Genomic DNA, 235543 nt, shown 5'->3' with positions numbered 1-235543 from the left:
CCTACAAATATCCAGTGTGGTGTAGTGAACAGATGGATGGATTAGGACTCAGGAAACCTGGGTTCAAATCCCCACTCAGTCACAGAGATACACTGGGAGGGAGGGAGTTGAACTAGTAAAGCTACTCATTAAACATCTCACTTACTCTGAAAGCCCTGGTAAGGATACTAAATCAGTTCCAACATGATGGCGTGCCACTCATCTTCTACCCCCTCATTATCTCAGAGGACCCTTCACAACAAGACATTAATTGGGCTCTATGAGGAAGTAGCTAGGCCCAAATACTGCAGTCCTTTTCAAGACCAAAACACCATAGACCAGGTAGCCATGGAGACTGTGCCACAGAGGCACAGATAGTCTCCATGGTCATCTGGTTCACAATATGTCAGTATGAAACTGGTACTTTAGGACAAAGCACTCAAGGAGTAGGGTGGGAAATGAGAGATGCAGTAGGAATGGTGGCCCCTGTCTTCCCACCTCAAATTGCCTCTGTGAAGTATAAATGTATACAAAATAAGCACAGTAATTCTGTATTTAGTCAAAGTGAATTTGCCAAAAACTGCCTTTTTCATTTCGTGACCATTTGGCCTCATTGATATAGTACAAAATGGATACATCCAGGCCACATTCCCTAGTTACCCTTAGTCTCCAATCTCTTACTCAAGCATTGGCTCGAAAGTTTAGGACAAGAATAGAGGAACAAGTTTGCATAAGAGCTAAAGATAGACTTCCTTATAAGAAGAAACAGCACTCAGATTTCTTGATTCCTTGAGTGCAGGCAGGATCCAAGAACCGGCAGCTTAGGCCAGTGCATCTTTCAGTAACCAGCTTCAGTTATTTGTTCAGAATAAACTGGCTGAGCAATAGAGCCATTTATCAGATTGGGTGAAATGAAGGGACAATAACTATTTATAACTGGTCCATCTCTTTCATAGTAATTGTTTTATTAATTAAGACAGTAAGTGTACATAGCTTTTTTTAAAAAGTACAATGTATACTACTTTATGCAATATTTTATGGTACTGATGCACCACTAATAAAATAGATTGGAAAGCACACACCTGTCTGTCTCTTGTTTTGAGATTAAATTTTATTTCACTTTCTGCCTCAAAATGTGCTTGCTATTAGTCATAACTTACAATTAGAGATGGGCATGAACCTCGTTTCAGAGGTCTGGCCCAATTCATCACCATGCTTGCATAGGTGTTGTGCGGACATGGCACCCTCCCACCTCCCCTCATGCTCACCCATTCCCCAGGCAATGTGAGCTTTCTCCTGCCTCCCCACCGCAACTGGCGACTTACCTTTTGCAGCGTCTCTCCCCTCCTTTGCCTCCTCCGTCAGCCTTTGTGTGGGTGGCTGGTGGAGAAAGGAGAAGACAGAAGAACAGGCTGCAAAAGGTGAGTGACCAGTCACACGGGACATGGGGAAGAAAGCATGAGTCACCCGAGGAATGGGCAAGCATAAGTACAATGTCTTAATAGTTCCTGTGTCCAATTCTGGCTGTTGTGGTCCCTTCCAGCTCTAAAATTCCATGATTCTAATGTGAAATTAAAATCTGCTTTCACTAATGACAAAAGAATCTCTTATTTCTCTAAAAAGATTCTAAGGGGAGAGATATGTATTACGAATGAATACTTAGGGTCTCTTTTTTTAAAGCAAAAAACATACGAGGGAATTTTTAGAAGGATGTTTAAACCATGGCCAGGCCAATTTCAGGCTTCTTAAACACGTTTATTAAAAAAAAAAAAACAGCCAAATGGGAAGGTGTATATATGCAGCCCTAAAATAACATTAGACCGTGGGAAAAAAAATTGAAACATTGAGCAGTGATCACCTACGGACTCCCTGATCCTCTGCTTCACCTGTATGTTTTAATTTAGGTTACAAAACGTTAGAGGTAGCAGGCTGGATGGAGCTGAACTGACCAAAGTGGACAGATGGAGAGACAGAGACAGAAGATGGGATGTTCGGTGAATGTTCAGGAAAGTGTCTGTGCTATCGTGAGGTGATGTTGAAGTAAATGAAAAAAAAAAGCATGATATAAGCCCTGTATTTATAAGGACATACACTAATTTGTCCTTGCAAAAGGCTGGCTATATTTAAAGTTGAATTTTCATTATTTTATTACAAGTAGAGCACAGTAACTCCAAGTAAGTTAGATAGCATAGTAAGTCAGAGTTAGCATAGGTCCATTTGAATTGATGGAACTTATGGAGGTGTTGACACATTCAATCACCACTGATTCAATGGGCCTACTCCAGTCTGATTTACTACCCTAAGCAACATGATTTTGGCCACTAGGTATTTACCTATATCAAGATAATCTTCTCAAATCAATTTAAGTCATAATCAGCATCCCCATACACTTGAGTCCAGCAGGATCTTGTTGATTTTGGAGGTAAATCCTCAACCATCATTTTCAGTCTGAACAATCAGATTTTCAAAACTTGAGTGGCTATACAAATAATATACATGAGCCAGCAAGATGTTAACATGGAAGGCTTTACAATTTTACCCTTTTATCCTTTTTCCTAGCCTGTTTTCCCGAAAATAAGCCCTAGTATGATTTTTCAGGATGCTCGTAATATATGCCCTACCCCAAAAATAAGCCCCAGCTAAGTGAAACCCCGTCCTCCACCACTGTGCAGCATTGTGCAGAAGATGATGACATGACTGTAAAATAAAACATCCCCTGAAAATAAGCTCTAATGCATTTTTGGAGCAAAAATTAATATAAGACCCTTTATTTTCAGGAAAAACACAGTACTTCCAATGGGAGCAGTCTGTGAAGTGTGCAGAAAGGTCTGCCAGTTTTGAGCATGTGCAACATCAAACTTTGCACCTTAAAACAAGTTTTCTAAAATAATTTTTTCAAAAATAAGTTTTTCAAGAGGGGTTTCTTAAAAATGTTTCTCCTGTAGAAGTCTGCCTGTTGTTTTGAACTCTCTGTGGACCAAGAGGTGACATCCATTTTGCTCCTTTCTTGATTACTTTCCTCTGGTAAAGTTCTCTGGTAAGCAAAACTACTAAATAAACACGTTACTTAATGTTAAGACAGACATTGTAGTCCATTGGGCTTATTCTTTCCTCTTTGCTGCTCTTTGTTTGAAATTACATTTTTAATTTGTTGCTCTTAAAACATTTTATCAGCTTTCATATGATGTGTTCCTGTGGTGCAGAGCATGGACAGAGTTCCTACTCCAGTCCTCTGAAGATGCCAGCCACAGAGAACACGGCCAAAGAACCCGAAAAACCCACAACCACCATCAGATCCTGGCCGTGAAAGCCTTCGAGAATAAACTGCAAGGTATCTTCAAATATCAGTTTGAAGGGAACTACGTGTCATCCATCAAATAACAAAATTTGGCAGTTTGTAGTTTTATTGAGTTGTTTACTTTAACCTAAACTTAATAATAACAATACCTATATAGGCTAACAGCAATGATAGATAGAAATCTTCAGCTGTCCTGAACTGAAGTGGCAATGTGAGAAAGGTGTGGGGATGCAGTCTGTAGCAAGACTGTACCCATTAAAAAACAAACAGCCCAATGATGGCACTGTGGCAAGGCAAGGAAGTACTGTCATCAACTAAGTGCTGCCACTACTGTTTTGTGTGTAGGGGAAAGGTCCCCAAAGACCAAGGAAAGGATAGCTCCCAACAGAACACCTGCTATGACATCTGACCTGAACCAGGAAGTTACCAGTGGTATCTGTTCTCAGTTTAAGGCTGACTGATCACAGTAGCTGGCTGTTGGTAATAAAATGCAACCTGATTATGCACTTTATGAAGGAATAGCATTTCTCAGATTATAATACCTATCCAGTATTATTAAAGGACAAATTATCTGGGCAAGAGGAATATCCAGAAGCAACATATTGCAAAACAGACCTAGAAGAGAAAATTAATGAACACCACTAGTTGTCGCCTTTAACTTACAAAGGAGATCACTCACATACCTCATAAATGATCTTCAGGCCATCCTTGACAAATAATACTTCACTCTCCCCAGCCCTTGGGGGAGTCTTTACTATTGGGGCCTTTAGTTGCTTACAGACCCACCCACCCTCATCTCAAGCAATTATTGACACACAATAGGCAGCGCAACACTTGATAAACAGATGGGGCCAAAAAGGTAAAGGTAAAGGTTCCCCTTGACATTTTCAGTCCAGTCATGTCCGACTTTAGGGGGCGGTGCTCATCCTGTTTTCAAGCCGTAGAGCCAGTGCTTGTCTGAAGACAGTTTCCATGGTCACGTGGCCAGCGTGACTAGGGGACACCATTTTACCTTCCCACCGAAGTGGTACCTATTTATCTACTCGCATTTACATGCTTTCGAACCGCTAGGTTGGCGGGAGCTGGGACAAGTGACGGAAGCTCACTCCGTTGCGTGGATTCGATCTTACGACTGCTGGTCTTCTGACCCTGCAGCACAGGCTTCTGCCGTTTAGCCCGCAGCGCCACCATGTCCCTAGATGGGGCCAAACCCTGCTATAAACCCAGATGCCAATTCTGCCATCCCATCTACTCTGGTAACACAATTACAGGCCTCAAAAATGTCACGTACAATGTCTGGAGCACCTCTACTTGTTCCTCTGCTAATATGACCTGTACCATTGTTTGCCAAAAATGCCCTTTTGCACTCTACACAGAACAATCTCTGTGCAAAATAATTAATGGACACAAACCTGACATAAAGAATGGAAATATGCACACAAAAAACTGTTTCAAAACACTTCAGTCTACCCAGATACTCTTAAATGACTGGAAAGTCACTATTACAGGGAAAAAGTCTAAAACAAGACTTCTAAGAGAATATAAGGGCTGAAGATCAATCAAGGGTTTTAAAATCTTATTAAGTATGAAATGCTAAACTGATTCACAGTTTGCTACTTGTCTTAACTATGCTAGGGTTGCCTTGTAGACTGATAATTGACATTATTCACAGCCTGATAGACTCTTCCTTTACTAACAAATCACGGCCAAAGAGCCCAAAAAACCACAGCAACCATTAGATCCCGGCTGTGAAAGCCTTCGCGAATACATTAAATAATTGTCTCTTTGTCTGTTATCTGTACCCACATCTGGTAATGGGGCCATGTATAAATATTTACACTCACATAATCTCACTTTTATGTCTGAGGAAGTGGACTTGATCTATGAAAGCTCACAATAAAATATAGGAGTTAGTCTGTAAAGTGCCACATTTTTGTCTCCTGGTGTTTTTTGTTTGTTTTTGTGTGATCTGCTTATGTTCATTTCAGTTTTGAGTCTCAAATATAGTTTGCTTTCAAAGCCAGGAGTTCCAAAGAAGGCTACTTTGGCATAAGGGATGAGGGATACATAAGGGAACAGGTTGCAAGAAATGGACAAAGAGATCCTGAGGAGATTGTGGACCTATTCTAGAATGTTATTCAAGACCTAGAAGGACAGGGATGGAAACAAAGGATAAATGTATCTTACAGTATATCACAGAAGTGAGTATACCCCTTCACATTTCATAAATATTTTAGTATATCTTTTCATGTGACAACACTGAAGAAATGACACTTGGCCACAATGTAAAGCAGTGAGTATACAGCTTGTATAACAGTGTAAATGTGCTGTCCCCCTCAAAATAACACATTCATGTCTAAACTGCTGGCAACAAAAGTGAGTACACTCCCAAATGACAATGTCCAAATTGGGCCCAAGTAGCCATTTTCCCTCCCTGGTGTCGTGAAACTCCTTAGTGTCACAAGTCTCAAATGTGAAGGAGGAGCAGGCGTTACTGCTCTCACTCAGACTGGTCAATGGAAGTTCCACATGGCACCTCACAGTAATGAACTATCTGAGGATCTGAAAAAAATGAATTGTTGCTCTACATAAAGATGGCATCTAGGCTATATGAAGATTGCCCAAACCCTGAAACTGAGCTGCAGCACGGTGGCCAAGACCATACAGCATTTGAACAGGACAGGTCCCACTCAGAACAGGCCTCGCTGTGATCAACCAAAGAAATTGAGTGCCCATGCTCAGCATCATATCCAGAGGTTGGCTTTGGAAAATAGACGTATAAGTGCTGCCAGCACTGCTGAAGAGGTTGAAGGGGTGGGGGGGTCAGCCTGTCAGTGCTCAGACCATACGCTGCACACTGCACCAAATTGGTCTCCAGGGCTGTCGTCCTAGAAGGAAGCCTCTTCTAAAGATGATGCACAAGAAAGCTCACATATGGCTTGCTGCAGACAAAGGACATGGATTTTTGGAACCATGTCCTTTGGTCCAATGAGACCAAGATCAACTTATATGGTTCAGGTGGTGTCAAGTGTGTGTGGTGGCAACCAGGTGAGGAGTACGAGGGGGTGCTGATAAGTTCTGAGCCTTTCCCAGAAAAAATTGAGCTAGGAAGCTATAAATTGCAGGGTGTATTGGGCAATTTGTCTGTATTCAATGGTGCAAAATCCTATTACTGTATTTTAACTTATCTTTCGTGTTCAGGTCCAAAGTGAACATGGCGGCACCTCCAGAAAAGTTCAGTGTGGAAGAGCATAGGACCATAATCAGGTTCCTGTTTCTCCAAGGGAAAGGTGCAAAGCAGATCCATGATGAAATGTCACACACTATGGGTGACTGTGGCCCTTCATATGCAACAGCAAAATGTTGGAATGTCAATTTTAAAACTGGCCATTTTGGTGTTGAAAGTGAGAAACCCAGTGGAAGGCCTGTTTCTGTCTCTGTGCTTGCAATGTGAAAGCCATCCATGACATGATCATGGAGGAGCACCAAATATCAGCCAAAAGTATTGATATATATCTGAGAATATCACGTGAGAGAGTTGGTGCCATTATCCACAATTATTTGGAAATGAGAAAGCTGGCAGTAAAGTGGATCCCCAAACTTCTGACAACCAAACAAAAGAGGAAATGTGTGGAGTAATCGGTGGCTGTTTTGGAACATTTTGCAAGAAATGAGTTAGATTTCCTGGGCAAACTGGTAACTGGTGATGAGACACGGATCTACTGTTATGATCCTGAGACAAAGGAACAGTCTAAGGAATGGAGGCACAGTGGTTCCCCCAGGCCAAAGAAGTTCCAAGTGCAAAGGTCAGTGCAGAAGCAAAAGGCGAAAGTTTTTTTGGGATAAGAAGGGAGTTCTGCTGGTGGATTACCTCCAACAGGGTTCAACCATCAATGCAAAATATTACTGTGCTTTATTGACGAAATTGAGGCAAAACATCAAGGAAAAAAATGTCAAGGAAAGCTCTCCAAAGGTGTCATCCTGTTGCTTGACAACACCTCGTCACACACCACAGGTGAAACAATGGCAAAACTGACCTCCTTAGGCTTTCAAGTGATGCCCCATCCACCCTATTCTCCTGACCTGGCTCTTTCTGACTATTATCTGTTCCCCAAACTCAAAAGACACCGAAAGGGACAACGATTTAGGAGTGTTCTGGAGGCAATTAATGCTGCAAATGAGTGGTTATACCAGCAGTTGGAAGAATTTTATTTGCAGGGACTTAAGAAGCTGCAGGACAGATGTCACAAGTGCATTGACTTCCTGGGGGAATGTGTAGAATAGTGTGGCAGTTACAGCTTCCTAGCTCAATGTTTTCTGGGAAAGTCTCAATACTTATCAGCAAGTGTGTCATGCCTACAGTCAAGCATGGTGGTGAGAAGTACAGAAGTACGCTGAAGCAGAAGGTGGAGGTGAAAGAGCTCGCTGCAGCCGCCTGATCGCTTCCTCTAGTGCCACTCGCAGGGCTCCCCTCAAGCTCACACTGCTGCCTTGTCCCCTGCCCAAAGGGAGCCCGGAAGTGGCGCTGGAGGAGGCAATCGAATGGCCACAGCTTCAGTCAATGGGCAGCTGCAAGGAATGGCGGAGCACGGCTGCTCCTTCGCCTCTGCCTCCCACTACCGCTGCCTCCGCCTGATTGCCTCCTCCAGCACCTCTTACAGGCTCCCTTCGGGCAGGGGACAAAGCACACCTGTTACAAGATCTGCACTGGCTACCAGTCCGGGCTCAATTCAAAGTGCTGGTCATTACCAACAAAGCCCTATACAGTTTGGGGCTAGGCTACCTGAAGGACTGCATCTCTCTATAAGCACCTTTTCAGCAATTAAGATCAGTGGAGGAGACCCTCCTCTCTGTCCTATCGTCAGCACAAGCACAGCTGATGGGGAGACGAAAGAGGGCCTTCTCTGTGGCAGCTCCCAGGTTATGGGACGCTCTCCCTCAGGAGATCAGGCTGGGCCCCTCCCTTTTATCCTTCCGAAAAAAGCTAAAGACCCATCTCTTCAGGCAGGCTTTTAACAGTTACAACTGAATCCCTGAACCCCATTTCAGCAAATAATTTTAATATTTTCCATGTTTTAATGTTTCAATTTAATTTTTAAATCATTTATTGTTTATCTTTTAATATTTACCTTAGTGTGTTTTTAAATGGTGTGAATTTTAATGTTGTGAGCCGCTTGGGGTCCCTCATTGGGAGAAATGCAGCATATAAATAAAACAACTAATAATAAATAATTTCAAGCTTGAACCTTTGGTCCACTCTCAAGCACCAGCAATGTTGAAAAATAAGTCTAATTTTAAAAATACTAATATTAATATAGATAGATGTATTGCTTAGAAGACCTCTCCTATACAAATAAGCAGTCCCTGTAATTACCCTCTATCAGAGATCATCCTGTCTTCTCCTTTTGGCAATTAGGTGTTTAACATTTAACCTTCAGGGGACTGTAGTTTATCATAATAAAGAACAATGCCTAGCCCTTATACATTTAGGCTGCATATGCTATTTTTAAATGTTATATTGTAATCTTATGAGTTAGTACTTTAGACAGAGGTTCTTGAACGGGAGGAAACTAGTCTGCCTGTTAATTCCGTAGCCAAAGCAAAACTCGAAGTGGGCACTTCCTAACTGACCCCCGTGGTTGTTGGTTTGTTGTTGTTGGTCTGTTTGTTTTTGTATTTTTACCCTTATTTTTTGCCAGCCACCCCACTGCACCCCATCCAAAGGCACTCCTCCTCCACTCCTTATCCCTTGTTTTTGTATTTTTACTCTTTTTTGTCAGCCACCCCACTGCACCCCATCCAAAGGCACTCCTCCTCGTTCTCCACTCCTTATCCCTTCCGGGGCTCAAGGAATCGCCTCTCCCACCCAGACGGAACGCACGAGGACGTCCCATGATGGCCGCCCGCTCCCTCCCCGCCGTCCCTGCCAGGAAGGCAAGCGAGGGCGCGTGCGCGGCCTGCCTGGTCTCGCGTCTCTCGTGAACACGCGGGGGCGCCGGGAAGGCAGCGCTCTCCTGTGGTCGGGGAGGGCAGGACCGGCCTTCGCGCCCCCACCCCACCCCGCACAGTCTCCCTCCGGCCCTGAGCCTGGCGGGTGAGGGGCCTCTGCCTGTCATGCCGCTGGCAGGGCCCTTTTAATTCCCTCCCTCGGATCCGTTCCCCGCCCCTCTGGTCTTCCTTTCCCAGAAAGAGAGAGAGAAAGGCCGGTGGTGTAGGGGGGGGGCGGGCAAGAGCCGGAGCCGCCTCCGCCTGGGTTGTCGTCCTGCCTCAGCATGGCTGCCAACATGTACCGCGTCGGAGGTAAGGGCTGCCCTCTTAATAAGGCTGTGTTTTCGGGAGAGGGGAGTCGCCGTTCCCCATCTTCCGGGAGAGGAGAAAGAGCGCGCCAGCCTCGCAGTTAGGCCGGGCGGGGCGGGCTTTGTGAGGCGGCTTGAGCTGGGCTGTGATGAGGGAACTGGTGGGGAAGTTGTGGAGCAGCAGGGCGGGCGAGCGGGCAGGCATTGTGTGAGGGAGGCGGCGGGCGGCTTCCACATAAGGTTTGTGTATTGGGGGGGGGGTGCAACGTCCTCGGCAACGGGCCTTTGGGGTGCCCCCCTCTTCCCGCCTTGTCCTCCAGTTGGCAACTCCTCAGGGAGCTGCCCGGGAGAGCAAAGGGAGGCAAGGGGCTCCTTTGCTGCGCCCTCTCCGGTCTCTGTGGGCGGCTGGGAGGCAAGGTTGGGCCCAGAGGCGCAGCCTCGACCCAGGTGAGCTCCCGCTTCTCTGCCTTCCCGCCCGAAAGCCCCAAAAGGAGAGCACAGGTGCGCCAAGAGGCAGGTGTAAGGATCTCTCTCTCGATCCCCCCCCCGTTTGTTTGTTTGTTTGTTTGTTTACTTACCGCACCTGGCCCTTTCTGAGTGGTACAGCTGCTACTGTTTTGTGGCATCCGCCTCTTCGTCTGTACTGAGAGGGCAACTCAGGGCGAGGTGGGGAAGGAGGCTCCCTTCCACCTCAGGGTCCCGGAGCTGGACGACCCTGCTAGACCCATTATTTTCTGCCAGCGGTACCCAGAGAAGGAGAGGTCTAAAGATGAGATGAAGCCTCACAGAGGGAGACCCACACGCTAGTGACTAGAAGCAGAAGCAGCCACTCTTTTACAGCTATCCTTTTTCTGATCTTCTCTGCCATGGGCAAGAGGAAGAACCAATAGTTACCTTCTGGTACAGGATCCTAGTATGAGAAATAATGCTGAAGGTGATTGCTTAGGCAAGATTTGTACTGCAAGTAGTTAGAAACAGGTGGTGATCCTGTACTTTTGTCAGGTTGGTGATCCACTGTGTTTCATTTTTCACAATTTGTTGTTATGTGCTAACTAATCCTTTCTATACCTAGAGCAACCCTATTAATTACTGGCCTCCAGAAGGTTCTGTCATTGACACCCCTACTCAGGTCTTGAAAATTAAAGACCATGGCTTACTTTATTTAAACAGTACATCTCATGGTAGATCTTCTGTTTGTAATTTTCAGCTGTTCCTTGTGTTTTTATGAGTCTTGCCCTCAGTTTAGCTTCTAGTGAGATTTTAAGCTTGAACTGATACAGAGCCATGGAACACTGAAGCTGTCTTACCTTTCAAAATATGTGTCCAAGAGGGGTTCTTTAATTATACCTCTCAGTATTTTGATATATATAACTTGTCTCTGTGAGATTCCCTACTGTGGCTCCTTGACAAGGATTGGACTCAATGAGTCATAGGGTCTCTTCCAACTCCGCAATTCTAAAAATAATGGTAACCTGTACACTTTGTAACCATTGTGGACATATTTCATAATGTCTGTAAATAAGAACAAAATAAGTGGTTCTTTTTTTTTTACTACTTTTGTTCTTGATCTCTCAAACATTCAATTGTTCTTACACACAGTTCAGATTTAATCTTCTCTTTGTGATTTACTAATGTATTACTTCAGTTGCATATGCTATATAGCAACTTCTCCATAAGAAAAGTCACTGTTTCATGTTTTTACTTCAGCATAGCTCTATCTGATCTAACTTGTTTATATTCATATTAATATTCATATTAGTTGTCATGATAATCATACTTCTTCTCAAAGAGATGTTCATCATTTTCTCAATGCAAATCCTTGTTTTCACAGAGGGTTCTCCATATGTCATCTCCTTGTGTAGTTATGGACTGGTAGATGAAACATTGTCTCAGGTGCTTATTAGATCCGCCATCCAATCTATAGCCAGCTACTTAATTTTATCTTTAACTTAAATGTATTTTTATGGTGATCAGATGTATGTATGCAGTTTTATGGTGACCACATGTATGTATGAGATTTCTGTTCTGCCATTTCCTCCAATGAGGTACAAGTAGCATACAAGGCTCTCTTGCTTCTGACTTTATTTTCACAACACCCTGTGAAATGAGTCAGACTGAGAAAATAACTGTGTCCCAAGGGCCACTAGTAAGCTTCATGATAGAGTAGGCATTTGAACTCGGGTCTCCTTGAATCCTAGTCCAAACCTCTAACCACCATCATAGTCTGTGTCCTGTCCTGAAACTGCTCCAGCATCTTGACACATTGAGATGGCTACTTGCATTCTGGACCTTCACAAATTAAAATGAGGTGGAACATTTCCTTGTTATTGGGAATAAAGAAGTCTTGAAAATCAGAAGAGTGGTAAGGATATGTATTGTTTGTTTCTGATTAAGATTGCTCATTGTTAATTCGAATAAAGTATTCTTTGAAATTCTGATCTTCAGAAACTCTCTTGAAACGTTACATTGACAGAGCCAGTAAACCCTACACCATTTTCATGTGTGATAAAATCAGTGTCATCTCCTCCTACCTCTGATGCTATTGTTTCAGTCAAAAAAAGTCATCCTAATAGTTTGCTGGGAGCCACAGCCTGTCAAGTGTGCCTTCATAGCTCCATATTTGCATCTATCTCAATTCTTTGGTGAAATGTATTCATGCTTGAATCATATTCCTTGTCTCTATTACCTTTCCGTATGGGTGAAACCAAGGTGATTGTTGTTTCACTGCTGCTATTAGCAACAGTGAAAATGCTCATTTTGGCAAGATAGCTGCGATGGGCAGAGGAGCTTTACTTTTCCTGAGTCCCAATGATGATCAAGATTGCTGTTGTGGCTGATGATTTAACTTTGCCTCACAAATGATTATGTGAAGAAAGAAGCTAAATTTCTCCCCTCCACCCATTTGATGACCAGTCTGATAGGCACTTGGGAATAGCGAATGGGACACTTGAGGCTTTGTGAACTAGTGTTAGAATTGCCAATGACCACATTTTACCCCTTTGTATTAAAAGCATAACAGGAATGATTGAGCAATCAGTTCTGCAAGAAACAACTTCCATTGTTTCTAATACTCTTTTGCCTTCTGTCCAAGAAACTCTTAAATCAAGGTGAGAAATTGTGTTGTCTGTTAAGGCTTCCTGTGTGACTCTGGACACGCACATCCATCACCAAGGATGAAAACACTGCCCTTTGATTGAGAATTGTGCCCTCAGAACTTCCAGTAAATTGTTCATCATTTCAAAAATAACCGTCCACACCCATGTTTGCCCTTTTGTCAAGACTGGAATTACCATCCCATCACTTTCTGTTTTGAACAGTGGGGTGAGCATGGCCTTTAGAGGTCCAGGGAGATATAAAATAGAGTTGGGACAGTCTCCAGAATCTCTGCAGCTGCCCACATCTGCTGTACATGCTTGCCATTCCCCTCTCTCTGCCTTGGTAAGGAAGAATAGTCCCAGTTGCCCATGCTACACATCTCTCTCAGTCTCCCTCTCCTTCACTCTCTCTCTCTCTCACACACACACACAGATGATGATGAAGTGACTCATCATAGGCATCCTTCAGTCTCAAGAGACCATGATATCGTGCTCTGCATGGAGGACTTGGAACAGCGTCTAGTGTGGCTGAGAAGGCCAATTCGAGAGTGACAATCCCTACATCCCAGGTGCCCAGCTTTAGGGCAGGAGTTTTCTTACAATTGTTGCATGGTGCACGGTTATCTATCTACTTGTTGGGTTTCACCCTAAACCCCACGCACCCCGTGTGGTTAACAGACCGTGGTGAGGTAGCACCTTACTCGCTGGGGGCTGCCCAGCTTAAGGCGGGCGGTATCTACCTAGTGAGGTGCAATGACCTCTCCCACCGTCAGAAGTAGCCCCTGGCGTCATGCTCTAAGCCAACTGAGCAAAGACTTAACCGGTAACTGCTACTTCCCGTGTTGTTTCGACGCTGTATGCGAAGCTGGAGTGTCCTCTTCAGAGCATGAAGTGACTGCTTTTTACATATTTCTGCTGCTGTGAAACCACACTCATTTCATAGAATGTGAGCCTCCATCTTTTTGTTTCTGATTATTTAAAATAGAGAGCCAGTAGGCTCACACTTCCAAAACACTTGTGCTAGGCAATTCACTCCATTTCTCTTTCTCTGTGTCTCTCTGGCTTTGCCTTTGTTTTTCCTCTTTTTGTCCCCATCTGTTCCATTTTCCACCTTACCCCACAAGACCCTGGCTTCTCTCTTCTCGTGGGCATTTTTTTTAAATCTCTCGTTTGTCTGGTGAGAGTTTCCCATCCTCTCCATATCTGCCGTCCTTCAGCTCATGACATACCAATATAATTCAGCCACAACTGGTCCTTTCCATTTCCTTCTAGCCAAGCTAAAAACAACTTATCCCATCATATCTGAGGTGGTTATCTGTACCAAAGAACAGCAGAGAGAGAGAAGAATAGTGTGGGCTGAAAATGCCATTTGAGTTTGTTTTTTAATAACCACACTGTCCGGTGAGAGAGGGAGATGTATAATATGGCAGATACAATGGGTTGAAGGGCATGATGCATATGTTGCTTTTTTTGGCCAGAGCCCTAAACACAATATGGAATAAATACAATCCATGTACAGGATTGTATGTGGAGAATTGTGTCCAGTCTGTGATACACACCCATTTCAGATGTGCCAGGGACTCCCCCCCCCCCCATTGAGAATGGCTGCAGTCTAACCCATTTGAAGCTGGGTATTTTCATTAAGGGATGTGGTGGCGCTGTGGGTTAAACTGCAGAAGTCTCTGTGCTGCAAGGTCAGAAGACCAGCAGTCGTAAGATTGAATCCATGCGACGGAGTGAGCTCCCATCGCTTGTCCCAGCTCCTGCTGACCTAGCAGTTAGAAAGCATCTAAATGTGAGTAGATAAATAGGTACCACCACTGTGGGAAGGTAACTGCGTTCCGTGTCTAGTTGCGCTGGCCACGTGACCATGAAACTGTCTACAGACAAACGCTCGCTCTACGGCTTGGAAACGGGGATGAGCACCGCGCCCTAGAGTCAGACATGACTGGATTAAATGCCAAGGAGAAACTTTACCTATTATCACTAATCTTGAATGAATTTATATATGTTTGAGTGACTCTGTGTAAATAAGTGTAAAGGAATAAGGGATGGAATATTTGAGATACTATAGCTAATTGCCCTTAACTAGTATGTAGAAAAATATGTCTCTATTAAAGTAGAACCTTGACTTACGAACGTCCCTACCCACGAACATTTCGACTTACCAACTGCTCCGTTCGCAAACTTTTGCTTTCACTTGCGAATGGAGCTTCCACTTATGAACACAAAAAGACAGGGGGAAAGGGCGGGAAGTTTGAATTTACTAACTGTTGGAAGCGAAGAGGCTGCTGCTTTGTAGCTGTTTTGCCCTAATTGGGCTGCCCCCTGGGCTACCTGGGGGTAGCCCAGAGCCAGGAGGCTTGAGCCTCCTGGGTGCTCTAGCAGGGGCGGCAGGTGGTGAGGGTGAGCCAGAGCCAGGAGGCTTGAGCCTCCTGGGTGCTCTGGCGGGGGTAGTGGCAGCCCAGCACCGGGAGGCTTGAGCTGGCCAGGTTTCTTCGGCAGCTCGCCTCCTGCTCGCTCCTCACTGCCCTCTGCCATTTGAATTTCCCGCCATCAGCCCATGGAGGGTAGCACGGAGCAAGTGGGAGGTGAGTGGCTGAAGCACCCCTGCCAGGCTCAAGTCTCCCGCCACTGGCGGTCACAGCAGCAGTGGAAGCCTGGGAGGCTTCGGACTGGTAAGGTGCTGCTTTTTCCTTTATAAAAAAACTGTTCTGGGTGGGTTTTTGAGGGTGGGTTTGGACTGGGGGAGTTATGTTTCTGTGCTGTGTTGTCTTATTTTTGGATTTATTTATTTTTTGCAGTCCCAGTGTAGGACTTGCTCTGTTTATTTTTATTTTTGGTATTTTTTTAAAATGCTGGAATGGATTAATCCCATTCCCATGCATTCCTATGGGAAATGGTGCTCCAACTTATGAACAGTTTGACTTACGAACACCATTCCAATACGGATTAAGTTTGCAAGTTGAGGTACCACTGTACTTGTTTTTATATATATATATGGCCCTGCTTGTAGGAGACAAAGTGGGGAACCAAACCCCAATCTCTGGCTCCCCAGCCAGATACCTAAACCAATGAGAAAGTTTGTTAAAGGCCCCAAATGTTTTTTACTTTTAAAGAGAGCAAAATCTTTGTTATTTTTTGCAAAACAGTCTATATTGTTTTATATACAGTAGTAGCAGCGTAAAGCGAGCAGCGCAAAGCCCGTTTTTTGGAACAGCTGACCGGCGGGCCTTTGGAACCCATCAGCTGTTCCAAAAAGCGAGCCCTTGGGCTGCTCCCGGAGAAGCGCTTCGCCGCGAGCAGCCCAAAGGTCCGCCCGTCAGCTGTTCCAAAAGGCGAGCCTTTGGGCTGCTCCCGGAGAAGCGCTTAGCCGCGAGCAGTCCAAAGGCCCGCTAGTCAGGAGGGGGGAGCAGGGGCGCTCCGGATTGGTGCCTCGGGAGGAGGGAGGGAAGGAGGGAGGGAAGGGCCTGGCCCCGATCCCCGCCCGCACCCCTGGGGCAAGTGACGAGCCAGAGCGCTGCAAAGGAGGAGGCGCCCGCCCAGGACCGGGATCAGGGTGGCAGCGGCTGGACGGGGGGGCGGTGTGCCAGAGACCCCCCTCCTCGCCCCGTCTGCACCCCGGGAGAGCCCCGCCAAGGAGACCGGGCATCCGGAGCTGGCTGGCTGGCTGGCCGTCAGAGGCACGCCCCTTCCCGGTTTCCTGCCTCCGAGCCCTCGCTGGCTGGAGACGACCGCGCTCCCTCCCCCTCGCTCTCGCTCGGCCATGGAGACCGGGCGTCCGGGGCTGGCTGGCTGGCGGTGCTTTGCCATGATCGGTTCCCTGCTTGGGGAACCGATCATAGCAAAGCAATGCTTTTTTAAACAGCTGATAGGCGGTTTCAAAATGGCCGCCCACTGTTTCCTGGAATGGATACCTCGCTTAAGAGGCACCAGAAATGGCTGCCCCTATGGAGGATCTTCGCTTAAAGTGAGTTTTTAGCCCATAGGAACGCATTAATCACGTTTTAATGCGTTTCTATGGGCTTTTTCTTTTCGCTTAACGGTGAAATTACTTAGCGATAGTTTTTCCGGAACGGATTAACCTCGCTAAGTGAGGCACCACTGTATATATAAACTTGTTTTAGGCTGCCTTGTCATTTTAATAGCTCCAATTTGTTTATCTAATCAAATGATTTATCTTATCATTGGTTTAGGTATCTGGCTGGGGAGCCAGAGATTGGGGTTTGATTCCCCACTTTGTCTCCTACAAGTAGAGCCAGCCTATGTGGGCTTTGACATGCTGCACAATCCCAGTGTGCCCCCAGGAGAAGAGAATGGTAAACCACTACCTGGAAAACCTTGAAAAGCGTTGCCATATGTCAGAATTGACTTGATGGCGTGTGATTATTTAACACACTTTTGATGTTAGCTTCTTCTGAATGCTGTCTTTCTGTTTCCTCCTAACCAGAGATCTCACCTGCCTCTTACGTTATTTTACTGTAATCATCCTGTGAGAATGCCTCTAGTATTTAAAAATCCTTGTTTCATGATGGAATTGGCTTGTTTTATTTGACATCCATTGCTTGGCTAATGGATGGTGGTGGTGATCCATTTCTTCAGTAATAAAAGAATTACTACAAGCTTTATGTAACCTACAAAAGTGTCTTGACAAATTTCAGCAGAGAAATATTTTTGTCCAATTTCCTGTTTTAATCACCTTCTCCTCTTTTCTGTCCTCACATTTGATATTTTAGGTATACAAGTAGGACTCACAAAAACAAAACAAATTACAGAAGAGAATACAGTGAATACAGTTCTATCATGCTTGATAGCCTCATTAGCTTACCTTTCATTTGCTAGCTCCTTCACCACATGCAAAGTGCTTCTTCCTTCCAATATGAGAGGAAGCTGTTCCTATTGCTTCTGTTGCACAGGGCTGCTGTTTCTGCGTTGCTCAGTCCTGCACTGGAGGTGGCCGGACAGAGAATGCAAATAACAGAATGCTGTGAGGCTGACAGCAGGTCATGAGAAGGGGTAGGCAGTGGTTCTGTATATATGAAGGCTACAACCCCTTTGTGCATTTCTTTCTACAAGTCTGTTCTTCCCTTCCTTGTGCCCTTGTTGAAAAGAAAAAAGGAAAATATGTACATAGGGGCACAAGTGAGGAGAATTGGAGATAACACAAATGTAATGCTTTACAATCCTGCTTCATGGTTTGTGTTGTGGTAGGAGACTGGATTACTTGCACAATACACAGGAACCAGTTTGAGATGTAACTTTGCATTTGTTGTGGCTTCTCATACACCGCTTGTGGTCTGGTCAGATGGAAACACCAAATGTCAAATTTTGTGGTGAGTTGCCATCTCCTGGGCCATGGGCTTTCTTCTGGTATTTCTACATATCTTGTAGTTGCTTGAATATGTTGAAACCTCCGAGTATTTGTTCTTAACCCTCTTCTGCTTCCAGACTATTGTTCTGGAACCATCTGAGTATACTGTTAGAGGAAACAATTTGTTCTTCTTAAATGAAACATTTCAAAGTTCTTACTTGGTTACTCTGAAATGTAGCTAGTTTTCTAGAAATGTGATGTATGCTCCTCCTCTTTTGGAGGATGTGTTCGCACAAGATATGGATATATGTGTTGTCGTTCTATATGGTATGCCTGTTACACCAGATAATTATAGTGGAGTGTTTAATGTTGACTTATTTTTTTCACTTTCAAAAGTCAATCAGTTCTCACACTTCACCAATGTTTACTAGGTCCAACCTTATCTTTATGTTTTGAGATTATTACTTTAAAAAGTGGCACCTGGACTAGAGTAGAAATTATGTTATTGCACAGGGATAATTTGTGAAGGCATTACTTGAATTTCACATCTGTAGCACGTTCCTTATCTGTGCAGCCAGGAAGAATGGCAAAGGTTGTGGGGGATTAAAAAATTCATGTAACAAATTGAGTAAACACCCTTTTACAGCATTAATCCAGATGGAGGAAAAGGGATTTGAAATCTCATTACTACCTAAGCCTCTGTCATGGAGTGATGGTGTTTCAGTGAGGTATGGAAGTAAAAAGTACCTGTAGTGGAGTGTGCTTTTCAAGGAGGCTATGTGTAACTAATGCATTCATTTTGTAGAAATAAGTTAACTGTTCAAAACCTTATGCTTCAAAAATCCTTTTTTTCCAGATTATGTCTACTTCGAAAATTCTTCAAGTAATCCATATTTGATCCGTAGAATAGAAGAACTCAATAAGGTAAAAACAATACTAATGTGCTTACTTGTTTTCAAGATATTGATAACTTGTTTTTAGCTGAGGTTCTATTGTATCTTTGTTTCTATAATTTGGAAATGATTGTCAATGGAAAATGGTAGAATTAAAATATTAATATAAGAGACAGGAGATCTGCATAAGCGTAATAGGTACTATTTGTTTTTGCCACAAAACAATGTGCCAAAATTGCCACTGTTCCCCCGCCCCCACACAATCACTTCTTCAAAATCTTAGGTCCTTTCTGAGAATGTTTGTTTTTGGGAGAAGTAGTCTTCACTGTGCCTTCATAAGTCTCAGAGGTATGAGAGGCAGTCTGCTATCCTTTGTAGAGCCATGTTACTGGAATTACTGTGACTCTGTTTCATGGGCTTTTGCAAATTCAGGTCCATCACCTCTAGCCCTCCAACTCCATAGTTAGAGCTGACAAGAGTGGAGATTATCTTTGACCTCGAATAGAGGTACAGTGCACAGTAAGGAACAAAGAGATAAGCAAATCTGATCTCCCGAGTTAGGACTTGCAGGTTGCACACAGTAATAGGCTGGTGTGTAGGACTACAATCAAAAACATCACACATACTTAATATTCCATTGTTTAAGCCATTTGTCAAAGTTTTTTGCACAATGTTAGGATTGCATAAATTTGAATTCTTGATTCATCAGGTTGACAGTTTATAATAGCACAGCCTAAATATCACACCAGTATCAACTGTCTTCATTTAGTAATATTTTTAATACATACCCCAAACAAGTCTGCCAGACCAATATTAAATGGCAGTCGGTGGTCCTAAACTCTCAAAGTAAATCCTCCTATAGACTTCCTCCTTACTATTCAGTTATGAACTGGCATCATTCTAAGTGCCCTTTTCATTTAGCATTTTCCAAAGAATTATAAGTACAGTACGTTCTTTAAAAATTGTATCCAAGATATTTTTGTAGCAAGTGCATTTTGGTTGACTTGTATATTTTTTTTACTTCTTATTCTTTTAGAAGGGTCACTCAGCATATATTTGCTGCTCTTTTTTCTGAACTTCCATTTTCAAAGTATTTCAGCCTAAATCAGTTGAAACATACCAAAATGAGATAAAGACAAACAGCATTTCTGCAGCAACAGCAGTCTTTTACTAGGCAGCTAGAAGTGGTCATTTAAAATTATAGTAACTGAGTTACAAAAGGCAAAATATATTAACAGTACAGAAAATAGATAAAGCCAGTTGTTTGGCCAACAGCATTCATTTTGCTTACAGGGTGAAAAAATGAGAAATTGTGCTTTTCTTTGCAATCCCCCTCCTTTACAGGTTTCATTATCCAAAGTTTTGTTGACAGTTTCTAACTCATGTCTTTTTTATGGACTGAATTGCCAAAACTAGCCAAATCAAATATGATTCTGGTTGTCTGACATTAGCAAATACACCCAAGTCCTCTAGTCATTTTTTCCCTTTTGCAAAGCTTACTCCCTGGTCAGCCTCTAAGAAAAGCTCCTTTGAATTAGTAGCTGCCACAATCTCCCCTCCTTCATGCATCAAAGATGAAAGGAACCCCTGCTTATACAACAAATGGGAGGAATTCTGGTGTCAGTTCTGTTTCCATCCCTTGGTCTAGGAAGGGCGGGGAGAAAAACCAAGCAAACAAACAAACAAACAAAGGACTCCAAATCTAATGGCTTGCTTCCCTCTTCCTCAACTGGGAACACTGTGGTATATGAACCAAGCAGATAGACGGGATGATGTCTGAGGAGGACGGAGGTTTTATTACATCTCGAAAGAAATGAGTTACGACACATTTCAAAACATACGGGTGAATGCAAGGTATAAAAATCAGAGAGAGACATCTATGGGCACAGAGTTAAAAAATACAAAACCTTTTTACATTTTCTCCAAGGTGCGTTTCTGTAGATATGTGTGGTCCTTCAATTTCTACTTGTTCCATCTGCAGTTCCAAGGAAAGCTGTCAAGGTCGCATCCTATTTCTGATGAAACTTGAAAATATGTTATTTGTGTATATCTCAGAAACTAGCATATAATCCACCATACTTGCTCCCTTACAGATGAAAAATGAGCATTCCATTGTTCATCCCTTCTGCTGTACAGTATGTACAAATGTATCTATCAACGCATTTACACCTCTCCAACTTCATTGATTCTAATGTATCTGAAATTTTTGGCCATTCCAACGTGCTCGCTTTGGCACCAGTACAAAGAAGATTAGTTCAGCCGCATCCTCTAGTACCATAGTCCACATTCTCAAACCACCTTTGCTGCTGGCTGTGGTTATGTTGGGAACTGCTGGAAGTATTGGTATGATATGCGATGAGCCCTTCTTCCCTTTTGCCTCGTTTCCTTGTTTTCCCATGGATTCATCCCAAAATCTTCTGGCACTTTGAGATGATGAGGAGACTGAAATTCAGGCTGCCCTTGTGCTTTGTATATGATGACTAATTGATACATATTGTCATGGCACACTGCTTCCTCCCATTCTGTTATACCAGACCCCAGTACATATGGCCCTTAGAATGAAGGAGCTGCTGTTGTGTTAACATGTATCCCTAAAGGATTTTGGCTGTTGTTTTCAAGTGATGGTAAGGAGTGCTGTGGTGGAGGATATATGTCCTCTTCACTTTTCCACTTACTCTTTGGCAGTTTTAGCTGCCTGAGTGTCTTCAAGATCCAGCCCTAGCCACTGGAAAAATAATTTGAACTCTGCAACATGGTGCTTCCAGGGAGTCATAGTTTTGCAGCCCTTTAGGCTCTACAGAAATGTCCTGTATAACAATGTCCTGTATAGCTTTTTGTTTAGCGAAATTTTCATATGACTGGGAGAGAGTGGGAAAAAAAACTGTAGTTTTCTTCCCTAATTTAAAATTTGTTTTCAATATAGTATTTTTCTTTAGATCAGCACTATTAAAGTTTATTGAAAATTTAGTAAAAGGATGCAGGCAATTTAAGCAGAAGAAAACAAGCACATTCATTCTGGATACTTGGGCCACCCAAGTGTTCCAGTGCATTCTGTGGAGTGTATAATTCTTAGCCACTAGTACATGCCTACAGTGAAAACCAAACCCCAAGCAAGCTAACAATTGATATTGTAAACTAGTCTCACTGCATCCCATAATCTGCCCCCCCCAAAAAAAAAACTGCCTGGGAGAGGGGGAGAAACTCACAATGAGGAGAAGCAAGAAAAGCAGGTGTGTTCTCATGAGAAAAAGCAAAAATAATCCTGCCGTTGCACCTGGGAATGCAGTAAAAAGGGATACAGCGTATGCATCATAATCACAGAAATAACCTGATAGGGGAAAATTAAGGTGAGGAGATGGCATGGTCATCTCAAAGCAAGAATATAACTTTGAAATGCTCTGGAGAAGCTGAGATATAAGAAACATGAATAGTTCACAAACTTTTTTTCTGCTTCTGATTTCCAGATCGCCACACTCCATCTCCAGAACTTTCATGGGCATTTGTCACAGCTGTTTGTTATTAATGTAACTATTTGCTGGGTAGACATACTCAATTGCAAAGCAAAACAAAGATTTCTGTGAGAGAAACAATACTATGTCAAATGAAAAGAAAATATATGTTGCCAGGTTTTATCCTTTTAAAATAAATATTATGTTACATTGATGTCATGGGAGTGATCTCCATTCTGTCCTCAGTAACTGATGACACAGACACAGTCAGTTTGGCCATATCAAACTGATTGCCATCTGTGTCCATGTTATCATGATGCAACCGTGCACTTTAACTGTCAAGTGAGTGGTATATCTAAGGTTTGCCTATCCAATACATTGTTACACTGACATTCCACACTTGGGATCTGAAGATACATTGAAGGTACTAAGCTGACTTAAAACACTACAGCCATGTTAGTTCAGTGCAAATTTGCACAAAACCCCTATCAATATCCTTATGGAAGTCAATTTTAACTGTACATCCTCAACCATTTTATATGCATTTACACATAATACGAGAAAGAGAGAGACTGCTACAGACATCTCCTATGCACTTTCATTGACTAATTGCAAAGCTTTTTCTCAATTGAGAAAAGGTGGCTGGTGGTGTTACCTGTCTTGCCCACTGCCCAGTACTTTCTTAAGTGTCCTATAATCCTGGACAATTTGACCTGGGTTGGCGTTTTATACCTCAGCAAGCTGAGTGCTTCAGATTGAAGCTTCTTTACTTATAGTAGCCATAACAAAATCACCACAGTGGAGTGGTTTCTCAGCTCAGTGACAAACTAAGAGCTCTCTTCGAGTCTCAGCATTCAGAGCAGCTGCTTTCCTGGCACTGTTGCAGGCCAGCAGCAGCTTTCAAAGAAATGTAATTTTTAATGAATTCATAATATAGCATAAGTGGAAAAGTTGCAGCTCTCCATTTGGCCTTTTCTTCTCAGTCTCCAAAGAATCATATTATAAACAGTTAAAAGGTATGAGTTGTGAAAAAGCTAAAATGCACAACAGTGAAAAACAAAGAGAAAATCTAGTTTAACAAAGAAAAAAATGAATATACACACATGTGAGCCAAGTATTTGCAACTCATACTTCGTTCAGGCTTCAACATCAGGTTTTAGACAAGCATATCTGGCTAGGCTTCACTGCTTACAGTTCAGCATTTTCTTAGTCCTTCTCCCAGGCTAGGCAGAAAGTCAGATTTTCCTCAGTGCTTTTTAGGGTTAGCTACAACTTACACTCTTTACTTGCCTCACTTCCCTTTGAGCACTTTCTATAGCCTTCTGAAGCAATAGGCTGACTTTTCTACCTGGCCGCACTTTGGTGACAAAAGGTCCGCTGGTGCTCCTCTGTCATACATTTCACAAGTCTCTTCAATTAGTGTCACAAAAAAGTGACTACTAGATCTTTTGTTTCCCAAGAAGAACAATTCTGTGTATATATACATATAAACAACAAAGGACCTCACAAAACACATTAATAAATGCAAGATAAATATACTTTATTACCTATTGATTACAATTCTAATAAAAGGGGTTTCATGCACTCAGCACATTCACACCTCATGCATACTCACCAAAGACAGACTGATCCTTTATTTGCATTGTCCAAGTTCCAAACAAAGTTGTTGTTTGTTGTTTAGTTGTTAAGTCGTGTCTGACTCTTCGTGACTCCATGGACCAGAGCACGCCAGGCCCTCCTGTCTTCCACTGCCTCCCAGAATTTGGTCAAATTCATGTTGGTAGCTTCCATGACATTGCCTAACCATCTTGTCCTCTGTCATCCCCTTCTCCTCTTGCCTTCACTCTTTCCCAACATCAGGGTCTTTTCCAGGGAGTCTTCTCTTCTCATGAGATGGCCAAAGTATTGGAGCCTCAGCTTCAGGATCTGTCCTTCCAGTGAGCACTCAGGGTTGATTTCCTTCAAAATGGACAGGTTTGTTCTCTTTGCAGTCCAGGGGACTCTCAAGAATCTTCTCTAGCACCACAATTCAAAAGCATCAATTCTTCGGTGGTCACCCTTCTTTATGGTCCAGCTCTCACTTTCATACATCACTACAGGAAAAACCATAGCTTTGACTATGTGGACCTTTGTCAGCAAGGTGATGTCTCTGCTTTTTAAGATGCTATCTGGGTTTCTCGTCGCTTTCCTCCCAAGAAGCAGGGATCTTTTAATTTCATGGCTGCTGTCACCATCTGCAATGATCATGGAGCCCAAGAAAGTAAAATCTGTCACTACCTCCATATCTTCCCCTTCTGTTTGCCAGGAGGTGATGGGACCAGTGGCCATGACCTCAGTTTTTTTGATTTTGAAAGAAAGTAGTTGGTTCCAAAAGCCTTTGGTCTCAGTAGACAAATTATACCTGCCCGGACCCCTGTTTTTATATTCTTTTCGGGCAGGTTGCTAGCTGAGCATGCGCATTAGGTGCTTCCTTGTTTTTGTCTAGATATACGGTCCTTATCACCTATTCTGAAGTATGGAATGCTTTTAGATAGGTGTGGAATCTGCTTGTTCAGTAGGATATCTGTAACAGGGTCTTCTAAATCCCTGAGTTTGCTATACTCCCTCAATTAGCAGCAGATGGTTTTTGTCTACTTACTGAAAGCATAGTTCAAAGAGTTCACACTTCAAGAGTTGAATTTCTCACAATGAGGGCTTATAGCCAGAAATGTAAAGTCCCATAGTTCCTCTGGTCCTGCTGGTCTCCACCTTTGTGTCCTTGCTCTCTCTCTAGTTCAGGGGTCTCAAACATGCGGCCCAGGGGCCATTTGCGGCCCGCCAGATGATAGTTTGTGGCCCCCGACTTGCCTGCCCCCAAAGCGCCCATGCATCCTGTGCTGTCAAGAGTAAAAAAAAAAAAAAAAAAAAAGCCTCACCTAGCTCACCAGCTCTCTCCTAAGACAGCGCCCCTTGCACCCTCCATCTGGAACTGCAGCCTGCCAGCCAGCCCCCTGTCTGCCAGCTGGCAGGCTGCAGTTCTGGATGGAGGATGCTAGAGGCACTGTCTTGGGGGAGAGTCGGCGAGTGAGGCGCGCTGCTGGCCCCTTTTCCCAAGCACCTGAGCCACCGCCAAGCGATGCCTGAGAGCGGAGCTCGCTCCCAGCCTGTCCTCGAAGACTGCCTCCAACAACGCCACCAACAGCAGCTGCCGCCACCTCTTCCAGACAAATGGCTCTCTGGCTCTCTTTCTCTCTCGGCACCCCCAGCACCAGCCCGGCCAGCAGCTGCCTCAGCGCCCGGCGGTGCTTCCTCCTCCTCCTCCTCCTCCTCGCCCCAGCCAGGCTAAGGAAACTCCCAAGTGTCTTTCTTGGGCTCTTGCTCAGCTTGGTGGAAAATCTGATGCGGCCCAACCTCAGCCAGACTCTGTCTCCAGTGGCCCCCCCAGGTAAATTGAGTTTGAGACCCCTGCTCTAGTTCTTCACCTTATTCCAGGCCAAATATGCCTGTGCCTTGAATGAAGAACTACTAACCCCTCTTGATTCAGGGAAATGCCTGTAAGTACCTAGAACTACAACGAAAGGAGTCAGCAGGTAGTGAGCCCCAAACTGAAACAGTCAATGAAAAATGGCCTAAGCAAGGTTCAGAGAAAAATTCTCAAACTTTTTCACCTGAGGTTAAATGCTTGATCTGTGGTGACTTTATACTCTCTTCAGTGTCCATTATTTCCTCATTTGCTGCTTTTCAACACAGCTGATAGAAAAGGGTTAGATATTTTAAATTTTGCTTGTTTCCTTCCCAGTGAGAATAAGTAATTTGAAAGTATGCTTTGGTTGGCTTTGCTCTGAGTTACAGTTTCTTCTGTTTCCTACCTCCATGTATTAATCCTCTATATCAGTAATTCCCAACTTTGGGTCCCCAGATGTTCTTGGACTACAACTCTCAGAAATCCAGGTTAGTAAAGCTAGTGGTGAAAACTTCTGGAGTTCTAGTCCAAGAACATCTAGAGACCCAAAGTTGGAAACCACTGCTCTATACAATTAAAGGGCTTAGTATATAACCTGCTTTCATAAACTGATATAAGACTGCTCTTTGGGGAACTGAGTGCTGAGAGAGAGGCTACCGAAAAAGCTACATAGTGAACTTAATCATGTACAATATGTACACTGCTCAGGCCCTCTCGTGTTTTGTGAGTATAGAAACCACTGGTGGAACCACACACAGTTTATGGATGCAGATTCATAGGCAAGGGAACAGTTATATTACTGATGCATGCCTGCTACTATTCTGTGCAACAGCCCAATTCAGCATTCCATAAGCCTGCTCACTACCATTCACACTTGTTGAAAAGTAGGCCAGATAGGTACTTTGTGTTTGGGTCAGAAATGGATAACTGATGAAAAAAGGGGCTAGCTTCAGAGATTTTCCCTTGTGTGGTGTCACTTTGTGAGTGGTAATAAGCAGAAGAGGGTATCCTGTAGACCAGTGGTCCCCAACCTTGGGCCTCCAGATGTTCTTGGACTTCAACTCCCAGAAATCCTGGCCAGCAGAGGTGGTGGTGAAGGTTTCTGGGAGTTGTAGTCCAAGAACATCTGGAGGCCCAAGGTTGGGGACCACTGCTGTAGACTATCCTGACTGCTGGCATTGGTATTGTCAGCATTCAAACTGACCTCTGCTATGTAAAACTTGGTATCCTTTTTCCTGCTGACAAAGTGGGCATGATATTGTGCAGAAATATTGGACCATTTCCTGGCTTTTTGAGCCATGAGTACAGAAGCACAGTATCCCACATACATAAGCCAGAGATTTGTTTGAAGAATTGAATCAGTAATGATGAACTAACATGTAGGCAGTGTGTTCCTTCAAGTTCTGTGTCAACTTCTTTTGCATCAGACAAACTAGCAAAACATTATCAAGGCCTCAACAGTGAAACCAAAAACGTCCCAAGATGATATAAACATATTTTGCAACAGTGCTTCATTGTACTGTACTCATGGTATGAGGAGTCTTTGTAATATACTCAGTCAGAGTAGGGAGGCATAAACAGTGATTAATCAAAGTCACATTAAGTGCATCTTCCAGGGTTGTTCACTTATAATATCAATTGTGTGAAAAAAAATGTGAACTTACTATTAGAGATGTATTTGTTTTATATTGTGCTATTTGGGGGGCATTGCCTCTGTGGTGTTCATGTCTGTCGTGTGTTGGTCTTTTTGTTGATCATGAAAGGGGCTGGCTCTTTCAGGTTCTTTTGTTTCATTTCCTTTCCATTTGTGTTCTATCTGACACTTGTCCAAAAGCCCCGAAGAAACTGTTAAAACTACTCAAAAACAAAACAAAAACTAACAAAAAAACATAACCAGGGACAAGGCAAGAGACAGTGAATCTCCTCCCTCCAGAAATGGGCAACAGTACCTGAGAAATATGAATCGGTCATCATCAAACCTGTGCAGGCAGAATATTATCCCCATTCCCATCATCAGTTCATTCACAAGCAATAGTACAGATAAAAAAGAAAAATCATCACCATCAGACCTATGTAGATGCAAGTATTTTGCATTATCATATTCATAGTTACTTGTGATCATGGCAGGCCTGGTGCCTGCTTACTTGGCACTGCCAGCCCAACTCCCTTCCTCCACAGCCTTTAGTGCACTGCACTCATGGTACTGTGAGTGTCACACCCAGTCTGTCACACCATCAGCCAGGCAAGCAGGAAATGTTACACAACAGCGCCTTCTTTCCTAGCTTCTCCTGGTCATTCTTCCCCTTCCACTCTAGGTTCCCATTTTCTGTGGTCTTTCTCTAACAGTTTCAAATTCACATTTTTGAACCCACATTTTTGCCTTGCAAGTGCCAGTGTATTGCCAGTGTGCCATTGTTTGCCATCAGTGTTCTCTCTGTATCTCACCCCACCAACATAGGCATGCAGCTGTATGCTGTGTGTTTTGCATTCTCAGAACCAGAAGTCAAGACATTTTAAAAATCTCCTTGCTGTGTACACCCATCCCCAGTAAGTTTGGGGAATGTAACAAAAAATACCTTAGCAGCAGTGAACAAGCAGTGAAAACTAAGTTATTCCTTCAGTTGGAAGAGAACATCTGTTTTATTTTGTGTTTAAAAGCAAACACTGTTTTCCTACCACTCCATGCTGTGGGGAGGAGGCAGGACAGCAGCTGGATACTGATGTCTGTTAGGGCTGGCCACACTTTCCTTTTCCCAGTACTCAGTGGGATGTGTGGTGCATGGCTCCAGGAGAGCATCAAGGTGGTGTGCCACTGTTTGCCTCACTCTGCCCTGCCTACTGAGAATGGGAACTTTTACTTCTGCTGCCCAGTGCAACACCAATAGCTTTCCCCAATATGTCTTTCTCACCAGGTGTGGAGGAGGATGCTCCAGAAAGGGGAATGGGCACCAGAGGGAGTATGGTTGTAGTGCCAGTTCAGGCCTTAATTGGTGAGGAGTACTAGGTCCTTCCCCCTGCTCACTTAGACTTTATGTAGCTTGCATGCAACAAACAATTGGTCTCTCTCATCCACCTTGAAGTGCTCCCAGATGTCAGCAGTTTCTTTAGTCCAAGGATAGCTTCCACTTCTTGCATGTCAGGATTGGACATTACAGTGTAGGTGTCAGGAGGTGGTACTGGCAGACTCTGGGGCACTGGAAGTCTAGTCCCTGAAGAGGCTGTGGGAGTGGAGATTTCACTGGTTTGTGCCAGGAAGAAGAGATGGCACCTTTTCCAGAACTTTGCTCCTTCTTTTTTCTTCTTCTTTTCAAATCTCCTCAACCAGAGTGGGTCTCCAGAGGCTGATGACAGACCAGGCATTGATGGCTCATCCAGTTGGAGGCCAGAGGTTGCCTCTACCCTGTTTACGGCCACATGGGCCAACATACCAACTGTCAATCCCCAGGAGGGTCTGCCATCTCTCAGTTTGGGCTGGGGTGATGCTACATTCTGATTGCTCCCTTGGAGAGCAGAAGGTGAGATCTGGGTCATCACCTCTGAAGCAGGATTAACAGGGGGGCATCACTGGCACTGCCTTCCTGTTACCACTGGCAGGGTTTCGTCCTCCCTCACAAGGCCCTCAGGGCCAGCTACAGTAGCAAAGTCCAAATTCCTACATGACATCATCTTGGCTGTTACAGAAGGAACACCTCCCCCTGCAAAGTCCTCTTCCTGGCATCTCCAGTACTACTACAACCACCACATCCCTTTCCACTTACCTTTCCCTAAACCTCTGTTACTGATACAGTAACACACACACCCTGCACACACCCTCAAGTTGCACTCAGTAGCACACTCCCAGACATACTACCTACATAATAGCCTAGCTTGATAGCATATCACTAGCAACTAGCATAGCTTAGCTAGCCACCCAGTACCCACACACTTATCAGACAGTGCAGTGCCTGCCTACCAGCCCCACCCAAACTATCTGGGAAAAAAGAAATAGAGGAATTCCAAGGCCAGTGGATGAAACAACAACCATGCACCTAAGCCAAGGTACAGTCCCAATGTCATCAGGCACACTGCAGCATCAGTGCCATCCCCAGTCTTCCATCCAGCACAACAGACTCTGAAGAAACGGAAAGCACCACCATCCCACACAGATACCCTCCCAAAAAAGAAAAGAAAATATATTCTGTTTTAAAAGAAGAAATGCATATTCAATTTACCACATATCCATTTTTTTTAAAAAATGAGTGAACCAGGAAAAGCAGCACCCTCACCAGCAAAGCAAGGCTGCTCCCAAAACCCTAGAAAATAATATGCTCCTTTAACAGAACTATATAGATGGTTTACCAAGTAGCAATTTGAAAATCAGTGAAACATGAAAGCAAGCAGCCCCCTTAGAAGAAAACCAAGATAAGACAATGAGCTATTCCTTTAATAGAATAAAATATACATTGAATTGACCAAATAGTGGTTTTGTGTTTTTTTAAATATATATTTTGGAAAACCAAGCACTACCACCCCATATATGTAGGGGGAAACAAAATAAAAAGCACATACATAGTCCCCTCACCCAAAACCTAAGAAAGGCAAGCAAGCAAATAAAGGCAAAAGCAAGTCAAAGGAAAATTAAACAAAAGATGGAAACATGAAAAACACAAAAGTTTGTGTTTCTTGGTTTTATTTTAACAAATGATTTGTATTTCAGAGGCTCCATTTCAGAAGTCAGTGAAAGAGCATGAACACGAAAGTAAGAGACTCTGTCATATTTTTTACGTTTGTTTCAGTGCAAAAATCCTATACCCACATACTATACAGATACTTTTTTCACTATACAGATCCTTGAATTTCTGCCATTTGTGTCTTCTCCCCTTCACCTGCAGTCACTGAACACAAATGCAGAAACAAAATGTACCAACAAATGCCTGGAAATACCAACAGGTCTATTTCAATTAATTGGGAAGAGTTCTTAATGCTAAAATATAAAAACAACAGGCAGCAGCTCCTACCTGTAATGCAGTGGGAAATCTTAATTTTGTGATTTCCAAATGTTGATAGTGTCTGACACCACAAAGTCATGAGGCAAAGAAACCCACCTTAGTCCTAGAGCTCTCCTTACTTTAATTACTTTGGAGAAAATGGCTGAGATGACAGCCTTCTCATTTCAAAAGGTTCTGTGCTAGGAGCCATATGGAAAATTTGTGGGGGCAGCTTAGATCACGTATTCTTCTCGACACTGAAATGGAGACATATTCTATCTTTTATTCCCCCCCCCCCATTGTATATGGAAATAATCTTGTCTGACTGCATGCAGAATAGGAAGCTATCAAAGAATACTGAGACAAGATGGATGGAGCATCTATGTGAGCAACCTAATCCCAGTAATAAAGAGAGACTAATAATCTTTTGAGCCCAGTGGCATAGTGGTTAAATTGCAGTACTGCAGTCAAGCCTCTGTTACTTTCTTTGTGGTATTTAGAAATTGCTGAAGATGGATGATGAACTAATGAATTTAGCAAGACCATTTTAAAGGTGTGAATGTATTCATGCAGGCTACTGGAGTATTGATGGCCTTGGTGGTTAAGAGAGATGGATTTGGATAGCTTTTGGTCCCTTCCCAGCTCTGTCATTAGCAGGAGCTTAAACTAGAATTATAAAATTGACATGTGAGGTTAAAAAATGCAGCTGTGATCCTCAGTATTGCTGGTAAAGGGGGCTTTTGTTTTGATTTGGTTGCAATGGTTAAAAAAGAAATTTGGGAATGGAGGTGAAAGTAAAGTCTACCCTGCCTCTGCAAATTCTCTTATGATCATTGGCAAAAGTGAAAAGGAAGAGGCTTTAATCTCACCCCCTCTGAGTGAGTGGGAGCAGGGGAGAAGTGTCTTGAAGATTACTTTCTTTGGACCAGGTTCTTTTGAGAAACAGGATTGATGGATACGTAAAAATAAACTGTGAGGCAGCAGGCAGCATTAACCCCTCCCTCCCTTCCACAGTAGACTCAATAGTCTAGGATTCATGAACATTGTGAGTTATTTTTAATGTATTATTTGTTCTTTCTACTGTCTTAGCCCTTCTGAAGGAAACTTAAATTAGATAAATGCATTGGGGTGGGGGACCCTCTTCTGAGTACTGGTGTCGTTTATGTGGGACTGTACTTTGTGGTTGGTAAAGCTACTGAAGCTAGTGCAGAATTTGCAGTCAGGGTGTTGAGTGGGGCACTTGACCACACAGATGTTACACTGATACTAGAGCAACATCAAATGTAAGAATGTGCTGCTGGAGATCAAGGTCAAGGCTATACATTCTGTGGAATTTCCAGTTACTGTGAATAGCGAAGAAAGCTGACATGAAAAAAATAGTTTCATTGGAAGTAGGAGAGCTTTATTGATTCTCTGGACTGTCAGAAAAACAAACAAGTGGGTTCTAGACCATAGTAAGCCCGAACTCTTATTGAAGGCAACGATGACTGAAGCTGACATTCTTGGGCACATTATAGATTCACTGGAAAGGTTCTTTTGAGAAACAGGATTGTTCAGAAAGTTGAGGGCACAAAGAAATGAGAAAAAACTAATAGTTGTTGCGTTGACTCAATAAAAGAAGCATAAAACTTGAGTTTGCAAGATCTGAGCAGGACTGTTAATGACAGAGCCTTATGGAAGTCACTAATTCTTAGGGTCACAATAAATCAGAAGCTACTTGACAGCACATAACCACCATAACAAAGTAACTGTACTGCCTGCTTTCCAAATGGATAGTACAAGGTGTGGCATTCACCTTTGTGGCACCTGCGTGTTTGGCCCTCACAAAGGCTCACATTGCATTTTCCTCTCACTGCCACCAGTGGATTACCTCAATCCACAATATAAATGATGTATGTCAGGACACTTGTCTTGTAAAGTCAAACAGAACTTATTTATTGAAGTGAATCAGATTTAATTATAACAGAAGATCTTCAGATACTCATTGTACACAAGCAAATCGTTAACAGTACTCTCAGTACATACTTTTCTCTTACAATATCATTGTCACCTTCTCTACCTATTTTCTTAACCAGTCTTATCACTCTATATCTGTTCCCTCTCTCTCTGACTAACCAACTCTGACTCTGACTCTCTTTTAGACTGACTCAAGCTCCGCCTTTTAACATATATTTATCCTTTATCCTATACTGGAAGCCGCCTAGAGTGGTCGAGTAGACCAGATAGGCGGGGTATAAATCAAATAAATAAATAAATAAATAAATATCTTTTCGGCTCTGCCTCTCAAACATATTAGCATAGAACCTGAATAATACATGACTTATTTTGCATAACAAGGGGTGAACGTTGCACAAGGTCATCCACATTGTAGTTGATATCATTGGAAGAGGACTATTTGCTCTTTCACCTTCTGTGAAGGTGGTCTCCCTGGTAGGAGATTTCAATCTGAGCTCTGCTCCTCTTCATTCACTTCCAATCCCACACTCTTTCATGGCATACTTTCTTTATAAAATTGCTGGAGCATCATGTGTCCCAAAGGCTCTTCTCATATATAAGAATAATTTCAGGAAAGCTTACAGCAGCATTGGCAAGATATACTATGGGAAGGCTTGTTTGCCTTTGCATCATTTCTCAATTAAATGAACACTGCAGCCTCTTAAATGCCTGAGTGACAGTACATCTAAATGGATTGCCTTATAGGCCTAAACAGTATCATAAATGTTTTTCAGACACAACGGAAGACAGTATAGGTCCTAGGATGTTACTATAACATCCTCCTGGCTCACAACCTATCTGAACATGAATTGTTTTATATAGATATAAATTTATATACCATTTTATACCATTTGGAGGATCACTTATAACACCAAAGACAACATGTTTTGTCATACGAATACTATAAAGTTTAATTGAAATTTTGTCCTTTCAATGAAATCATTAATAAATCCATATGGGTCTAATTAACCTAAGAAATAATGATGTGTTTATAGGTGCGTAATGCCTATAAAACTAGAGTTAAGTTTTAAGAAAGCTGGTTACATAACATACCTAAAGAGGAGAAACTAAAAAAATAACCAGTGGCCTATAATAGGCCAAAAAAAAAAATTGGCCTATTTTATGGTGAATCTTTTTTAAAATGTGTATGTGACGTTTACCCCGTGGCCCCTGCTTGTTTCACCCAACCCCAGAGCTCACGAAGGTATCCCAACATGCCTCTTGACACGCTGCCACCAGTTGATCTCTTTATTAACTTATATTTCTTTATTAAAGACTAAGGTCCATCCAGTACTGACTTTTTAACAGAAACAAGATTATTGATTACACATGGTTTCAGGTATGATTCTTACGCACATTCTTAAAGTTCCTCAAAGCTTCAACATTTTACTTTAATCTCTTCTGTATTAATTAACACTGGTCACACTCTGACTAATCACTGCCTAATCACTCCTTAAACACTCTCTGCCTCAAAACCCCAAACTATTACCCTCTCTAGCGCTCTCTGACTCAGACTCTGACTGAACCTCTCTCCCAGGCTCTGCCTCTTCAGCAGCCCCTTTGGCCCTGCCTCACAACCACATTAGCATATAACTTATGAATAATGCATAAAACTTAGGGTGAACAGTATAATTTAAGGGGAAATATTTATAAACATTGATTATAGTGTAACGCACATTGTTGAACAATACCTGGATTTTTACCACATATTAAATTTTCTTGTCATTCACTTAATGACTGCTTGCTATCTAAGCAATATTTCTGAAATAAGAAAAACGTAGGTTGCAGGTGGGTTGGCCATGTGCTATTATGCTCTCTCTCATGTAGGCATCCTTCAAGATGAGAGACTATGGTAATATGCTCTGAATAGAGGTCTTGGAACAACATCTAGTGTGGCTGAGAAGGCCAATTTGAGAGTGGCAATCTCTTCTACACTGAAGACAAATACAATCTGTCCCGGCCAGCTCCCTGATTTAGCTGGTTTCGGAACTGCCTCTTGCTTCAGCCTGCTGGACAAGGGTCTCTTCAAATGGGGAGTGACCATGCTGCACCTCCTGCCTCCAGGCTGAATGCTCAGATGTCAAAATTTCCTATTTGTTGAGGTCCATTCCTAAGGCCTTCAGATCCTGCTTGCGATATCCTTGTATTGCAGCTGTGGTCTCTCTCTGGCTCTCTCTCTCAGGTTATTTAGAGATTACATAAACTTCACCCATCAAAGTAGTGAACCCATTTGAAAGACACACAACAATTAATTACCTAAATGACATTCTTGCAGGAAAAACTACTTACATACCTTATGCAAATATATCTGAATCCCTTACTTCTGTGGAAGAGCAGCTGTACACAGTGAAATGGATGTTTGTTTCAAATTACATGTAGACCTGGTTTTCCCATTCAAAGTTGAAGTAGTCTTAAACATGAAGAATAATGAGTTTACCATTGAGATACAATGTACATATGCCTGAGAATCTCACAAACACAAGGTTGTTTACAGTCATTCTAAGGTGGGGTAAAAGATGAAGAAAGGGCTAGCTTGCCAAGAATTGTTAACTTTTTTAGTGGCCCGCAAGGAGTAACTGACATTCTAAAATTTGTTCTTTTCACTAGCAAATGTGAAAGGTCATCTGGCCAACACTAGGAATGCAGCCAACATGTTAAAAAAAGAAAGAAAGAAATAAGCAAAATTTAATTATTTTACTACTCCGTAATGTGACATGCTGTTTCATATTAAATCTTTCCTGCATTTTAGGTGGAAATACTTTCATTAGTAATAAATGAAACCAGTGTTGCTGTTTTTTCAGTGTTGGTATTCTGTAGTGCAGTCAGTTAAAATGTATATAAATAGGTGCTACCTCCATGAAATCACACTCCTTTTAATATGCATTTAATTAATGTATTTGTTTACTATTACAGACAGCCAATGGAAATGTAGAAGCTAAAGTGGTATGTTTCTATAGACGGAGGGACATCTCAAGCACCTTAATTGTACTCGCTGATAAACATGCAAGTAAGCTATTTTTTCCTAATAAACAACCTGACTTTAAGTTTAAATTGCATGTAAAATAGTCATTTACATATCAGTTACATGTAAAACACTGATCCGGGAGCAAACTAATAGAATTACAGTATTGCAGTGCGATGAAATATTAAAGTGCCTTGCCTGAGATATAACCATGAATTTCTTCTCATCATTTCACATTTTAAGGTGAATACTTTGATGTGGATTCCTGCACTGAGCAGGGAGTTGAACTCAATGGCCTCGTAAGACCCCTTCCAGTTCCTTTTGTCTATGAATCTATGAATAGAGACCTTCATGTTGCTAATGTGGAAGACAGGATCAGTTTCATATGTCCTTGGAACGAGGTGCTTCCTCATTGGGTGTTGGCTTAAACCTACAATCAGGCTAAGGGTGGGAAGGTGGAACAGTAGCTGTTCTGGCTGCAATAGACCTAAGGTTATAATCACTTTACCACATATATGAGAAGAATCCTAGCAGCCAGTCTTATTAAGACCATTACCTGGCCTGAGGAGTTTTAGGCACTTTTTTCAGGTTTATCTCATTCCTATTTGAAATAATAGACTGCCCAGCTTTAGTAGAACTGGTACTTGAGTGCAACACTGCCTCTTTCAATACTACCAGTATCTTTAGAACTAAAGCAGTAACACGAAGGCAGGCAGTGGGATTATACAGTCTTTTTTTGACTGTTTCTGCTGGAAGAGTATTCTAGTGCCTTGCTGTTGGACTATGTTTTCAGGCTGAACCAGAGACTGGTTCATTCAGTCCTAAATTTAGCTTCTTTACGTATGTATATGGTTGTAACCTGACAGAATTTATTATGGCACATGATAAAGTAAAGCCTATTTCATAACATTAAAATAAAATGTTTTAAAACTCTCAAAGTTGACAGTTTTATAAGCTTGTTATGCAGCTAGACTTTAAAGACATTCTTTTAAAAGTGAAAGCATTATTTTTTGAAGCAGTTATAGAGCAGTCCCCCTTTGGAAGTTGCAGAGATGCTTAGGAAACACTTCAAACATTTATCTATTGAAAACATTTATTGTCCATCGTATATTCTGAGATCTTAGGGTACAGAGCTATATGAGACTGTTTTCAAAAACAATCTTAAATAATTAATTTTTTTAAAAAAGAAATCCCTTTGCATTAAAACCTGAACAGGCCAAGTGTCAAAGGCTCTAGTAAATAAGCATGTTTTGACTTGGTGCCAAAATGATAACAGTGACAGCTGCAGTCAGGCCTCCAAAGTGAGGACATTCCACAGCAGGGATGCTACAGCCAAGGAAGTCCTCACTTGTGTCCATTTTCCAATGGTGGGATGCAGAGCAGGACCTCTCCACCAGATCTTAATGGCCAGGCATGTTTACACAGCAAGAGGTGCTCCTTCAGATATTCAGGTCCCCAGCCATTTAGGGCTGTGTAGGTAATTGTTAACACCTTGAACTCATACTGGAAGCATATCCTTTAGAACTAGTGTCATCTGAGACAAGTTCCTGTTAGCAGTCAAACTGCTGCATAGTGCACTCTGTGTCATCTTCAGTGGTAGCTCCATGTGCTACTCTAACCAGGAGGTTATTTGCTTCAGCCTCCATAGCTATCTAGAATGAGGAGGCTTCAGCCAGTGCTCCAAAAAGATTTTACTTAGAGTATTTTATAGAATTATGCTAAAGGAGTATAACTGGAAGTTATCAACTGACTCCTAGTAGAACAGTGAAGGTCTTTGACTGTCTCCCAGAATCCCCGAGGAATACTGTAGACTTGTGGCTTTGTTAACTAAGGATTCTGGCTGCAATAGACCAAATATATTCATAAGGTAAAGACTGAGTTGCCTAATATAAAAATATTTTTTCAAAGGGAGGTATAAGTTTTTTTTTCCTGGAATGGAGAATTTTGAACTGATAAGTGTCCTTTGCAGAGTGCATGACAGAACTAACGTTTTTAACAAGTGAAACATTGGTGTAACTTTTAAAACATAAACATTGTGTTTAAAAAATTAGATTTTAAGAATCTTAAGAATATTTTCTTGTGTTGGTTGAAAGAAATAGCCAAAGTAATGTTAACATGTTAATTGTAATATATTATTTCCAAATTCTGGACTGAATTGTAGCAAGCTTCACTTAGAGTTATCTGTGAATCTAATTCTCTCCTTAGCTCGCTCCCTGCTTCTTTGATTTCTGCCTGGGCTAGGTGCATCTCTAGCCTGGGTTCATACTGCAAGAATCAAGGCAATCCATGACTCTGTTTCTAGACCTCATTTCTTACTCTCCTGTCATGGTTTTTGTTGGCCTGCACTGCTATATTCCAAATACCAGAAGGGAAGTAGATGTCAGTAAAGGCTACTCTGGCCTTTTCCATATCTGATCTCTGCTTCCTCCCACTGATATTCTTTGGAGCTATTACCACCATTTCCTATGTGGTGACGCTGTGGGCTAAACCGCAGAAGCCTGTGCTGCAGGGTCAGAAGACCAAGCAGTTGTAAGATCGAATCCACGCGACGGAGTGAGCTCCCGTCGCTTGTCCCAGCTCCCGCCAACCTAGCGGTTCAAAAGCATGCAAATGCAAGTAGATAAATAGGGACCACTTCGGTGGGAAGGTAACAGCATTCCGTGTCTAAGTCGCACTGGCCATGTGACCACGGAAGATTGTCTTCGGACAAACGCTGGCTCTATGGCTTGGAAACGGGGATGAGCACCGCCCCCTAGAGTCGAACACGACTAGACAAAAATTGTCAAGGGGAACTTTTACCTTTTATTACCACCATTTCACACATTGTTTTATGTTATTGTTTGTGTAAGGAGTTGACCTTCTGTCTCTCCTCCTTGGCACAAATTTTCATTTAAATTAGAAATAGGTTTTAGGCTTCTCTTTATTTCTCAATAAAGCATTTTTTTTTAATTTTAACTGCTTCATTTCTTAAATAAATTTTAATTGCTTCATATATTAATGGGGACTGACACTCCTCCAGGTCTGACTCTGCTAAACTAAATGCAGCACACAACAGGTTGCCTTGCCAATTTTGCTTGTTATGGGCTTATCACTTAGTCTGTCACTGCAAGAGCTGAAGCAGGATCAAACTGGATATCACAGAGAAAATACAGTGTCTGCCTAAAATACATTTTCAACTTTTCTCTTATATTTAAATTGTACTAGAACATGCCCATATTATTACTGCATTTTCCATCAAGTTTTAGCCAATAGTGTTATATGGGGAAATGTGAAACATTATGGGAGGAAGACATCGCTAGGTTCTTCTGGATGTTTTTGAGGAGGAAAGGGGAGAGGGTTAAATAGGGCTGCTCTTTTTTGCAGTAGCTATAAGGTTAATATAGTGACTATTTTAGCCCAGAAATCACACATAATGTTAAGAATGTTAATCTGCTTTTAAAAAGAAAAAGAAGAAATAAAAGAAAGAGAAGACTAGGCAAGCTGATCCCTTTTAGTCTAGTTCTGTTTAGATATTGACATCATGTTATCTTGTTGTCTACCATGTAGATCAGGTCAGATCCTAGGACATGTTTACCACCTATGTTTCCCCTTCTTCAGAACATATCTAATAGTATACTAGAATTATTAAATGATTATTATTGATGATGATGTTTGCAACCACTCTTTCACCACTCCTCCTCAAATAATAATAAAGCCTAGGACAAGGCTCAGTTACTGGGTGGATCTGTAGGTGGTAGATAGAATAGTCTACAGATATGTAGGCTTAAGAGTAATGATAGATAAAACTCTTGAGCTATCCTGAGCCAAGGCAGCTGTGCTAGCAGGGTATGGGAGTATAGTTGGTCGTAGGACTGCACCCATTAAAAACTGATTTGGTCCAATGGTGGCACTGGAACTGGGTGAGAAAGCACCACTATCACTTAAAATACAGTTTCCTCTGCCTTGCAGGTAAGGGATGGATTCCCAAAGGCTAAGGAAAGGAAAACCCCAACAGAAACCCACAGGCAATATCTAACCTGAATCAGGCAGTTACCAGTGGTGTCTGTTCCTAGGTTAGAAGTATGTGATCACAGTAGTTCACCATAGATAATGAATGGCAACCTGCTTATTCAATATATTTCAGTATACTGTAAATGTTAAGTCTCAGGTTAATAAGGTCTGTATTTCTGGCTTAGGAGGTTGGCCATGTGTGAAAAGTCAGCTACATTCTCCCTGTGAAACCTCTGTTGCCAATGAGCAAGGACACAGTTCAAGATGTTGGACTTCCTGACTATATTGACTTGCTGAAACAGAAGTTTACAACAAAAGCAGCCCACTTAACAACATACATGAAAACTACTAAAAGGAACCTGCAGAATTAGCCGCCTAGAGTGGTCGAAATGACTAGATAGGCGGGGTATAAATACAATAAATAAAATAAATAAATTATATATTCTGAACAAACCAGAAACAGTTCTGTTGCAGCATTTCTCTTACAGGAGAGAAGTTGTAAGCTACTCTACTGCCTAAGGAGGATTTTGAGAAGTACTGAGCAAACTTGTGTTCTTGTGCCTCACCTGGAGGTACTCTGTACAATCTCCCTTACAGGCCAACTTAAAAGCACACCAACAGGGCAAATCAGAGAAGCCTATACATTTATAGCTGACAAAGGTTTTCTAGGTTTGACATTGCTGATGTTATCCCATTAAAGGGTTAATACCAGAATGAAATCAATCATTGACAAACATCTCAGAATTCATCTGGGTATCTTAGTATAAGTATTTTGCAATAATTTCAGGCAACTCCCCAAACCTATTTTTTTTAGTTTTATTTATCTACATTGCTTTTATGTGTCATAAACATAGCATGACATCCAAGCGTGTTAAAAACATGTAGCTTTTGAAAAGTTACAGGGACGTTACTTAAAAATCATTAGATGCAGGTGTTAAAACTTAAGCATGTTCTTCAAAATTAAAGGAGCATCTCTATTAAGAGTGCTGTTCTAACAACCTTCTCTTATTGTGTTTTTTACCACTGTTTATATTATGGTGTGGAAATTTATTTATGTTTATATTTATATATTTTAAGTTTACCTAATTCACAAAAAAGAAGCAGTTATACTCCTCCCTACCTCTTAGCTACTTTGTTGCTGTTAGGCTGTTTTTTGTTTATGTTAACTGTCTGCCAATAAACAAAAGTAATAAACAGTTCATACATTATCAAGTTGTTTCTAAGCAAAACAAAATATATTTACACTAAACTACCCAGCAGATGTCAGTATTTACTATTTCCATACCTCTTGTGTATGGATTGGAAAGCAGAATAGAATGAGATAGCCAAAAATTGTTTTCTTTCAGTGCCGTAGCCAATTCATTGTTTTTAGAACACTTGTAATAAACAATATTTTCATGCTACACATTTAATACTACTTTACTTTTAAAGTACAGTGGTGCCTCGCATAGCGAGGTTAATCCGTTCCGGATTAACCTTCGCTATGCGAAAACATCGCTAAACGGAAATAAAAAAGCCATAGAAACGCATTGAACTTTGTTCAATGCGTTCCTATGGCTTGAAAACTCACCGTTAAGCGATGTTGTCCCATAGCGCCGCCATTTTCGCGCCCTCGGTAAGCGAGGGCAGGGCGCGAAAATGCGGCGCGGACCTTCCGGCGACCATTTTGGAACCGCCGATCAGCTGTTCTCCCCCGCTTCGTTTTGCGAAGATCGCTAAGCGAATCGCTTAGCGATCATCGCAAAGCGAAAAATCGCCATAGGGGCCATCGCTGAGCGAATGCTCCAGCGATGGCCCGGACCCCCTCGCTATGCGAATTCATCGCATAGCGAAGCACTCGCTAAGCGAGGCACCACTGTAATTTTTAGACATTTTCTGTACCCCATATAATTGTTCTAACACCGTTAAACAGAGAAAGTATCAAACCTTGACAACTATAGTTCCAATGTGAACATGAAGCCTATAGCTTGTGTATTCTACATGTCATCCTTTTTGAAATAAAAGAAAGGAATGCATATAAAGCATTGGAAAAGACAGAAAATCGAAAAGCCCCATGAGTGGTTGAGATCCCTAACTTTTGGTTGGAAAAGTTTGCTTCAACTCAGTGCTGTTTTTTATAAATAGACATTGTAGGAAATTTATGAACAGATAACTGTGATGTAGTTAAGTGAAGAAAAGACTTGTCATATCTAAGGTGGGGAACAGGCAGGAATAGAAGGACTGAGAGAGAAAAGAATAGATGAGGAAGGAAAATATTAGCTCCATCTCTTTATAACGTATTTATTTATTTATTTATTATTGGATTTATATCCCGCCCTTCTAGACAAAAGTCTACTCAGGGCGGCTCACATCATCAAACAAATAAAAACAATTAAAAACTACAATAATAATATGATCGAGATAGGAGAATAAACAACAAAGCAAGAAAATACAATCAAGAATTGGCAGGAAGGAAGGCCTGCCTAAATTTTAGAGCCAAGTTTTTAATTAACTCTTAAAGACACCCAGGGAGGGTGCCAGGCAGATCTCTGGCGGCAAGCTGTTCCAAAGTCGAGGGACCACCCCCGAGAAAGCCCGATTTCTTGTTCTTTCTTTTTGGGCCTCTCTTGGCGTCAGGCCCCTCAGCTGTCTTTCCTGGCTCTGGCAAGTGACTCAAGTAGATCTAGGTGGGAGAAGGTGTTCTGCCAGGTATTGAGGTCCTAAACGGTTTAGGGCCTTATAAATCATCATTAACACTTTGAAGTCAATGTGGAAACGAATGGGCAGCCAATACAAAGCAGCCAGAATGAGAGAGATATGCTGGAATTTTCTTGCTCCACTAAGTAATCTGGCTGCCTCATTCTGCACCATTTGAAGCTTCCGCATTAATCTCAAAGGTAGCCCCACGTAGAGCGCATTACAGTGGTCTAATCTCGAGGTTACAAGCGCGTGGACCAGAGTGGTGAGGGCCCCACCATCAAGATAGGGACACAGCTGGGCGGAGCGGACCACTGATGCCACCTAGGTTTCCATGGTGAGCGCCGGGTCCAGGCGTACTCCAAAGCTGCGAACCTCACTCTTCGTGGCGAGAGTCACCCCCCAAAAGTGAGAGAGTTTCCCAGGCTGCCAGTGGGAGGGGCCACCCACCCTCAGGACCTCCATCTTGCCTGGGTTCATCCTCAGCCCATTCCCCTGCATCCATTGCAGTACGGCCTCCAGGCAACGCTGAAGGGACAGAATGGCATCCACTGAAGTAGGTGAAAAGGAGATTTAGAGCTGCGTGTCATCAGTAAATTGATGGCACGAAGCCCCACACCCGCTGATGACCCCACCCAGTGGCCTCATATAGATATTAAACAGCATTGGGGAGATGATCGAGCCCTACGGAACCCCACAATTGAGACTCCACGGGGCCGAGACACTCTCCCCAAGCTGAACTCTCTGAGGATGGTCCAAGTAGGATCAGAGCCACACAAGCGCCACGCCAACGATTCCGAACTCGGAGAGCCTCCCCAGGATGATACTGTGGTCAACAGTATCGAAGGCCGCTGAGATATCAAGAAGAACCAACAAGGACACTTTGCCCCTGTCAGCCTCCCTCAACAGGTCATCCAACAGTGTGACCAGTGCCGTTTCTGTGCCGTGGTGCAGCCTGAAGCCCGACTGGAATGGATCCAGGGCATTGGTTTCATCCAAAAGAGCCTGAAGCTGATCAGCCATCACCCTCTCGACCACTTTACTAGGAAAAGAAACATTGGCGACGGACCTATAATTGCCAATATCGTCCACCGCCAAATTTGGTTTCTTTCTTATGGGCCTAATGAGTGTCTCCTTGAGGGCAAGAGGAACCTTGCCCTCCTTGTGAGACCCATTAATTATCACTGTAGCCCATTCAGTTGTTACAGGCCTAGGTACTTTGATTATCTGGTCAGCGAAGTGTGGTCATCTAGCAGCCTTCACCTTGACAAGATAATGGTTAGTCGTGATCCTGACAGCTTTCTTATTATAATCTGATGGTTCCTGTCTCCATTATCAAATGGTATCTCAGTATTAGCCCTCACTTTGTGAAATAAATTGCTAATTGAGGTGTGCCAGTCTCTGTCAATAGTCAAGAAATTACTCAAGATAGAGTTATATATGACAGCCTTTAAGTACATCTTGCCCTCAGATGATGTTAATTTTAATGTTTGAACCTCAGGTTTTTGTAGATTAAGGGACGTGGTGGCGCTGTGGGTTAAACCACAGAAGCCTGTGCTGCAGGGTCAGAAGACCAGCAGTCGTAAGATCGAATCCACGCAATGGAGTGAGCGCCCGTTGCTTGTCCCAGCTCCCGCCAACCTAGCGGTTCGAAAGCATGCAAATGCAAGTAGATAAATAGGGACCACCTAGGTGGGAAGGTAACAGCGTTCTGTGTCTAAGTCGCACTGGCCATGTGACCACGGAAGATTGTCTTTGGACAAACGCTGGCTCTATGGCTTGGAAACGGGGATGAGCACCGCCCCCTAGAGTCGAACACAACTGGACAAAAATTGTCAAGGGGAACCTTTACTTTTACCTTTTTTGTAGATTACTGCATTCGAGTCTATTATATCACAATTTTACTATGTTTCTACGGGAGTAAGTGGGTGGAGATTGTAGGATTTTTTTGTTTGTACATTGCTCAGAGTAGGGTGAATTCACTTACTGGGCAGTGAGATGGATAGATGGATGGATGGATGGATGGATAGATGGATAGATAGATAGATAGATAGATGTTAAGGTGAGCTGGAGCAGAAAACGGTGATTTCTTATTGCTCTAAACTTGGCAACATGACCTCAGAGTCTCTCGAACAGCTGTGTCCATGATACTGTATAGGCAGACGCCTATAAGGAGTCCACATTCACTTTGGTGACTGCAAGCAAGTGCTGCCATCTGGCACCCTGCAAGATTGAATACTCAGTACCCCACTTTACAGGCAGTCTGGTGATGGCTAGTAATTGTTCGCGATCAAGTTCTAGTAATTTCTCTATGCTTCAGAAAAAGCACAGCATGCTGTACTGTCTCTAGTAACAGTGCTAGCTGCTGTGCTCTCACTCTCCTGCTTACATGAATGCACTGTCATTGCTAGTTGTTTTGTGCTACACACTCCCTGTAACTCTGAGATAGGTAGTGATTATGGTTGTGTAAGACAAGATTGAATTCCTGAAGTACTGGCAATGTGCCTCCTAATGTACCCCCTCCATACAGAAGGTATCAAACTATGCTATGCAGTATATAGGGCAGTTGATTCTGATTGTGGTCCTCATAGCAAGAACAATAATGTTCTGGGAAGATACTACTGTATTTTTCCATGTGTAAGACTATACTTTTGTCTAAAATCTTTAGACTAAAAATTGAGGGTCATCTTATACACGGACGTAAGCTGAGGAGAAAAAAAAGAAGTGGAGGGGAAAGCAGGGATCAAAGTGATCCTGCAGGGCTTTGATCCCTGCTTTCCCCTCCACTTGCTAATCCTTAGCAAAAAGAAAGCAGCGATCAAAGTGCTGCAGGATCACTTTGATCCCCGCTTTCCCCTCTGCTTGCTAAGTCCCGTGGGGCTTAGCAAAAGGAGGGGGAAGGATCAAAGCAATCCCATGGCTGCATAAGGGGGAAAGGGATCAAAATGATTGTGCAGTCATGGAATTGCTTTGATCCCTTTCCCCTTCCTTTTGCTAAGCCACGCAGAGCTTAGCACAAAGAGAGAAAGCAGGGATCAAAGCCATCCTGCAGCACTTTGATCCTTTTTACTCTACATTTGCTAAGCACCATTTAGATTTCTTAATTTCGGGTTAGGAAAGTGTTATACATGGAAAAATATGGTAACTTAATTATTTGCATCCATCTTGAAATCTGCAAGCCTTAAAGTATTCGTCAGATTTTGCTGTAAATCTAATACCTTACTTGAATCCCTGATTTTTGGGTGTTTGTGCTGATGTGGAGAGACTGTATGGATCCAGTAGCCTCCCCCTCTTCAGATACTCATATTTCCTTGATGAAAGAGACTATGGAAACATTGGGCCAAGCTTGCAAGCTCCACACACTTCAAACCATGACCCCAGAGTAGACATGAGCTATTTGTATTCGTATCTCTATGAATATGAATAGCGGCATCACAGGGGCCCACCTCTCCCCAAGGACCAGCTAATCCACTCGCCATTTGTAGCACAGCGCTTGGCTCTGTTGTTGCTGTCATTGCACCAGTCATGGAAGGAGCCTGGCCAGCTCTTCCCCAGCTCCCTGTGCAGCCAACCACTTATCAGCTGAGTGGGAAGACTCCCCGTCATGCCTCCACACCATAATGGTTGGCTGCATGGGGAGCCAGAGAAGAGCTGGCTGGGCTCCTTCTGCAATTGGCGTGATGACGACGACAATAGAGTGGAATGTTGTGCTGTGAACAGTGAGTGGGCCAGCCGGTTCTGGGGAGAGGGAATGGGCCTCCGTGGCACCTGTGGTGCTGCTATTTGTATTCCTAGGGATGTGAATACCCCATGTCTATTCCTTACCTAAAACAACATACATGGACTGTAGTTTTGAACTATAAAGTTGACCAGTTTTTATACTAAGTAATTAAGGTTATTAATTAAGGAATTATAATGTAGTATTGCACTTTTTTAGTTGATTGTAGTTGTTTCATACTGACATCTGACAATGTCAAGAAACGTTAATTATCCTATCCTCAGAGGTTAATAATGATTTTTGTTCAATCAGGAGAAATGGAAGAAGAAATGGAAAACCCAGAAATGGTCGATTTACCAGAGAAACAGAAACATCAGCTGCGTCATCGTGAACTGTTCCTTTCACGGCAGTTGGAATCCTTACCAGCTACTCATATTCGGTATAGACTAAATAATTATACAGGGTATTGTTTAACCCTTATTTTTATGTTAGAAGTTTTAAAAGACACACTGTGCAATTTCTCAACATGCAATTTCTTTATTTTTTTAGAGGCAAATGCAGCGTTACTCTGTTAAATGAGACAGAATCTCTTAAATCTTATCTGGAACATGAGGTATGAAAATATTTTGCGAATTGAAAGTCTTCATCATAAGAACACTTCTTACAATCTCCAAAGTGTTTACATAAATTACCCAGTTGTTTATCATGGCCGTGCTGCATGCCCTTGTTCTTTCCTGGATTCCTGTTTCACGCCAAATCAGTTTGCTGTTATATCTAAACAGGAGAAGAAATGGTTTTTGTGTACCATAGAGCATTTAAAATCAGAATGGGGAGCCATGTTTTGAAGTTTATTGTTGCTTCATTTTGTTGTGTTTTTAGTTTTCATCAATCTGTTGCTTGCCTATTTCAGGTCCAGTGGTAAATTGTAGTTTGTCAAGAACCAGCGAGTCAGGGATTTAGAGTGTTTGAGAGTCCGAGAGAGCATGTGAATCTCAACCTCCTCCATATTTGTAAATAATTCATACAATAAACTCACTAAGATTAACAGTTATAATTTTGCCTTGTAAGAAATACTAAATAACCCCATTTATAAAGAAATGCTAAAATTTAAAATGAAGGATATGTGTAAGTCTGAAGTCAACCGAGTGAGTTCATGATGGAGATAGAGTTGATGATTTAGTCAATAATCTCTGTGTGTGACTAGTTCTGTACTGAGTTAGATGAGTTGTCTGACTCTGTGAAATACAGTTTTATATGTTTAAAATAAACTTGTTCATTTTTTTTATCAGTGTGCAATCCTAAACCTGCAGTTAATGTATTTGGCTTTTTTAAAGTATTCAGTTCTGACATACATCTTCTTTAACTTCTGAGATACTAATAAGTGCAACAGAGCTACTCTTTGTTTTCTGCAAAAGTTAGTGTCGATCGCATTAGAAGTAATTATTTTGAAGTATAGGATCTGGAAGTGATGGATATGAAAGGTCTAAAGGGGTGTATGTATTTTGATAATATTCTGAATGTCTTGTGTACAGTCAAGTGAAAAAGAAAGTACACCCTCTTTGGATTCTATGGTTTTATGTATCAGGACATAATAAAAATCATCTGGTTCTTAGCAGGTCTTAAAATTAGGTGAATACAACCTCAGATGAACAACAACACATGATATACTACATTGCGTCATGATTTATTTAACAAAAATAAAACCAAAAAGAAGACATATGAAAACTCAGTATACATACCTTATGATTCAATATCTTATAGAACCACCTTTAGCAACAATAACTTGAAGTAATAGTTTTCTGTTTGACTTCGTCCATCTCTCACATTGTTGTAGAGAAATTTAGCTCCCTCCTCTTTAAAATGTTGCTTCAGTTCATTGACGTTTGGGAGCATTTGTTTATGCACAACACTCTTAAGGACCCACCACAGCATTTCAATCAGGTTGAGGTCTGGACTTTAACTGGCCATTGCAACACCTTGATTTTTTGTTTCTTTTTCAGCCATTCTGTTGTAGATTTGCTGGTGTGCTTGGGATGAATCTTGCTGCATGACTCAATTTTGGACAAGCTTTAGCTATCAGACAGATGTCCTCACATTTGATTCTAGAATACTTCAGTATACAGAGGGGTTCATTATCAACTTAATGACTGCAAGGTGCCCAGATCCTGTGGCTTCAAAACAAGCCCAGATCATCGCAGCTCCACCACTGTTCTTGACAGTTGGTATGAGGTGTTTTTGCTGATATGTTGTGTTTGTTTTTCACCAAATACGGTGCTGTGCCTTATGCCCAAACATCTCCACTTTGGTCTCCACTTTGGACATTGTTCCAGAAATCTTGTGGATTGACCTTGGCGTGAATTTGCTTGGACGTCCACTCCTGGGAAGATTGGCAGCTGTCTTGAATGTTTTCCACTTGTGAATAATCTTCCTCACTGTAGAATGATGGACTTTAAATTGATGGGGCAGTGACAATCACAGCTGATGTGTTTCCTCCTTGACATTGTGTTAATACAAACCTGAATGCTTGAGACCAGCAAACTACTAAAACTTTAGCTTTTATAGAGGTGGTCACTAGAGATGAGCACAGATTAAAAGACAAATTGAAAATTTTGTCAAAAATTGCTAATTCATCACATATTCATCATTTTGTATTGGTTAGATGCAACAATCCTGACAAATACGAAGTGACAAATTTTTAACGATTTCTGATTTGTCATTTTGTTTACTCATTTGAGGGCCTTTCCTCCATCCATCTGCAGCCTGCTCTTGTCAGTCAGGAATCTCTAATGATTCTGAGAGAGACATAGAAACTCCTGGATTGGCAGTTCAGGCAGCAAAATGCGGCTCAGAGGGCTTGGGGGAAGTTGCTTGTAAAGGCCCCTTATAAGCAGCTTCCTTGCAGACATTTTCCATTTATACTCTGAGTTTTCGTTGAGTGGTTGCTGCTGCTTTCCGTGTGCTCTCTTGAGGCAGGCAACAGTTCACAGTTGCAGTGTGCAAAGCATAACTTTCTTTCATTATTTCAATTAGTGGGACTTTGAGGAGGACTTTCTTTAGGCTGGTATTTTTTTCCCCAGTTATTTTTGGAGGTGTTCATAAGAGGAGGGTGGGTGATCTCTCTTCTTTTAAAAAAATATTGTTTTATTACTACCCTCTCTTAGATCAGCTCAGTTAATGTTTCCTCTTTTTATTTTGAGCAAGCCCCCTACCCTTTATTTCTAAAATTCAAGTGTGCCTGGGCTTTAGAAAGTAGGAGTTACAGCACCTGAAAATGAAGGGCATTGGGGTCTCATAGGAGAAGAAGCCCTTCAGTAGATTAGCCACCACTGTTCCTCTTCTAGTGGGCTTGGAGCTGGAACTGAAAGTAGAACTTCCTAAAGTGCCCGAAGAAGAACAACTGCTTTTCACTGAGGAATCAGAAGAGTTGGAGGAGGAGCTTCGTCTTGGTGAAGCTAGCAGCTCTCGGGAATAGCTCCCGGGGAAAGCTAGAACCACTTCGGTCTGGGACCCTTCCAGAAATGGGGGGCGGGCAAGGAAGAGTCAGGAGAGACCCTTCTGCAGCAGCTGGTGAGCCACAGAAGTTAGAAGATTGGGCAGCAACTCGATTTGTCTTTCTTCTGGAAATTCACATCAGCACAGACGAAGATGGGCGCCATTTTTGGCAACTAGCCAAAGACAGCTCCGTTCGCCGAGAATAAGAAAACAGAAGCACGGCGAAAGTATACATCAAAGTAAGTGGAAGCCCTTGTTCTATGAAAAACCTCATTAAATGAAGAACAAGTGATTGTGTGCAAATTTATGACCAAATGAGATAAGGAGCGGCATTCCTAGCATTCCAGCTTTACCCAAGCTGAAGGTCGAGTTATTTCTAAAGGAACAGCCAGGCACAAATAGTTCGTGTCTCCATTAAAGGAGGAAAAATAACTCTTGAAGAATCAACTGACGGGCCTTGAAAAAATAAATTCTGTTGCAAGCTGTTCACTTTGGACCCCTTTTCCTCTGTGGTTATATATTTTTAGACTGTGTGGGACTCTGCTTTCCGTGGATAATATATTGCCGGGACTCTGATTGCTGGATCTCCCTGTTCGGGGGAGGAGAAGGAAGTCTTTGGAAGTAAAAGGAAGAAACGGACTGCGAGCTGTGAACTGGGGGCTATGTGGTTTGAACTGAACTGGGATCTTGACAAATGACATTCTAATAATAGAGTCTTGCCGGGTGAAGGTTAAAACAAACTTGGAGAAGAGGAAAAGAAGAAGCAACCGGTCTGAAGATATTAGCGACGTGTAAAAGGACTGGACTACAAAGACACTTGAGAGATTTATGTTTTAGATTTAATCTCTTACTTGAATGTACCTGCTATCTTATTGCTAATATGGTATAGTTGCAAGGTGAAATATTAGAAATATTGGATGTGTACTGGGGTAAAGGGGAGAGGGAATTTTATGTGAAAATAGTGGAAACAGAAAATGGAACCTCCCCCTGAGAAAATTACAGATCGGTGGCTAGACTGGAAAACCTCTTTTCAGATGTCACTGTTGCAAAAATTCATGCAGGTAAATTATTATATTGACCAGATGGAAGACGTGATTGGAGGCTCTAGGGGAGGGAAGGTAGCAGAGGTTAAATTACACCAAAAAGAGATCTCAGAACCGGTTGTATTGATGAAGATATCAGATAATATACAAGGGATGGAGGACCACCCAGTAAGAGATGTAGCGATAGCAGATAAGGAAATTGAGGTTGAAAAGCAAACTTTGAATGATATTGTTTCCCCTTTTAAAATATGGAAGAAAAAAGAGTCGCAGAAACAAAACAAGCACAGGGAGGAAAGGGGAGGGGAGAGCAGGATTTATATTATTTTGGGTCTGCTGAGTGTATTCTCAAGAAAAAAGGAGGGTGAAAGAGGGGATATATTTCACAATTGGCCTTGGTGTTCTGATGCTGTGGGAATAACATAGATTTAAGCTGTATTACACGTATAAGTTGAAAGCTAAAGAGGTTAATACATAGACAAAATAGTCAAAAGAAGAAGAAGAAAAAGAAGAAGAAAGATGAACCTTTATTGGAACATGAATAGATTAGATGTTTATATACTTGATATGTAAGATTGAATGATTATGCATTTGATGTTTTCTTATTCTCAAAACCCTTTTTCCATTCCCCCCCACTGCCCTTTGCCTTTTGTATTCCTTCCCCATTACCCAATAGTTTTGAAAATAAAATTAAAAAATTATAAAAAAAAAAAAAAGGAATCAGAAGAGTTACTGGTTCCACAGCATCCGGAATCCTCCCAGTTCTCTGAGCCAGTAGTGCCAGGGCCGGTTTCACCACCGCTGCCACCCCTGTCAGCAGACTCCTCTCCTCAGTCCTCCCAAACAAGCACTATGCCGTCTTCCCAGGCCAGCAGCAGATGGGGCAGACAGTGGGTCATCATAGTTCTAAACATGGCAGAGGCTCTCTATGGGAGCATTTCACTGCTATCTGGCAATGCCTGCCTTATAGTGGCACACAGGGGCTCCAGCCACAGACATCTTCTCTCCACTACCTTCCACCAACATCTGGGGAGGCATCACCCAAGGCTCCTATCTGGGGAAGGCTGTTTGTCACCATCTTGGGAGAGGAAGAGACCAGCACTAAGTGGAGAAGTGGGGAGGGAGAAAGAGGCACTGCCTTTGAAAAAGATTGCCATGGGGGTTGCTGCAGGTGGGAGCTTACAAAGGCCACGCTCCGGGATGTAGTTCTCATTGGGACTGTGGCCACCTTCAGCAAACGTTCAAGGGGCAAGCATAGGAAGCAGGCACTTCTCTTGTTGTTGAGATTATTGCCCTGCTCAGGTTTCCATTGTTGCATCAATTGTGAATTTCGTTGTATGGTATACTGTGTATATACTTACAATGACAATAAATTATATTATTATTATATTATTATCATGTAAACCCCAGCTTTCCACAGTTTGCTCCATCCCCCCCCCCAGTAGTATGTCACCTCCTTCTGGAAAACCATCAGCTGAAGAGTCCTGCTGTTGCTCTATGACTCCATGCGGGAGGTGGTCCGTGATCAGCTGTCCCGGGCATATGGCTGTAAGGTCCACTTCACAGCCAACCTGTAGAGTTGGCTGTGATACACTAGTGGCAGCCGGATGACCTGAAGAGTGACAGGGCTTCAGTGACAGGGCCACAGCAGGAGGCACTTGTCTTGCCACCAGACTACAAGGCCGTTCTGCTGCAGGCACAACACATGAAGACTCCGGTGACAGGGAGGAATATCACTGATGGGTTTCTGGCCGTGGTGTCCACTGTGGCCATGGACCTCCTTTCCATCCCCCTAAACACTGTCCAAAGTGAGTGTGTGTTCTCCCATCTCGGAGATATGCCCAGACCCCACTGCTCCTGTCTGGATTCTTTAACCATGAAGAGGCTGTCCTTCATAAAGGTGAACCTTCCCTTGTTGGTCTTTCCCTCATTGAACCCAACAAGGTAGGGATGCCAGCTTCTCTTGCTCCTCAACCTATCATGCTAGCCTCTCTGCATCCTGAACCCACCAAACACAGATCCACCACTCTCACCCTCTCTGCCACCTCTGTCATTCCAGGAAATCAGTCTGTCTGTCTGTCTCTCACCTGTGCCACTTAGGAAACAAACCTACCTTTCTGCCAGCCACCTCTGAAATTCAGGAGAAACAAACCTGCCTCTATACCAGCCACCTCAGAAACAGAATAATAGAATCACAAAGCTGGAAAGGTCCTATAAGGCCATCGAGTCCAACTCCCTCTGCAATGCAGGAATACAAATCAAAAGGTACCTGCCAGGTGGTTGTCTACATTTCTCGTGAATGCCTCCAATGTTAGAGCATTCACCACCTCTTGAGGTAATAGATTCCTTTCCCATACTGCTCTTGCAGTTAGGAAGTTTCCCCTGATATTCAACTGAAATCTGGATTCTTGTAACTTGAGCCCATTGTTGCGTGTCCTACACTCTGGGATGATCGAGAAGAGATCCTGACTTCCTCTGTATGACAGCCTTTCAATTATTTGAGAAGTGCTATCATATCTCCCCTCAGTCTTCTTTTCTGGAGGCTACACAAGCCCATTTCTTTAATTTTTTTTCTCTGTAAGGCTTGGTTTCCAGTCCCCTGATGATCCTTGTTGCCCTTCTCTGAACTTGTTCCAATTTATCAGCATCCCTCTTAAAGTGTGGTGGCCAAATTTGGACACAATAAAGATGAGGCCTAACCAGTGCCTTCACAGATTGCTGCCTTGTTGTGGCGAAGGGGCTTGAATAACTCAGAGAAGCTATGGGCTATGCCGTGCAGGGACACCCAAGACGGACAGATCATAGTGGAGAGTTCCGACTAAACGCGATCCACCTGGAGTAGGAATTAGCAATGCCACTCTAGTATCTTTGCCAAGAATGTCCCATGATCAGAAACAAAAGGTATGACGCTGGAAAATGGGACCCTCAGGTTGGAAGGCGTCCAACATGTTACTGAGGAAGAGCGGAGGACAAGTACAAATAGCTCCAGAGCTAATGAAGTGGTTGGGCCAAAGCCGAAAGGACGCTCAGCTGTGGACGCACCTGGAAGTGAAAGGAAAGTCCAATGCTGCAAAGAAAAATACTGCATATGAACCTGGAATGTAACATCTGTAAAACTTGGTAAGCTGGATGTGGTCAAACAGGAGATGGCAAGAATAAACATTGACATCCTGGGTATCAGTGAACTAAAATGGACAGGAATGGGCGAATTCAATTCAGATGATTATCATATCTACTATTGTGGGCAAGAATCCTGTAGAAGGAATGGAGTAGCCCTCATAGTCAACAAAAGAGTGGGAGAAGCTGTAATGGGATATAATCTCAAAAATGATAGATTGATGTCAATACGAATTCAACGCAGACCTTTCAACATCACAGTAATCCAAGTTAATGCACCAACTGCCAATGCTGAGGAGACTGAAATTGATCAATTTAATGAAGATTTACAACACCTTCTAGAACTGACACCAAAGAAGGATGTTCTTGTTATTCTAGGGGATTGGAATGCTAAAGTAGGGAGTCGAGATAAAAGGAACAACAGGAGAGTTTGGCCTTGGAGTTCAAAATGAAGCAGGACAAAGGCTAATAGAGTTTTGTCAAGAGAACAAGCTGGTCATCACGAACACTCTTCCAACAACACAAGAGGCGACTCTATACATGGATATCACCAGATGGGCAATACCGAAATCAGATTGACTATATTCTCTGCAGCCAAAGATGGAGAAGCTCAATACAGTCAGCAAAAACAAGACCTGGAGCTGATTGTGGCTCTGATCATCAGCTTCTCATAGCAAAATGCAAGCTTAAACTGAAGAGAGTACGAAAAACCACTGGGCTACTCAGGTATAATCTAAACCAAACCCCTTATGAATACACAGTGAAAGTGAAGAACAGATTTAAGGAACTAGATTTGATGGACAGAGTGCCTGAAGAACTTTGGATAGAGGTTCGTAACATTGTGCAGGAGGCAGCAACAAAAACCATCCCAAAGAAAAGGAAATGCAAGAAAGCAAAGTGGCTGTCCAATGAGGCCTTAGAAATAGCAGAGTGGAGAAGGGAAGCAAAATGCAAGGGAGATAGGGAAAGTTACAGAAAATTAAATGCAGACTTCCAAAGAATAGCAAGGAGAGACAAGAGGGCTTTCTTAAATGAACAATGTAAAGAAATAGAGGAAAATAATAGAAAAGGAAAAACCAGAGATCTGTTCAGGAAAATTGGAGATATTAGAGGAACATTTTGTGCAAAGATGGACATGATAAAGGACAAAAATGGGAGGGACCTAACAGAAGCAGAAGACATCAAGAGGAGGTGGCAAGAATACACAGAGGAATTATACCAGAAAGATCTGGATGTACTGGACAACCCAGATAGTGTGGTTGCTGACCTTGAGCCAGACATCCTGGAGAGTGAAGTCAAATGGGCCTTAGAAAGCATGGCTAACAACAAGGCCAGTGGAGGTGATGGCATTCCAGTCGAACTATTTAAAATCTTAAAAGATGACCCTTTTAAGGTGCTACATTCAATATGCCAGCAAGTTTGGAAAACTCAGCAGTGGCCAGAGGATTGGAAAAAATCAGTCTAAATCCCAATCAGAAAGAAGGGCAGTGCTAAAGAATGGTCCAACTACCATACAATTGAACTCATTTCACACGCTAGCAAGGTTATGCTCAAAATCCTCCAAGGTAGGCTTCAGCAGTATGTGCACAGAGAACTCCCAGAAGTACAAGCTGGATTCCGAAGGGCAGAGGAACAAGAGACCAAATTGCTAATATGCGCTGGATTATAGAGAAAGCCAGAGAGTTCCAGAAAAACATCTACTTCTGCTTCATTGAGTATGCAAAAGCCTTTGACTGTGTGGACCACAGCAAACTATGGCGAGTCCTTAAAGAAATGGGAGTGCCTGACCCCCTTATCTATCTCCGAGAAACCTATACGTGGGACAGGAAACAGCAGTTAGAACTGGATATGGAATTTGATTGGTTCAAAATTGGGAAAGGAGTACAACAAGGCTGTATATTGTCTCCCTGCTTATTTAACTTATATGCAGAATACATCATGCGAAAGGCAGGACTGGAGGAATCCCAAACCGGAATTAAGATAGGCAGAAGAAATATCAACAACCTCCGGTATGCAGATCATACCACGCTGATGGCAGAAAGTGAGGAGGAATTAAAGAACCTCTTAATGAGGGTGAAAGAGGAGAGTGCAAAAAATGGTCTGAAGCTCAACATCAAAAAAACTAAGATCATGACCACTGGTCCCATCACCTCCTGGCAAATAGAAGGGGAAGATATGGAGGCGGCGACAGATTTTACTTTCTTGGGCTTCATGATCACTGCAGATGGAGACAGCAGTCACGAAATTAAAAGACGCCTGCTTCTTGGGAGGAAAGCAATGACAAACCTTGACAGCATCTTAAAAAGCAGAGACATCACCTTGCCAACAAAAGTCTGAATAGTCAAAGCTATGGTTTTTCCTGTAGTGATGTACGTAAGTGAGAGCTGGACCATAAAGAGAGCTGACCGCTGAAGAATTGATACTTTTGAATTGTGATGCTGGAGGAGACTCTTGAGAGTCCCCTGGGCTACATGGAGAACAAACTTATCAATTCTAAAGGAAATCAACCCTGAGTGCTCACTGGAAGGACAGATCCTGAAGCTGAGGCTCCAATACTTTGGCCATCTCATGAGAAGAGAAGACTCCTTAGAAAAGACGCTGGTGTTGGGAAAGTGTGAAGGCAGGAGGAGAAGGGGACGACAGAGGATGAGATGGTTGGACAGTGTCATCAAAGCAACCAACATGAATTTGACCCAGCTCCAGGAAGCAGTGGAGGACAGGAGGGCCTGGTGTCCTCTGGTCCATGGGGTGACGAAGAGTTGGACACGACTAAACAACAACATACCAATATAATTACCTGAAGAGGACAGAAAAACTTGGCAAATTATTATTAAGTTTTTAACTGTATATTAAAAGGTAAGCATTAATAAAAAGAGATGGTATAAGGCTCAGAAAGTAGTAGGGCTGGGACTTTCCAATCTGAAGAGTTTTTATATTACTAATCAGGTAAGACATATAGGGGACATTATTATGCATCCTAATAAAATGATGTGGTGGGCTTTGGAATCATTGGATCTAGATTCAAATTTTGAGAATATTATTTTCAAACCACATAATGAAAACAGAGGTATAGAAAGTGGAAACCCTTTTCTTTAAAATATGTTGACGATTTGTAATAAGCATAAGAATATATTTAGTCTTCTAGTATCACCATTATGTCCAGCTGGAAACTTTTCCAATGAATTTGAAAAACCTGAAGAGGAAGTTATTCAATTAAAGGAGTGGGTAGAAAAGATGGGGCAATAGAGAACAAATAAAATATGTTTTAGGAAGGGAAAAAGTATCTTGGTTCGTTTAATGTAGTTATTGAAGTGGACAAAAGATTGGCTGAGGAAAAATTGTAAATATAGCGAACTTACAAAGTGTGAGGAAATGTTACTACAAAATGAAAGTGAAGAAGAAAATAAAACACTGAACGATATAGTAAGGAAAATTTATTTCAAAATTAACTGAAATGGAAGATCAGTAGGATCCACTGGAAGTTTTATGGGAATATGATATGAGGCAAGAGAGAAGTACTGAGAGATGGGAGAAATTATGTGATATATGAATAGTGAAATTTATGTCTATAAGGATTAAAAATAACTTTTATAAAATTATGTGGTGATGGTATGTAACTCCAGTGAAATTAAATCAAATAAATCAAAACTATTCTATGTTGTGTTGGAGAGGATGCTAGAAAACTGGTACTTATTTTCATATGTGGTGGGAATGTGAGAGTGTCATTAAATTTTGGCAAATGATATTTATGGGAAAAAGAAGTAGCCAAGCAAAATGTAAAAGTATGTCCTAAAATAACACTAAAATAGTGTGGAATATAGCTATCAACGATAAATTAATATGTAATATTTAAACAAAGGATTTCTTAAAAGGCATACTTTGGCAGAAATTTAGGGAGATTTTATTGATCATGTATTAATAAAGGGAAAGAGAAGTGCACCATTGCAAGAAATGTTACAATTTTGGAAGGGGAATGGGAATCCTTGAGGGAAAGAGAATTGTTTAGATCTCCAGTGGGGGTGGGGCACATTGTTATACATAATTTTTAAGTTTTGTGTATAAAAACTATGTCTTACTCTTTTTTCTGTTTTATTTTTATTTTCTTTATGTTTGGATTGTGTAGTGTATGCATGATTACTTTTTAAAAAAGAAATAATGATAATACAGTCGTGCCCCTCTTAACGATTACCCCGCATTACGATGAATCTGCTTTACGACCATCTTTTTGCGATCGCAAAAATGGGGTTTTTTCGCTTAGCGATGATCGGTTCCCTGCTTCGGGAACCGATTTTCGCTTTACAGCGATCAAAAAACTGATCATCGGGTTTTCAAAATAGCTGCCTGGTGTTTAAAATGGCTCCCTTCTGTGCTTAGGGACGGATTCATCGCTATACAGGCAGCGAAAATGGCCGCCATATAGAGGATCTTCGCTGGACGGGTTTCAGTGTGTTTCAGTGGGGTTTTAAATTTCGCTTTACGATGTTTTCGCTTAACGGCGATTTTCCTGGAACGGATTATCGTCGTTAAGTGAGGCACCACTGTAAAAGAAATTGGCTAGAATGTTACAGCTTTTTTGTTAGGTTTATGTAACTTGCTGCAACAAATTGATGAGATTTAGGGGTGTATCTCATTGACATGCCTGGCCACATTGCCTATTGGATAATCAAAGTGTGCCTGAGCAAGTATCCAAATCATACATGAACACCAGTAAGCTTTTGGCTGATATCTTTTAGTTTTTCAGGGCAGTAAACAAATTTTATCTTCCTTCACCCCAGCTCTCTATCCTTGTTATAATCAAGAAGGAAGAGTTAGGAATTGTTGTAGTTGTGGGCCAGTCTTTTAGGGGCAAAATTTTTAAAATATTAATTTATTTTTATTTCTAGGACTTCTTTTTTTATTCACTGGTATATGATCCACAGCAGAAGACACTATTGGCTGATAAAGGAGAAATCAGAGTTGGTAACAGATTCCAGGCTGATATAACAGACTTCCTGAAAGAAGGCAAGTGTTCACATCAGTGCTTAAAGTATTTCATAGTGCTGTAACAGCTTTGAGTACTACTGACATATAAGGACTTTCTGTCTATTAGGCTGAGGAAAGGCCCACTGTTACCTTGTTTCACATACTGCTTCCCAGTACATAATGCCACCTAATACGTTAAGAGAGCCAAAATTACTGTATTTTTCCATGTATCAGATGCTACTTTTTTCTAAAATCATTACACTAAAATTGAGGGGTGTCTTATACACAGAAGTAAGCTGAGCAGAGGACAAAACTGCCCGTTCCTTGCCTCTGTAAACAGGCTTCCTTCAATAACGAGGATTAGCTTCCTACATTCAGGAGACTTAGCTTCCTCCAAGCACGACCCTTATGGAACTGACATCAGCTGATGCTGAAAAAACCAATTGGAACACACCTTATTGAAGGTAGAACTTGTAGGCTCGGATGCAACAGAGTCGTAATGTCTAAGCATTCTGAGCCTAGATAAGTTAGATTTCTTATTTTTGGGTTAGAAAGGGGGGGTCTATATCGGGGTGTTTTATACACAGAGGCATCTTGTATACAGAAAGATACAGTACTTGTATTTTATGGATAGAATATATTTAAAAGACAACCCAGAATTGAATTTTCTGTTGCTGTAGGAGTTTGAGGTTACAACCTGCAGTGGTTTTTTTGGGGGGGGGGGATTGGCTAAATTTGGACCACAGGGAGTGCAAAATGATTTTGAACAGATCTGCAAGGTATTTAAATAGTTTGTGGGAACATTACTGAAAAGGTGCAGGCTCGATTCAGAATGGTCAAACCAGAGGGCTTGGTGCAGGGAACTTACATTTGTTGTGTAGTCATTTAGTCGTGTCCGACTCTTCATGACCCCATGGACCAGACCACACCAGGCCTTCATATCTTCCACTGCCTCCCGGAGTTTGGTCACATTCATGTTAGTAGCTTCAGTGACACTGTCCAACCATCTCGTCCTCTGACGTCCCCTTCTCCTCTTGTCCTCACACTTTCCCTACATCAGGGTCTTTTCCAGGGAGTCTTCTCTTCTCATGAGATGGCCAAAGTATTGGAGCCTCAGCTTCAGGACCTGTCTTTCCAGTGAGCACTTGGGGTTGAAATGCTTGGAATTGTTAGTGCACCTAATAAAACCTTCGTTAAAGTAATTTGGCTTCGTTCTGAGTCTTTTTGAATTTTTGGTGATTTTTTTTTCACCATTGAAATGTATTGAATAGGCTCCTATTGGAACGGATTAACCGGTTTTCAATGCATTCCTATGGGAAATGGTGTTTCGCTTAACGATGTTTTCAGATAACGATGTTTTTAATGGAACCAATTAACATCGTTATGCGAGGCACCACTGTAAACAGAAATATTAGCTTTAACCAGTTCCAGCTTTTGCTCTTTTGAAACACCTCAACTTCTCTGACCTTGGCCTCTGCTTTGTCCCTTCAGAACTCTCTCCTTTGAGCTCAGGACAAGCTAGCCAACTGGTCCTTTCCCTGCTTGAGGCAACCTTATGCCAGAAATGGTTTCCTCAGAGCCTATCCCTATGTTAGTCGCCTGATCTGAGCTTAGGAGCCTCCCCACTAAGCTTTTCCCCCTGAAAAGCTCTAGGAAGTTACCACTCCGTTCCCTTCAGATCCCCTGACTAAAATATCTTTTTCCACTCTGGAAACCTTTCTGTTCGTAGGCGTCACTGGATTACATTTGATCCCGCCGCTGCCACCATTTTGTCATGATCCCCTCTGAAGTCCCTATCCTCCCAGGCCTTCATGAGGTTCTCGCTTTTCTTTCTTCTTCACTGCCACCTGCTTTAATATCAATTGAGTATGGAGACAGGTGTGCTGTTAAAAACTTAAGTCTTTTATTTGATCAGGGAAGTTATTAAACGATAAATATTCATGGGATAAATTACAGGTTGCTAATCACTTATGTTTGAATCAGATTGGATATAACTTCAAAACTCTTTTAGCCCTCTGCTTCAATCTACGTTCTTACAGATCTCTAACTCACTTTCCAGTCACTTTCAAGCTACACACAGTCTATCTCCCTCTTAGACTACATCCACCAGTCTTCATATCCAGCTCCCTCCCCCCTTGGCTCTGCCTTCCATTCACTCATTGGCTCCTGCATCAAGGTTATGAGGTGACGGGCAGGTGAGGTCAGGGCTGTTCGCTACAGTCCAGCTCTCACTTCCATACATCACTACAGGAAAAACCATAGCTTTGACTATGTGTACCTTTGTTGGCAAGGTGACGTCTCTGCTTTTTAAGATGCTATCTAGGTTTGTCATCGCTTTCCTCCCAAGAAGCAGGCGTCTTTTAATTTAATGGCTGCTGTCACCATCTGCAGTGATCAGGGAGCCCAAGAAAGTAAAATCTGTCGCCGCCTCCATATCTTCCCCTTCTATTTGCCAGGAGGTGATGGGACCAGTGGCCATGATCTTAGTTTTTTTGATGTTGAGCTTCAGACCATTTTTTGCACTCTCCTCTTTCACCCTCATTAAGAGGTTCTTTAATTCCTCCTCACTTTCTGCCATCAGCGTGGTATGATCTGCATACCGGAGGTTGTTGATATTTCTTCTGCCTATCTTAATTCCGGTTTGGGATTCCTCCAGTCCTGCCTTTCGCATGATGTGTTCTGCATATAAGTTAAATAAGCAGGGAGACAATATACAGCCTTGTTGTACTCCTTTCCCAATTTTGAACCAATCAGTTGTTCCATATCCAGTTCTAACTGTTGTTTCCTGTCCCATGTATAGATTTCTCAGGAGATAGATAAGGTAGTCAGGCACTCCCAGTCTTCATCATGGTCTTCTGTGAATGCACACAAAAAGGTTAACCCAACGCCAGCGTTGGTCCTCTCAGAACTTTCTTGAGCTTTAAGAGAAAAGTAACAAAGTTTAAGGCTGCCTATACTCCGCCCGCCCCAGCCTCAGTTCCATTTTTCCGCCTAGCGATTTGGAACCTCTCGCTTCGAGCTTTATAGTTTTTCGCTATTTTGACAGATATTTTGGTTTTTTGACATTGATATTGGACTGACTTAGTGAACTGTCTCCTTCCCTGATGCGGACTATTTTTTCAATCGACCCGGTCTTTGGCTTTCCCCTCAACTTTGGCTGCTTCAGACTTCCCACCTTTTTTCCCGCCCTGCAAACGGCCACCAATAAGACTTTTCAGCTTTTATGTCCCCTTCAGGGCCGTTTAGCCGTTGTGTTATATGTGCGAGGAAGATTTCCCCACCAAGACGGGCATGATCGTTGCCTTTTCTGCCTAGGTGAATCCCACCTCATTAAATCTTGCAGACATTGTAAAGCCTTCGCTAAAGCCGCTTTAAAAGCCAGGCGACAGCGCCTTAAATATCACCTGTGGGAATCTACTTTAGCTTCCACCAGACCTTCTGATATGGAAATGGCCTCACCTTCGGCCACCTCTCGCTCTGAAGCGGCGGCTTCTCCTTAATCAGTGGTCTTCAAAGTTACTAAAGCATCTAAAAAGATGACTTCTTCGAAAAAATCTACTTTGACCTCGAAGTCTACTGCTTCTTCTGCACCCAAACCTGTGAAGCAATCAAAGGGAAAGGCTCTTGTTAAGGCGAAGGAATCCTCCATTCACCTTCCACCTATTTCTGAAGCGTTACCATCACCTATTTTGGAGGATTCGTCAAGAGACCATGAATCTTTGTCGGAGGCAGCCCCATCACTTCCTCCTCGACAAGTTGAGCCGTCTCTTCCGGCTGGTGTCTCCTCACCGATGCCAAGTCAGCTTTCTGGAGCTACTGCAGGCTTGTCTTCTGCCTTGCACAGCCCAATTCCTCATGGGCAGGGGTCTTCAGCTCTTTCGGTCTCGTCGGCGTGTTCGAGGTTGAGATCCCCTCATAAAAAGCGCTCTTCGAAGAGGAAACACCGTTCCTCCACTCAGCGTCGATCCAAACACCGATGTCGAACTAGATCTTCTGACTTAGACGACTCTGGTAGAGCGCGGGCGCACCACCGCCATCAATGTCGACGAGACTATAGGTCTTCAGATTCCTCCTCGACGTTGACCAATCGAGGTTGAAAGCATAAGAAGGCGATATACGTTTACCTCTCTGCTACTTCTTTGTCTGAGTCTCCTCGACCCCGTCGCCATCGTCGACGTCGACAGGTCGACATCGAGGGCTCTAAAGCCCCATTACCAACCCCTGCAGAGCCCGTCCCCTCGACATCGACGGCTCCTGTCTCTTCACAGCAGAGCCAGTCTTCAACTTTCGACATCGAAAGACATCCTCATAAAAGAAAAAGGGATGTTTTCTTTTCAGACCCGGATGAAGTTTCCTCTGTGGCATCTTCAGAGTCTGAGCAGGAATTACCATCACAACCTTGCCAAGGGGACCTTCCTGAGGGTAAAGTGGTCGGATCTGATATGGGGGATCCGCATGCTTCGTCTCCTTGAGAGGACTTCTGATATTCTCAGATGCTATTAAGATTAGCAAGGGCTCTGAAATTGGAAGTAGACCAACCTACGCCCCCTGCTGAGGACCTTATCTTTGGTGACATCAACCGGGAAAGGTCTCCTCCCCAAGTCTTACATTTGTACCAGTAATAATGGACATTATCAAGGAGTTCTGGAAGCAACCTTCTATCTCTCCCTCTATTTCTCGTCGTACGGAGAATCTTTATCGTGCCCATGGCAATGACACAAAATTGCTTCTTAAGCACCCTATACCGAACTCACTAATTGTAGAAACCAGTTGCACCAAGCCCACTGGAAAATCGCATGTTACCCCCACAAACAAGGAGGGTAAAAAGCTGGAGATATTTGGAAGAAAAATCTACTCTTTAATTTCTTTCCTCGTGCGAATCATAAACTATCAAACTGCTTTGGGAGCATACCAAAAGCAGCTCTGGCTAAAAATTTTACCTAGTCTTAAAATGACCCCAGAAGATGTCAGACAGGGTTTCCTAAATTCCTATGAAGAAGCACAAACCGTGTCGAAACATGAAAGGTTGTCGACCAGGCATGCAGCGGAGATTGCTGCCAGGGTCCTCATGTCTGCTGTCACTCTTCGCAGGCATGCATGGCTGCGATCTGCCAATATCCTAGAGGATGTCAAAACCGAAGTGGAAAATCTTGCTTTTGATGCTACTGGACTATTCAACGAGAAAACTGATAATCATTTGGAGGAACTTCATAAGGCAAAGAAGACCGCCAAATCTTACTCAATCCAGCCTCAGCCTAGATATAACAAATTTCAATGGAGGAGGTCTTATGCTCAATATCAACAATCTTCACAGCAGTACAGACCATATAAGAACTTACCTCAGCAAAGGTCATCTTAAGCTTCTTCCTCTGCTCCCAGCTATCGTCCCCAGCAGTAGCAGCGTAGGTAATCCTATAAGCCACCTGCCAAAAAATCCAAACAGTATCTTTGACTCTGCCACAAACATAAAAGGAAATCACATCACCACACGACTACAACCATTTCTGGCAAACTGGTCTACCATCACAAACGACTCATGGGCATTGAAAATCATCCAATGCGGCTACCGACTGGAATTTATAGAATTTCCTCCCTTAGGGTTCGTAAGTCATATATCTTTCGACCCCGCTCTAGAAGAGGAAGTTCTATCACTTCTGGAAAAGGATGCCATTCAACCTGTCCCAATCACAGATCTGAAAAATGGATTCTACTCCCGGTACTTCGCTGTGCCAGAGAAAGGTGGAGGTATAAGACCTATCCTCGACTTAAGAATCCTAAACACCTACCTTCGTCCAAGATGCTTCTGGATGGTGACCTTGGAGTCCATCCTGCCCCTGTTAAAGAAAAACAACTGGTTTGTGGTGGTGGATCTGAAGGATGCATACTTCCATGTGACCATCCATCCAGATCATCGCAAGTACCTTTGGTTCATCTTCCAGGGAACCATTTATCAATTCCTGGCCTTGCCTTTCGGACTTTCAACAGCTCCCAGGACATTCACAAAGGTCATGGCTCCGGTGGCAGCTTACTTGTGCCTCAACGGCATCCACATCTACCGTTACATCGACGATTGGCTGGTAGTCTCTCAATCCAGGACTTAGGCTCTAAAAGACACAAAATTCATTTTACGGTTGCTTCCAAAACTGGGCCTCACCATCAACATGAAAATGTCACATCACATACCTTCCAAGGTAGTGCATTACATCGGAGCACAACTAGATGCTATCAGAGGTCGAATTTTTCTGCCCAAAGACCGGATTCTAAAAATTCGCAGGGCTCTCAAGAAGTTTCAACCAAGGGCCCACATGAGAGTGAAACATGTTCAACACTTGTTAGGCCTAATTGCCTCAACCACTCCAGCTTTGGCCCATGCGCATCTCAAACTGCGGTCCCTATAGTCATGGTTCCTGGCACTCTTCAATCCCATGAGAGACAGCCAGAGGAAACGCCTTCATGTAACTCCAGAGCTTGCAACACAACTCCAGTGGTGGAATTATCCCCCACACTTGCAGATAGGCAGACTATTTCGACCCCTTCGGCTCACCGTGCAAGTAACAACAGACGCCAGTCTGACAGGATGGGGAGCACACTGCGGTCAACACTATGGTCTGCCCAAGAACTGAATCTTCATATCAATCATCTGGAGATTATAGCTGTAATAAAGGCTCTCAAAGCCTTCCTCCCCATGGTATAGGGTCGTGGTGTTCAACTAGTTACAGACAACACCACGACCATGTACTATTATCAACAAACAAGGAGGGACACGCTCAGGATTGCTTCTCTACCTTGCCATTCACCTTTGGGAGTGGTGCTACCAGCACCATGTCTTTCCTGTAGCGATACATGTGTCAACAACAGAGAATGTGTTGGCAGACCAGCTGAGTCGTCTCACACGTCAGACGCATGAGTGGGAACTGAACACCAAAGTGTTCCACGAGCTCTGTCACCTGTGGGGGACTCCAGCTGTAGATATCTTCGCCTCTCATCGCAATGTGAAGTGCACCGAGTATGCATCCAGAGCCGGCCTAGGCAAGGACTCGTTAGGGGATGCATTCATGATCCCATGGAATCAAGGGCTCCTCTACATTTTTCCTCCTGTTCCTTTAATACAGAAGTCTCTAGTGAAGCTTCGTTACTCACCTGTGGGGGCGATCTTCATAGCACCATACTGGCCTCGGCAAGTATGGTTTCCAACGTTAACGAGGATGTCCTCAGAGTTCAAGAGACTACCAACATTACCCGATCTCTTGACACAGGATGCAGGCAGAGTGTTCCATCCAGATGTGGAGACACTGCATCTAACGGCGTAGAGGATCTTCCCGAGATCAAGGAGGTGTTAGATCGAACCAAAAAGCCGTCCACTTCACTATTGTACAGTTATAAGTGGAAAAGTTTTCTTAAATTTACTGAAGCCAGGTGTCTTGTACCATCCCCTGTATCTCTTTCTACCTTGTTACAGTACCTGCATTATTTGTTTGATTTCAAGTTATCTCTGTCCACTATTCAAGTTTACCTAGCTGCGATCATCTCCTTTCAGCCTAAGGATTCACCTTCATCACACCTGTTCTCCCATCTTACAGTTAAAACCTTTCTTAAAGGACTTACTGAGGCCTCCAGTTCGACCACCGGTTCCGCAGTGGTCTCTTCAGTTAGTGTTGCATGCACTTACCCGTCCTCCTTTTGAGCCAATGTCTATGTGTGACCTTAAGATGTTGTCTTTGAAGTCGTTATTTCTTGTGGCCATCACTTCTGCCAGACGAACGAGTGAACTTGCTGCCCTTCGTTCTGATCAACCTTTTCTACAGTTTTTCCAAGGATAAGGTACAGTGGACCCTTGACTTACAGATGGCTTGACTTACAGACTTTTTGAGTTACAGACTTATCTGGCCGCAAAATTTAGGTTTGACTTGCAGCCTGAGAATTGACTTACAGACCAGAAAAAAACCAAAATGGAACAAAAACGGCCTGTTACGGGATTAATCGGTTTTCAATGCACTGTAGGTCAATGGAGACGTGACCTACAGACTTTTTGACTTGAGAACCGCCTTCCAATACGGATTAATTTCTCAAGTCAAGACCCCACTGTACTGTTGTACCCTGATGTCTCTTTTCTCCCAAAAGTTGTCTCGGACTTTCACCTCAACCAGCCTTAGCTACTTCCCACTCTGTTCTCTGAACCTACAAATGACACCGAGCGCATGCTCCACACTCTGGATGTCAGGAGGGCTCTGGCCTTCTATGTTTCTAGAATCAAGGACTTTAGGACATCCAATAGACTTTTCCTCTGCTACTTTGGGAAAAAGAAGGGTCTCCCAGCATCGTCTTCAATGCTCTTCAGATGGCTTGTCTCCACAATTTCGCTTGCTTATGAGCTTCAGCGTAAGACTGCACCTGAAGGACTTCGGGCTCATTCCACCAGAGCCATAGCCTCTTCTACTGCCCTACTACGTGGCGTTGATGTGCCTGACATCTGCAGGACTGCTACTTGGTCTAATGTCTCCACCTTCATCACTCACTACAGGCTAGACCTGAGGGCCAATAAGGAGACAAGTTTCGGGAGAGCGGTGTTGACATCTATCCTCCAGTGACAGCCCACCATCTGGTGAGTAAGCATGCTAATCACCCTTCTGTGTGCATTCACAGAAGACCACGATGAAGAAAGAGAGGTTACTTACCTGTAACCATGGTTCTTCAAATGGTCATCTGTGAATTCACACAATCCCGCCCGGTCTCCCCTCTGTCTGTCACTGGCTGTATCTAGCTCATGCTCGGGAACCTGTGGCGGATAAATGGAACTGAGGCTGGGGCGGGCGGAGCATGCATGGTATAGGCAGCCTTAAACTTTGTTACTTTTCTCTTAAAGCTCGAGAATGTTCTGAGAGGACCAACGCTGGTGCTGGGTTAACCCTTTTGTGTGAATTTACAGATGACCACTTGAAGAACCATGGTTACAGGTAAGTAACCTCTCTTTTCTTTAAGGACTTGCCATAGTTTGCTGTTGTCCACCCAGTCAAAGGCTTTTGCATAGTCAATGAAGCAGATGTTTTTCTGGAACTCTCTGGCTTTCTCCATAATCCAGCACATGTTAGCAATTTGGTCTCTAGTTCCTCTGCCCCTTCGAAATCCAGCTTGTACTTTCGGGAGTTCTCTGTCCACATACTGCTGAAGCCTGCCTTGGAGGATTTTGAGCATAACCTTGCTAGCGTGGGAAATGAGTGCAATTGTACGGTAGTTGGAGCATTGTATTCGCGAAGGCTTTCACGGCCGGGATCTAATGGTTGTTGTGGGTTTTTTTGGGCTCTTTGGCCATGTTCTGAAGGTTGTTCTTCGTAATGTTTTGCCAGTCTCTGTGGCTGGCATCTTCAGAGGACAGCACTCTGTGCTATGGTGCAGTTTGTTTGGGAGTTGAGTATTTATGGCTGTGAGATCAGCTTTTGTCCTTTCCAGGAGATGGGTGATTATGGTGAGCACTGTGTTTTTGTTGTGGGTGTAGTGTTGTGATAAGGAGGAGAGATTATCTGTCACTGTGATTGATAGGTGTCGTTAGCTGGTCTTTTGTGTGCAGTGATCACTGGTGCTTGTGGCTGCGTAGAGTTCGTTGACCTTTTGCCTGTTGTATTTTTCAGTGCTGGGAGCCAAATTTTGTTGAGTTTCAAATTTTCTTCCTTTTTGTTGAAGTTCTGCTGATATTTGTGGATTTCAATGGCTTCCCTGTGCAGTCTAACGTAATGATTGCTGGTGTTGTCCAGTATTTCTGTATTTTGAAATAGAATTTCATGTCCAGGTTGTTTTAGGGCATGTTCAGCTACTGCCGATTGTTCCGGTTGTTTTAGTTGGCAGTGTCTCTCATGTTCTTTGATTCTGGTGTGGATGCTTCGTTTTGTGGTTCCAATATATACCTGGCAACAACTGCAAGTTATCTGGTATACTCCTGCAGTGGTGAGGGGGTCCCTTCTGTCCTTTGCTGACCGTAACATTTGTTGTATTTTTGTGGCGGGCTTGAATACTGTTTGTAGGTTGTTGTTTTTCCAAAAGTTTCCCCATGCGGTCGGTGACCCCTTTGATGTATGGCAGAAATACTTTATTTGTGGGTGGTTGTTTTTCTTCTTCAGTTTGGTGTTGTTTTCTTGGTTTGATGGCTCTTGTGATTTCATTTTTGGAGTAGCCATTTGCCTGCAGGGCCCAATTGAGATGGTTGAATTCAGTGCTGAGGAAATGAGTTTCACAGTTGTAAGCCACCTTGGGTGCTTTTAAAGTAGAAACGTGTGGTAAAAATATTTTTTAATAAAAAGGATTAAATTCAGCAGTGTTTAATTCTAGAAAGTCATTCCCTTTCCTTTTCCAATTGTTTTTGTTCATCATTGAGTGAGTCAGTGAAATGAAGCTGATGTTGGGGCAATCCTGAATTTCTGCATGGTCAAATGTGGGCTTTTCAGTCTCTTATGAATCTGGGCAGCATGCAAGACAGACTCTTCTTATTGCTGTATGTGGTCAGACAATAAATATTAAAGGCTTTGTGAATTTTCTGAGCGTTGTCATATTTAGGATTTTGATAATGCCAAATGCTTCAGTAAAGCATTCAGTAAAACCTTTTTTTGGTTTTCTTTTCATTTTGTTTAGGTGAGGATGATGGCAGGGACCAATCAAAACTTGAAACAAAAGTTTGGGAAGCATTTAATCCACTGAAAGACAAACAAATAGATCAGTTCCTTGTAGTAGCACGGTAAGGAGGAAGATACTATAATTTGCATATTTATCTGGTGTTTCCCCCCCTATTATGATCTAGTGCACTAATCACATGTTTGCTCTATCAAGGAAAACATTTTATTTGCTGTTATACTCTTGCTATAGAAGGCTTTGCCTTTATTATGAGTTTATTTTAATATTAGAATGTGTTTAAGAGTTGTAGTTAATTAGCCATGTTTGATGCATTTGTAAAGCAGACTCTGGTTCCATTTTCCTGTTTATCCCTTCCCTGACCAAGTGCTCACTGACGTGAACATTGGACAATCTGCAGCCAGGTGTGGTGCCTTTATTACAAGATTCTTGCAATTTGTTGCTGAATTTAAAAAATTGTTTCTGATTTTTTAAAAAAATGACATGTAGCATTTATATGCATTGGATTTCAGGGTGTGTGTAGCACTTTACCACCATGTGGTATACATACAAGTTCCAGAAAGCGTAACTCTGCAGATATTGTCAGATTACACTTCTTGGCAGCTGTGGTCGGTCTCTTCAATAGCAGGGAACACTTGGAGTAGCAATCCAACTACATGTGAAGGACTCACATTTATACACCTTTATTATAAATTATGTGTGGTTGAAGATGGAACAGCTGGTACAGCTGTTCAAAACCATCTGGGAACTGAAATTCTAGCACTAGGTTTTCTTTTCACTCATTGATTTGAAGGGTTGTTGTTAGTTGTTTTTTATCCTTTATATCCTTTATGCAAGTTTGAAAAGCTAGCTCCAGTAACTTTTATTTCACTATGTATAAGCATAGGAAATCAATAGATGCAGCACCAGCCAGACCTAAACCAGGGAATAATGAGAATAACACTGAAGGGAGAGAGATAGAGAGGTTCCTGTAGGCATTACAGGATGCACATAATGCATCTTTTTGATTGTCTTTTTTCAGTAGGTTTAAATTGTTGTTTTTGTAGAACTCTCATCTTGACCAGTGCCAGTTTATTTGTGAAGAACTTTCGACAAAGTTGCCTTCATAAATCTCAGTGCTCCTAAAAAAGAGAAGAAAGAAAGAAAAAGAAGCGCAATTGTCTTTCTCTGTCACTTGGATTTTTACCTACAAGACAGTTATATCAATATTGAAGCATGTTTCTCTTGAGACCACCCTTCTCTCCGCAGTGGGCTATTCTGTATGACGCAGCCCTGTCACTGGAGACAGAAGTATTTGAGAAAAATCATTTTTCCTCGCTTACATGCTATAACATGGTAGATGTAGCTGTTTTCTTGGCAGAAATCATGCCAAGTCTTTTAGTGATAACCTGCTAAATGCCAGCTAAAAGCAAATGAATGTTACGCCATTTGCCTTCTGCGTGTGTAACACTGCAATTTACAATTAACAAAGGTCCTCCTGTATGTTCACCTCATGAAGATAACAGCAGGTGCAGAAAAGTGTCTTGGATGAGCCCACAGAATTGTCATTCTTTAATTCTGTAGATAGCCTTTCATATAAATTTTCATATTAGCATCTGGAGATTTGATTCAGTTAAGAAGCATTTAAATCATTATAAAGGAGAAACTATTTTACTGTATTTTCCCTCCATCTCCTAAAGTTTCTTATTTTCCCACTGAAAATAATTAGCTGGATTCCTTTGATGTTTGTGTAAGTTTTGCATAACCTGTTGTAGCTAATTCCAGCTAATTGGTGATGTGCCAGGGCACATCTTAATTGCACAATCAGATGCATGACCAAGCACATGACCAAGATGCACCCTGACACCTCATCAATTAACTGTGATTAGCTACAACAAGTTATCCATATCTTACATGAACACCAACAAAGTTCTGGCTATTGAAAATTTGTTTTGGGGAAATCAGAAAAAAATTGGCCCTCCTTCCACCCCACCCCACCCCAATTTAGCTGTTCTTCTTCTGGGTCCTCATATCTTTCTTTCTTTCTTTCTTTCTTTCTTTCTTTCTTTCTTTCTTTCTTTCTTTCTTTCTTTCTTTCTTTCTTACTTACTTACTTACTTACTTACTTACTTACTTACTTACTTACTTACTTACTTACTTACTTACTTACTTACTTACTTACTTACTTACTTACTTACTTACTTACTTACTTACAGTGGTGCCTCACTTAACAATGTTAATTGGTTCCAAAAAAACATCATTAAGCGAAACACCATTTCCCATAGGAATGCATTGAGAACCGGTTAATCCGTTCCAATGGGATCGGATTACCGTCCTTAAGCGAAAATCCCCATAGGAAACATCGCTAAGTGAAACAATGTTTCCCCCATGGGAAAGCCATTGAAATGCATTGAAGCCGACTCAATGCTTTTCGATGGCTTTCCGATGTCCATTTTCGCTCATTTTTAGGTGTCTTAAAATGTTTGAAACCTGTTTTAAATGCTTGGAATCGGTAGTGCACCTTGTGAAACCTACGCAAACTTAATTTGGCTTTGTTCTGAGTCTTCGTTAATTTTTGGTGATTTTTTGTTTTCCCCATTGAAATCCATTGAACTGTTCCCGTTCTTAAGTCAAGACCCCACTGTAAACCATAAATGAAAAGGAATAAAAGGAGCATACTAAAAAATGATAGATTCTTTCACCAACTTCAATTATATGTGTTTTCACTCTTACATGGAAAATTAACTTTATCTTCATTCTTTTTAGCTCTGTTGGTACATTTGCTCGTGCTCTAGACTGTAGTAGTTCTGTTCGGCAACCAAGCTTACATATGAGTGCTGCAGCAGCTTCTAGAGACATTACACTGGTAAGTGTTTAAGAAAATCAATTGATGATTAGTTTTGAATAAAAAGTAATATTTCTGCAACTGCATGGTGGGACAGATACTTCAGAATGGCACAAGATTTGAGGCCCATGATTACCTGTGGTTTGAAAACATAAAGTCTTTTAGGCTTTTTGCATGGATGGTATTTACAAATTAATGTAAAAAAATCCATCATTTCAGAAATTGTGTCAAAGGCATTACATGTTAACTCATGTTCCAAAATGCTGAGATACTGCAGTTATTTAAGGCCTTGCCTTTAACAGATGTATTATTTTGCGATATAGATATGTACAGTATACTGTCTTGTATGAATGCTGGCTTGTAAGCAGTATATGTGAAAAGAATCGATGTATCTTGTAGGTCCCAAGCTAAACATGAACCAACAGCGTGAAGTAGAAAAATTAATAGTATCGCTCTATTCTGCTTTGGTCAGACTTTACCTAGAGTACTGTGTCCAGTTCACAGTTTTCACAGTTTTAAGAAGGATGTCAAGAAGGTGGAATGTTGAGGGAATGGGACTCAGAATTGTAAGAAGTCTGGAAACCAAGCCATTCAAGAGTAGAATCGATAGTCTAGGAGGATGGTAGACTCTCCTTTACTGGAGATTTTTAAGTAGAGGTGTGTTTGTGTGCATGCACATGTGCACCTATGGGGCCCCCGCCCCACTCTGTTCAGGTACCGATGGGGGCTTTTCTCCTTTGTCAAGGCAATTCTGAGAGGGTTTTTAAAAAAATTTTATGTCGTGCCCTCCTCCCCCCCCCAGCTAGGCGGTCGCTGTCACTCCCTTCTCCGCTTCTTCGTCCTGCTGCTGCTGCTGGTGGTAGTAGTGAAGAAGGAGCCACAGGGGGTCATGGCTGGCGACAAGGGCTCGCACGCCCCTCCTCCTCCTCTGAGCCCCAGCTGGGCTAAGGAAATTCCTGGGTGGCTTCCTCAGGCTCTTCATCCGCTTGGCGGAAAATCTGATGCGGCCCAGCATCACCCAAACTCTGCCTCCAGCGGCCCCCAGGTAAATTGAGTTTGAGACCCCTGCCCTACATAAATTGAATACCATGCCATAGACATATTATTTATCTTTGTAAAAGAACATATTCCACACTCCATATTTTTTTCACCTTTTCTGGAAAACAAACAAACAAACAGCAGCTTTGGAAAGAAATGGGGGGGAAAAGCCAGGCCTTCCCATCTCTGTCCCAGACTAATGACAGGTAGGATTGAAACCTCATTGAACTCGCTGTTTTTTCTTGAGACCCAAGATATGGTCCCTTAGATGTAACCTACTAACCTCACAAGGTTGTTGTAAGCCTAAAATAAGGGAAGAAAACAGAAAAACACCTATGTGCAACCTCCCATAAAGCTCACACACCCCATATCGCTCAGCCTAACCTTCCCACCTTGCAGGGCTGTGGTGTGCCAGGACAGAAAGCAAAAAAGGGGAAAAAACCCTACCTCTGCCCATCATAGCGGGGTTCCAGGGCCCCCCCACAACATTTTGCTGCCAGAGAACTGAAAAGGGGCCTGCGGCCTCTCTCTCCAGCCAGTCCTCCAAGGCAGGAAGGGCCGCTAAAGTCTCCCCCTATCAACCACAACTGAGTAATGCTAACTGCAAAGGAAACCAGTGGTGGTTCATTCCCCTCCTTGGGACCCTTCCATCCACTCCGGCTGCCCAACCACAGGGACGGCCCCCAGCCTGGGATCCTTCTCACCTTTGTCCCACCTGGCAGGGCTGTTGGGAGGAGAGGAAGACCACCAGCAAAAGCAACCCCCTCCCCTGGGGCAGCCCAGGCGGCATGTGGGGGAGACCCCCGAGGCTCTCAGGAGAGCCCCCCAAAGGAGGGGGAGGGCAAGGAGGTGGGGGGGCTTCTCTGTCAACCCCCAGCTCTCCTCCCCATAGCCCCACCGCCGCTGCAGCACAAAGTAGCAGTGGGAGCACTACTGCACCCACAGCTTGAATGCGCTCTTCAGCAGCACCTCCTCAGGATTCAGCCACATGGTCCCGTCATGTCCGGAGGCTGCCTTCCCCCCTCAGCGTGCCATGCCCGCATCACCCCCCTTCCTTGCAGCGCCTTTGGAGGGTTCCCACGTACACAACTCGCCAGCCAGAGCCTGGCCAAGGAAGAAGGCAACAAACCCAAGCTGGCCTCCCGTGGCCTGCTGGAGTTCCAAGGGCCACGCCACCCGCCGCCTGGAGGCTGAGTGGTGCACTAGAAGTCCTGGCAAGCTCTGCGCCACCGGCCCTTTGCTCTTCTGCTCTGTGCTCAAGGCTGGCCTGTCCAAGGTAAGCTAGGAAGGGTGAGGAAAGTTTGGACTTTCTTTGGAGTTCAAAACAATTTAAGGAAGAAGAGGTTGAGAAGTGGAGAATCTTAGCAGCTCATTACCCCCAGGATTTTCATTTTTACCCCATTCTGAGTAATTTACCCCGTTCCCCAACCACTGGTCTAAAAACAATATACGTATTCTCGAAGGCTTTCACAGCCGGTATCTGATGGTTGTTGTAGGTTTTTCGAGTTGTCTGGCCGTGTTCTTGAGGTTTTTCTTCCTAATGTTTTGCCAGTCTCTGTGGCTGGCATCTTCAGAGGACAGGAATCAGAACTCTGTCTATGGTCTGGTGCAGCTTTGTGCGATAGTTGAGTATTTCTCGCTGTGCGATTAGCTTTTTGTCCTTTCCAGGAGATTGGGTGATTATGGTGATCAGTGTGTTTTTTGTTGTGGGTGTATTGTTGTGATAAGGGGAAGAGATGATATGTTACTGTGATCGATGGGTGTCGTTAGCTAAAAACAGTTTAAAATAAATGCAGACTGGCTGGTGGTTACTGTTAGAGATGGGCAGAAACCGAACTACAAACTGGAAAAAAACCGGTTCATGCAACCCATTTTCCCGAAACGAAACGAAGTGCCAAACTTTTTTCTTCTCAGCACTTAGTTTTGCTTTGGGAAAATGAATGCCCATTCGCCCCCTTTCCTGCTGCCCTCATTGTCTCCTTACCTGGTCTTGCTGCCACCTCCTCTATTGCTGCAGCTTGGCTTCCTTTCCAGGAGCCGGGCCTACTGTCTCTGCACATGTGCCCCCCTAGCACAGTGAGCAGCTGGGAGGCGGGATCATATCCAGAAGATAGCACCTCGGTTCTTTGAGGGCTGCCACTGCTGCCATTATTGTTGTGCCGCCATCACACTGTCATTGTTGTAGCACAACCAGCGGTGCAATGTGTAAGCTTATCTGTTCTCTGAGAAGAAACAGACAGCTCGGAATAGAGAGGTTCCAGGTCTGGCTGACCCCTATTTAAGTTGAGATGAGTCCCAGTCTCAACCAGGCTGTCCCACCAGCACCTTTTCCCAAGTCTATTCCCATTTAAAAATCATTGAGAAACCAAAATATAATCAAGAGCCTCATAGTCATTAAGATCTCTCAGTACTCAAGAAAATATTGGACTCAAGGTAGCTTAATTCCGTGGCCTGAAAAAAAAAATTCAAATTAAGCATTAAATATTTGGTAGCAGTTAGTCTGTTCAAGAGATCAAACATAAGATCTTTGGTATATTTGTTTTATTAGAAAAATAAAGATTTAAAAAGAAATTCAGTTTGTTGCAAAAGCAAAGTAATCAGATGCATTTCCATAACTACAGCTAGAACTCTAACAAACTCCAGCTAGAAAAATAAAACAATAAACTCACTAGCTAAGAAAATTAAGGAAAGGCATTGGCCTCCCCTTGCTGGAATAACTACATCTTAAAAGAAATTCAGGAACTCCAATGTCCATCTAAGAAACCATAGTCCATTAAAATCCATAAGGCGAAAAGAAAGTCCCTTTTAGAAATCCATGATGGAAAAGTCTCTGCAGGAATCCAGGGTGGAAAAAGTCTTCTTAGAAATCCATGAGACGAAAAAGAACTCTTCTCTCCCTCTGCCAAACTACATTTCACTTCTGTGCTGAAAACCCTTCCTTTTTCCTTCCACCCGTTGACAACCAATCAGGAAGAAGTAGTTATCTCTCTTAGTCCTTCCATTCTCATGAGAACACAGGTGTTATTTTGGTTTCACTGCTAGGATGTTTAGACTTCAGTAGGAATGGAATGTTTAGAATTCCGTATCCTGGGTGACTAGATGAGAACAAGGTCTTCTGTGAAAGAAAACAGCATCTGGAAACTCCCATTAGAATTACACAGACCAAGGATGGATTATTTCTGGCTAATTCTATGACTACAAATCCCATTTAGAAATTACCTTATGGCTTCTATAACCCATCTCATCACACAATGAACAGTGGCATAGCAGGAGGAAACCCCCCCCCCCCGAGGATGAAATTAAAAGTTAACAGTTTCACAATTTTCACGTTCATGCCCATTTCTAGTCACTGTCTATTTTTTGGGCAAAAAAGTTGCCGAAAGGCAACTCTAATATGCAGCCTTTAACTAAAGAGGGCTGCATATCCAAATATCTTCAGAAGGAAAGTCTTTGAGCATTTTTCCATGCATGGGCTATTTAAGTTCTCAAGCCCCCACAAGAATCACCACCAACTTTTTGTCATCTAAATTCTCATACTCTGATAAATGAGAACAATAGTAAAATTTCATTAGGAATTATCTCTTAATTAGGAATTAACCCACCCAATGACTCTGTTACATCATGCCAGAATGATTTGACCTTTGGTCAGAAGATCCACATATGTTCAAATGATTCTTTGGAATAATTTGATTCCAACACTTATGTGGTCTCTCCTTATTAATTTATGAAGTTTTGTAGAACACAAATGCCATCTATGAACTGTCTATAATACCATTTCCTTAGGTTTTGCAGATACCAGTTTATAAGTTTGCACATTCCATATTTGTGTCCAAGAGTCTTCTGATACATCCTTCTGAACTCATGTGCTAAGACTCTGGGCAATTCAGAAGTGAACAAATCATTCTTGACAGAGTTGCAGGATTGTCAGGAGGCGCTAGGTGGCGCTAACCAGTAGAATTTCCCAGAGAGATGAAGACACCAGGCAATAAGACAGGGTTGGTATCAGAAATAATTGTATTGAATCAAGTTGTTTGCAGGATATATATATACATACACATACAGCTTTGTCCTTATTTCCAGTCCAGTGGTCTAACACGGCAATTCCAATAGAGTTCAGGCATAAATCACATCAGAGTCCTTGTAAATCAAATTCAGCAATCAGAGTCCATATAATTCAGTCCAGTAGTCAGATACCTTCTCCAAGATTCCTTTACGGTGATACAGCACTTTTCACCATGATGACCACAACACCACAGAGTATGTGTGCTGGGTCTGCTTGCTTTATCCCAGGGTTAGCCAATCCTAGGTTTTCTTTCTCAGTTGATACGAGTCATGTATTACCCCAGCTGCATAAATTCTTACTTGGCTTACAATTCTTAGTGTGGATCCTTACAATTACTTACAGTGTTTTTTGTTTTTGTTTTGTTTTGTTTTTGTTGTTGGTCTTTTACAATTGCTTAGCACGAAACTGTATTAACAATTCTTCCAGGTTTATGTCAAACCTGTCAATTCTCTAGAGCTCAGAGCAAGAATTTGGCCATAACTGCGCCAAAGGTTTGTTTGGTTAAGCATCATTTTTTAAAATACAAGGTTTATTTTTGAAGGATAGCAAAATACAATTATGATTTTCTCTCTCTTAAACAATGTAGTTGCCTAGTTTTAAAAAGAAGCTGAGTCAAGAAAACTTGACTTAGTGGACTGAGGTTCTCCTTATTGAACTTTTAGAATATCTAACTGTAGGATGAGTTTTGCCATTAACGGTCCAAACTGTATTAATATATCATGGGAGGAGGGAAGAAGCATATTATTTCAAATCTCCCTGCATGTTTAGCCTGAACATGTTTTAGCATGACTGAAATGAAGTTCGAAGGCCCTTTTACTCCATTTGAAAAGTAAATACTGTAGAGTTCAACATTTTCCAAGCTTATGAGAATTCCATATATATTAGAAAACTATAATTTTAGAAATAAGGCTTTTTTTGGAAGGAGGGACATATGGATCTCTTTGTGCACCATGTGTGAATTATCAGAGTACAGTGGTGCCTCGCATTACGAGCGCACCGTATAACGACGAATCCGCATAGCGATCCCTTTTCCGGGATCGCTGATGCGGAGGCATAGCGTTGGCCCCAGTGGGCAAAACTCGCTTACCGATCTTCCATGTGGGGGGCCCATCGGAAGGAGCCGCCGCTGCCGCCGAGAGAGTGATGCGGGGCCGTGCTGGCCGGGGAGAAAAGCAGGTGGTGAGACAGGCAGGCGGAGGGAGGGAAGTGGTGCGCGCTCGTGCGTCCGCCCCCCTTTTCCTCTTCGTCCTCCTCCCCCCACACTTTCCCTCTTCCTCCTCCTCCCTCTTCTGCCGCCGCCGGGGAGGAACGCAGACAGGCAGGCAGGCAGATGGAGGAAAGGAAGTGGCGTGCGCTCGTGCATCTGCCCCCCTTTCCCTCTTCGTCCTCCTCCCCCCACACTTTCCCTCTTCCTCCTCCCTCTTCTGCCGCCGGCGGGGAGGAACGCAGGCAGGCAGGCAGGCAGATGGAGGAAAGGAAATGGCGCGCACTCCTGTGTCCTCCTCCCTTTCTCTCTTCCTCCTCCTCCTCTTGCCCTCGGGCGATCAGCTGTTGCCGGACGCCCGAAATGGCCGCACGCAGCGTTTTCGCGCCCTCCCCTCGCTTACCGAGGGCGCGAAAATGGCTGCCAGACCCCGGAAGCATCGCTGAATGGTGAGTTTTGGGCCGATTGCTTTTTTTGTCCCGTTCAGCGATGTTTCGCTATAGCGAAGGTTAATCCGGAACGGATTAACCTCGCTATGCGAGGCACCACTGTAGTTGTACTCTACCTAGCATTTCCAGTCAAATGAAATTGCTTGTGATCTTGAGTTAGGGAGCTGCTTGGATTACCTCAGTTTCATTTAATACTTTCCTGAAACACCTTTGCGTAGCGCATATAGTTTCATGACTGAGAATAATGCTAGATGCTTACTTCTTAAACCTACATAACAAATAGTTTTATCCAACTTCTTGTTTTGTTTAGAATCAGCATCTTGATCAGAAAATTAGACTCAAACAGTTACCATATTTTTTGCTCCATAAGATGCACCTCCAAATAAGACGCACCTCATTTTTAGGAGAGGAAAACCGGAAAAAAATATTCTGGCAAATTCATAAGGCAGTAGCAATAGATAGATGTTGTCACATCAATTACCTCAAACCTCTTGCAGTGTACAACACAATGAGAGCTTTTGAACAATTTGTAGTTGGCAAAGTTATTCCAGTAGCCACAGACAACAACACTACAATGCTTTATATCAACCACCAAGGAGGAACAAAATCCATGTCTTTCTTGCTACTAACAGTACAGTTTTGGGACTGGTGTATTCTCAAGCATGTCATTTCACAAGTCATACATGTACCAGAAGTGGAGAATCATGAAGCAGACTTCTACAGCAGGATGACCCACAATGAGTGGGAATTACCAACTCAAGTTTTAACACTTATAATGAATTGTTATTGCACTGAAAGAGATGAATAAACAGATTGTTGCTGGGTAGTCAAATAAGAGCTATGATGAAGAAATCACCACCAGCACAGGTATAAGCAAAAGCAAAGCATGCCTCACTTCCACTCCCTCCCTTCCTCCCTTCCTTCCTTGCAGCAATAAAGTTTTCTCTCTCTCCATCATTCAGTTCTTTACTTTGCAGCATGCAGCATGTCCACAGAAAGTGTGCTTACTTTTATCAGCTTTTTGCAGCTGATCCTCCTGTTTCCTCCACTCTCTAATCATTTTTTTCAGATGAGGAGGCCCAAAACGTCTCTGCACTGTTCACTGTTTCCATACTCCTTAGCATATTTTACTACCTCTAGTTTAAAAGGAATGTTAAATGCCAGCCTTTTCTGCTTTGCACTGGTAGAGTGAGTTCCCATACTCTGCAAGAAAAATGTGCCCCTTATTCATCACCACATCTACTGCCTGCTTCCTTTTACAAATATAATCTCAAAGCAGCACAGAATCATAGAATAATGGAGTTGGAAGGGGCCTATAAGGCCATCAATTCCAACCCCTGGTTCAGTGCAGGAATCCAAATCAGAGCAGATCTAACAGATGGTTGTCCAATTTTAGAGACTACAATAGGATAAAATACAGTAGCTGGGAATCACAATGAAAAGATAAAATCTACCAGCAATATTGTAGAACAACAATGATTAAGAAAAACCAATAAAAACAGGGGGAGCGACACCATGCAGCTTTTGTTAACACAAAAATACTACTAAAATTTCTGTTTCCAGTTGTGTGTGTGTACGTGTGAAATGCTATTTATGAAATGTTGGGTTCTTAAACCAATTTTCAAGATTTCAAAGCTTTACTTGGACATATTCAGATCTGTGATTCAGATCTGCCCTCTGCAATTCAAATTGCCTTGCTCCTGATGAGTCCATAAAAACTGTGGCAAGCTAATACACGAAATAGCCCTAGTGGTAATATATTAAAGAAAGGAGTGTTAGGTCCCTTTTGGTTTCCCTTTTGAACTTTATTCTGCATGTGCTCAGTGCCATTTTAATCATTCTGTGCTTCAAAATGAAATTTGGCTAACAATACACATTAGCCTCCCCCCCCCAGGTCCCTTAATGTTTTAAATATCTGCAAAATTACTTCTATTTGTGCTTAATTTATGGGGAAGTGATGCAGCTTACTACCAAGCTCTGAACTACAGACAGCTATATCTAGCCACCTTTTCCCCATCCAGCAGGCTCTCAGTAGTAATTTTATCTTCCCCTCGCCATTCTCAGCCCTATTAAACTTACTAGCAATTTTAGAAGCTTTTGTTTCTCTCCTCTCTCTCTCTCTCTCTGGTTCTCCACATGTCTGGCTGGTCACATGGTCTAACTTCTCTGCAGAAGGTGAAGGGAAAGAGACTCCTCCTTCCTGCTTTGCTTCTCCAATAGAGAAGCCAATTGGGTGATGCAAGCAGGCAGATATGCTAATATCTGTGCACTGAAGGATTGTGGGAGGAACATACAGCCCCTGATGGGGGTCCTGCAGGGCACCCCAAAACACTGAAGAGCTCTCCTGGCCTCTTTCGGGATTGGGGCTGTGCAGCCCTGTTCTGATCAGTAGGTGCAGCCAGGAGTCACCGTGCCTTTGGAGGGTAGGGCACACAAAGGGCCAGGAGGCTTAGGGGCCATTCAAACTCAAACCTGGCAGGGGATATACCATTGTTGTAAAAGTGGTTTTTCCAGGGTAAGGTTCATCTATTGCATTTTGGATGAGCTGACCCCTGTGGTTTTCCCAAATGTGGGAAAATCAACTGCTTAAGTGGGGGACAGTGTTTCTGGTTTTTCTAGAATCATTCTTTCTCCTTTGGTCTTTGGCTATTTGCATTGCTTGCTGCCATAGGCCTGTTTGCCTTGCTGGTTTTCCAGGTGGGCTGTAGGAAGCAGATCCTGGAAAGCTAGCAGTGCAGAATGGTGAGGTCCAAACAGCAAGCAGTCTCTGCTGCCAGTTCAGAGGCCTCCCAGCATGGCAGTGGGAGGCTTTTGGGTGGTGGTGGCTGAACCCTGGGTTATTGCATTCACTCCATAAGACGCATGTACTTTCCCTCCCACCTTTTTGGAGAGAAAAAGTGTGTCTTATGGAGCGAAAAATACGGTATTTAACAAAAGGGTGTAGAAGCTCTTGCCATGTAGGTTAACAACATGAGACTTACATCCCTATAAACCTTATAGATATTGGTATTCTCACTGGTGTCCAAGTCCTTTGTTGCAACGGAATGAGCACAAATTACTACAGTATTCAAGGTTTTTACAAAACGGCCATAGGGCCTGTTACTAACAGTTCTAGCCTGTTTATCTTGCCAAAATCATTTTTTGGCCAAGCTGCTACTCAGTAAACCTTCTCAAGCTGAATAAAGAGTTATGTTGTGTTGGTTTGTATTCTTTATTCTATTATTCATCATAAAATGAAGGTTTGATTGTGTCCCCAGTAACACTGACCTCTAGATAGAGGAATGCTCTTTATTTTCTGAGATTCAAATAAGAAAAAACTAAGATTCAATTCAGTTATCCACTGCTATTACCAATGTTAGAATTTGACAGGTGATTATTCACCAAATCCAGTCTAGATTTCCTATCCAGATTTGTATTTATTTATTTAAAATATTTTTACTCCACCTTTCTCCTTAATAAAGACCCATGACAGTTTACATCAATAAAGGGCAATATTAGAAGCTAAAAATAGGTACAGTATACAGTACTAAAAAAGGATCAAACAAATGCCACATTAAAAAATTGTAACCAAAAGCAACACTAAAATACATTTAAAGTAGTAAATTTTTCCCATCAATTAAAGTTGTGGCTTATCCCAGTCTTCCAAGTCTCTTTGTATCTCGTTAAAATGTTTCATATATTTATCTTTTATAAATGTACTTGTTTTATTTGTTTTTTGAATTCCCAAATATGTGATTCTTTGTTTCTCTTGGAAACCAATCATGTTTGTCAATTTGTGGACCTCCTCTGTTCGGATATTCTTGCCTAAGATTTTTGATTTCTGTCAATTCACCTTCATTCCCACCATTTCCCCAAAGTTTATTATCATTTCCATCAGTTCATAAATAGATTTACTGGGTTCTTCCAAATAAAAACTATATCATGAGCAAATGCCTGTAATTTATATTCTTCTCCCCTCATTTTTAGCCCTCTTATGTTTTTGTTAGCCCTAATTTGCTCATTAAGGACTTCCCATGAAAGTATAAATAATAGTAGGGATAATGGACCTTTTTGTATTTGAACATCTTTTGTAAAGTCTCAATTAATTTTGATTTTAGCTTTTTATTTTGTATAAATAGTCTTTATTGACCTAGTAAATCTTTCTTCCATTTCCATCATTTCCAGTTGCTATATCATAAAATTCTAGTTTAGGTTGTCAAATGCCTAGGTCACTGGACAACTCTCTATCCCATCTATGTTACCTGGTGTCATGCCCGATAAGGACGGTTCTAAAGTTTGTACAACTTCAGTTAAGTGCTGTTTGGTATCAAATGTCCCCTCTTTCATCAGATCTTTTATTTTGCTAATATTCACTTGCTGAAACTCTGTTCTCATTGTCTTTTGCATAGTAATCTGCCATTCCTTTTCTATTTCTTGTACCACTATTCCAAAACTTTGGGATTGAACAGACCAAGTCTCCATTTGATGTCTTACGTTTTTGAAGGACATCTCAGGCTTTCCAATGAGTGGGGTTTGTATAGATGATACTATGCCCTTAACCACAATGATCACCCCTTAGATTCAACAGTTTCCACAATTTTATCAACAATCCCTAATCATAAACCTCCCCTTAGATCTCCCTCCAATCTTTATCCAAATATTATAATATAAAAATCAACTTTTAACCCAGCAAATTCAAAATCAAATAGAACCGTGGCACAATTATTTCTTCTTCTCCTCCAGAGTTTAGCAAGCAACTATTATCAGACTCACACGCAGTCTGACAAACAAAACAGCAATCACAGAGTCTCATACTGTCCAGTCATTGTCCTTGAAGCCCGTCTTATGATTTTTCCATTAACCCATTGATACTCCTCAGTCCAGTCGACCACATCAGCTCCTTCTTTCTTCTCCAGAAAACCGCCAAATTCTGTTATTAAAAGTTCAGAGTCCAGGAAAGGAAAAAGAGAAATACGTCCAAGCCAAACTGCATTCACAAAACACAAGTCTCTTAAATCCTGTCCAATGGTATTACCGTCTGGGATTCTTTTCCAGAAACAGAAGATTTATTTTTCCGTCTCACTCTCTCGGCTTTGAAACCAGCCTGCTGTATTAAGAGTTCACTTGGGGAGGAGAGTTAGTTTCGCTTTTGAAGCAGACTGATAAGATAGGTTCGCCGCTGCTTTTCTTCTTTCAACCAAATATTTTCATTCTTATTTTCAGCTTAATGGGGCTGTTTCATAAATCAAAGGCTTCAGCTTACTTAGTTGTTATATATTTTAAGCTTATATTGGTTGTTCTCTTCTTCCCCCGGTAAAGGGTTACTTACGGCTCAGTGCCAATACTATGGCTCCCTGCCTCCGATCCGTGCTCGGTGATTTCTTCAGAGGGAAGAAGTCCGGGCTTGCCTCCCATTCTTCTCCTTCTGCTGCTTAGCATGTGCTTCAGAGAGAATTCTCCTAGACTCTCCTTTGATCCCCATTTCAAAAAGGGGATCCCGGACCAGACGGTTCCAGTTTTTCCAGAGAGAGCTCTCCTCTGGAGCTATTGGCAGCACCACAACAAAGCCCAGCCTCTTCAAATATCCTCAAAAGTTTGATAATACTCTGACTTTCCAAAGTCAGCACCACATAGAGCACGTTAGAGTAATCCAGTAGGGATGTCACTGTAGCCAGATACCATCATCCTCAATATCTTACCTGTTAGTACCTGTTTTTGAGGGGCAAATTATCAATGAAGGGGGAAAGTCTTATATTCATTTTCATTGGCTATAAACATTAGCTTATATTGATTCTACTACAGAGAGAGTTTTCTTGTTTTCACCATAATGGGTGGTGGTTGATTCCAGTGGAACCCCAACAGTCCTAGTTTTTGTTTCCAACAGATCACAGCAAATTAATTTACTTGGCCTCTACTAGTATATGTCATATAAAAATGTGTGTGTGTGTGTGTTTTAAGTATGTATAAAATCCTGTGAGTACAAAACAGTTCAAGGAAAGAGTCCACACAAACTTCATGTTTGCTTGCCTTTCAGATGAGGTGGTTTGGATTTCTTAGCCATGGTACCTCCCTTTCTCATATAACGATCTGTAGCAAAATGACTTCTGCAAAAGGATGTAGCAGCAACATGCAAGTGCAACGCTTCTCCTGGATAGTTGTGATTAAAGATTAATTTGCTTTACCCACCATACTAGTACTGAATAGCTGTTGTTCTCTTTGCATGATGTGGTTTTCTGGTTAACTACTGGTTATCTACTGACATAGGACAGCTTTAGATGCATCACAGCTTTAGGTTCGTAGACTCTGTATGCCTTTTCGAATAATCAGATCAGTCTGAGAATTACTATCCACCATTCTTCCACTGATAGCCATTTATATCTAAGATAGTTGTACAGCAGAAATTTGTTATTAAAGATGAGATCATTAACAGCTGCAGTTTCTTGGCATTTTGATAATAAGGGCTATTTGTTTTTCTGCAAGTATTTCTCATTTTCATGCCTCTTTAAATGAATTGTATAATTAGGTTTTCTTAATAGAAATCATTAATGAAACTGAGAAAACATGGAAGAATTCATGTGATAGCAGAGCTGTCACTTTGGATGTGTGTGACCAGGTCTTTGAGCCAGGATGAAGAAAATGTATAGGGTGAAACAATTTGCTTCAAGAAGGGAACAGACCCACCCACCCTAAAGATATATATCTCCTCCAGCCACTTCTTCCCATGTAGAAGAAAACCTAAAACAGATGGGTTCATCATGCTACCAGTACAGGCACTACAGACCTAAATGTTCCTCCTCATTTCTTTGTTCTCTTCCCACAAATGCCAGTCTTACAGAACTCAAGATGCACAATAGTTTCTCTTCTGAAATTTGTGTCAGATCCCACATTCATAAACTAGAGCTTTGTGGCTTTTTAAAGAATTCATCAACCAATAGAGCAGCAGAGTTCAGGCACCAAAATTCTTAGTTACAGCTTTGTGGCGCTGTAAACTATACTGGCAATATTACATTAACAGTACAATGATGATGATGATGATGATGATTGATTGATTGATTGATTGATTAATTAATTAATATGCTGCCCACACTACCCAAAGGTCTCTGGGCGGCTTGAAATGCTTATTTGGCAGTGTGAATGCAATTAAATGAGTTTGTACAAATCTGGTGTCAATATTATTTCTATTAGAGCATATGGGATTTGTATCTGTTACCTGATTTCTTTCATAACCAATACGTTGTGTTCCTACATATGTTTTGTTTGCTTTCTTATGTAGTTCCATGCCATGGATACCTTGCACAAAAATGTCTATGACATTTCCAAAGCAATATCTGCCCTTGTGCCACAAGGCGGACCTGTTTTGTGCAGGGATGAAATGGAAGAATGGTCTGCTTCTGAGGCAAATCTCTTTGAAGAAGCCCTTGAAAAATATGGAAAAGATTTCACTGATATTCAGCAAGATTTTGTAAGTAGGCAAATGGCTTTGCATTGTATTTGCATCCTTCTCCAGTTAGAGGATACTTGATGCATTACTACATAATCATAGTACAGTTATCAATTACATGCGGTTCTGTTACAGTGTTAATGTGGAATGGAATAGAATTAAAGGCACATTCTTTGTCAGAATAAAAAGTTTTGATATAAGGCATAATGTGAATAATGAGGGGTTTCTCTTGGTTTTTTTAAATTGTGATGATGATGATGATGATGATGATGATGATGATGATGATGATGCTGTTCCACTGCTTTGAACAAGTTATGAACACTTTGTTGCTTCAAAGATAATTTGGTCTGAGATTCATATTATGGCACAGGTTTTCTGAAGCATGAAAAACAATTTTAAAATGAAATTTAATCCAGAGTATTTTGGCCCAGTTATACTAAAAATGAGAGGAGGGGAATACCCAGATGTTCCCAATGAATTTCAGCAAAGCTGTAAACTTGTCTGGTGATAGCTTCCTTTTTATTCATTCATTGGAAAGCCAGTGTATGTAGTGATGGACACCTGGATTCAGATCTCTGTTCTGTTGCCAGTCTCACTAGCTGATTTTCAGTCAGTCACATGATATCAGCTTGATCTACTTCACAAGATTATTGTAAAAATTAAATAGAGAGAAAGAAAGCATTGTATGTTCCTAGAGCTTATTATAGGAAAAACAGAGCATAAAAGAAAGAAAGAAAAAGAAATTCATAAGGAAGCTTATTGTAACATCTCCACTAAAATAATCCTAGCTAGAAATGAATTAAAAAGGCAAATAGTAATCAAACTGTTTGTGGTTAAATAGTTTGGTGCTGTCCATCTGGAACAAATTAGAATCATAGAATCATAGAAAAGTGAAGTTGGAAGGGGCCTACAAGGCCATCAAGTCCAGCCCCCTGCTCAGTGCAGGAATACAATCAAAGCATATCTGCCAGGTGATTATCTAAGTTTTTCTTGAATGCCTTCGGAGCTGGAGCAGTCACCAGCTCCCACGGTAGCTGGTTTCACTGTTGTACTGCTCTAACAGTTAGGAAGTTTTTCCCGATATTCAAGTGAAATCTGGCTTCCTTTAACTTCAGCCCATTGTTGCATGTCCTGCACTCTGGGATGGTCAAGAACAGATCTTGCCCCTCCTCTGTATGACAGCCTTTCAAATATTTGAAAAGTGATATCATATCACCCCTCAGCCTTCTTTTCTCAAGGCTAAACATGCCCAGTTCTTTCAGCCTTTCCTCATAGAGCTTGGTTTCCAACCCCCTGATCATCCTTGTTACCCTCCTCTCAACTTGTTCCAATTTGTTAGCATCCTTCTTGAAGTGTGGTGTCCAGAACTGGACACAATACTCAAGGTGAGGCCTAACCAGTGCTGAATAGAGGGGGACTAGCACCTAGTGGGATTTGGAAACTGTGCTTCTATTAATGCAGCCTAAGATAGCATATGCCTTTTTTGTAGCCACATCACACTGTTGGCTCATATTTAGCTTTTGATGTACATATTCGGATGTACTGTATTTGTGTTCACTATTGTTCAGGGTACTCCAACATTTCAGAAGCTACTTATTAGACTGAGAATCTTTTAGACAATTGAAAATACATATTGGATGCTACTTTCTTCCTTTGTCTTAGGAGTTGTCTTTCCTGTTTTATTGGCTTCTAAATAACTAATTGGCTACTAAATAAGATGCAGAGTAGTTTCTCTGTAGTTCAGAGCTGATGCTATCATTAAGCAAAGTGAAGCAGCTGCCTTGGTTGGCAGATGTTGCAAATAACAGGAAAATCCCCTGGGTCATTTTTTCCTGTGCTGAAGTAAAAGACACCTACCAATCTATTAAGGTTCTGTATATGAAGAGGGCAGATGATGTCTTGTCCTTTTTGTAGGAACTAAAAAGACTTACCCTGCTCCTGCTATCATGTGCTGTCCAGGCTGGAAAAAACATTTAATATTAACCCTGGTTTTTTTTTAGCAAGTGTGTCATTTTTACTGCCATTCCTAGCCCCATACAAAGGTAAATAAATGGTTCATAGTCTTGGAAACGTGGTTCCTGGTTAAGAACTTTTTAGCCCTGTTTTTATGTTCCAAGTAATCTATGTTTTGTTGGTATGAACTTGTATATTTGACACCTCAGGTTTTCTTTTCTAGCTTCCATGGAAATCCTTAACAAGCATAATTGAGTATTATTATATGTGGAAAACAACAGATCGGTATGTTCAACAGGTAAGTGCTATGCAGTGCATTGACATCAAAGAACTATTCTTGCTTTGTACTTGTAAATGGATTCCTCTTGTAGTATGTTTTTTAAATTTCTATGGTCAGTTTTGCTGATACTATCTGGATTATATAAAGTTTTCTTTCTGTTTTAAATGGTGTCTAGCCATATGTGATTGGTAAATGGCTTGTATCAGAAAAGAATAACTATCTGGATGGATGGTTGTTGTGGGCTTTTCAAGCTCTTTGGCTGTGTTTTGAAGGTTGTTCTTCCTGACGTTTCGCCAGTCTCTGTGGCCGGCATCTTCATGGACAGAGTACCTGCTCCAGTCCTCTGAAGATGCCGGCCACAGAGACTGGCAAAACATCAGGAAGAACAACCTTCAGAACACAGCCAAAGAGCCCGAAAAACCTACAACAACGATTAGATCCCAACCGTGAAAGCCTTCGCGAATATTTCTGGATGGATGTTGGGTGACAGGGACGCCTGGCCAACTCATACCTGGAAGAAGCATAGCATGGCTATCTGTCACTGAGACCCATTAGTTTTTTTTTGCTAAAACAAACGAATACTGTGTCATGTTTTCTGCTCTTGAGTTAATTAGTTGTTCTACCCATTTTCCTATTAGGACTTTGCAATGGAGTTTGATATCTTCTGTTAAGGCTAAAGTTTAACAGCCTGAAAAAACAGGGTATGAATGCTTTAAATAAATATTCATGTTACATATGCTGAGAAGTTTTGGGAGTTTTTTAAATTGCTCAGTAAAAGTGTGATGTGCAAGAAAAACTTCTGTCTTTATAATAATAGTGCTCTTACAACATGACAGAATATTTTACTGAAAGTCACAGAAGGCTGAGTCCTTCTGTGGATTCACAGAATTTCATTTTTCAAGAATGAATAAGGAATGTTTTTATATCACAAAAAGATTATGAATTAGTGTATTTCCAGATAGTGTGTTGGACTTGTAGCAATGCAACGGTGCTTTCCTACAAGTCTTCCCTTTTAAAATATTGAGGCTTGGGCCTGTAGAACCCCCGGGCACCACAATGGAAAATTTTAGTCCTCCCTGCCCCGGAGTCACATTTTTTTTGTTGCAGAATTCACACAGAATGATATCTATGATGTAGGCTTTCTCTCTTTGGGGAAAAATCCCAACAAATCTTTTGCTTGTTGAAACTATCTATTTTGTCCTAAGCAGTGTAACAAATTGGATATTAAACATGTTCATGCCGTTTTTCGATGAACCACGGTGTAGACAAGCAGAGATTACTTGCTCTGGTTGTAATAGGTTGGCCCCATTCAGAGGGAAAGGGGTTAGAATTCCCATTGCCTCAGGATCAGACCTTAGAAAAATTGGTTATAAGTAACTTAAAATACTTGCAACTACTTATTTTTGATAGAACAATGTAATTAGTAGTAACAAAGTTACATTTTAGGTTTATATGTAATACATGCTTACTTTTAAGATAATTTTAAAGGCAGTTGAAGATATTTTGACAGACATTTTAGGTTTCCATTCTCTCACCAGTGATAAGTGGCAAGGAAAGTATCCTTTTGGTGGTTTTTTTCCTTTTGTGTTTTTATAAATATTTCCATGGTGCAATATCTGAATTGACCACTAGAGAGACAGGAGAATATGTCCCTGTATTTTTCTGGCCTGTTGATTAGACCAATGAAATGTGTTAAACACACTATTGTAATTAATTACTAGTGTGATCAGAGCAACAGTAACAGAAGCATGGCTGCCATGAAGTAATGTGTAACATCGTAAATTCATTTTAAAATGTAGTATTCCACATTTTGGTTAGGATGTACACAAATGTATATAAAACTCTAAACCTGCCTCTACTTATTGGGACTAGGGAATGCCTTCTAATTTACTCAGTTATTAGGATTTTGTACCCTGATGCATAGGTTAATAGCATTCTCAAGTAAACCTTGCAGTTAGGGAGTGCTGCATTGACTAAAACAGTAGCAGCTGCCACCAAAAATAAAACTGCAGTTTCTCCCACCTCTGTACCTTATAGAAATTCAGTGCTTTGATTCCTGTGGCATAGGGATGGGGTTGATGTTACGCCTGCAGACAAGCTTATGCGATGAAAAATATCAGTATTAAGGGAATTATCTGCACAATGTAATAAAATGTTGCTTTCAAATCGTGGAATAGGATAGCTTAAATGTATAATTTCTAGGGTAAATATGCTTAATTCTACTTTCTGGAATGGAAGAGTATGGAAGTGTTTCTACTGAAAAATTGTCTCAGTAGTTTTTTCCTCATGCAGATTTCTCTGACCTTCAGTCACAATCAACATAAGATATAGTGTTCATCCTTTCTAGGATGAATCAGATGTTTCAAGGACTACTTGCTGAAGTTTCCCCAGGATGCCTAAGGCATTCTTCTGCTAGGCTCTCTGTTTTAAGGGTTCTTCAGAACAGAACCACAAAATCTGAGGTTCGATAATGAAACTTACACTTCCATAGGTACATTCTACTGTATGCCTGTTGTCAGCATGGGACACTCTTGGTCCTGTGTGAGGACATCCTTGCACTGCACCGGGTAACAGGAATGGCAGCAAATGTTTATTATTACTTACCTTCTTGTGGGTACAAACTACCAGGAACTCAGTTAACAATCTCTCTTGGGATTACCATAATTCAGGGTACCTAATGCAACTGCCATCTTCTGAATGAGCCAAAATGACATTGAGGAACATAGGGTCAGAGGTAGTTTGTGTTATCCAAGAACTACTCTCAAAATGCTAATCTAACGACAGTGTCACCTATGCCTATTTAGCAGGGGAAGGACAGGGTCCTCAAGTGTTTCACATTGGATGGAATGCCCAGGCTAGGTTGTGTCCAGCAGTCAGACATGAGCTAGGAGCCAAGGGGAAATGTTGGGGCAACCCAGATAGCCTAATTGAGGATGAACACTAGAGTGAATCAGAAGAAGAGCACTGGCATCTTACACTGTGCTGGAACGTACGTGCAGTGACGTGGAGTAGAGGTAGCAGACAGTGCTGGTCCCACCACTGATATACACATTAGAGGTGGAAAGTTAAAAGCAAGAAAGCAGTAGCATGTGAGTAGCACTTCCATCAATGCTGCCACTTCAGATATGCATACAGTTGGCCTGCCACCAAACAGTAAGGTGCTGGTGACTAAGGCAAGGAAGATACTTTGCTGGGGAAACATAGGCGTTTGGAGAACAATTTTTAGGAATAATCCCTCAGAATTTCACTAGTGTTCTTAACTTTAATGTAAGAGTTTTTCTGCCTTTCAGACAGAAGCCATGTGTGAGTGTGCACGACCTGAGCAGGAACTTTTAGAAATCATTGATTCATATGGATCCCATAAATTAGAATGGACTTGACAACAGATAAAACCACAATTTGTTTGTTTAAAATATTTTTACCCACCTTTCTTCTTAAAGATGACACTTATTTCAGACAGACAGTATTTTTCAGATGTTAAATAGCATTTTATTTTGCCTTGGAAACATAAGCACATGAGGTTTGCAAAACCATATTAAATGCCTTGCCTCAATAAACTGACTCGCAAATACTCTGCTGCTGTTCTTTTTGGGCCTGTGTCTGTGATTGAACCTTGCTATCTAAGTGTGTGAATTAATTGTGTTCATGTGTTGATTAATACTTGCAGCTGTGTTGAAAAATAGTATTCACAAACTAAATAAATCTATAATGCTAACAAAAGGAATGAATGTCAGCCCTGTTTCTAAGAGGTGAATTGACTTGTTTACTAATAAATTTATAATTTTAATCAGACAAGATAATGTAAAGCCAGCTGAGCCTACACTACTCCTGTGGAAGCTGTTCTGACTCCAAACCCCTCTCAGCCGAAGGATGTTGGAAATTACTTAGGACTACCCTTGCCTGCGTAATGGCTGGGTCCTTTTAAATGGAGTTGGTTTCGATCAAAGATAACTTAGCTTTTCCCTCACCCTTCTCCTCTATTTCTGTTTTTTTTGCCTTTATGTCTTAACTAGAAAAAGAGAATTGTCCCAGCCAGTGGGCATTTCTGCCAATAAAAGGTTTTTGCCAGCACAAGAAGCTAATTCCAACCTCATAAAGCCAGTACTTCCTTGTATAAGGATTGCATTGCCCAGTAGCTTTTAATGGTACACATTAAAAAGGGGAGAATGTTTCTGTTTTACTTAAAATTGATGTGGATTTTGTTTGTTCTAATATGCTTCTGTTTTTGTTTTTATATTAAGAAAAGGTTGAAAGCTGCTGAAGCAGAAAGCAAGCTAAAGCAAGTATATATTCCTAATTAGTAAGTCCATATCATTTCATATATATTGTATATATGAGGTGAGGTGAAAATGTAACAGCTCTTTCTACTTGAATGGAAACATATTTCTTGGAGTGTCTAATAAAGGAACCAGTGCTGAACTAATGTATCATATATATGCTGCCATTAAGAAGTGTTTCTTGTGCAGCCAGAAATGAAAGATGAACCTTATTTTGTCAGATATATATGTCTCAAACCTGTGACCAAACCAGCTTTGATTTTCATAGTAATGCCAGATTATTTATTATTTTGACGTGTATACCATACCATTAGTGCAAACACTCTATAGTAGACTTTTAAATTATCCTTGTGCAGTCAGTGACTGTTCAGTTCCACAGGAATATTATTGTTTATTCTAGAGGAATATATTACAGAATAATGGGAAGTAGGATGTAAATAAAATATTTTTACGATTGCTTGCTGTAGAAAGCTTAGTTGGTGTCTGAAATTGTATAACACTGGCTCCTGCTTCCAGCATGTTTTTTGGGGCAAATAAACTGGTACCTTTTTGGCTCTGACATTTCTCTGCCTATGTTTGCTGCTTAGAAAGTAAATGCTTCCATTCTTCTTGAATTTGTCAGTAACCAAACCTCTCTTCACTGTATATTTAAAGAAGAAAAGAGAGAGGATTTATTCGGTTGGTTGGTGGGTTGGTGGGTTGGTGGGTTGGTGGGTGAGGTAGGTAGGTAGGTAGGTAGGTAGGTAGGTAGGTAGGTAGGTAGGTAGGTAGGTAGGTAGGTAGGTAGGTAGGTAGGTAGGTAGGTAGGTAGGTAGGTAGGTAGGTAGGTAGGTAAAAGGAATGGCCAAATGTTGTAAATATTAAGTGAACTGAGAATGCCATGACAGGTTTGCCCCTTAACCCCATTAGACATATCCATCACACGTACAAAATATAGTAAAATTAAAGGTCCTGGCATTTTCTCTGAAAAAAGAAGAAAAAGAAATGTGACCTCCAAGTTTGCAAGGCTGGCAGATCTTTTGCAAAGAAGTCTAAGAAAATATTATCTAAGATTGACACTTCTGTTTCTAGTTTAGATAATTTAAGAGATTAAAACATAAATTCTGTAAGTATATTTACACTGGCTGATAGAGTTGGTGGCCAAAATTTAGCTACTTAGCATGGTAAATTTCAGTATAATAGGCCCATTGATCAGTGGGGATTTAGTGAGTCCACTCCTCTGTAAATTCCATTGATTCAAATGCTAAAGTTAGCTGCAACTGGAGTAGGCTTATTGGGATTAATAGAACCAGTGGAAGAGTTGACTCACCAAATTGCCACTGAGTCAGTGAACCTATTATTATTTTACTATTTATTAGTTAAATATTTTTACCCTGCCTTTCTTCTTAAAAGAACCCAAGGCTATTTACATAATCAAGAGACAATATTAAAACTAACAACAGTGAGTATACAAATACTAAAAAGTATCAGATAAACACCATACAAAAAACATTAAAAGGTCAAGGTGCCCCTTGACAATTTGTCCAGTTGTGTCCAACTCTAGGCAGCGGTACTCATCTCCGTTTCCAACCCATAGAGCTAGCGTTTGTCCGCAGACAATCCTCCGTGGTCACGTGGCCAGCGTGACTAGACATGGAACGCCATTTGCCTTCCCACTGAAGTGGTACCTATTTATCTACTCTCATTTTTGCATTTTGCATGCTTTCGAACCACTAGGTTGGCGGAAGCTGGGACAAGTGACGGGGGCTCACTCCGTTGCATGGATTCGATCTTACAACTGCAGGTCTTCTAACCTTGCAGCACAGAGGCTTCAGCGGTTTAACCCGCAGCGCCACCATAAACAACACCAAAACACATTCAAAGCAATAAGGTACAACAATTCATTAACAAACCCAAATCAGGCAGCCAGCCACTCAGGGAAAGCCTGCCTGAAGAGAAGGATGGTTAGGAAATTTGCCTGTTTGCAAAGATGGGCCTGGATTAGCCTCCTGTGGGAGGGAGTTCTAAAGTTTGAGAACAATAACAGAGAAGGTCCTCTCCTGTGTATTCACCAAATGAACCTGTGAAGGTGGCAGGACTGAGAGAAAGGCCTCCTCTCCTGCTGATCTTGGCACTTGAGCAGGGTCATAAAGGGAGATGCTGTCCTTGAGATTGCTTGGGCCCAAGCCATTTAGTGCTTTATAGGTTAGAAGCAGCACCTTGAATTCAACCCAAAAATGAATTGGCAGCCAGTGAAGCTGCTGTAAGGGGTGGGGTGGGGGAAATTACGTGATCCCTGTAACCAAACCAAACCAATCTGGCTGTTGCGTTCTGGATCCACTGACGGTTCCATAGGGAGCCCCACATAGAGTATGTTACAGTAATCCAGCCAGAATGTGATTAAAGCATATGTCTTCGTGACCAGATCAGACCTCTCCAGGGTGTACAGGGGATCATGTGGGATTTATTGGATTGCCAGTTTTAGAATAAATTGTGGGATTCAGCAGAAGTATCCCAATGGATTTTTGCCAAGGATTGTTTTAGTTATAAATGTCATGAAAATGCCAAATAGTTCAATTTTATATGCTAACAGAGTAGTAAATAAAGCACTGGATGTTGCTTAAGCAGCATATTAAGTTCAGTTGCAATGTGAAAACAAGTATTAGATATATTTCAACTTTGCCCAAGATTTCTCAGGAAAAAATAGGGGGATTTTTTTTCTCCATAGACTGCAAAATCTTTACAAAATGTAAGTCTGTGCCTTGGAATAAGACTGAGTAAATTCACTGATGTTTACATATGAGTAAATTGCACTATCGATGGGTTTTTGGCATGAGAGATGAACAGAATACAAAACATTCTTCCCTGCTTAATGAGAGTATTTTGTGTTAAGTAGCAAAGTATATCAAATCAAACAGTAGAAGTGGAAAGTATTCAAGCTTTATATATTCTGTCTGAAGTCTTAGAATGCTGCATCAAAAAGTACTGTATACTAATTTCTACTTTCTGTTTTTTGTATTAAGTAACAAGCCAAATCCCAACCAGATCAATGTAAACAGCATCAAGCCAGGAGTGGTAAATGGTACAGGAGTTCAGGCACAAAACATGGGAACAGGACGAGCTTGTGAAAGCTGCTATAGTAAGTGATTTGTGAATAGCACAGTTTGTGGAAGAAAAGGGGGGGAAATGGCTTTGCTGAACTGTCAACAGCAGTGATTTAAGGCCAGAGTTGTATGACATTTTTACAAGCACTGGTCCTTTACTTTTTGGAGGATCCTTTCTTTTCCCATTCACTTTCCCTGCGAAGCTGTATTTGTTATTCATTTGCCAAGTATAGAAACAAGTATTTCTCGAAGGTATCACCTCCTCTACATTTGAAGTATTTCTCAGTCACTTACCTATTAACTATGATGGAGGTTGAAGGAGAATAATCCCAGCTGTATAGGAAACAGTCTGTTTTAACATGCTCAGGAACCTGCATTCTCACAGAACTATTAGTCAGGTGAAAGAAAACAAAATCTGAGGTAAGTATAGCAGTCCCTCCCTGATAGAGTCTTAGTCTCATTGGAGACTATAGTTGTTATATAGGTACAGAGGAGATGATGAAAGGAAATGATGCATTAGGTTACACTAATTTATCCAAGCAGAGAGCTTCAAAACTGAAAATTTTAGTGTCACAGCATGGGGTGATAGCTTTCAAATGATGATATCTAAACCTTGTTGTGAAAGGAATTAATGAAGGTAGAGTTGCCAGCACACACCTATAACCGTAGAATTTATTAAACCAGAAGCAGTATTACAGAGACTGCATGGAACTCTTTCTTGCTAATTTCTAATTTCACAAATCAGCCTAGGCATAAAGCCTCTATACAATTGTTTTGTAAACAGTTCTATATAAAAAGTGTCCTGTTCTCTGTTTCCATAACAAACCTACAAATGTCCTTTCTAAGTCTGCTGTTAAACTGAATCTGAAGATGGCAATGTGATTTCTTTATTGTGATGCAAAGAATGACATTGCAGTATAAAAGATGTTTCTGTGTATTGTATTTGGACATTGAATAGTTTCTCTTCATTTACAAATGAATGAATCCTGATTTAGTTAGACTGATGCAATTATATAATTTTTATTTTTGCTGTTCCTAGTGACACAATCTCACCAGTGGTATTCTTGGGGTCCTCCAAACATGCAGTGTCGTCTTTGTACATCCTGCTGGACATACTGGAAGAAATATGGTGGCTTGAAAATGCCAACTCGGCTCGATGGAGAACGGCCAGGGCCAAATCGCAACAATTTGGTATGTATATTCACAGTGTTCGTTTACTGTTCAGTAGACTCAGGCCACAAGAATTAAAGGAAGAGAGATGAGGCAGCATCTTAGTTGCATGTCAGTTGCCCTCAGTGTTCTCAAAGATTCTGATGTCTCTCTGTGGGTAAAGTGACATAAATGGAGGGGGGAAATGCATTTGCGTTTGTGGTGAGAACTTCAGCTTGCAAGATATTTGACAGCCTTATCCCGGCATGAATTTTGTCTGTAGCTGCACAGTTTTAGTAACACTCTAACATACTTCAGCACTACATCTGTATCAAAAATTGTGCCCACATTTACTGCATCTTCCTACTGCATTCTGGTTTCCAGATCCTTTGCTTTCTAGCAGTGTTGTTTCTCTCCTTATTGTCCCTTCTTTCAACAGTATAGCTCTACTTTCCTCCTCCTGTTCTGATTCCCCTCAGTTTTCTTTCTCTTCTATTTCTTTTCCTATCTTTTCTTCAGATCCTGTGTCTCTTCCATCTGTTCTTTTCTCAGACTCCTGTATCATAGTCTCCTGCTAAGTCTGCTCCCTTCCTGTGGCCACGTTGCTTCTAACTCCCTGGCTCTTGAGGTCTTACTCAGCTTGCCTACCTTGCTAACACAGTTTCTTGTGTTCTAGAGTCAGTAGGAGGTTTTAATCCTATAATGACAGACAGACAGGCATCTCTGTTTTTAAGAACTCTTTCTTAGGCAGCCAAATACTACGAAAAAGCTTGCCTGAAGAGAAGGCTGTTTACCTGCTTGTGAAAGGACAGCAAAGAAGTGGGTAGCCTTGGGAGCAGTGGAAAAGAAGGCCCTCTCTCATGTTCTCACCAACCTGTGAGTGTGGCAGGACCATGAGAAAGGCCTCCCCTGATGATTTTGAAACCCAAGCAGGCTCACGTCTTCGGTTTGCTTAGCAATGACCCCTTCTTCCAAGACCAGTGACTGCTTCTTTTATGGTTTTTTCCAGCACTGGCCACATTCCTTTGTGAAAAACTCCATAGGGGGTGATCTACATTGTGCATTTTTATGAACTTGCCTGTCATCTCAAACTATTTAAGATAGGTGGACATTCTACTAGAGAGGCTAGGTTTATATCTCTTCCACCAAATTTGACAAAAGATTTTCAGTTTTGACAAAATGTGTTTACCAGACATTTGGGTCACTCTTTCAACCATTCTGAAACATAATAAGTCTTTCAATCTAGAAAAGATGCACATCTTGGTAAGGATATCAACTCCCAAAATCCTAGACCATTATACTATCTGAGGCTATTGGAACTTAAAGCTCTCAAATATCCAGAGGGACAAGGTTGAAAACCAGACACATTGGAATGTTCAAGATCAAGCTCTCTATGAGTGCACATCCCATATGAATGTTTATGGAGATCACCAATCAAGCAAGGATTATTTCTGACCAAACCACAAATTTGCCTTTTTCTAGAGCCCTCACAGTGTACCCATAAGAAACAGCGCAAGTCCCAAATTTGCTATGAAAACACGACAAGCTTTCTACCTACACACAACAAAACTGACCAGGTTTGCCAGACGGTTGTGTAGGGACATCTTGCGTCCATTGCATGCAGCACGACATCCCCACACACCTATCAACAGTGCCGCAATCAAAGCAGAATGTGAGTTTTTGCATATCCTAATTGTACACTTTTAACTTAGCTTTTAAATACAGTACCTTTTTTAAAATGATTAAGTGGAAGATCTGAAGTATGACATTAAAGGGAACACTGAACGGCCAGGTATAATCTCACTATGTATTCATATGTAAGTGAATTGTAGCCACCGAAAAATAAGAAAACAATACTGTATATATACTTAAAGTTACCTAGATTCATAGAAAATATTAGTTGGTTTTAAAAACTGGGTGTTGGGGGAAACCACAGAAAGCAACTGAAAAAGAACCTGCAAGCATACATGTTGCTACTGATTGAGCATGTAGAGAGAGGGAAGGAAAGGGCATATTTTCCTTCTTTCCGGGTCTGTGTGATCTTATTGTTTAGCAGGTAACTACGCAGCTTTGGAGTGGTGTCCCTTTAGGCTGTACAGCGCAGCAGGGTGAAAATCTTGGATGTTTGGAGAAAAAAGGGTAGTTCATCCCTGCTCCCCTCCCAAACCTACAGCTCCTACAAGAGTCCTGGACAGTGTTCCTCATCTCCTATTGCAAGCACACTGGTGCTCTGGCAAGGACAATTCTCTTAGGGAACGGGGATACACTGCAAGATTGTATTTCAGGTCCCACTTGTCTTAAGTGTTATTGTTTGTACATTCCATTCTGTAGATATCCTTTCTAGCAAGACATTTTAGGAAAGTTTGGCTTTTCACACCCTGAAATACTACTGAGAGATACTATTTGTTTGCTAATATGTAAATTAAGTATTTTTTGTTGCCTTCAGGTGCAGCTCGTTTACCGGATGCTTCAGAAAATGTGTTGTCACTAAAACAAATTGTTAGAAAACCTTTAGAAGCAGTACTTCGATATCTAGGTAAATAGACTACTGAATAATTTTCTGATCCCTTCACATATTTTCCTATGCTTGACCTATAATCTAGCCTAGAATGATAATATTATTATTGTTCAATTACATAAGATCTGTCAAATTTCTTTCTATGTTTTCCACACAGTTTTACCCTCATCCGAGCATTGAACCTGGATGCTTTGTCTACTTTATTTTCCCATAAGAATAAAGAGTACATTGTTTTCTTGAAAAGGTTAAAGACATTGGTCAGAATCTTATTGAGTTTTTATACTGGCATAAAGGCCATGGTATAAATGGTGGCAACAGGTTGTTGATAATTAAAATGTTGCTTCTATCCTTGTTGTGCACCTCTTATGTGAGCTGGTGCATAACAAAGGCTACAAGAAGCAACTTGTAAAGTAGCAGCTGTTTACCATTGCAGTTTACCCCATTGCACTTATGCTTGGGTGGTTAATTGCATTCTAGACAAATAAAAATATGGAGGTAATGTTGCAAATGAGAATTAGGGTCCACACAAAACAACAACAGCAAAGAGATGTTGAAAGAAGGCACCATTTTAAAAACAGTCATTCTTTCTAAAAAGTACTTCAGCTTCACAAAGTGGTATATTGTGTGTGGCCTTAAGCATGTAATCTAATAGTCTGTGCCTCCTGTCCTTCCAAGTTGTCTTTAGGAGAAATCAGGTCTCCCAGTCTCCACAGTTTTCTCCACATTGTGCATAACCTATTTTACATTTAAATTAATATTTATTTTATATTGCTTCATTATATGTGTAGCTGTTTTATCAGAGCTTTGTCCTAAAGGATAGCGTATACATTTTTAAAATAAGCAAACAGACCCATTGATCTGCTTGTACATAAGACTGGAGCGTCTTTCAGTCTTCAGCTGGAAATGGAAAGGATGTAAATATCAGTTGGGAGAATTGCATTCACAAGGAAACTGACATTCCAATTTTTTTCATTCTGTTACTTTAGAAAGCCGTGATTTGGTTTTTGAATATATTGAACCAATGATTGTCTAGTCATATTATCTTGAAGGTTTTGTTCAGTTATTAGTTTGTATCTGGTGGTGTATTTTAGGGTAGTAGAACATTGTGTGACTTTGCTTTTACTGTTGTAGACTATCCCTAGTTATTAAATATTTATTGAAGTCCTAAAAGTAATACCATATTTTTCTGTGTATAAGACTATACTTTTGTCTAAAATCTTTAGACTAAAAATTGGGGGTCGTCTTACACACGGAAGTAAGCTGAGGAGAGAAAAACAAATGGAGGGGAAAGCAGAGATCAAAGCTATCCTGCAGCACTTTGATCCCTTTCCCCCCACCCTTGCTAAGCCCCACTTAGATTTCTTAATTTTGGATTAGAAAAGTGGGGGGGGCGTGTCTTATACATGGGGGCGTCTTATACACAGAAAAATACGGTATATCCTTAATGCTACTTTCCTGAAGTGTCTAATCTTCAAAACACTTCGGCTGTATAACTTTCTTCCAATCAACTTGCAGGTGTAAAGCAATCTTAGGACTGTCCTTAAGTGGAGTTTTTAAAGAGATTCTCTATGACAACACTTATTATGATATGTAGTATAGCTTTCTTCCATATAAATAATAATTCTGTGCCATCAAGTCAATTCTGACTTACGGCAACCCTTTTCAGGGTTTCCTAAGCAGAGAGTGCTCATAAGTGGTTTACTGTTCCCTCCATTTGGGGGCATCCTGGGACTGTGCAGCTTGCCCAAGGCCACACAGGCTGGCTCTTCTGGGATGCAAAGTGGGGGGGGGGGCAGCACAGCTCAACCCTGGCCAGAACAGCTATTGGTGGAGGCTTCTGGGAACTGCAGCACAAGAACACTTAGGTCACCTAAGGCTGAGAACCACTAGTCTAGATAGACCAAGTGTATTATCTCATTATAACCACTATCCCAGAAAAGAACCTTGGTATTTTTCTTTTGATAAAAAATCCTTCTTGGGTGAATCCTCTGCAAGTGTGAGTTACAGTTGCAGTTCAGTGCATGCTTACAAGGAGTAGGTTTGATTAAACACAGTGGAACTTACTGTGTAAAGAATGCACCAGAATAAGCAGATAGATGTCCTGTGTCATATTTCATAAACAAATTAAACAGTTTGTGAAAGATTAAAAATGCATATATTGAATTTTTATATGGAAAAGTTTCATTTGTCATATTGCTTAAAATAGCATTGACACAACAATAGAGATCTAAAAATCATGAGTTTTAAATGAACCATAACTTGAGATATATTTTTCAAAGTTAAGTACAGTAGTAGTTGAGCTGTGTTGAAGTAACTTATTGTAATCCTTTAAATAATTTTGAAATAAATAAGTTATCCAAAAATTAATAGATTGAGGTCAGCGTACATTGCGCAGCTGTAGCTGCACAATGGGAATAACATAAACACCAGTGGCAGATTGCCGCTGATTAAAGGCTTTCCATTTTCAATATCATGGTGTGTAACCTTTTACACAAAGTGATGAAATGGCACATGCCTTGAAAACACAAAGTAAAGTCTTTGATCAGCAGCAGTCTGCCACTGCTGATGATGTCATTCCTGTTGCACAAGTGGAACCTACTCAACCGCACTTCAGCCAAAGTCTACAAAATGTAATACACATCTGTCAGTAAAGTAATCCAATTTTTAATGAGCTTTTCTTTATCTTAAATAGTTTGCCAATTTTACCATGGTTGTGTGATTCCACATATTAATGTTTTTAATTTAGTGTGTTTTAGATTGCTTACAGGATCTAGCATATAATTGAATATCTGCTAAAATATTCATGTTAATTTTGAACTAGGTTATTTTAATACTTGGCAATAATGTCGCATAGTGGAAGGTACACTTTTCAGTTACACAGATTTGTTTGTTTGGAATAATGGAATTTTCTTATAAAGAATAAATCCAACACTAAATTATATATTCCTCATTTCAGATCGTGGAATTCAGGCCCTTTATGAAGCTGAGATCAGTGCATATGACAAGGGTCCTACCTGTTTTTTGATAGCTGAAGGAAGCAAAAAAAAAATAGCTAGTCCTTTCCCCCAAAAGAGCCCTGTCACAGTCAGCTCCTTTTGGGTTATCTGCACCAAATATTGCATGAATTCCTCGCTCTCTGAGCTCATGACAACATCTCTTTCTCAACACCATACAATTCCTGTTGTGCATTGCCTTCTACCCTCTCAAGTGCTTATAGCAGAGATTCTGTAGTCAACAGGAGTTCAGGTTATTTAGAAGGTTTGGTTTAATTTGAAAGATTAATAAGTAGATAAAAGTAGTACTAACTTAGTCTACTTAGTAATTTCAGCTCCAGATCCCATTCAGATGGGAGGACTTGACAGACTTAACAATGGTGAAAGCTTCAATTCTCTGTGTGTTGACTAAAAAGTAAGCCCCAATGAAATAGTAGGCAAAGTGGCTAAACATGCATAAAGACTGTTTTGGTAATCAGCAGATGTTACATCACTGTTGGGCTTTTTAATTCTTGTAGAAAGCAGTTATACCTTCTCCTAGCACTGACATGCTTTCTGGAAAATACATACATAAATTAGAGTGGAGAAGCTTTCCTAAGAAAAGTTGTTGACCTATGAGAAAATCCAATCAGAAGTGGCAGCCAAATGTGATCCAAACAATGACATAGTGGGGGGTAGCCTCAGGTGCAAAAATTCCTAAGGGCATAAAATTACAATTGGAAAAAAAGGAGAAATAATTAAAACATAGTGCACCTTTTCCTTCACACAGAAAATCTACCTATGTTCAAACATTCTAGACAATTTCTTTCCAATTTTAGTTTGCTCCTGAAGGAAGTACAATTGTGTCACCTCCTCAGACCGTATTTAAAGGTCCAAACAGCTGGTACTTGCTTGTTACAGTGAACTAGATAAATCAGAACAATTGTTTCTTATTTCGTGCCTCTTACTACCCTAACATTTCCTTCTCTTTTCACTCATTTTGCAATGCAGGCCCCTGCCCTGGAACTTTTGCTTTCAAAACAAAACTTGAAAACATGGCTTAATGTTTGTCCCATTACATTGTGGGAGGGTGCTATGCAAATCAAGGCTCGTCCCATATCCCCCTATACCCCATGTGCCAGCAACCCACACTGCCCCATTTTGCTCCAAGCCAGATCTGATGGTAAGTGAGGCCAAAGTGAAATGTAGAGAGAGTTCGCAACATTCTCTAGCTTTCTCCTCCCACTGTGCCATCCTGTTCTTCCTCAGTGACAGAGGGATACAATAGATGATTTGTTAGATTCCATCTAGGAATAAAGCTCTATGATTTAATTCTTTTTGCATGTGTTTGAATAGTTCCAAGAGTGTGTCTGCAGCATCTAGAGAAGCAGATGATGCTGGTAGCCTCCTGAGATAAAGCATCACTTACAATGTTGGTTTCCTGTCCCAGGTTGAAACAAACATGTCTGTTTCCTTTCTTTGCGGTGTGGCCCTGACATGATTCTTTCTCCATACAGAGACTCATCCCTGCCCTCTGAAACCTGATCCCATTAAGAGTTTGTCTGGCTCCCTCAACAGTGTGCCTTGTTCCAAGTTTGCTTCAATGATTAACAGTGGATCTCCAACTATCTTGGGAAAAAGAAGCTATGAGCAGCACAATGGGATAGAGGGTAATTTTTTCTGGTTATAACAGTTTGTCCTCATTGCAGAATAATTTTTAAGTCTGGAATCAGGATGCTTCAGGAACTTTGTATATTAGATGTTGTTCATGGGAAGCCCCTATTTGTTGGCGTTATGTGCAATGAAGTCACTTCCAACTCATGGGAACCTTGTGAATTTCTGACTTACAAAAGGATATGTCTTTAACAGCCCTGCCTAGTTCTTGCAAATCAAGTGAGTGGCTTCCTTTATTTTGCAAATCAGTCCTACACTTAATCTTCTTTTCCTGCAGTCTTCAGCTATTGCCAGCATTACTGACTTTTCTAGTTAGTCTGATCTTATGATATGTTCAAAGTACCACCACTCCTCAGTTAATGACCTGCTTGTTTAACTACCACTTGGACCTGCAACTAGTTCTCCAGCACAGGGAATCCCATTCCTCAGTCTTTGTCTCGTTCTGCCGCCAGACTCGTTGTCGTTGTTTAGTCGTTTAGTCGTGTCTGACTCTTTGTGACCCCATGGACCAGAGCACGCCAGGCCCTCCTATCTTCCACTGCCTCCCAGAGTTGTGTCAAATTCATTCTGGTAGCTTCGATGACACTGTCCAACCATCTCATCCTCTGTCATCCCCTTCTCCTCCTGCGTTCACACTTTCCCAACATCAAGGGCTTTTCCGGTGAGTCTTCTCTTCTCATGAGATGACCAAAGTATTGTAGCCTCAACTTCAAGATCTGTCCTTCCAGTGAGCACTCAGGGTTGATTTCCTTCAAAATGGACAGGTTTGTTCTCCTTGCAGTCCAGGGGACTCTCAAGAGCCACCTCCAGCACCACAATTCAAAGGCCTCAGTTATTTGGCGGTCAGCTTTCTTTATGGTCCAGCTCTCACTTCCATACATCACTACAGGAAAAACCATAGCTTTGACTATTCCTCCTCACTTTCTGCCATCAGAGTGGTATCATCTGCATATCGGAGGTTGTTGATATTCTGGCAATCTTAATTCCGGTTTGGGATTCCTCCAGTCCAGCCTTTTGCATGATGTATTCTGCTTATAAGTTAAATAAGCAGGGGGACAATATACAGCCTTGTCATACTCCTTTCCTGCCAGACTAGCCAGGACCAATGCCCAAGCTTCCCAAAGTGGGCCCCTTCCATCTTGTGGCTCCCCACAGCTCTCAAACCAGCCAGGAGCAACGTGGAAGCTTTTATTTTTCTCTCTCTCTTTTTTTGAAGAAGAAAGCAGGATATTTATTTATTATTTTCATTTATATGTCAGTCTTTTGTCCAAATACACCCAGGATGACATATGTTTCAGTACAGCCATTTTTTTATTTATTTTCAAAACTATTGGGAAATAGGGAAGGAATACAAAAGGTAAAGGGCAGTGGAAGGGGTGGGGAAAGGGTTTTGAGTATAAGAGAACATCAGATATATAATCATTCAATCTTTTCATATCAAGTATATAAACATATAATCTATTCATATTCCAGTAAAAGCTCTTCTTCTTCTTCTTCTTCTTCTTCTTCTTCTTCTTCTTCTTCTTCTTCTTCTTCTTCTTCTTCTTCTTCTTCTTCTTCTTCTTCTTCTTCTTCTTCTAACTATTTTGTCTATGTATTTACCCCTTTAGCTTTCAACTTACACTTATAACACAGCTTAAATCTAAGTTATTCCAACACCATCAGAACACCAAGGCCAATTGTGAGGTATATCCCCTCTTTCACCCTCCTTTTGTCTTGAGAGTATGCTCGACAGGCCTGAAATAGTATAGATTCTGCTCACTTCCCCCTTTTTCTCCATGTGTTTCTTTTGTTTCTGTGACTCTGTTTTCTTCTGTATTTTGGAGGGGGAAACAACACCTAAAGCAATAGTTCGCTTTTCAGCCTCAGTTTTCCTAGCTGCCCTAGCTACGTAGCTTACTGGGTGACACACCATCCCCTTTATATTATCTGGTATTGCCATCAATACATCCGGTTCTGGCATTTCTTTTAGATGTAATTTAACCTCTGCTATTTTCTCTTCCCTAGCGTCTTTAATTACATCTTGCATCTGGTCAAGATAATAATTTACGTGCGTAAATTCTTTCAACACTGTCATTTGAAAGGAGATTTTCCACTCTGTCCATTGATCTCTGATTTTCCCAGGAAGAGGTTCCATTTTTCCAGTATATCTGATCTATATATACAAAATACTCTTCAATTTCCACTATTTTATCCCTCACTTGGAATTCCCTCTCCCCTTTGCCCAAATATACATAATATGTAGATCAACCTCAAGTCCAATATTTCACATTACAATTATTACAGTGTTAACAGTAAAATAGCAGGCACACTCAAACAAGAAATGGAATTTAAAACATGAATCTCTCAAGTGTCTTTATAGTCCAATCCCTTTTCTCGTTGCCAACCTCCAGACCGGTTGTTTCTTCTTTTCTCTTCTCAAAGTTTATTGTTACCTTCACCCTGCAAGACTGTATTTTCAGAGTGTCATTTATCAAAATAGTTCAGTTCAAGCCATAGGGCTCTCAGTTTACAGCTCACAGTCTGTTTTTCTTTTCTTTTTTTACTTCCAAAGGCTTCTTTCTCCTCCCCCAAAAAAGGGAGGTCCAGCAATCCGAGTCCCAGCAAATGTATTATCCACAGAAAACAGAGTCCCACAGAGGCTGTTGTACTTTAGGCATGTCATGAGAAGACAAGACTTGCTGGAAAAGACAGCAATGCTAGGAAAAGTTGAAAGTAGCAGGATAAGAGACCAAATATGAAATGGATTGAGTCCACAGAGGATGCCATGGCCTTGCGTTTGCAAGAGCTGAGTAGGGCTGTTGATGAGAGGACATTTTGGAGAGCACTCCTTCATAGAGTCACCATCAGTTGGAGGCCTCTTGACATCACATAGCAGGAACAAGAACTGAAGCCTCCCATTAGGTGGTATAGATCAACTGGTATGATCTATATGATCTATGGTTCTGCAAAACAGAACTGAGTGGCACAACCGACTGGCTAATTAGTACAGAAGCAAGTTCAGTATGTGATAAAAGTGAATAATGCTTCACGGTAATGTGGTGGTACAGAGGTTTCCAAAGTGTGTACTGTAGTGCCCTATGGCCATTGTGGCACCTTGTGGCTCCCTGGTGCATCAGCAAGCCAGCCAGGAGCAATGCAGAAGCTTTGCTTTTTTTTTCTTATTTATTTTTTGCCGAGCTGGTGCTGCTGCTGCTCCTACTGCTGCTCTTTTGGCTCCAGTTCTGGCTCTTTCAGGCTTCTTTCCTCCTGCTCTGCCCCACAGCCCTCACTGCTCCTCTCGATGTGCCGCCACAGAAATCACTGGGGTGGTGTGTATTTGTGTGTGTGAGAGAGAGAGAGAGAGTGAAGATTTTTTTTCCTGGTTTTGACTAGTTTCCTATAAAATAGTTAATCTTCTTTGTAATCATTCTTTAAAAAATATTATATCTAATAATTTTCTCTTCATTTTTATGTTCACTGTTTCTACCAGGCAACATGAAGAAGCGCCTTTTGATGCCTAGCAAGGGTAAGACCTTGGCATTGTACTCGGTTTGTGCCAGGACAGTGTAACTTTTCTAGTTTCACCTGATGGATTTTCAAGTTTGCTTGCTCTTACCAGTCACTGCTCCTTTTGTGTTCTGTGTAAATATTGTTTGTGTAGTGTCCGTGTACATGATACTGTTTCATATTTTTGATCATTTTCATGTATAGTACTATAATAAATATAGTAGTATGCCTTATTCTGTTCCTTTCCCATACCATTAACATCCAGAAATAATGTGTGAATTTTCAGTTTAGATTTACAGTTTTTCATGGGAGTGTGTGACATTTTTGTGCTCAATTATGCAGCATATGTTTTTTGATTTAATCATAGCTGACAAGTGGAGACCCAGTTCCATACTTTCAATTAGTTTTGGAGCTGATGTAGACCAAAGAAATATAAAGAGAATATAAAGAAGCTTGCTCCTGAAAAAGGCTTTACCGAAACGCGTTGAGCCAGAGCTTTTTAACAACTCATTTAAAGAAATACAGAATAAAGAGCTTGTTTCTACTTTCTACATCCTGAGACTTCGTCTCTCATTTATAATCTGGACTGTAGAATATGACAGCCTGACTGCTGCTGGATAAAGCCACTGATTAATCAGCATGGAGGAGTGGTGCCAGCAGCAACCTACTTCTTATAGTGCTTGTGAATACTTGCTCCCAGCAGTAGTCGCCCATTAACAGCCATCACTACAAGACAGGGTCACTCCCAGGACAACAGTTGCTATGCAGAAAGATCAGGGAAACTCCCAGCCTCATCCTGCACTTTGATAGTAGCTTCCTGCTGTCATGTAAGCTGGCAAGAGGTGAGAAGGAGGGTGGTAGAGTTCACTTGTGCCAGGGGCCCATGTGTCAGTGAATCCTGGAGGATTGGAACTAGAAAAGCATCAGATTTGATGAGTCCTGGCAAATACTCCACTCTGTCTGATGGCACACTTGTTCAGATTTCCAGATTTTTAAGCTCTTGGTGTTTGAGTTTCACCCTTGCTTCACAGGAAGGGTGTTGATGCCTGGAGAATAGCTACAGTTTCCCCCCTTTACATGACATTGTAGATGTTATCCTATGCCTGTTCTGTAGCCTGATCAGTGTAATTCTTCTATGAGGGCTCTAGGGGAAGGGTTAATGCTTACAATGTGCAAGGCCTGCATTTGTGTGGGTGTGTGTATGTGTGCACGTGCACACCAGCTAACTTCCATAACATTCAGGCTTGTATAAAACACACTGCAATATTTTATCCTGATTGAAATGAAACAGAAAGATAGAAACAACCCTCACCCACATATTGCTAAGGCCATGCTCCCTCAGATTAAACCCCATTCCCCCACCCCTGTTTTCATATACATGCTGAGTAGCATGGGAGATAGGGTGAAATCTTGCAAGACCCCTCCACACAACTGCTGTGGAGCCAAGCAGGAATCTCTCAGTATCATTCATTGGAAATGACCTCACAGGTAGATGTAGAGCCACTGTAGTACATAATCTTCTGCTCCTAACCTGTTGAACATAATAGGAAGGAGGAAACCTTTAATGTGAAGTATAGCTGCTTGAACTTGATCCCTAAGACAATAGAAAGTGTGTATAGATGTTATGCGTTCAGAGACTGTTCTGAGTGGTGAAAATGATACATGTTTCACAAAATAGTCTGCCCCCCCCCACAAAAAAACACCCAGAACAATGAGTTTAACAAATTAGTTATTGCATAAACTTTAATAGACCAACTTCCGCTTTGTCAGATCCATGAACTGCTATCTTTAGTTGCCATATATATTTGGCTGTAGGAAAAAGAGTGTAAATGATGAAGTTAACTGCAAAAAGGTTTTGTCTGTGATAATGCAGTTAAATTATTGGCAACAACAGCGATAACATAAACTTTATAGATCAGGGAAGAGTCACCAAATTCATCTAGGTTATATGAACTACATGTACCCTAATTATGCAATTAATAGGTTCTATGAACTACATGTACCCTAATTATCTAAGAACTTTGTCTTAGGGGAGATAAAGAAGGTGTAAATTGTTTGTAGTCACTGATTTCCTGCATTATCCTTCTCTGTGAAGGAGAGAAATGACAACATTTTTAAAAAGACATTGGAAAAGAAGAAGCTTTACATGTAGTGATTCTAGCTCCAAACAAGAATATTGTAATATCATGTTGATCATATGGGGTCTGTGTGTCTTGAAGTGTTTATATTTGAAATATGGAAAAGTGATGGTAACAAGCTTAGGCGTCAAAGCTGAACACAGCAGAAAATATTGTAGGTAGAAAACATTTAATTTGGCATAGTGGATTTAGACAACATATTTACTTGCCTTTCACCCAAAAACCTCCAAACTGACTTGAAGCAAAACAAGACTTACAAGCAGCTTTTGAATTTTCATCTTCTTATGCTGAGAAATTTGGTGCAATGGGTAAGCATTTAATCAGCAGTAGTCATGGTGCCCGCTATGTTCTGACATTCATACACTGTTTAAGAAGCTCAGCTCAATTGTGTTTGACAGTTAAACATTTAAACAGCTGATGTCTAGAATATCAGAAGGAATGCCTTCTCCAGTATGTTTTCTTTTGTTAATTGTTCGGTTGAGGGTTCCACAGAGTTAATCTATGACAGAGGCTCTCACATTCTTTACAACACTTCTACTAAAGGCCTATATATCAAAGACTCTGTTATCACAACATTTAACACCCACTGACTCTCTTACCAACCAGTCATAATTACTTGCAGTTCATTGGTATAAGTTTCAATATTGCAGTATGTTAGATAATTTAATGTATACTTTGTGTAACTGAGATATGGCACCTCAGTAACTATGCCAGTGAATGGGGTAAACATGTTTTAAAAATATTTCTAGGTGTTAGCTATTTTAGTTTTTTATAAGGAAAAATCATAAGGGCCAAGATACAAGAGTATACTTTGGCATACAATGCCAGCAGAATTGGGATTTCCTTGCTCTCCTGGCACCAGAAAAACTGCTCAAGAGGGTTTCCCACCCACCTGCCACCCAAAGAGGCTTTTAAGATGCAAAAAGCAGGAGGATAAGGTGATCACCAGTTCTGTGGAAGGAATGGGATCTTACAGAAGTATATCATTAGATTCTGACCAGAGAGTCTTGTGGTACAGTGGTGCCTCGCTAGACAGTTACCCCGCATGACCGTTTTTTCGCTAGACATTGGCTTTTTGCGATCGCCATAGCGATTTGCAAAACAGTGATTCTTATGGGGGAATTTCACTGGACAGTGTTTGGTCCCTGCTTCGCAAACCGATTTTCGCTAGACGATGATTTTGACAGCTCCCTCCGTGCTCGCAAACAGGTGTTTTCGAGACCTAAGCTTCGCAAGACAGCAATTTAAACAGCTGATCAGCGGTTCGCAAAGTGGCTTTCCTATGGCCGATCTTCGCTAGACAACGACGATTCTTCCCCATTGGAACGCATTAAACAGGTTTCAATGCATTCCAATGGGGAAATGCTCTTCGCTAGACAATGATTGTGCTAAACGGCGATTTCAGTGGAGCGGATTATCATCGTCTAGCAAGGCACCACTGTATCTTGAGGGCAGATTTGTTTGGCACACATTTTTGCTGTCATCAGATGCATCAGGTGAAGTTATCAGACAAGATAGAAGACCTTTTTATTCAGATAAGCCATTGGTGGTTAGGCTGCTTTGCTGTGCAAGGAACTTTTCATCCAGGCAGGTGCCGCCTTCTGTTTTCCATATGATTTCCTTCTATCTGCTTTTAAAGGTGTTTGTTTTAATTCATCTGTTTCATATTTCTAACTGGTACAGTTTTATTCATTTTATTGCTGTACTACCTTAAATCCCACTTGGTATAAATTGAATAAACAAACGTCTAGATAGCTAGCATGAGACAAGGAGAATTATGGCAAAGAAGTAAAGTGGTGAGACAGTAAAGTGATGAGGTAGTTCCTAGTCTAAGAGCAGTTATATGTGACACTAATACATGAAAAATACTGCTTTTTTTTCTTATTAGTAACTTTGTTGTACTGAATTCCTTTCTTGTACCAAACTCCTTCATTTCTGCCATTCAGATCATTCTCTGTTGGCCCTCTGTAGTAACATTTTATAGGAGTAGCATATATATATTATATGACATCTGTACTGCAAAATGAAAAGTTACTTCTTTTCCTTCAAACCTGCATGTAATATGAGATTAAATTAACATGTATATTGTTTAATTATTTAATAAGGTCAAGCCCCATTTCTCTTCATAAGTGAACTCAAAACATAAAAATCATAGTAGCACAAGTAGCATGTATCCAATACAGTGATGTCCTGCATGACGACGATAATTTGTTCCATGAAAATCGCTGTTTAGCAAAATCATCGTCATGCGAAATGCGATTCCCCATTGGAATGCATGGAAACCCGTTTAATGTGTTCCAATTGGGAAAATACCTCGTCGTCCAGCGAAGATCGCCCATAGGGAAGCCATTTTGCGAGCGCCAATCAGCTGTAAAAATGGCTGTCCTGTGAAGCATGGGTCTGGAAAACACAGGGCAGCCATTTTGCAAAGCTGACGATCAGCTGTAGAAATCGTATTGTGAATAAACGGTCCGCAAAGCACGGACCAAATCAACGTCCAGTGAAAATTGCCCATTGAAATCACTATTTTCCAAATCGCTATAGCGATCGCAAAACATCATCATTATGCGGATTCGTCATTTAGCGGGGTCGTCTTCTAGCGAGGTACCACTGTATAAGATTACAGAACATTAGTCATGGAGGACCAAGTCTAAAATAGGAACTCCAACAGAACAGTCTACTACAAATATTCTCCAGTAGTTTTGTTTTGACAAACTCATAGAATGTCATGACTTAATTTATTTATTTTAGGATGGTATCACATGCAGTGGGGCCACTAAAGAAAGGCCTTGTACAGTATATCTCAGTGGTTCCCAACCCTGGGTCCCCAAGATGTTCTTGAACTACAACTCCCTGAAATCCTGGCCAGCACAGCTAGTGGTGAAGGCTTCTGGGAGTTTTAGCTCAAGAATGTCTGTAGACCCAAGATTGAGAACCACTGGTGTATCTCGTTCAGCCAAAGAATCTGGGGCAAGGCCTCTGATGTTGAACAGAGCATGAAGGGAGGAACATACAAGAAGAGGCCGTCTTAAATGTACTCTTAAGCTATTCACCTTAAAACCAGCATGGTAAATTAAGACGATTTGTGACAACATAGTTTTTGAAAGCAGTCATATCATTTTTTAAAGCATTTCAGTTCAAAAGTCACTATCTTATCTCCTAGATGTGAATGTGAAGTTGCCCACAGATAAGGGGGTTTCATGTATTGGGTGTGCCCCAGGTATGCAGAAATACATTTGTGTATAAGAAAAAGAGAAACTCCAAATATGACCTTACAAAAACTGACTCAGTGCTTTCAATGTGGGCAGCTGAATATCAGCTGAGAAGGTGAAGGGAGAGTGAACTGGTTGGCATAAGCTGTTTAGCATATATGAGGCCAACTGTGCAGCCTTGCCATGCTCCAGCTGCTAACTGCTCCCACCACACATTGCTGATGCAGTTATCCACGGTGGTGCAGGGAAACAAGACACAGAGGGAGAAAACTCCTTAGTATTCAGCCAGGACCATATTAACTCATGGCTGGGCCTGTAGGCTTTCAGACATTTTGGGGTCCCTCTGACACTTCAGTCTTTCACCCCACTACAGCTGAAAAAAAATGGATGGTCCCCTAGTCCCTGCAGGGCCCCTGGGCTTCAGACAGTCAGCTTTATGAGTAGTACTCAGCTGGCTAATGGGAAAGAGGCAGGACCTCAGCACAGAGAAATGGGAAGGCTTCAATGGACGCTTTACACAGAGAGGGAGAGGCAAATATGTGGATGGAAAGGTTTGGAGAACCAAAACAGCTATAAGACTAAGGATAGAAGCCCCGGAAGATAGGCATCAGCATGCAAACATCCGTTTCTATGGGCTGATGGAACCTGTGGAGGGGGACAATACGTTAGGATTTCTTATTGACTGTTTTAATTCTATAGTTGCAGACCTCACCCAGGGCAGATTTTTGAAAGAGCACATAGAACTGCTACTCTGAGAGCAACAGGTACTGCGTAGCAAAGAGATATTGTCATGTTTTTTTACACAACAACTTTATGTTCAGTGAAAGACCATTTCCTTATATTCTGCTTGGTATAATATAATGTTTAATCTCCTTTGTGCCATTAATCTTTATTCTTCTTCATAAAGATTTCCTTATCATACCCCCAATCCTATTTGCTTCCTTTGAGGATAAAGCATGACAGGGGAAGACATCTTTTTTGCCCTCTGGGGCCACACAGGGTTATCAACAGGGATCAGGAATTATCCGCAGACAGCTTCCACATATGAAAGTGCACATGTTCTCTACATTATATTATACCAAGAGGGAGATGGAGCTGAACTGAATAATCTGACCCAAGAGCTACACACCTAGGTTCCTGAAAAGTCTTTAAAATACAGACCTAATAGTAATGGGCAGTGTAGAGCTAGTTGCAAAAGAAGTGAGGTTACAAAGTCTTCAAACAAATAAAGCAAATAAAGCAAACTACTCCTTCAAACCCCCCCCCAAAAAAAACCTGCTACAGCAAAAAGGAGCTGATAACATGGCTGCCAAACTTACAGAGAAAGAAAATAAGAAGAAAAGATATTAGATGATATGGAAAACCAGTTACAGTACTGCAATTAAAATGAAATCTGAAGCAGGAACTAATGGATAGGTGATGAGAATTGTTAAAACCAATAAGTAACCTATTAGAGGAAATAGCTGACAACATAAAACGTGTAAGAGACAGCAGATGAAGCACATGCTGTGGGCAATGCACATTGTGAACAAATGGGAAGCTTGGAGAACCAAAACAGAGCAATGAGACTAAAGATACTAGACCTGGAAGATAGACATCAGCATGCAAGCATTTGTTTCCATGAGGTGGTGGAATCTGTGGAGGGGGACAGTATGTTAGGATTTCTTGTTGACTGTTTTAATTCTATACTTCCAGGCCTCACCCAGAACAGATTTTTGAAAGAGCACATAGAAGTGCTACTCTGAGGGCAACAGGTACTGCATAACGAAGAGATATTGTCATGTTTTTTACACAACAATTTTATATTCACTGAAAGACCATTTTCTTAAACAGGTTTGGAAACTCACATCCCTAAACTCTAAAATTAACAGATTTAGATTCATGCAAGATCTAAGTTCTGAAATGCTTAGAGGAAGACATACTCTATAGTAGTTACATAAAAGATACAGGAAGCTAAAGTGAAAGATTGAGGATTCCCTTTCAAACTAATTGTATAAAGAGAAAGCAAAATGTACGTTGCAACTTCATTAAAAGAAACACTGAGAGTCTTGGAAAACTTAGAGCTGGAGCTCCCAAGTGAAATTGATGACAATACAGACTAGGATTCAGGAGGAGGAGAAAATGATCCAGAGCAGATACAAAGTGGTTGGACACAACTAAATAGGAGATGCTAAAATGCATGCATTTAATGTTAGGGAGATCCTGTTGAATGGAGGCAAGTTGCAAGAGAAACACACCTAGAAGATTCAAGAGATACATAAGAAGGAAGGACCGACCGACCGTTTATTGAAATGTGGGTACTGTGGGCAACATTCACACCACAAAATATTAAGTCAAGAGGGGTAGCAATAATTTTTCCAACAGCTGTCCCATTTCAGCAAGGGGACATAGTTAAAGACCCACAAGGATGTTGAATGAGTAAAATGAGGTTTACAGGAATTCAACCTCATAGATGCTTGTAGATAATCTGCAGAAGAGGAATTTTACATATTATTCACATAGCCACAACACATATTCTAGAATAGTTTGTATTTTAATGTCTCACATTTAAGGCAAAACACTGGACAATCAGAAATTAGTATTGAAAATATCCAATCATGCACCAATATCCAGAAAGCCAAACCAGATTTAATAAGGTTCATGATTGTGGAGCAGTAGCAGTACCCGGACTACTTATTAATTAAAATTTCTCCTCTGTCATTTCTATTTGTTTTGGCTATAGTTTTCTGTTTGAAAAAAATAATAAAATGTAAGAAAAAAAGAAAGATTATACCGTAGCTTTTCTCAACAAAGTTTATAGTAGCGTGCAACCGCAAAACAAGTTCAGGATACACTACTAACACACAAACACATCTTAGTGTTCTGACTAATAATGTTGAGGTCACAATATATTATTTGGTTCTGCAAATCTAGAGTAAGTGGTGGGCAGAAATAGATGTCTTATTTCTGGCAGGGCATATGAGGGTAATATATTATGGACTTTTGGTGCCAGCTTGAAACTGTTCTCCTTTTTTAAGTCTCATTTTTTTAAAGTGCATTGGTGTTTAGATCCTTGTGTTGTTGTTGCCCTCTGCAATTGGTAGTATGTTGCATTATGTTGTTTTTATTGAATAGCCACAATTATTATTTTTTGTAGTACAGTATTGTACTATATTATGTTACACTATATCTTTTCTTGCATATTACTGTATATTGTTTCATTATATTTATGGTCTGATGTTAACTGTTTTTGATTTCTCTGAGATCTTTGGCTATTGAGCAATAGAAAAATGCAGTGAGTAAATGGATTGAGTATTCTTTGATTGATCCTGTGGTTGACAGCAAGTTACACAGTTCTGCTTCCTGTGTTTCCCTGCTTTGCTGCCTCTGGGCTACCCATGTACAGTTCTGAAATAGTCCTGCAATACTACTTTTCAACAGCAGTTGCAACTCTGAAAATGGAAGTATACCTTTATGAAATGTGAGCTTTATGAAAGTTAACATTAAAATATAGCACTTAATCTTTAAGGTGCCACAAAGTTTTTGTCTTTTTTTTGTTTTTGCTTTTGTTTTGTTTCTTGTTGATTTATTTATGAGGAGAAGACCTGTTTGCAAGCTCCATGCCTGTCTGCGTTGTGTAGTGCAGTTTGGGTACATTGATTTTGCAATAAGTATTTTGGTATTGATTTGCTGTCTCTCCAGCATGTTTTTCCATTTGAGATCAAATTGTGGTTGCTGTGTAGGAAACATTATTTAATGATAAAACTTTAGCACAGAGAAGTGTATCTAATGATCTCTATGAGATCATCTAATTTAGTATTGTCAAATGCGAGTAGATAAATAGGTGCCATCTCGGTGGGAAGGTAAAACGGTGTTCCCTAGTCACGCTGGCCACGTGACAATGGAAACTGTCTTTGGACAAGCGCTGGCCCTACAGCTTGAAAAATGGGATGAGCACCGCCCCCTAGAGTTGGACACGACTGGACTAAAAATGTCAATGGGAACTTTTACCTTTTACTTGTCAGATGGTCCTCCAAGGCTCTGGTGAACTCAGCCATCTTTTTTTTTAAAAACATCCTTGGGAATAATGCAACATCAAATGGTAGAACACTTTCTGTTGAACACTCAGTGAGCAGTGTGACTCAGTTGTTTTTGTTTGCAGTGCAGTGAGACTATTTTACTAGGAGAACTTTCTGCCATCTCTTATCTATGTTGGTCACTCCAAATATGAAAAATGTATTTCAAATTAAAATGAACACAGAAATAGTTGGCAATTCCTTTACACGTAGTGCATGCACAGATACATATGAACATTGTTGAAAAATGTCTGGTAGTAAGAATCCTGTAATGATTCACCCCAGATCGATTGTATCTCAGTCATCAGTGCACTATTGCACTGAATCTGACTCCTCAGGGAAAAAGGAAATGATGTATCATTTTGGAATAGAAAAAAATGCCTGTAATGCTTACAATTATGCCTACAGTATCCATACAGGATTCATTTCAATGGTATGTACAAGCAGCACAAAAATCTAGCCTTGCTATATTAAAATTCTTCTATACAAAGGGAGGTCAGTACATTCCAGCTGCACTAAGATTGTTCCAGGCCAAACCCCTTAGTCAGCTCTTGTACGGGGCACAATTGGGCACCTATTCTTCGTTTATCCAGTTAGAAGTAGCTCAATCCAAATTTGTGAGGTCTATCTTACAAGTTCCAAGAGGGGTATCCAATGCAGCCCTCAGGCTTGAAGTGGGCTACCTGAAGGTTGAAGCCAGAGCTTGGCTGCTATTTTTAACTTTTGGCTAAAACTAACCTTTCAACCAATTGGACTGACTTCACTGGTATTACAGGATAACCATCAGTCACCTTGGAAGAGAGCAATATACCATAAAATCAACAGATACGGCTATTCAGTAGAAAGTATCTAACAAATGGGATACGTTAATGCCAAGAGTAATCTTAGGCGGCGTATTATTGAGACAGAAAGGCAGCAGGACCTTGGTATTATCAGAAATAGGCTTATACTTGACAACGCACTGCTTCCACCCAAACCGGCAAAATATCTCTACTTACCCTTAACACCTAAACAATGCAAAGCTCTTACTCTGGCCCCACTTTAATGCACTTCCGTCAGCAGTCCAGGAAGGGAAGTATAACAACACCCCTTACACTCAGCGTTTATGCCCCTGTAACTCTGGTGAGATCGAATCTATCTCCCATGTGTTACTTCATTGTGCTTTTTATTCTGACATTTGAGAAGTCCACGTTGACCCTTACATAAGGGCATTTCCTGGACGATCAGAGGCACACTACACACTGCTTTTGCTGACATGGCAATGCCCTGGCAGATCTACTGGGCCAAATTCAGATATGCTGACAAAAGTAGCTAAATTCTGTGCTGCTGCAATTAAAATCTGTGAAGGAAAGGTTCCACCTAAAGCGCAGCTATAGAATCTGTAAATTGGTGTATACCAATTTGATATAATGATCACATGGGCTCTATGAGCTTCAAAGTAACAATTCTGGCATTTATGTAAGCTGAAATAGCCCATAGATAAGGCCTATGATAGGGAGGTAGGAGATATTTAGTAAGATGTATATATGTATATAGATGTTTTTAGTGCTTTGGTGTTTTTAGTGTTTTTAATGTTTTTAGATTGTTTTTGTGTCTCCTAATTTAAATAATGTATCTTACTTTTGCTGGTCAATGACTGTAATAAACATTTATTATTATTATTTCTATGGTATGTAATTTTTCATTGTGCAAATTTTACTTCTTTACTGCATTTCTGCACTACTTGGCGGCCGGAGCTCTTTGTGTAGTTCACTGTTGTATGGCCATTACACATCTATGGGTAGGTGCCTGTGACATTAGTAGCAGTAGACACCACACCTTTCTTTTCTAAGCTGTGCTGCTATTGGTACTTTAGAAACTGAATGCTGTCTCAATATCATTTGAATGAAGAGAACCTTGTTCCGTGGCAACAGTGGGCCATCTTAAGGGGAACATACTTTGGTTGTACTCCTATATAGTTTCTTCACAAGTCTCTCTCTCACTTTTATGGCATTTAATTATTTTAAGGTGCAAATAGCAGTGTAGCTATGTTCATGGAGAAAGAGTTTTGCTCATCCATCTCTGTAATGATAGCAAGCTGCATTTTATTTACTGTGCCTAAAAGCCAAAGGGCTTTTGTCTCTGAGAAGCAGATGCCGATTTGTGGTTGTGAGGAATTGCTGCTTTATGTCCTGCCTGTGAGCTTCACAGAGGCATCTACCTAGCTTTAGTTACAAATAGAGTGCTGGACTAAGCAGATATCTCATTTATTTCAGAGATATGCAGAAGATAGATTGGAATCTACTAGTGGTTTACTTGGTGGGTTGCAGAAAATTAGTAATATTTTTTCCCCTTTCATTTGTTGAGCAATAGCAAAACATACCCTCTGTGTTGTTGGGGGCAAGATGGGGTGAACGTCTACATTTTCTGAGAACGCTCAGATCACAGTGCTGTCTTCTGATTTAAAAACAAAACGGCGCACTGAGACCAAAACCTCAAGGCCTGCCTACCTTTCAGAATTCCATGTTGAAGTAGGAACTTCCCAAACTTTCACTGCGCTGAGCCTCCACTTGTCAGGCTAATACAGATGGGCAAGCAAGTGAAAAAGCATGTTGCTTCAACATACTCTTTTCTTCCTGCTGCTTTTACTCCCACTCAGCAGAAGTGACTAGTATGATCTGATATTTTGCTCATGGCTTGGGGGTTACATAAAGCAGATAATGGCAGATGATCACTGAAGAAAGCAAATGTGAAAATGATTCCTGTTTTGGAAAGTGAGCCAATTGCAAACATAGCCGTGTTGTTTTGATCTTGTATTTTCTTTTCTGTCTTGGAAAAGCAATGGTGTCTTACGAGGTCTATTCTCTTTCCTGTTTGTTAGGTCTGCCTAACCACGGACAAACCAGACAAATGGTAAGAGAATGTTCACTTTTTAAAAAAGTAAATCGGTAAACACCACTATCCCAAACTCTAGACAGCTCACAGGCATAATTATTTCTGCCTATGCTTTCCTTAACTTTTTTAGTTGGCTCTGTATTTTAAAACAATCAAGGACTGAAGAAGAACATATATTAAACGAACCAACATTTTGTATTTAAAGTGGATTGGTATCTTTTTTTTAATGGCGATGGTAACAGTCATGGAATATAAATAAAACAGAGATGTGTTTTCACTGAAGGAGGAAAGTATGGGGGGATTGCACACAGGTATGCTAATGTGTTTTATTTTTAAGGAAGGTGGGATTCATACTTGCTAAGAAGGCTTTGGGAGAAGTTTTACTTTTATCGTTTAATCTTTTTAATGAAAGATACTGTGAGAGAATAAAAACAAGTTGCTAGTATAATTAGTCTGATATGAAACACACAGATATAGGAGAGAATACATTTTCCATGCAGAATAATAGGCATGCTTTTGTGCTGCCTATGTACTGTGTAGGTTCTCAAAGAGCATGTCCACAGCCTTTGTTTAAAACACACACTTGAGCTCTCCCAAAAAGCATATTTCTGGTATATCCAAATGAAGGAAACTGCTTTGAAGTATAATGAAACCACTGTGACACTCTTGTGAGGCGTTTCTGCCTAGAATTGCAAAGTACTCTGTTTCCCTGAAAAAAAGACCTAATCTGAAAATTAGCCCTAGTATGATTTTTCAGGATGCTCGTAATATAAGCTCTACCCCCAAAATAAGTCCCAGTTAAGTGAAGCCCCACCCTCCACCATTGTGTAGCAACCAGAAGATGACATGATGGTATTTGAATAAATGTAGATGGTTGTACATGGAAAAAAAAAATCTCCTGAAAATAAGCCCCAATGCATTTTTGGAGCAAAAATTAATATAAGACCCTGTCTTATTTTTGGGGAAACACGGTAGCAACTACTAAAGAACAATTGTCAGGCACAATCCTAAATATTTGTTGAACATTTGTTAACAAGTTTGAAATCTAAATAATATACTGTATTGATCATATGATTAATATATGGCAGTATGGTTGGCAATTAGGCAATCCATGCATTCTTTGGAAACTGGTATAAAGTTGAATTGATTGATGATACTTTTAGGTAGATTGGCTACTTGTTGATACCTGCTATATAAAAGCTTACACTTCTACTAGGAAATCGATATGCAGTAGTCTCACTGCACTGAAAGACAAAGGATGTCTACTTCCCATATTTTTGCAATGTTTGGAAAATATTTGAAGGGAGTGGGAGACCTCCAAATATGTCCCTATTTACCAGTATTGCTATCCTGGTGAAGCCACAACTGTGGCTACCCCTACCATTTCACTGGGGTTTCTTTTTTATGGTGGATTTGTCATCATAGAAAAGCAATATACTACAAGTTGATCTTGGGACTAATAACAAAACCAGGACAGTTTTAGAAAATGTGTCTACAAATGTGTTCAGTAATGCATAGTAAACTAAAAATATCAGTTTGTATTGGCATTAGAAATACAGTAGATTCCATTAGTTTTCTGGGGTGGACCTTTTGAATAGATTCTCTAAGCCTGCTAAAATGGATCTGTTTAATCATAGCCAGGCAGGTGTTCAGTATTGAGACATGATTGCATGTGCTGGGTGCAGTCTAGGCCTGGATCTGAATTCTTGGATAGAATGCAAATGCACAGCACCAGTGTAGTACTGAGGAGTAGGTGACAACCTGTCTGTATCTGTTCTTCTGTTTCCCTTACTTGGACATCCTTCCATTTTCTAGAAAGTTTAATTTATTTACTGATTAATTGAATATGTAAGTCTTTCCATTTCTCAGATTTTGGAGTAGTACACGATGGTTTAAGAAAAACAAACATCAAAAGTTTGAAATACATAAAAAATAATAAAGCAGTGAGTGCCATTTATTGATCAAGAAATGCTAGTCTGAAGAGACAGGTCTTCTGAAACCAAAAGCAAAGAAGTATAGTTGCATGCCCAACCTCAATTGACATCTCACAAAATGGGAGTCTTATGCCAGGGGAACTCTTTGTGGAACCACTAGGAAGGCCTCATCAGAAAACTCTGAGAGATTGCATCAGGTGTTCAGTCATAAAAAGAGTTTAGGTATGCTCCTGCCAACCTAGCAGTTCGAAAACATCTAAATGCGAGTAGATAAATAGGTACCACCACGCTGGTCACGTGACCACGGAAACGGTCTACAAACACTGGCTCTACGGCTTGGAGACAGGGATGAGCACCACCCCCTAGAGTCAGACACAACTGGACAATTGTCAAGGGGAACCTTTAACTTTTTATGCTCCTGATGTACCATCCACTCTGATGCCCAGCAGCTTCCCTGATTGGACTGGTTAAATTCAGTGTCCACGCCTAGATCTCTTCTGGGTTCCTAGCTTGGGACTTCATTGTTCCGTGACTTCCATGACCCCACAGTATTGGACCACACAGAATGCAGGCATCAGAGCAATCAACTTCATTATATGTGACTGTATTTTCCAACATTGTCGAGTCTGTTCCATGGCTGATTGAATAATTCGGTGAACTGGGTAACTGATTGCAGAGCCAGAGGTCAGGAGTTGAGTTCCCTGTTGTGGCTCTTGGCAGAAAAGCAGTCTGTGTACCCCTTGGTAAGCTGCACAGTCCCAGAATGACCACAGAAGAAGGGCATGGGAAGATTTTTTTATACCTACAAAATCTTAGAAAGTGAGACTATATGTTATAATCAACTTGGCAGCATGTAATTTTTATTAATTACACTCTGCTCCACTTCTTGGTATACATGGAAGCTTGGAATAATTAAATAAGCTTTCTAACGGCTATATTACCAATGGTGAAAGACTAAGAGTAAAGATGACTAGACACAAATTAGACTGTATAACAACCTGTTGCATGGGAGTGCTGGCAATCAAGAGAACTTCTTGTGCTGCCTCCACTACATTGTCAAGTAGCCACTCCTGGGAGATGCTGTGACTGTTCAAGGCACCATTAACGTAACTCTTATAAATGGAACACTTGATCTTTCAAGAATCCATGGGGAGCCTTTTCTTTTAACAAGATACTCAAATTCTTTATCCTGGCCTTCATGGCTAATACAAAGGTGGGGAGCTAAAGTGTGGTAAACCTGTGATTATACTGAACAATATATTTAGCCTTAGGAAAAGAGCCTCAGAGAGGGTGATAGCACCCACAGCATTGCAGGGTCATATTTCTGTCTTGGACATTTACAAAGTAATGATGTGGACTTCTATTTGCACCATATTGGCAACTCCCAGTCATAGGTCATAGCAAGTGCTCTTTGTTCTGTATAGTAATTCTCTTTTGGATATAAAATGCTGAATGCAGAAGTCGAAATATAAAATGTTCTATATAACAGTTGCATCTGTAAATGTCCTAAGTGTGAGTTGTTACTATGAGAGGGAATATTTGGAAATGGGGTTTAGGAAAAAAAAAACAGAATTTGCAAGAGAGAAATGTAAAGAAACAAAACAGATAAAATGCAAGAAAGGAAGGCTATGTATGTAATGATAAATTAATAATAGTAAAGGTAAGAAATGTGATTTAAAGTGCAAGTGAGAATTATAATACAAAAAGAAAAAAACCAACTTGATCTATGAAAAAGCAAAAACACTTCATACTTCTGTTCTGAAACCTTTAATGGCATTTACAAGTAACAACAACACAAGCAAAATGGGAAAAGTAAAATTACACATATTTCACAAATCAGGAGCGAGAAGCATGGGACAATTTCAAAATTGCAGATAAGAAACCTGCAACAGCAGCGGTCAGGGCATTACATTCATCGCTCATGAAAATAGAAAGAATTGTCTCAGGAGAATTGGAAAAATAAGAAATCCAAGGTTCAAGAAAAAAAAATTGGAGGTGGTAATGAGCAGGGCATTGAAACAGTATATGAACCAGGGTGTCAGGCGTCTCTAAACAAAAAAAACGAAGTCTTTTTTCACGAGGGATATTGAGAAATTGACCGGCATGGGTGGCCAAAGGAAAAATGTTAAAACGGGCTAACATAAAAGCTCTTCTTAGATGTGGATTTACTAGGGAGTGGAAATATTTGGGAGAGTGATCCTGAGATGGAAAAAATCCAACAGAGAGAGGGAAACATACAGGGTTAAGGTTATTGCATAAGGTGACTGGATTCGGCGTAACAGAGCTTGTCCTTGATTATGGAATAAGCCCTGGTGAGATTCATATCTACCAAAGATTCCAGGGATACGTGAAGAGAAGAGAGTTTCTTTTCAATAATCTGGAACCAAGAAAAAGAGTAAGAATCACACAATAAATCATATATCAGGGATCCAGAATGTGAATTTAAAAAAAGACAGAGCCAAAATTTAAATGTAAGTAACCACGCAGTTGTGGAAGGTAGTGGATGCCCAATTCTAAAGAAATAGTGGAAAGCCGAATTAAGTTAGGAACTCCTAATATTCTGCGAAAAAACGTTGCTGCAACTTGATCAATATCCAAATTAGCCGAGTGTATCCATATAGGCACACCATACAGCAAATGAGAAAGAATCTTAGACTGAAAAATCTAAATGGCTGCTGGGATATATTGGTTTCCGGAAGAATAATGAAATTTAGAAATAGCTTTTAATTGGGGAGAAATTGAAGGAATGGCAGCTTTTTAATGAAATGTCCAGCTGAGTTTGTGATGAATATGAAGACCCAGATACTTATAAGAGTGAACTTGACGGTAGGAAGAAGATCCTATTGTCCAAGATGTAGGGGACCAGGAGCGGGGAAAGACCAAAATTTGGGTTTTATTGAGGTTAATGGATAGATCATTAAGATCACAGAAGTCCTGAAATTTAAGTAAAGTGCAACAAAGTCCTGATTTAGTACGAGACATCAGTACTGCATCATCAGCATAAAGATAAGGGAACACCATTAAGGGCCAGAGCCGACTGATTGCAAGGGGAAAGAAAAGAGGGGAGATCAGCTAAAAATAAATTAAATAATAAAGGGGCCAAGATGCAACCTTGGCGAACACCTTTGAGAATTGGAATTTTTTCTGCAAGAGTGTTGGAGTCAGGTAAACGAACCTGACAGGAATTATGGGAGTGCAATTGGCGGAGCAAAAATAGCAGCCGTGGCTCAATACTCCAGTTGGAAAGTTTTTTCCATAGTAGATCTCTGTTGACGTCAAATGCCCCTCGGAGGTCCACAAAGGCAACAAAAAGTTTGGTTTTGTTGTGGATTGCGTATTTTTCAGCAAGAAAAGTCAGCAAAAAGATATGATCCAGAGTGGACGCTCTGGCACGAAAGCCTACAGTATCTGTTCCTTTCCAGGAAGATCCTTGTCAGCAGCCCACGTGGAGAGTTTTTTCAAGAGATATTTAGAATATAATTTTCCAATATTGGATAATAAGCTTATTGGGCGATAATTTGACGGTTGAGAGGGATCATCTTTTTTATGAATGGGTATAAGTATGGATGATAACCAGGAGTTTGGAAAACAGCCAGAGTGATTTATCAGGGTAAAAAGAGTAGCTAAGGGCTCTGCCCACCAGCGAGGGTTTGTGGTTAAGATCTCATTAAAAATGAGATCGGGGCCAGGAGCTTTGCCTGGTTTAAGTGAGATAATTAGTTCGAGGATCTCTTCAGGGGTGACTGGGGACCACTCAGGAAGGTCTTCTGAAATGTTTACTGAAGAAGAACATGAGGACGTGATGGAGAAAATTTTAGTAAAATAATCAATCCAGGTAACAGAGGAAATAGAATTGGAAGGTTTAAAAGCTGGAGAGTTAGCCCGAGACACCAGAGACCAAAAAGCCTTTTGATCGTGTGATAGAATTGCTTGATGGAGTTGGGACCATTTTTGCTGGGCAAACCAATGTATTTTCTCATCGAACAAGGCACGGCCTGCCCTACACAAATGAAAATACAATTTTAAAAGTGATGGAGTGGGTTGTTGACAAATTAGTTGGAATAGTGTCCTGATTTGTTTTTTTAGGGACCACTTCATACTTTGTATTTTTATATAATCATCAGTGATTATTAAATTTTTAAGAACCAAGCCCCCCAACAATCCGCAGTGGAGTAATATTTATTTATTTAACTTGTATGCCGCCCACTCTACCCAAAGGTCTCTGGACGGATTACAACAATTAAAATAGATTTAATAGGACCAAACAACATGCTTCACAAGAGTATTAAATGTGTTAGTTCTCCTGAACTCTTTATCTGGTTAAGTGATACAAAATTTGGACATGAGAGAAGAAACAGGAAGGTCCAAGAAAGTGGCAAGATACTATAGCCATGAGGCGTGGAGTCAAACTCAGTCCAAAGATTGAGATTGCAAACCAAATGACAGACTTCATTGAACATGACAAGACTGATAATCATCTGAAGATGCCACCTTTAGGGAGAAAGTCTATATTATGGTCACTTCGTTTAATAATGACATGATGCTCAGGTTTGGAATGTTACCCTAGAGCCTCAAGAAGAGGCAATGTATTCCCCACTGTGAATTCCTATTCTCATTTTGAATGCCGCCTTAGAACAGAAATCCACAGTAAAAAATTGGCTTATCAGAGAATAGTAAAAGTGCAGTTATCAATGTGCAATTATGGCAAAATAAGTACATTAGTTAAAAGGAAGGATGAAAATGGTGGTATTTCTTTTCAGAAGTAGAAACCTTCTATATGCTCTTGCTAGAATAAGGCATATTTTGACATGACTCAAAGAGTATGAGCAACCAAAAATACAAATTGTTACTTTGGATAATTCAGAGTAAAATAGATGTGAAAAGAAGTGTAGGAAGAAAAACTTGCTGGCTGGAAAGAATTGATTCAGAAGCAACACATCATCAAAGCTGCCCCACTTAAGATCATGATAGCCAGCCTCTAATAGGAGAGAAACAAAAAAGGCTGGGTTGGTTTGTTTGTTTTTTCCGCCCACATTTTGAAGTGGGTTTCATTTTTCCATTGTGCTCTATAATATGATACATTATCTGCTACAATTTAAAAAAGAAAAGACAGTAATATCATAACTTTGGATTTCCTGTTTGCTGATGTGGAATGCTGTTGCTAAATCTACTCACAAGTCATTGCCTTCCTAGGTGGAACTTGACCCGGTAACCATGGTAGCTGTAAATGAACTTACTCCTGAGGCAGTTGTCTTGATGCCAATCCTATGCAGCAGATTTCTGGCATCAAGATGACCCTTGAGATTGACTTTGGGATTTTGCAGCTGGGCCATCGTTTTTTGTGACCAGGAACTATATGTTTGCCATAGTGGCAAGCAAAGTTCCCTGTAAGATGCACAACAGTGTGAGCATGTGCTGCTCTGCACATGGACGGGGCTCCATGCAGCTTTCCACCTCCTCTGCACACCCACAGCAATCATTTCCGGCCCTTCTTGTTCCAGTCGCAATGGAACTGCGCACGGGGTGGGGGGGAGAGATGGAGTCCCACCCAGCAGAGGCTGAAAATTAGAGGGAACATTGGTGGCAAGGTGTTTTTATGGATGGACCCATGCTTTGTATTGAAAGGCAATTCTGTTCTTTATTGACTCCAAGAGATTGTACTTTCTTCCTTCTGCCTATCCTTGGCACATCTGTTCCATGTGCAGAGGATCCGTTTTTTTTCTGTCTGATGATAGAGCCCAAGAGTGGGCAAAAAATTCAGTTTTATCCACATCTGGGTAAGACAGTCATATTGTGGGCTATAAAAAGCTATCCATGTTCCAGCAGCGACAACGCGTGCTTGTTTTATTTTGTTCTGTGGTAATAACTAATCCCTGTGACTAGTGTAAAAATGAACCCAGTGTTTGTAGTGGCAGCAGCAAGAGAAAAAAGGAAAGATGTGTGCACGCATGTGTATGCTCTTTATGAATCCAAAATATTGAGCAGTGTAATCATTCCCTCTGTTGTAAATGGAGTGCTGACACTGGGAAACTGGCATGTATGAAGCTGTGTACTGTGTTCATATCCAGGATCAGTGCTTGGAAAGTGACTTTTTAAATATATATAATTTACATTATTGCAATTTCAATACAAAATCAGGATTGTAAGCCAATACTGTTGCTGTTGCAAGGACAATTCCAGTAATTTTCTACATTGCTCATTTCTGTTACTTTTTTTTTTAAAAAAAATCTGTCTAAAAAAAGAGAAAACGACCTAAAATTTGGAGCTATCATATTCCCAATATGACCTAAGAAAGTATTCTTAGTTCTCCCTAAATTGTATGGGCTAGTAATAAGTTAACGTGGCTTTTTAAATTGGAGGAAGGGGATAATAGTATCACCAGGCATTGCGTTATTTGCAAAAGGGCCAGTGTTATGCCCTCCTGTGAGGCAGGACTCACACCTCCTTACCCAGAGAGTTATACATAACCTGTAACATGTTATTCCCCAGCTTTGGCCATAAAGAGATTCAAGCAGAATTTTCCAGACTCAGAGATCACATTCTTATCCACCACTCTTCACCGACTCTTATATTTATAAATGTCCTTCACATCACATTTTAAAAGCAATTCTCAAATAAAATGATGGGTCTAAAGTGGTCAAGAATCTTCTTTTGTCGCAGTCAATCCTCTGTTTTAAGCTTCTGGCTTCTAAAGTCCTGAAATTCCAAGGGACACTGTTTGTGTGTGATCTGGGAAACAAACATCTCCTTTGTTTCTTTGGCTTTTGCGCCCTTTTATTATGTCTCTGTGAATTTGGTTGGGAGCAGAGAGCTGGCGTTCTCTCCTCCTGTCTTTCTGCCTTCTTATGAATTATGAGTTCTAAAAGCACTGGGTGGGGAGGGAGGACAGTGGTCTTCCTGCAATGTCCAGTTGATCATTAAAAGGAAAGAGACTGCAACAGGGGAAGCATAAAGGCAGCAGTGAGGTTGCTCACTTGCATGAGTGTTTTGCTTGCCCCTGCCCTGTGACTCGTTCAGATGATGTGAGAGGAATGGGGAGAGACATGTGTTATAACGTATTTGTGAGTATATGAAATGATGGCTGTATCAGTGAGAGGTTGAGGGAGTACGGGAAAAGAATGGAAACAGGCAAGGCTGTGGTGCTGGCAAAGAAGGGCATATACAGTGGTGCCTCCCTTGATGAGGATAATCCGTTCCAGCAAAATCGCTGTAGAACGAAATCGTCTTCAAGCGAAAGTAAAAAAACCCATTGAAATGCATTGAAAACCGGTTCAATGCGTTCCAATGGGCGAAATACTTCAGCATCCAGCGAAGATCCTCCATAGGACGGCCATTTTCCAGTGCCTGTATAGCGAGGAATCCGTCCTAAAACACAGCGGGGAGCCATTTTGCACAGCAGGGAGCTATTTTGAAGACCTGATGATCAGCTGTTCTGATCATCGTTAAGCAAAAAATCGGTTCCCAAAGCAGGGAACTGATCATCATCAAGCAATGTTTTCCTATCTAAACATTGTTTTGCTGTATATATAAGGTCTACACTAGTTACCTCATTCTTTTGATTTTTGAGGCCTTTACTTTTAAGCTTGTTTTTATTTAAATCATAGCATTTTTAAACTTGCACCTGTGGCACACATATAGATTAGGGTATACAAATGTATCTTATGTCATCCTTTTTTGGGGTGACATACATTCTGATTTTTGGTGATAAATTAGTGGCCATGGTCACACCAGCAAAACGTCCCGGTTTTCTTGCATCTTTCACTCTCTGAGCAGTCGCACATTGTGGTCATGTGACATATATCCCGAGGTGTGCGTTCTGACATATTTTTGAATTACTATAGCGTTTCCCTAAATTTGATGTGACATGACCAGCAACACTTAGGTACCGGAATATTTCCCTCTGGGTTGTTTCTGTTTCTGGGGCCCCCTTTTTTCAAAAAATATATTTGTTACATCGATGTTTTGGCAATATTTCCTCAATTAGTATGAGTTTCTGTGCTGTGTTTGTGCCTCTTGCAGCACAGAAACTCATAGTCAGGCTTTGTTTTCATTGCAGTTCTATCACGAGGTCCCCATGAAGAAAATATGAAAGGGCTCAGGGGAAGGAGCACTACTTGATGGAAGGATCCACAAATAAGTGAAGTGCAGACAGAGGCTGATGACATAAGTTTTCCAACACACCGACACTTCACTTGCTAATTAAAAAAATTAACGGACATGCAGGCAAACAACATCACTGGCCAAAGCACACCCACAGCAATCATTTCCGGCCCTTCTTGTTCCAGTCACAATGGAACTGCGCACGGGGGTGGGTGGAGCCCCATCCAGCGGAGGCTGAAAATTAGAGGGAACATTGGTGGCAAGGTGTTTTTATGGATGGACCCATGCTTTGTATTGAAAGGCAATTCTGTTCTTGATTGACTCCAAGAGATTGTACTTTCTTCCTTCTGCCTATTGTTGGCACATCTGTTCCTCAGAGAGAGCCAGTGTGGTATATATAGTGACAGACTAGAACTCGGGAAACCTGGGTTCAAATCTCTGCTTTGGCATGGAAATTCACAGGGGATTGGTAGTGGAAAAACCATACCTTGAACACTCTGTTGAAGAACCATAACTCATATGCAGCTTGATGGCACATAACAACGACAACAAACTCCCTAGCGCTCAGCCTCTTTTCTCTACCATGCCCTGTTTCTTCTTTCAAGTCATCAAGAAGCACAAATAACTTTCTGGCCTAGAGAAAGAGAATGAGATGCTATGGCCTTATTGGCAGAAAAGGGATTAACAGCTAATCCACTTGTGCCTGCCCACACATTAAGTTCTTCAAGAGAAGCCCTTCTTTAGGTGACTTTTTCAACTACAGTACTGTGAGGGAAGGAGTATCTCAATGTTATTTGGATGCCAGGAAAGGGCCTTTCTGTTTTCCCAAGCTTTAAAGTGCCCTGTCTGTTGGTTCTTCTTCATGGTCTCTGTGAATGCACACAATTGGGTTATATTGCGCCTGCGCAGGACCTCTCAGAAACTTTTAGAGCTTAAAGATATGCAATTAGTTGGACATTCCCTCATGGAGCGCATGCTCCGCTTGCCAAAGACCTCAGTTCCTTTTAACCACTGCTCAGGCCACACCTTTTGATGAGCTAGTGCTGTACTTTTGATTTTGGAAATCATCTTCTATCGTGCCTTACAGCCAATTCTTCTTTCTTTTGACGTTCTCTTGTGAGTTCATCTTCCTTTTATACTCTCCTGAGTTTTTGCCTCTTTCCAACTCCTTTCCATTCCCCCTTCCCTTCCCTTTCTTCCCACTTCTTTTATGCCCCTCCCACGGTCATTTAAACGGTGTGTGCTTTGCACAAACAAGATCCCGCTCTCCGACGGCCACAGTTGTTGCCTCTTCTGCCTCTGAGAACAACATCAGCCACATAGCTGTTTGGAGTGCAAAAAGCTTACAAAACCAGCCCTCAAATTAAGATTACAAAGATTAAGATCTCACCTTTCGGAGAAATCTCTCCACCCTCTAGCTGCCATGATGGAATCAGGCTCCCCTCCGGTTCCCAGACAGGAACAGTGCTCAATCCCGAGCCCGGCAACCCCATATCTGAGATCCAAAGAACAACTGAAGCCCTCAAGATCGAAGCTGACCTCAGCGTCCTGCATTTTCAGGGCGGGCAATGTCTCCACAGATGTCTGAATCTCTTCCAAGGTCACCCCCTCATAAGCGCAGAGCTAAGAATAGACATCTCTCTCCCAAGGACTATGACCTGCCTCACAGAGAGTACATCTATGTCCGAGAATCTCCTCGGTACCACCGAAAGAGATGTCTACAGAGATCCCTATCCTGTACAATATGAGGTATACCCTCATAGGGATGATATTGAAGGGCCAGCTTATTATGACGAGCCCAAGCATGTGCGATACACAGTGGCCTATCCACGCTCTCCTTCAATTTTCCCCTTTCCTCCTCGACATCAACATTGAGTCCAACCGTCAACAACAGCAACTTACCATCAAGTCGCAAAACCTTCCAAACCTGCTTTGAAACATCGATCGGTAGGCATCAAACAACCTCCAGCCAAACAATCCAAGACATCAGCTACAGTTGAACGGTCTCTTCCTGCTCCGCCCTCATCTCAGTGTAAACACCATACATCTTCTTTACATGTCACAACTACCTATACCAGTCCTCCCCCTCCGCCACCAGAATCTGACCTCGCATTATCACAACCTATGACATTGAAAATGCAAAAACCACAACATCACTCTCCTTCTTAAAATCCTCCTCCTCTAATAATGAGTTCTCCTCAACTACATCTCAGGAGTCACCTTCCAACCTTCCCACACCAAATACAGATGTGGCTGAAAATCTCCCACCATCACCTTCAGAGGACTTCACCTCCTATAGTCAGATGGTGTTAAGAATGACTTGAACTTGCTGTAGAGGAGCCTCCATCTCAAAAAAAATATACAGTTTTTGATGATATTAATCAAGATAAGGTACCCCCTTTAAGTCTCGCATTCATATCTACAATGCTAGATCTTGTAAAGGAGTCATGGGATAAGCCACCATCCTCCCTCCAAATTTCTCGGAGAGTAGAAAACCAATGTAAGACACACGGCACTTACACCTCGTTCCTTTCGAAACACCCCACTCCAAACTCTATTATAGTGGAGTCAAACCAATCCCACGCCCAGAACAAATCCTCCGTGGCACCGACTAATAGAGAGGGGCGGAAACTCAACATTTTAGGGAGACAGCTTTACTCACTCGGGGGTTATCAGTGCCAGCTTTGGAACATGCGCTCCCCTTTCTCCAGGCAGCCCCTGAAGAATCCAAATCAGACGCTTTAAATATCCATCTCAAATCCTCCAACTTAGCTATGCAACAACACATAGCTTCCAGACATACAGCAGACGTAGCATCCAAAGCAGTGGCTACTTCCATCACCTTACGTTGACACGCTTGGCTATGATCTGCAGAAATCTCAGATGATACAAAATCCCGTATTGAAGACCTACCCTTCAACAGTGCCTGTCTTTTTAACGACAAAACGGACGAAGTCATGGACAACTTATGTAAGATTCACAAAACGGCAAAGTCTTACTTGACTCAACAAACATACAGATATCGACACCCTTTGTCCACCAGCCCTTCGAGCCACAATACAAGCCCTACAGATCACAATCTTCCTACCGGCCATACTCTGCACCATCCATCTCTTCGGGCCCTAACTTTCGGTCCCAACCTCATCAGCAACAATGACGCCAGCCATTTCGTCATCAGCAGAAGAGGAACACGTTATATCCCTGACTTCTTCAAGCCCGAGATCCGCACCTTCTAGACACATCTTTCTCTGTTTCTTGGTTCTTGGTCCCATATCGCCATGAACTATTGGGTTGTTTCCATCATCAATCAAGGATACCTTATCGACTTCGATTAACTGCCACCTTTCATATAAAGACCACACCATTCTCCACAGTCCTACACAAAGAAGTACTTCTTCTCCTCCAGAAAGGTGCCGTCCTTCCAGTTCCAAACTCAAATATCCACAATGGTTTTTATTCCCGTTACTTCACCATACCAAAAAAAGACGGAGGCCTCCGCCCAATACTCGATCTCCGAAAACTCAACAATTACATTCATCACAGGTGGTTTAGAATGACTACCCTTAACACCGTTATCCCTCTTCTTTCTCAAGGAGACTGGTTCATCATCATAGACTTACAAGACATATACTTCCATATCTCTATCCATCCCCGACATCACAAATTTCTACGCTTTCATTTCAACGACACTGCCTACCAATTCTGCGATATCCCTTTCGGACTCTCTATCGCACTGAGAACTTTCACCAAGTGTCTCACCCCAGTTGCCACCTTCCTTCGTCTACACGGCATCACAGTTTTTCTGTACATCGACAACAGGCTCATCCTTTCAGATTCTTACCAAAGCACATTGAAAGACACTCGCTTTACACTAAACCTCTTAGTGGATCTTGGGCTCAAAGTCAGTTTTTCAAAATCGCACCTCAAACCAGCACAAACTGCTACATACATAGGAGCCCAGTTAGACTCCTCTCAAGCGCAAGCCTTTCTGCCTCAAGAAAGGATAGGCAAACTAAAACAAGCCATTCAACCATTTTGACCTCTACACTCTGATCAGCTCATCATGTCCAACACCTCCTCGGGCTCATGGCATGCACCACGGCAGTCATTCAGCACGCACATCTCAAAATGCACTCTCTTCAATCATGGTTCCTCTCTCTATTCGACCCCATAGAGGACCACCCTTCCAAACTCCTAGTTGTTTCAAGAGAACTCTCCCATCAGCTTATGTGGTGGACTTTCCACCCGAACCTGCTCATCGGTTGACCATTTGCTCCGCTTCAGCTGACGACTCAGGTCACAACAGACGCCAGTCCTTCAGGATGGGGAGCACACTGTCAGGGTCGCAAGATTCATGCCCTGTGGAATTCAAAAGAAAAGCTACTGCACATAAATCATTTAGAGCTTTTAGTGATAATCAAAGCCTTTCAAGCATTCCAACCACTAATCTCCAGACAGGCAATTCAACTGGCCACAGACAATATGACTGCACTTTTTTTATGTCAACAAACATGGGGGTACCCATTCTCTCCACCTCCTGCATCTGGCAGTAAGACTCTGGGAGTGGTGCTACTCCCACCACATATTTCCCGTGGTAGTTCACGTAGCAACCCAAGACAACTCACTAGTAGATCACCTTAGCCGGATGACCACATCCATGCACAAATGGTCTCTAGACGACACAATCTACAACCAGCTATGCAGCCAATGGGAAACCCCAGCAATAGACATTTTTGCTACTTCCCACAACTCAGAGTGCCACCTATACTGCTTCAGAGCAGGAACTGGCAGTCATTCACTCAGAGATACCTTTATGATTGACTGGGCTCAGAGCATCCTGTATCTCTTCCCTCCAATCCTGCTCATTCAGCGGACCATCATAAGACTCTTGTCAGTCTCACACCAATACCATTCTAATCACTCTGTGGTGGCCCCAAGAAGCATGGTTCATCCAACTCAGGAAAATCTCCTCGGACCATCTTCACCTCCCAACCATCCCTCACTTACTGACTCAAGACAAAGGGACAATCCACCATCCAGGTCTAATGTCTCTCAAACTTATGGCATGGAGGATCCTCTCACCATAAAGGCTGTCCTTGATAGAGCCAGGAAGCCTTCAACTCAGATTCTCTGTAATCAAAAATGGAAATCATTCTCTTCCTTTGCCACCTCCAAAAACTTAATATCAGTACCAGTCTCTTTGAAGACCCTCCTCACCTTTCTTTTACATCTTTCTCAACGTGGTTTATCCCACTCCACACTAAAAGTCTGTATTTTTGCGATTGTTGCATACCAGCCTCCAAATTCTGAATCAGCTTGCCTGTTCTCATACCCGACACTTAAAAAGTTCCTCAAGGGTCTTCACAACACGCGACCCCCTCAGCGATCCATTCTCCCAGAATGGTCTCTGGAAGTCATCCTAAATGCATTCACCAAACCTCTGTTTGAAGCTATGGCCACAACCAACCTAAAGCTCCTCTCTCTAAAAACCCTCTTTCTAGTCGCGATGACATTAGCTAGAAGGGCTAGCAAACTCTCAGCCCTCAGATCAGACCCTCCTTATATGCAGTTTCATCCAAACAAGGTCACCCTATATCCTGATGTTTCCTCTCTCTAAAATTGTATCCGATTTCCACATTAACCAACCATTGATTCTACACTATTTTCATCTCCCCAGATGAATATTGAGCGCATGCTCCACATGCTCAACATCCGACGATCCCTGGCTTTCTGTATCGCCAGAACAAAATCTTTCAGAAAATCACCAAGACTTTTTATCTGTTTTCATGACCCTCATAAAGGCTCACCTGCATCCTCATAAAGTCTATCGAAGTGAATTGTACAGGCAATTTCCTTGGCTTATGAACTATCAGGCAAATCTGCCCCAGAAGCCCTTAGAGCACACTCTACTGGAGCTGTCTCAACATCAACTGCCTTTCAACACAGCATTGACATTTCACATATATATTGTACTGCCACTTGGTCTACTCCATCGACCTTTATCTCCCATTACCGTCTGAACGTTTGGCCAAAGAGTGATGTAACCTTTGGACGAGCTGTCCTAACCTCCTTACTTCAGTGACGTCCCACCAACCAGTAAGTGAGCTTGCCAGTCACCCATATGTGTGTATTCACAGAGACCATGAAGAAAAAAGAGAGGTTACCTACCTGTAACCATGGTTCTTCGAGTGGTCCTCTGTGAATCCACACATCCTGCCCATCCTCCCCTCTGTCCGTCACTTGTCATCTCAGTTTATATCTGGCAGCGGCGGACTTATGGGAACTGAGGAGGTCTTTGGTGGGCAGAGCATGTTCTCCATGAGGGAACATCCCACTAATTACATATCTTTAAGCTCTAGAAGTTTCCGACAGGTCCTGCGCAGGCGCAGTATAACCCAATTGTGTGGATCCACAAAGGACCACTCAAAGAACCATGGTTACAGGTAGGTAACTTCTATTTTTATGCTGTTTGCTTTTTGTTTTTAGTTATGTCAGCTGCTTATATGCTGCCCCATTATAGTTTAATGTTTTAGAATTCTTACTTTATTATTTATTTTATCTGACTTTAATTTTGATATTTTTTGTAAGCCACCATCGGAACCTGCTAAAAGGAAGACTGTAAATCAAAATACTGGATTTTTCCCAGTGTTTTTTCCCTTACTATTCATTCCTGTTCCCAGGAGAAGCATGTCAGTCAATACTTCATCTGTTGGAGAGCAGGGCTGGCTCATTCTTCTTCACCATAGGCACACAAAAGGAAATAGGGAAGATTTCTTCATTTGTAGTCCTTTTTTCTTTGTGAGATTCCAGTAGTTCTTCATGTGCCTTCTTAGTGTGTTTTTACCCCACCTGCTTACATTCCCTGTCTAGCTTTATAGGGATCAGGTCTTTGCTGCTCTAGTCAGGGAGAGCTGGGCCCCTCCAAGACAGAGGTAAGAAAGAGGAATGTTTCAAAGGGTAGTGAGTCCCCTTCTACCTCCCATGAGAACAGGAATTTATAATAGGGGGAAAAGAACAATTTTCTACTCATTAGAGTATTGTGAAAACATCATTAGTTTTTTTTCCCCAGAGGTGCTTTCTTCAGGCTCTGTTTGTTTTGCTAGCTTTGCTTTAGTTTGTTTTGAGGACCTATAACATGTTTTGTTGTTGTTTTTTGTTGTTGTGTTAGGGACCAAGTCGAAACTTGCTGCTCAATGGGAAATCATACCCAACAAAAGTCCGGTTAATCCGTGGTGGAACCATGTTTCCAGTGAAAAGGAGGAGGATGAACTGGATTGATGCTCCTGATGATGTTTTCTACATGGCCACTGAGGAAACAAGGTAGTGCGACATCCTTTAGTTGAATTTAGAACTGGTGCTCATTGAAATTACAGAAGCAGTCATGGGAAACTACGCAGGCCTGAGCTCACCAAGGATGAGCAAGACCCCAGTGAGAAAAATGTCCCATACTCCCTGGCTATTTGTAACCTTTTAGACCACATGAAGTTTCCAAAGATGTATCAATGGCAGCTCTATGTCGAGTGTCATAGTAGTCTAAATAGGATGCAACTCAGGCATGCATTACTCTGGCCAAGTCAGACATATCCAAGAACAGGTGCCATTAGTACATTAGCTACAAGCTTTGCAGACCCACTCCTGGCCACTGCTGAAATGTGGCTCTCCAAAGCAAAACTGTTTTCACATGCCAATGGAACTATAACTACTTTTTTCTTTTTGTTGTGCACTGAACATGTAGCAGAATGATTATTATTTCTTTAAGAAAGTAAAAAGAGTGTAACCTGAGGCTTGCAGTCCTAAGCTTGTGCTTCTGTGTTTTTTACTTTATTCTTTGTTGTTTTAAAAATATTTCTCGCCTCAAATAAAGCTTCCCTGAAGTTCATGGTGCCTTTTGCGTGAAACTTGGCTAGAGTACTCTTCTGCATTGTTGTTGTTTAGTCGTTTAGTCGTGTCCGACTCTTCATGACCCCATGGACCAGAGCACGCCAGGCCCTCCTATCTTCCACTGCCTCCCGGAGTTGTGTCAAATTCATGTTGGTTGCTTCGCAGACACTGTCCAGCCATCTCATCCTCAGTCATCCCCTTCTCCTCTTGCCATCACACTTTCCTAACATCAAGGTTTTTTCCAAGGAGTTTCTCTTTTCATGAGATGGCCAAAGTATTGTAGCCTCAACTTCAGGATCTGTCCTTCCAGTGAGCACTCAGGGTTGATTTCCTTCAAAATGGACAGGCTTGTTCTCCTTGCAATCCAGGGGACTCTCAAGAGCCTCCTCCAGCACCACAATTCAAAAGCATCAATTCTTCGGCGGTCAGCTTTCTTTATGGTCCAGCTCTCATTTCCATACATCAATACAGGAAAGACCATAGCTTTGACTATTCGGACTTTTGTTGGCAAGGTGATGTCTCTGTTTTTTAAGATGCTGTCAGGGTTTGTCATTGCTTTCCTTCCAAGAAGCAGGGGTCTTTTAATTTTGTGGCTGCTGTCTCCATCTGCAGTGATCATGGAGCCCAAGAAAGTAAAATCTGTTGCTGCCTCCATATCTTCCCCTTCTATTTGCCAGGAGGTGATGGGACCAGTGGCCATGATCTTAGCTTTTTTATGTTGAGCTTCAGACCGTTTTTTGCATTCTCCTCTTTCACCCTCATTACGAGGTTCTTTAATTCCTCCTCACTTTCTGCCATCAGAGTGGTATCATCTGCATATTGGAGGTTGTTGATATATCTTCCGGCAAGCTTAGTTCCGGCTTGGGATTCCTCCAGTCAGGCCTTTCGCATGATGTGTTCTGCATATGTTAAATAAGCAGGGAGCCAATATACAGCCTTGTCGTGCTCCTTTCCCAATTTTGAACCAATCAGTTGTTTCATATCCAGTTCTAACTGTTGCTTCCTGTCCCACGTATAGGTTTCTTAGGAGATAGATAAGGTGGTCAGGCACTCCAATTTCTTTAAGGACTTGCCATAGTTTGCTGTGGTCCACACAGTCAAAGGCTTTTGCATACTCAATGAAGCAGATGTTTTTCTGGAACTCTCTGGCTTTCTCCATAATCCAGCGCATGTTAGCAATTTGGTCTCTAGTTCCTCTGCCCCTTCGGAATCCCGCTTGTACTTCTGGGAGTACTCGGTCCACATACTGCTGAAGCCTACCTTGGAGGATTTTGAGCATAACCTTGCTAGCGTGTGAAATGAGTGCAATTGTACAGTAGTACAGGCTATATTGAATTTCTCTCTGAAGATAAACTGGTTATGCTAGCAATTACTTCTATGTTAACCATTTTCCTAATAGTATTCCAATGTAGACGCCCAGCTCATTTTGCAGTAACGATATCATGTTCTTATTTGAAAGCAAACTACTTCTTGATCATTATTCTTAATAGATGTTTAAAGGTATATTCCCATTTATCTTTATCTAGGTTAGATACTACTTTACTTCTTAACTTCTAGGCAAGAAGAGAAAGAAATAGGTATAGGATAGGGAGAATGCTATTTACCACCAAGTGCTATTTAAAATGATGAAGTTTGGGTCTTCAAGGGACTTCTGTAGAATGAAGAGAAAGGAACCAAAAACAGAAACTCAGCAGGAGAGAGGTTTTCTATCTGGAAGAGTTGAATTAAGCAATCAGGCAAGTAATGTAGGTAGGAGCAAAGTGAGGCAGGAAAAGACCAAGTTGATGGGGCTACAGAAGAAACAGTGAAAATGAGGCGAAGGGCCTTTTAATTTGATCAGCGGAAAAACAGTCACAGAAATGACAGAATTGTAGAGTCGGAAAGGATCTCAAGGGCCATCTCATACAACACCTGGCAATAAAGGAATACACATCTAATACTGTGGGTCCTATCCATTAGAACTGCAGAAGACAAGTTCATCTTCTGTGTGACAGCCCTTCAGCTATTTAAAGATGGCCGTGATATCACCTCTCAATCTTGTTTTACTAAGCTAAACATAACAATCTCCCTTAGGCATTGCTCACAGGGCTTGCTTTGCATTTCAGACCTTTTCCCTTGGTTACCTTCTTTTAGATACAGTGGACCCTTGACTTACAGACGGCTTGACTTACAGACTTTTTGAGTTACAGAATTCTCTGGCCGCAAAATTTAGGTTTGACTTGCAGACTGAGATTTGACTTACAGACCAGAAAAAAACCAAAATGGAACAAAAACGGCCTGTTACGGGATTAATCGGTTTTCAATGCACTGTAGGTCAATGGAGACTTGACTTACAGACTTTTTGAATTGAGAACCGCCTTCCAATACAGATTAAGTTCTCAAGTCAAGACCCCACTGTATGTTCCTTTCACATTCTCTGCATCCTTTCCTTCCCATCAGCCTTTTCCTATCATTATCAGGGATTCAACAACCTCAGTCACCTTTTCTGCAACGGGAAGTACTCAGCTTGTCATAAAGTATCTCTCTTTTCAGCCTTTGGTCTCTGAGAAAGAAAGAAAAAGTGGTCTGTCTCATAAGAGTAGAAATTTTCCTGATACTGTATCATTCATCATCAGTGCTTTGCTGCTGCTTCCTAAAAACATTTGTTTGGGAGGGAAAGGAATCTATCCTCCTTCTCCTCCTCACAAAGTTCAAGTTATCGCAAGAAGCAATAATCTGTTTTTCTTCATAACAGCTTGTGCAAGTCAAGCCATCAGAAAGTGCCAGCAGTATCTCACTGGTGCTGCTTCCTCCAAATTCCTAGAAGAAACATGAGTGTGGTTCTCTGTAGGGACGCTGGAGGGCAGTAGATTCATTGCTCCTGCTTCTCGAGCTCATTCAGTCAGAGCAGGTGTTGCACTTTTGTGTGCATTGATTGATACCAAAATTTTATGCTACAATGTATGGCTTTAGTCAGTACCAGCTGTGACCAATCGTGACAAAAAATAGTTTTCCCCCTCCCTTTTAAAACCATCTCCAGGAGATGTTCTGTTTGTTTCACTTTGTACCAGTGGCAGAGTTCAGGCAGCAGCAGATGCTCTTTTATTTCAGGACTGTTTCACTTTAAAAAAACAAAAGCCGAAAACATACAAAAATCTAACAAAATTTCAAGCACTTCCTTTTTGAAGGCAGCTGATTTCCAAGGGAGATTAGCAGGAGACTGCTGCTGCCATCAAAATCTTTCAATTTAGTACTAATTTGCTAATGTACAGGAGAAAAAGTATTCAGCAGATAAGATTTTAAAGCTTTTAAAGAGTTATAAAGGATTTCTTCAGTGTTTCTGAAATATTTGTTTTAATCCATTTCTTAAAAGAAATGCTAATACTTTGAGATAAGTGGTATAGTGTGAATAGAAACCCTAGGTATGATATACAGTTAAGGGGCACAACAGTGGCACCAACTGGCACAAAGCAGGGAGGAAGAGGTGCTCTATCTGGCCAAGACCTTAGTTCTTTCTCTTGCTTCAAAATAGTATATATTTTTAGCTTCTCTTGAAAGGCTGCATTCTGAGCAGTAGCCCTCCTGGCTTCCTGCCTACAAATAATTGCTACAGTTATTTGATGACTTGCCCCTTCTTCCATTTCCTTTCAAATCTCAGCATATCTAAAATCTCTTATGCAACTACTCTCATTTCCTGAGATTCCTCTCCCTTTTTTTCTTAAAGGATTTTTAAATTATTCTTATTCCTTCTCTCAGTATTTTTGATCCTGGAATCTCACCCACTATTTCCTTAAACTTTTTGAAATGTAGAGTGAAAATGATCATCAGCTTCCCCTTTCCTCAGTATCATGAATCTCAAGAGGCCACCATCATTTCCAGCCAGGTTCCCCCTATTTGTACTTCATGTACTAGTTCAATTTATTATGGATCATATGTTGCTGTGTTATTTGGGGCTAATCATATGTTAATTTATTTTGTTTAAACATACTACTCTTTTCTGATTCAATGGTTTTGCAATTTTTACACTATCTTTGCGATTATCATCCTCACAAAGCTCAATGAAGAGGCAGGATTTAACAATCCTTTGAAGTGGAAGTGCAAAACGCTCGCTCAGTCAAATGTAGCCCCAAAATGTGAGCAGCACAGCACCTCATAAATCCTTCTCTGGCATGTAGGGAGCTCCATGTGCATTAGGGGCTTCCCTGTTCTGTCACTCTTCATGACAACTAAGGTAGGACAAGGAGAGGACTCTCCATCTCCCACACATTCAGGTTAACTCCCTTTTCAGGGCCTGAATAGGGCTGCTCTCCCTTGCCATTGCCATGAGAGAATGCTGCCCCCCCCCCGCCAATGAGCCTTGCTTCTTTTGAGTAGTAATGCCCACTGAGGTTACTGTAAGTTGGAAGAGGCTGAAGCTGCCTCCTGTTCCCAGCTACCTCACAGAGAATTTCATTTTGCAATTTTACTAAGTGAATAGTCTTTAATGATTTTAACATGGCAGCCCTATGAATGAGTGATCTCCAAAATGTCCTATCCTCAACAGTTCTCTCAACTCCTGTAAGATAAGTGTCATCTATGCCTTCCTTTAGGGACTCAATCCATCTCATATTTTATCTTCTTTTCCTGCGGTCTTCAACCTTTCTCAGCATTATTGTCTTTTGCAGAGAAGTTTGCCTTCATTATTCTTGCCTTCAGTATTAATGTAGGCTTGATTTGCTCTGGGATCATTTTTATTCATCTTTCTGACAGTCCAGGATATCTGCAAGGCTCTCCTCTAGCACCATCTATCAAACAAATCAATTTTTTAATGTTGGTTTTCTTGTTTGTCCAGCTTTCACCCAAACATAATGATTAGGAATATAAGAGCATGGATGACAGGAACATAAGAAGAGCCCCACTGGATCAGGCCAAGGGCCCATCTAGTCCAGCTTCCTGTATCTCACAGTGGCCCCACCAGATGCCTCTGGAACCACATGAGACAACTAGATACCTGTCTCCTGATACCCCTCCCATGCATCTGACATTTGGAGGTACCTTCCTTTTAGGCATGGAGATTATACACCCCCATTATGGCTTGTAACCTGCGATGGGACTTTTCCTTCAAGAATCTGTCCAGTCCCCTTTTAAAAGCATCTAGGCCAGATGCCATAACCACATCCTGTGAAAAGAAGTTCCACAGACTAACAACATCCTGGGTAAATAAATATTTTCTTTTGTCTGTTCTCACTCTCCCAACACTCAATTGGAGTGGATGTCCCCCGGATCTAGTATTGTGTGAGAGGGAAAAGCTTCCCTCTATCCACTTTATCCATCCCTTGCAGAATGTTATACATCTCAATCATGTCCCCTCCCAGGCGCCTTTTATCTGCACCAAAGAGCCCCAAACGCTGTAACCTTTCCTCATAAGGAAGATGCCCCAGCCATCATGTACTCAGTCATCATGTACCCAATTGCTCTCTTCTATACCTTTTCCAGTTCCACTATGTCTTCTTTGAGGTGCAGTGGCCAGAACTGTATGCAATACTCCTGGTGCAGCCTTACCAGCGTTTTGTACAATGGCATTATAATGTTGGCTGTTTTATTTTCAATCCCCTTTTTAATGATACCTAGCATGGAATTGGCCTTCTTCACTGCCGCCACACACTGGGTTGACACTTTCATCGAACTGTCCACCAGCAAACCAATATCTCTTTCCTGATCCATCACGGACAGCTCAGAACCCATCAGCTGATAAATAAAGTTTTGAATATATATATTTTTTGCCCCAATGTGCATTACTTCATGTTTTCTTATATTGAAACGCATTTGCCATTTTGCCGCCGGTTCTCCCAGTTTGAAGAGATCCTTCTGGAGCTCTTCACAATCCCTTCTGGTCTTCACCACCCAGAAAAGTTTTGTGTCATATGCAGACTTAGCCACCTCACTGCTTATCCCTGTCTCCAGATTATTTATGAACAAGTTGAAAAGCACCGGTCCCAGGATAGATTCCTGGGGCACACCGCTTTTCACCTCTCTTCATTGTAAAAATTGCCCATTGACTAGACCTACTCTCTGTTTCCTGGTTCTCAACCAAATCTCAATCTATAAAAGGATTATCCCCTGACTGTGGAGTTTTCTCAGCAGCCTTCGGTGAGGGACCATGACAAATGCCTTCTGAAAATCCAGATAGACCATATCTACTCTTTTGCCTGCATCCACATGCCTGTTGACCTTTTCAAAGAATTCTGAAAGGTCTGTGAGGCAAGACTTACCCTTACAGAAGCCATGCTGATTTTCCCTCAGCAAGGCTTGTTCTTCTATGTGTTTTAAGATTTTATCTTGGATGGGGCTTTCCACCATCCCCCTGGAATAGACATTAGGCTAACGAGCCTGTAGTTTTCCGGGTTCCCACCTCCTTCCCTTTTTAAAGATTGGCATAAGGTGTGCTGTCCTCCAGTCCTCTGGCACTGTGGCCATTTAAGGGACATGTTGTCTATTTTAGTTAAAAGATCAGCAACTTCATTCCTCAGTTCCTTGATAATCCTTGGGTGGATACCATCTGGGCCTAGTGACTAACTGATCTTCAATTTATCATTTAGGTTCAATCAAGTGCTCTAGCACACCTGTTTCTTTCTGAACAACCCATCGTTTCTATGATCCACATGGTCTAGGGCTTTGACAAAGTTTATAAAGCATAGACAGGTCTTCTTCTGAAATTCTTTAGTGCGCTCCAGTAGCCAGTGGGTGTTTGCAATATGATCTCAAGTGCCTCTTCCTTTTCAGAATCCATCGTAAATATCAGACATTTCTCACTCCATATTAAGTAAAAGTGTGGCAACATTTCAATCATCACTTTTGTTTGCATTGAAAATTAGAGCAATGGTCCTGTATTCCTTCGCATTTCCTTTCTTGAAGATTGGAATTATGTTGAGCTTTTCCAATCTGTGGCTCACTGTTTTGTTTCCCATATTTGGCATACTCTTGTTAGTGTTGTGACAGGTTCAATCTCTGTGACTTGAAATAGTTCTATTGTTATTCTATCTTCCCCCAGTGTTTTATTTCTTCCCAGTGTTTTTAAAGCAGCTTTCACTTCATTTTTTTAGAATTGCAGGTTCTTCATGATAGAACTCTTCCTCAAAGGATTCATTCATCTATTTCTGTATATGTCTTCAGTAGTGATGCCCCACTAGACGATTACCTCGCAAAATGGTTAATTCGCTAGACGATGAGTTTTTGTGATCGCTATAGCGCGTCGCAAAAATTGTGTTTCCTTGTTTCCTATGGGCGATTTTCGCTGGACAATGTTTCGGACCGTGCTTCGCAAGGCGGTTTTTTTTTTCCTGGAACCGATTTTCGCAAGATGACAATTTTGACAGCTGAGTCCATGACTCGCAAAACAAGTGTTTTCGGGACCGTTTTTCGCAAGACAGTGATTTTTACAGCTGATCCGCACTTCGCAAAACAGTTTCTCTATGGGCAATTTTTGCAAAACGACGACAATTTTTCCCTATTGGAACGCATTAAATGGATTTCAGTACATTCCAATGGGGAACTGCATTTCACAAGATGTTTTCACAAGACAGCGATTTTCGCTGAACAAATTAACATTGTCTTGCGGGGCACCACTGTATACTGTTTCCATCTTCTCTTTATTTGATCTTGGTCAGATAGTGTGCTTCCCAGTTGGTCTTCCAACATTCCTAACCTAAGCTTATATTTCCCTTTGATTTCTTGGATCTTCTGAAAGAGATTTCTTGTTTTTCCCCTTTTGGTATTCTCCTCTGTTTCTTTGCACTATAACTGTTGTAATAATTCTGTTTGTCTCTACATGTCAGTTGCTAAAAAGCTGCATTCAGGGTTCTGGCCTTTTACTTTTGCTTATCACCTATTATTGACAGTTCTGGTGTTTCTTCCATCTAGGTTTTCATTTTCTTTTTATTATAGGAATTGCCTTTTTGCATTCTTCCTAATGATATATCTTGTTTCAATCCACAGTTCTTCTGGTTCACAGTCAATTGAGCTTAGTAATGCGGACTTGTTCTTTATGTGAACTTTAAATTTATCAGGAATGTTAAATTATATTTTGGCACTGCAATTATTTTCTTGTTCTTTTTCAGCTTTACTCTAATTTTGAATAGTAGCAGTTCATGATAAGTACCACAATCTGCTCCTAGTCTTGTTTTAGCATAGAGAATACAGCCTCTCCATCTCCTGCTTCCAATTACATAGTCTATTTGGTTTTTATGCATATTGACCATCTTGTCTGTACAGCTGTCTGTTCTGTTCCTTTAAGTGCATATTTGTAATAAACAGAAAGATGGCTTCATAGAGCTCTATGAGTTGTTCTCGTGCTTAGCTTGTCTCCTAGACAAAATTTTCCAACATTTGAGTCCGCTTTGTTTCTTACTTTTTGGTTCCACTCATCTATGATTATAAGCATGTCTTGTTTTAGTGTGTTACCTCTGAGATGCTTACATAAACACTTTCACTTTCACCTTCTCCAGCATTTCTAACTGCAGCATAGACTTGAACAATAATTATGTTGATAGGTTTTCTATGGAGTCTGATTGATATTACTTGGTCAAACCTTGCATTATAGCCCCTCACTGCATATGCCACATCTTGCCTCAGTATTAGAACCACTCAATTTCTTCTGTTTGTCATTTCCAGAGCAGAACATGTTGTAGTTGTCTGACTGAAAATATTCTACTCCAGTCCACGTTAGTCCACTGACAACAAGCACTGCAATGTTTATATGTCCCATTTCTTGCTTTACGGTTTCCAACTCACCTTGACTTATACTTTTCATGTTCCATGTTCCAATTGTATGTGTTGTGTAACATTGGACTTTCCTGTGCACATCAACCAGTAGGCATCCTTTTGGCTTTAATCTAGTTGCATCATTAGGGATATTGTTTGTACTTGTCCTTTGCTCTTCCCCAGTAGTTGGCTGAGTAATTTCCGACTTGGGAGTCTCATCTTCTAGCATTACCATATTTTTCGCTCCATAAGACGCACCTGGTCTTAAGATGCACCTAATTTTTAGAAGAGGAAAACAGGAAAAAAATATTCTGAACCAAATAGTGTAATAAAATTTTTAACAAACTATAACAAATGGAGCACCTTTTCACCCAAGCATGGTTTAACCCCAAACAAGCGGCTTTTAAACCAAAACTAGCACCTTTTAAAGCAAGCATGCACGTTTCTACACAAGCAGGTTTCAACGCAAATGGAGCACCTTTTCACCCAAGCATGGTTTAACCCCAAACAAGCGGCTTTTAAACCAAAACTAGCACCTTTTAAAGCAAGCATGCACGTTTCTACACAAGCAGGTTTCAACTCAAATGGAGCACCTTTTCACCCAAGCACGGTTTAACCCAAAACAAGCAGCTTTTAAACTAAATTTTACATTTTAAAATGACAATACCATGCAGTCCCAGGTCTCTCTCCCAGCTCTCCATCCGCTTGGATGAGCGAGGAAGCAGACAAGCAGTCTCTTCGCTAACTGAAAGTTTGAATTTCCTGCTTTCCCTATCTTTCCCGCACATTAGGTATGCTAATATCTGTGCACTGGAGGATTGTGGGAGGAACACCTGGCCCCTGATGGGGGTCCCATGGGACACCCCAAAACACTGAGGAGCTCTCTTGGTCTCTGGCGGGGCTGCAGCTGTGCAGCCCTGTTCTGAGCAGGTGCAGCCAGGGGGTCACCATGCCTTGGGGGGGCAGGGCCCAGAAGTGGGCAGGAGGTGCAGGGGCCACTCCAACTCATACTTACCTGGCAGGAGAGATACCATGATCATGAAAGTGGTTTTCCCAGGGTGAGGCTCATCCATTGCACTTCAGGTGTGCTGATCTCTGTGATTTCCCCAAATGTGGGAAAATCAACTGCATAATTTGTGGTAGTGGGGGACTGCGTTTGTACTTTACCCTGGTCTTTCTAGAATCATTCATTCCCCTTCAATCCTTGGCTGTTTTCACTGCCCTCTGCTATTTAAATTTGCTGCCATAGGCCTGTTGGCCCTGCTGGTTTTCCAGGTGGGCTCCAGGAGGCAGATCCTGGAAAGCCAGCAGCGCAGATAGCAGAGTGGCAAAGTCCAATATGGCTACTATGGCGAGCAGCCTCTGGTGCCGGTTCAGAGGCCTCCTGCACGGTGGTGGGAAGCTTCTGGGTGGCGGTGGCTGAACCCTTTTTTACAGTATTCGCTCCATAAGACGCACATACTCCCCCCCCACTTTTTGGGGGGGAACTGTGTTATGGAGCAAAAAATACGGTATCTCCTTTTTCATTTGGACTCGCTCATCACAGGATTCTCAGGATATAAAAGTTCAGCAGTGGTTTACTATTGCCATCTTCTGTGCAATACCAACAAAAGTTAGCTTGAACGTCACCGCTGTTGCCTCCTCTTCCAGTGTCACTTTTAGCTACCACTACTACCCAGTAGCTGCTGCCCCATCACTATTGGAACTATCAATTCTCTTCTGCTGATGCCGCAGTTACCCTTGAAAGGGGGGGTGCATCTTAGTCAGTTGTGACCATTCCGTTTTGAGTGACCCTGCTAGGAGTCTAGGCCCATAATGGAATTTGGCCTCCTCACAGCATTGCTCTTGGCTTCACTGACACACTCAAACCTGTTCACCACATTCATGTGTGCATCCAGAGAGAGCCCTTATCTCCTATAGATGTGTAAATATCTGTTTTTAAAATGTTTTTTTAATGTTTCATCATTGGTTTTAATATTGATGAATGTTTAATTGTTTTTAAAATATTGTTTCTTTGGTATTTTTAAACTGTTGATTATTGTATAGTTTTAATTGCTTTGGACCACCTTCGGTCTCCTATGAGGAGAAAGGCTGTATATAAATAATATAAATAAATGTAGTTGCACATCTAAATGTCCATTTATAGAAACCCCAACTGAATAGGACCAGGAATAGTTGAGGGAGCACAAAGATAGCCTGCAGGTAGAAATTGCTTGACATGTTTTTCTTTTCGTTCTCTCCTAGGAGAATTCGCAAGTTCCTTTCCTCTGCCGAAGCCAAGCGAGCTGCAAGACGCCCTTACAAACCTATTGTCCTGCATCCTCTACCAGACATGCATCTACAGCAGCCTGTGAATGATGAACCCATAATTATTGAGGACTAAAACAGACTTGACTTGTTTTTGAAATACCAGTGGAGTTGCCGGAGAACTTTTCTCAACCTCCGTATACTGTTCTTTAAGTTCTGTGGCTACAGTGTTGAATTCACTGCTGAACAAAAAAGCAGAACTACGTTGCTTTGAATCCTGGAAGGAGTTCAGCCCTGTTCTGCATCTTGATGGCCAGCATTGCACATGAGTGTGCTTTCTCTTTTACAATAGTTTTGGTAGCAGATTTTTTCTTTGCTTATAGTTTATTCTGCTCCTTTTGTAAGCAAGTGAAAAGCAAAGTACGTTTAACTTATTGAAAAATTGAGGATAGTGATCTTAGCATCTTCTTTTTTCATAAAGGGAAACCTAGGATCGCTTCCTTTTTTGACTGAGCTTTTATTGTCAAGCTGTTTTACAACATGGTTGTAAGTTGTATGTGTGTGTGTGTGTGTTTGTCAGTACCATTTTAAAATTCCATTTATATTATTTCTTTGTAGTTAAAGTGCCAATGTGTATCTGTAGTATCTGGAAATAGAGAATCCGGAAACATGCCACAAGTTTAGTGAACTTCTTACTTTTAGTTCTTTTTTACTTTGAGATAACTTAGCTCATTTTTTGTGTTCAAAATGCAACCATGACAGAAAGCATGTGGACTATCAACGGTTACCTGCAGTTGGATTGCTGTGCCTTTGTTTTTGGAGTTACCGATTTGGCCGGATGACTTAGGAAACAGAATTCCTGCATTGCATTGGCAGCTACAGTTGTTTGTTATCATCTCTGGGCAGTCCCATATATAGGATGGGTTGCTTCCTACTCACTTTTGCCATGATATGATAACAGGAAACTACTTGGAAACTACTTCTAATGACAACTCTCATTAATTTTTAATTTTTAACTCTTTTTGGAAAGACCCAAATAAAAAAGTAGTTGAGGGTGGCAAGATTTCCACCTTCGGTAAGCACAGCCACTGAAACCGTCTTGTTCTTACTGTTGAAAGTTCATTAAATAGGCAAGATACAGTCATTTCTCTCAATGTAGAGTCCCCTTTTGGGAAATTGCAGCTGGTCTTTTGCTTCATCTGCAGTCCATGAAGTCCAAAATTGTAAATACTGAAAACTTATCTGATTGCAGAACCTTCCTTAGGTTCCTTTCCTAAAAGAAGCCTCAGAGACTTGGTCTAAGTGCTCCAAGGACTGGAACAGGTGTTATCCTGCATGGTGGTTCCTAGTAAGAGTCAGGAAAGTAAAGGAAAGGAATTCTTGATAGCAGCTTCTGCTCTCCCAGTAGCAATTCCTTGAAATATTGCATTCCTACAGATGTACGAATAGCTGCATCCTTCTTCAAGTGATGAATGGAGCTACTCCACTCTCAGTCTTTCAAGGGCCCACATCTTCTCCTTCCTGGAAACCATTCCTTAAAACAAGCCTTAGAGTACAGTTATGGAGCCTTGGGTCCTCCAAATGCAATTTAGACTACAGCTGACATTGTATGTCAACATTGGCTGTACCAGATGGAACTTGTGGGAATTTAATTCCGAAACATCTAGAGGGCCAGAGGTTTCCCAACTCTTTCTGGTGGCATTTCTAAGACTGCCTTTGCTCTGAAGGTCCATTCCACTTGCCTACCTGAAACTGTGAATGACAAGACCCCTGGGAAATTTGGAGCCAAAGAGAGATGACGAGATGACAGACCTGTTATTCACATAGACCTGTCCCCCCCCCCCGGGGGAAACCAAGAGCCAAGTGATCCTGATTGGAATGGTCATTAATTTATAGCTCTGGTTACAGAATCTGCATGTTAAAAGTGTGAATAGCATTGTTTTAATTATTTTTCTAGTTCAGTTTATTATGAATTATATATTGCTCTGTGGTTCAGGGCTAATCATATCTGAATTTATGTTGTTTCAACGTGTTATTCCTTTCTGATTCAGTGGTTTTGCACCAACTGGTGAAACAGTTTTTACAGCCTTTGCAATTAGCATTCTTCCATCACAGTCGTACCTAGTATAAATCTAATATTTTCCAGGTGGGGGGAGCAGTATACCTTCTGTAGAGCTCATGTCAAAACTGGCATTTTTAATAAGTAGAATTCATGTTCTATTTCCTTTTCAAATGTTATTATTACAAGATTAGATTTTAAGAGCCTTTGTCCACTGTTGGTCAAAAAAGGAACAGATTTACTAACCTCTGTGCCCTATGTACTGACACATAAACACCTTCTCCAGTGATTCTAGTGTGGGGCAATCTTTTGTTCTGGGAATTATCTTTTTTTAATTGCTCCAGCAAGAAAGGCACTAAAGAGAGAAGATTTCCCCTCAGCTTCCAGACCAGTCCTGACTGGTAAGCAGACAGAAGGGTTTCGCCACCATACACACCTGAGGCATTGCAGTGCTATTTAAAATCAAAATTTAAAAGGAAAAGTGGTTTGTTTTGTTTTTGCAGAAGTTGTTAACCATTTTAGGCAGACACTCGAGCCAGGCTTGGGCATGAAGGCACAGGTGTTCTTGAAGAGACAGCCTTTCCATCTCTAGAGCATTTTGCTTCTTCCCTTAATTAAGCCTGGGAAAGCAACCAATGGTCATCATCAATACCTCCATTGCCCCTGGCATCCATAGCACATGATAACCAGTGGACACCCTTTTTGTCTCAGGAGGAGACACAAAGTACTGCGCTCTCGCTCTCTTCAGTTCAGGTTTTTGAGAGGAGGGGTGGTTGATGAAGTGTCACATTAACAGCCACAAAATGACATCTAGCAGGAGTTTGTCTCAGGGGAAAAAACCAGACCAGCAAGGATATTTTGAATTATATATACTTCAGCAGTGCTCCATGAAACCAGTTCCTGTTTCCCCCATTTAAAATTTCTCTTATTTTGTCACAAGTATCATGAACCTAGGGAACTTTTCAACTTTGTACCAGATATATTCCTCATAAAAAAGGAAGTTTGCTCTGTAACATTTCTTGAGCTAGGCTGTTCCACCTCTGTTTACTTAGATGGGCTTTTAGAAAATGACTGCTCCCAGACACAGAAGTTCCTGAAAAGAAAAAAAAAATGAAAGAAACAATATGAATTGTGACAAAATTAGTAGCATTAAAGCAAGTTTCCTGTTTTGAAAAGCACCTTCTGGTACAGCACAGGCAGACAAAGGACAAAAACACTGTGGCACCTTAAAGACTAACTGCTGTTATCAGACTTGGTCCATGAAAGCTCACATTAAAATATAGTCGTCTTTAAGATGCCATAATATTTTTATCTCATTTTTTGTTTTTGTTTGTTGTCTCATAAGCTCGCACAAGTTACCATGGCTACTCCTTCAAAAACTACAACTATGATTTTCTTCTGAAACTCTTCTGGTTTTCTCCAGTAAACAGTAATTGCTATATAATATCTAGTGTTTCTTTCTTTCCTGAACCCAGAGAGAGCATTTAGCATTTGTTTCTCCATGTCTGGTAGAAGTCTTTGTTATAAATCCTTGAGCATCACTTTGCTTGCAGTTATAGATTATAGTTACTGTAACCCTCGCCATCTCCTTTCTTTGGTGATTTATTATTTCTACTTGAGAGCAACTTTTTCTTCATTTTTTAAAATTGCAGGTTCATCATCAAAAGATTATTTTAAAAAATCTGCCATTGTTGAACCTAATCTATAGTTTTTCAGTATATTGTTTCCATCTTCTCTTCATTTTTTTTCTCACCAGATAATATAACCCTTTTTATCTGCTCTTTATCTGTAATCTAGGTTTATGTTAGGGAAGAGAGCTCTTTTTTCTTTTCTCATCTTTTTTTTCATTCAGTTTCTTTGTGATGCATTTTAAAATAGTCGTCCAAAGTTATATTTAGGATTCTGACAGTATTTTGTTCTACGTTTGCTTCATGTCTGTTAATAACCATTTTAAGTGTTTTATCTGTCAAGAATTTTCTTTTGGCTACAGAAAGTCTTTTTGTATTTTTCTCTGATTTCATGTTTGACTGCACATTTCTGCTTCAGAGTCAATTAAGTTTAGCCATGCAAATATGTTCCTTAAATTCTTCAGGAATGCTGTTTAAATTCTAATTTGGCACTATGATTGATTTGTACAGTGGACCCTTGACTTACAGACAGCTTGACTTACAGACTTTTTGAGTTACAGACTTCTCTGGCCGCAAAATTTAGGTTTGACTTGCAGCCTGAGAATTGACTTACAGACCAGAAAAAAACCAAACTGGAACAAAAACGGCCTGTTACGGGATTAATTGGTTTTCAATGCACTGTAGGTCAATGGAGACTTGACCTACAGACTTTTGACTTGAGAACCGCCTTCCAATACAGATTAAGTTCTCAAGTGAAGACCCCACTGTATTTGTTAGCTTTTCTTTTCTTTTTTTCTATTAAGAGTTTGTGATCTGTGCCACAATCTGTTCCTGACCTTTTTTTGGCAGAAAAAATAGAACTCCTTCACCTTCTGCTTCCAGGATACAATTGATTTAGCCTTCTGGTGACATCCAAATGTACATCTGCCTGGTGAATTGCCTGAAGTGTGTTCTTACAGCAAAGAAATTGTTGCCTTCATTGAATTATGTGAAACTCTCCTGCTACATTTCCAACTCCTTGGCCAAATTTTCCTACAGTGTCTCTCATTTTGCTTTCTTTCCTATTATCAGCCTATCCTATTTTGGTATATTATCAATTTCCTACTAGAGAATTGCATAAAAGCATTTTACTTCTTCTTCAGCACTTATAGTAGGAGCATAGACTTGAACAATTATTTTGATGATTATTATTATCTGAACAGGCTAACTTTACTGCTTGTACTATATCTTGTCGCACTATTACATACTTTTTTCCTAATTTTGTTGTTTCCAGAGTACGGCATTTTGTAATTATGTGGTTGAAAATGTCTTATTCTGGTCCTTTACAATGTGTGAACATTTTGTACCTTGATTCCTGCTTCTCACATTCTGCGTATCAATTATGTCTCTTGTAATATCAGACTTTCTTTTTGCCTTAGTGCACATTAGCAATTAGCCATACTTTTGACTTTAATCAACATGCTTCATTAGTAGCAGTACAATTCTAACATCCTTTGCTCTTCTCTTATAGCTTATCAAATATCTTCAGACCTGGAAGTTTCATCTCTAGATTCATTTTGGATTTTATCATAATAGCAGTTTCATGGTATAAAGAAGTAGATTACCATTGCTTCTACATAGCACAAACAAGAGTTAGCCAATGTCGTTGTCTAAGAAAGATCCTCTGTTAGTGTCACCTTCCACTACTGTTGCCAACCAGCAGCTGCCCTCCAAAGGTTTCTCTGCCTGTATCACCTTTGAAACTACCAATTCTGTTCCACAGATGCAACTGCTAATTCCTGAAGAGGATGAATGAATCTCAGTTTGGTGTCTCAGCTTTCACCATTCCACCATAGATGACCTGAATCTAACCTCCTGGCAATCTTTCTTAGCTTTCCTGTCATACTCAGATCCCCTCACCACATTAGAACTGTGCATACAAGAGGGAGAGTTATTAAATTAGAACTCTTCATAAATGGTTCTTAATATGATGGGATTACATGCCTTGTCACCTGTTGCAGTCTTAGGCAAGCTGAATGGTGCCAGAGCATTGCCAGAAGGAGAGACCACTTTTGAATACCTAGAAAAACCTGTGGGGATCATCTTCAGTCAAAAATGACTCAACAGTGCACAATTGTGAAGGAGAGACAGAAAAAAGAGAGAAGGAACAGAATGAGCTGTCCTCACGAATAGAGACGTCAGAGATAGAGAGGGAAATAACAGAATGGGAAGAATTGATTGTAGAAGAAAGAGAAGGAAAGGAATCAAAAGAAAGAGAAGAGAACGTTGAAATCTGTCTGTTGGAGGAGGGAGTAGGAGAAAAGGAGGAGGAGTTAATTATATCAGTATGAGAGGAGGATATAAAAGATCAAAGGGAGAGGAGAGTTTTGGGGGTAGATCAGGGAAAGAGGCAACGGGGAGGAGAGGGAAAAGAGAAAAGAAGAATAAACATATATGAAAACACATAGGTTGTTGAAAGACTTTCCTAACATGAAAGTGGGAGGATTACTACCAGATCCGGAATTAAGAAAGGAAAAAGGACTGATAACAGAGACATTAGAATGGACAGTTGTAGTCTTTCCGTGAGGATTAGTTCACTGGAGGAAGGTGATCAGATGTTGTAGGCCCTTTGATTAAGTTAGCCAGAGAACATACACATATCTTGGTTATAATAGATTATGCTACCCGATATCTAGAAGCTATCCCTTTAAGATCCACCACTGCCAAGGTTTTAGCTAGGGAGTTGATGCAGGTTTTCTCCAGATTAGGTTTTCCAAGAGAAGTCCTAACTGATCAAGACACTAATTTCATGAGTCAGACCTTAAAGGAATTATGGCGTTTATTAGAGGTAAAACTTGTTCATACCGCAGTGTACCATCCCCAAACTAATGGATTAGTAGAACAGTTCAATAATGCTTTGAAAGGGATGCTTAGGAAGTTAGTGTTAGAAAAACCACGGAGGTGGCATCTGTTGATAGCTCCTTTGATGTTTGCCATTAGAGAGGTGCCCCAAGCCTTTACAGGGTTCTCATCTTTCAAAATGATGTATGTATGGAACCCTAGAGGGATATTAGATTTGGTAAAAGAGAAGTGGGAGATATGAAGCTCAAGTACTAGTACAATAAGTGATTGAAATGCAGGATCACTTGAATAAAGGGGCAGAAATGGCTAGAACACAATTACAAAAAGTGCAACAAAGACAGAAGAGACGATATGACTTGAAGGTTAACCCCAGACAATTGAAGGTGGGACAAAAGGTCTTATTCCTGCTACCTGCAGAGAAAGCTAAATTGTTTGCGAGGTGGCAAGGACCTTATGAAGTACTTAGACAGATCGGAACAGTAGATTATAAGAGTTCCAGATAAAAAGAAAAAAATAGGCACATTTCATGTGAATTTACTGAAGGAATGGAGGGAACAAGAAGTATTTTGGGGAGAAGTAGAAGACTTAGGTCCTGAAGCCATGGTCTGTTTGCAAGTTACACAATAACTCTCTTTAGAGGAAGAATTGAAAATGGATCAAATTGATCAAGTTAGAAAGATAGAAGAAAAAATTAAGGATGTTTTCTCTAATAGACCAGGGTACACCACGATGGTTGAACATCAGATTAATACCTTGTCTCAAGTCGTGGTTAGGTCGGGGGGAAGGAATTGGCCACATCACCTAAGGGAGACAATTAATAGAGAAGTAGAGGAAATGTTAACATTAGGAGTGATAGAACCATCATACAGCCCATGGAGAAGCTACCCAGTAGTGGTCCACAAGCCATATGGAAATGTGAGGTTGTGTATTGACTTTAGGAAATTAAATGAGGTATCCACGTTTGATGCTTACCCTATGCCCAAGGTAGAAGATCTATTAGAAAGACTTGGGAACAGAGTTCTTGTCATCTCTGAATTTGACAAAGGGCTATTGGCAGATTCCGTAAAGATCTAATGATAAAGAAAAAACTGCTTTTGTCACTCCCGGAGGATTACAGTGGGGTCTCTACTTAAGAACTTAATCCATATTGGAAGGTGGTTCTCAAGTTGAAAAGTTCTTATGTTGAATCTGCATTTCCCATAGGAATGCATTGAAAACCATTTAATCCGTATCTGCTCTTTTCCGTCCATAGAAACTACAGTGGAACCTCTACTTAAGAACTTAATCCGTTTTGGAATGATGTTCTTAAGATGAAACGTTCTTAAGTTGAAGCAAAATTTTCCATAGGAATGGACTGAAAACCAATTAATCCGTTCTGGCTGTTTTTTTGTTATGTAGAGGTGCGTTCGCACATTGAAGCATTAGTTCCCATAGGAACTAATGCAAAGCTGGTTAATACGTACTTTACCACTAGGGGGAGAATTTTTTTTTTAACCTAAGATGACCTAAGGTTAAAAAAAGAGCAGGAAAGGTTTTTTTTCCTGTTCTTATCTTGGATTTCTGTTCTCAAGTCGAAGCAAAATTTAGCAAATGGAGCTGTTCTTAAATTGGATTGTTCTTAAGTAGAGACGTTCTTAAGTAGAGACCCCACTGTATTCCAGTTTACCTGCATGCCATTCGGGTTGCATGGGGCGGCTGCTACCTTTCAGAGGTTAATAGATAGAATTTTGGAACCTGTACAAGCATTTGCCAGGGCTTATATCGATGATATTTTGATTTACAGTAATAGCTGGAAAGAACATGTGGAGCATTTAGAGAAGGTGTTGATCGAGTTGAGAAAAGCAGGACTCAAATTGAATCCTAAATATAAGATAGCTCAAAGAGGAGTGAAATTCTTAGGATTCCAGGTAGAACAAGGAAGAATCCAGTCAGTACAAGATAAGGTAGAGAAAATATCAGATTGGCCACCACTAAGGAACAAGAAAGAAGTTCAACAATTTTTGGGACTAGCAGGCTATTATCGCCAGTTTGTTCCTAATTTTGCAGAGACTGCAGCGCCCCTCACTGATTTAACTAAGAAGAGGGTAGCCAGTAGGATAAGATGGCGATTTGCAGAACAAGAAGCGTTTGACCAATTGAAAGAGATATTAAATAGCTTACCCAGTAGATATGCCCCAGACTTCAATAAGCCCTTTATAGTACAAACTAACACATCAGACAGAGGAATAGGTGATGTGTTGACTCAAAATCGGGAAGGTATGGAATACTTATCCTATATATTTAAGTTAAAAAAAACTCACCATGAGAACAAAGGTATGCCACTATCAAAAAAGAAGCATTGGCAGCAAAATGGGCTATACAGTCACTGAGATATTATTTGTTGGGAGCTCCCTTCACTCTAGTCACAGACCATGCCCCTCTACAATGGGTGAATCAAATGAAAGATACTAACCCATGATTGATTAGATCAGTGGTTCTTAACCTGGGCGATAATGCCCCCCAGTGGGCGATTTCATTTTTCAGGGGGGCGGTAGAATGAAAAGGGGCGGCGTGGGGGCGCTGGAGCAGAAGGGGGCGGTAGGAGGGCAATGGAGCAAGCCAAACCTGTGAAGATGGCTGCAGCCTTTTTACAGTGTGCATGAATATATATTTTCCTCCAATTTTAATTTAGTTTCAGACTTTTTGTCTTGAAATTTTTAGTTCCTGCATTTGTTTTTATGCCCTTTTTATATTTCTTTTGCGTCTTAAAATTCACTTGCAATTAAATCATTAAATGTTACTTTTTGGGGGGCATTTCATTTTCTTGGAATTTAATTTTGTTTTCAGGGGTCATTGGATTTAAGTGTTTTAAATATATACACTTAAATAAATAAATAAATAAATAAATAAATAAATAAATAAATAAATAAATAAATAAATAAATAAATAAATAAATAAATAAATAAGATAACATCATTGCGGGGAGGGGGGCAATGATAACTTCCTCAATGGCTCAAGGGGGCATTTCTTTCAAAAAGGTTAAGAACCACTAGACTAGATGGTATCTATGTTTACAACCATTTGCATTTAATGTTCAATATAAGAAAGGTAGTACTCACGCTAATGCTGATTATTTTTCCCGACAGGGGGCATGGGGAACTGCGTTGGAGGAAAGGATGACACACTTGTCGGGGGTGTGTGTGAAGGAGAGATAGAAAAAGAGAGAAGGAACAGAGTGATCCGTCCTCAGGAACAGAGACATTGGAGAAAGGAGAGAGGGAAATAATAGAATGGGAAGAATTGATTACAGAAAAAAGAGAAGGAAAGGAATCAAAAGAAAGAGAAGAGAAAGGTGAAATCTGTCTGTTGGAGGAGGGAGAGAGTAGGAGAAAAGGAGAAGGAGTTAATTATACCAGTATGGGAGGAGGATATAAAAGATCAAAGGGAGAGGAGAGTTTTGGAGATAGATCAGGGAAAGAGGAAATGGGGGAGGAGAAGAGGGAGAAGAGAAAAGATGAATACATATATGAGAAAACACACCAGTTGCTGAAATACTTTCTTAACCTGAAAGTGGTAGGATTGCTACCAGATCCAGAATTAAAGGAAAAAGGATCGATAATAGAGACATTAGAATGGACAGTTGAAGTCTTTCCATGAGGACAAGGTCACTGGAGGAAGGTGATCAGACCGGATCAATCATTCAACCAACCACCAAAGGAGGGAGATTGGGCCAGACATCTGTGTTCTGGTATGATATGCCCAGTGTGGAGTGCTCCACTGAGGAAACCTACAGACTGAGAGCAGTTTCATCCAGCCCCTCAATGAGCTTTCCTCATCTACAAACAGAGTTTTCGTTGTCACCTTATGGACAGTTACCCAATTTGAGTTGTTTTGACCCTGTAGAAGTTGTTGTGGAATCGCCAAATGTTAAAGTAAATAAATTGGTTGATGTTCCAAAAGAGGCTTAGTTGTCTTTTCCCCCAAAAAAGAAGGAAATGCTTCAAATTTCTAATGAACCCAATCACAACAATGTATTAAGTAAACCACTGGAAAATTATTTCTCACGCTCTTTTAACTCTTTTTAGAGCAGTTGACATTTTGCACAAGTCCTGGTCTTAGACCTCAGGTCAAACCTTGCCATCAGCCAGCCATACATGGCAAACTAATATGTCTGTACCAAAATGAGAGATGTGGGAGAGGCCGCAAAGCACGCTTCACCTCTTTTCTTCAAAGGTAGGCTGCCATTAGAAATGGGTGTGCCTCAGCACTTTTGTCCCCATGTGTAACCTATATTGTGGACAAGAAGCTACTATTAGGTCAGAATATGGAGAGACAATGTTTTCCTATAAGCAAAGGTGTCAGACAAGGGTGCATTTTTTTCTCCTTACATGTTTAGTCTATACATAGAATATATCATACAGTAAGCCACACTAGATTCATATGAAGGAGGAATGAAAATTGGTGAAAGAAAGATAAATAATTTAAGATATGCAGATTACTCCATTTTACTGGCAGAAGCAATAATGGCTTGAAATGATTTCTCATTAAAATGAAAGAAGAAAATGCCAAAACAAGACTGCAGTTGAACATTAAGAAGATAAAAATTATGACTACAGAACAGCTATACAGTTTCAATGTCAACATTGAAGAAAATGAAACTGTTAAAGATTTTATATATCTTGGTTCAATCATCAATCCAAATGGACTTCACAGTCAAGACTGAGACACAGAAAGGCAGCAATCAAGAGATTAGAAAAGGTCAGGTGGAAGGATGTGTCATGGGATATCAAGGCCAAGATTATCCACACTCTTGTCTTCCCAGTCATGATGTGAAGGCTGAGCAGTAAAGAAAACTGACAGGAAGAAAAATGACTCGGTTGAATTGTGCTGGAGGAGAGCTTTGTAGATACCCTGGACTACCAGAAAGATGAACAAGTGGATCCTACAGCAAATCAAGCCTGCGCTATATCTGAAGGTAAAAATGATGAAACAGGCTGTCATAAATTGGGCACATCATGAGAAAGCAAGATTCTCTGGAAAAGGCATTAATGCTTGGAAAGGTTGAAGGCAGCAGGAAGACCAAATACAAGATGACTGACTCCCTAAAAAAGCCAGTGCCTTGAGTTAACAAGAGCTGATCAGCGCTATTGAAGACCAGACATTTTGGAGATCGTGCATTCAAAGGATTGTCATAAGTCAGAGGCAACTTGCTGGTACATAACAACACCCCCTTCAATCACAAATTATTAAAACTTTTGTTTAATCACTTCAATTCTTAAATAAGCAGTCTTTAATACCCATTCCCCTACTTTTCAATACATGTTTCTGTCCATTGTTTCTTAGTTTTGGATTCATTTACAATATTGTTTCTTTTCTTTTTATTGTGTTTCTGATAGAGGTAGATGCTTGTTTTCCAAGTCTGGCTTTACCTGCCCACTTCTGGGGGGAAATACCAACGCAAGGATAAGGAATGCCCTACAGAGAACAGAAATTCAAGGTGAAGCTGTTTCTCTTCTGAATAATTTTAAACCTATTTTTTCCATGCAGTTGATTGCAGTTCTGCAATTATTTTTCCTCCGACTTCTCTCCCCAAAAAGTTCCAGAAGGTTTAGCACTAGCGATTCATTTATCTTCTGCTTCTAGTTTCATTCTGGATGAGTTCTCTTCTTATGGAAAGCATGCTGAGTCTCTTGGGCCTGCCATAAGATGAGTAACTGTTTTACTGCTGTGTCCAAATGGGAAATTCACAAGATGCCTTTTCTAAAAAGAAAGAAAAAGGTATTTTGAGTTGCGATATGCATTAAGATGTATCATATTCCCAAGAAGAAGGTAGTCTTCACACAATGTGTTGACTTGTTCTACTGATAACCCATTTGATCTGGGCAGATTTTGTTTAAATACACTTGTTACATCTTGTGTACTGTTTGCCATCACATTAGAACCAACTTATGGCAACCCTAATAGGGCTTTCAAGAGAAGTGAGATATTTAAGGAGTGTTTTTTCAAGTGCCACCCCTCAGGGAGTTTCCACAGCTAAGCAGGAGTTGGAATCCAGGTCTCCTGACTCCTAGTCCACTACAACATACTAGGTGTCATATTCCTGCTTAGGTGTAGAAACTCATTGGAGGAGAGGGAGTGTGACACTGGTAAAACCACTCCTTAAATATTTCACATACCTTGAAAATTCTATTAGGAGCAATCACTGTCAGATGTACATTCATTCACACACACACACACACACACACACACACACAGAGTGACTTGTATACAAATACACTTATAAAGCAAACATGTCAGGGTGCACCTGTGCAATGCATATGGGAATTCTGCAGTATCTCCATAAGAAATGGCAAATCCTTGCATGATCTGTTTTGTCATAAAGAATGTGTGTGCAGATCCTCTGTTTTCTTGGGAGCTTTAGAATAGCAATGAACAAATCAGAACAAGAAATAGGGTTATCTTCTTTCTTTCTTAAATTGACATATATAAATGGAAATTTTAAACATACATTTAAAATTTCTATATGCTACCAACACCAAATTCAGCCTCATAGAAGCTTATAAGTTGCAAATATAAAAGCCAATAAACCACATGGTAAAAACACCTGGTGAATAAAATTAATTCAGTCAGCAAGATTTTAAAATGCACAAAATACTGTAAACACTAGAAGGAATGGAAGGGGTTCACTTAATACCTAAAAGAAGCCAATCTTGGTGCCAGCTAAACTTCCCTAGGGAGGTTATTCCAAAGCTGTAACACTGGAGCCAAAAAGAAACCCTTTCTTTTTTCCATTTTCCCATGGGTTGGTACGTTAGTATCTTTCAGCATGTACAACAAAAACAAAACAAAAAGAACAAAATACTGTGCACGTTATAGACTAACAGTTACCTTTATGTTCATGAATTACAGCCCACTTACTCAAAAAAAAATTGTCTGAGAAAGTAGACTGCAATCCAGGAAAGTTCACACTGAAATAAATGTATTAGTTTTTAAAGGGCCACTGTATTTTTAGTTTTCATCTGTGTTATTTTTTCTCTTTTCATTTCTTGGGGAATACAGATAACACAAAGCTAAAAGCTGGTTGTTGAAAATCATAAGATTATGAATGTTTCTGTTTAGCTGTTTTTATTCTTCCCAGTTTTCTACAGTACTTTTCAGCCACTGCTCACAAAGGAGTGTATGAAGCAGGTCTACAAAACATCACATATGAAACTATGAATATAACAACTACAATGATCATAAATTAAAAGAGCAGGCCAATAGAATATCACCTAGCAAGCCACAACTACATTACTGATAATTGCTGCAGCAATTGTGCTGTTCCTAATTTTCTCTCCTAAACATGTTGTACTGAAGCACAGAAATAAAATGGTGGTTGCCATATGTTCCTCAGACAGGTGTGCAGGCTCTAGCAACAGTAGGTTCCCAACTCTGTTTCTTGAGGAGTGAGTTAGGTCTTTCTAAGTGCTCCCTTGAAGGGTGTCAAATACCAGGAGACGGTCTACATGGCATTCAAAGAAGGCAAGGCAAGGCAAGGGGCTACTTGAGATAGTTGGCTGTAGCAACTAAGTATTATTGAAAAGGCATGCAGAGAATGTATGCCGTGTGCCAGGCCCTTATCCATGTGAAGAGCTGACTATGAAAGCTTGTGAAAAGCCTATTCAATTTGGAGTGATTAAGTTCCCTCTGCGTCCAGAAGTCTATTCATAATATTCTTTTGAGTGGGAAATTAGCCGGGGAGCAGGCAGGGGCATGGAGAGTCATGTTCTTTCTCATCAGCCACATAAAGCGGTACGGCTGATGAAGAGAAACATGGACCATAAATATAGGATACTTTTTTAAAGGGTGTGATCAAATGTTGCATCTGTTCTTACTCTACACTTTCTTGTCCCTCTCTGTACATACACTTCTCTCATGCTGCAAGTTCAATGCCTGAATTATTGTTTCTTTTGCATGACTGGATTCATGCAGTTACACTTGATACCTGAGGGGAAATGCATGATTGCCCAAAAGGGATTGGGGAACAATTCAACATTGCAGTGGGATTGCAATGCAGCTGCAATCAATGAAAGGATCTGATTTAATATTGATTGCTAAAAGAAATTGAGTGCAGTAGCACAAAGTTTCCATTAAGATCCATGAATGAATAACAACAGGAGAAACAAATACCAGGCTGTTATCTAGGAGAAATCTAACTAAAGCGATTGTTCAAAGTTTTGTGTTCACCCACATTTTTTATAGATAGAAATTAGATATAGCCTTGATCCCTTAGGGCTCACTGTAATTCATTTGAATCAATGATATGAAAATTTCCCACTGTCCACATGACACAAGGCTTAATATCATGTATCAACAGCAGCAAACAGAAACAACCGCCTTCCCCTTTCCATGCTATTTTGCACCCTCTATAGTACAGTGGTGCCTCGCTTAACGAGCGCACCGTATAACGATGAAATCGCATAGCGATCCGTTTTTTCGGATCGCTAATGCGATCGCTCAACGTTTTTCCAATAGGGGAAAATTCGCTTTGCGAAGACCGGTAAGCGTTTCGCTTACCGATCTTCGCAAAACGAACCCCGACGATCAGCTGTTCGGCGGCCAAAATGGCCGCCGGAAGCCGGGAAATGGCCCGAAATGGCCGCGCGTTTTCGTTAAGTGAGGCGAGGGCGCGAAAATGGCTGCCGGCCATCCTGAAGCTTTGCTGAACGGTGAGTATTTGGCCTATTTGGAACGCATTAAACGATGTTTAATGCGTTCCAATGGAAATCGCTGCCCCGTTCAGCGATGCTTCAGCATAGCGAAGGTTAATCCGGAACGGATTAACCTCGCTATGCGAGGCACCACTGTATATGGTGTAGTTTTGCTTTATATCCAGTGGCAGACTTATATTTTGGGAGCCCTGAAAGGAGCCCCTTCATAAGCAGCAATGGGCTCTTCTTCAGTGGGGCTGTTCCACAATGGATCACCACTTTTTTGGGGTGGGAAACAAACAAGAAGAACTTGAAATTTTAATTCAGAAGGGTAACTATGACTTGATAGGAATAACTGAAACTTGGTGGGATGACTCCCATGACTGGAATACAGCAATTGAGGGATATAAACTGATCAAAAATAACATAGAGAATTAAAAGGGAGGTGGAGGTGTAGTATATGTCAAAAATACACATTCCTGCACAGAAATACAGGAGGAGGACAGTGGCTGTCCCAATGAGACCATGTGGATCAATCTAGCTGGGGGCAAAAAACAAAGGGAACTTGGTAGTTGGAGTCTACTACCAACTGCCCAATCAAAGAGAGGAAGCGGACAAAACTTGAAAAACAAATTGCAGGGTTTTCAGAGACACAATGTAGAAGTGATGGGAGATTTTAATTATCCAGATAAATGTTGGGAGGCAAATTCTGCCAATAATGTCCCTTCTAATAAATTCCTGACTTGTGTGGCTGATAATTTTCTCCTACAAAAAGTGGAGAAAAAACTAGAGGATTTGCTATCCTTGACTTGATTCTGACCAACAAAGATGACTTGGTGGGGGAAGTGGCAGTAAGGGAAACTCTAGGTGAGAGTGGCCATGTCCTTCTAGAATTCTTTATTTCAAAGGAAACAAAAGCAGAGTGTAGCCACACACGTCTGCTGGATTTTTAAAAAAGCTAATTTTAAGTACAAGGATAAGTAGGTCCCATGGCAGGAGATCCTAACAAGAAAAGGGTGGGAGCTTCTAATAAAATAAATTCTAAAGGCAGAAACACAAACAATTCCAACAAGAAAAAAAGGTGGGAGGTGGCAAAAAAGTCCAGTGTGGCTTCACAAAAAGCTCAGGGAGGACCTAAAAACTAAAAAAGACATATACAGGAAATTGACAGAAGGCCAGGCCACCAAGGAACAGTATAGACAAGTAGTAAGGAAATGCAGGGATGACATTGGGATGGCAAAAGCTGAGAATGAGCTGGGGTTACCAAGAGACACTAAAAGCAATAAAAAAAGCATTCTTCAGGTATGTGAGTAGCAAAAGACAAACAAAAGACATAGTGGCACAGCCCCACAATGGAGATGAAAAAATTACAACAGATGACAAAGAAAAGGCAGAGATGCTCAATTCCTATTTTAGTTCAGTCTTTACCCATAAGTCAGACTATGAACTTCCAAACAAATTGGAAGTGCAAGTGGGGGGCACAGGATTGCAGCTGGAGATTGATAAACAAATAGTCAAGGAATACTTTATCACCTTGAACGACTTCAAATCTCCAGGGCCAGATGAACTGCATCTGAGAGTACTGAAGAACTCTCAGAACCGTTATCCATTATTTTCTTGAAATCATGGGAAACGGGGGAGGTGCCAGAGGATTGGAGGAGAGCCAATGTTGTCCCTATCTTCAAAAAACGCAAAAAAGAGGAACCTGGGAACTACAGCCCAGTCAGCCTGACATCAATCCCAGGCAAAATTCTGGAAGAGATAACGTGGTCATTGTACAAGCAACTAGAAAACAATGCAGTAATAACTAGAAGCCAACACGGATTTGTCAAGAACAAATCCTGCGAAACTAATTTGATCTAGTTTTTGATCAGGTAACCTCCCTGATAGACAGAGTGAATGCTGTGGACATAGTATATCTTGACTTCAGCAAAGCTTTTGACGAAGTGCCTCATGATATCCTGATTAGCAAGCTAACTAGGGGTGGGCTGGATAGATCAAGTGTCAGGTGGATACACAATTGGTTACAGAATCATACTCAAAGGGTGATGATTAACAGATCCTTCTCTAACTGGGAGGAGGTAACTAGTGGGGTACCCCAAGGCTCAATCCTTGGCCCGGTGCTCTTCAATATTTTTATTAATGACCTGGATGAGGGAGTGCAGGGAATGCTTGTTAAATTTGCAGATTTTACAAAATTGGGCAAAATAGCTACATAATACCCTAGAAGACAGGGAAAAAAATTCAAAATGACCTAGACAGGATGGAGCACTGGGCCAAAAGCAACAGAATGAAATTCAACAGGGATAAGTGCAAAGTCTTGCACCTCAGAAAATGATTTCCAAGATGGTAATACACAAAAGAAAAAAAAGATAAAGAAAAAGAAAATCACTTAATTGACTGGGGGGTAGGCCTGTTTAAATAAACTCTCCAACTGAAGGGATGAAAGAGCTACAAAGAAGCAACCCCTTCACCACCAAAAGTTAGCAATTTGAATTTCCTACCTTTTTCCCCTGTCTTTTTGTGTTCATAACTGGAAGCTCCGGTCGCAAGTAGAAGCAAAATTGTGTGGCCGGAGCCAGTTGTAACTCGAAATGTTCGTATGTCGAGACATTTGTAAGTAGAGGCACCACTGTATTCAGTTTATAAGCACGCACAGGTTTCCAAAAACTCCAATATCTTATACACTTGCTATTCTGTCATGCCATAGCTGAAATTGTGTTTTTATAGTAGCTTTTGTTGGCAATCTGTTTTGAAGATATGTAGGTCATGATTGTGTCACTCCAAAATGGGTTGGGCAACTTTGGACCCACAAGTATGCATCATGCCATCTTCAAAAGAAATCTCAGCTATTCCATTTTGCTCAGGAGTGTGTGGAACAGTTCTCCTCCGCAGAATGCCTTGATCCTCTAGGAAAATTTGTGTCTGATGTGAAAGGTAGTCGCCCCCATTATCTGTCTGGATTGTCTTGGGTTTTCTTTCAGATTTGTTGCTCACCATGGCCATACACTTCTTCAGCATATTATGTGTCTTACTCTTCTCCTTCAAGCAGGTAGGTGACATAGTACCTCAAGAAATCATCCACAAATATTAGAGTATACCTATTACATCCCAGTGATTAGATATTGAATGGCCTGCACCAGTTACTATGTAGCAGATCCCACACCTGGGTGCTTCTTCTCTCAATCTTTGGCAGGAATGACGACCTAATACACTTTTCTATGATACAGTGTACACACCTGGTTGCGTTGGTTGTATTGTGTGGATTTATCTTGATGTTTGTAGCAGGTTTCTGGTTTTGCAGATTGCTTTTGGATCTCTGTGTGTGAAGCAACAATGCCACAGCTCCATGCAGTTGCCATATTTTCTCTGATCCTGCACTGTGTTGATCTGTTCCTGTTCATCTGAAAAGTTCAGTTTATAGACATCATTAGATTTAACTGCTTGAAAAGATATTTGCCATCTTTCATTACTGTACACTACAGATAGCATGCAAGGTTGCAAAATAAATAAATAAACAAACAAACAAACAAACAAACAAACAAATACATACATACATACATACATACATACATACATACATACATACATACATACATACATACATACATACATACATACATACATACATACATACATAAACCTCCAACAAAGCTTACAGAGGGCAATTTAGAGCAAAACCTTTGCTCTGCCCCAACCTGAGTTTTCCAAGGTTCAGATAGTAAAAGGAAGTGTACCTCTGAAAATCTCAGCTTAGATTTTAATCAGAGATGGAGAAGATACTGAGAGTATCCTTTAGTGAGCATTTCTAATCTCTTGTTGGATGTGCTACAACACATGTGTGAAGGACAAAAAGCTACTGTGACGTCCTCGGCAGAAGATAGACAAGAGGAGACATTTGGATGTATAGAGGGGAAGCTCTTAAAGATAGAGGAAGGTGAAGTGAAGGGTGAGAAGGCGATAGAGATATATGGAAATTTAGAGTGGAAATTGACACGAAAGAGCAAAACGGGAGAGACAGCGCGGTGCAAATAGATGATGTGAGCGAACCAGCTAGCAAGGTTGGTGATCTGTTGAGAGAATTTCCAAATCTCAAGACGGGAAGAAGATTGTTACCAGATCCTGCCTCTCCCAGAGGTGATGGGAGGGTGGTGGAGCCACTAGAATGGATGGTCATGGTTTACACCCGCAATCAAAGTGGAAGGAGGAAAGTGATCTGTCCCAGTCCCTCCTGCAACAACCCATCCTTGGAGGGGGATTGGGCGAGGCACCCGTGTTGTGGGATGGTGTGTGCTGTGAAGAGTACCCCAATGAGGCCGATGACCGACCGTGAGCGCTTTGGTCCAGCCCCAGTGTGAGGAGTGGAATATTTACACCAGAGTCAAAGATATTGAGTTATAGAATTATTCCAGAATTAAGCTGTTTTGATCCGTTTAATCTTGTTAACCCAGAAGCTGATGAGAATAAAGTTAAGGTTAAGGTAAAATACTGAAATACTGGACAACACCAGCAATCATTATGTCAGACTGCACAGGGAAGCCATTGAAATCCACAAGCACCAGCAGAACTTCAACAAAAAAGAGGAAAGTGTGAAGCTCAACAAAACTTGGCTCCCAGCTCTCAAAAATACAGCGTGCAAAAGATCAACAGACTCTACCCAACCACAAGGACAGGGTCACTACACACAAAAGACCAGCTAATGACACTCATCAACCATGGTGACAGATAATCTCTTTAGCACAACAATACACCCACAACAAGACGCACTAATCACCCATCTAAAGAAAAAGACAAAAGCCTATCTCACAGCCATAAATACTGCACTCCCAAACCAACTACACCAGAGCACCAGAGACTGGCGAAACGTTAGGAAGAACAACCTTCAGAACACGGCCAAAGAGCCTGAAAAACCTGCAACTGTAAGCAATCCCCCATCTCCAAGGAGATTAAGGGGAAGCCGGAGAAGGAGAGATTCCAGAAAATTAGACAGTCCTTATGAGCCAAGACGAGCCCTAGATCTCAGCAGGCCCTGAACCAATTTTCCTTCCTCAAGTCCATCCCCTTTGTTAAGAAAAAGTAACAAACACAGATAATCCATGAGTTTACACTCAGGCTAATCTGGGCTCTATATGGTGTGGCCAGTTAGTTAGGCTAGTTTGTACAAGAGACCAATGCATGCAATCTTAAACATTATTGCTTTTATTCAGAAAGATAGTTCTAAACAGAATTCAGTTTATAGCAAAGCAATTCAGTCAGAAACATTTCCATATCAAGTCAGACAGACCACCCCACAGACTCCAGCTAAGAAAAATAACACAAGAAAACATACTAAACTAGAATTATGCATAGGCGTTGTCTTTCTTACATATCCTGTGACTCCATAGTCCATAGTCCATCAGGAAAGGTTAGATTCCAGTTGTAATCCAAAAGTCCATGTTGGCAAAAAGCTCAATTCAAAAGTTATAATCCATTTTGGGAAAAAGCACATGTCTGTCCTTTCTCAGTCAAACTCCATCTTTTTCCCACTTCTACCAACTTCCTTCTTCTTCCCAGGATGCCTCATAAGGAACACCCCCTCCTGGGTCTTGTTGTCTCGCCTAACTTTCTCATGGGAGCTTGAGTTGTTATCATGTCTTGTGGCAGAATTATTATGACTATCAGGAATGTAACTCTCTGGCTCTCCTTAGCAACTAGATAACCAGAGAATGAAGCTTCTCTGACATAGCATGTAACATTTTCCTACCACAGACACAGACATTAAATCAAGATGGATGCTATTGGGACAATCTTAGGACTACATATCCCATTCTAATACACATAAAAACACAAATCATCACAGCAACAACCGTAGAGCCAATGTTTGTCCATAGACAGTTTCCGTCGTCATGTGGCCAGCGCAACAAGACACGGAACACTGTTACCTTCCCACCATAGTGGTACCTATTTATCTATTTAACTGCCTCTGTCTCTCATTCCCGCCAAAATGATGGAACTGTCACCAATTCTAGAAGAACCCAATCACAACATGTATTCAGTATCATGTGCTTACAGAAGCCAATCTGGGTGAAGATTGCCAGAGTCAGGTATAGCTGAAGCATTAACTTCTTTTTCTTGCCTAATCTGTCCCTTCTTGACCCATATTAACTTCCTGTTCTTCTGTCTGTCTGTCTGTCTGTCTCTCTCTCTCTCTCTGTCTCTCTCTCTCATTCACTCAGGCCCTCACTGAACAAGATAGTGTAACTAGAAGCAGTGCTCCCTCAAGTGGCCAAAATAAAGGTTATTGTAAACATATTAAAACAGGAGCATGCCGTTGGAAGAATGATTATTCATTGTGAACACCAGCTACTTCTCCATACCTAATTGTCATTAGACATGGATAGCAAAGGAGATCATGTTGTTGAAGAGAAAACATTGCAAGAGAAAGAAAGACTAAATTCCCTGAATGTATCTTGGCCTTGCAGGCATATAACTAGTGTGACCCAACCTTATCTTGCTATTGTCAGATGAATTTACTATCATCTACATCTTGTTCTTCTACTCAAAATAGCCTTTACTACTTATTCCAAGTACCAGTTTCCATGAATATTCAGCATCCCTCAGAAGTCTTTCCTGGACCTGACTCCGGTAAACTTTGCCAGCATATTTCATGACATTTAGGGATCCAAAGATAACAGTATAGGCGGAACTATTTCCTCTTGAAATTTTCAAAGCATATCATAACACAAACTATTCAATTTTCCTCTCATGTCTAAAGTGGGATGCAATATTCCAATTGTTGTTGGACTAGCACAAAATAAACACGTCAAGGAAAAATGTGAGTCAAGAAAGAGAGAAAGAAGCCAAGACAAGAGGGGAACATTTTAAAAATTGCCATTACAACAGTAACTAATCCCTTTCTGGGTCCTTGGAGTTGTAACTAAAGTACATTTCCAAATTCCCTCCCTCCTTCCCCCCTCCCCACATATACTTTTGTGACATTCCTGTGTATTACACCAACTGCAGTCATAGTAGCTTTCAGAGTTAAACATGCAGTGTCACTCAGAGGAATGTCACTTGGAGTCGGTCAGCCTGCCAGCCATAACTTGTGGTACGACAGGGTGGGAGGGGAGGCACAACGTTCTGTTACAGGGAACAGCTGTAGACTCTCAGCATGAAAAGGCGACAAAAGGAAGCAAAAGAATGTGAACAATGAAAACCTCCTAAAGGGTTTCTTTTGAGTATTAAGTGATAGATTTTATAAGATAAATTTCTTCAATCTTTCAAACTATACAGAATTTTTTCTCATCTATTAAATGGCTACATCTGATATAACCTATGCAAGCATTCTGAATTTCCAACCTGGGTGAAAGAGTTCCTAACCTTATCCTGCAGAACTGAATGTGGGAACCACAGAACCAGCATTGGCAAATGCTGTCCTAAACTTTCAAAATGTTCTTTTTAAAATGAATATTCAAAAACAACTTTATGTAAGATCCAGAAAATGATAGCTAAACCAGTCTGATAAACAAATGGGAAGAGTGTACGTGTGTGTAAATCATAAAAAAGCTAATTTGTAATCATCTATACATATTGATCAACAATATCTAGCATGGGTTTGTCAAAACACAAAAGAGTCCAGTCAAACTAATACCTCTCTCTTCATCATATTTGTAGTTTAGTAAATTGTGTGGGGGTTTTTCAATGTGATATACATTGGTTTCAAGGCACAATCAGACAAGCATTTGTTTTCCTATTTATCCTGTGTTCCTTATTGATCATTTTATTGTCTTCACCAATTATCAGATTATGCTGTTATTAATCCCAAGTAAATCCAATATTTTTGTCTATTTGGTACCTTTCATCCAGGTCTCTTCCCCCACCCCCACATTGATTTTTTTAGTGCTTCCAATACATTACTGGGCATATCTTGAGAACCTAGATCAAAATGTATACAGTGAGGTCTGGCTTGAGAGTGACTGCTTTTGTTGCTTCTCTATCACCCCTTGGCAATAACACTAAAATAACAACTTTTCTTTACTCTTTTAAAAGAAGCTACAACAATCCTAGCACTAGATCAAATGAAAGGAACTAAGCAATTTTTGTGCTATGCTTATATACCGATGAACCATTTCATTACTATAATAGTTGTCAATTTTTAAAAAGCACTTTTAATCAATTGCTATTTGCAGTGGGAAACATGAAATACATTTACAAAAAAAATTGGGACATGTCAACAAAACCTGTAATATTAGTTGCTCTCTGTATAGTGCTGTATTGTATTTCAGCCCTCCATCTTTAAAAAAAACTAAAAAGATTATCGAATCAAGAGAAGATAATAGTTATCGCCAGTCACAAGGCCCTTAAAGGTGCCTATCTTTTAAAGATACACACAAGTAATGCAGGACTTGGATTCATAAAGATATGATCCAGGATTGAAAATTGGTGTCTTCAGGACAACTCATGCACATAATTGCCATAGATTAGGCTGGTGGAAAGCTATCATAGAAGATTTGCTGATGGGTTTCTCAAGACATCCTACATTTCATTTCTTTGATTGCCCTCCTATGCGTTGGAGATAATGGATGGAAATCTAAATCAAATGGAAATGTGCTGTTCATTGTTAAGAGTCACATGTTTCATAGAGAACATTTTCTCCTAAAAACATGGTATGCTTTCTTGACCTTAGAGTCAATGAAGTAAGGAGGATATCCTTGGTGAAGCAGGTGTTTTGTGCGCTCCCTAGTTCTTTTTAAATAATTATCTTTGGTGTTATAAATGCATCCAACTCCAAAAGCCAAGCTGCATATATTATGTTATGTTCAATGATAAGGACTGAAGAAAGATAATGGATTTTCATTGGTGCTACTACACATTTATTATGGAAAGAAAATATTCTAGGTTTTATTTGTCCTTCATCCAGATCCTAATGATAACCTTAACATACTATCACCATATGAAAGGTCTGTTATTAGTTTCTTTACAAATGTTTTTAGCTTAGCCATGAACAGATTTACTCTCCCCCAAAATTAGTGCTCCTTGCTGTACACTGCAGTTGTTATAAGTCATGTCCACTGAACATGAAACTATTACAAGTGAAGAATTTTATTGCTTTAGTGATAAAAACCTCTGTGGGGAGATCCATAGAACTGACAGTATTAAGGAATTCTGCTGCAGTTCTGTGATTATGCAATGTTAGTGTAAATAGATGTGATATCCAATGTAAGAGGTATGGTATGATCATTGATTGGATACTGTGTATTTAAAAACTCTGTTACTGGTGTCTCTGATATATGAGTAGTAAGGTGCAACTAGAATATCCCTCACTGAATCAATGGGGATATGGTGAATCAAATCCTCCATAAGTTCCACTGATTCAGTAGGGCTACTCTAGATGTGACTTACTACTACATTTCAGCCAATATATGTATATTTTCAGTCATTGATTATTACCTAAGCCAACAAGGTGGAGTTGCTGAATTTATGGATTTCTGGCAACATATATAATGCCCAGCAGAGGTTTGGTTTTATAAAATCACTTGTGGATATAACTACATTGCAATTTACCCTACCATTTATGTCAGAATTGGCACGGTTAAAATCAAAGTATTTGCTGGATAATACATGACATAAAGCTAAGCACAGCCTTTTTTCCATAGACATGTTTATTTTTGTTCAGCTAGCATGGGGTGCCTTGTTTTGTACTGTTTCAGCTGTAATAGTGTTATCTTCCAGAACACCATCCCAAACTGACTGCAATCTGGAACAAGGTGCCTTGCTCTTTGGAGACTCTACTACAGAGAAGCTTAAATCAAAACGATACTGCAGGCTACAATTAATGAATTGTAAATAGGCATTTTAAGAAACTAGTAACTCCAAAATGTGCATACACATACTGTTTTTAATGGATACCAAGTTTTTGGATACCAAGTTTTTGATATGGACTTTTCAGTTTTGAAGAGCTATGACAAAGACAGACAGGCATTCTCTTTCGTTATATTAAGAAGATGAACATGCAACTTATAAAGCCAGCATCTTTTCTCAAGAAACCACTTTAGCTACATGAAAGGTAGCTCTCCTGTAGAAATAACAACAGCAATGCCCACCATGTGCCATCTGAGGTGGCCTGGATCTTCTCACAAGGACTTCCTTTGTCAGTAGGCTCAATGCATTTCTTTCAAGACCATCTTCTCCCTATTAAATTCAGTGGTGGTCAACAGGCCTGAAAGACTTATTGCTGCAGTACTGTTTCAATTCGGCCCAGGCAAGGGCGCGGCCCTCCCCACTCCAGGAATGCCCCCGCAGGGTATGAACCGGCTTCCTTCGCCCAGGCGAGCTTATCCTGGTGGCTCCAAGGCTTTTCTCGCCCTTTCTCTAACTCTGGGCAGCGTGGCTGTTGACAATGAGGGCTGAGGTCTTGCCGCCTTTCTCAGCTCAGGCAGCAAGACGATAGAACAGCGACCGCTGCCGCCGCCTCATCTCTCGGACCAGCCCTCTTGGGCCCACAGGTGCAGGGAAGGTGAGCCAGGCAGCAGGGAAAGCAGCAGCACCACCACCCCCTCCTTTTCTTTTTTTGCCCACGCTTTCGTCCTGAGGACCAGGCAAACCCAACCCCACTTGGGCTATCGCCCGGCGCCACCATCCCCACCCTGGGCTGCAAGCTGTATTGGGAAGGCGTGTGCGGCGGGCCAGCAGGACGGGCCCCCTTCCCCGTCTTTCCCGCCCGGAAACCGCCCCCCCCCGCGGGTGTGTGTCCGTCCAGGGCCGCCCGCGAGCGAGCCGAGAGAGAGAGAGCGCGAGCCCGGGGCGCAACCCGGCTGCGAGGTCTTCCACGCCACGCCACGGGGGCGGGGCTCTGGCGGGCGGGCCGGAGGGGCCCCCACCCAGCAGGAGCTCCTCCGCCCCGAGTGGCCCCTCCCGCCCGTTCGGCCGCGCAGCCAATGGGCGAGCGGCGAGCGGCGTGCTGCTGGCGCTGACAGGCAGCCAGGGAGGGCGCCGTCAGCCAGGGAGACGCTGAGCGGTTTCGCGCATCCCTCCATCTCTCTCGTCTCTCTCTGTCTCTCTGTGTGTGTCTCTCTCCATCCGTCCACCCATCATGGCATCCAAGTGCCCCAAGTGCGACAAGACTGTTTACTTCGGTGAGTCCTCCTTCCTTCCTTCCCTTCGGCTTGGCTTAGCGGCACCTTCCTTGTCTCGCAGGCTTTTTTTTTTGCGGCTGCTCCGCGCCGGCGCCCGCCAGCGGTTCGGGTCCAGGGCCCGTCGGGTTCCCCCTCCCGTGCCAGAGCCCGCCGCTCTGTCCCTCGCTCGGCGAGCCTGTGGGCTGCCTGTCGCCCACCCCGGTTGACTGGAGCTAGGGACCTCCCCCGCCTGGAGCCCCCTCGATACACCTGGAGCAGGTAGCCGGTCTGCCCGAGGATGCGCGGGGCGCCTGTCCCCCCCCCCATTCAGTCCTCCCCTAACCCTGCTCCCGGATGGGAAGGCAGGCTTTCTGGTTCGCCGGGCATGGATCCTGCCGCTTCTGATTTTAAAATCTACTGCTGGCTGGGGATGGTTCTTCCAGAAAGGGGGAGCGATAGATACGTCCGCCTCCCTCCACCTTGATTTCCCACCGGGGGTATCCACCCCAAGCTATTCTCCATTGCTCCATTGTTGCCCTGCTTGTGGGAGTCCCTCCTGTCCTCGCTGGTATCAGAGGGGCACCTCTGTCTTCGGAGGCTTTTGCAGGTCTGGATGTCAGGTGCCATGAGGACAGACATCAGGGGTAGGGATCACCTCCTGAACGCCATGCTTGGGAGCTTCCTTACAGCCATTGAGGTGGCAGCTGCTGAGAAAGGAACAGATGCACCCAAGGGGGATCCGGGATGTGCAGCAACCACATTAAATATAATTTCTGTCCTCCATGCCAACTTCAAATGCTTTTCGCTTTGTGGAGGCATTTCTCTTCTCTTCCCAAAACACATTCTGATTCCAAAAAAACAAAAAGCACACACACCCTGCACACACACTCCTTGCTCTCCTTCCAGAAAAAATATATATATATATCAGTTTTGCAATTTTTCTCTGTTTTGTTGCCAGGTTACCATCTCTCTCTTTCAGTCTCGGTGATGTTAATTAAATGTGCAAAATTAAAAAGCTGGCAACTTCTATCCAGTCAGTAGCCATATACTTGTCCATAGGGAGAAGTTGGGATCCTTTGACTCCTGTTTTCACACCTGTGCCAAATCCCCAAACCACTGTATGTGCATGCATGTGTAAACTGTCATCCTGAGGAAATGTGCAATGAACGCTACTGCTTCTACTACCCTAAAAGTGGCCATTCAGCACACTTTGGTCCCTGAATATGGAGCTTCAGCTGCTTTGTTCTGAACTTTTTTTTTGTTCCAAGCAGTGTGTAGATGAAAAGATGTATGTGACTCAGGTGCCCAAGGCAAAGGGGATTGGCAGCTGGCCCACAGCCTCCATTAGAGAGCCTCTTTACCAAAAGCAGGAAGGTAGAGAGAAACAGGAGAGCTTCAGTGGGATAGTAGAGAACATATATTGGCCATAAGGTTCATGTTGGTGTTGCGTGAGAGTGTGGCAATCTCTTTTCTTATGATTGTTGTTGTTCTGTACAGTGACTCTAACAGGGTTTTCAAGGCAAGTTAAGATATTTAAAGAGTGGTTTTACCAGTTCCACTCCCCCAGACAGTTTCCATGGCTGAGTGGGGGTTTGAATCCTGCTCTCCAGAGTCCTAGTCTGTCACTCTGTCCACTACACCACACTGGGAATCACTCCATATGATTAGAAAATCATAATCCCCACCCCTAGAATCCCGTCTAGAACACAATAGGGCTAAATAACAGTATTCTGATGCTTAAGAGTACTAATAGAGGTACAAGGAGATCCATTTGTGTAGTCGATTTGTGATTATCATGTTGCAGTGTATTTAATTAACTTGTCATTTTGACTGTAATTTCTGATTCACACTGAATTCAGTAGATGCTGTGTACTTAAGGAAATCAGATTCAGAAATCTTGGATCTTCATTTATTTAATTCAGTCAGCTGGTCAAGTAGGCACGGAGCACACAGCCAACTCCTCTTTTACTGCCATTTTCTTTCTTGCCTTCCTTTGTCAGCCCAATATTATGGTCTCTTGTTTGATGGCAGATGCATTGGTCCAAAATGTGAATTTGTTGTTGCTGCTGAATGGCCTGGCCAGCTTCTTTTCTCTGTGTGGACAGCCTTTTTTCCTGGAAATTACCAGCTGTCTTTAGATGACTGGAGGGGCAATCTCTTTCCCTTAGATCACTTTCTAATGGAATTAGCATGCAGTGTTGCTTTGTTACAACCAGCCATACATCAATTTCATGCTGAGGATTTGCCGTGCATTGTTCCTTTTTCCTTCCTGTAATTGTCTGAGATTTGGTGGAGTGTATGACATCAATACTCCACCTTCCTAAATCCTCCCTGCTTTTTTGTCTGAGGGAGTTATGCAGTAATATCTCCAAATAAACATAAAAAGGAAGAGGAATTTGCTTGTTTCTGTTTAAAGACGTGGGGGTGGGAAGTAGTAAGGTCAAAATATGTCTTTCTTTCCCTTGAATGAACATTAGGATGACATTAGCTTTTCCTTTTTCTACCCACTCTGGGGGGGGGGAATGTCTGCTCTCTTTAGCATGAGGTGAGACATAGAATCTTAACATTTTAATCTAGGAAGGTTTTGGCATACTTAAACCACAGTTTCCTGGTTCAGATGTCATGGGAAGGGATGCTTTAAGAAACTAGTAAAAGCTTACAGAAGCTGGGCATGCAAGGAACAGAGAAAAGGTGAAGAATGAACACATAGGCACACAGCTTGTTTGATTATTACATCTAAATCAAGCCACAGATTTCTGGACTTACTCTTAGACATTTTCTGAAAGATTAATTTGTGCTTTCAGTTAGAAAGGAAAATACAGCAGCAAGAACTTTTGTATATGTGGATCTTGCACGGTGCAATACACAGCACAAATTACTGTATGTTTGAAACCGCTAAGGTTATATTTTTCAAGATTCAGTTCCCCCAAATAATCCCACAATAAGGTGTTTTCCTTTTGAATGGTGCATTGTTGGAACACCTATAGGAATGACAGTTATTCATGGAAAAGTTACTTCACTTTTGTCTCAGCTCACCCACCCCTTGTTTCTGACTCCATGGAAAATACAAGAGGTAGCTGGGAGGATTTTCCTGAAGTTTAATATGAGGTTTAAAAATAATATGATATTCTTTAAATAGATTGGAAAATATATGGTGGGCTTTGTATGGAGCTTTGTATATAGATGTACAAGATTTCAGATATTTAAAATAACATTGGAAAGGGGGAAACAGGAAATATAATATAGCAAAAGCAGTTCACTGCTTGAACGTATTTGTTTTACTTAGTCCCAGGCCCGGATATTCTCCTGTTTTATGTTTCTTTATTTTGTTAGGAGTTGCTGAAGCAAGATACCCATTCAAATGTTTCTTAAGGCATCCATACAATAGGGGTCTGCCATCAAGGTTTTATGGGTCACTGCTTTTCTTAACGTTTTTCCCTTTAGGCAAATGGAGCAGAACAGCAGCTGAAGACTATTTCTTTCACCAGGCATTGTTTATTACAAACCCTCATAGCTTTTTTTTTTAAAGTTAAAGACAAGCTAATTTGTAGCAAATGTCTGTGAGGTTTTGTTCATCACTGAGAAGCCTGGCAAACTGATAAGAATGGTGTCCCTGATTGTGAGGTCTTTTTTCCCCTTCTGTTGGCTGGAAGGACAGTGCATTCCCAAAGTGGAACCTTTCCAAGAGCAAGTTGATAAAATACAAAATGAATCATGTCTGTGCACCCTTCCTTTTCACCAGAAAGAGATGGATAGAAAAAAAAAACCCAAAGCTTTTTTGAGCAGGAGTTCCTTATTTGGAATAGCCTTGAATGCCCTCTTCTTAAACTCAGCTTCTTCCTGATAGTGCAAAGAAACTGAAAGGCTGGCTCTCCTAATCTTTAAGTAAGGTTCCTATTGCTCTTTTAGTTGGTGCTGATGCCTCACTGTATACATTACAAAGGATTTGATTTCCAATTTTCTTTGTCATGGCCTGAGAGACAACGGTAAGTGCCTATTTTAGATATACAGTATTGGGAAAATATCTGAGTTAAGTTGTATATCCCCATCTGACTTCTGAGCATGCCTTTTTACATCTCCTTCACTTTACTTCAAGAACAATTTGTACAAGTCTTTGTTTAGTAAGGCTGCACAATCTTATTTACATAATTTTATATTTTTGTTGACTTAAATAAAGATTCAGTCAGGTAAGGTTCCCCTTGACATTTAGTCCAGTCGTGTCCAACTCTAGGGCGTGGTGCTCATCCCCGTCTTCAAGCTGTAGAGCCAGTGTATTTGCGAAGGCTTTCACGGCCGGGATCTAATGGACTGGAGTAGGAACTCTGTGCATGCTCTGTTGGTGTTTGTTGGATAGTTGAGTATTTATAGCTGTGGGAAACAGCTTTTGTCATTGCAAAAGGTCAAGGAACTCTACCCAGCCACAAGGGCCAGGGATCGTTGCACAAAAAAGACCAACTAACGACACCCATCAATCACAGTGACAGATAATCTCTCCCCTCCTTATCACAACAAAAACATGCTGATCACCCTATCTCCTGGAAAAAAAAGCTGTTTCCCACAGCTATAAACATTCAACTATCCAAAAAACACCAACAGAGCATGGACAGAGTTCCTACTCCAGTCTTCTGAAGATGCCGACCACAGAGACTGACAAAACATCAGGAAGAACAAACTTCAGAACATGGCCAAAGAGCCCCAAAACCCCACAACAACCGTAGAGCCTGCGTTTGTCCATAGACACGTGGCCAGCGCAACAAGACACGGAACAAGACACCTTCCCACCATGGTGGTACCTATCTACTCGCATTTTTACATGCTTTCGAACTGCTAGGTTGGCAGGAGCTGGGACAAGCGTGGATTCGATCTTATGACTGCTGGTCTTCTGACCTTGCAGCACAGAGGCTCCTGCGGTTTAACCTACAGTGCCACCACGAATCTGGTGCCTATTTGTCAAATAAGCAGGGTGAAAATATTCTGTTTGACACTTTCTTGCTTTAAGAAAAAATATGAGGAATGGGCATTAGTAAGCTCCATGTAACAGGAAAACAGAACAGTAGTGGCTTCAGGAAAATGCAAGCAGTAGACCAAAGACAGAACAAAGAAGGAGCAGAGGATAAGCCTAAGGATGTTCACACTTGCAAAAAGCGCTGGACCATACCTGGTCTTGGAAGAGTGTTTGAAATTTTTGACTAGAAACTGCTAGCTATGCAGCAGGTAGTGCAGGGAACTGCAGAGCAGAATTAGCTTCAATCATCCCCAGAGTAGACAACCACTTATTGATTCTAATCAGTGGCACTCAGTCTTAATATCACTCACTCTGAGACATTGGTCAGAGAAAGAACTCACAGTTCTTAACAATAAAAAAGAGCATATTGTAGAAAAAAATGACTGGTTACATGAACAGGCTTTCACTGGTTCATAGCTACATGACTAACTGCATAACGAACTTCATACTGACAAAAACTGAATGCTAACTGTAGACTAGTGGATGGCAGACTGAAAAAGGAGGGTAAAATACTCTTAAGCAGAGAAGTGTGTCTCCAAAATCAGAAACAGAGAGAAAACAATTGGTGATTGATTGATTGACAGCAACCCCTGCGCAGAAAGATCCCTCCCAGCTAAACCTCTTAAAGGCAGCATGTGAAGGTTGGTAAAATTCCAATACCTTGTACCAGTCTAAGAACAATATTTAACCATAGTTTCTTCCCCTGTGGTGAAGGAAATTAGGTCTTTTGATATGCATAGGCTTAAATCAGGTGTTTTAAATCATTCTATGATTATTTATATTCAACAAGTGCAAAGACTAATATAAAATTTTGGTTTAAACAGAACTTCCCATTTTTCCTGAACAAACTTACTGACATGAAGGATGATGCATGTGGTTGATATTTGCTGAAAGATCCGTGCTTGACTAAGAGGATGGGGAAAAGAGTACATGGGCTGAGCTAGGCTTGCAAGGAGGCTGTTTCTTGAATTATGAAATTAGAAAAGTTGCAGGTTAAATTGCCATGTTACATTTTTGGTCTGAATGTACGAATGTATGGAGCTGGAATAATACCCCGTCAGGCATTCTGCCCATTTAGCCCAATAGTCTCTATTTGATGGCTTATTTACCAAATCCAGGAAAAAGAACTGTCCATTCTGCCAGACATCTTTTTACCTGAAAATGCCAAGATTGAAACTCAATATGTTAGGCACAGAAGATTTCTACTCTTCCTCTGAAATACATGGTATCATAGCAACTGTATCACAAGACTGATTACTACTTTAGTAATGTAGTAATTACTGCTTTACTCCTTTTTGATACATTGGTGAGGATTAACATGGTAATTTATAATGGAAACAGGAAAAAAATCAATCAGATGAAACATACATAAACAAAAAACAGATTCTGCACTAGACAAAATAATGTGCTAGAGTAAGAATTAAAAACTGTTGGTGAGGATTCTGTTTTTTGTTCCTCTCACCCAAAAGGACCCTCAAAAGTCAGCTAGGACTGAAAATAGAAAGGACTTTCAGTGCCTGTTAGATGTTGGAACAGGTGCTAGGTGAGCTTCTCTGGGAGAGAGTTCCAGAGTTGTGGTGCTACCACTGAAAAGGCACTGGTACCACAAATTGCAGAATAACCTGGAGAAGGGCCTGTCTCTTGCTTGATGGCCAGGGACATGTTAAGGTACAGTAGGTGTTCTAAAACTAGCATTTTGTGTCGGTCATGGAAATGAGCCAAAAGCCAGTGCAGCTGATAAGAGTGTCGGTGCAATATGGTCATTACATTTGTTCAATCCCCATTAGCAGTTTAGCTATTCTGTTCTGGTCTAACTGCACAGTCCCAAAAACAAGGGCGGGTAATATCTTTATTAGACGACTAAAAGCCAATAGCAGATAAGCTTTTAAGGTTTCCAGGAGTCATTTTCAATTTGTTTATTGCAGAGTTTGTTGGTGGGGAAGACAGAAAAGTTTAAAAATGATCCCAGTCAAACGTTGAGGCCTCAGGATTAGTTGTTGTTACGTGCCATCAAATCACCTCCAACTTATAGCAGCCCTATGAAGGAGCAGTCTCCAAAATGGCCTGTCCTCAGTAGTCCTGCTCGACTCTTGTAAACTCCATCTTGTGGCCTTCTTTCGTATTTGGCCTTCTTCTTTTCCTGCTGCTTTCCACCTTTACCAGCATCGATTTTTTCCAGAGAATCCTGCCTTCTCACGATATGCCCAATGTAGGACAGCCTCTCTTTCATCACCTTTGCCTACAGGGATAGTTCAGGCTTGATTTGCTCTAGGATCCACTTGTTCATCTTTCTGGCACTCCAGGGTATCTACGAAGCTCTCCTCCATCACCACAATTCAAACGAATCAATTTTTCTTCCTGTTACTTTACTGCCCAGGTTTCATAGCCATACATGTTGAACATGAATGCCACAAGACACACCTTTATAGTACTTGATTATCTTTTCAGCCTTCTTCCGATTTCTTGGCTCTAGTCCTCATTTGGATTGCTGACTGAATCAAGGAAGACAAAATCTTTCACTATTTCAGTTTCTTCATTGTCAACATTAAAGTTATGTAGTTCTTTCGTAGTCATGATTTTGGTTTTAATGTTCAACTCCAGCCCTGCTTTGGAACCTCCCTTCACTTTCACTAAAAATAATTTGAAGTCATTGCTGCTTTCTGCCAATAAGACGGTGTCATCTGCATATCCGAAATTTATGGTAGTTTTGTAATTATTCCTAAAATGGAAGCTACAATCTTTTCAAACAAGATGGAGACACATTGGTATCAGATTTCGCATCCAGTGGTGTAGTGTCAATTGCTTTTATCCTGTTGTTTAGACAAATACATTCCAGGCACTAGTGAATCCTTTTGTCAGTGTGTGTGGCCTCTGCTTTTGCTAGGAGTAGAGGCACCTGGAAACATGGCCTTTCAGAATGACGCTTGGAAGACAGAAGTGGTTTTGCCCCATTCTAGAAGCATCTCAAACTTCCATTTTGAAGAAGGCAGCAATACCAAATAATTCTGCTTCAGCAATAACAGTGTGCTAACAGTGTGTAACATTAGATATGTTACATAATAGCAACCCCAGGATCGCCACTGGCACTCCCGTTCAGTAGAATAGAATGGCAACCTCGGGACCTGAAGGGAGGAACAACTGATGTAGTTCAAGATCCCCATTGCGGAGTGCATCATGAGGAGGCAAAAGTAGGCACCTTCAGTCTCAGGAGACTATGGTAATGTACTCTGAGTAGAGGTCTTGGAACAGCATCTAGTGTGGCTGAGAATGCCAATTCGAGAGTGACAGTCCCTTCCACACTGAAGACAAATACAATCTGTCCCCAGTCCAGCTCCCTGATTTTTCTGGTTTTGGGACTGCCTCTTTGCCTCCGCCTGCTGGACAAGGGTTTCATCAAATTGGGAGAGGCCGTGATGCAATGCCTGCCTCCAGGCTGAACGCTCAGATGTCAAGGTTTCCCATTTGTTGAGGTCCATTCCTAAGGCCTGCAGATCCCGTTTGCTGATCTCCTTGTATCACAGCTGTGGTCTCCCTCTGGGGTGATTTCCCTGCACTAATTCTCCACACAGGAGATATTTTGGAATCCAACCATCAGCCATTCTCACGACATGCCCAAGCCAATGTAGAGGCAAGAGGCTACAAGCTAATTGACGCAGTCTGCTTATGTGTGAAAAAAACATGAGCATAAAACTTGTTTGACATGTGGAATGTTAAAATACACTTGTTGGCATGTTATGCTTGTCCTACAAAATGTTTATCTGAAGTAGTTATAAGAAAAGCTTGATTTATGAATTTGGATGTCATGACAAGGAAAATAGAATCTAAATTGGGCTATTTCTTATTTCAGCCAAGAAAATAAAAATAGAATTTGAACTTTTTCTTCCATCAGTATGGTCACTGATGAATAATTATGGGAGCAACAATCCAAAACACAACTGCCCACTCCTGCTGTAGGCAGAGAATAACTCCTTGAGGAATAGAAGGGCTCAGCAAGCAGTACATAATGTACAGACCACTGTTTTTCCCACTATAAGTTTTTCCCTTCCAGTAATGCTAGCAGCTTTTGTGAGTGCAGAGTGGATTTTGTTTGTGCATAGGGGGAGGATTAAAACCTCATAGGACATGGTCCAGAACTTGATTGTCCTCCCCTACGTTTTTGTTTTTGTGTATCAAGTTGCTTCAGACTATAGCTCAATGACTTCCAAAAGGTCCAATCAGTAACAGCCTTGATCAGCTCTTCCAAACTCAAGGTTGTGGCTTTTTAAAAAATAAAATCAATTCATCTCTTATTAGGCTGCCTTCCTTTTGTACTGCCTTCCACTTGTCCCAGCATCACTGTGTTTTTTCAGTGAGTCTTTTCCAGTCTATGATAGCCTCAAGTTAGTCATTTTAGCTTCTAAGGAGAGTTCAGGCTTTACTTAATATAGAACCCACCTATCTGACTTTCTGATAGTCCATAAAGTTCTCTTCCAACATCACTTTTCGAATGAACTGATTGCTTTGAATGAGACATGGGAAAATCTTAATAATCCTAATTTCTTCACTGTCAACCTTAAAGTTATATAATTCAGCTGTAGTCATAATTTTAGTTGTCTGTAATGTTCAACTGTAAAACTGCTTCTGCATTTTCTTCTTTTACCTTCCTCACTAGTTCCAAGTCATTTCTATTTTTCTGTCAGTATTAAAGTATCATACAGGTGTATTACTGTATTAATGTTTCTTCCACTAATTTTCCTTCTCACTTCACCTGAATATAATCCACTCTTTCATATGATATATTCTGCATATTGTCTGAACAAATAAGGAGATAAAATAGACCACTATCTGAAATCTTTGCCTATTGGAAACCACTGTTTCTCCATATTCTATCTTAATAGTAACCTCTTGTTCAGAGTTTCACATCAATTAAATGTTGTGGAACACCATTTTTTTAAAAAAAGAATGATCCATAACTTTTTATAATCAACACAGCTAAAGGCATTACCGTAATGTATAAAATACAAATTGATTTCTGAAATTCTGTGCTTTGTTCAACCATACAGTATGATCTCTATGGCCTCTTCTTTTTCTGACTCCAGCTTGAACATCTTAGATTTACTCTTCCACATATATGGGAAAAGTCTTTATTCTAACATCTTGATAATCAGTCTGCTTCCACAGGAAGTTAATGGGAAAGTTGTATAGTTAAAGTGATATTTGGGATCTCCTTCCTTTGGCATTGGAATGTCCATATATTAAACATTTTGAGTCTGTAGGCAATTCTCCCCCGCCACTTTTGTTGACATATTCTCTTTAGCTTGAAATAGTTCTAATGGCATCTCATGTATTCCTGGTAATTTATTTATTTCAATTGTTTTGAGAGCAGCTTCCACTTTATTTTCTAAAATTGCAGGAAATGGTTCTTTGAAAGAATCTTCTATTTTGCACCTTTTCTTGGTAGTTTTCAGTATATTGACTCTGTCTTCTTTATTTTATCCTGACAAGTTAACATAATCTCCTTTTGATCTTTTAGCATCCCTAATCTTGATATAAACTTTACTGACCTTTTTGGGAGGGTGGGGGGAGTATTACTGCTTTTCTGTTTTGTTTTTTCTTGTGGCAATTAGTATAATAATTCTTTTTGTTTCTACAGTGGTACCTCGACTTATGAACTTAATCCATATTAGAACAGTGTTTGCAAGTCGAAAAGTTTGTAGGTTGAGGCACAGTTTCCCATAGGAATGCACTGAAAACTGATTAATGCGTTCCAAGGGAAGAAAAAAATACAAAAAAATGTAAAATAAATAAAACACTGCAAGTCCCACGCTGGGACTGCAAATAAAAACCAAAAACACACAAATCCAAAAATAAACATTGGAGCAAGTCCCACGCTGGGACTGCAAAAAAAAAATTACCAAAAAACAAAACAACACATCACAGAAACATGACCCCCCAGCCCAAACCCACCCTGCAAAAGCCACCCAGAACAGTTTTTTAAAAAGAAAAAAGCAGCACTTACCGGTGCGAAGCCTCCTGGTGGTCCCCCGCCACTGCGATCGCCGCCACCATGATCGCCATCGCTGTAAGGCTTGAGCCTGGCTGGAGTACTTTGGTCGCTCGCCCCAAGCCGCGGCGGAGGCAGCGGTCACCCAGCGCTGGGAGACTTGAGCTGACCGGGTTTCAGCCCAATCCTTCTGGCACTGGGTGACCACTGCCTCCAATCACGGTGGCGGAGGACCCTCGGGAGGTTTCCCAGGGCTTCCCTGCCGCCATTAGAGACCTCCTGGGGGTCCCCCCCACCGCGATCGGCGCCTTCAGGCTTTCCCGGGGGGTAGACTGGGCTTACCAGGGGAAGCCTGCTAGTGTTCTTCAGAATTACTTTGCCATTTGCTATGCCTTGTTCATACTCTGAACCATAGTCTAGTCTTAGTTTGGCAGAGAGAATAACTGTCTCTATCTTTCGCTTCTAATTATATCATCTGCTTGATTACTATATTGGCCATCCAGTAAAACCCATGCAGCAGTAATCTGTTGGGTTGACTGAAGTATATATTTGCCATAAAATGATTGCTGGTTTCATGGAATTCTATGAGTTGCAATATTTGGTTCTTTTTTCTTTCTGCACTGCATTCCAGTCAACCATGATTATCAATGCGTTCTATTTCAGTGTGTGATCAATATCTTCCTGCGTCTTCAATTTCTCATTTCTTTCTTATTCAAAATATTTTTACCTTGCCTTTCTCCTTAAAAAGGCGTTCAAGGTGGTTTACATCAATAAAAGACAATATTTAAAAGCTAAAAACAGTGAGTATACAAGTATTTTTAAAAAGTGAAAACTATAACATCCAAAGTTACAGCTCGCATGTCAAAAGGACACAGAAGGATAACTTGTGGCAGATAGGGTTGGTAGGTGGAAGGTCAACTTTTAGGTGGACATGATGGAAGTTGAGGAAGAATAAATTCTTAGTACTGTAATTGGTAGATGTGAACAGATAGGTGGCTGGAAAATTCTGGGTGCTGCAGTCCAAAAACCCACAAAATCTCATACCTCTAGAAATTGATATGAAAATTCCACCTATACCAGTGGTTCCCAACCTTGGGTAGCCCAGGTATTCTTGGACTGCAGTTCCCAGAAGCCTTCACCACCAGTTGTGCTGGCCGGAGGTTCTGGGAGTTGCAGTCCAAGAACACCTGGGTTACCCAAGGTTGGAAAACACCGACCTCTACTATTTCTGTGTCCTGCTGCCTGAGAATCATTGCTATATTTCTCCTTGCAGAAACCAGTTCTCTTTAGTTCTTTAGCAAGACTTGAATGATAGTTATGTTGATTAGAGCAGACTTTGCCTTAACCTTAAACTTTTGTGCTTTGCCTTGTTATTAAAGCTATGCTATTTCTTCTCAGATTGCCATTTTCAGAATAAAACACATTCCAATCATCTGTTTTAAAATATCCTGTTCCAGCCCACTTTAGTTCACTCACACTAAGTATCACAGTTAGAGATGGGGGTATTCGTATACGAATACAAATATCCACACACAGCTGGACTTAACAAAGGTCTGGCCCCTGGGGTTGGAGCATCCACTCATGTGTCCACTGGCAGCAGTGGCTGGGCTCATTCTTCCAATTGCTTCCGGAGTGCCACTCTCTTCTTGCTCGGCTACCTACTCCAGGCAGGGGGAGGGAGGACCAGTCTCCCTGCGTGGCTGCTGAGTGGCCAGCGGAGCGGGAAGAGAGCGGGACTCCGGGAGTGATTGGAAAGATGAGTGGGGCCACCACCACCAGCAGACGCGTGAGTGGACGGTCTGGCCCCTGGGGCCAGACCTTCATTAAGTCCAGCTGTGCAGGGATATTCATATTTATATACAAATACCCCCATCTCTAATCACAATGCTTAAATATTCCATTTCTTGTTTGACAATTTTAAACATACCTTGATTTTAATTTCTCACATTTTGCATTCCAGTTATAAGTATCATGCAGCATTGGACATTAGCAACTAGACATCTTTTCATCTTTATGTGAGTTGCATCATTAGTTAAACCCTATTTCACAACTGTTCATTGTCATTTCCCAGTAATTGATGCAGTACCTTCTGACTTAGGACTCTCATCTTCCAGCACGAACTCTTGTCTCATTTTGGATTGGATTTGTCACATAGTGTTTAAAGTAGTATAAATATTAATAAGTGGTTCACCATAGCCACCTTCTGCACCATACCTAGAAGAGTTAGCTTCAGTGTCACTGCCTTTATCTCCTCCAGTGTCACATTCCACTGCTGGTTGCTACCCAGTGAATGTATTTCAAAAATATATAAATTCTCTTCTGTTGATATAATTATCAGTTTCTGAAGATGATGGACATATCTCAGATTGCCATCTCAGCTGTCACCATTCCATCTCAGCTGACTCTGCTCAAACATTAGACTGCCTGTTGGCAACATAGCTCTCAGCTATCCTGATATACCCAAGCTCCTTCACTACATTAAGGTATTCATGCTTTAATTATAATAGTTGTGTGCTATCAAGTCAATTCTGACTTATGGCAAGCCCTTGCAAGGGTTTCCTTTGTATTCAGAGGTGGTTTACCATTCCCTTTTTCTGGTGCCAGTAAAGGGCTGTGCAGCTTATGCAAAACTACAGCAGCTGGTTCTTCTCCCAGGAGTCGCAGTGGGGAATCAAACTCCCAATCACTGGCTCTACAGCCTCCTGCTGCAACTCACTGAGATATTTACCCATGGCCTTACCTATTGTTTAAATAATAAAATCAGGCAGGTTAAATGCTTCTAATTGCCTGATTTCACATCTGTTTTGGTTCCAAGCTGGTCTAAAAAGCAACATTTTAAGCAACCTCTTAAAGGTTGAGAGTAACGTTTGCAGGTCTTCATGAATTTGAAGCTGTGGGTAATGGAACTGGCAGTGCCTTCTCCCAGCATTTTTCAAACATGAGCCAGGACAAAAAAAGGAAGCTGTTACAGGAGAAAGTGAACGTTAAAGGAGGAGGAAGGAAGACTGAGAGAAACTGGCATTTGGGTATAGTGTGAAAGCGAAAAGGGAGACGTAGAGAGAGAAGACAAGTAAGAGCATTTTGAGAGGTGTTCAGGAGGGGGAGGGGTATAAAATAAAAAGCGTCCAGATCTGCAAACTGTGCCTGAAATAAGGAGGTTGAACTGTTGTGCCTCCAGAGCTGGTGTCTGTAATTCTCTTCAAGAAAGTTTAACAGTGGAAATCCTTGCTGCAAAGAAATTGTTGTGACAAAAAAATTAAGCAATGTCCAAAATAGTTTTTATCAGTAGCTATCAGCTAAGCAAACCCGGCCACTGATTTGTGACTGGCCCCAGCCTTGCATCTTGTGATCAGTAAGCCTTAAGTCAGCAATCCTGGAAATGGAAAAGTTGAAGAACTCCTATCAGTTCTTTAGATATATATTTTAATTGCATTGAATGTCTGGTCTTTGCTCCCTAGTCAATGGAAACTTTTTTTCCAGCAGAAAAGAAAGGGACTTCCTCTGCCTAAGAGAAGATTCTTGGTGCCATGAATATGCTTGTCTAGTATTGAGTTCCATGTTGGCTTCTTTCTGTGCAACACCTGCTTCATTTTCATATCAAGAAGCCTTGGATACATAAGCTTGCTGTTTTCTAAAGATTATAGACCACAATATTTCATGTCCCATCTCTATGAACTGAAACATTTGTCTACTACTTTGCCTTCAGTGACTGTAATCATAGTGTCAACAGCTTTAAATTAATTATCTGAAATCCTCCTCTTCTGCATGTTTCCTAGCTTTTCCTCTAATCTAACACCCATGGGTTGTTCCTCTATTTCAGAAGAGGGCGCTGGTCTTGCATGAGGTTTACTGGAATAGTTAGAGTCTGAATGATTTGTTTCTTGATGGGGATGGTAGACTGATGAGAGCACTTGCTTTCCCTTTCTTGTTCTTCTTCTTTTTTTTTACATCCCAACCAACTGCTTGCATAAACATGCCAGAATCACAAAGGGTGAGAGGGCTTTTGTGTTTATTTGGTTAGTGTTTCTATGATACCGTGTATATGACATCACTGAGATGTATCTGTCAAGATAAAGAAGCAAGAGATGGCTAAAGATGCTGTCTGAGACAGAATGACTTCTCTCTCCTATTCTAGTTTCAGTAGGAATTGAGAAGACTCCCTGGAAAAGACCCTGATGTTGGGAAAGTGTGAGGGCAAGAGAAGAAGGGGACGACAGAGGACGAGATGGTTGGACAGTGTCATCAAAGCTACCAACATGAATGTGACCCAACCCCGGGAGGCAGTGGAAGACAGGAGGGCCTGGCATGCTCTGGTCCATAGGGTCACAAAGAGTTAGACATGACTAAATGACTAAACAACAACAACAGGAATTTACTGCTGCTTAACCGGGCTAATTTACTCAGGTTAAAACATTTGCACACAGATGACACTAGGAAAACTGTATGTGAACACTATAATATGATACATCCATGTATGCCTCTTCTCATTTTGTTCAGTATCTTTGACAGGCATCTACTGACAGTTTCTTGCAGGAGGTATATGGCAAGTTTGTTGTGTGTGATGGATAACATGTAAAGGCCAGAAAAAGGCTTTTGTTTTGCAACTTTCACAGATTGTTATGGGGCCTCCAGACATTGATGTCATCCATTTTTGGCTCTTCTCCAGGTTTTTCCACCACTTTATCCACAATTGTTTTGCTTGCTATATAATAGTCTTTCTTTATTCATAGCAGAGTAGTGTAATATTTAAAATTATGGATGGATATGAAATACAGGCAAAATTACAAAAGTATTAAACTGTTCAGATAATGAGATTATTTTTGACCAGAAACATGCTATTTCAATAGCATTATCTTGGCCATTTGCTAGATCTTCTTTTGTACATGTGGTGTGGCATAAATTCCATGCATTGATTTAATTTTTCCACAGTCACAGAAAGTAGATTATTCTTTGATCTTCCTACTTTGCTTCAAAGTCTATTAAGTGATGGTTCAGCTAGAGTGTTGTCCTGATGGGAGACACTTTTTTTTGCATTCATCTATTCGGCAAGGTGTGTTGCTTTTGTTCTCCATAGTTTTATCCTAGCCTCTTCAGGTTTGATATTCAGAGCTTGAGATGTGCACAGAATACTTTTCCTTGATTTTAGCCATTTTCTAGAGGGCAATTATCTCTTGGAAGTGATGTTCCCTCTAATTTTCAGCCCCACTGTGTGGGAGCCTCTCCCCATGCATGTGTGGAAGTGGGTGGGGTTTCATTTGAAAACTAAACGGGTGTCACCACCAACTGCTGGTGCGCAGCCCTGATGGAGCTCTGCGTGCGGAGCTTAGAGGGACAGTAGCTTGGAAGGAACAGCTTTGTAGGTTTTTATTTTAACAGAAAATTAAGTTCGGTTCTCTCTCTTTTAAATGTACGTGAATTTTCAGGCTAGACCAGGAAAAGTCCAGCAACTCCAGCATCCTCTGCTTCCAGCACAGTCAGCTTGTCTCTCCCAGAAAATTCAGCATACAGTAATAAGCTTCAGAAAAGCAAAACCTAATACAGTATCTTTCAATGGGAGCCTATGGTAACCACAGGGCAAAACGCAACCACCACAGCACTCCTAACATGGAGAAGCAATCCTAGCACAACAACAATCCTCATTCTTGCCTACCTCCTTGTAGTCACAACAGGAAACATCCTGAAGCAACTGCCTGACTCTGTAAGGCAGCTCCTCCCCTCACGAGTAGCAGAGTGGAGCTCATTCTCTGCTCCGCACAACAAGCCACAGCAAAGCCCCATCTGGTTGACTCTTGTGAGGCTTTGCTCAGCTGTTGCCACCTCTTCCTTCCCTGGCAGCAGCTACCACCACTCTTTCTACTTGCTGCTTGGCTGCTGCTGCTCCCACAGAAGAAAGAACCAGCCCCGAGAGAGAGAGCCTTTGGTGCCACCAACTTCTGCTTCCTGCCATGGCCTTTCTACTGTTGCCGTCTGAAATAACTGTGGCGACCCCGCAGAAAGCACTCTGCAACCTCCTGGAGGGTCCTGACACACCGGTTGGCATCCTCTGCCTTAAACCGAGACCCTTAAACCCCTTTCAAAAAAATGTGCTGCATTTTACCTTGGTTCTTAGGTAGGAATAATTGGAGGCTAAAGGCCGAAGCAGAAACGATGTGGAAGCTCTGTGATTTGACTTCTTTAAAATATGAAAATTGTAGGAAAGGGGGGGGCGAGATTAGATGGGGCAAATCCATTAGGGAGGAAAGGAAGCTAAATCCTTATACTGAAATAAACAAATGTTCTCTCTAGCCTGTCAGTGTTGTTTAGCCATGCGTTTCAGTCATTTCAGAGTGAAGTGTTTCTGCCTCTACCTGGAGATGCTAAGGACTGAGTGGACGCACAGCCTTCTGTGGGCAAATCATGGGCCCGGCCACTGGGCTTAATCCCTCCCAGGCAGATGGCAGGGCACTTTGCTTTCCAAATCTAAATTGTGGCACCCAAAAAATACTGCTTTCTTCATAGCAGAAAAATATCCCTACAGATGATAGTAGTCCATCCAGGAGAAAGGAATTCTGATTAGAAAACTGTCACGGGGAAATAAAGGTTAAACAACCACACCAGTCCAATTAATTGATGGTGGTGCTGAACCGCTGCTCTTCAGATTTTAAAAAATTGGGAGATTCAGTCCCGAATCTCTTGTGTCCTATTTGCTATGGCCTTGAAATAATTCACAAATGCAAATAAATCCTGGGTCTTCCTTTTGAAACCTGTAGAAGTCTTTATGAAGGGTCTGGACCTTCCCGCGCTTGCCATCCAGTTGGGGGCAGCTGGTAGGAATTTACAACGGTTCCCTGCAGAGGAAGGCCACGTTGGCAGAGGGAGATTCCACAGCAGATGCTCGAGCCTCCCTACACGCTTCCCTCTTCAGGCTCATGGAGAGGGAAATAATGGGTGTGTGTGTGTGTGTGTGGGTGGAGGTGTTCTGGAAAGCTACTGGCCTTGCGTTCAGTGGGGGCTTTGAATACTCAGTGCCCTGGGAACAGCAGACAAAGCAAGCATAAATTGTGGGTTTCTTGTTAGAATAAACAAAATCTCAGGCTGATAATTAATTTAGTAATATTAACCCTTTAAGTAAGTACCATACAATCAATATGTTAATCCTTATTCAAAGCTATTAATATAATAGTGGTTTTAAAACAGACTGGGTAACAAACTAATTTTAAAAAATTATGTCAAAGCTCTTGGCTTAAGAGAGAGGTTGCCCAATTGTCAAGCCACGCAGAGCAGTTAGCAGGTCTGGCTAGCCTCTTCTGCGTTGTGGCTTCACTGTTAGGAAGCTGTTGGTTAGTCCTGGGACTGTGCTTCCCTGACTCCCCACCCGTTGTTTGAGCTTTCAAAAATGCAGTCACAGCTATCTCTCCTGATGGTGGCAGAAATATCCAGGCTTCCCACCCCTACCCCACCCCCACCCTTAATTGTATTGGGATGACAGTCAGGATCTACAGTGAAATAGAAAAAACAGCAGTGCATCTCAGAGGCCAGAGACCTTCTCAGGGTGAAGGCGGCATTCAGACAAAGCCTTGATTCATCATCAGCCCTCCTCCTGGATTCCTTTGGAGCTGCAGGGTGTGGCCTTGACTCATCTGGGGAGGGGCAGGGGGATGCTGGAAGCACAAGGCTGTTCCAAGTAGAGCAGGAGGGAGTGTACAGGCAATTACAGGCACTTTTCAGCTCTGGCTGCTGGGCACTAATTCTGCTTTCTACAGCAGGTGCCTTCATTTTCAGAGGGTTGGACCAATTAGTCTCTTGTAAGAAAGAGTCTTGTGGCCCCTTAAAAGATTAAGAAAATTTCTAAATAGCATCATCTTTTATGAAACGTAGCCCACTTCGTTAGTATATCTATAATCAAAAATTTTAGACCAGAATTTTGGCCTCTCACTCCACTTGCACAGCAGTTGACTACATAAGTGGTTTGATTTTTTCCTCACCTTCCCCAAGGATGTATCATGTATGTATTTTTCAGCAAGCAATGACATCCGACGTGCACAGTCAGAGATCATGGGGAAGAATGCAGGGAGAGCATTATGCTCTGATTACATGCAATAGGATTCTTCCCTTACTGTTTAAGGTGCCTTAAGATTCTTCCTTGTTTTCACTGTTGCTTAGATTACCGTTTGAAAACTGTGAACGAAACAATTGTTTTCTCCTTTTTTTCTTCTACCTTAAGCAACAGTGATTCATACTGGCTTAGCCTCCTTTGGAACACATTCATTGGATATGGCCTGGTCTAATCCTGCCGGTGGAACTAAAAACTCCAGTGGATGCCCCTAAAACAGGGGAGCTTATTAATGAAACAGCTGGCGCTGCATTGCGACCATCTTTTTCCCTCACCAAGTGGCTTACAGTGTCCTTCAGCCTCCAGGGCAGAAAAGCTGGGAAGCAAAAACAAAAACTTAATCTTTGTAATTGCTGAACTGTTGCACTCCATACAGTAGGAAACATTTCTCTGCTAGGTGACTAGCTCCATTTCCTCTCTGGAGAGAACACTGTGCTTCTGTCCTAGCTGCTGGCAGGCCATCACCCGGGCCTGGGAGTGGGACATTACATCATTGTGACTTCCTGTGCTGGCAGGCGGCTTGTTGCTAAAATTTGCTTTCTGGCTTGGAATATGTTCCCAGCACTTAGGGCGTTTCCTTGAGTGACCAAGCAACATCCTTTATGTTAGCTCCCTGTTCTGCTTCCCACCCACCCACCCAAGATACAGTCTTACTTCTGCCTTAATTTACCATGCTGATTGAGCTGAGCTACTAATTAGTGAAAGAACATCTCAGTACTATCTGAGAAACTGTGGAGTGGACAAAAGTATATGCTATAATAAATGAATTAATATATTGCAGCAATAGCAAGTCTCAGGGCATCTTAGATTTGCATGGCTGCTCCTCTGGAAGTCATTAGCAAAAGCGAATAAAGCTTTTTGTATGATGCGTGAAAAGCAGGTAGAAACATTTTAAAGTTCTTCCTTAAGAATGAAGGGAAGGAAATTCCCAGAGATAAGGTGATGAATACAACCTATAGTAATAGTTGAACGATTGTTGGTATCAGTATCTTTCTCCCTGTCCGGGTATATTTGTAGGGAATAGAATGTTAATACAGTACATTCACACTACATTTCTTTATTTAGATTTGCTTTGTTCACTCTTTTTTACAGACCACTCACATGATGCCATTTGTACTGCAATTCCAGTGTTTTCATAGTAATCCCTCAGCCTTTTTTTCAAACCTATGTTAAGGCAATTTCTCTGTAACAAAACATAATTGCCGAACCAGCCTTTAAGTTCTTGGGGGTGGTGGTATTTCATGTGCCTTTGAATGGAGTACTGCTTGTTTGCAAGTTAAGCTTATTTTATTGCTTCATTTTAATCCAGACAGTGTGATTGCTGATGCCTCTGAGGATGTGACAAGGCAGGGAGGCTGTCCTGGGTTGATTCCAGTCAGTTTGAAGTTTCCTGTGGCATTTAAATCACTGTTGTAATTCACACAAAATGTTTAATTATCCCAAGCAATTTGGGAGGGGGGGAGACTCCACACCACACTCAAATCATTATAGTTCTCACTATCATAGGGTGCCCACCCTGCTCTGTCATTAACACTGTCTTCTTCCCTGTCTCTTTTTTTCTTAATTTTTTTTTTTGGCAAGTGACATAACACTGAATTAATATAACAATGTGTGAAATTGCAGTACTTCACATTCAGCTAAACTGAAAAACCATATTTTAAAAACTGTTTGGAGGAGAAACAAGAGGTGCCCATTGTACTAACACACTCTTCAGCTCAGTACAGCATGCCCAATACCCAAGGAGCATCTTCCTCAAGTGGGTGCCTCTTATGTCTCCTTAAAATAAATTTTTATTAAACTTTTTTTTCGATTTAGTGCCATATCAGATAAGCACTGCAATTTAACAAGTTGTTATATCAATTGAGAGCTATGTCAGTTGCCATTAAAACAAACAAACAAACAAACAAAAAACACCAATGTCCTGCTAAAGTCACCATAGGGCACACCAGTTACCGCCCATTTGGACCATCATAGGCATGCTGGGTCAAGAAAAACGAGATGCAAGTGGAATTGCTACCAGAAACCCCACCAGCCTTTAACCCCTGCCAGCTAAATAAAAAGCAACAAATGCCCATGAAAAAAGGCCAGGCTTATTTGCAATTAGCTGTTACGATGTAGTCAATGAAAAATGCCTGAATTTAATCATGGCAACTCCAGCACAGGGTAAATTGCAGCATACACTGAATCACTCGATTGTCAGATTCTCTTCCCATTGAGGAAAGAGGCTTCAAGTGCTAATTTCCTTTCATCATTTTGATTTCTTATAACAGTAAAATAGCACTTTCAGACAGGTGTATGTTCTGTTTCCCAACTTTTCCAAAATAATTGTTTTTTCCCCTTCCGTTTAACTGATGAACTGTTTTGCTATTAAAGAAGGGGGGGAAAAAGAAATATAATAGAAGCAGTGAGGACTCATTGAGCCCCGACCCCACCCCTTGCTGAAAGAGAAATTGGTATTGAGCTACTTGGGAGAGGCTGTTCAAGAAAGAGTCAGAGTTTGTTCCTCTTGAATCCCACAACTCAATTTAGCAGAAAGCAAATAAAATGGGATGAAGCTGCAAGCTAGAAACTGAACAGGATTTAGGGCCCATCCAGATGGGTATACAGATCATTGTTTGGATCATTGTTCGTATGGTTTGGTACGAAGCAAATGTCGGCATCTGTATGTCTTTATACTTAGATTGATCCATCTTGCCCCCTTCAAGAGCTGTCCCCACTCCTTTCTGGCACAGGGCTAGTGGCTTCTGGTTTATTTGTTTGGGTTTTTTTTTGTATGATGCAGCACACTCCTAATTATCCTGTTGTGTAGCCTGTGCAGATGGCCAGTTTGCACCCATATGGAGCTTGGGGTGATGTTAACTGAGGAGACAACAATGTGGCATATTAGTGGGGCTGTGACATTAAAAGGGAGAATAGAGAAAACCCATCCTCTATTTTCATCTTCTTCTTTTTTTAAAAAAAAAATATTTTCCTAACTGACCCAGCAAAATGCTGATACCATCCTAGGTTGATGCATTGCTGTTTTGATATGCACTTACTTTATTTAGCAACAGCAGCAAAAAAAAAAAAAAAAAAAAAAGGAAAGTCACCACAGCCACTGAATAGCTGTGGGAAAAGGTGAGGAATTGGGTTAGTCGACTCCATGGGCTCTTCCCTGTCACAAGGCAGTGCAACCCCAGCAAAGCCCCGGCTGAGGAGAAAAGCAGGGAGAGTGGGGTTACCTCCCTTCCATCTCCCCAAACTTCCCCCTAATGTTTTCCCCTCACACCACCACTTTCCTCTGCTGCTGCTCCCTCCTTTCTTCTGAGTAAACTGCACAAACCTACAGTGGGTAAACCGTGCTGCTAAGTAACCTGGTGATCCAAAGACCTGTGAGGACCCTCCTCACAGAAGAATAAACATCTCCAGTATGAACGGAAGGGTTGCTCAAGTAAGAGATAAAATACATCACACTGAACCTTTTAAGCAGGAACCAGACTGCTCCAAGTTCTCCTGCCTGAACAGGCCCTTAGTTGTGATTAGATGTTGTAGAAAATATTGGCTATGGGGAAGGGAGTTACTGTTCATTACAGCAGTGTGTTAAGTGCTGCATGGAATAATTTAAAACTGCTTCCAGCTAATTGCAGAAGGCGATTGTCTCAGTTGCGATAAATGTTCTAATGCAGAAGCACCCTACTTTATCTCCTATCTACCCCTTTCGTAGCTGGGGAAATGGGCGTGTGTGAGAGATTCACATTAGCAGAAAACACATGGGAGCCTAGGGTCAAATACTCTCCTCATTTTTGCACGTGCTCTAGAGCGAATGAAAGTTCTGATGAATTCTTATCATGTACCTCCTGCAAGCATGTTTAACTTGGCTATGTGAAGCAGCCCATGCTACTCTGGCTCACCTCCCAGCCATAAGGAGGAGGCTTCCTTCATCGAACAGATAATAACTGAAGTTTTTCCCCTGCTGTAACAAAATGTCAGAGGCGGTTTGTAGCCATAAAATGCAGTACTACAACACATGTTATAGTTCTTCAGAATGAAGAACTGCTGCTGACAGAGTCCTGCTAGACAGTAGAAACTGACATTCTAGGTCCTGGTTTACCTGTTACTGAGGGTAGTGAGACTGCTTCCATTAGTGTATGTGCTTTTGGACCTCCGTACACCACGTGCTTAGGTTCCAATCGTAACAACTATAACACGCTGTACATTTCTTAGTAGTACTGGATGGAAACCAGTTTTCTGTGGGTTGAAATGTTTAGATTCACAGCTCATCATGCTGGATGACAGCTTTATAAGAAGGGACCTACACAAGTATCCCAGCTCACATTTTTGTGGGTTATTCAGTGTTACAGAAGGACTATGGAAAATAGGTTCCCATGATGCTTCTGTAACCAGCAAGGAAGGACACCATGGTTAGGGCAGACTGTGCTTTTAGAAACTGAACAACCTGGTGGCCTCTTCAGCAGTGCCAAGGCCTCCTCCTCTGTACCTAGGTCAAATACTTGGCTTAAGATAAACTCACTTTCTTTTAACCCTCAGTCTCTGAGAATGTTAACGGTTGTTATTATTTTTTTTTAAACAAAATCTTCAGCCATAATTCCCTGCTGCTGAATACAAAAACTTGGCTGGAAGGGGAAAAATCGTATTTCCCTCTTTTTGTTTTGTTTTCAGAAGGCAGCAGCAAAATGTTTTTGGCAGTTACTTCTGGAGCTCAACTTCTTGCAAGCAGAATAGGGTGGTTCAAGTTGAGCTTTTGTTTAACGTGTCAACAGTGCCTCACTGCTTCTGTCTCCTCCATGTTCCCAAAGGGAAGTGGAAGAAGAGATCCCTGTAGGATCTTGGGCGAATGGTCGTTCCTTCCCAACCCATTCACTTTTTGCATGAGGCAGCTTCCACCACTGTTCTTCCCCCCACACACACACTGCTAAGAAGAGAAATCACCTATATTTTCTTCCTATCCTCTTTATATGGAAAGGAAGTGTTCCTTTATATTCAGAGTTTTGAATTTCTGGTAAAATTCCTTTTTTGTTATGCAAAAAAGAGATTCACATAGAATAGCTGCAAGTAGCTATAGGGGAAATATTCAAATTCCTAATGATGAATCTATGAAAATGCAAGGAAAAGGGATTGGCATTTACAATGTGAAGTGCCTGATGAAAAAAGTGAGACTACTATAAGTGATGTACAGTATTGTCTGTTCCTGGACTACAGTGCAACGTGTTAAGTGCATCAGCTTTGTATGATAAAGGTTCACAAGCCAACTTGAGTCCTTTGAGGGAGAAAGGTGAGATAGAAATATTTTAAATGAATACATAATAATAAATCTAACCAAAATTTCAGAACTCTGCAACAACAAAAAAGGTGGAAGGCCTGTGAACCACCCACTTTTGGTCCCATTTGCCCTGCCTGCCTTGCCTTCCCCCATCCCTCTACCCCCTCCGCACCCTCTCAAAAACCTTCCCTCCTCATTGCTACCTCCACCTCCTCCATTGTTTGCCGCCATTTCCCTGCCTCTCCTGTGTCTTCTGGTGAGCGTAGCAAATCATCTTCTGGGTTTTTGGTGTCCTCCATGAAGAGAATAGGGATTAAACATGTGACTCAGAAAAATGGGTCCAAGTTGTGAGTCATATTTGAGTCACTGGAAAAAAAAAAAACCCAAGCCAAGTTGCTGGTGAGACCTAAGTTTGACAGTGAGTCATGTGACTTGAGTCCCCATCCTGGCAAGAGATGCTAAAAGCAACAACAACAACATATCAGCAAACCCTCGAGCCACACGGTGCTGTTGATGAACGCCAGGTCAGTACAAAATAAAACTGCCCTCATCCATGATGTAATTCTGGATGAGGGGGCTGACCTGGCGTGCATTACTGAGACCTGGGTGGGAGAGGAGGGTGGTGTTCCCCTCTCCCAGCTGTGTCCGCCTGGGTACTCGGTCCAGCACCAAGGTCGCTCGGAGGGTCGGGGAGGGGGAGTTGCTATAGTCTATAGGAGTTCTATCTCCTTGACCAGGCTTCCTATCCCTTTGAGAGGAGGTCTCGAGGGCCTGTATTGTGTGTTGGGCTCGCGAGACAGGTTAGGGATTCTGTTGGTGTACCGCCCACCCTGCTGCGTACCAACAGTCTCCCTGCCTGAGCTGACGGAGGTAGTCTCGGACCTGGTGTTGAGGACTCCCAGGCTGTTGGTGCTGGGGGACCTCAACATTCACGCTGAGGCTCCCTTGACTGGAGCGGCTCAGGACTTCATGGCCACCATGACAACCATGGGGCTGTCTCAATGTGTCATCAGCCCAACGCATGAGAAGGGCCATACCTTGGACCTGGTTTTCTCAACAGGACTGGAAGATGGTGGTTTGGATGTGGAGGGGTTGGTTGTGACCCCATTGTCATGGTCAGACCACTTCCTGGTCAAGTTTAGTCTATTAGCTTCTTCTTCCCTCTGCAAGGGTGGGGGATCTATTAAGATGATCCGCCCTCGGAGACTAATGGATCCAGATGGATTCCTGAATGCTCTGGGGGATTATCCGTCTGATATGGTCGGTGCTCCTGTCGAAGCTCAGGTCACCCTATGGAATAAGGAGATGACCCGGGCTGTTGACACGATTGCGCCTAAGCGCCCTCTCCCTGCTCGCCGAGCCCAGACAGCCCCTTGGTATACTTCTGAACTGCGGGCGATGAAGCGAGAGGGGAGACGGCTGGAGCGCAGGTGGAGGAAATCCCGCTGGGAGTCCGACCGAACACGACTTAGAGCCCATTATCGGGCCTATTTCGTGGCAATACGGCTGGCGAAACGGCAATATTTCTCCAGCCGTATTGCTTCCTCAGAATGTCGCCCAGCCGAGCTGTTTCGGGTGGTCCAGGATCTTCTTCAACCAGGAAATCCGGTGGAGGTCCTGGACTGCTCATCAGCTCGCTGTGATGAGTTTGCCATCCATTTTGAGGAAAAAATCGCTCAGATTCGCAGTGGGTTGGACTCCACAGTTACTGCAGAATCAGAGGATGTGTCCAGCGCACCGTGCTTTGGTCAGGTATTAATGGATGAGTTTCAATTATTGAGACCTGAGGATGTGGACAGGGTGCTTGGATCTGTCCGTTCTACCACAACTCCGCTCGACCCTTGCCCATCCTGGCTAATTAGAAGATCAGCCAGGGGGGTTCGCACCTGGGTCCAGGAGGCCGTGAACGCCTCTTTGAGAGAGGGAGTGGTCCCTACCACCTTGAAAGAGGCGGTAATTCGACCACTCCTTAAAAAGCCAAACCTGGACCCAAGGCTGGTGGCTAACTACCGACCAGTAGCGAACCTCCCTTATTTGGGCAAAGTGTTGGAGCGGGTTGTGGCTGGGCAGCTCCAGGCGCTGCTGGATGAAACGGATTTTCTGGATCCATTTCAATCGGGTTTCAGGCCGGGTTTTGGTACAGAGACTGCCTTGGTCGCCCTGTATGATGACCTTTGCCGGGAGAGAGACAGGGGGAGTGTGACCCTGTTGATACTCCTGGACCTCTCAGCGGCTTTCGACACCATCGACCATGGTGTCCTTCTGGATAGGCTGGCTGGGTTGGGAGTTGGGGGCACTGTTTTACGGTGGTTCCGCTCCTTCCTGGCTGACCGTGTCCAGAGGGTGGTGCTGGGGGACAGTTGCTCTGCCCCATGGCATTCATGTCATGGGGTTCCTCAGGGCTTGATACTGTCCCCCATGCTGTTTAACATCTACATGAAACCGCTGGGAGAGGTCATCAGGAGGTTTGGGCTGAGGAGTCAGCAATATGCTGACGACACTCAGCTCTACCTCTCGTTTTCCACCAATCCAGGTGAGGCGGTTTCTGTCCTGAACTCGTGTCTGGACCTGATAATGGACTGGATGAGGGTCAATAAATTGAAACTCAATCCAGACAAGACGGAAGTGCTGTTAGTGGGTGCTTCGCCAGACAGGCTGGAGGGCCATCTCCCTGCCCTGAATGGGGTTACACTCCCCCTAAGGGACAGGGTCCGCAGCTTGGGGGTGCTTCTGGACCCCAGTCTAACACTGGAAGCCCAGGTGGACTCGGTGTCCAGGGGCGCCTTCCTCCAGCTGCGGAAACTATACCAGCTACGGCCCTACCTGGACGAGCGGAGTCTCATGACAGTTACACATGCACTGGTAACATCCCGTATAGATTACTGCAATGCGCTTTACGTGGGGCTGCCTTTGAAGACGGTCCGGCGACTGCAACTGGTTCAGAATCGAGCGGCGCGGCTGGTGAGTGGTGTGGCCGCCAGGGAACATATCAAGCCGATTCTGTACAAGTTACATTGGCTACCAGTTGCTGCCCGGGCCCAATTCAAAGTGCTTGTTTTGACATATAAAGCCCTAAACGGCTTGGGCCCTGGATACCTGAAGGACCGCCTCCTTCCATATGAGCCTACCCGGCAGTTAAGATCTAGCCAGGGGGCCCTTTTGAAAGAGCCATCCCTCAAGGAGGTAAGAGGGATGGCTTGCAGACAAAGGGCCTTCTCGGCAGCTGCCCCCAGACTATGGAATGCCCTCCCGACTGAGATTCGTCTGGCGCCGACACTGATGACATTTCGGCGCCAGGTCAAAACCTTCCTGTTCCAGAAGGCTTTTAACTGAAATAATGTTAACTGTGGGTCTGATGGCAATTTTATATATATTTTAATTGTATTTTAATTGTACATATCTTTATTGTATTTTAAATGCTGTAAGCCGCCCAGAGACCTTTGGGTAGTGTGGGCGGCATATAAATTAAATAAATAAATAAATAAATAAATAAATAAATAAATAAATAAACAATAAAACATAGCAAAAGACAGAGAAAAGAAATAGTGGCTCAGCTACTCAGTGTGGATGGAAAATTCCTACTTTAGCTCAGTCTTTTCCCAAAATACAATCTATGATCCTCTAAGCAAATGTGCAATACAAATGGAGGGGGCAAGATTGCAGCTTGAGAATGATAAACAAATTGTCAAGGAATACCTTATTATTTTGAATGAGTTCAGATCTCCAGGGCAGGATGAACTGCGTCCAAGAATATTGGAGGGACTGGCTGGAGAACTCTCAGAATCGCCATCTATTATTTTCTGGAAATCATGGAAGATGGATGAAGTTCTGGATGGTTGGAGGAAGGCTACCATTGTCTCTGTCTGCCAAAAGGACAGAATGAAGGAACCTGGGAACTGCTGACCAGTCAGCCTGACGTAAACCCCAGGGAACATTCTATAGCAGATTATAAAGCAGTCACTCTGCAAGCATCTTGAAAACAATGCAGTAATAACTAGTAGCCAAAATGGATTTGTCAGGAAGAAATTCTGCCAATCTAATCTTATCTCATTTATTACTCATTTGAATAATAGCGGGAAGGAATGCTTTAGAAGTAATGTATCTTGACTTCAGCAAAGCTTTTGACAAGGTGTTCAGTGATATTTTGATTAGCAAACTAGGTGTGGTCTGGATAGAGCAACTGTCAGTTGGATGTACAGTTGGTTGCAGAGAGTACTTATTGGTGGCTCCTTCTCAAACTGGAAGGAAGTAACACCAGGGGGTAACACAGTCTCAATCCTAAACCCAGTGTGCTTTAACATTTATATTAATCACCTGGATGAAGAGGTGCAAGGAATGTTTATCAAATTTGCAGATGACACAAAATTGTGTGGAATTGCTAATACTATGGGAGACAGAAACAAAATTCAAAATGATCTTGATAGGCTTGAACACTGGGCTGAAACAGAATGAAATTTAACAGGGAGATGTGCAAAGTTCTGGATCTAGGGGAAAAAACAGTTACAAGATACTCACTCATAGTTTTACTTGGCTCAGTAATACTACAAGTGAGAAGGATTTTGGAATTGTTGTAGGCCACAAACTGAATATGAACTAACAGTGCAATGTAGTTGTAAAAAAGGCCAATACTATTTTAGGCTTCATTAACAGAAGTATATTCTCCATATCCTGTGAAGTGCTACTCTCCCTCTACTTGGCATTGGTTAGGCCTCCTCTTAAGTACTGTGTTCAGTTCTGGATGCTGCACTTTCAGAAGGATGCTGATAAACTGGAATAAGTTCAGAGGAGAGTAAAAAGGATGATCAGGAGACTGGAAATCAGGCCCTGTGAAGAAAGACTGAAAGAACTGGGTATGTTTAGCCTTAAGAAAAGAGGCGATAGAATAGCACTTTTCAAATATCATCCGTCAGTCATACGATGGGATGGGTCTGTTCTTAGTCATACCAGAGTGCAGGACATGTAATAATGGGCTCAAGCTACAGGAAACCAGATTTAGGCTGAATATCAGGAAAAACATTCTTAACTGTTAGAGCAGTATGACAGTGGAACCAATTACCACAGAAGGTGGTGAGCATTCCAATGCTGGAGGCATTCAAGAGAAAATTAGACAACTATCTGTCTGGTTTCCTCCATTGAGCAGGGTTTGAATTCCATGGCCTTATAGGCTCCTGAACAAGAACAAACATTTCCCCTTCCAGTTCTCAGCATATTTCTTGTGTATAAGAAAAGGAGAGTTTAACAATGACCACAAGTAATGGTTTTGGCTATTGAGTCAAATGAAAGTGTGCGGTCAACCTGGACTGTGTACGACCTTTTGAATTCTTTTGAACCAGTGTGCTATTTAACTTCATAGTAATACTAATTATGTACTGTCAAGTCAATTCTGACTTAAGGCAATCCTTCTCATAGTTTAGCAAAATATATACATAACTTGTAGCTGAGTAGAGGCAGTACATGTAGTTCTCCTACAAATGTGTTTCATGGACTTTAGAATACCTGTAGGTGCAGAAGTAATTCTACACTGCCAAACTCTTCTACCTAATTATGGATGTGGAAAAGGGATACGGTGATGGGCAGGGAGAAGTGAGCGGCCATTCCTTCTATCCACAATCTCTTTCATTTTGTTTGGGCTTCTTGCAGCCTGTTGTCACATACTGGGTTTGTTTGATCTCTCTCCATCCAGTCTCATTCTCCAGCTTCACATAAATAGCAGACATGATGAGCCTGATTTTTTTTTTAAAAGGACATTTTCAAAGTGGCAAAGGGACTGCCGTCATTGGTGACCATGAGAATCCTGACCAGAGAGAGGGTAAATATTGTGCTTGATCTCATAAGCCATTCCCAAAAATTTTCAGACCTGTTCTATTAAAAACTGTAGAGAACTAATTATTTGTAAGCAATAACAAATAGTATGAGAACTAGTTATTTGTAAACAATTTAGGAGGCAGCACAATAAAATGAACCATTTGTTTGGGAGTTGTTCAAGCATTTGGAAGCAATATTCCATGTTTAGTTATAATTAACGTTTGATGCAGTGTATCAGCTTCTGGTTCCTGAACTGGCAAAGTTCAGATATGTCCCTCCAGCACCCACAAACCTACATACACCAAAATTTTAAATCTTTTTAAAAGCCATTTGTTGGCAGAATAGTGGTATATTAATTTAACAATTTCTAAACAAAACATTTGTATAGATACAATCTAAAGATATAAATAGAACTAATTAGCAAAACTAACATTCTTCTATGCTATAAATCACTGATGTTCACCTACTGTATTAATTAAAAGGCTGCTTGCTGTTTGGGAGATTCTCACTCTTGAGGAAACCCCCACTCTTAAGCTTAATGTCCACCAGCTACTGACTCAATGCGGTACTGAAGGCTTGTTTGTCAGGGATTGAATCTGGATTGCCCCAGGCCTGGTGCAAGACTCTGACCTCTGCACCACACTGATTGTTTAGTATCACCCAGACAGAGATGGTCATGCAATGTAAACAAGCCAAGCTGGATTTATTGCTTTATCATTTGTTCTCCATACCCTGTGCCTAGGACTTACCTAATGGTGTAATGGTAAAGGAAGCCACTGGGCATGCCATAGTTCATATATGATGCTAATTCTATGACTTTGAAAGGATTTTGTCACCTAATAGATTTTTGCCAGTGTCATTCAGTACCTAAAATTAAGCCTCTCCTATGTCATAGTCATGTGTGTTTCGTATAGTGTAATTTTGAAGTGTCATCTTAGAAGCAAGTGTCCCAAAATCTGGTGGTGCATATGCCAGTGTAAAAGTCTTCAGTATTGTAGCCTTAGCTAGTATAAGAGGCCTAGCCTGGTTCAGCTGGAGAACAGTCCGTTTGTTTTCCTTCTATGCTTGTTCCAAGCATCTGCCTCTAAAGTCTGATCTGAAACAAAGCCTGTCCCATTATCCTATACACGAGAGAAAGTTCTCTCAGGCTTCTCAGAAACTGATAACATTGCAGTCAGAGTAGAAGGCCCAAGCATGTATGCTCCAACTTGAAAACAGCCTAAAATATTAAAAGGTAGACACCTGATCTAGCAGCCCACACAGAACCAGAAAAGGCTTCCGCTATAAGGGTAACTGAGATGGCAGCTGCTTTATTATATTCCCTGGTCCTGTCCTGTTAGTGGTATACATTCACTTGCTACACATTCCCTGCGGCTGATAATGGAAGGAGAAGGAGGCTGCTGCCCTTTTAAGTGTCAGGGGAAGAACTGAGCTGGGTGTCCTGCCAGAGTCCTCTCGAATTCTCCTTTCATGGTAACAGGACAGTCTTTGGTAGATGCATTTGGGCTCAGGAGCAAAGGTTTTAATGCCTTAAATAAGGAATAAATTATACTGCCCCTCCCCTTTGGAGCAGTACCTCTGGAAAGCAGTCTTTGCTCTTGATAGAGCTAAGCTATGTTGACTGCAGCCATCAAGAGATGGTGTTTGGAGACAGGAATTGATAAGCTCCAGGGGCACTTCTAAAAATATGACCCAGATCCCACACGTAAGCCATGTCGTTGTTTCAGGAGGGTTGCCAGTGCTCCTGCCAATACCCACTCACCCATTTCTTCCTCCCAGAAACCTGGATGGGTTGCCAGGTGTCAGTGGCTTTCCTCTCTCTTTTCTGCGGTAGCTGTACCAAAAGAAGAGAAGGGGGGGGGGGAGAAGCAGAGCCAGAGCAAGCAGAGACAGAGCTGCATTATCATGAAACTCCAGACCAATCACGAGGCATCCTCTAGCGCCACTTTCTGCCTCCTCTCCTCCTTGACCTTCTCTCTCTCTCTCTCTCCTGCCCCTGGCCTGGGTGGCTGAAGGGAATCTGCCAGTAGTTGGCACCTGTAATGTCTCCCCTAGACAGGAATCCAGGACAGAGTGGGACAGCTTTCTCTCCTTTGCCACCTGGTCATCATTTCCTTTCGCTTCGTGCTGGCTCACAGGTGGCACAGTGCTATTCCTGCAGGACTAACTACTGCCTCAACTTTGAGTTCTAGAAGAGCTAGAATTGACAACGGCACCTGTTGAATTGAGCTACAAGGAGGTGTTAGCCGCTGGAGAAGATTATTTTCATGAACCACTTGAGTCTCAGAGAACTGAGTAGTGGGCCTCTTACATATGGAGTAAACGGAATAGCACGTGCCTGAATGCCAGCAGCAGTAGCTGGAAAGAAAGCTATGGCACCTTGGGGTCAGGGTGGGATCAACCACATCACCTTCCTCCTTTCTTTTTTCTCCTTGATTTCCTAAAAGGAACATGCACACTAGTTCCTAAAGTTGTCAACAGAGCCCTTCAGATGCTGGACCTCTTCAAATGGCAGCTTTAAAAGGAAGTATCTGAATGGCTTTCTAAAAATATGTGAATCCACTGAAGAAGTGAGCCATACACAATATGTGAGGGGTTCTGTAGTAAGGAAGAATGAGGTGCCTACTCAAGCAGCTTGTTTGGGATGTCATAAAAGGTTTATTATTGTTAGTTGTTTCATGACATTATTGAATATTATTGCATTTCTCCAGGTTGGGAGGAGGAGAGGCACTCTAATGTGCACAAGAGTCAGGGACTGCTTATGAGGGCATTTTATGAGTGTCTCTGTCTCCACCCACCACCCTTTTGTGTCTAGTAATTTTCAGCCCTTCAAGTGGATCTGAGCCAGGTAAGAAGACATTTAAGAACTAGAGAATACTCATTTCATTTATCCCCTTCTCCCTCCCCAATTTCTTTGTCATGCAGCTGAGAAAGTGTCTTCTTTGGGAAAAGACTGGCACAAATTCTGTCTGAAATGTGAGCGTTGCAACAAGACACTGACTCCTGGTGGGCATGCTGAGGTAAGAGTGACGGCCATTGTACATAGCCTGTCGTAATGCTTTCATGCAGTAATTGGGAGAGAGTGTATTTGCTGTGTCATATTAAGGGCTAACAGAACAGCCTGTCTTTCTTTTGCCAATTGAAAACTTATTTTATTTAAAAAAAATACAGTATATGGCTTTAAAAAATCAGTTTGATTACAAACATTAGGGTAATATTTAATACTTAAATACTACAGTTAGAAAACAAGCTAAATATCTCTTTTTCCAATAGTTTATCTAAAACTACTTCTTTTTTTTCTTTATTATCCACTGACATCCAGTGTTGGATACAGGCCTCCTCTTTGTCTTTCCACATATTTCTGTCTTGCAGTATTCTAAACACCAAGATCATCTTGGTGGTAGAGGACAAGAGAAGGTACACAGTGAGTGGGGTGGCCTATTGTTAAAGGAGGGTGCAAGTGAGGCAACTGGTGCCTATCCCGAACTGTTGCCACCCCACTCCTTGGCATCTACAAGGTAACCAGCTCGGTCAGTCTTCTGATCTGACCCTCCTACTGCTGAATGCCAGGCCAGTCGAGATTTGCAATCTCGATCTCGCTTATTTACAATCTTACTGAGGATGAAAGAGCTCATTTGTCTTGCATAATGAGACCTGGGTGGGAGAAGAGTTGTGCCCACCCAGGTATTCAATTCAGCATCAGGGCAGATCAGAAGGATGGGGTGGAGAGGGGTCGCCACTGTCTGTGAAGATGTCATCTGTGTCAGCAGGACCTCTGTTTTATCAAGTGAAAGAGTATTCACCTGACAGTGGGGCAGAGAGATAGATTTAGGCTGGCACTAGTGTACCATTCTCCTCACAACCTACTGTTTTCCCTACCAGGGCTGACAGAGTTTGTCTCAGCAGTGAAGTTGAAGGCCCCTAGACTTTTGCTGCTGTGGGACTTTTACATCCATGCTGAGGTGGAGCTGGCTGAAGCCACCCTGGAGTTCATGGATTCTATGACACCCGTGGGTCTATCTCAGTAGGTCATCAGCTCCACACATAGAGCAGGTCTCATGGGTGGATCTGTTATTCTTCCTCCAAACCTGGATGGGTTGCCAGGTGTCAATGGCTTTCTCCTATGTAGGATATGATCTGGCATATGTAGGTTATGATCAGAGGGGTGGTGAATATGAATTATTGCCCCCTGTCAAGGTCAGAGCATTTCCTGCTGAAATTTAACTTAGCCTCGGTAACCCCCTCACATAAAGCAATCGGAGAAGTTAAAATGGGCTGCCCTCAAAGTCATATTGAGCCTGTGAGTGTTCGGGAGGACTTGGGGAGGGCTTCCAACTGACCTGGTTGGCCACCCTGTCAAAGCTGAAGTGAGTAGGTGGTACCCTGAAGTGACACAATTGCTCCCAAATGCCCTCTCTCGTCCAGAGCCTGGCCCTCCCCCTGGTTTACGGAGGAGCTTTGGACTATGGGGTTAGTTGGGAGACAGCTAGAGAGGAGATGGAGGAGAGACCTATTGGATGTTAATCTCTCTGTGGTGTTTAAGCTGACAAGGAAATACTTGAATGCTATCAAGTCAGTGAAAAAGACCTTTAACATTAGGGTAATAGGTGAGGCAATAAACCAGCAGAACTCTACTGGGTTCTCCACAGCCTCACTAACCCTAGTCAGCAAAGGCCTCAATTTGGTAACTTCACCAATGAGCACTTTGCAGTGTTCTTTAGATCAAAAATTGAGGCCATCCAATGGAACCTAGAGTCCTCTGGCAGTGCAGTGGATCAATCTGGGACAACTCAGATTTGATTGGGTGTGTTTCAACCTGCTCTGAGGAGGCGGCCATGACACCAGCACATTGCAAACCCACTGCATCTGTGCTTTATCCTTGCCTAGTTTGGCTTTTGAAAGAAGCTGTGGGAGATTTACAATGATATAAATGCTTCACTGAGGGAGGGCTTTATGCCTGCCCCAGGTGGAGGAAACCATCAGATGGCCCATCCTAAAAATTTCCAACTTGAAGACAGACAATCTGAATAATTTCAGGCCCATTTTCATTATCCCCTTTATGAGCAAGTTGATTGAGAGGGTGGTGGCAGAGCAGCTCCAGATGTTCCTGGAGAAGGAAAACTGCCTCGATCCATTTCAGTTTTGGTTCAGGCCATGTCATGGCATCGAGACAGCACTGAGCACACTGCAGGATGACCTGCTCAGGAAGGCCAGTGGGGAGGGATGGCACTATTATTGCTCCTTGAATCTCTCAGCAACATTTGATATGACCGACCCTAGTATCCTCTTGGACAGAGGATACTGGGAGTAGGGGTTGGAGGGCTGGTGTTTACCTTGTTCTGATCCTTTCCTGGTGGCCAGGTCCAAAGAGTTCAGCTTGGGGATGAATTGTCAGCCCCTTAGACCTTGAATTGCAGAGTCCCAAAGAGGTCATCTGTCTCCCCAATGCTTTTAAAAATCTATGTAAAACTGCTGGGAGAGATCATCCAGAGATATGGAGTGCGTTTTCATCATTATGCTGATGATACGCAACTCTCTCTCTCTCTGCTTTACACCTTCTGCAGTGGATGCTGTCTGGGCCCTGGAGCTCTGCCTGGCCTTGATTCTGGAATGGATGAAGGCTAATAGATTGAAGCTGAACCCAGAGAAGACGGAGGTCATTTGTTGGGAGGCCCGTTGGAAAAGTTGGGGAGTAGCCTCCCTATGTTGAACTCTTCTTCCTTTTAGGGAGCACATTTGTAACTTTTACATGCTCCTGGACCCGGCCGTCTTCTTGGAAAATCAGATTGTGGTCATGTCCAGGTCAACTGTCAAACAACTCAGACATTGCCCAGTTGTGCCCCTGCCTGGATGGGGACCCCCCCCCCGACAACAATGGCCCGTGTGCTGGTGATCTCTAAGTTTGCTTACTATAATGCTGTCTGTATGGGCCTGCCCTTGAAACTGGCATGGAAATTTTAACAGGTCCAGACTGGTATGAGGTGTGAGCACATCTTGCTGCTGCTGGCTTACCTACACTGCACTGGCTCCCAGTTGTTTTCCATGCCAGATTCAAGGTGCTAATGCTAGCGTATAAAGCCCTTTATAATTTGGGGCCTCAGTATTTTTTTGGAGCATCTCTCCCTCAGAACATCAACTCGTACCACCCACTCTTCACAGGCCTTGCTTCTCTGGGCTGCCACTCTGAGAGAGGCGAAGGAAACAATCACCAGGAATCATGCCTTCATGGCCATGGGCCCTACTTTATGGAAATGGGCTCCAAGTGGAAATTTGGCAGGCCTCCTGTCTCCCGTCCTTTAACAGGATGCTTAAGACTGTGCTGTTTTGGGAAGCTTTTAAGGGCATTCTCCAGTAGGTTATTTTTACAGGCATTCCTGTAGTCTGTTATCACTCGAGGTTTATTTAGTTACTGTATTCGTGTGTGTTGATGTTTTGGTTTATTGCTTTTATGCGTATACCACTCAAAATAGTTGTACACTAAGTCAGCAGTATAACATACAAATCAATAAATCAACCAATAAATAAATAATCCTTGCCAGTCCTGCTCATCTTTTAAAATCGCCTAGTAATATTAACCAATTATGTATTTCTTCTCTCCTGAGCTTTTGTTTCAAATTCCTGGATGACATTTTTAGTTATATATCAGTAAAAATAAAATTTTAAAATTAGACCTATCATTGGTTTTATAGAGAGGATCTGGAGACCTCCAGCACACGGTCCCAAACATTCCCATGTGTGCTTGGTAGATTTGACCTATTATTCCCATTAACAATGAAAGGTAGCTAAACTGAGATAAAATCAGTAAAGGTATTTTTGTTTTTAAACTCCTTGCTTCTTCTCTCAGTATTTCCCATAAAGCAAGATCCCACACCATGCATTCAAGGAAAGGTTAGCAGCACATTTCCAGTGCCTTGCTATTTCTGACATGCAGCTATAAGTAGAAATGTGACAAGATCTTTGTATAAAATCTTAGCATTCTCTGCAAGAAGTAAATTTAGCAAAGTCAATAGCTTAATCTAATTGAAACTGATGGTTTGTTATAACTTCTATTTCTTTATGTATCAATGACCCATACTGACTGATCTATGAAGATTTGAGAGGGAGATACCTTGACAATTAGTTCTCAAAATATTGATTTTTATGCTAGATACTGTACGTGGCTTCAACTCTGTGTCATAGTTGTTGCCATCTTATGTGGGCATATGCAGGAATTTTTCCAGGGTGGAGTGCAACATTTTATAATGTTATAACATCTGATTCTGTGATATTTAGAAGTTAAAACAGAAAATTCTGGGAGTATGACGAACTGTTGAAGAGTGTTATATTCTGGCTTCCCACTGCAGACATCATGGACATCCAATAAAACTTTATTTGGAGGGAGCAACATTTTAAAAAAACTAAAAATCCAAATGCATAAAGACATCAAAAGCAAATCCTAAGAATGTACTGAGTGCTTCTGGCCTCACCATCCTTAACATAACACTGACAATCTTACATAACTATGAAGACTTCTAATGTGAAACCATTTTCTAGAATGGTTTTCTTTCATCTTGGAACTATTCATGGACACCCTAGTAAATAAGCTGCAGAGAATATCTTTAACAGGGATAGAAATTAGCTATTCTTTATTAGGATTTAGAGTTCAGGAGCAGACTGTTCTGTTTATTTTACTTTCCACATTGTTATCAATCACTTTTTATGGTAGCTAACATGAAATAATGTTGTCATTTTTTAAAACATTGAACTGCAAATGTTTTCTTTTGGAATTGTACATTTTGTTTGGGGGAAATTGTTTCTCGGTGGGTTGATGTGGTGTCAGGATAATGACTTTCCTTGCAGTCAAAACCTTCAGTTCTGTCACTATCAAAACATATGGGTGGAAGAATCAGTTTACCTATGAAGGAACAAGCTTTTAACTGGTGTTGGTATGTGTTTTTTTTAATGATGTGCTTTTAGATAACAGTAATAATTTAATCTCCTCCAATAGCCAGCTAAGTTTTAAAATGACTAAGCTTTTAAACTGCTCTGTCAGTGAGAAATTTTAATAAGATATTTTGCTATATGAGCCAGGATTCCACAGGCCTTTGAAAACCTTCCTTGTTCCTCTAAATCAGGTAGATAATTGACACTGAATCAGACACTACAACTATGAATACCGTATTTCCCCAAAAATAAGACAGGGCCTTATATTAATTTTTGCTCCAAAATGCATTAGGGCTTATTTTCAGGGGACATTTCTTCATGTACAACTGTCTACATTTATTCAAATACAGTAATGTCGTCTCCTTCTGGTTGCTGCAGAATGCCTTTGCTGTGGAGCCACCAACTGATGTCATACAAAGTGGCTCTAGGCTAAATGGCATAAAGATAAACGGAAAAGGAAACCTGCTGAACCTTTTTGCAGAGGATTTAGCAATAAAATAATAATTCAGCCTAGTAAAAGAAATTGTTCTTATTCTAGAAACCTTGATAGAATTCAGAAAATATTCTGGATTACAAATCAACACAGAGAAATCTTAAAATAATAAACTTAAACATGAACCATACACTTAAGGAATAATATGCCAGTGCTACCAATATTCCATTTAACATCTGTTGAATACATAAAGGTTATTCTAGCTCATCTCCTCTACAAAATAGTAACTTCAAATTTCAGTCTACATCTCCATCACATTAAATATTTGGACTAAAACTCTCTTTGCTTGAGCAAATCACTGAATTAAGATTAATGTTCTTTCTTTGCTAATAGCTGTTCTAGACATCTATATTTCAGTATGACCAGACTGTGCTTTCTTGCTTCATAAATAACTTCAGATGAACCAGAAACCTTGTCTATCTCCTCAAACACTATAAAAATCGTTTGGAAATACATAGTTGAAAACTTAATCATGCTGCTTGTTGAGGCAAATAGAAATGTTTCTGTTTAGTACTCACAGAGATTATTCATTATATCATAAACCAGATTATATCCAGATAAATGAGATGAGTCCTTTTCTATTGCTCAGAACTTCTAAAATAAGTAACATGCCAGCCCTTTTTGCAAAACATTCTACAAATATGGCGTGCTTGGCAAAAGATAGTAGCCCCCTCTCCCTCACCCTCAACTCCTTTCCTGTGTCACCCCCTATTCATAGGCTAAGGAAAATCCACTCACTTCAAAATGTGGGAGCCCATGGACCTGTGGGTCTTTCTCCCAAACCTGAGGCTCAGACTCCTTGTCAGTTTGATCCAGCTGCAACCTTGTGGTACCAAGTCCGTCAGGTTATTCATTTTACCTCCCTCACCCTATGAAAACCCAAACCATGTATCCAAACCATATGTCCTCTTACAGCTTTTGAAAACCTTATTCTGCAATTAGAATATGATAGGCAGAGACTTACTTATGAAATATATGCCATGGAATATCCCCCAGGAGTTAACGATAAAAGCACGTTTAGAATCTTGCAAAATCCACAAGCACACTGCTAAGTTGGTGTACTCTTAGTATTTATTTATTTATTAGATTTCTATCCTGCCCATCTAGACCAAGGGTCTACTCTTGATTCTAGTACTTGATTCCACCCAAAGTAATCTGTATGAACTAGTGAATGATTCTAGATATTGGAGGGTGTGTGTAGAATTCAGCTGTTACTCACACATACTTGGTGATTTTATCCATTTGCATTACAATCTTTAAAGAAATGGAAATAATAATCAAGTCAACAATACACTTCTCTTCATTCCCAAGTCATTTTTGCTGTTCATCAATGGCAGCAGAGACTTAAAGCACAAGGGTGTAATTATATCCATGTACTTAGTGGCCAAATTGGAGATTGCACTGAAATGAAAAAGTGGTCAGAAGCCTACACAAATTTCAGACATAGAACCTGTTCTTTCATATGTGGTATCCTTTTGTTATTTACATTAGTAATAACAAAGCAATGTATCCTCTGCCCCAGTTTCATGATGGAATGAGTTCTTTTGTCAACTTTTATCTCTTTTCACTTTTCAATAGACCTGCCACAAAGATTAATCAAGAATTTTATTATAATCATATGTACATTTTTATTTGATTGCCATTTTTGTAATGAATAGATTATGTAATAGTTTTCTTGCAGTGTTATAATGGTGGTCGTTTTCACAGAATAATAGAATTGGAAGGGGACATCGCGTCCAAGCCCCTGCTCAGTGTAAGAATCCAAGTTAAAGTATATCTGGCAGATGGCTGTCTAGCTTCCTCTTGAATGCCTTCAGTGCTAGAGGGTTTGCCACCTCCAAGCAATTGGTTGATGCATGTTATGCATGTTTTTTAAAAATCCCAATAAAGATATTTTTTAAAATATTGTTTAATTGTGTTTTAGTATTATAACTTACATTTTTTAAAAAATGTGTACATTCCTTTCAATCTTCTTATGAAACAATTTAGGAGAAACAATGGATGAGTTATAAATCAAATAAACAAATCCTCACCTGTCCCTAGCTCTAAAAGTTCTTCCTACTGACCAAATGTCTGCTTTGTCTGGATTACTTTGTCAGATCATACACATCCTTCCTTGACTTCAGCTATTGATTCAGATATTATCCAAGAATCCCCGATGGTGCATTGCCATCAAATAGTCCAATACTTTCCCAGAAATAGGTGAAAGCCTAGGAAGGTTTGTTGTTCCTGTGGTGAGAATGAGACAAGAGGTATGGATGAACCTGTAGCTTGAGGAATGGCCTTCTCTCAAGAAAGGGTCAAGATCATAGTGGATTTGGAGCTACCAGCTGTTCTGCCCCAACCCTGAACTCATATGTAACATTTCTGTGCAGAGGCATGTGCATGCACACAAATAAATACAGTGGTGCCTCGACTTACGAACGTCCCGACTTACGACCAATTCAAGTTATGACCAGCTCTGGCTGTTTTTAAATTATTTTCCAAAACAAATACATCAGTACAAAATACTGACTAACAATCTAAAACTCAGTGCACCCCCATACCCACGGGACCCTTTGGAGTAATCATTTTATTGCGAACCTCTTTTCCAAAATTGTATTGATTGTTGCTTAGAGGCTTTCCCCTTTCCTTTCAGTAATACAAATTCAGTAAATCTACCCCAAAGAGCATAAAAAATATTCAGTCTTACTTCTCCTCTTTTCATCTTTAGTTCAGTAGTCAATTTGTCATTTAATGCAATGCCCCATACTTTGTTATACCAATCTTCTAATTTGTTATCATGTTTGCTTTTCCAGAATCTAGCTATTAATAATCTAGCACTTGTCATAAAATTAGAAATCAATTCCTTTGAGTAACAATCTAGTTCTACCTTATCAAAAATTGACAGCAAAGCAATTTTTGAGTTAAATTCAATATCTTTTTCAAATATATCACATATTTCCTTAAAAATCTATTTCCAAAATTTTGAATCCCACCACATATGATATGTGCCAATTTCTTCATCACATTTCCAACAGGCCTTAGAATAGTCTGAATTTATTATGTTCAATTTCACTGGAGTCATGTACCACCTTAAACTATTTTTTTTAAAAAAATGCTCCTTTATTCTTGCCGACATTAATCTTAGAACTCTCATCTTCCAAATTTTTATCCAATCCTCTGTTCTAATTTCTGTGTTTAAATCATGTTCCCAAATTGATTTTAATCATTCTGTTTCAATGTCATTTTCCTCCTGATCCAAAATTAAGTTATAAATTTTACTTACTTCTCCCTTCTTGAAAGCATCCTTCTGTATGTCTTCATATAATGATAGAAATTGTTCATTCTCTACATTTGTCATTAATCCTCAACCATTCATTAGTCCATCTGTCGAATTGGATATAATTGTACCATGATAATTTATTAAGTTTGAAGCTTAACTATAATCTGATCCTTCAAACTCATTTTGACCATCCAGTCCTTCAATCTGGCAACCTTTTTTATCCTTAAACAAATCAACAAAGCCCTTCAAGTGTGCTGGGAAATTTTCTATTTCAGTCACCAATTTTAGTGGTGAAGTAAAAGGACAAAACTTCTTTTTTATATCTGTTCCTCACATTTACCATGTTTCTTAAAAAGGGGTTATTCACCTGATTTATTATATTTCTTTTTATTGCATTGAACAAGTATTTAAGTCTTACTCTGTGTGGGGGGAAGAAGTAGGAGTTGCAAGTTGTGAGATCAGAGCTATAAGGAGGGTTACGGTCAGGACCAAGCAGCAGTGCATGCCTAGATTATATGACATTCCCTTTGAGTCACGGCATTTGCCAACATATTTAGCACTAAATAATCATGAACTTAAAGAAACAACCTTATGCGTTTGTACTGAGATGTTAGAAGTGCTGAGATTGGTGGTGCTTACCTGTGTACATTAGGGATTCTTGCCTTATGGCATGATCCTACCACCAGCATATCCATTTAATTCTGCCAATAAAGGGAACTCTTTACTGAGAAAAGCCCAGTTTTTCTAGAAGAGCACTTGGTCTTTGTTCCTAGGAAGTCTCTCCTCTTTGGGAGACTTTCTGTCCTCCAAATCAGTTGGTCATATGCACTTCAGAGGCCCAGCAAGTAACAGTGGCAAGGTCTGTTACTTGTCATTAACAGGAGCTTGTTTCTGAGAGGAAACGGTGATAAGAGAAGAACATATTTTCACCTTAATGCAAAGAATGTACCACTTGTACTGCCATTTATCAAAGCTGCCACAGAAGGAAAGAGTGGACAGAGCCAGCGGGCAGGGTATTCTTCAGTCTCGTTGCAGCCGTTGGAAGGCAGAGAAAAACAGGAGGGAGATACCACGAAGACTGGAGGCAATCCACTGTTTTTCTTTTGCCCAGCACAGAAAGCAGAGGGGGAAAAATGCTAGCTTATGCCCCCTTTCTGGTTTAAAAGAGGGAAGCCATGTGGGAGGAAATCTGCCAAAATACCTGGCAAAGTGCTCAGGTGTTAGTGAGATAGACGTTTAGAGAAAATGTTTTGGCAATGAGTCACTTTCATCCATTTTCAGTTATTAGCAGAATTTCATGCACTAGAAACTCCTAACTATGGCTCTTCTGTGCTATGTGTGGATATACACGCCGTTTTCCCTTTCTGTCTGTGTTTAGTCGTTTAGTCGTGTCCGACTCTTCGTGACCCCATGGACCAGAGCACGCCAGGCCCTCCTGTCTTCTACTGCCTCCCGGAGTTGTGTCAGGTTCATGTTGGTTGCTTCGCAGATACTGTCCAGCCATCTCATCCTCGGTCGTCCCCTTCTCCTCTTGCCGTCACACCTTCCTAACATCAGGGTTTTTTCCAAGGACTCTTTTCTTCTCATGAGATGGCCAAAGTACTGGAGCCTCAGCTTCAGGATCTGTCCTTCCAGTGAGCACTCAGGGTTGATTTCCTTTAGAACTGATAGGTTTGTTCTCCTTGCAGTCCAGGGGATTCTTAAGAGCCTCCTCCAGCACCACAATTCAAAGGCATCAATTCTTCGGCGGTCTGCTTTCTTTATGGTCCAGCTCTCACTTCCATACATCACGACAGGAAAAACCATAGCTTTGACTATTCGGACTTTTGTTGGCAATGTGATGTCTCTGCTTTTCAAGATGCTGTCAAGATTTGTCATCGCTTTCCTCCCAAGAAGAAGGCGTCTTTTAATTTCAGGGCTGCTGTCTCCATCTGCAGTGATCATGGAGCCCAGGAAGATAAAATTTGACACTGCCTCCATGTCTTCCCCTTCTATTTGCCAGGAGGTGATGGGACCAGTGGCCATGATCTTAGTTTTTTTGATGTTGAGTTTCAGACCGTTTTTTGCACTCTCCTCTTTCACTCTCATTACAAGGTTCTTTAATTCCTCCTCACTTTCTGCCATCAGAGTGGTATCATCTGCATATCGGAGGTTGTTGATATTTCTTCCGGCAATCTTAATTCCGGCTTGGGTTTCTTCCAGTCCAGCCTTCCGCATGATGTATTCTGCATATAAGTTAAATAAGCTGGGGGACAGTATACAGCCTTGCCGTACTCCTTTCCCAATTTTGAACCACTCAGTTGTTCCATGACCAGTTCTGACTGTTGCTTCCTGTCCCACATATAGGTTTCTTAGGAGATGGATAAGGTGGTGAGGCACTCCCATTTCTTTAAGGACTTGCCATAGTTTGCTGTGGTCCACACAGTCAAAGGCTTTGGCATAGTCAATGAAGCAGAAGTAGATATTTTTCTGGAACTCTCTGGCTTTCTCCATAATCCAGCGCAAGTTAGCAATTTGGTCTCGAGTTCCTCTGCCTCTTCGGAATCCAGCTTGTACTTCTGGGAGTTCTCGGTCCACATACTGCTGAAGCCTACCTTGGAGGATTTTGAGCATAACCTTGCTAGCGTGTGAAATGAGTGCAATTGTACGGTAGTTGGAGCATTCTTTGGCACTGCCTTTCTTTGGGATTGGGATGTAGACTGATCTTTTCCAATCCTCTGGCCACTGTTGAGTTTTCCAAACTTGCTGGCATATTGAATGTAGCACCTTAACAGCATCATCTTTCAAGATTTTAAGTAGTTCAACTGGAATGCCATCACCTCCACTAGCCTTGTTGTTAGCCAGGCTTTCTAAGGCCCACTTGACTTCGCTCTCCAGGATGTCTGGCTCAAGGTCAGCAACTACATTGTCTGGGTTGTCCGGGATATCCAAATCTTTCTGATATAATTCCTCTGTGTATTCTTGCCACCTCTTCTTGACGTCTTCTGCTTCTGTTAGGTCCCTCCCATTTTTGTCTTTTATCATGTTCATTTTTGCGCAAAATGTTCCTCTAGTATCTCCAATTTTCCTGAACAGATCTCTGGTCTTTCCTTTTCTGTTATCTTCCTCTATTTCTTTGCATTGTTCATTTAAGAAGGCCCTCTTGTCTCTCCTTGCTATTCTTTGGAAGTCTGCATTCAATTTTCTGTAACTTTCCCTATCTCCCTTGCATTTTGCTTCCCTTCTCCTCTCTGCTTTTTCTAAGGCCTTGTTGGACAGCCACTTTGCTTTCTTGCATTTCCTTTTCTTTGGGATGATTTTCGTTGCTGCCTCCTGGACAATGTTACGAGCCTCTATCCAAAGTTCTTCAGGCACTCTGTCCACCAAATCTAGTTCCTTAAATCTGTTCTTTACTTCCACTGTGTATTCATAGGGGATGTAGTTTAGATTATACCTGAGTGGCCCAGTGGTTTTTCCTACTCTCTTCAGTCTAAGCTTTAATTTTGCTATGAGAAGCTGATGATCAGAACCACAGTCAGCTCCAGGTCTTGTTTTTGCTGACTGTATAGAGCTTCTCCATCTTTGGCTGCAGAGAATATAATCAATCTGATTTCGATATTGCCCATCTGGTGATTTCCATGTATAGAGTCGCCTCTTGTGTTGTTGGAAAAGAGTGTTTGTGATGACCAGCTTATTCTCTTGACAAAACTCTATTAGCCTTTGTCCTGCTTCGTTCTGAACTCCAAGGCCAAACTTCCCTGTTGTTCCTTTTATCTCTTGGCTCCCTACTTTAGCATTCCAGTCCCCTAGAATGAGAAGAACATCTTTCTTTGGTGTCAGTTCTAGAAGGTGTTGTAAATCTTCATAGAATTGTTCAATTTCAGTCTCCTCAGCAATGCTGGTTGGTGCATAAACTTGGATTATTGTGATGTTGAATGGTCTGCCTTGGATTCGTATTGACATCATTCTATCATTTTTGAGATTGTATCCCATTACAGCTTTCCCCACTCTTTTGTTGACTATGAGGGCTACTCCATTCCTTCTACGGGATTCTTGCCCACAGTAGTAGATATGATAATCATCTGAGCTGAATTCGCCCATTCCTGTCCATTTTAGTTCACTGATGCCCAGGATGTCGATGTTTATTCTTGCCATCTCCTGTTTGACCACCTCCAGCTTCCCAAGGTTCATAGATCTTACATTCCAGGTTGCTATGCAGTATTTTTCTTTACAGCATTGGACTTTCCTTTCACTTCCAGGCACATCCACAGCTGAGCGTCCTTTCGGCTTTGGCCCAACCACTTCATTAGCTCTGGAGCTACTTGTACTTGTCCTCCACTCTTCCCCAGTAGCATGTTGGACGCCTTCCGACCTGAGGGGCCCATCTTCCAGCGTCATATCTTTTAGCCTTTTGTTTCTGATCATGGGGCGTTCTTGGCGAAGATACTGGAGTGGCTTGCCATTTCCTACTCCAGGTGGATTGCGTTTAGTCGGAACTCTCCACTATGTCCTGTCCGTCTTGGGTATCCCTGCACGGCATAGCCCATAGCTTCTCTGAGTTACTCAAGCCCCTTCGCCACGACAAGGCAGCAATCCATGAAGGATGGATTGTCTACAACAAGGTTAATTGTCATGGGGAAGGCTAACAATTGTCTCTCGAGCTGGGAGTAGTTAAGATCCTGGCACAATATTTGCATCCCACTCTCTCTGCATCGGACAAGCTTTAAAAGCCTAACTTGTATAGTAGTTGACTATCTATTCCTTAGTCCGCATTGAAACTCCACTGAGCACAAAAAGCCAAGATTACAGGGAAAGGTGCTCTAGATGTAAACAGAGTGACAGTTTTCACTTAGCCATGAAACCCGCCTCTTCTGTATCTCAACTATTGGAGCCAAAGGCAAAGCAGCTGCTAGGAAAAGAGTGCTATTTTCTATTCCCATATGCAACTGAACAGTGTGGGTAGCTTTTCGCCAAGAACCAGGACTTTGTTGAAAATGGACAGTTCAAATCCACATAAGACTTTATAATTCATTCTGCCAAAAATATTAATAGTGTACCATGTTTCCCCGAACATAAGACAGGGTCTTGTATTAATTTTTGCTCCAAAAAACAAACAAACAAACAAACAAAACGCATTAGGGCTTATTTTCAGGGGATGCTTCTTTTTTTTCATGTACAACCATCTACATTGATTCAAATGAAGTCATGTCATCTTCCGGTTGCTGCACAATGGTGGAGGGCAGGATTTCACTGAACTGGGGCTTATTTTGGGGGTAGATCTTATATTACAAGCTTCCTGAAAAATCATACTAGGGCTTATTTTCAGGTTCGGTCTTATTTTTGGGAAAACAGGGTAGGTCTAGAGAAATTATAAAGTTTCTGATGGGGTGCCTGGTACATTAGTTGATGGTTTAAAGAAGGCCATCTCAGAAGCCTACCAGGTAGCCAGATCTCCAGCTTTCCAATGAAAAGAGCAAGTTTATGGCTTTTGTGGAAAGTGAGATACTAAAGTAGGCTTTTTTCCCTAGGGTTTTTACAGGTTTTTTTTTTAAAAAAAACTCTTTAATCCAATGGAAACTTTGTTACTAGTTTTTAGTACCGGCTGAAGTTTTTTCTATTCTTACAGGCCTTTGCTTCTACCCTTGGTGTTTGTACAGTGGGGTCTTGACTTGAGAACTTAATCCGTATTGGAAGGCGGTTCTCAAGTCAAAAAGTTCTCAAGTCAAATCTGCATTTCCCATAGGAATGCATTGAAAACCATTTGATCCGTATCTGCTCTTTTCCGTCCATAGAAACTAATGGGAAGCTGCTATTCTGCCTTCGACCACTAGAGGGGGATATTTTGTTTCTTTTTTTCTTAGGTCAAGAAAGGTTCAGGGAAGGCAGGGAAAATACAGCCCAGGCAGTACCAGGCAGTCTGAAGACTCCCAATCCACTCTCTAAACGCTGAGAGGAGTGAGGAAGCAGACAGGCACCCTTTTCACTGGCCAACACTTAACCGAAAGTTCAAATTTTGCACTTTCCCTGCCTCCCACGTGGGTTTTTTTCAGTTCTTAACTCAAATCTAAGTACTTAAGTCAAGTCAATATTTTCCTATGAGAGTGGTTCTTAAGTCAAAATGTTCTTAACTCAAGTCGTTCTTAAGTCAAGACCCCACTGTACACAGACTTTTCACTCTGTGTGAGTGTGTCTATGTGTGTGTGTGTGTGTGTGTGTGTGTGTGTGTGTGTGTAAAATATTTGTTGTATTGTTTTTAGATTTTATGGTAACCACCTTAAAAGAAGTTAAAACATTCCAATATAAATAACTAAAATGACATTATCGTATGGGATCGTCAGATCTGCAGTACGTGTGAAAGGTTCAGAGACCTTCTCTTTATGACAAGATACAGAGTTCCTCATTTGTCCTATGAACTTTTTCCACTCCTATGTCCAGTTACTGATTGGACCTACAAGGTCTGCTCGTAAGAGGGTATTCAAAGGCCACTGTTTGTTATGTTTTCAACTATGTCTATGGGTAGATGGGCTTTGAATGCTCAATGAGAAAATGCCCAGACTAATTAAGAACTGTATCTGGTCACATCTGCTTTGCACTTGTCCCATCCACTGTTGGAATAAAGCGCCCCCCCCAGACCCTTCTACTCTTGGAATTTGGTCTTCTGGTCATAAAGACTTCCTGGCTCTGCTTTATCAAGTGATAAGTAGCTTTTGCTAAGTAGTTGCTTGAACTTAACTACCCTGTTTCCCAGAAAATATGACCTAACCTGAAAATAAGCCCTAGTATGATTTTTCAGGATGCTCATAATATAAGCCCTACCCAAAAAATAAGCCCTAGTTAAGTGAAACCCTGCCCTTCACCATTGTGCAACATTGTGCAGCAATCAGAAGATGACATAACTGTAAAATAAAACATCCTCTGAAAATAAGCCCTAATGCATTCTTTTGGTGCAAACATTAATATTAGACCCTGTCTTATTTTCGGGGAAACACGGTAGATCTAGGATAGTCTAATGCTTGCCATTTCTTTATTTATCTTTTCTCTTTTTTAGCATGATGGGAAGCCCTACTGTCACAAACCCTGTTATGCAACTCTGTTTGGACCAAAAGGTATGTTTCTCTTCCAGATGGTTGGGCAGTTGCTGGTGCCAACATAATGGAGACTGTGTCAGTCCTTCTGTCTTTGATCCTCTTCTTTTGTGCTTATTTCTTATCAAAGGCAACCAGTCCTGTGCTGATACAACTTTACAGGCATTTCTGGTGGGGATGCCTTATCTGCCTTTTCTCTGGTGACTGCAGTGTGAGCTACTTTGGGTTACACCATAGAGACATGCAAGAACACTGTGACATGGCATGATTTGTCCCAGTGTGTGTGTGTGTGTATGTGTTTTTCAACAGTCATTGTTCTTCCTGCTTCTCTTTGTTGTTTTATGCTCTCAATTCACGTCTGACTTACAGTATGATAAGGTAAGTGAGATATTTAAGCAGTGGTTTCAGCAGTGCCATACCCCAGTGGGTTTCTGTGGCTGAGCAGGAATTCAAACCTAGGTCTCCTAAGTCTCATTTAAACACTCTGTGCCAATATTTAGTCTTCCTCTGTGCAGTGGTGGACCAGATGATTTCCCATATCTCCCTGCTCTTCTGCCATTGCGAATTGAGGAGGAACAAATGATGCTGCCTGATACTGAGTTAGACCATCTAGCCTATTAGTATCAACTGTGACTGGCAGCACCACGACAGTGTTTCAGGCAGAATTCTTTTCTAGCCCAACCTAGAGACTTTTGGTATTCCATGGAAGTTTCCCAGCCAGGTACTCATCAGGCCTGACCCTGCTTTACATCTGAAATCAAAGGAGGTGCATTCAAGGTGATGTGGTGATAAAACTAAGAATATAGAAGAGGAACATACATGGAGAGGGGGCAGATAACGCCCTCTGTGTGCTGTATTATATCAGGGACTCCCTGGTCAGGAAGGGCCCACACACAGTAAAGCTGGTTCCAGGGTTGCTCCTGCAGCTGATCTCTGAGTCAAGGAAGCTTCGCCCACCACATGCTTTCCTCCACTGGGGAGGATGTGTTGCTAGCAAAGCTGACTTCTTGCCCATGCTTGTGCCTAATTCTGAGGAGCTTCGAGCATCCTGATCATTCTCTCTTTGGGAAGATATAGAGTAGGCAACAAAGCTCCCTGCTGTGGTCTCCAATCAATGATCAGATATAACAACAGCAATTCCCTCTGGGGAGCTAGTGCAGAAAAGGACAGAATCTCTGCTGCCACTGATTGGTGAAAACACGAAAATCCCAGCCCCTGGCCCCTTGCTCCATGTTCCAAATTGGTGGTGAAGTGAGGTGGGGATGGAACCCCCAGGAAATTAAATTTTGTAGAGAAGAGGCAGCAGCGTTCCAAATATGGTTGTTGTGGATTTTTCGGGCTGTTTGGGTGTGTTCTGGAGGTTTTTCTTCCTAATGTTTCACCAGTCTCTGTGGCCGGCATCTTCAGAGGACAGGAGCTAGAACTCTGTGTTCATAAGATGAATAATACTTCATAAGCTGAATTGGGAAGTTTATGACCCAGATGATGCCCACAGCTTGTAATATTTATTTATTTATTTATTTATTTTTATTTATTGTCATTGTAAGTATATACACAGTATACCCATACAATGAAATTTACAGAAACCCAGAGACCAGACACATGCACACACATAAAATTCCCCAAACACTCCCCACCCACTAAAAAATCCCCAAACACTCCCCACCCACTAAAAGTCCCCACTAAAAATATAAACATCTACACCGCAGGCCAAGTAACACAGTCCAACTAACTATTCATACTGGTGGTCTTTAAGCTCATTATTAAAGGATATTATCTCTTACCATAATCACACACACCCTTGTCTTTGTTCTCCAAAGGACTTAACTTTGGGAGACAAAAGAATAGAGAAAGCCTTTAGCAGAACTGTTGTCTTCCCTCCCAGGGCCTTAACTGTATGTTAACATGCCTTATAATGCTGGGGCTTACAGTTGCTGCAGTGTTCAGAAATTAGAACCCAAGGAAGGCAGTGGCCAGATGATCTGTAGCATCACTAGAACATAACAGGAAGGAAGGATTTGAAACTGAGCAAGTTTTTTTCTGGTCACTGGAACCAGGGAAGATATCTGACAAATCTTAGACAGAAAGAGGACTAAATGATGAGCTTCACTGTTTAGTTCGAAAGCATGTAAAATGTGAGTAGATAAATAGGTACCACCTCGGTGGGAAGGTAAGGGTGTTCTGTGTCTAGTCATGCTGGCCACGTGACCACAGAAACTGTCTATGGACAAACGCTAGCTCTACAGCTTGGAGACGGGGATGAGCACCGCGCTCTAGAGTCAGATACAACTCAACTAAACCTCAAGGAGAACCTTTACCTTTACGGTGATATACAAAGTATGAGAAAATATGAGATTTTGTTGAGGATGGGACAGCCCCTGAGAACTTTTGATTGAAAGGCCCTCTGGTCTCTTCTTCTTTCTTTTCAGGTGTGAACATTGGAGGGGCAGGATCCTACATCTATGATAAGCCCCAGACTGAAGGACAAGTGCCACCAGGCCCTATTGAGCATGTATCTAAAGTGGAAGAGAAGAAAGTGAGTTCTGCACCCAGGGGACCTAGCAAAGGTATGTCTTGTGATGCACAGAGGCTGGAAATCTCCGTGGCAACTGAAATAGGCAATGGGGAAGGTTTCTGAGGGCCTTTGGGAAGGTGGGAGGAGACATTCTATGTACCTGTATTTTAATTTAAGGTTTCCTTTCATTACACTAGATTTTAGAATAGTTTTCAATTTAAAAACCACAGAAGCCCTGTTTCCAGTTCTCGGAGTTCTGCTTGGAAAATCTTCTCTGGCCCATTTATACAAACAGTAAACTGCCCTGGTGTTCCTCTGAGAGATCCCTATTTAGTTTTCACATGACTACTACAGACCTGGATAAGGAATGTGTTTTCCAGCCTCATCAGTTCCTACAAAGGGAGCTTCTTAATGCTGGCAAAATTCTCTCCCCTTCCTCCTGCCCTCCGCCTCATAACATACCCCAGAGGCAGCAAAGGTAGGACACTGATGGGTATGTCTCTTGTAACTCTACCTGTCATTTACCGGGTTTAGAGCTTGTTGCTTGATGGGGGGAATGAGTTCAAGGAACTCAGTGCTACAGTTCTTTGGGTGAGAACTGGGCATCTTGGAGAACTGAGGCCTGCCTATCTGTGTTTCAGCTTCCAGCATTACAACCTTCACTGGGGAGCCCAATGTCTGCCCACGTTGCTCTAAGAAAGTCTATTTTGGTGAGTATCATCTGGTACTACATCTAGTCCATCTTTCTCTCTCTGGAACAGAAGATCCTGTAGACTTGGGAAGCCACTGCCTGCTTTGGGCTTGCTGACTCCTAGAAGACAGCAGTCTGGCAAGTTGGTAACAAACGTCCTCCATTTGGAAAAGTTGTATTCTGAGCTTTGAATAATTATGGAAATTGTTTATTATGACTTACAAACTACTTCTTGTGTTTCATCCATCATGCTTTTCCTAGGAACAACAAACTGCACAGGGCACTACAGCTTTGTTTTCTGATTCCTGGAAATGCCTCCTTCTGACTATGCTTTAACCAGATTTTGCTCACATGCTTATTTTTGCCCGCATTAAGCCAGAAATATGGCTCAAAAAAAGAGAGGGAAAACCTGACTTACAGGATGATGAACCACGCAAAGCACCATTTTTTATTTGTAGAATCCTTCAGGCATTTGCTCTGCCTTGGATGTGGTCTGTCAGACCTTTTTAAGATCTTCCGTCTCGTGCTTTCTTCTAAGTCATAAGCTACGTTAATAGAAGTGATGACGGATTGATTTAGAAATTCTTGTGCTAGAAGGAAAAAAAATTGATTCTTTCATGCTGCTGCTTGTCTGTTGTAGCTGAGAAGGTGACTTCACTGGGCAAGGACTGGCACCGCCCTTGCCTACGTTGCGAGCGCTGTGGGAAGACTCTAACTCCTGGAGGCCATGCTGAGGTATGACTCCATAGGCTGAGTTGCAAACTCATCCAGCTTATGCAGATTTCTTGGGGTGAATTTGGTGGGGCTTTTGTGCAGTTGGGTCTCAGAAGAGGCAAAGCATGATCTAGAGCATTGGTTCCTAACCTTGGGTTACTCAGGAGTTTTGGACTGCAACTCCCAGAAGCCTTCACCACCAGCTGTCCTGACTGGGGTTTCTGGGAGTTGCAGTTCAAAAGCATCTGAGTAACAAAGGTTAAGAACCACTGATCTAGAGCAGGAAAATATTTGAGTCTGATTCTCTCATTAATATTTGTAGTAAAATAAAGTACACAATGACATTTCATAATCACTTATTAGTTCTTCCTTCCTTTTTTTTTCTGAATGATTAGTTGTTTTCTCCCTTAATAAACAAATAACTGTATTCTAGGATACCAGAAGAGCAGGGTATCTTAGGAGAGGTCAATCAGTCTGCCATTGCTTCAAAAGCATTTGCACAGACCTTGCTTGTGTGTTTTTCTACAAATGTTCACCCAAACCAGAACCTGCAAAATTATGTCTAAGAAAAATAAGTATAATGTTATTCTGAGGCTGTCCACAACTGAGCAGTAAAAGAATGACATGCTTCAGCTGAAAAAGATGGGCATAGAATGATTCCTGGAGCTGTGGTTTTGGACAGTTACTATTAAACCCAAAGGAAAATAAATAAATAAATAAAACAACCAAACCTTGTGGCAACTTAAAGACTAACTGTTATATTTTAATGGACAGCTCCACTTCTTCAGACATATGAGGCAAAATACAGAGTTTACACAGTAAAACATTCATGTCCAGCTTTAAGGTATAGTGGTGGATGTTTGCATTTCACACGTGCAATAATTTATGCGCTACGTTTTGGGGTTCTGTTCTTTTGAAGTTTGGTTTTGCAAACATTCCCACAAGAGACAGAAAACAAGGCAAGAGCAAAAAATGGGAGGAGAAGAGAGAAGGGGGGGCTGTGGTACCTTAAAGACCAACTGTAAGCAGTAACACAATTGAAGGAGATAAGCAGAGGAGCAATATGTGTTAATACACAGAATATTAACAATTTTTATCTTAAAGCCTTGTAAGGAAAGATAAGTCTAGTAGTTTTTAAGGAAAATAACAGTAGATAATAGCATAATTACATTTGGTAATGATTGAAGAAACCATGACTGTTATTCAGTCCATTTATATGGGTGTCCAGGACAAACAGGACAATCTTTATGCAAAACGATTAATGGACATAAGTCAGACACCAGAAACTGCAATGCATAGAAACCTGTCTCAAACTACTTTAATCTACCAGGGCACTTCACAGGATATGAAAGTTGCTATTCTGGAAAATAAACAGTACAAAACAAGAATATAGTGAGAAACAGTTGAAATAAAATTGATATACACAATAGACATTCTATAAATGGATTGAATATCACTGCCATTCACACTGGTTGAAAACCAGGTCTGACAGTTGCTTTGTGTTTGGGTGAGAAGTGGTTAACTGATAAAAAATGGAGTCAGCTTCTGGAATTTTCCCTTTCATGCTGTCTCTTTGTGAATGGAAGTGAGCAGAAGAGGGTATCCTGTAGACCATCTTGACTGCTGCCTTTGGTGTTGTCAACATTCGGGCCATCTTTTGCTATGTAAAATTTGACATCCTTTTTCCTGCTGGCAACCTGGGCAAGATGTCCCCCAATCTTGAACGATTTCCTAACTTTTTGAATCATGGGTAAAGAAGCACAATATCTCACATTCATAAGCTGGGTTTTTTTTTTTTTTTGAAGAACTGAATTAGTATTAGCTGGATCATATGTCTATTGCAGTGGCTTCTCAGCATTTATATGTATAGCTCAGAAGACTGTCACATAATGTGCACTTCCTTTGTACACAGTATTTAATCTCTCTGTAGAAGAAATGTCAGATAAGAAATAGTCCTCAGAGGTCAGAAAGCACAACTGAGATAGAGCTTTGCTTGTCTGCAATTCTGGCCTGCCTGTTTAAGTGTTTGAAATGGAGCCCTGCTTAGCCAGAATCTTACTGCTTCTGCTGTTCCATCCGGGACTTGTTAGTTTTGGCAGTGATAACCTCCTTTGCTACTGCTCTGAAAAGCAAATAAGCAGCATTCTTCGGTGTCCACGTGGCAACTGTATGCCAGAGGAGCAAGTGAATAAGAGCAAAGATGCCCCCTAGTGTCCAGGGTGGGCTTAGCTTCTGCCAGGCCACTGTTTCTTTGAGAAATACAGGATGCGGAATTTGCAACTTCACTCAAGCATAGTTATGCTTCTTCTTACCAAAAATGGAAGGACAGACAAAGTGCAAGAAGTTGCTGGGCTGCATCCAATCACCCTTACCCAACACAGCAGTAAATGAAGAAATCATGGAGTTGTACTCCGGTAAGATTTGGAGGGCCATAGTTTACTTTATTCTGGATTAACGGCTCTGGCCTGTAGGGTCCAAAGCTGGATATCAGCCTTTCTCCTGAAAAAGCCACAACAGAGACAGATCTCAGTTATGGAACCATCAGAACCTTGTGTTGCAGTTGCCCTCAAGCACATCTGTAAAATGTTCCTGTCAGGAAGTCTTAGCATTTCAAGGTGATGAGTGTTGGATGAGCCAGGTCAGAAGCTTGTAGTTACTTGGAACACATCTACTGCTAGTAAATATGAAAAAGATCCTGCATGTATCTTTGAGTAACTGGGAAGGCTTTCCGGTCGCCAACAGCAGATGTAGCTTGAAGCATAACCCTGATATGTTCCTCTTTGTTTTTCCCCTTCCAGCATGATGGCCAGCCTTACTGTCACAAACCATGCTATGGGATCCTCTTTGGACCAAAGGGTGAGTATGAAACAGATACAGATGGACACAAGGATTAGAAGAGACAAGTATTTTGTGGTTCAGAGATTAGGGGGAGGGTTTCCCTTGAGAATTCAACTGCAGAGTGAGAGGTAAACTATTTTTATTTACTTATTGGATTTATATACCACCCAACTAGAATGGCCAAACTGTTATTTATATGGCCCAGCTGCTCAGCTTGTAGTACTACACTCAAAAGCTTCAAGCAATACTGTATTGTAAAGCTGGAAACCTAGGTTAAGCCACGACATGTGAGACCCACAGACAAGTGTCCTGCCTTCTGGCAATATACTCCTCACAGGAGTTTTAGCCAATGATAGGGGCCATGGACCTTGCCCCAACTGCAACATATCTCTGGAGGGTCTTCTCTCCGTCTTGATTGCATGGCGGTGGGTGTCAGAAGCTGATGCTCAGCCAAATATAAGTTGTTGATGCCAGGTTTCAGGTGGACAGGCTTCATGGTCTTGGAACTGTATAGCAGACATGCAGCTTTAGAAGATATGCAGAGTGAGAGGAGGGATGCTTTAAGCACTCCAAGAGACAGACAAATCCACTTCATTCATATTGTATCTCCAAAGCTGGCTTTTCAAGTGTCATTTCCGTTGACATCATTCCTCCACTACAGAAGATTAGGGGAGTAGGGCAGAGGAATTGGTGGCACTACGGAATATTTCTTATCTATTCACATAGCACTGTCTTGCTGAACTGCTGCCGTGACATCAAGTACTGGCTCTTTTATTGTTGCTGCAATTATAAGAAATAGCTCCAAACAGCAACACACACACCCATCAGAGTGTTTCCCTACTCTCCTGCTTCTTGTCACGACTGCTTCTGATCTGGTTTTCTACTGGCATTAAAAGCTAGCCAGGCACCTAGTAACTTAGGTTAACTGGTGATTGGGGTGGTATTAAAATGAAGAGACGGAAATTTTTGGAGCTAGTTATATGTTACTTGACTCATTCCTTGGTTCTTACTGACACCCCCCCCCATCAGTTACAGTATACCTGTATCACTGTTGCATCAGCGATGTGCTGTGCAAAGTACAAGAAGACAGTCTTTTCCCTGTGGAGTGTAAAATCTAAAGTTGGGCACATTTGAGGATGGCAATAAATCGAACGTTGGAGCCGTGTGCACTTTGGAGTGGAAAGAAACAAGAGAAAAAAGGTGGGAAAACAGTTTCCAGGAAGCTACTGAACCCTGGAAGGAGCAAGAGAGAAGGCAAGAGGAAAGCAGAGCCTCTACAGTGTTCTGCTAAAGAAGACAAGATAACAATAGAGCCTGAAGCCATGCATGGGGAAGTCCATGCAAAGAAAGGAAGAATGTGAGCGAGGGTGCAGTCAGATGGCCAGAAATATTTGCGTCTGCTTGCACTGGAAAGGGTCAGTTTGCTGAGAGCAAAATCCCTTAAAGCAGGAACTTGGCCTCCATAGCTTTATAGGTCCATTACAATGCCGTCATTCCATCATTCTGTGGTCCTCCTTTCCCTTCCCACCATTGATCACCTGGCCGTTCTGCCTTCATTCTTCCCCACTGATCCTTTTTTCCCCTCTTTTTTCTCCAGGAGTGAACACTGGTGCAGTTGGAAGCTATATCTACGATAAAGACTCTGAGGCAAAAGACCAACCTTGAGGGTGTTCTCTTCCAACCACCTCACCTGCCCAGCCCACTTGCACTGCATTCTCTCGACTAACCACCTTGTGTGTTGTTTAGATATAGTGAAGCCAGCTGCTGGCTTGGCCCTGTGGGAGCAGTTGATGAGTAGCTGCACTTGTTTTGCTGTTTCCCCCCTGGACAGGTTGACATTCTTCCTTCCTCCCTCCATTTTATAATGGCTGTGAAAGCACACACAGAGCTGCTTCACTCCCACGGGTTACTCTTTCTGTTTCGTCCCTTGAGCCCAGTGTATTCTGGACAAATGGATCCGCTGCCCTTGTCTACGATCCGTTCCTGTCACACCGTGTCCCCAAGACGTCTCACAACCGCCTGCAGCTCTGGCTGTATTTATATCCATAGTCCCATCTATAGTCTTTTCATTAAATAAGATTGTATACCACACCTCATGGAGTTATTTTCCCTAGGAGCAAATCTCAGCAGCAGGCTCTTCCTGGCATACTAAATGCCTGTATTTGTAAGGATTTTTTTTTTGGAAGTTATGAGTCTTGCTAATACTATTCTAGAGTAAGGCCACTGTCATAACTTGAGTGAGGAGGGAAGGGCAGTTTCTCTGGGCACCTACAGCTTTCTAATACCAACACAATGGAAGAACTGTGGGGGCTACTTTCTGGCGGGAAACGTTGTTCTTCGTTGTCACAGTCAAATAGCCTCCATTATGAAATGTGGGGGGTAGAGATTTGTAAGGGTGTGGGTGTGGGTCTGCATCCAAGTGCACCTGCATTGTGGTGTAGCTTCAGTTACAAAGGAACCAGTTTTGGGGTTTGATTCCCTACATGCTTGAGGTGTATTTATAACCTGAATATAATGTGCTTGTGGCTTTGGAGAATGGTGTGTCTTTCCGGTGTTTCTAGCTTTGGCTGCCCTGAGATGTTAGCCCAAAGGCAAGAGGCACAATCAGCAGCGATCAGGATCTGAGGCAGCACTCGTTAACTATTTGGCAAAGCTTGCATCTTAAACTGCAGACCAGCTTCTACAACTCAGCCTACCTTTTTTTCAGTTAATAAAGGTATTTGATAAACAGCTGATGGTGTGTGAGTGGAATAATTGTTCAGGGAAAGGAAACTGACAAATCTTCTGTACTTATATTGAGAGAGCCGTGTACCCTCAGAACTGTGGGTGGTGGTCTTGCTTTGATACTTCTTAATGTTGTATACAGACAGCTCAGAAAACTGTTACTTCATGAAGGTCTCCCTTCCCTCCAACTGGTGGCAGCGCCTATGCCGGTGAACAGACTTGTGAATGTTGTCTTCTGATCTCTCCCCCACATATTGAGGTCTTGAGGGTGGGTGGTTCCTCCATTAGCGGTTTGGGTCACTCCCTCTCATTTGGGGGGATGACCCTCACCGCAAAGAGCGAGGTCCGCAGCTTGGGGATACACCTGGACCCTGCGCTTACCATGGAAACCCAGGTGGCGTCCGTGGCCCGCTCCGCCTACTTTCATCTATGGCGGATTGCCCAGCTGCGACCGTACCTTGATGGGGGGGGGCTGACCACTCTAGTCCATGCACTCATAATCTCGAGATTAGACCATTGTAACACACTCTACGTGGGGCTGCCTTTGAGATTGATGCGGAAACTTCAAATGGTGCAGAATGCAGCAGCCAGGCTTCTTAGTGGGGTGAGGAAATATCAGCATATCTCCCCCACTCTGGCTGCTTTGCATTGGCTGACCATTCGTTTCCACATTGACTTCAAAGTGCTAATGATGACGTACAAAGCCCTAAATGGTTTGGGACCTCGATACTTAGCAGATCGTCTTCTCCCACCTAGTTCTACCCGAATCACCCGACATAGCCAGCAGGGACGACTGAGGGGCCTAATGCCGAGAGAGGCCTGGAAAGAAAGAGCAAGAAGCTGGGCCTTCTCGGCAGTGGCCCCTCGGCTTTGGAACAACCTCCCGACAGAAATTCGTCTGGCACCCTCACTGGGTGTTTTTAAAAGCCATTTAAAAACCTGGCTCTTTAGGCAGGCCCTCCCTCCAGTCAATTAACTGATCTTTACTCCTTTTCTTTTTCTTTAATCACCCCATCTTGGCAAGGATATATATAATTGTTAAAATTGTTTTAAATGTTTTATAATGATGTATCTGTGATGATTTATTATGTATGTAGGCTCCCCGAGTAGACTTTGTCTAGGGGGGCCAGGGTAAAAATCTAATAAAAGTAAAAGTAAAAAAAAAGTAAATGCACAGAAGGATATGTACATGTGTGTGCCTGCACATACATACATACTCCCTCCCTCCTTCACCAGCTTAGCACATGGATTATAATAGGGCCTTTCCACCTATCCCCAAGTTTGGCAAGGAGAAACATAGTTTCAGCAGTTAAGACGCAAGGTGTCTCTCCCTGTGTGTCACCCTTTAGGTTATCCTGAAGTAAGCCTTACCCGTTAAATTGTGGTCCTGACAGCCTGTACAAGGCCAACAGGAACCCTGAGCTGTCTCCTCTTAGGCTCACTCTTCTTCAATTGTATTGTAGCAGCTAACATTTACCCAATGATGTACAGTAGCAGCGACAGCTTGGATCACAAAGCAACCCACAGAAAAGTCCTGCAAGGACTGGATGTGGCCTATGTGACATTTCCCCCAACAGGAATGTTCAGGAATATGGTCTCATCCACAGGGTGACTGTACTTTTGCAACCCTTTAGAAACAAACTTAACTGGAATTGGTCCAGTCAGCTCTTCTGCCCCTGCCCTCTCCCAAACTCAACCCAGCCCCTAAATCCTCCTCCCAAATAGTTAATGGAAGGGATGTGCTTTTGGAGTCACAAGGCTTTGGACTGTACACCTAGCACCCACTTGTGTGTGGTTCCCAATCCAACAAGAGGAGAAGAGGGGGAATGAAAGGAATACATGATGACAGGGACATGATAGACACCACAGTTTGAAAAAGGGGAAACTGTTCTGGACAGAGTGTTTCAAGACAGGGCAGTTCTTTGCTCCTCATCACTGCCTGAGCCCCCAAAACACAAGGGGTGTACAGAACAGTGGTTCCTGTCTTTACAGCGCAACAGCAATGGAGACACTTCCTTGGCCTGAAGGCC

General features: G+C 41.6%; 2 protein-coding genes, 3 long non-coding RNA genes and 2 other non-coding genes across 20 annotated transcripts; 6 read left to right on the top strand and 1 right to left on the bottom strand.

The window, feature by feature from the left end:
- The first annotated feature begins 9240 nt into the window (after window positions 1–9240).
- MTA1 (metastasis associated 1) lies at window positions 9241–151199 on the top strand. 14 transcript variants are annotated; one of them, XM_078392455.1, is made up of 21 exons: window positions 9241–9577; window positions 18836–18903; window positions 30460–30501; window positions 35639–35732; window positions 46384–46510; window positions 46621–46684; window positions 58604–58721; window positions 69303–69405; window positions 72045–72144; window positions 86130–86318; window positions 88474–88548; window positions 92772–92809; window positions 95810–95925; window positions 96930–97081; window positions 98522–98711; window positions 99486–99575; window positions 104047–104199; window positions 107676–107711; window positions 119958–119989; window positions 137174–137325; window positions 148849–151199. In XM_078392455.1, exons 3-21 carry the CDS (start codon window positions 30490–30492, stop codon window positions 148985–148987), a joined length of 1980 nt encoding a protein of 659 aa, XP_078248581.1. In that variant the 5' UTR covers window positions 9241–9577; window positions 18836–18903; window positions 30460–30489; the 3' UTR covers window positions 148988–151199. The 14 variants fall into 14 exon arrangements, with proteins under 14 accessions (XP_078248581.1, XP_020668674.2, XP_078248587.1 ...); XM_020813015.3 differs by having other exon boundaries at window positions 92772–92830; XM_078392461.1 differs by lacking the exon at window positions 119958–119989 and having other exon boundaries at window positions 92772–92830.
- LOC144588915 (uncharacterized) lies at window positions 21085–22535 on the top strand. The gene is made up of 2 exons (XR_013544672.1): window positions 21085–21215; window positions 22337–22535. It is a non-coding gene; the product is annotated as an uncharacterized LOC144588915 (long non-coding RNA).
- On the top strand, window positions 81342–81503 carry LOC140707181 (U1 spliceosomal RNA). Its single transcript, XR_012087117.1, has one exon. It is a non-coding gene; the product is annotated as a U1 spliceosomal RNA (small nuclear RNA).
- On the top strand, window positions 93501–93739 carry LOC144588913 (uncharacterized). Its single transcript, XR_013544669.1, has 2 exons — window positions 93501–93598; window positions 93639–93739. It is a non-coding gene; the product is annotated as an uncharacterized LOC144588913 (long non-coding RNA).
- LOC140707247 (U1 spliceosomal RNA) lies at window positions 147612–147775 on the top strand. Its single transcript, XR_012087167.2, has one exon. It is a non-coding gene; the product is annotated as a U1 spliceosomal RNA (small nuclear RNA).
- Window positions 151200–160135: 8936 nt separating the features above from the next.
- On the bottom strand, window positions 160136–169700 carry LOC110089738 (uncharacterized). The gene is made up of 3 exons (XR_012086639.2): window positions 169414–169700; window positions 166553–167452; window positions 160136–161118 (listed from the first exon to the last, which is right to left on the bottom strand). It is a non-coding gene; the product is annotated as an uncharacterized LOC110089738 (long non-coding RNA).
- Window positions 169701–174961: 5261 nt separating this feature from the next.
- LOC110089733 (cysteine-rich protein 2) lies at window positions 174962–233520 on the top strand. Its single transcript, XM_020813009.3, has 8 exons — window positions 174962–175162; window positions 208212–208306; window positions 223995–224052; window positions 226461–226598; window positions 227188–227256; window positions 227878–227972; window positions 230750–230807; window positions 232387–233520. Exons 1-8 carry the CDS (start codon window positions 175120–175122, stop codon window positions 232452–232454), a joined length of 624 nt encoding a protein of 207 aa, XP_020668668.3. The 5' UTR covers window positions 174962–175119; the 3' UTR covers window positions 232455–233520.
- The last annotated feature ends 2023 nt before the right edge of the window (window positions 233521–235543 follow it).

The sequence above is a fragment of the Pogona vitticeps genome, chromosome 4 (genome assembly GCF_051106095.1).
Source record: "Pogona vitticeps strain Pit_001003342236 chromosome 4, PviZW2.1, whole genome shotgun sequence".
NCBI lineage: Eukaryota > Metazoa > Chordata > Lepidosauria > Squamata > Agamidae > Pogona > Pogona vitticeps.
The sequence above is the reverse complement of the archived record's forward strand: the minus strand, read 5'-3'. Positions and strand labels throughout refer to the sequence as shown.

Bases quoted from the DNA above. Each gene is read 5' to 3' on its own strand.
- MTA1 (XM_020813012.3), top strand. From the start codon at position 9,550: ATGGCTGCCAACATGTACCGCGTCGGAG. The intron at 69,406-72,044 runs GTAAGGAGGAAG...CATTCTTTTTAG, and splicing joins CAGTTCCTTGTAGTAGCACG to CTCTGTTGGTACATTTGCTC. The intron at 88,549-92,771 runs GTAAGTGCTATG...TTTTATATTAAG, and splicing joins CAGATCGGTATGTTCAACAG to AAAAGGTTGAAAGCTGCTGA.
- LOC110089733 (XM_020813009.3), top strand. From the start codon at position 175,120: ATGGCATCCAAGTGCCCCAAGTGCGACAAGACTGTTTACTTCG. The intron at 224,053-226,460 runs GTATGTTTCTCT...CTTTCTTTTCAG, and splicing joins AACTCTGTTTGGACCAAAAG to GTGTGAACATTGGAGGGGCA. The intron at 227,973-230,749 runs GTATGACTCCAT...TTCCCCTTCCAG, and splicing joins CTCCTGGAGGCCATGCTGAG to CATGATGGCCAGCCTTACTG.